General features: G+C 39.3%; 3 protein-coding genes across 3 annotated transcripts; 1 reads left to right on the forward strand and 2 right to left on the reverse strand.

Moving 5' to 3' along the window:
* Positions 1 to 18,403: 18,403 nt before the first annotated feature.
* PTCD2 (pentatricopeptide repeat domain 2) lies at positions 18,404 to 43,329 on the reverse strand. The gene is made up of 10 exons (XM_081945206.1): positions 43,109 to 43,329; positions 39,834 to 39,926; positions 36,551 to 36,680; positions 35,350 to 35,467; positions 34,436 to 34,514; positions 32,437 to 32,528; positions 30,671 to 30,784; positions 25,334 to 25,408; positions 22,448 to 22,558; positions 18,404 to 20,743 (listed from the first exon to the last, which is right to left on the reverse strand). Exons 1-10 carry the CDS (start codon positions 43,221 to 43,223, stop codon positions 20,519 to 20,521), a joined length of 1,152 nt encoding a protein of 383 aa, XP_081801332.1. The 5' UTR covers positions 43,224 to 43,329; the 3' UTR covers positions 18,404 to 20,518.
* Positions 43,330 to 43,435: 106 nt separating this feature from the next.
* Positions 43,436 to 96,825, forward strand: MRPS27 (mitochondrial ribosomal protein S27). The gene is made up of 11 exons (XM_081945205.1): positions 43,436 to 43,644; positions 47,767 to 47,844; positions 52,162 to 52,232; positions 53,483 to 53,541; positions 81,142 to 81,256; positions 85,218 to 85,296; positions 86,492 to 86,607; positions 87,758 to 87,860; positions 90,634 to 90,776; positions 92,020 to 92,166; positions 96,478 to 96,825. The coding sequence occupies exons 1-11, from the start codon at positions 43,575 to 43,577 to the stop codon at positions 96,715 to 96,717; spliced, it is 1,221 nt and encodes a 406-aa protein (XP_081801331.1). The 5' UTR covers positions 43,436 to 43,574; the 3' UTR covers positions 96,718 to 96,825.
* Positions 96,826 to 100,560: 3,735 nt separating this feature from the next.
* MAP1B (microtubule associated protein 1B) lies at positions 100,561 to 168,582 on the reverse strand. The gene is made up of 7 exons (XM_081941845.1): positions 168,262 to 168,582; positions 157,486 to 157,587; positions 127,606 to 127,688; positions 123,405 to 123,545; positions 115,627 to 121,789; positions 110,428 to 110,666; positions 100,561 to 106,892 (listed from the first exon to the last, which is right to left on the reverse strand). The coding sequence occupies exons 1-7, from the start codon at positions 168,437 to 168,439 to the stop codon at positions 106,737 to 106,739; spliced, it is 7,062 nt and encodes a 2,353-aa protein (XP_081797971.1). The 5' UTR covers positions 168,440 to 168,582; the 3' UTR covers positions 100,561 to 106,736.
* Between the last annotated feature and the right edge of the window lie 119,776 nt (positions 168,583 to 288,358).

Raw genomic sequence — 288,358 nt, forward strand, 5'->3', positions numbered from 1 at the left:
GAATTTCCTGGGGAAAACGCTGGAATGCTTAGATAAAAAAGAGGAAATGACTGAAACAAATTGTGGCCTCTCCAGTAATGGTGAGCCTGTGATTATTGTCTCTTGGTACAAAGTTCCAAAATGGTTACAAATAAAGGTATTCAGTGTGACCGGTGTGCATAGGTCAATATATGCATAACTATACTATTGAAACAATTGTGATTTATGCTATTACGCTATTCATCTCAATGGCACACTGACATGCTGGCCCGCAATTCAAACTGTAATCCTGATATTCTCAGGTCTCCTGAAACTTCACAACTTAACTTTTGCTGGCCTAAAATATGGTAGAGTGCACGCGGGGGGGGGGGGGGGGGGAGGAGTGCCAGAAACATCTCCTGATAAATACAGCAAAGAGGAGCTGTTCTCACTCCATGTACAAAGTACACTAACCATGCTCACAACAGCCTCATTTCTGCAACATGCACAAGCCAGCCAGCCACCAAATCAAATATTCCCATAACATAGACGCATAATATCTGAGCCATTGGTTTGGGACTCACTGAAATCTCATCTACTTTTTCAGGGACTGACTTTATCCCTTGCATTAGATGTTATGGTCAGGATATCATTGGTCATTTCCCATCATCCAGACAGGCAAGAGGAGGAGGAGCTTGGCTACTGCAGATAATACCTGTTGGGTTGGGAAGTCCTGCCTAATCTTGGCAGCAGATTTTTTTTTGTTTTAGAGGTTTTTGTTTGTTTGTATGTTTGCTTGTTTGCTTTAGTGGAAAGGCATGCTCTGTGACAGAGCAATGCTCTTTCTCTCTTTTTAAAAATATGCTGGTATAAAAATTGGGTTGATGCACAGGGTTCAAACATTCTCAAAAATGATTAACTGAACAGGGTTAATTTATTTTGTGCATGATTGAGAATATTTTGGGCTAATTCAAAAATCTCACATTCAAAATTATTATGACTGGTACATGGGGATCTAGTTCAATAGCTGGACAGAAGCATACTCTACTTTCTTTGGATCTTTTCTTCTCCTTCTTCCCCTTCCCATGCCATACTTGCTTGCCATCTTTCTCACCTGTCACGCAGGTGCTAGTGATGGGACGCCTCTTCCTTCTCCTCTTCCTGGGAGGGTTCCACCCTTGTAGTCTATTCTCTCTTGCCAAGCTTGCTCCTGCTCAGTATGCTTGTCACTGCCTTGAAGGTGGATCTGCCATGAAGGATGAGAATGAATTGGCCTTTCTACAGAGCAGGACAATTGCCCAGTGCAGCCATCCAGGACTATTAAATGCCAGGAGACACATTAGGCTGGACTCATATTGTGGCCCAGTCTGTGTATCTAACATTATTAGGATGTGTCCTACAGTCCAGAAAGTTATTTTAAGGCCACAATAAATATCTTGAAAAGTATCCATGCTTGTTTGGGGGTCCTCAACTAAATGTGGTAAGATACTTGACTGGTTTAACTTATTTCTTTTTGGTGTTTCTACAACCATTGTTTCTTCCCTCCACTTCCAAATGACCAAGTTGAACATATTAGGAAAATAGGACCAATGCAAAATAATTTTAAAAGTGTAGAGAAACAATAACAGTGCTCGTCTAATCTCCACACAGTCTGGGGAGTCTGCTCATACTTACTAAGCACATCTGTAAACAAACCAGATTAATATTTTAACATTTGTTCAGTTCCCAAATCTACACCTTCATCCTACATTTATAACTTTCCTTTCCTCATTTATTTCTACTCTACACATCTAATTCTTAATACACTTCTCTAAAATGCCCCAACATTTCCTCACTTCAGTTTCATCCTCAATCATTTCACCAGTTTTATTTTTAAACCTTTTACTCTCCTGGACGCCTTGTTTGATTTTCTTTGTTTACTTCTAAAACAATTTCTCTTTTTATCAAAACTGCTCTGCCGATTCCCCTCTCCCCCCCCGATTTAATTTTCATTGTTCCTTATCCTCTTTGACTATATTACTTGAAAATGTCTTTTTCTCATGACTGGAAACCACATGGACTTTTTTTCTAAAAGAGGAAAATAACATGATATATGGTTTTGATGATTAAATAAGGTAGATTATACAATGTCATGATGTAACCTTAGAGAAAGAGATAAATATATAATAGTGCTTATAACTATTGTAAAGATGAGAAGCCATCTCTTTCTATTTTCCTTTATTTTCTTATATTATTATTATTATTATTATTATTATTATTATTATTATTATTATTATTTGCACTTTTAGTTCTCTGGTTTTTTTATCCTACATTAATTTGTATTAATTTAACCCTTTGATTTTAAAACTTTTAATAAAATTATATACAAGAAAATGAAATTTTCTCTCTACAAATGTGATATGCCATCTTTTTTTCATCCCCAATCTTGCAGCATTTTCTTAAATGCATGTTCTTTTATTCACAATCTCTTTCACTTCAACATTTCACCAAACATTGTTTTTCATACTTCCCATTGGCACAACACAATTTCCCCCCAATAAGTTTTAGGTAGCTTTCGCATCCTTTTTTTTCTTACATCCACTTTCTGTTCATTCTCTTGGGAAATCAATCTACTTAACACTTTTTCAGACAGGACTCACATTTTCTGTTCCTGAAGTCAAAACACTTTCACTCCTGTTGGTTTCACTTTTTAAGTTTTCTTCCATGTCCATTTCCCTTCAAAGTCCATTCATGATACTGTTCCAAAATCAAAACTTCAAATTTCCCTCATATTCTCTACTAAGGAATTTAAAGCAATTGTGTTTTCAGATGTAGTATATCCATTTCTTTATTGTGTTTACATATGTATAGAAGTAGTCTTAAATTATATACTTAAAACAAATGTGACTTTTTCTCAGCATTCATCACTGCCATTTTCCTTAGACTCCAATTGCCCAATCACTTTTTCTGTAATTTGTTTATCTCATTCCAACCCATCCATTGAAGTCACAGTAGAAAAACTTGACTATTTGTTCAAAATGATCCACAATTATCCATCATATTCACATCTGGTTCTTTAATTATAATCATTCAATGTCAACTAAAAAGCTTTTACACATAATATTTGAATTATCTGTTATATCTATTTAATACAGCATAATGGCACAAAGTCATGATGCATAATAGATAGGAAATAGTGACAATCAATAACTATATGGAGAATGGTGATGGTGTTATAAAAACAACCAAAATTATGGATCAGAGAATTTTGTTCTTAGAAAGTCTGGATTTTCTTAAATCTCCATCTTGCAAAGTCCAAAAGTATTTATATTGTAATTAAATCAAAGCTAAAACTTTTCCTTTTAGAACTAATGGATAAATACTAGTTTTAAAAAAAGCATGGAAATTGTTTATATAGCATTAATCCAGCAAGATTATTATATGCCCCTTTACTGGGAAACAAAATTAGTTATTTCCTAATTAAAGAATGGCACACAATTAACCATATATTGAAAGAGAACGAAGAGGTTGGTGTTAGCTACATACATTTGTACTGCAATTTATTTTAAATAGCAATATGCTGGTCTTGGTAAACATGATTAACCTTCAATTTATATGTCCAGATAGGCCAGTTTAGCTATAATTATTTCTGCCTACTGCTTTGCTGTCTAGATACATTTCATGCAGTGTTTTTCCCCCCAAAATATACTACTGGTTTCACCTATTTCACTGAATGAAGTTCCTGAAAATGTACTAGCTAAATGTCATGTTACTCACTGTATCTTATTAAAAGATCCGACCTTTGTGGTATAAAATATAGAAATATCCATTTGTGGAACACAAATGGATGTGTCCCTGTTTGATTCAGGTTATATTGCTGATTGTGGGTTTGTGAAAGTCTTTCTGATCTGTTTTATTTAAATTCAAAGAGCTGGTTTATTTTTGCTTAGTAGTAGTATATCATAATTTTGGCAGCAAACAGTTTTAAAACCCTGGTTTTTCATGCTGTGTAAATCCAACCACTCTGTTCAGTGATCTTGCCATGTAAAAGGAAATCATCACTATATTTCAATATTTCTATGATAGGGCAAGAGAAGATGGCTCTCTAAATTAAGTAATAGTTTTCTAACTATGAGGTATTGAATAATTACCTAGGCTCACACAGTATCTTAAGCCACGGTTTAGACTTAGAAACTATACAGTAATGATTGGATTCCTATGACACATTTAAGTATTTTTAAATAGTGGCTTTTAATTTGTATAAAGCAAATTTCCTTCATCATTTTGAATAAGCAGTTAGTTTTATTTTGACTCAAGACCTATTTAAGCTTAGTTTTTAAATCCTAGTACTTAAAGTTCCACTTTCATCTGGAGATATTTGAAATACACAGAATATTGGAGCTGAGTGCATTTGCTGTCAATTGTTAAATCTAAAGATGATTGCAATGGCCTACTATGAATTATCTGAATTGGAGGGCCCAGGGCCATTTCTCCCCAGGCTAGTCTACAACAGAAGCATTTAAGGCATTTTTTCATACCAGTCATGAGTTAACATTTACAAATACTCTGTTTCAGAAAACATTAACGATGATAAAAGCATTAGTAAGTTAGGACACAGGACTTAAAATTAGGTATTGATGTACCTATTCATTTGAGGTTGCCCACCTTTAAAAAAAGGTTTCTAAATTGAAAAAGTAACAATTTGTCATGAACATGTCAACTGCTAATTCCTTATTGGTCAGATATAAATGCTAAAAGTGAGCCAGTTTTTGGAAGAAAAATTGAAACTCTCTCTGTTTATGAAAATCATTAAGTATATCTTGGTTAAACTCTTTTGAGAAAAGGTGATAAGTTTCTAGAAGGATATTTATGTACTGTGAGAGATTTTAAAAATTGGCTTAATGAAATTTGTCACTTTTTAGCCCTTCTTTTGAAGGAGAGAAAATTGAATAGTGTGACTTGATATGGTTCAAATATGTAATGATTTGAATTTAAAATTAATACTATCAAATTGCAGAATAGCAATATAATAGTAATACAATTTGTATATTAGAATAATTTGGTTACTTTCCTTTTCTTGTCTTTTTTCATCTGCTTTGTTTGGAATAATAATTTGTTTGTTTGCTTGAGGCTTTTATATTTTTAAAAATTACTTTACATTTTGTTTTAAACATAATATGTTATCTAATAATTATGAGAGGAAGTGTGGGATAACAGTTAAGGTACTAGGAATGGGAAGGACAGGCTCTAGTTCTTCCTTAGGCATGGAAGCTGGTTGGATGACTTTGGAGTTTGGAGTTTGGATCAGTCCTACATTGGGAAGTCAAAAAAAATCTGTCTCCCGAGTCCCAACCTATATTGAACCAGTGTAATAGATTATGACCTCATAATTTTCAGTGAAGAAGTCTTCATCTTACAGTGTATTCATTCTGATTGATTATAATATGAATGTGTGTATGTGCACACACATTCATTATACATTAGTATTAATATGTAACACATTTTATGAAAATTAATTGTAATTGTTTAAAATTAAATTAAAACAAAAATACCAGTTAGGCTTAGATTTTTATGTCTAAGCTTGTCCCTATTTGTCTAAGCAATAATAGCACCAAATCAATCTTGGATGATCTGCAGGTAACAGCTGGTTAATATTTGGATGGAACCCATCATAGGTTATAAACTAGACTAGGAAATCAACCCCTCCTACTCCCAATTTTGGAGAATATTAAACTACGTCTGTATTGTTATCAAGAAATAGGGTTACAAAATATTCTTCTGCCTTTTTTTGACATTAAAAGAATAAATCTTATTTCAATCTTCAGAAAAACCCATAAGACTTCAAAGCCACAATCTATCTTCATTGCTAATCCTGGTTCCTTTCTAAAAGGTAGTAAAAGTACAACAGAACAGGTTTTGTGGTCTAAATTTCCCCTGAAACTGCTTAACCGCAGGGAGGATTTTATACAGGCATCACTCTTTTCTATTCCAGTTCTCTCTTTTTTTGGACACTTTGAAATGAGAACTATGAAAGTTTGACACATAAATGCATTCTTCCCAAAGAATGGGCTGCTTTATTTCTCTTCCTCCCCATAATGCAATTATTTTTAGAATGGCAAAACAAATTTTCTGTTAAAATTTATATATTTACGCTCTACCCCATTAATCAATCATTTCCAACTGTCCAAATGTGTTGGACGACAGCTGTTAGCAAGGACGGGTAGTCCTTGACTTATGACCGAGGTGTCAAACTCAAGACCTGGGGGCTGGATCTGGCCTGTGGAGTCCTTAGATCTGGCCCATGGAGCCATCATGGAAACAGTGACAGACCAGCCAGTGTTACTTCTCCAAGCAAAAATGGGCTCCCAAGCTCCATTTTTGGCTGCCACGGCCTCCTGCAATCCTCTGCCAGCTTGAGAGCTCCCCTTTCACTGGCAGAGGGTTGCAGGAAGCCGTGGCAACCTGGAAACGGGAGCCCATTATCACTGGCAGAGCGCTCGGGCCACTACAGGTGCCCCTGACAGGAGTGACATCAAGCTGGCCACACCCACCCTGGGCACGCTCACCCTGGCCTCCTGAGGTCAAATACAACCCTGATGCAGCCTTCAATGAAATCGAGTTTGACACCCGTGACCTACGACCACAGTTGAACCTAACATTTCTGTTGCTGAGAAACTTTTTAGTGAGTTTTGCCCCATTTTATGACCTTTCTTGCCACAATTAAGTGAATCACTGCAGGTCATCCTTTGTATGAAAAACGGTCATAAATCACTTTTTTCAGTGCCTTAGTAACTTTGGTGATTAAACTGTTGTTAAGTCGAGGACTACCTGCATTTGATCCATTATCTCTTGCAATTTTGGGAAGACTGACATGCAATGGCAGAATAATCTAGGAATCTACTTCAGATTGTTGATCTACTTTAGTATCGTCTCCAGCAGTGACGTGCAGTGAGAGTTATGGCTGGTGAGGCTGGTGACGTCATCAGGAAGGCGGGGAATGGGACCACGTGTGCAGGAGGCTGAGGCAGCCCCCACCTTCCTGAGTGAACATTAAGGGGACCGCGGAGTGCACTGATCCGCGTAGCCTTGCTTCCTCCACCGGCGCCAGTCCCTTCCCCCCCCACTCCTTCAACGTCTTCCACCAACCCAAAGCCCAATCCCCAGAGGCCTCCCTCGGGCCTTCTGCATCCCCCTAACTCCTCCTGCACGGCTTCTTCAGCGTTGTCACCTCAACGAAGCCCTGCCTTGGCAGCCAGCAAAAAACCCGTTGGCTCCCGGGAATGGCCCCACATCAACGAGAGACTCACCTACAGGGCGGGCCTTTCCCGAGCCACCGACTCCGAGAAAAAAATCGGGGTGAGGGAGGGAGACGCACAAAATGGGGGCAGGAGCTTCCCAGGGGTGTGGGAGAGGAGGAAGAAGAAGAAGAGCCTGTCTAAGGCTTGCAGCCGCCGGCACCCACAAACGCGGGCCCGTGGCGGTGGGTTCCTTTGCGTTTGCTTCCTAACAACCTGAGAGGCAGCGCGCCGGCTGTGTGGTTGTCAAGCAGCTTCACCAATCGCTGCCCAGGAAAAGCAGCTCCGTGGGGCCCGGCGGCAAGGCTTGAGCGGGGTGACAGAGCAGCCGCCTCAATGGGAAAGCAATGAAAGGGGCTGCGCTTTCACTCCGCTCAAGCCTTGCCGCCTGCATGGGAAGCCGTCCTCGCTGGCCCTTTCGTTGCTTTCCCATTCAGGCAGCTGCGCTTTCACCCCGCTGAAGCCTTGCTGCAGCAAGGCTTCAGCGGGGTGAAAACGCAGCCCCTTTCGCTGCTTTCCCATTCAGCAGCAAGGCTTCAGCGGGGTGAAAACGCAGCCCCTTTCGCTGCTTTCCCATTCAGCAGCAAGGCTTCAGCGGGGTGAAAACGCAGCCCCTTTCGCTGCTTTCCCATTGAGGCAGCAAGGCTTCAGCGGGGTGAAAGCGCAGCCCCTTTCGCTGCTTTCCCATTCAGCAGCAAGGCTTCAGCGGGGTGAAAATGACCGTTGTCTTACCTGAACGGTCGTTCTCATGGCGCTGCGGAGAGTACAAGGATTGGGTTAACACAGCCTGTTTGCCCATGGACTGAGTAGATTTTTTCCCCTCTGGCCACGCCTCCTTTGCCTCTTCTGGCTCAGTTTTAAAAACGAGGTCTTGTCCGACGAAGACGTTCTCAGCTCACACCTGTGCAAAGATACAATCTCGGTGCTAAACAATCACCCTGGGTGGGTCTTGTACTCTCCGCAGCGCCATGAGAACGACCGTTCAGGTAAGACAACGGTCATTCTCCATAGCGCTGCTTGGAGAGTACAAGGATTGGGACATGCCCAAGCTATTGTGTCCCAGGGCGGGAAGAAGTGACCTTGTCCGGAGCCTCAATAACCTTCTGTAAAACTCTACGGCCAAAGGAGGCTTCGGCAGAGGCAAAGGAATCGATCTTGTAGTTTCTAATGAAAGCCGTGGGAGACGCCCACGTGGCTGCTCTGCAAATGTCCAGAATAGATGCTTGAGTCGCCCAGGCCGCGGTCGTGGCTGCACTTCTGGTGGAATGTGCCGTTACACGAGGTGGAACCGGCTTGCCCTGAAGGTCATATGTCATCTTAATGCAAGCTCGCAGCCACCGACCTATGGTTGAAGACGACACCTTGCGACCCAGGGAACCTGGTTGAAAAGACACAAAGAAGGCCTCGGAGTGCCTGATATCCTTAGTTCGTTTCAGGTAAATACTGACTGCCCTTCGCACGTCTAATTTGTGCCACCTGCGCTCCTTGGCGTGTTGAGGGCTGGGACAGAAGTTCGGGAGGATGACCTCCTGAGACCTGTGAAAATGAGAATTCACCTTCGGCATGAAGGCGGGGTCTAACCGTAGGATGACCCTGTCTGGGTGGATGATGCACAGCTCTTCCTTGGCCGAGAAGGCCGCAATCTCAGATACCCTTCTGGCTGAAGTAATGGCTATGAGGAAGGCAGTCTTAAGAGTCAGATGTCGAAGAGATACCTTCCTCAAAGGTTCGAAGGGAGCCGCTGTCAATGCCTGCAGGACAAAGGGTAGGTTCCAGGTCGGGTACCTGTGCACCACCTGGGGTCGGATGTTGTAGGCCCCCTTCAAGAAGCTCTTGACCTGAGGATGGAGACTCAGGGATTGAGGTTGGTGTCTGGCTAAGATGGTGGATAATGCGGCAACCTGGCGCCTGAGAGTGGCTGGTGCCAGTCCTTTGTCCAAGCCCTCTTGTAGGAAGTCCAATAACTGAGGGATGGACGCTTCCACACTGTCAATGTCCCGTTTGCTGCACCAGGAAGAAAAGGCAGCCCAAGTCGCGTCATAAATGCGAGTAGTGGCCGGACGTCTGGAAGCTTGGATGGTTTTAATGACGTTGTCTGAGAGGCTCTGGTCCTTCAGGAGCTGCCTCTCAAGTGCCAGACGGCTAACTGCAACCATTGGGGCTCTGGATGGTTGATGGCCCCTTGACGCAAGGATACCTGGTCTGGAGGAATTCTCCACGGTTGCTCCACAGACAGATCGACCAGGTCCGCGAACCAGGATCTCCTGGGCCAATGTGGAGCCACCAGAATGAGCTCCGCCCCCTCCTTCAGCAGCTTGTAGATCACCTGCGGGATCAGAGGGAGGGGCGGAAACGCGTATAGAAGCCCTGGAGGCCAGTTGGACCTCAGGGCATCCGTCCCCTCCGCTTGTGCTGACTTGTAGCGGGAGAAGAACCGCTGGAGCTGTGTGTTTGCCGCCGAGGCAAACAGGTCGACCTGTGGGAGACCAAACCTCCTTACCACCTGTGCGAACAGGTCCGGATGAAGTTGCCACTCCGAGTTGTCGATGGTCTGACGGCTCAACCAATCCGCACTCACATTGCTGGTTCCGGAAATGTGATCCGCCCTCAGCGACGCTAAGTGGATCTCTGCCCATCGTCCTATGGCCTCCGCCTCTGACATGAGTCTTTTGGAGCGGGTCCCTCCTTGTCGGTTCACGTGAGCCTTTGTGGCCACATTGTCGGTCAGCAGCAGAACGTGGTGCCCCCTCAGCTGTTCTGCAAATCTCCTCAGCGCAAGCCGGGCTGCCCTGAGTTCTAGCCAATTGATGCTCCGGGCTGCCTCCGCGCTGGACCACCTGCCTTGCGCCAGCTGGCCTTGGCAATGCGCCCCCCAACCGTAGAGACTGGCGTCGGTCGTTACCACGATCCTGTCGGGTTCTCTGAATAGGCAACCCTTCTCCACTGCTCGAGACTGCCACCAACTCAGAGACCGAGTCACTCTTGGTGGGATGCGAACTTGCTTGGTGGAGTTGCTGATCTTTGCTCTTTGCATTGGAAGTAAGAACCATTGCAGTTCCCTTGCATGAAGACGTGCCCAGGGAACTATGTTGAGACAAGAAATCATGATCCCTAACAGTTGGGATAGCTGCACTACCTGCCAGGACCTGTTCCTGCGACACAACCGGATTCTGTTCCTGATGTTGCGGATTCTTTCCGGAGACAGGGACACCTGGCAAGACACCGAGTCTATTATGGCGCCCAGATGTTGTATGCGTGTGGCAGGAGTCAGGTTGCTCTTTTCCATGTTTACGGAAAACCCGTGGTCCTGTAAGGTGTGAACTGTGACGTTTACATCTCTCACCGCTTGCTGCTGAGTTCTTGAATGGATGATGATGTCGTCCAGATAGCACTCCAGGCGGACTGGAAGCTTGCGCAGGTGGGCCGCCACAGCTGCAAGAAGCTTTGTGAACGTTCTGGGTGCAGAAGAAAGTCCGAACGGAAGCGCCCTGTATTGGAAGTGCTTTCCGTTGTAACACAAGCGCAGGAACTTCCTGTGTGCAGGATGGATGGGCACATGTAGGTACGCCTCCTTGAGATCGATGGAGGTGAGCAGATCCCCTTGTCGCATGCAGCTTAGGATCGACTGGAGAGACTGCATTTTGAAGCGCTTGTAGGCCAGATGCCTGTTCAGGCGCTTCAGATCTAAAATGGCCCTCCACCCCCCTGAATTCTTGGGGACCAGGAAGAGAATGGAATAGAACCCCCTCCCTTCCTGTTCTGGAGGAACTGCCTCTATTGCGTTGATCTGCAGAAGATGATCTATCTCTGCCTGCATGAGAGCCCTCTTTACCGGGTTCTTGGATAGTGGGCAGCGAACAAAGGTCCGCGGAGGAGAGGATAGAAACTCCAGGGTTAGACCCCTCCTGATGGTATTTAATACCCACTTGTCCGAGGTTGTTTCCTCCCAACGGTCTGCATAGAATTGCAGGCGGCCCCCGATGGGAGGAGACCCCAGACGGTCACTTCCCACGTCTAAACTGACGGTTGTGGGCTCCCCCACGAAAGGGCTTCCGAAAGGACCCCTGATTGGATTGTCTGCCCCTGGAAGAAAAGTTGTTTCGTTCCTGGGACCTGTCAGAGGACTGGTTAAACTGTCTTTGGGAGGAATAAGAAGAGGAAGAGGCCTGGCCACCTTCCTGTGCCCGAAAGGCCTGTTTCCTGAACGAGCCCTGACCTTTCCTGTCATGCTTCCTGAAGGTGGAAGGAAGAACCTTCCTCTTATCCTTTGTCTCAATTAGGAATTTCTCTAGGGAATCCCCAAAGAGGTTCTCTCCCTTGAAAGGAGCTGAAGCCAGCTTCCACTTAGCCTTCATGTCCGCCTGCCAGTGCCGAAGCCAAAGCAGGCGGCGAGAAGTGATGTTGGACGCTAGTGCCCTGGAGGCGAATTTCGCTGCGTGCAGGGACGCATCAGAGGCGTATTCCACAGCCGTAATGATCTTGTTAAGATCATGTCGCCAACGAGATGCTTCAGATGGGGGCTGAGATCTGAGTTGGCGCAGCCATAATAAGGATGCCCTCGTAAAGAACGAGGCCGAAGTGGAGGTCTTGATCGCCCAGGCAGCCGCCTGGTGCGTTTTGAGACAAGCCTTTTCTGCCCTCTTATCCTCTGCCTTTAACCCTTCTAATAACTCGGCCGGGAGATTAGAATTAGAGGTCAGAGAGACCACAGGGGCATCCACTTCTGGAGGCTTCAAAACATCCTCCAGTCTAGGTTCTAAAGGGTACAGAGATTTGTCTGCGCCACTGGGATTGGCCAGGGTACCAGGCTGAGCCCATTGGCGCTGAATAACCTCCATGAACATGTCAGGGACTGGTATCAGTTCTGGGTCAGGGGTTGTTTCGCTGAACAACCCTGCCATGAGGTCCTGGGAAGTAGAGGGGACTTCCTTGTCCTTAGGTTAGGCACCAAGCTCAGTAGAGGCTCTGGCCTTGTGTAAGATGGACTTGAATAGGGCTGGCTTAAAGAGACCAGTGAAAGAGGGCTTGTCTGGAGGCATGTCCTCATCCTCCGAGAGGGCAAAGTCCTCAGCAGCCTCCTCCTCCCACGTAGACACCTCTGTGGTGATAGAAGTGCCCGGGGAATCGAGTACTCTGGTCCTCTTTTCCCCCAGGGGTCGAGTAGGCCTAGAGGCCTTGCCACCCCTGCCTTCCTGTAGCCTCATGGCTTCTACCACACCCTGGGAAATAGCCTGCGTGATGAGATCCCTCATCTCTGCTGACATAGCTGGGCCCTTGTCCTCTACAGGTCTGGCTTGGGCATAGGCCTGTCCCCTGGCACCCCTAGGAGGATCTCTCTGATCCTCTGCATGAAAACAATATTGAAAGGAGGGGAGATCCTCCCTGACTGAAGAGCTAGGAGAACCTGGGTAACCCAGAGAGGCTGCAGGGGATCCTGACATGGAATCCCTATCACAGAAGGATGGGGATCTATCCCCCATCTCCTCCCCCTGCTCTATCTCCCTCTGGATGGGTGGGGAAGGAACTGGCCCAGCCTCACTTGGTAAGGGTGCAGAGGGAACCTGGGGCCTAACAGACTTATCCTTCAGGGAGTCCTGCCCCTTGTCCCCTTGAATTTTGGGGGCCTTACTCCCAGCTGCAGAGTGGGAAGCTTTCCCCCCAGCGCCCTTGTTTCCCTTTCTCCCCTGGCCTGAGGGATCTGGCCTACTGCGCTTGCAGATGGCCCTGCCAGCTCCTCCCTTCGCTCCAAACCTTCATCAGCCATCCTTGGTTGATCTTGAGTCGAAGAGGTCGCTGCTGAGGGAAGGGCAGTGGACGCTGGCCCGACGGCTCCAGAAGCGTCTGCAGACTCAGATGGGAGGCTGGATCAGGCACCAGGACACTCCTTGCCGCTTCCCCTTGGGTGGCTGGGGAACTTCAGGCTTGCTGGAGACCCAGACAAGCCCTCGCAATCCTCTGCGGCTGTCTGTAGAGGCGGAGAGGCTCTGCTGCTTGCTGCTGCTTTCCGGAGGCAAAAAGGACTCAAAAAAATGGCCGCCGGTTCTTCTGCGCGCCAAAAGCCTCACTTAAGGGCCAGGCGCTTCTCATTGGCTGCAGCCGAAAAGCGCGCCAAAGCAGCGCTTTTCAAAATGGCCGCCGCTCTCCCGATCGGCAAAAGACGCCGTTTGGAGAAGCAAGGGCTTTTTTAAAAGCCTCTCCTCCAAAGCGACCAGGGAAGCACGGGGATTGCCGTCCTTCCCTGCGCTTGCCAGCAGACGCCGGACAAGCGGCCTCGCTTGTTCCCCCAGCTGCGACTAAGCAGCTGTGGAACCGATCGCTGCCTCAGCCTTAGTTAGGTAAATCCTCTTGATAAAAAATAGAAAAAAGGGAAAATAAAAAATCAAAATAATAAAACCTGGGGAAAAATCCTAATAACAGCTAAATATCACATAAAATTACTATTGGAGAACCCAGCCTATTTGCTCAATGCTGAGTGTTCCCCAAACTCGTCCTATCGGGCGGACTGAGTTTTTAAAACTGAGCCAGAAGAGGCAAAGGAGGCGTGGCCAGAGGGGAAAAAATCTACTCAGTCCATGGGCAAACAGGCTGTGTTAACCCAATCCTTGTACTCTCCAAGCAGCGCTATGGAGAACGCAGCCCCTTTCGCTGCTTTCCCATTCAGCAGCAAGGCTTCAGCTGGGTGAAAACGCAGCCCCTTTCGCTGCTTTCCCATTCAGCAGCAAGGCTTCAGCTGGGTGAAAACGCAGCCCCTTTCGCTGCTTTCCCATTGAGGCAGCAAGGGGCTGCGTTTTCACCCCGCTGAAGCCTTGCTGCTGAATGGGAAAGCAGCGAAAGGGGCTGCATTTTCACCCCGCTGAAGCCTTGCTGCCTCAATGGGAAAGCAGCGAAAGGGGCTGCGTTTTCACCCAGCTGAAGCCTTGCTGCCTCAATGGGAAAGCAGCGAAAGGGGCTGCGTTTTCACCCCGCTGAAGCCTTGCTGCCTCAATGGGAAAGCAGCGAAAGGGGCTGCGTTTTCACCCCGCTGAAGCCTTGCTGCCTCAATGGGAAAGCAGCGAAAGGGGCTGCGTTTTCACCCAGCTGAAGCCTTGCTGCTGAATGGGAAAGCAGCGAAAGGGGCTGCGTTTTCACCCCGCTGAAGCCTTGCTGCCTCAATGGGAAAGCAGCGAAAGGGGCTGCGCTTTCACCCCACTGAAGCCTTGCTGCTGAATGGGAAAGCAGCAAAAGGGGCAGTGAGGACGGCTTCCCATGCAGGCAGCAAGGCTTCAGCGTGGTGAAAACGCAGCCCCTTTCGTTGCTTTCCCATTGAGGCAGCAAGGCTTCAGCGGGGTGAAAGCCCCTTTCGCTGCTTTCCCATTGAGGCAGCAAGGCTTCAGCGGGGTGAAAGCGCAGCCGCCTCAATGGGAAAGCAACGAAAGGGGCAGCGAGGTCGTTCTCCAGTCGCTTTCGTGGCTTCGTCATCCGGGAGCGCCAACAACATTTCTGCCTCAGCAGCTCCCGGGCACGGCTGATGGATGTATATAATATTATAATATAATATTACATACTATTATTTCATGAAGAGAGGTGAGGCTCTGCCTCCCCTGCCTCCCCTGACCGCACGTCCCTGGTCTCCAGTGATTGACAGCAACTTGCCAGTCTTGAACAGAGAAGGTATTTCTTAACCTTAAGTGGGTATGCTTGGATAAGTCAGGGATGTATTTGCAGATTTTTAGGAGTTTTTCATTTGTACATGAATAAAAAATGTTCTTGGGTCAAGCTTGGCTCCTGATGACAACATCCATGCAGCTTTTTTAAACAATGCTAATAAATAGGTATTTTAGCTCCTCAATACTCGGCTAGTATTATGAAGAAATATAGAAGCCCTTGGGTTGTTACAGTAGGCTTATCTGCTCGTAAGCATCTCCTTAAATGACAGATGCAACTGAAGAGTGAATGTCATTCCAAAATGGTGAGAGATAAATTCAAAAGGAGACAAAAGGCCAACTCACTGAGATATCACCTTTTGCTGCTTTGTATATAAGCAACTGAATAATATTCCTATAATTGTATAATTATTATGTCTTTTGGTTCAAACCCAATTATCAGTTTTTAAAATAAGGTCTTTCTTTTAAGGTGTTCTGTTTTGGGAGGGGGAACTTTCAACCCCTTTCAATATTTATTTATGAATTTTATCTGACTTGTCAGCTTTATTTTAAACCCTACTATCAACTGCTGATGTCAAACTTCCCTTACTTGGAATGAACTCCTAAAAACAATAAATGGGGAGAAAAGGGAACTTTGTGAGTGAAAACCACAAGTTCAAGGTGATAAAATATGAAAATAGGGACACAAAATTACCACATGAATATAAAGGCTATGTTCAGTTCAGTGGTGGGATTCAAAACGTTTTACTACCGGTTCTGTGGGTGTGGCTTGGTGAATGTCGCACGGCTTGGTGGGCATGGCTTGGTAGGCGTGACAGGGGAAGGATACTGTAAAATCTCTATTTCCTCCCAATCAGCTGGGACTCGGGAGGTAGAGAATAGATGAGGGCGAGGCCAGTCCGAGGTGGTATTTATGAATTACTCAAAATTTCTGCTACCAATTCTCCAGAACTGATCAGAACCTGTTGAATACCACCTCTGGTTCAGTTAGAAATCATATTTAAAAAGATAGAGATAGCCCTTTTATTAGGCCCAATGGAGCTACATTGCTTTTCACCAGGTCTATCTACTAGGGCCGTATATAAAGTGTGTCTTAATGGGCAAAATAAAATACAACAAAGGGAACCTCTGTGCATTCAAGTCTGCACGTACAGGACAGATACTTCATTTAATTTAGATGAAAATAGAGGAAGAAAGGAAAGCCCTTTTTGTTCTTGATGTTACTCAATTCTTAGGAATTGGGGAATCTTTGCTGAGCATGTTCCAATGCTTCTTACCACATTACAAGGTAGTTCAAGACAGTTGTATAGCTGATTCATGTCCCAAGAAACAATAGGCGTGCTCTTTTGGAGGTAATTACTGCCAAAGCAGACCTATTTCGGTTATTACTTTAAAAAGACTATTAATTGACACTGTTAAGCGGCAAGCAGAAAACTAGTTATTTTGCAGCCATGCATGTTGTTTCTCAACATTCAGTATTTAGGATGACTTTAAAGCTCTATAGTATGTTTTGTAAACTATTGAGATCGGCATTTCAAGATTATGGAAACAGATAGAAAATGCAATGGGATAATACAACACACTAAATAACAGCTTGCTTAATCATGGTTTACAGTATACATTACACTTATCTTGCTTTGCACAATGTGTTAAGCTATACATAGGGCCTGAAGCAACCCAATTTGTACCCTCAAGGTCCCTGCAGATCTTGGGCTTGCTTTCCCATCCTTCTGGGTCCCATATTCTCTCCTACCCATCACCAATCACTTTTCTCTGGAGCTCATACTGGGGAACAACAGGCCACTCTGCCCCTTAGCATCCCTGCAGGTCATGTGACATGGCCCTGGATGAGGGTGCCATTGTTGGAGAAGCCACATTGCAGAATCATGGCTTATAGCCTGTAGGGATGTTGAGGAGTGGAGCAGCCTAGTGTTCTTCCTCAACATGGTCTCCGGAGCTCTACAAAGTTAGGTGGCAACTCACACCCTCCTCCCCACCCCTCAGTTTCTCATTTACCTTCTAAAGATCTTCAGAGTTCGCATTAGAGGAGAGAAGGCTGCTTCACCTATGTGAATTGTGGCTACTTCAAAAATGGGGCCCACTATCTGGATTGAGCCATGCAGCCTAAGGAAACTGAGGAGTGGAGTGGCCTGCTCTCAGTGCGAACTCTGGAGCTTTACAGTACAGAAGGCACTGTAAGTCAGGGGTGTCCAAACTTGGGAACTTTAAGACTTGTGGACTTCAACTCCTAGAATTCCGCAGCCAGCATGGCTGGCTGGGGAATTCTGGGAGTTGAAGTCCACAAGTCTTAAAGTTCCCAAGTTTGGACACCCCTGCTGTAAGTGAATGGTCAGTGATGGAGGGTGATGAGGAGGGTGTGTAACTGTGGGTTGGGAAGCAGGCCCAAAGGCTGCAGAGAGTTGGGAGGGAAGGGGGGAAGCAGGCCCAAGACATGTAGGGACCCAGCAAAATGGGATGGGGGAGATAGGCATGGGAGACACTGCTGTAGCTTCTCTGCGGTCGGTCAAAAGGGTGAACCAACCCCTATTTTGTGCAGGTGATAATTGTCCATAATTTCAAAACTGGGTTGTAAGTAGCTTTTGGGGAGTCGTGTAAAACTGCAGTTAAAATAAACTACCATATTTTTTGGAGTATAAGACGCACCAAGGTTTTGAAGAGGCAAATTTAAAAAAAAGCTTTTGCACTCTGCAAACCCTCCCACAATGGCCTGTTTTTCATGAAAACGGCCCTGTTTTTTTTTTCAAAAAAGGGCATGAATAGCCCTTAGGCGGCTTGTAGAGTGTTCGGGGGGGGGGGGGGAAACGAGCAAAAAACGAGCCCGTTTTTTTTGTCAAAAAAGGGCATTAGGAAGCTTATAGAGTGCTCCTGGGGACTGGGGGGGGGGAATTGAGCAAAGAATGCCCCCTTTTTTCTTCATTTCTGGTCTCCCCAGCCCCCAGCAGCTCTCTAAAAGCCTCCTACAAGCTACATACGACCATTTTGGTGAGGGGGGCGGGGTTTCAGGAGGCAATAAAATGCTGTATTCAGTGTATAAGATGCACCCAGATTTTCACTCCTTTTTGAGGGAAAAAGGTGCATCTTATACTCGGAAAAATACGGCAAGCCTGGCTGATAAGGAATGTCTTAATTCTCTCTTAAAAGTGGAAAATTGGGACTAAATCTAGATCTTGAGGGAATGCATTATTCCTCAGTTTGCAGATAATGTGGCAAGTCCAAAAGACCTATCAGATAGCGCACCAAAATTATTCTTTGCCTGAAAATGTGGTCTCACACGTGAAATTCAGAATCGTTCCACACCTAGAAACACACTCAGTGTATTTCTAATTTTATATTTAACTAATTTTTATAACACGTTTATAACATGTAATACATTTTTTATATTGCCTCCAATATAATTTGCATTCCCCATTCAAATCAGATGAATTGTTTTACAAAGAATGAATACTGCACCCTCTACTGTCTGTTTCAGTATTTTGACAAGACATTGAAAAAAAATCAAAAATTCAGTTCCTACATTATCTCTTTTTTTAAAGTCAGTTTTAAAACATTATTTGAAGATAGTACATAGAAATATGTTTTGTTACTATATACAAATCTACCTAGAGGAAATTAATAAAATCTTGTTGATTTGTGTCTGATACAGACATTACACATATAATTCAGACTGACCCCAACTAGTCTTAGTTCAACAGTGCTTATTTCCACCTGAGACTGCTTAGGATCTCAGCTTCCTGGATATTTCCATGTTTGGTATCATATTTATATTTACCAATCTGTCAGTATAACTTCTGCAGCTCTTGCTCCATTGAGTGTTAAGGATCCCTTTTCCTAGAAGATGACTCCTTATTAAGATATTATGAAATACGTTTCCTAAGTAATATTGAGGCAGTTCTGAATTTTGGTAAACACACTCAGATGAAACTAACGATGTATACGTGCTAAAAAAAATATAAGGAACTCTCAATCCGAGTTAGCAAGACAAATTGAAATCAGGTAGGACGATTGAAGGACTTGTTATAAATTGGTAGGCTCAGGGAAAAGTGGAGGGAGGGAAGAACAGAGAGGACAGGCATTTTGTAAGGACTTCCCAAATCTTTTACAGGTTTGCTTGAAAGCATACAAAGCCCATGCCAAAATAACTAACTATGGCTATCTGAATGAGTCCAATGGTCTCATGGAGTCCAATGGTCTCATGGAGTCCAATGGTCTCATGGAGTCCAATGAACCATAAATTAACAATATAAACTATGAATTATAGCATAATGCCATATCATGAGCCAGTTTGCTATACAGGTAGTACTTGACTTGTAACTGTTCATTTAATGATAACCTGAAGCTAAAAGTGCTAAAAGTGACCTAAGACCAGGGGTAAAATGCTACCAGTCCAAACCGGTTTGCCTGAACTGGTAGCAAAAATTGCAGGCGCGCTTGGTAGGAGGTTCCGCCCACCCACCTGGATGTCCACGTCCATTTGTTACGCTCTGCACATGCATGGAAGTCCTGCGCATGTGCAGAGGTGTGTGGTCGCTTACATTGCTATTGAACCGGTAGCAAAGGTAAGTTGATTTCACCCCTGCCTAAGACCCACCCTCAAAGTTGTGACTGCCACCCCACCCCATGGTTACGTGATCACAATTTTTTTGTGTGACCTTCCCAGCTGGCTTCTGACAAAGTTAATTGGTGAAACCAGATTGGCTTAACGCCCACATTTTCCCCTGTGGTAAAATGCTTTTAAAATTGGATTAGGTCATGCAATGACTTGCTTTACAACCATATCAATTTATGATAAATTCTGGTCCCAATTGCGATTGTAAGTTGAGGACTACCCGTAGTGGTAAAGGTGCTACTTTAGAAACCAGTAGACTGAATTGTAGGCCTCTCATAGCTAAATGATTGTGGGCCACTCACCTCATAAAGTGGCTATTGAGGGGGAAATTACAGGTTAGGGGGTATGAGACCAAATGATCAATATAGGATAAAAACATAATAGTGATTCACAAACTAATTATATTTTAGCAAACTACTTTGGTGAACTCAATCCAAATGTGCCTTATTTGACTTTGATTTAATAGTTGTGTAAATCTAGCCCCTGTGATTATACTTTGGCATATTGAATAAATCTAGTTAATTTGGTTACTAACACAGTCATGCTTAAGTGACCATGGATGTTAATAGCCCCCAAAAGCCCAGTGAACTTTGAGGCTAAGTGCGGACCTGAAGCTGCGTCTCTCTAGCCCAAGACTATATAACACTATTTAACAGAGGTTCTTCCCTTCAGTGAATTGCTCGAAAGAACAGAAGAAGGGAAAGTCCTTTCTGTCTTCTCCATATCACTTCCTCGCCAATAGAAACCATTGAACATGGCAATATGGAATTAAGAAAAGCCTTGATGAACCTTGGCAAACTCTTAATTTTCCCTGCAGTTTGTTTTAACTGTTTTTGCAGAATGCCTACTATGAAGTTATGTCAGGTCTGTACATTATTTACTTGGCAATGTACCAGCAAAACCATTCATATAATTTATGGATATCAATATTCCTCCAAAAAATCCCATACTAAATGAAAATCTTGTAAGAGAGGCAGGTGTATTTTAGGAAAGAATTCCTGGTGGAGAAAGTGCATTCAATCCGTTAGCAGAAACGACTGAAGAGGTTGTAAAGTTCGTTGACTCCGTTTTGTTTCTTTCAACAGCTGCATTTTGTACCCTTTGGGGTGTGGGACCCCACACAGCAGGTCATCCAGAGTCAGTTCATTTATCTGTCCTGAGACTTTTAACTTGGTGACAATTTCTTCAAACTGAATAACGAAGTCTGGATTGTGTTCTAGTTTTTCTCTGGCAGAGATTATCTGGAATATTACAACAAACAAACCACGATCAATATTGAACTGTTCTTTTCTATGCCAAATCATGATAAACTTTGATCAAATGTACAGAAACAAGACCCTAATCCAGTGATGGTGAAACTTTTTTGCCTCATGTGCCAAAAGCACACACATGCGCACTATCGCGCGCATACATGTCCACCCCCATAATTTTATGCCCCGCCCCCGTGCCGTGCCCCTGTGTGCATGAACCTCCCACTGCCCCATGCATGGTTTTCTTGGAGACTGTGGAGGGCGAAAATGCCCCCCACCCCCCAGATTCCCTCCGGAGACCAGAAATGGCCCGTTTTCTGACTTCCGGTGGGCCCCGTAGGTCCGTTATTCGCCCTCCCCAGGCTTCAGAGGCTTTCTAGGAACCTGGGGAGGGCATAAAATGGCCCAACACGCAAACTCAAAGTTCAGGAATGGATTCTGGGTTACCCTTTGGGCCATTTTTCTCCCTCTGGAAAGCGAAAAACGGTGGAAAATCAGCTAGCTAGTGCACACTGGAGCTGACAGGGCAACGCCTCACATGCCCTCAGAAATGGCTCCACGTGCCACCTGTGGTACGTGTGCCATAGGTTTGCCATCACGGCCCTAATCCAATTCCTCTTGCTGATTTGTTATGAAGGTGCACTACACCTGTGAAACTCTATGCATCAATGCATATCTTGTGCAGCTGAAAGCCACAAGCTGGAGAAGTTTTAAACTTGTGGATTGTTAGACATATCCTAAAATATATGTTAAAGGTAAAGGTTCCCCTTGCACATATGTGCTAGTTGTTCCCGACTCTAAGGGAACGGTGCTCATTTCCGTTTTAAAGCTGAAGAACCAGCACTGTCTGAAGACGTTTCCGTGCTCATGTGGCCGGCATGACTAAACATTGAAGGGGCATGGAACACTGTTATCTTCCCACCAAAGGTGGTCCCTATTTTTCTATTTGAATTTTTACATGCTTATGAACTGCTAGGTTGGCAAAAGCTGCGACAAGTAACGGGAGCTCACTCCGTTACGCGGTGCTAGGGCTTCCAACTGCAAACCTTTCTGATCGACAAGCTCAGCGTCTAAGACACTGAGCTACCGTCTCCCTGCAAAATATTTGTTAATAGGGGCTAATTACGGTAGATAAGAAAAACATTCCTAAGGGTAACCATGATCAGCAAGCTCTATCAATATGTTAAGAGGCTGTTTAAACAAATGGTTATTTCAAGGTAATTATTGCCATTTTTTTCAGATTGATTTGTTTATAAATAAATGATTCTCACTATTTACAGTGTAATTTTCTTTGGACTGCAAAATCAGGAACAGGGGTGTGTTCTACTGAATTAGTAATACTTGTAGCTGATATAAAGCAAATAAAGTGTACAGTAGTACAAATCATCTAGCAAATTTCAGCAAGATGTGGGAGAAACAACTGAGATATCCACAACAGCACAGGTACATTTATTCCTGGAATAAAATGCTTTCCAATTTATTCCTTTGAGCTGCATTTAGGGTGCCATTTCCCTGCTACATAAACAGCTCAAAAGAGAAATTAGTAATATATTTCATAGTGCTTTCAGTATGCAGCAAAAAAGGCTACCAAAGTTTTGGGTGTGCAAAATAACCCCCCTTGCCTGAAAGGAAAAAAAAGAGAGCTATACTTCTAGCTATAAAAAAGTGTGCTTCTATCAAATAATTTTCACTTACCACATCCTTACAAAAATTAGGTTTTCTCACAAAGTATGTATCAATTTTTGAAGCTTTTTCCAGTGTTTCCACAAGATTCTTTAGATTTCCAAAGGCAGCCAAAAGAAGAATCTTCAATACAAACACAGCAAAAGGATAATGCTTTAACAAGTTCTGGATTGTTTCAGAAGAAAAATCTTCCAAACAGGCAGGTCAAAAGTCTTCGTATCAGTAGCCATGATGATGATCAATCAACTACACCGTTCGTAAAATATGGAGAATGTGGTACCCTTATGGATTCTACAGCTATTGCTGATCATCGACTGTGGCAAATTCCAGGTATACATTTTTTAATATAAAACTTGCATTATAAAAGTGACAGTAAAGGTTAGGATACAGAACCTTTCTGTTTCTTTTAATTATTCTATTCACAATAATAGACAGAACTAGGACTGCGAGGCAATCAAACCAGTCAGTCCTATAGGAGATCAACCCTGACTGCTCTTTAGAAGGCCAGATCCTGAAGATGAAACTCAAATACTTTGGCCACCTAATAAGAAAGAAGGACTCATTGGAGAAGAGCCTAATCCTGCGAACAATTGAGGGCAAAAGAAGAAGGGGACGACAGAGAATGAGGTGGCTGGATGGAGTCACCGAAGCAGTAGATGTGAGCTTAAATGGACTCCAGAGGATGGTAGAGGACAGGAAGGCCTTGAGGAACATTGTCCATGGGGTTGCGATGAGTCGGACACGACTTCACTAACAAGAACAACAAAAAGGGAAAGAACATGCTGGAATTGAAACTTCAGAGCAACCTTCTTATATATACAATAGTAGAGTTGGAAGGGACCTTGGAGGTCTTCTAGTCCAACCCCCTGCCTAGGCAGGAAACCCTATACCGTTTCAGACAAATAGCTATCCAACATCTTCTTAAAGACTTCCAGTGTTGGGGCATTCACAACTTCTGGAGGCAAGCTGTTCCACTGATTAATTGTTCTCACTGTCAGGAAATTTCTCCTCAGTTCTAAGTTGCTTCTCTCCTTGATTAGTTTCCACCCATTGCTTCTTGTTCTACCCTCAGGTGCCTTGGAGAATAGTTTGATTCCCTCTTCTTTGTGGCAACCCCTGAGATATTGGAACACTGCTATCATGTCTCCCCTAGTCCTTCTTTCTCTTAAGCTAGACATACCTAGTTCCTGCAACCGTTCTTCATATGTTTTAGCCTCCAGTCCCCTAATCATCTTTGTTGCTCTTCTCTGCACTCTTTCTAGAGTCTCCACATCTTTTTTACATATTCTTCATATTGATAATCTCCTCCTCAGGAGATTCAGCCAAAATTGTGGTGAATGTTATGCTAAAAAGGGCTGCTTAGGAACATTCTTGCTATTACTATGGAAATCATCATTGCCCTTTAAGTCCAAGACATTACAACAAACTAATAAAATTGGTATGAATGTGAAGGAGGAATGGGGAGGAATATGTGAAGAAGAAATTGTTTTGTTCCTAAATAAGCATTAGATTTCGGATTGTCCTGTATCTGCTGTCCCTTCCTCCATCTGCCCCTCTTCCTACCACTCCCAGATTTTTGTATCTTCAATTTTAAGCAAATATATTTTGACACAATGGCTATGGCATCAAAACCACTAGAAACGGGGAGATTGAGTTCTAGCCCCATCTTGGGCCAGTCACTTTCTCTCAGCCCTACGTAGGAGGCAATGGCAAACTATTTCTGAGTAACCTTGCCAAGAAAGCAGTATAGACTTGTCCACCAGGCTGTCTCCGAGAATCAGACATGCTTAAATAGATAAAAATGGAATACTAACTGCTCCTGTTTTCAATAGCATATCCTCTGAGAGATTATCTCTGCTTGCCCACTTTTCACTGTTTTTTCAACATCTTGTGTGTTATTTACTCCTACATTTGCTGCCATGGAATTTTTTTTATTAATAAAAGATTTTAAGAAGATTCCTTAGAACAGGGGTGTCCAAACTTTTTGCAAGGAGGGCCAGATTTGGTGATGTGAAAATGTGTGAGGCCGATCATTCAGCCTGACATTCTTTGAACCCTTAACATTAAATGCGAATTAACTACCGTATTTTTCAGAGTATAAGACGCACCAAGATTTTGAAGAGGCAAATTAAAAAAAAAGTTTTTGCACTCTCCCCAAAACGGCCCATTTTTCGTGAAAACGGGCCTTTTTTTTAAAGAGCATGAATAGCCCTTAAGAGGCTTCTAGAGTGCTCCTGGGGGCTGGGGGGGGGGGCAAAGTTGAGCAAAAAACGGGCCATTTTTTGCTCATTTATGCCCTCCACAGTCCTCAGGATCACTCTGAAAACCTCCTAAAGGCTATGCACAGCCATTTTGGTGAAGGGGGCAGAGTTTTGGGAGGCAAAAAATGCTGTATTTAGTGTATAAGGTGCACCCAGATTTTTAGCCTCTTTTTTGAGGGGAAAAAGATGCATCTTTATACTTCGAAAAATACGGTATTTTATGAAAGACTAAACAAATAACTCCAGTGGGGAGAAGAGGCTGCGGGCCGCTTGCAATTTGAAAAAGGGCCGCATTTGGCCCCCGGGCCGCACTTTGGACATGCCTGCCTTAGAACCTTATTACTGATGTGACTTATAGAAATGTCAGCACATTTGAATAATTTAACCCTTGATTATTTAAATACAGAGTTGATTTAACAGTCAGTGAAGAACTGATTGTTTTTTTCCAGCGTTGCCATAAAGCAAATTGAAACACTTGAAGAATTAAGGACATAAAGAAAACAGTATAAGGCAGACATATTTTAATTAGTGTTTGAATATAGCAGGCTAAATTACCATATGGTGTTTAAGACAAGGAATATCCCCTGTCTTTAAAAATACCATCAGAACTTAGAACACAAAAATTAATTGCATTTACCTTTAGATTATCATATACTATACTTTCAGTGGGCTGCAACTGTGAAAAATAGTACTGGGCCTTCAAAACGTCATTCTGTAGAAGGAAACAAAAAGAATAATTACTAATGCTTTAAAATATTGTCTAACATTTTATTTAAATCCTAACAATCAGCTCTCACAACATCTCATTAATAAATAGACTTTTTGTATACATATTGTTCTAAATCAGAAGTAATAGTATTTATTCAGTCAATGACCAGCAAATTTAAAAGAATAACAAAACAAAGCAAATTAATACAGCATATAAGACAAATCGCATGATATAATATTCACAACTCTATTACTGTATTACTACATTAACTGTCTAAGTAATGATAAATTTAAAAATGTAATACCGTGTTTCCCCGAAAATACGCCAGGGGCTTATTTTCTTTTGCCCCACGAAATATGCCCTTGGGTTTATTATCAGGGAGGGCTTATTGTTTTGGGGCTGCCGGGCGGCTGCTCCCTTGTGAACTGGCTCCTGAAGTGCCGGGCACAGCCTCAGGGGCAAAGCAGCCATGAGGTAACCATGCTCACGAGCTGCCGCCCGGCAAATCCCCTCTCCAGCCGGGAAGAGCGCCATTCACTGACCTAGGAGGTAATCCCTAAGGTGCCAAGCCATGTGGCGCTCTGCCCGCTCCCCAGCTCCTGCGGCTTTGCACATTCGGGATACCCCCTAGGTCACTGCATGGAGCTCTGCCCGGCTGGAGAAGGGGGTTGCGCGAGCGCCTGTTCCACTCGCAGCTTCACCAAGCCCTTGCCAGGCTCTCCCAGGCCACCGCTGCTGGCTGCTGCTGCTGCCCACCGCCGCCGCCGCCGCCGCCCCGCTCCGCTCCGCGCAACTTCAAAACTCGGGCCGAGTCTTTCAGCATCAGCCGCTCCAGGAGTGCTCTCTATGGTGGGCTGGCTGCCGGACAGGGAGTTTTCCAGCAGCCGGCCCACCATAGAGAGCACTCCTAGAGCGGCCGATGCTGAAAGACTCGGCCCGAGTTTTGAAGTTGCGCGGAGCGGAGCGGAGCGGGGCGGCGGCGGGCAGCAGCAGCCAGCAGCGGTGGCCTGGGAGAGCCTGGCAAGGGCTTGGTGAAGCTGCGAGCGGAACAGGCGCTCGCGCAACCCCCTTCTCCAGCCGGGCAGAGCTCCATGCACTGACCTAGGGGGTATCCCGAATGTGCCAAGCCGCAGGAGCTGGGGAGCGGGCAGAGCGCCACATGGCTTGGCACTTTGGGGATTACCCCCTAGGTCAGTGAATGGCGCTCTTCCTGGCTGGAGAGGGGATTTGCCGGGCGGCTGCTCGTGGGCATGATTACCTCATGGCTGCTTCGCCCCTGAGGCTGTGCCCGGCTCTTCGGGAGCCAGTTCACAAGGGAGCAGCCGCCCGGCAACTCTCCCCTTCGGCCAGGCAGAACGCCACTCCCCAACCTAGCGGTATCCCGAAGGCAGCAAGCAACGTTTGCGCTCCCCCCCCTGCGACTTGGCGCTTTCGGAATAATGCTAGGTCAGTGAGCGGTGCTCTGCCTGGCCAGAGGGGGGGTTTATTTTCGGGGGTGGGCTTATATTTTTGCCCACGCGAAAAATGTGGCATGGGTTTAGTTTCGGGACAGGTTGTATTTTCGGGGAAACACGGTATAAATATCCCGAAGCAACTCATTAAAAATAACTACCTAAAAGTAGCATTAGGGATAAATGTGAAAACTTCTTAAACCAATTATTTCTTTAATTGCTGTCATGTTTTCATTGCAGCAACATAAAATTTCACTAGTGGAAATAGTGGGTTTCAAATCCTGGAGAACATAATTCTGACGAAATTTGTATACTCTAGCTAGGACCATTTCTATAAGGGGGTGTCATATAAAGAGATCTTATTTTCCTTTAAAATTTACAATATAATAATATGTGTAAGATGGTTTCAACTTCTTTATCACCATGGATTAATGTGCTCCAGTATGGGTATTTTGTTTTATCTGTCTTGGAATAGTGCTGATGGAAGAATGTTGACTTTAAAAAATAGTAATCTCAATTTAGAGAAATGAAGTTTTGTAGGTACAAGCTGACTCCCATGCACCCTTATTTATTCATATGCTATCATGTTGGGACAACCTGTTGATTTCCTGATGAGCATTCAAAATGCCTTTCAAATAGAAATCCCCACCGCTGGCAATTTAAATGTATTAACTCTCCAGCCAGTGAGCAATATCTTGAATCTCCTGATGGTGAACTCCCATTTGCTGTCACAATTAGTCATATTGACTAAAATTGCTAGGAATTGAAATTCAACAATGTCCAGGGATTGACTTTCACATTCATCACTGTTATATGCTCTTCAACTCACTCTAAGGCAGCGGTTCTCAAATAGTGGGGCGCGCCCCCCTGGGGGGGCGTGAGGCTCCGTAAAGGGGGGCGCGAAGGCTCCCTTTCCATCTGGGTGCAACGGCGGCGAAGGCGTGGGCGAGGCATAATATATGCCGCCTGGAAGTGGCAGCACTTCGGACTGTGGATTTTCATTGGAGCCGCGGGCTGGAGCTGTGCAAGAAGCCTGCTCGGGCGGGGGTGGGAGGGAGGGAAGCATGGGACCGCCCGTCTTCGCCACCGCGTAGCTCGCCTCCCCGCTAGCAGCTCCACCGCCAGCATTCCATCTGGAAGCTCCACCGCAACAGCCGCTGTTGGGGAAGGGACAAAGGGGCGGCGGTCGCCCGATCTTGCCACCGCCACCCCTTCGCCCCTGGTAACGGCGACTGTTGTGCTGCTGCTTCCAGCTGGGATGCTGGAGGAGCTGCTGGCAGGGAGGGAGGGAAGAAGGGCAGAAGGGAGGTGGAAGGAAGGAAAGAAAAGCAGACACGCCGGAGGGAAAGAGGAAAGAAGGCAAGCAGGCAGGAAGGAGGCAGAAGGAAGGAGGGAAGAATGGAACTGGAAGGGACGCAGGGAAGGAGGGAGGGAGAAAGGAAGGATAGGAGGATAGGGAAAGAAGGCAGGCAGGCAGAAGGGAGGGAGGTGCAAGCAAGGAAGAAAGCATAGATAAGCAGGAGGGAAAGAAGGCAGGCAGGCAGGAGGAAAGAGGAAGGAGGGAACTGGAAGGGAGGCAGGGAAGGAGGGAGGGAGAAAGGAAGGATAGGAGGATAGGGAAAGAGGAAAGAAGGCAGGCAGGCAGAAGGGAGGGAGGTGCAAGGAAGGAAGGAAGCATAGATAAGCAGGAGGGAAAGAAGGCAGGCAGGCAGGAGGAAAGAGGAAGGAGGGAACTGGAAGGGAGGCAGGGAAGGAGGGAGGGAGAAAGGAAGGATAGGAGGATAGGGAAAGAGGAAAGAAGGCAGGCAGGCAGAAGGGAGGGAGGTGCAAGGAAGGAAGGAAGCATAGATAAGCAGGAGGGAAAGAAGGCAGGCAGGCAGGAGGAAAGAGGAAGGAGGGAACTGGAAGGGAGGCAGGGAAGGAGGGAGGGAGAAAGGAAGGATAGGAGGATAGGGAAAGAGGAAAGAAGGCAGGCAGGCAGAAGGGAGGGAGGTGCAAGGAAGGAAGGAAGCATAGATAAGCAGGAGGGAAAGAAGGCAGGCAGGCAGGAGGAAAGAGGAAGGAGGGAACTGGAAGGGAGGCAGGGAAGGAGGGAGGGAGAAAGGAAGGATAGGAGGATAGGGAAAGAGGAAAGAAGGCAGGCAGGCAGAAGGGAGGGAGGTGCAAGGAAGGAAGGAAGCATAGATAAGCAGGAGGGAAAGAAGGCAGGCAGGCAGGAGGAAAGAGGAAGGAGGGAACTGGAAGGGAGGCAGGGAAGGAGGGAGGGAGAAAGGAAGGATAGGAGGATAGGGAAAGAGGAAAGAAGGCAGGCAGGCAGAAGGGAGGGCGGTGCAAGGAAGGAAGAAAGCATAGATAAGCAGGAGGGAAAGAAGGCAGGCAGGCAGGGGGAAAGAGGAAGGAGGGAACTGGAAGGGAGGCAGGAAGGAAGGGAAGGAGGAAGGGAGGGTGGAAGGAAGGATAGACAAGTAAGAGGGAAAGAGGAAAGAAAGCATGTGACTACGGTGGGAGACGAGGAAAGACCGGTGTGCTATGTTATGCAGAGGTGTACTTATAACAATTTTATAGACAAATGATACTATTTACAGTCTCGCGGGGGGGGGGGGTGAAATGTTTTCTTCTTCCTAGGGGGGGCATGACAGAAAATAATTGAGAAGCACTGCTCTAAGGCCACCTCAAAACTGGCAATATTTGGGCCCTCTGGCTTTTGGGGATTTTCCATCTTTATTCTGGGATGGGAAAGCATTTCCCCATTCAAGATTGACATACTCTGAGGGATATCTTAAACTTAAAGAGTAGAGGGAGGTTGTGGCCATAGGGCCTCTCAACAGAAAACATTTGGTTCTACCAGTTCCTGGATTAGGACCTGGAGGCAATCACTGATGTCTTAATCACCTCACAACTACATTACTGCAATGCACTCTACAAAGGTCTGCCATTGAAGTCCATGTAGAAGCTACAGCTGGTTCAGAATGGGCCACAACATGTCCATGTAACTCCCAAACTTCACAAACGATACTAGCCACTAGTTGGCTTCTGAATGCTATTCAAGGTGCTGGTTACTGTCTAAAAAGCCCTTCATGGCATAAATGCCTAGTTAAAGAGACAGCCTATCTCTTTAGAGAATGAGGAGAATAAGTGCGCTTTGAGTCCCTTCAATAAACTATGTTATCTACTGGGACGTAGGAAGTATAATTTCTAGTGAGTGCCTTTCTGGGGCAGCATCCCTGTTGTAACCCATATGCCCTCCCTCTGATGATGTTCAGAAGGTTGTTGAAAACCTGTCTGCCCTCCAGGCCTGGGAGGTAGGATGAGATTAAGCACCTATTGGATGTTTTATCTGTTGCAGAGAGTTTGCCCGCTGGATTCTTACAATTTGTTTGCTTAGTTTTTTTAACTGTTAGTCCCTTTTTAAGCATAAGCCACAGTACTGAAGTTACTGTACATACCAGTGGTGAGTTCCGGATCCCGTTCCAACCGATATGGTTGGAACGGGCCCGGGCATCCACATGGATGCACACAGTGTGCGTGTCTTAGCGTCTCCGTGAGCCTCCATGACGCTCCAGCTGCTCAGGGGAGTGTCGCGCAGGTGCTGTATGTGTCGTGCGCAGCCGCGGAAGACTTAAAAGACTGGTAAGGAGCTCGGGAAGGCAGGTGGGCCCTCTGGAGCACCGTACCGGAATGGTATCCGGTGCTCTGGGCTGGCTCCAGTACACCCATACCGGAGCGTACCGCCTGCCACCCACCACTGGTACACACACATCCAATGATACAGAACATCAAACTGTACTGAGAGTAGAAATAAATAATCCTGTACCTGTTTCAGACCAAGTGCTACTATAAAATATTGTGTCCTTCTTGAAAGCTCATGTCCATGGAGATGTTTATCTTCAAGTAACGTATTCACAAATGTCCAAGCTTCTGGACTGTTCTGCAGGGTGCAAGATTTTTAATATATGTACAATTACAACGCAGAGATGTTAGACCTTTACTGAATTTTAAATGCTCGGGCTGTGAAAACTGCACAAAATTCTTTTACAATTTTGTGCCAAAAAAACCATTCACTGATTATAAAAGCAAAACAAAACTGAAAATAGACCATTTATAAACTCCTGTGGAAAGTGGAGCTCAATGGATACCCCAGTCTGTTTAATTAATTTGTGAACACATCAGGTAAGCTAATATTACTGTACTTCTCTAATGGAAGACCATTTATTTCTGGAAATCAATAGGTAGCAAACTTCAGCAAGCCGGTGTGTCAGACACAAGTAAAGGAAGAAGTATATCTTCTCCCGACATAGACATATTATTTCCAAGCTATCAAACTGTCTATTGTTTCTTGAAGGAGGAAGAGATCCGGATGGAGAAAGATAAATACTGCATGTACTTTTCCTCATAGAAAGCAAGTTTAATTTATTATTAAGATACTATGGACAGTTATTATTTCTATATTGGTCAAAAAACCTACCAAATGACTGTGATTCATACCTGTTTTGGTATATCCTTTACAAAGACCACTGCAGTATTTTATATTACTGAAAAGATCTGCTTTTGTGTCTCATAGTTTTATGTAACTATTGATGGCTATGATGCTCTTTACACACTGTGTAGCTGTGCTAGGGTATTCACAGCTCATGTGGCAATTTCAAGAAGTGATCCTTCTTCCAAGACAAATGGAAGAAAGATCACGCTGTCAACGGCTACTTATCTTGATGGCTGTGCATTACCTCTCGAATTCCAGGTAGCTAATACATCACATAACAATGCCACCGTAGATCATAAAGATTATCCTCCTTGAGTCATCTTTGAGTGAATCTCACTGACTATATGTGACATTAAACAATGGTTTGCTAAGTCGTAACCTGAGGCAACAAGGCTATTATGATCTTATGTCAAAATAGCAAATGCGATAACAATATTAAACGCATTTACCTTAAGTTTTAATTTTAAAAAATCGTATTTATTTTTATTTATTTGTCAAATTTAGATATTTGATATTCTTGATTCATCTACGACAAGGGTGTTAAGCTTTATTTCATTGTGGGCCACATCAGGGTTATGTTTCACCTCACAGGGGGCAGAGTGGGCATGGCCAGCTCGATGTCACACGTGTTGGGGGCGCTCGTGGTGGCCTGAGCGCTCTGCTTACAAGCTCCGTTTTTGACTGTGATGGCCTTCTGCAACCCTCTGCCAGTGAAAACAGAGATTGGGATGGCTGCACACGGCCCTCCCAAGTCTGTTTTCGCTAGCAGAGGCACTTTGCTGTTTCCAGGGCGGCCCCGCGGGCCAGATCTAAGCACCCCACAGGTCGGATCTGACCACTGGGCCTTGAGTTTGACACCCCTGATCTAAGACTATATGCAAAATATGCAACTTTCCACTTCAGTAGCTATGAAACACCATCTGTTTAACTCCAGGGAAATCACCAAGACAGAGAGAAAAAGAATGCAACCATTCAATGATATTCTTTTTACCATGGGTTTAGTCACAAGAAAAAGACAGACTAAAAAACCCCTAAATTAAAGAGGAAACATAGATACAAAATCATATTAAACACAATTTAAACAATATATATATTATTACCAGTTTGTAGCATATTGCAAATGCAAGCAAGTAGGTGTCTTGGCTGAATCTGATATTTTCCCTGTCCATTTTTAATAGCACGTTCATAGCATCTGTGGAATATAATTTTAAGCTTTCTTCAGTATTCATAGTTAATCGCATATTCCAACTGTTAATTAATAATATTTGTAACTGAAATAAATTATTTATTTTAAAAAAAATCACTTGGGGGAATCAATTACATACCACTAGATTCTTTCAGGGTTCCTTGGTGTTATTCGAGCATGGTTGCTTTGTTTAATTACCAAAACTAGGTAATATCACACTATCAGATGATGTTACCTATTTTCAGTAACGAAACATCTGCAATAAAACAACCAAGCTCAGAGAGCATCGAGGACTCCTCATTTCAACCATGAACTACCAATATTCTCCTGTATCAGTACTAGATTCTTTATTTTAACTCAGGTATTCCCAACTCTTTGGGCAAATAGGTTCTTTTGGGACATATGAATGCCTGTCATAGACACTCCCTCAAAAATTCTGCCATAGTAAGAAGCTGATTTATACAATGCTTGCCATGGTGGGTGAGGCAGTTAAAAAATAACAATTTAGCAGGGGACAAACTTGGGAAGTTTTTCCTGTAGTTATTTTTTCCCCATCGCTCAATAAAGGTAAAGGTTCCACTCGCACATCCGTGTTAATTGTTCCCGACTCTTGGGGGCGGTGCTCATCTCCGTTTCAAAGTCGAAGAGCCAGTACTGTCCAAAGTTATCTCCATGGTCATGTGGCGAGCATGACTAAATGCGGAAGGCGCACGGAATACTGTTACCTTCCCACCAAAGATGGTCCCTATTTTTCTACTTGCATTTTTACATCCTTTTGAACTGCTAGGTTGGCAGAAGCTGGGACAAGTAACGGGAGCTTACTCGGTAGTGAGGCGTTAGGGATTCGAACCGCCAAACTGATTACCTTTCTGACTGACAAGCTCAGCATCTTAGCCACTGAGCCACCGCCTCCCACTTTCAATAGGCCCATCTTTCAATAGGCAAGAATATTTCCAGAGGAATCATTGGAGTATATCTGCTTACCACTTTTACTTTCCAAGAATGCCTATGGGATTCAAATGCATTCTTGCAAGACAAGATGATACCACAGGTTACTGCAATGCAATTAAATAATGTATTCAAAATTACATTGGGTCGAGTAGGGACCTGGTAGGTGCCAAGGAGTATGGCTATGAAGAATGCAACCTCTATTTTCCATGTTGGGGATGCAATTAGAAAATTTATACTTAAATTCTAAGATTGCAATAGTTCAGTGGAAACCATACATACATCATAATAGTAAAACAATATGCTATGTGATAGCAACAAACCCGATGCATCATTCTGCACCTGAATCATGCTAAATATATTTCCAGAGAATCAGTGTCATTACAAAATCCTCAATAATTAAAAGGTGTAATAAAAAATTAAAAACTTTAAAAGTGATAGACATCTTGCAAAACCTCATGGCAACTTATCTTGAGATTTGGAATTGTTTTAAAAAAAGAATTTTGATTCAATTTTGGAGGTCCGTGAATACCTAGAAGTAAGTGCTGTGGTAATTTCAGTTTTAAATGTCATAAAGCTGAAGTACTATGCAGAGTTTCTTGGAATTAAGTCTTATTGTTAACTCTTCCTTTCTATTAGACATTTACATTCAATGTCATGTGCCATGGGAAAATTAATGTTGTGGTCTGACATAATTCAATCTTGTCCAGGCTTAAAAGTTTCCATGCTGCCTCCCCACAAAGAGTTAAAAAAAATTAAACTCCCAAAATGTACCAAGTATCATTACATTCACTGAATGAAAACAAACATCTAATGAACACAGACTTAAGAAAGCTACAAATATTTTAAGTGATGTGTTATAGCTCTGTAATATCCAAAAGTAATAATGCAAAATATATTAGATCAAATTATTCAGTGGCAATTATATTATATTATTATGTGATTAATATTATCTTTCCCTTTACCTTCATAATGGCCCTTTTCAAATAACATGTCCATTAATATATTGAATGACGTGTAATCTCCAAAGAAACCATTTAGAGTCTGAAAAGAACCAGAAAATATAACTGTATTGGCTATTTTCATCTAAATAATTGTTTCCACGGAAATAACTTTGTTCATAATACTTGAGAAACACTTGGATAAAAATTCAGGGCTTTAAATCTCAAGATCATTCTCTCAAGCTGCAAATGAGAGATTTCATCATTATCAAAATACATTTATCACCATAGTGCTTCTGAAAATAAATTATCCAATGGTGATTTGGTTTAAAGGTGATTTATTAGAAGACTTAGAAAAGTTCTTGGAAATGCAGATCATGGAATGTGTTCCTTTGGATTTTAATCATAGAGCTGTGCTCAAACCTTGGAGTAATCCCCAGTGAAACAAGATTTATTTCCAAGCCTGTAACTGGCAAGAACAAGGATGAATAAGTAACTAGGATTTCAGAAAGGTATCTTTAATGCTAATCTGAGATAAGTACAAAATCTTGAAAACTCTTAAGAATTTCTCAGCTTAGTTATAGTGAATTGATTAATGTTCTTGAAATGCTTGTTCTTGTATCTATCAGCTGGTGGATGAATTCCCAGTTATGAGATGAACATTCATCCATCTTCTTCCCTGCTTTTCCACTATCCTTCACTCCAAGTATAGCACAGGAAAATCTCCAAACTTTTGTCAGATTCATTTGTATAACTTGAGGCTCAAGATTCCAGATGTTCCAGGAATTTAAATGGAGCCCAAACTAAACCGATGGGCCTTAGAAACCTCCACTGATTTTAAGACGGTGGCATAGGAAAAATAAATTGCCCTATGGGTTGAATGTCATGATTAGAATTATAGAAAATAAAAATAATTCAAAGATAGTCCTGAATTTCACCTGGTCTTTGATGAGTTCCAGTGCAACTGCTTCAAGGTCTAGTTCATAACATAACCTCATAAATATGGGTCCAAATCTGAACTCCCCAAAGGTTCTGTTTCTGTTCTCTTCGTGATACCTGAGTAAAAGAGAGTTTTTGTTATGATGATGACTTCAGCCTAAAGATCAGACAGACAGGATAGAGCAGCGGTCACCAACTGGTGGCCCATGGGAAAATTTTGGTGGTCCACAGAAAAATCTTTGCATTTTTTATGTTGCACTAAATCAGGGTGTCCTCAAACTACGGCCCCTGGGACGGATATGGCCCGCTGAAGCAATTATTCCTGCTCGTTGAAGGGATGGGGTTCTTCAGGCACTTAGCTTGGCTGCCTGTTTAGTAGCTCCAACCCTTCCCTCCCTGGGAATCCAGGTGCTTGAGAGTGTGCTGCGCGAAACTTTGGCTAGGCTCCTTGAAAGACAGCGTTTGAAGAGGGGGGGGGGGAAATCTAGCGCATGGGCTGGCTACAAGACAAACATTCATTCTTGGCTGTATTTGAGATTCCTAGCTGCAATGGACAGCAAACCTAGGATTGACCCCAGGCGCTTCTCTCCACTAACAGGCAGCCAAGCTAAGTGCCTGAAGGACCCCATTCTGTCACTAATTCATATTAGTGGTCCATGGGATTTAAAATTATGAATTTAGTGGTCCGAAAGATTAGTGACCCCTGGGTTGGAATATATTCATACCTCAATATGAATCTTCCACAAGATAGGATCCAAGATGTTGGGAAATTTTATAGTTACTTGCTTAGAGTTTCTAGAAAACCAACATCATTCAATACCATTCAACAAAAAATAGTGACAACAAGAGAAGAGTTTATATAATAGTCTCCCAAAAGTAGCTCTTTTCTATCAAATGAATTTTGTATGCTATTAAATCTTCTATATGTTTTTTTCCCTTTTACTATGTTGTGGTTTGCATTATTTACAATACAATACAATACAATACAATACAATACAATACAATACAATACAAGGATGAAATGTGAACAACCAATCCCTTGTTTTACTAATGTACAATACTGTTCTGAAAAAGACAAAAATAAATCAAATGTAAAATAATTAAGAATAGTCTCATTATAAAATTTCCTGATTGTAATATGATCAGAAATAGAACCAAAGATAATACAAATGAATATATACATTACTGAATGACTCTTACCTGTATATGGTTCTTTTGACTAATTCTATTTCATTTTTGGTTTGACATAGATATAATACATTTATTAATTCGGGTTTGAGGATGAGGGCATTATTGGCTAACTTTTTTTCAACAGTTTTGAAAAACGCATCTGAAATTGAAAACAAAAGGTAAATTGTTGATATTGGATTCAATTGTATTTATAATCAGCTACTAAGGTTACACATAATATTGCAGAATTGACAGAATAAAATGAAGCTGACTGTTGCTTTGGTTTATATCTAGGATGATGTAACTTCCCAGTTTATCTGGAACAGTCAGTCCCCTTTTTCAGAAAGTATCCTATACATCAGACACATTCTCCAAGCCAGGAAAATATTTTCCAGACTTTGGCCCAATGCAGCAGCAACAAAACACTACAGCCAGAAGCTCAAGTTTGCCAGAATAACAGCATGCTCATCTGAGTCACAGACCAGGAAACTGCATCTCTTCTCTGATCATGATGAGGGCTATCAAATATGGTCTACCAAAAAGCCTCTAGATCAGTGTTTCTCAACCTTGACGACTTTAAGTCCTGTGGACTTCAACTCCCAGAATCCCCCAGCCAGCACCTGGCTGGAGAATTCTGGGAGTTGAAGTCCACAGGACTTAAAGTCACCAAGGTTGAGAAACACTGATCTAGATGGCAACAAGGACTTGAGTTTCTACTTCTGCCAGTTAGTTTATCTGGATTTTTGCAACTTCTGAAGCACCTGGGGACAGAAATGAATTCAGGTAGTATTCATTTAACAACAGGGACAGGCAACCCCATCACTAAATGATAAAGTTGTTAAGCAAGACATTGAGTGACCATGATTTGCAATTTTACTGCTGGCTTCTTTTGCTTGTCGGAAGCCAGCAGTGAAGGTCACAAATAACAATCATGTAACTGTGGGAGGCTGTGACGGTCGTAAATGCATGCTGGTTGTGAAGCACTTACATCTTGGACATATGACAATGGGAGTGTTGTGACAATCATAAGTACAAGGATCAGTTGTAAAATTATCTTTTCAACCCTACTGTGACTTCTAACTACTACAAATGTACTGTACTGTACTGAATCTGCTGAGCATCAGGACCTGGCCAGTTTCCTAAAGCTAATGCCCTGTATAGAATAACACCTGGCTACACACATCTAAAAAGTCCCATTAAGGACAATACCTGTTACAAGGTAACTTGTCAACTTGTAAAGCGTTTCCATGACTATTATCAAGTTGACATTGAAGGGAGGCAGAATTCTATGTATACCTTCGGCCAGAGTCGGATCTCATATTTCTACAGCAGGCGTGTGAGGCGCAAAAGTTCATAGCCTGCTGCAGTACCTCGTTGGTGGATGTGATTTATGACACAGACTGAGGGGAGGGGAGACACAGGGGTAAAGTTCAGATGCCGTTAAATGGAAATCAGATTTGGCTCCGCAGCAGAAGAAAATGCCAAAATTTTGCTCCTAGTAAATGACTGGATTTCTTTTGAACTTTGTCTCGAGGCTCGTAATTTACTTAGGGCATCTTTTAGAAACTTCACAGTGCCTCCTGGTTATCAATTAACAAACTTTTGTTTGAGTATTTAGTCTGGTTGTGATTTCAAAAGAACCCATGATATTTCTTCTGTGATTTGATTGCAGTTGGGACTTATCCATTTCATAGTACAAGATCTCATTCATAAAAGAGTTATCATGCTTCAAAAATAATTTTAAAAAGTGCTTTGAACCTAGGGTAAATATAATGCTTTTCTGCTATCCATTAAAACATTTGTTTGTTTTTTCAGGTTTCCTTATAAACCCAAAAAGAGAAATGCTTTAAGAGTCCCTTTAATGACTCCATTCCAGTGACGTGCAGTCAGGGGAGGCAGAGCCTCACCGCTGTCATCATGAAAATAAAAAAAAATTACTCTGGGAAGCTGTGAAAGTGGCTGGGAGAGGCGCGCGGCTTGGTTTAGCCTCCCTGGACATCTCAGCAGCAGCCCCAAGTGTACCGATCTCGCCATTTTTTGCATCGGGCGAGCCCGGGATCCTTGCAAGGGGAATGGGACCACGTGTGCAGGCGGCTCCTCAATGCCAGCCGCAGATCAGCGCAGCCGCGGTCCCCTTCATGTTGGCTTAGGAAGGAGGGGAATGGGACCACGTGTGCAGGGGAAGGGGATTGCGGCTGTGCTAATCTGAAGCTGTGCGCTGCTGAGGAGCCGCCTGCACACATGGTCCCATTCCCCTTGCAAGGATCCCGGGCTCGCCCGATGCAAAAAATGCCTAGGTAACATCATCAGTGCTAAAAGGGAATGGGCAGGGAGAAGGAGGAGAAAGGAGAAGTTTCTCTTCTCAGAAATGTCTTCTTAGTGGAGCTGCGGCAGCCTGTCGGTCCCTTTCTGACATTTCTGAGAAGAGAAACTTCTCCGTTTGGGCTGCGCCCGTGCGATCGGAGCAACCATGTGGTTTGATGACGTCACCAGCCTCACCAGTCATAAACCTCACCGCAGGTCACTGCTCCATTCACCGAAATAGCTACACTGTGTTTTCAAGCTTTTACGGAAGACAAAGCTGCTTTAATAGTTAACAGCATATTTTATGAATCACTTTTGAATAGTGCGTATCTCTGACATATACCTAATAAAAACTCCCAAAGTATATTAATGTTTGGACACAGAGATCGGTAGTATATAAATTTAGTAATAAATAAAGACATTTATTCTTATCAAGAAAATACAGGTAGTCCTCGACTTACAACCATAATTGAGCCAAAAATTTCTGTTGCCAAGGAAGACATTTGTTAAGTGAGTTTTGTCCCATTTTTTTACTTTTCTTGCCACCGCTGTTAAAGTGAGTCATTGCAGTTAGTTAGCAACATGATTGTTAAGTGAACCTGGCTTCCCCATTGACTTTGCTTGCCCGAAGGTCGTAAAAGGGGATCATATGACCCAGGGACACTACAACAGTTATAAATACGAGTCAGTTGCAAAGCATCTGAAATTTAATCGCATGAGTATGAGGATGCTGCACCGTTTGTAAGTGTGAAAAAGGGTCATATGCCACTTTTTTTCAGTGCCATTGTATCTTCTAATGCTCACTAAATGAACTGTTGTAGGTGGAGGATTACCTGTACAGCATTGCACTGCATATAAATATTATTTGGGGAGGGGGGCTAGAAGCTTAAAGAGACAGGAGTACCTTAGCTATCATACTGTATGGATAAGCAAAATCATAGCTTGTACATCGCAGATTAAAATTATGCTCCTTAATTTTAATTTGCAAATGATTATTTGATGCAACTACCTTTTTGTCCATATATTTTATATTCGTTTTCCAACTTCTTTTCTTGAAATTTACGTAACTGCAGAACATCCTCTGTTAACAAGTAACGTTTTGCTGAAATTGGAACAAGAAAATACAGTAGTGTTTTATTTATCCTAAAAATAATTAGTTTTAACCTTAATTAAATAACTATTATTTCCAACTAGAAAAATAATACAAGATCTCAGAAATGTTTTCCTTTATGCAATATTAATCTAACATATCATGATTTTAAGCATTCTATTGTAATACTTAAATAGGTTTCCACTATGATCACTTCTACCATAACAGTAAAATTCAATCAGCTTTTGCAAAATAAATGTGAATAAGTTCAATTCCTCAAACAAATGTCAAGTCTCAATCATATAAACTCATCATTCTGATTTCTGATGCTCCCTGCCCGCTTCCCAACAAGGATCTCAATGGGGAAGCCGGCAGGAAGTCAGAAGTCACTCCTGCTCGCCCTGCTTTTTATCCACCCAGGGTCATTCTGTTTCTCTATTTAGGTAAGGAAATATCTCTAAAAGGCTGACCCAACAACTCACAGGTTGTCTAATAGCTGCTGAAAATGATTAGCACACTTTTCTACCATTTTAAGGGTAGAAATGGGACAATCACTTCAATAAGCTTAGTATAGTTTTAAAAACAGAGACAAAATAAAGGTTAAAAAAAAGATAAAAATAAAAAAAATATTGTCTTCTCTATGTGTGACCTGGTCTTATCCACTTTTCAGTATTGGTCTGCTAAATATAATCTTCACGAAAAAAAAGTTAAGTGTGACTCCTGGACATTAAACACTGTCCACCCCATCGTAATAATGGATCCAATTTATGTCTTCACAATATGATCTACTAAATCCGTGTACACATTCCTACGTTTATTCCTATTTACCCATTCCCATTCATACAGTACATACTTGCCTAGTACTGTTAAACTTGTTTCTTGTATTGTTTGACTTTTTGACAACACATTATATAAACACAAAACATATTCTCTTTGTACTTGTGGATTTGCCTTCCCTAATTTGTCCCTCTCTGGATGTTGTTGGGAAAAATTATCAGAGAACATTATCAAATAAGTTCTCGTCTCAAATAATTAGCAAATAATTAATATCCTCCTTCTCCTAAACTATATTTCCAGAATACACTGTGTGCCAAAGTGGGAGTAGCATGAATGCTACCTTGAGCTACTGAACAAAAAGCGAGATAAAAATCAACCAAATAAACACACTATTGGTATTAATCCAGAATTAGGTCCTGACATTTGGAGTTCTTATGCAACAATCTATAACAGAACTGATTTATTTCTAGTTCAGTTGCAGAACAAATAAATTCACAGAAAGGGCAAACTTTTCATTGGCAGTAACAAACTCTTGTATTTCCAGTAGTGGAAATGTTTGCCTCTTCTGACCTCAGGGGTTTCAGTTGATGCAGCATCAACTTCAGAAATCCTAAAGGGGAAAGGTGGCTTGACCACTTGGTTAATCCCTTGCTCATGACCACCTGAATGCACATTTGGTTGATTCTGCTGATTCTGTTTTTGATTCTATTTCAAAACAGAAGCCAGGATTGATCAGAATTATTCTCATTCTAGAGTTTTACAACTGTTCCCATGAGTATAGTAGAATCTGGGGTGCAATGGAACCTGGAATGAAATTGACACGGATCCTTTTTTGCAGAAGACCTGGTTATCTCTTGAAGGATTTTGCTGTTAATAGCTGGCATAGACAGATATCAGGCAAGAAGTGTCCAGTAACATGCTCCCAGATTCAAGATGTGTCCATTTGTTCAAAAGGATGATCTAGCCCAGGGGTCCCCAACCCCCATTCTGCAGCCCAGTACTGTTGGGAAGTGGGCCACACAAGCAGTGGGAGAGTGTGCAAAGCTTTATTTGCGCATACGTGGGATTAGGCTGCTGTGCACAACCATCCCCTCTCCCTTGCCACCACTGCCGGTTGTTGGGGACTGCTGATCTAGCCCAATCTAGACTTTTCTTGCTGATTTACCTGATCATTGCAATTACTTAGGTTTATTTTTCAAATGAGTTCTTGTAAACTGGATAAATGAAAGTGGCATCAGCATCAACTAAATATCAACAGAAACTCTTTTAATATTTGAAACATGCACACTTTTATTGTAACTGTCACCTACATTATAATTATCACCTGCTTAAAAACAAAAACAAAAAAACCCATGTAGAATTAATCACTATGTGCATATTTCATTTGTATTCAAAGCCTATAGTACATAAAACATCGCCTTTCGTTTGAATAAGGTTGTATAATTGAGATCTGCATATGTGGAGCTAACTGGGTAAGTTGTAGTGGTTCTGTTTTTTACTCTATTTCATTATGTATGGTCTTATTGTTTTGCATGTTGTATATTGATATGGTTCCTAGTTAATCAATACTTATTATTACTGTCACCTGGAATTTTAGGTTTCAAAATTAGGATCTTTAAAATATTGGCATTTTAACAAGGAAATCTAGGTCTCTTTTTTACTTTAGGAAAACATGTTTCTTTCTAATTAGCCAAGCCATTTCTTTTGGTATGTGAGCACTAAACAACAGAGAGCACATTCTGAAAGTCCTTGAATACACATGCAAGTTTTAAGAAAGTTACAAACCCAACTGGGAAAGAGTAATGCACACCCTTTAAATTTGCCACTTGTGAAATGTTGCCTAGAACAAGGTTTTACATGTAATTTATATCTTTTATTGTTTGATCACTTGATTTCTGATGTATCATATATATCCAATGTATGTATAATTTATTTCTGGACCCTAAAAAGACTTCACTGCCCCTACCCCTTTAATAAATGCTTTTTGCTTGCTTGAATTTCTTGGTGATTCCTATTTTCAGGTGGGCAAAGAACTCCTTTGCAAAAGCAAAACTGTCTCTCCCAAAGCCTTAAGCAGCTCTACGTGAAACTCGGGGTGCCTGACTTTAGAAGCCACAATTTGGAGGCTCGGACCCCTCGGGGCTCGGATTGACTTGCTTCAATCACAAAACACGCCTGCACAGGGCAACTTCGTCCACGCACCTTCCAAGGAGGCAATATTATTTATAAGATTTTTATGGCCATCCGCCTTAAAATACAACTTTGGGCGGCTCACAATAGTGGTTGTTGTTATTTATGGATTATACGTTAGAAATCTCAGAGCTGTAAAGCAACCTTTCCATGTATTCGATCGCTTTTTAATCTAGGATCTAGGATTTCCCACCCCCTTTCTTTTCTTGACACCAGTTCCGATGTACCTCCTTGAAAGCAGTTCCAACAGCCAACTCGGTCCGCAACCAGCCGGCCGGCCGCGGGATATTCGGCTGTCTTTCGCAGGAGTCGACCCGAGGTTCTAACTACCAGCGCAGCCATCTTACCGCCGGGACATACGAAGAACCGCTACAGGCAAGGAGGCACTAACGGACCGTCTAAGAAGTGTGCCCTTCTTTCCCTTAGTACTCTATGGTCACATAGGCTTTCGCTTAGAAGCAGGCGTGGGAAAACTGTGGCCCTTTTATGACATATGGACTTCAACTCCCAGAATTCCTGAAATCAGCTATGCTGGCTCAGGAATTCTGGGAGTTGTAGTCCATATGTCATAAAAGGGCCATAGTTTTCCCCGCTTAGAGCCTTTTAAGCCCTTGGTCTGGACCGCAGCAGCAAAGGCGTTTCTTCCCTTTTGCTGCTCCTCCCATCTGGATCATAGATGTGATACGCGCCAAAATGGCAGCGTTCGTGTTTCAGCGTGGGTTACTGCAGAGCCGGACTACGGTGAAACATTGGGCGGCGGCAGGTGGGTCTCTTCTGATGGGATAGAAGATGGGAATCTATCAGTTTCTTAGTTCCGGAGGGTTTTTTCATTGAGGGGTTTACGGACTTTTTTGAATCAGCGATTTGATAGCCAGTGACGATTTTTATAGACCATTTATTTAGGCTGATTCCTGGTTCAGGAATTTTATTCCTACTAAGAATCTTTGCATAGAATGAATCTGCACGTCAGAATGGGCTCTTCTCTTTAATATCCACGTGGAATTGCTGAGGATAAAATCACGGCCAGCTTAGCCTTTTGATTTTCTTATGTGTTGTTGCCTAGCCTTCTTATTTCAATAGAAAATATGCCACTCTCCATCAAAGTCAAATGTCTGCCATATTACACAACAATGCTAGATCAGTATCAGTAAGAAGAAAGGCCCCTGTCATGCCAATTCATCATTTGTTTTAATCACAGTTTGTTGAATATGCTTTTGTGGTCTGGTCCCAACATTGCTTTAAGACAATGCTAGATTCCTATATTAAGTTAAACTAGTGTGGCTTTTGAAGTGGCTTTAAAGTGCGAAAGAAATATATTTTCTTTTAGGATATATATCAAACAATGTGTTTCAGGAAATGATCTTTATTGTTGATTGCTAAAATGTAAAACAAGACTGCCGGAAAGTTAAATGAGGGGTAAGGTTGACTTTGGTGTCTTAAAACTTTTGGGACAAAAAGCAGTTGATACTATTCCTTCACTGATTTGAATTGTCATGGGTGTAGTGAAACTTCTGAAAAATGTTTCTTGAGCCAATTACATAAAATCCTTTATTTTTTAATTTAAGTGACTTCCTTTAAGCCTATCAATATAGAGTACACTATATTGACCTATTTCATGTACACTGAAGAAACATAGCATAGTTCTTCAGAAATGTTCAAAAACTAGTTTTACTTTTTTCATAGAGAGAATATGATCTGGGGAAATTTTCACCAATTTGGGTATAGAACATTGATTGCAAGCAGCTCTGTGGGCTGAATAGTTTTTAGCCCTTTTACAATAAAAGAGTTAGGAGCATACAGAGCATTAATCTATTTCCCTCATTATCCTCTACACAACAGGTAGAAACCTTTGGGGCAGGTGGCCACATTTGAAAGATTGAGAGTGTGGTATAAATTGTCACACAGAACAGCTGTTGTGAATAATTTGGCCAATGCAGGGGGGGAAAGCCCACCATAACAACCCAATAATCTATCTAATCCCTCTTTATCGTTGTAATCCATCATTTTAGTAATTCATCTTTTTTGTTTTCCAACAATTGTATGTACGCCATTTATGGGGCCCAAAGGTTTTCTGGGAAATAATGATGTTGTTACAAGGGAGTGTCTTGCTTTACAGTCTGTTAGCTTTTGTCAATATTGTTAATACCTGAACAAAAGTCAGATGGGTAGGAGCTAGGTATACGCATAGTCCTTGGCTTGTGACCACAATTAAGCCCAATATTTCTGTTGGTGAGACATTTGTTAAGTGAGTTTTGCCCTGTTCTACGATCTTCCTGATCCCAGTTGCTAAGTGAATCACTGCAGTTGTTAAATTAGTTACACAGTTGTTAAATGAATCTGACTTCCCCATTGACTTGGCTTGTCAGAAGGTCATAAAAAGTGATCACATGATGCCAGGACATTGCAGCTGACAAAAATAGGAGTGGCCAAGCACCTGAATTTTGATCTCGTGCAGCAGTAGTAAGTGTGAATAATGGTCATAAGTAACTTTTTACAGTGCCATTGTAACTTCGGACTGTCACTAAACAAATGTTGTACCTGTGTACATCAAAAGGGGTAGTGGCCATTTCTGGTTGCAGGTTTTAGACAGGGCTCCTTTATGTAACAATGTCAGTGATACAATTCTGTCCTGTTTAAAAATAAATCCTATATTATTCTACGGAACAAGGACACAGTTTCTTCACATCGTATAGAAAAGATAGCCTGGACATTGACAAAGATTTTTGTTTTTCGTTTTTCTTAGAAGATTTCTTAATTGTAATATTTCTCAATATTGTATATGGATATTTTCCCAGCAGTGATATTATCTTATGCACTAATTTTACTTGATTTGGAACCTTTTTATCTGGATCACCTGTTCTATCCTTCCTCCCACATTTTTGAGATTTGAGTTCATTAAGTTTTAAATGTATGGGATATGACCCAGATGAGTATTTATTCTATATGAACCTTACTGTTACAGCCAGCTAGATGGTATGTTAACTTTTTTCCCTTCAAGTTTGTGCTGGCAAAAGGTAACCCCCTCATATACATGTGAACTACATTATAAGAGGTGGAGTCTCATACGTGTGAGCTGCTTAAAGTTTCCTTGTAAGTACAGGTAGTCCTCAACTTATAACCATTTGTTTTGTGACCATTCACAGTTACAACAACACTGAAAAAGTGACATGATGATTTTTCACACCACTATTGCAGCATTCCCATGGTAACACCATCAAACTTACATATGACATATAACTTGACACATATATTGCACTGTCTTGGGGTCATGTGATTACCATTTGTAATCTTTCCAGCCAGATTCACTCTACAACTACATGATTATCAACTGCAGCTATTCCCTTAACTGTGGCAAAAAAGATTGTAAAATAGGTCACAACTCACTTAACCTTGCTTAGCAATGGAAATTTCGGGCATAATTGTGGTCATAAGTCGAGGACCACCTGTAACCATTCACAGCAAGCTGAATTGACCCTGAGTGGCAACAAAGAGAGAAACCAATCAGGTATTTTTGTGGCCCAATAAATCTGTTTATATTCACTGACCGTACTGTTAGAGATAGTATGATTAGCATGCCAACCTAGAAGAAAGGAATTCCAATATGCTGTAATTTTTTACTGTGTCTGCCCCTTTGCAATGTAATAGGCTGAGGCATAAGTTATGGCCCTACTTTTGTTTAAGGCTGCCCAACAAGCTAGCAGTGCTTTGTTGGGAGCCCAGTGTAAACTGTACCGTTTGCATGCATAATAAAATTCCATTGTATCTTCAAGATGGTTTGGTTGGTTAGTTGAATTAAATTTTGGCCGCAAGATTTGATCCCCGTTTTATGGAATTTCTTTCTCCGCTCATATTGGCACTGCACTCTTAACTCCTCCTGGGCTGTGTTCATACTGTTTTCCAAACAGTTGGAACATAGATTAAACTATAGCAACATTGTTTTTGGAAACTTTTCATGGACTTCACTTGGTGAAGGTTAAAATAAGATTTAGATATGTGTACATAATAAAGAGAGCATTGGGATGGAGAAGGAACTGTTACTCAGGTTTTCAGCATATTAAGTCTTGCCTGCTCAAAACCATTGAGTATGTTATTTCGGAACTTCCCATCACTGCTTTCTGAATCCTCACCTAGTGCTTCTCACAACTAGATTTTCACTTTAGGGGTTAGGATCACAGAATTTTTTTAAACATTTATTCTAAAGAAATATTGGGAACATTATTGGAAAGTTAGTTTCTATATAAGGTGTTATTGGGTCAATTTTTTTGCTTTTATTAGAACTCTAGAAATAAACTGCATGCATTTGTTTATATCTTTTTATACTTTATTCCTATTGATGTTTGTTCTTATAATTCATATTTTCTATGTTTTTATTCTGTACAATTTGAATTAAAAATGGGAATTGTATGTCATTCAGAGTTGACTTAAAATGCAGTAATTTGTAAGTCTTATAAATAAAAAAGCTTTTGTACCAATATCAGATGCAGGGAATTGCTATTTTGATTAATATCTTTTGAACAGATTAGCCTTTCAACTTTAATTAACCTTTTTATGGAAAATGCTATATAGTTATCATTGGGCTACCTGAATAAATCATAATATTTATTGGGTAAGATCTATTGAATTTTATAGAAATATAATTTATGGTGAAGTTGTGAGATATTTTAAAGCTATAGAGTTGACAGAGATTCTATCAGGGTTCCAATTTTTATAGAATCTGAATCCCAAAGGATGATAGAAATTAAATGATTTATAAAATAATAATTGCTACCATACAAATTATTACCTGGTACATTTAATGTAATTAATATATTGCATAAAAATAGATGACTAATGATTTTTCAATGTGAAAATCTTCTAAAGGACTTTCTTTGATCTCTTTTATTAGGTAAAAGATGTATTCTTTCAGCAGCATACGTGGACAGTACAATATGGGAACAAAAAAAAAAGGAAGAGCACAGCCTAGGTATGGAAATGAATGTGTATTGTTTTTTTAAAACTTGAGCTTACATGAGCTAACATAATGGTGAACTATGATCTAGATTTAAATTTATTACTTCACTTTTGTTAATGCGGGGCTAAATACTTGAGAAAGCAATGACGACAATACAGTATGCAACAAATTTTAATAATATTCATTTCAGTCAGCAATGTTTTAGTTGTAATAAAATCCAAAGGGACGTGAATGGCAGAGTTGTACGTATGGGACACAGGAATTTATGGCAGCTGCTTTCTCTTCTAGATAATATATGTCGAATATTCTATATGTTATCAGGTCTTTTTGCATCTCTTTTTATCTATGGTCCGTATCCTTAGCTGTCTCTTTCATGGTAGAGGAAACATGCAACTTCCTGATACTGGGAAATAGGTTAATTGTTTTTCACATTGCCAAGAGGACATTTATAGACAGCAGTATTGTCTCTTCTAGCCAGCAGCAGTTTCCCATCATCTCAACAGCTCCAATCTGGAGATGCTGCTGCTTCTGTTTACAGTTCAGTAGTGTACCAGACTGTAGCTGTGTCATTAGAGGCTAACAAATTCATTGTAGCAGAACTTTCGTAAAGTTCTTATGTATACCAAAATATAACATTGAAAGCAAAATAGGCTGAAATGTTAGGGGAAAAGCAGCCAAGTTAGGACATTCGATTGATTGAGGGTAGATAAATTAGCTTGCTAGGTATCCATTTGCAAATCACAATTGTGCAGTGTATCTTACTTGAACACAAGATGGCACTGTGTCTTGGTGAGTGGTAGCATTTCTCAGTCAAGAGAATCACAATTTGTCCAACAATGGCCAATCAGGCTAATTTTATAATGCAGGGACTAGTTCTCTGCAAGATAAAAAAATCAGATGTGAAAATCAAATAAGAAAACTAAGTTATCAAAAAAAAAAAAAAACTAGTATGAAGGAGAAAAATCCAGCGATGAGGATGCTTTCTGGTAATATAGAAGGCAGTCTACAATATGGCCTTAAGATCCTAAAATTCTAGCTGGGTTATGCAGGAAATCAGAAACTAAAGCCTGTAGACCTGGATGCTAGATTTAGATTGTTAGATTAAAGTCTAGGACTCCTAAAGTGCTGTTCTTAGAAAATTTACCTGTTCTACTTCAGGTCAGCTAGGCAACAAAACTGACAGAGCTCAGTATTTGGATTTTTTCCCCCGAACACCTCCACTCTGCTAAACAAATAATTCCCTCAACACTGTCAAACTATATACTAAGTGTGCACTACTATTAATCTTCTCATCGTTCCTATCCCATCTCCTCCCACTTACGACTGTATGACTGTAACTTTGTTGCTTGTATCCTTACAATTTATATTGATTGTTTCCTAATATGATTCAATTGCTTATTTGTACCCATGACTATTATTAAGTGTTGTACCTTATGATTCTTGACAAATGTATCTTTTCTTTTACGTACACTGAGAGCAAATGCACCAAAGACAAATTCCTTGTGTGTCTAATCACACTTGGCCAATAAAGAATTCTATCCTATCCTATCCTATCCTATCCTGCCCAGTTTAGGGCTGGGCAGGATAGGATAGGATAGGATAGGATAGGCACAGAGAAACCTCTGGGGCAGACTAAAGGATGGTTTCTTACACAAGATGAAATAATAAAATAATTAATTATAAACATAATGATAAACATGTGAGACTAGGTTTTTAACTAATCATTAGGAGAAAGACTGCAAGTCTAGGAGAAAGAATGTAGCGTCATCTTTGGTAGGTTATAGCTGTCTCAAAAAAAAAAAATACTATAAGAGTTTACCTAAATGCCAGGTTTTTATAATGCATTTGCCCAGGGTAGGCTATTCCGATGAGCTATGGAGGAGTGTTCTTATCCAGAGACAAAAGTTGTAAATTTGTGATTGTCTTTTCAAAAATTCTATCCTTTTACATTCAAATTGATCAGCGCTGATCAGTTTGTAATCCAGTCAATCTCAACATGATACTTACATACTTATTGCATTTCTCTAATGGAAGTGTCCGAAGAGGCAACATTATAAGCAAAGGGTCACATTTGGAAATGGAAGGTGAGAATAAGCAGATTCCCGAAAGCCATATTCTGTAATAAGCTTATATCCTTCCAGTGTGGCTGCTCTACTAGATTTTTCCTTCTTCATACTTCTGAACTGAGATGGGTTTGCCATATTGCAGCAGGGCTGTTTCTTCAATGTGTATATTGAAGACTTTTATGATGTAGAGATAGTTTGTTGAGAGGGGGAGGGGGAGGAGAATGGTGTTTGGACTTTTCATTGATTAAAAAAGTAGGATGTGCTAAAAAAAAAGGCATAGTAAAGGAGAACCAAAATGATTTATGAAAACAAATCATATCTGGATTTTTAACTCACAAAAAGACACTTGGAATCACTTTATACAATTATAGATGATGCTGAGAAACCAAACAGTTATTTTTCCCCCTCCTTGCTATTTTCATTATGAATTCAGAACAAAGAAAAAGGTTATCGTGGCACATAGTTAAAATACATTTAGGTTATAATGATGACTTCCAACATGAAGGATAAGCCTGTCAGTGGCCATTAACAAACAATGGATCTTGCTGGCTCAAAAATCAGATGCAGCACATTGTGGATACTGGTTCTGGGGAAACAGCTGAATGAAGAAACTACGTTGTCTTTTAAGTCTAAGATCCTGGACTTTGTAATTCTTGCTGGTTCAGACCAAGGACTGCCTTTATATTCTTAATCTGGTGGGGCAGGAAAGCTGCTACATCTTCCAAGGTTTTTATTTAGAAGATTCAGCAAAATACATTGAGAAGTAATGCATATTAATGCTAATGCATTCAAATTACTTTTGTGAATATTCTTCGTTTAAAGGAATTTTCTGCTCTAAAGTGTCTTAAATGCTGTAACACTTATGCAGACTTTATCCTACACTTTCATTGAATATTGACATCCTTACAGAAACTACTTGCAAACTGTTTTTATGCTGATGCAGTACCATTTTAAAAATGCGCTAACAGCACTGATGTATTTTGAAGAGTATGCCAGCAGCTATTACATAGTAAGCCTTTATTGACTGGTGCTGCCTGGAGCTAGCTTTGAACCAGCAATTTTTGGGAAGTGAAAAGCTTTATCTCCTGTTACTAATCCCTTGAGCCACTAATTTGTAAGAGCAGGAATCTTCTATGACAGCTTTAAGGTAAATTTAATCAATAGGCAATTTTAGATTTCATTATTTTAGGAGGTAATAGGTAACTATTGAATGGATGCCATTCAGAACTGGTTACGATTTTCTTTAGTTTATTCACGAGATTTCCATACAACATTCCAACATTTAAGAAAGATAAAATAGGCCATGCCGAGTTTTATACATCATGAAGAGGTTAAACTATTAAATCGTATTAAGCAGTTTTCCAGAACTGACTTTAAAACTTTTTCTTTTTTAGCTAGGTTTCTTCAAAACAATACAAACTGAAGTGCTGTTTTCTGTATTCATTGATTGATAAATTTGATCCTTGTGCATAGCTGATTATCTGATCCTTCATCTCTTGAATTATTATGTTAATGGGAACTGATCTGCCTTCAGTTGCCTTTGAATACTACAACACAGTTTCTGGAGGTTTAACTGTATCAGAATACAGATATAATGTCACATATGACAATAGTTGTTTCCAGGGTTTTGTTTTAATCAAATATTTGAAATTAGCAGCTGCTGCATTGGCAAGCGGGAGACCATGAGTTCAAATTCTGTCTAAGCCATGAAAGTTGGCTGGGTGATTCTGGGCAGTCACTCTCTCTCAGCCTAAACCCATCTCAGAGACATAATTTTACATCGTGACTGCTTTGCTTAATGACCAAGCAAACTGGTGTGGCCCACTGCCATTTGTTTTGTTTTTAAATACACACAATAAATTCACTACTGCTAAACGTTGGCACTGCCAGGAAGGATATACTGTGGCCATTGCCCCAACAGATATGCTGCCAGATACCTCCAGGCCTCACCTACATCACCAACTCCAGTGCTGCTGCTGCTGCACTGCTAGCTGTTAAACAGCTAATTGAGGCACCAAATATTGCTTTATGGCCCATGTGAATTTTTAATTCAATAATGTGACAACCTCCCCCCTCCATGAATTGTGCAGGTGTATTTATTCTCAGGCCTAGATGACACTTCATTGCGTTGTAAAGATGTAGCATGAAAGGCGGTTTATTTAGCCCAGCTTTTGGAATGACTATACTTTGTTTTCATTTCTTTGTTTCTTCATCCAGTAACTTTAATGAGTAAAAACTAAAGATGCTTTCCCCCCCTCTGCAGCTGATTTAGCCAATTTGATGGACAGAACCTATGAAAAAAAACTACCGGTCAGCTCTTTAACATTATTTCGGGTAAGAACATGACATCCAATTCAACAAAAATAACCCAGATAAAATAAATAACTTGGTATTTTAAACTAATGTAGTATTTTAGTTGGATTGCTACATGCATATAATAGCTTTCAACATATATACTATGAGCGTTATTTAAGACTTTGGGAGAAGTAGTTAGTTAATTTGACTTGTGACTTATTGTATATTTTGCAGGCATGGCTTTCCTTGGATAGATAGATATATCTGTCCAAACCAAAGCTATCCAGACAAGTGGGGCCAAGACAATCTCAATCTTACGTGGGAAAAGACCTGAATACAACAAGACCAGCACACCTATACCTGTGAAAATCTAAGAAAACAAATATGTGTGTGTGTGTGTGTGTTGTATTTGTGCTGATAAATAAATAAAGGGAGACTAGTATAGATCTATTTCAAGCTATTTAGCTCTCATCTGCTAGCCATACCCTTACTGGGATTCGAACCTGGGCTGTATTACATATTAGGCAGATGTATTGGCCACTAAGCCACAGGCTTTCCTCCTTATCATATATGTATGTATGTATGCATGCATGCATGCATGCATGCATGTATGTATGTATGTATGTATGAATCAAAGCAATCCCCAATTTCTGGAGGCTCCTGAATTTGTTCCTAGTAATACTGTTGTATTAGTATTATGTTAGTATATATAGTAATAATTAGGCTAATATTAATAATTATCATTATATATACTTAAAAGGGACACATTCCTTATTTCAAGACTATTTCCTCATAAAAAGGAAGATTAAACACAAAAAATAACGTGTTTCCCCGATAATAAGACAGTGTCTTATTTTCTTTTGACCCCTGAAATAAGCGCTTGGCCTTATTTTCGGGGAGGTCTTATTAGTTTTGAGGTGCAGGAGGCGGCGAGCATGGTCACCTCATGGCTGCTGCTGGGTTGCAATATTTTCGGGGAAGGGCTTATTTTCAGGGAAGGGCTTATTTCAGCAAATGCGCTCAAAAGCCTGATTGGGCTTATTATCGGGGGAGGTCTTATTTTCAGGGAAACAAGGTAATATTTAGTCTAGTTTTTAGTCTTCTTTTGGGTAAAAGTAAGAATTGCAAATCAAGAGAAAGTGCTATAGTGATAATTTTATCTGTATGCCACTTTAAAATGATTTTTTTTCTACATTGCAATTATATCTGATCATGCTATGTTCAGCCATATCTGAGTGACTGTCGATGATGTATCTGGAAGGTCATCTCTAAACTATTTTTTCCCTTAGTTTATAGATAACATTTCTTCACGTGAGCATGTGGATCAAACTGAATATTATCTATACAAGTAAGCCACCGTTTTAGTTTTATAACAAAATCATATATTTTCACTGCACACTTTGTTCTCAGCTCTTGGCTTCAATTAGTTAAATCATACATTGCTTGAGATTCTGATCATCATTCTGGATATCGTTGATGTCTAGAGATCCACAATGCACTCATCAATTGTCTGTTAGTAAGTATGATTTTGATCTTGAGACAATCTTCTCATTGTGGTGATTTCAGAACGAGAGAATGGCAGTGGTGTTCTTTAAAGCACAGGTCCCAAACCTTTACAGCTTTGTGGAGTGGAGGTAGGTTTCAGCAGGTTCTGACCAGTTCTGGAGAACCGGTAGCAGAAATTTTAAGTAGTTCTGAGAACCGGTAAATACCACCTCTGACTGGCCCTGCCCCCATCTATTCTCTGCCTTCCGAGTCCCAGCTGATCTGGAGGAAATGGGGATTTTGCAGTATCCTTCCCCTGCCACGCCCACCAAGCCACACCTACAGAACCGATAGTAAAAAAAATTGAATCCCACCACTGGCTTTCACGCACATTCTGCTTGTGCAAATCAATCAATCAAACTTTTATTTATAAACCGCACCCTTTCCTAAGCAGGACTCGGGGCGGTGTACAGTCCTTATTAAAAACCATATACATATCAAAATAGAATACATATACATAAAACATAGACATAGATGGAGGAGGTAAAAAATATACTGTACCATATTTAATTAAAATGCAAATAAGATTAAAATTCCCTTAAAAATTCCACAATAAGATGTTTGCCAGGAGGTGAAAGATGGAGCTATTAATCGGCTAAGCCAGCTAATTGGAACAGGTGGGTCTTAAGCTTCTGTCGGAAGGAGCGGAGGTCGTTAATAGTTCTAATATTGGGGGGGAGGTCATTCCAGAGGGTTGGGCCCATCACAGAGAAGGCTCTACTCCTAGGCGCCACCCGTTGGCACTGCTTGGCGGATGGCACCTGGAGGAGTCCCTCCCTGTGAGAGCGAATAGGTCGTAGAGATGTGTGAGGTGAGATGCGATCCCGCAGGTAACTAGGTCCCATGCCATGGAGCGCTTTAAAGATAGTAACCAACACCTTGAAACGCACCCGAAAAACCACAGGCAGCCAGTGCAGCTCGCGCAGGAGTGGTGTTATATGGGAGTATCTTGTTCCTCCCATGATAGCCCGCGCGGCCGCATTCTGAACTAGCTGTAGTCTTTGGGTGCATCTCAAGGGGAGCCCCATGTAGAGAGCATTGCAGTAGTCCAGGCGGGACGTCACCAGCGCATGAGTGACTGTGCGTAGGGCGTCCCGATCCAATAGGGGGCGCAATTGGCGCACCAGGCGAACCTGGTGGAACGCCCCCCTTGCCACGGCTGTCACATGGTCATCCATCGACAGCCGGGCATCAAGGAGGACGCCCAAATTGCGCCCCCGTTCCACGGGGGGCAGTTGTTCGCCCCCTATGGCCAGCGATGGCATCCACTGGTTGAACCGGGGTGCCGGTAGCCACAGCCACTCAGTCTTGGAGGGATTGAGTTTAAGTCTGTTGTCCCCCATCCAGACCCGGACGGCTTCCAAACACCGGGACATCATTTCGACGGCCTCGTTGGGGTGGTTTGGGGTGGAAATGTACAGCTGCGTGTCATCAGCGTACAGATGGTATCCAACCCCAAAACCACGGATGATCTCACCCAGCGGCTTCATGTATGTGTTGAACAGGAGGGGCGAGAGGACCGACCCCTGTGGCACCCCACAGGTGAGTGGCCTCAGGGTCGACCTCTGCTCCCCTGACAACACACACTGCGTCCGGTCGGAGAGGTAGGAGCGGAACCACCGCAGAACGGTGCCCCCTACGCCCACCTCTTCCAGCCGGCGCAATAGGATACCATGGTCGATGATATCGAAAGCCGCTGATAGATCTAATAGGACCAGGATAGAGGAGCAACCCCTATCTCTGGCCCTCCAGAGATCATCTACCAACGCGACCAAGGCCGTCTCCGTGCTGTGACCGGGTCGAAAGCCGGACTGGCTCGGGTCTAGATAGTCTGCTTCCTGCAGGTGACGTGGGAACTGTTGTGCCACCACACTCTCTACAACCTTCGCTAAAAAGGGAAGGTTGGAGACGGGATGATAATTAGCTAGCTCCTCCGGATCCAGGGAAGGCCTCTTGAGCAGGGGCCTCACCACCGCCTCTTTCAAGGCGGCTGGCAAGGACCCCTCCCCAAGTGAAGCGTTCACCAGACCCAGGAGCCAGCCTCGTGTAACCTCCCAGGATGCCAGTACAAGCCAGGAGGGACACGGGTCCAGTAAACATGAGGTGGCTCGCAGTCGCCCACGTAACCTGTTCAAATCCTCGGGGGCAACAGAGTCAAACCCCTCCCAGCGTGGAGTCTCAAGACTTGCTTCCGACGTCTCCCCTGGTCCACTGAAGGGGGCCCATCCCCTCCGGATCTGATCGATTTTGTCCTGCAGATATTCCCCAAACTCCTCTGCTCTACCCTGCAAAGGGGCTTCCCGCGGCCTCTGTGATAAGAGGGAGCGGGTCACCCGAAACAGGGCGGCAGGGCGGTTATCCGCGGACGCAATAAGAGCGGCACAATGTCTACGTTTGGCCACTCTCAGTGCCACAAGGTAGGTGCATAAATAGGCTCTTACCTGTGTTCGGTCAGATTCGGAGCGTGAGGACCTCCACCTGCTTTCCAGGCGTCTCTTGTGGCGTTTCATCACCCTCAGCTCCTCGGTAAACCAAGGAGCCAGGGTGGTTTGTTGCCGCAGGAGAGGCCGCAAAGGCGCTACCCGGTCCAAGGCCCCAGCAGCCGCTCTATTCCAAGCGGCCACTAGGTCCTCCGCCCGGGAGCGGGTCAGGACTACAGGAAGTGGCCCAAGCTCCGTCTGGAACCTATCCGGTTCCATCAGTCGCCTGGGGCGGAACCATCTGGGCCAATCAGGTTCCGCCTCCCCGCGGTGGGGGGTAGCGCCGGGGAAGTCAAGCCGGAGAGATGAGTGGTCAGACCATGACAGGGGTGTAATAACTAGATCCCCTATTCCCAGATCACTCGTCCACTGTCCACATACAAAAACAAGGTCCAGTGTGTGCCCACCTTCGTGTGTGGGGCCCTGAATTAATTGGGTCAGGTCCATGGCTGTCATGGAAGCCATGAACTCCCGAGCCACCTCGGATGCTTCGCCCGTCGACGGCAGGTTGAAATCCCCCATAACCACAAGTTTGGGGGTATCAACTGCCGTCTCCGCGATCAGCTCGAGGAGCTCGGGCAGGGCCGCTGATGCATAGCGAGGAGCCAAGTATACAATCAGCAAGCCCAGCTGCCTCCCTGGGCCCCATTTCACACCAAGGGACTCACACCCGGAGATCTGTGGCACAGTGAACTCCCTCGGTTCCAGACTCTCCCGTATAATTACCGCCACCCCACCACCCTTACCCAGGGCCTGCGGCTGATGAAATGCACGGTAACCTGGCGGGCACATCTCCACGAGGGGCAAACCACCCTCGTGGCCCAACCAGGTCTCCGTTATCCCTGCAAGGTCCGGCTCCCCCTCTGAGATCAACTCATTAATGAGGGGGGCCTTGTTAACAACGGACCTTGCATTGCAGAGCATCAGCCTCAGGCCCTGGCTCTGTAGGTCCTGGCCACCTAGGCTGCGGGGGTTGGTACAAGCGACCGGGCGTGTCCAGCAGCCACGGTCTCCCAACCGACTACGAGATTTTGTTCGGTCCTCGCACCCACCCCTCCCCACGACCGTTGGAATAAAACAACCCTCTGTAGGAATGTCATTTTCCCTCCCCCTCCCTGCTCCGCTCACTCCCTCCTTGACCTCACCTGTTCGCCTGGCTAAAGTCCTCCTCCTGGCCTGATCCCTCCTACCCACCCTGGAACCCCCTAAAATGGATAAAAAACGTCTAGTTAAAAACCCCCTAAGTCTTCGCTTCCTCCACCTCTCGGGGTTAACAAACCCGTCATTAAATAAATAAGGGGATGATGAGAAGACAGTAACTAGATGGAGAGTAGGTGGTAGGAAGATGGTAGAAAGATGGAGGCCGGGAGGCAATCTGTGGTGTAGGTCGGCAGACGGTTTAGATGGATATTTGATGGATTTTGATGCAGCTTTGCACGCTTGCCTGCCTTTTCCACAGCCCGATTGCCAACAGTCCCAGTATCAGGCTACAGACTGGTGGTTGGGGTCCTCTGCTCTAAAGCAACACTGAGCCTAGATGGCATTTAAACAAGCATGACTGTAGAGGAAGCCAATTATTCATGCCCCAGAGTAATGCTGGATCTCAAGGCTTATCATATTGCTAGAGATTCCTCTCACAACTCTCTGAAAAATGCAAAAAAAAAAAAAGTTTGAGCTGCCCACCAAAGTCTGCTGAGATATATTAATGGTTGTATGTAACAGTCTATTTGGCATGTCATATTCCTTCAAGTGTTTGTTCCAACTTTGGGGCTGATTTATTGCTAAGTATATCTGTGGCATAGTTATCAAATGCGGAATAATTGATATTTCACTTTGATATGACAAAATTGAGCATAAATGTGACAAATTTTAAGAGAGCCAAGGTGACATTTTAAATGTGTTTAAAGTATTGGACTAATGAAATAAGCCCATTATCATTCAGAATTAACAATTAAGAGTTTCCATCTCATCAGAGAAAGCCTGTCTTTTTTGGAACAGATCAGGCTAAATCTGACATTTTTTAAGAGATCCCAACTTCAGGTATTGTGCTAGTTCATGTGCAGAATTATAGTCCAGAAAAGGTTTTCAGATTACATTTAATTCAGTGTCAGCCTTGTTTAACAATACAATTTATTTTTAAAAATTGACTGATGTCTATCCCATATCTAAGTCTGCAGTACTTCTAACGAAAGAATTATATGCAATTTTCAATATGAAGCATGAGAATCCAGCGTCTCCTAACATATGCAAAGCCACCCTGTATGCTTGACAGAAATAGAAAGGTTTGTAATGCTTAAGTGGGGACATGGTGGCTCAGGGGCTAAGATGCTGAGCTTGTCGATCAGAAAGGTCGGCAGTTCGGCGGTTTGAATCCCTAGCGCCGCATAACGGAGTGAGCTCCATTACTTGTCCCAGCTTCTGCCAACCTAGCAGTTCAAAAGCATGTAAAAATTCAAGTAGAAAAATAGGGACCACCTTTGGTGGGAAGGTAACAGCGTTCCATGCCCCTTCGGCATTTAGTCATGCCACTCACATGACCATGGAGACATCTTCGGACAGCGCTGGCTCATCTTTCAAACGGAGATGAGCACTGCGCCCTAGAGTTGGGAACAACTAGAACATATATGCGAGGAGAACCTTTACCTTTACCTTAATGCTTAAGTATTGGCAAAAGGAAGTGTTGATATTTGTTTAATTATAAATGAAATCATCTTCAAGAATTTTTGAGCTTTATGACATTGCCACCAAGTGTCCAAAAAGGATCCAAAATGGTAATTGTATTTCCGCAATTTTTTAATACGAACACAAGTAGTCATCAACTTATTTCCATTCTTCAGCTCTTGTTCAAGGTTATTGTGGTGCTGAAAAAGGAACTTACTATCTGTCCTCAAAGTTTTGGCCATTGCAGTGTTCCCATAGTCAAGTGATCACAATCTGGGCATTTGGGTACCCAGCAGCTCAAGATTGGGATTATTGCAGCAAACTGCATCATATAATCACCATTTGCAACTTGTTGGTTTCCCACAAGCAAAGTAAAGACGAAATAAATAGGTCTGACAGCTGCAATTTCCAGTTTGTTCTCCTCTTGTTTCATATAGCATATAAACCGATTCTTTAGTTGGGAAGTTTCTGGCTTCTTCCTTTCCTCTAAGTAAAGTTGTCCAACATGAGGAACCAGCTCTATTGTGTGCCTGGAAAGAGAGCTGAATCACAGCCAGCAGCATAAAAGGGTGGGCAGTCTGCTTATTCAGCCTGAGATCGGTAGCGTATTTTTGGGAGTATAAAATGCTCTGAAGTATAAGACGCACCTAGCTTTTGGGGACGAAAACAAGGAGGAAAAAATCTGCCTCTGCCTCCCAGCAATTTGCCTCCTTGCAGCAAACAGGAAACAGCAAACAGTACAGAAGATATACATTGCTTGTGGTGTTACATTTCAGACTATACTTGTACAGATGTGTTAAAATTGATGTGGCTTTCTGGAAGTATATGTTATTCTCTGCTATTTAAAAGAAAATACAATAGCACTGGTTTTCTTCAGATCAATCGTTTATTTTAAAAAGCTTCTTCATTTTGTTAAGTTGTCTAGAACAATAATAAAGCAATCTTTAAAAAATAAGTATAATAATTTGAACATTCTACAGGTATTTATAGTTATTGACTTACCTCCTTGCAGCAAGCAGCCTGTTTCAGTTTAACCTGATTGGAAGAAAAAAAAATCTGCCTCTGCCTCCCAGCAATTTGCCTCCTCCCAGCAAACAGCAAGTTTCACTTTCAGTTTCAGCTGTTTCAGGCTGCAAGGATTGCCATAGCCTATTGCCGCCTCTGCAAGCCCCATTTTCTCGTTTGCTGCAAAGAGGTAAATTGCTGGGAGGCAGATGCCAAAGGGTGGGGGCCGGTGGATGGGTAGGGCTATATTTGGTGACTAAGACGCACCCAAATGTTCACCCTCTTTTAGGGGGAAATAGGTGCATCTTATACTCTGAAAAATACGGTAATTCTGGCAGACACTTCCTCCATAGGCTTCTCTTTGTCATCCTCTGGTGCCTGACACTTCCCTTCACCTTCTTTCCAATCCCTTCACTGACCTTTTCTTCAGAACAGCCTTTATGCACAGCAAGCACTGAGTCTGCAAGCACTTAAAATTAGAAACTGAGGCTTACTCCTGAGTAGGCTAGTACTTCCCTTGACCACAAATGCTATATTTCTGTATCAACCCCCTTTCTGCTTTTTGCTTTTCTTCTTTTGCTTGCTTGTTCATTTTTTTAAAAAAATAATTAATTAAAAAAAAACAATAAACCTTGTGATATATTTCCATACTCTTTTTTTCTTTCTTGAGTTCCTGATTTTCCATTCCCAAATAACATGGCTCATGGTTTCTATAAAAACAAGAGTTTCAACTCTTAGAAAAGATTATGAGGTGCAACAGTGACCGGGTAATCAGCTATTCAACATAAGTCCTCAGAGACCACTGCCATTTGCATATCTTCTCAGCATCAGAAACTTTTAATTATTGCTTCGTTATTAGCTAGCTTGCCTATGTAGGAACAGCTGGTAATTGGAGTTGAGAAATTATAGAAAGGTCAGCAGTAGCTGAAAATTACAGATGGCAGCCAGCGTGGTATGGTAAACAGTTCTGGCAATCTGCCTGCAACATGTATTGGGAGATGGCTGTGATTTTAATATATGCAGACACTGTGCATATCTGTGCATATGCTTTTAAAAAAAAAATCAATCTTTTTTTTCCCCCCTTTGTGAAGGCCTGCAATGTCATGAGGAAATTTAGGATTTGGTCATTACTGCATGTAAATTGACAGGAGGTATAGGATGGTTCTGATGGCCCCCAAATCATATCAGATTAACGAATGCTGGCTGAGATAGTCCCCACAACTGAAAGTTGCCAGCGTTGAGAAGCACCAGATAAATGAAGTGGTGGTAGCAAGACATGGTCTTGTGTGGAAGAGTTTGCAAGGCAATCCCCAAAGGATATCTGATTATCCATTACATGCAATGTTTTGTTCCTGTGCCTGCTTAGAAGAGTAAGTAATTGATACAATGCGTTAGTTTTATGAAACTCAGTTTTTCAGTTCTACATACAATACAATACAATACAATACAATACAATACAATACAATACAATACAATACAATAGTAGAGTTGGAAGGGACCTTGGAGGTCTTCTAGTCCAACTCCCTGCCTAGGCAGGAAACCCTATACCGTTCCAGACAAATGGCTATCCAACATCTTCTTAAAGACTTCCAGTGTTGGGGCATTCACAACTTCTGGAGGCAAGCTGTTCCACTGATTAATTGTTCTAACTGTCAGGAAATTTCTCCTCAGTTCTAAGTTGCTTCTCTCCTTGATTAGTTTCCACCCATTGCTTCTTGTTCTACCCTCAGGTGCCTTGGAGAATAGTTTGACTCCCTCTTCTTTGTGGCAACCCCTGACTGTGGCAACATCTATGACTGTTCAGTAAAAATGATTGTGAAGTGTAAGAAATATGGTTTTTAAAAAAAGCTCTCTGTATTGGTGATGCTCATAAGTCGGAATGGGGTTGTGGGCTGATGTACTGTATGAGGATTGTGACTTTGATTTTTCATAGGGGATGATGGAATTGAACTGTGTGGCCTGCTGTTCCTCAACAAAAAGTTGTCAGCTGAAATATGGATGTTCTTTTGAATCCTAAGCTGCTAGGATTCTTTCCTTACTCCCCTTCCCTCCCCCATCTGAAAAATGGGAATAGTAATGGAGACTACCTCATAGTCAGATTCTGTTGGGCGTTCTGAGGGACAGAGTAACATTTGAAAGACCAAGGATTGTATTCTGGGACGGGGCCATGCAAAGCCATCTGGTTACTCTGTCATATCACCTGAAAACACGGTACTCATGGATATTGGGGGGGGAGGGGTTAAAGTGGGAATGGGAACAGGTGGCTTCTAAGAAACAATCCCCATCCTTATCCTTTAGAGCCCCCAACTATTATCTTACCAAATTGATCTAAAGGTTCTAGAAGGGCATGTACTGGTTTTGTTAGTCTATGCGATACTCCCTTCCTGAGCCAAAATTAATCTTGGCTCTTTTAATTTCAAAATATTTATTTGGTCCTCAGTGAAGGAAAACAAAATGCTTGCTACTGTTGCTGCCTGGCCCATGACTCATGTTCAGGAATTAACTCCATTCAATCAAGCTCCTTTCTAATCTATTGTGTTCTAAAACTGGTGTTTTTGTCCATCCAGATAACTTCTCTCCCTATAGCATAATGGAAACAATGCAACTTTTTTACTTTCTCCTTGTGCTCATAAATGTATTATTTTACCCTCTATTTCAGTCACTATTCTGTTCTTATAGGCCGTCTGCTTTTATCTATCTATCTATCTATCTATCTATCTATCTATCTATCTATCTATCATCTATCTATCATCTATCTATCTATCTATCTATCATCTATCTCTATCTATCTATCTATCTATCTATCTATCTATCATCTATCTATCTATCTATCTATCTATCATCTATCTATATCTATCTCCACCCCGCTTGACATCAAATATCATCAATTAATTTAGACTATCTGCCTTTTACCCATACCACAGACTGCCTCCTGGCCTCCATCTACTTACCACCTACTTACCATCTACCTACCATTTATTTATTATCCGACTTACCATCTGATATGGAACCTGGCTTGTTGACTCAGTTAACAACGATAGCACCCTGGCCCTGTTATAGCTCTCTCCAACATATATTCGAGGTCAGACTTGCTCCTACTGCGGGAGTCCCCCCTCTCGCAGGTATGGCCCTTTGCCCTCTCAAGGGCCCACCTTAATGACGGGTTCGTTAACCCAGAGAGGTGGAGGAAGCGAAGACTCAGGGGGTTTTTAACCAAATGTTTTTTATCCATTTTAGGGGGTTCTAGGGTGGGTGGGAGGGATAATCAGGCCAGGAGGGGGACTTTTGCCAGACGAACAGGTGAGGTCAAGGGGGGAGTGAGCGGAGTGGGTGGGGGAAGGGAGAATGATATTCCAATAGAGGGTTGTTTTATTCCAACGGTCGTGGGGAGGGGTGGGTGTGAGGACGGAAGAAAATCTCGTAGTCGGTTGGGAGACCGTGGCTGTTGGTCACGCCCGGTCGTTTGTACCAACCCCCGCAGTCTAGGTGGCCAGGACCTACAGAGCCAGGGCCTGAGGCTGATGCTCTGCAATGCAAGGTCCGCTATCAACAAGGCCCCCCTCATCAATGAGTTGATCTCGGAGGGGGAGCTGGACCTTGCAGGGATAACGGAGACCTGGTTGGGCCACGAGGGTGGTTTACCCCTTGTGGAGATGTGCCCACCAGGCTACCGAGCATTTCATCAGCCGCGGGCCCTGGGTAAGGGTGGTGGGGTGGCGGTAATTATACGGGAGAGTCTGGAACCGAGAGAGTTCACTGTGCCACAGATATCCGGGTGTGAGTCCCTCGGTGTGAAATGGGGCCCAGGGAGGCAGTTGGGCTTGCTGATTGTATACTTGGCTCCTCGCTATGCATCAGCGGCCCTGCCGAGCTCCTCGAGCTGATCGCGGAGACGGCGGTTGATACCCCCAAACTTGTGGTTATGGGGGATTTCAACCTGCCGTCGACGGGTGAAGCATTTGAGGTGGCTCGGGAGTTCATGGCTTCCATGACAGCCATGTACCTGACCCAACTAATTCAGGGCCCCACACACGAGGGTGGTCACACACTGGACCTTGTTTTTGTCTCTGGACAGTGGACGAGTGATCTGGGAATAGGGGATCTGGTTATTACACCCCTGTCATGGTCAGATCACTCATCTCTCCGGCTCGACTTCCCTGGCGCTACCCCCCACCGCGGGGAGGCGGAACCTGACCGTCCCAGATGGTTCCGCCCCAGGCGACTGATGGAACCAGATAGGTTCCAGACGGAGCTTGGGCCACTTCCTGTAGCCCTGACCCGCTCCCGGACGGAGGACCTAGTAGCCGTATGGAATAGGGCGGCTGCTGGGGCCTTGGACCGGGTAGCGCCTTTGCGGCCTCTCCTAGCGGCAACGAACCACCCTGGCTCCTTGGTTTACCAAGGAGCTGAGGGTGATGAAACGCCACAAGAGACACCTAGAAAGCAGGTGGAGGTCCTCACGCTCCGAATCTGACCGAACACAGGTAAGAGCCTATTTACGGACCTACCTTGTGGCACTGAGAGCGGCCAAACGCAGACACTGTGCCGCTCTTATTGCGTCCGCAGATAACCGCCCTGCCACCCTGTTTCGGGTGACCCGCTCCCTCCTATCACAGAGGCCGCAGGAAGCCCCTTTGCAGGGTAGAGCAGAGGAGTTTGGGGAATATCTGCAGGACAAAATCGCTCAGATCCGGAGTGGATGGGCCCCCTTCAGTGGACCAGGGGAGACGTCAGAGGCAAGTCTTGAGGCACCACGCTGGGAGGAGTTTGATTCTGTTGCCCCCGAGGATTTGGACAGGTTACGTGGGCGACTGCGAGCCACTACATGTTTATTGGACCCGTGTCCCTCCTGGCTTGTACTGGCATCCTGGGAGGTTACACGAGACTGGCTCCTGGGTCTTGTGAACGCTTCCTTGGAGGAGGGGTCCTTACTGGCTGCCTTGAAAGAGGCGGTGGTGAGGCCCCTACTCAAGAAGCCTTCCCTGGACCCGGTGGAGCTAGCTAATTATCGTCCCGTCTCCAACCTTCCCTTTTTATCGAAGGTTGTAGAGAGTGTGGTGGCACAACAGTTCCCACGTCGCCTGGAAGAAACCGACTATCTAGACCCGCGCCAGTCCGGCTTCCGACCCGGTCACAGCACGGAGACGGCCTTGGTCGCGTTGGTGGATGATCTCTGGAGGGCCAGAGATAGGGGCTGTTCCTCTATCCTGGTCCTATTAGACCTATCAGCGGCCTTCGATACCATCGACCATGGTATCTTATTGCGCCGGCTGGAGGGGTTGGGAGTAGGAGGCACCGTTCTGCGGTGGTTCTGCTCCTACCTCTCCGACCGGACGCAATGTGTGTTGGCAGGGGAGCAGAGGTCGACCCTGAGGCCGCTCACTTGTGGGGTGCCTCAGGGGTCGGTCCTCTCGCCCCTCCTGTTCACATACGTGAAGCTGCTGGGCGAGATCATCCGTGGTTTTGGGGTTGGATACCATCTGTACGCTGATGACACACAGCTGTACATTTCCACCCCAAACCACCCCAACGAGGCCGTCGAAATGATGTCCCGGTGTTTGGAAGCCGTTCGGGTCTGGATGGGGGACAATAGACTCAGACTCAACCCTTCCAAGACTGAGTGGCTGTGGCTACCGGCGCCCCGGTTCAACCAGTGGACCCCATCGCTGGCCATAGGGGGCGAACAACTGCCCCCCGTGGAGCGGGCGCGCAATTTGGGCGCCTTCCTTGATGCCCGGCTGTCGATGGATGACCATGTGGCAGCCGTGGCGAGGGGGGCGTTCCACCAGGTTCGCCTCGTGCGCCAATTGCGCCCCCTATTGGACCGGAACGCCTTACGCACAGTCACTCATGCGCTGGTGACGTCTCGTCTGGACTACTGCAACGCTCTCTACATGGGGCTCCCCTTGAGATGCACCCGAAGACTACAGCTAGTCCAGAATGCGGCTGCGTGGGCTATCATGGGGAGGACCAGATACTCCCATATAACACCACTCCTGCGCGAGCTGCACTGGCTGCCTGTGGTTTTTCGGGTGCGTTTCAAGGTGTTGGTTACCATCTTCAAAGCGCTTCATGGCACGGGACCTAGTTTCCTGCGGGATCGCATCTCACCTCATACATCCCTGCGACCAATTCGCTCCCACAGGGAGGGACTCCTCCGGGTGCCGTCCACTAAGCAGTGTCAACGGGCGGCGCCCAGGAGTAGAGCCTTCTCTGTGATGGGCCCAACCCTCTGGAATGACCTCCCCCCCCCCCCCCCGATATCAGAACTACTACCCACCTCCGCTCCTTCCGACAGAAACTTAAGACCCACCTGTTCCAATTAGCTGGCCTAGCTGATTTATAGTCCCACTTTCAACCTCCTGGCAAACATCTTATTTTGGGGTATTTTTAAGGGTAATTTTAACTTTTATTCGTATTTTAATCCATTACTGTACAGTGTATATCCTACCTCCTCCGTCTTTCTATGTATCTCTATATTTTTGTATCCACATTGTTTTAATATGACTGTACACCACCCCGAGTCCTGTCAAGGAAAGGGTGCGGTCTATAAATTAAATTATTATTATTATTATTATTATTATTATTATTATTATTATTATTATTATCTATATATCTATATCTATCTATATATCTATCATCTCTATCTATCTATCATATCTCTCTCTCTCTCTCTCTCTCTCTCTCTCTCTCTCTCTCTCTCTCTCTCTCTCTATCTATCTATCTATCTATCTATATATATATATATATATATATATATATAGTGAAAGTGGACCACTCTGTGGTGTTTCATCTTAAGCCACAGGAAAAAATATGTTGGTGGCTCTAATAACCAAAGAAGGCAGATGGAGCTAATTGTACAACAATTTATAGTTAGAGTCACTGCACCTCTTGGGTACAATCTAAGCAAAAAAACATGGCTTAGTACAGTAAGGCTTTTAAAATTAATTACATATTCATGAAATGTGGGCAATGTGACTATAGCATTGAGTTGCAGCACAGCTGGATGGTAGCCATCTTGGGTGCATCATTAATCAGAGAGGCTGATTTAGATAACATATTCATGCTGTGTTTCCAAGAGAGAGGGGTTCTTTTTCCCCCTCCTTTGTGCCCCCCTGTGTGGGAAATGAAACATCACAAGCCTGGGTCCATGTGTTCTTAATCTGTGTTTGAAATGTAAAAGAGTATGCCATGAATTGTCAACAATATGTGTTTTTAATACAAGGCTGTCATTTAGTTTTCTTGACTTTTCATCCCCTCCATTATATTTCTGACATTTTACATTTGGTGCTATGCTGGGGGCAGGCATACATTAGAGAATATGGTTGTCATAGTGAGGAATTAGGAGATCAAATAGTTAGCTGTGACAAGTGTGGCGACAGCTGCCTCACCTCACATTAATGAAGGAGGGAAGATGGGAGAAATTGCACTAATGTGGTTTAAACCTTGGGTGTATTTTGGATTAATGGCAATGGCTATTTCTCCTATTTTATTTCAGTGCCAAAGAGTTTTTTTTTTTTTTTTATGAAAAACTTAAAATTTTCTGGGTGATGTGCAAAGGTTTTTATTTATTTATTTCAAAACAATGGCTGATGCCAGCCAAATTCAACTGTGTAAATCAGGGGTGTCCAAACTTGGGAACTTTAAGACTTGTGGACTTCAACTCCCAGAATTCCCCAGCCAGCCATGCTGGCTGGGGAATTCTGGGAATTGAAGTCCACAAGTCTTAAAGTTCCCAGGTTTGGACACTCCTGGTGTAAATAATAGAAGGGATAATAGAAACCAACCCCCCAGCACATTGAAACATTTCATAAGGGTTTCTATATGTTTCTATACACATTCTATATTCATAATGTGTTCTAATCTTTAATGGTGGAATACAAACAAGTATTTGTACTCAGGTGCACTGAGGGAGCTCAACCAATCTCATTGGACATATATGGTTCACTGACAATAAAGAAGAATTATTATTATTTGATTAAAAATGTAGTTGTTACACATGTAGAAATAGAGCATTTGAACTCAGTATCTTTTGAAGGATGTGGTGTTAAATATCAAAGTGGGTTAAGAAAATGTGAATTTAATTTAAAAAAAAAACCACTGTGATTTAGAATGGATGGAAATCATTCCATATGTATATGTACCTTATATTAATAACATGTTTCAAGATTTCTCATTCACTTACTCTTGCACTTTTACATAAACTTTTATCCAGTTTTCAAAGGCCTTCTTTAAATGTTTCTGACATATGCTGGTTGATGCCACATAACATGTTTGCAATGTGAATCTTTGATTCTGTAGGTTCGTGTAAGCATTACATTTGTTTACTGGTAGTTGGGTTATGAGCAGAAGTGCTCATTCATACGTATTTAAGGGTAGCAGCACAAAACGTTTATCATAGCTAAGAACTGGTTTAAAAAACTATGGCTCAATATACTGGCTGGTAAACAGTGGTGGATTGCAGGTGGTATGCCGCGGTATGGGAATACCGGAGCCTGCCCAGAGCACCGGGTGCCATTCCAGTATAGTGCTCCAGAGGGCCCACCCGCCCGCCCGAGCTCCTTACCTGTCCTTTAAGCCTTTGGTGCTTCCGCGCATGTCCATGTGCGACGCTCTGCTGAGAAGCTGGAGCGTAGCGGAGACTTGAGGCATCACAAGCAGGTATGACGCATGTGCACGCCGCACGTATCCATGTAGGCGACGCCGGGCCCGTTCCAACCGTACCAGTTAGAACGGGATCCGGAACCCACCACTGCTGGTAAACCATAACCCAGCACTCCCCAACCTTTGTGGCCTGGTGGGGCAACTGTGGGGGGAGAGAGGGGAACTGGGCTGCGCGAGCAAGGGACCGGCACACGCACACAAGCCTTGCATGAGTGGTGGCTGGCATGCACATGCGTGGAGACCTTGTGCGAATGGCAGGCCGGCGTGCATGCGTGTGAGTGCCCACCGGCCTACCGCTTGCAGAAATTGAGGTGTGCACATGCGCGCTTTGGCCAGCCACTCATGCGGCCCAATTCTAAAAAAAGCTACAGCCTGATAGTGGGCCGTGGGCCGTGGGTTGGGTACCCCTGCCTTAACCCATCTTGATAGCTTTTACAGCTTATAGATATTAACTAAAACATTTTTGAGCTTCACCAGCAATACTGATTTCTGTCATGGCTTATGTAATTGTTAATATTGTGTTATTAATGTTACAATATCATACACTATATATTCTAAAGTATGAATTTAAATATTCTGAATAATTTGATTATAATAAGACAGCAACAAGTTGCATACTCTGGCTTATGGAATTTTTCCAACCCCTTTACTAGCATTTGGCCGTAGGAGGCATCTATAATTTCTTCCATATTTTGCCTGTATCTGTGTGTGCTTCTTGTTTCCACTTGGGTTCCATTTGTATGTTTGTGTATTTGTGCCCTGGAAAGCATGGGGCTGGTGCGCATGCTCTCCTCTGGGCCATGGGGACCAAGAGGAAGCTGGGGGGGGGGGCTTCGAATGGAGCAGCTGGCAACGTTCCAAGACCCCACCCAACTAGTTCTCCCATCAGGATATGTGGAGGATTCTTTTCTGTAATGTTTGTCTCTACCTGCCCAAGAGAGACCCAGCTCATTTTCTACCTCACTCTACGTTGTTTTCTCCCACCATACTGTACTGTTCGGTTCAGTTTTCTGAGATTATCCTGCTGATGGACAGGCAGGCATTATCCCCAATAATCTCATTTTACAAAAATTATTTCCAAATTTCTACTGAGTTGAAAAGAGAAGAGAGAAAGAAAAGCTTGATATAATAAGAAGAAAATTGTCTTGCTGGAATGTTACTTTAAAGTTACTTTTATTGTGGTCATGCTGGGAGTATGTCTTACAAGGTTGCTATAGCAACAGCTCACCATTCTCTAGTGCTTTCCTTGGTCTATTATAGTGCACATTCTAATACTAGGTTATTACAGGTTTTTTTTTTCCAAATCCAGTCATTTTCAATTAAATGGCATCAATAGTGAAAATCTTTATTGACTTTTTTTATTACCATTAATAGATTTGTTTAAACCTAAATACTTCTCACTTTACTTTTGTAAAGCATTTCATGTGCAAGAAATTTCCCACGGTTTTCATTTTTTCTTTGTGTTTTATGTTTTGATAATGTTTTTTTTAAAAAAATGGAATTGAAAGAAATATAATGAAAATAGCGTTGTTTGTATACAGGCTGGGGAAAATGCTTTTTCTAGTTTTTCATTTTAAAATGAGCTAGTTTTCATATCTTTTTCCCAGAGAGCAATTATTATTGAACTTTTATGATATATCGATTGAAAAAATGTCAACGACTATCATGATGAGGCAGGGGAAGGAGAAGGAGATGCTTTTTATCTGCCATTAAAAAAAAGAAAAGAAAAGAACACAATGTTTTGAGATTCCTTGTTTCCTCTTTCCTGCCTCAGATTTCATAGCTGATGGCTGTAGGGAAACAACACTTTCTATTTCTCTCTGTTTGAAGCATCCCATTTAACATGCCTTTAAAAAAAAGAGATGTTATACGTGGGGCCTATTTCCCTAAGTGTAACTGGATTGTTTTAAAATAAACCTACAATATGTTTCCTTTTTATATTTTGTAGGGTTTAGAGTTACCCAGGTTAGTAAGTGTAGGGTGTCCTTTATTGTAAGAGCTCATGGGTTGCAGAGACAAAGGTTTGAAAAGAAGTACAGGCACGTACATGCACGCCATACAAATGGGATGCAGGGTTGACATAGGCTAAGTGACAAAAGGAAAGCTTCCTTTAGTTATGCATGATTAAAAAGGAACCATCAAGGAGCAACCAGCTTTGGGAGGCAGTTTTCTTTGATGGAGATGCATGATCAGTAAGTGCCTCTAGGCTTTTCCTACCGCTTAGAGCTTGCAGTGGCAGACAAAGGAGATTTCTCGGTGACATCCTTCCAAATTCTCTAAGTTAAGCCTGCCTAGATTCTATTTGATCATTAAGCTTTGTACCTAAAAATATGCATGGAAGAAATAATTTTAGCATTTTGAAGCTGAACCTTTAATGTGCCGCTTTGAATTGCCTTTGAATTGATCCAAGACACCGGCTTATTTTTAGTTGTTTGGAAGATATGTTTGTTTTCTTGTTTCTTCTCAAATCATTTTAGACTCTGAAGCAAACAAAAATGCTTTTTTAAATATGTACTAGGACTGTGGAAAAGTACAGAAAGCCATGCATTTTGTACATTAGCAAAGTGCCCCTCCTCACGGCATGGAGACAGCTGTAAGGATCTGGATCCATGGAAGGATCAGCACAGCTGCTTCAACCATTGTCTAGACTGTGTGTATGTGCACAGACAACACTGCTATCGAGAATGCTAGCAAAGCAGTTGTGCATTTATAAACATGTGGAGGCTGGAAAAGTCTTCCCAAAAGTCACATATGGCTTTCTGACATAGCCACTTGAGTGCTTCAAACAGGAGCATTTTGTTTGCAATAGCTGCTTTGAAAAATCACGTCTCCAAATGCTGCACATGTGCAAAGATTCATAATGAGCATAAATTGGAGTGGTTCCAATACTGATTTATATTTCATCTTGAATACATCTTGCTCATATACTTTCTAGATTGGACCAGACCATAACATGAACGCAGCACATATGCTGTATGTTCTCAATCTGTAATGTGTCATTGGATTTTTTTAAAAAAAAATAGTCTCTCCCTCTTCTTTAATTTCAGTTAATTCATGCAGCATTTGAGAATGGAAAGAAAATATTAAAATCAGAAGTAATACACATGTATTCCTGTATGTAATGTTGAAATTGATGGTACATAAACAATTGTATTTGAGCGTATCAGTACAAAAAATTACCACATGGTGGCACTGAACAAAACTTTTGAGATGCATATAAAAGAAACATAATGTTGGTGTAATACTGAAAAGAAATCATTTCCCCGTAACTAAATCTTATAATCATTAGCTGAATTTACTTTTGAAAATAACACTTTTAAGTGAGGTAAATGACTACATTGACCCGTGATTTCATAAAATATTTCAGTTTAAGAATTAGTAACCAAACATTAAAAAAAACACCAAGTTGCTTTAGAACCTTATTTCAGGTTTCCCTCATTTATTTATTGCTTAAATTTAAAATAAGTGTATTAGTTTTCACTTTCCATTAAGATTGCACCTCTTAGCTCATTAGTTGATTTGGATAATTATTTTCTTTGGATCACTCAACTGGTAGTATATCGACATCTTTTTCCTAATTTAAATAATAGGAAATGACTATCATTTTTCTCCTCTTTGATATCCTCTGTGTTGGATTCCCTAACCTAGACATTCTCCAATCTAATTTTTAAAAACTCTTCACTCATTAACCCTCTTGCTAAGAATTGTGGGAAATTAAGTCTAAAGAATGTTTACGGATTGAAGAAAACTTCTCTATGTTAGCACCATAAGTAATTAAATTTTAAAAAGGATAAGATCTTTTTTATCTCCCCTTGCTTCCACTTTACACAACTTTGTTCCACATTGCTGGTTACCTCTTTTTATTCTGTCTCTGTTCTTCATTGGTGCTTTAGAGAGCCTTTCTTGTCTTCCTTCGCTTCAGTTGTTGTCCCTTACACTTTCTTCTCCTTCTAGTTACATTGTGAATAGCCCTCTGGGTATGGATCATTGTTTTTTTTCCCAGTCAAGAGTTAAATAGCTTATGGCATTCTTTCTGGGAATATTTCCATTGAAAGTCATGCTTGGAGAAGCTGAAATTGAAACTGGTTCTCCCTGAAAGTTCCTTAGGTAGTTCCTTCAAAAGCCCAAAGAAGTTGCAGTTTTGCTTTTTATAGTCATTCCTACCAATGAAAAATAGTAATTGCAGGAATTCTGGGAATGCTATCTATTTTATCAGTTGGAGAATGCTTCAAGGATCCTCTGGCATGCATATGTTTTTATGCACCCGATTCTGTGGCAGCTAGTGGAGAGAACTGACATAATTGTTCTTCATGAAGCACAAGGTTAGAACACTGGACTGCAGATTGGCAGGCTTGTTATTCGAGACCCATTGCTACTGCAGGGCAGGGTAAGCTCCCATCACACGCTCCAGCTTCTGCCGACCCAGCAGTTCAAAAGTAAGCAACTGTGAATAGATTAATGGGTACCACTTCAGTGGGCAACTCCATGGGGACCCGAAAAGAGCCCCACTGGATACCCCTGGACAACAGTGACATCATTGGCAAATCTTTTCACTACAGATGCATTTCAGTGCTTCCGACACTTCATGTTTTCATATTCCAATCTTCCTTTCTCAGCATCTAAAGAGTTAGCTGTAGTAGCAAGTGATTACTGTATGCCTATTTTAGTCATTTATCCAGTCTCATTCAAAGAGCCAGAGTGAGCTAGTGATTAAGATATTAGGCTAGAAACCAGGGGACTGTGAGTTATAATCCCATTTTAGGCCTGAAGGCCAGCAAAGTGAGTTTAGGCCAGTCACTCTCAGTCCTACTCACCTCACATGATCATTGTGGTGAGGAAAATAGGAGGAAGGGTTTTTACATATGTTCACCACCTTCAATTATAAAAATAAAAAGTGGGATATAAATGAATAAATGTTCCTTCCATTTTGATAACAGTGAATGTGTTAGAATATCTTCCCCTAATAATGCTCAGGAATTATTAAACAGGAAATGGGCGGCAGTACCTTGGATAGTTCTACGCAGATAATGGGTGTCTGAAATTCAGTTACAGGTAGTCCTCTAGTTGCAACCATAATTGGGATCAGAATTTATGTTGTTAAGCAAGGCAGTTGTTAAGTAAGTGGTGCCCAATTTTGTGATCCTTTTTTGCCATGTTGTTAACTGCAAATCATTGCAGTTATTAAGTGAATAATGTTGTTCAGTGGCTTCTCCCATTGACCTTGCTTGCCAGAAGTCAACAGGGAAGGTCAGTCACAAGACATCAGGATACTGCAACTGCCGTAAATACATGTTAGTTACCTAGTGCCCAAATTTTGAAGGGGATGCTCTGATAGTTGTGAGCAGAAGGACCAGTCATAAGTCACTTTTTTGAGTGTGGTTGTAACTTTAAACAATCATTGAACGAATGATTGTAAGTTAAGGACTACTTGTACTGTATACTTTTTTGCTGGCTTGAGATACACTATCTTTCCAAGGTTCTCTTCTCTTCCAAGAGTAGGGAGCTTTCTAAATATAGTTATCTGAAGGTTTTAGATCTCATTGTATAGGGGTCTGAAAAGCTGCATTATAATGTGCATGATGAGTGTCATTTAATTGTACTCCCCTGCTGAATAAGGAATTTTAAAAAATAACAATTAGTTTGACGGTTCTGAGATGTAATGTATCAGTTTGCTGGTTGTTAGTATTAAAATATGCTTGATCTGATCTTCTAACAATAGATTATTAGAAATTAGAGGGGTACAAATAGCAGAAAGCCACAGAGAAAGCTCCTGATTGTCCCATTCAGCATATAAAATGTGGTAGAGGCTGCCTTTTCATTTGATCTATGTTTTACCCTTTGCCTTGATTCATAAACGTAAGATACATTCTATATTCCTAGTTATTGTAGATTGAATGTTTCTTTCTCCTGACTTGGGGCCCTGAACACAACCTAATTATACCCTATTCAACAAGCAGAGAGACACTTTAATTATATGCTGTTTTGGAAGGGAACGGAGAGAAGCTTACTACTTTGTCAGCTGATTCTGCGTTTGTGTGCATGCAAATGTGTATGCAAAATATCTGACATAGCAGTTACTGAACATTGTTTACATAAAATCAAGATAAAATAGAAAACTTTTCAGAAATGGGAATGACCTTGGGAGACCGAGTGAGGAATGGAAAGCTAAGTGGGTGCATAGCATATGGCTGCATAATGAGCAGAACAAGAGGCTAAGATAGGGCCTTCCTTAAGTTATCAGGCTGTGAAGATGATGGTGGGAGAATTGTACATTCAGACTTCCAAGATTCTGTTAATACATCTTTACAATAAAGTAGAATTAGCTTATCTGTCGGTGTTTCCTATCTGGTCTACCTGGTAAGGCTGAAAGAAACTCACTCTGAATTGAATATTGGTTCTGTAGGGAAGACTGCACATCCTGAGAGACATATTAGTAGTAATCTGGGCGCAGTAATGTACAACAGACCTCTCCAGCTTGATCCTATCCCAATGTGTTATACCACTTCATCATTGAACTTTGCCAATCTGGTACCATCGAGGATCGTGGATCATGCCATCAAAATGTGTTGGCAAAATAGCAGTTTTTAGAATAAATATTTTTTTTTCACCAACGCTTGAAACAATTTTGACAAATCTTTTCAAGAATCCCCCAGATCACTGCTTTAATGCCCACCCTCCAAATCCAGAAATAGAAAGGAGCATCTATACCAACTGGGGAAAGTTGGATCTGTATTTCAACAGATCTGTGGAGCGCCAGTTGAGGGAAAGCATCTTTATGATAAATAAACAGACTTCTCTTTTCAGCTTTGCTTATGTGGAATACTCTCGATCCAGACAGCTAGTGGGAAGATTGGCATTACAAATCACTATTCATCACATACAAACTCTCAGCTATTTACCAGAATTCCTCTTCTTACGTCTTAGTTAAAATTTTAACTGATTTTATATCTAACTAGGTAGTGATACAAATTTGTTTAAAAAAAAAAACTCTTGCCAAATGCTTTAAAATGACTGAAATTGTGTTATGAAACATACTTTGTAAAAAAAAAAAATCGTACCAGAGAAATGCACAGAATAAATATTATATGTTGCATAAATATTTCAAACAGTTAAACATATTTAATATTAAATAATATTAAATAATGAAAAACAATGAAGTATAATTATTTAAATGTTACATTCAAAGGCATTCAACTTTTTGCTTTGAAATTATTCACATTACACTACTTGAAAACCTCTTAAGAGGTGGTGCTGCAGTAAAGGGCACACCTCTTACATTATTTACAGGCCAGAATTGATGTGTTGAAAGGAATCATACAGCAGCAAAAGTCTTGAAACAGTTGACTCTTAAACAAAGGCTTGAACCAGTTGTCTCTAAATATTCTCTTTTTCAGTGCCGAACTGGGTTTTTTAAAATGGGAAATTATGAATAGTCCAACAATTTAACCTTAAATAAATCACTATAGTGAATGGTTTGTTTTATGTGTATACATATATACAAGGTATAGATTTGTAATCATTGCATATGACCTTTACATACATGCAGTTGTATACATGCCAATAATTTAATTAGCTATTTCTTTTCTTGTACCTGATCCTGCAGCAACTGAGATTATGATGTGTAAATTTACCATCCCCTGCATAACAACTTTGTGTTCTCCAGTGACTTTTGGGATCATAATATTCTTTCTGCTTCATAACTCTATTCAGTTATTCATATTTTAATCATACTGTGTAACTAGCAACTCAGTACCAATTAGATAACTGATTCATCAAATCATAATTCAGTTTGATGGTATATAACTGATGCTTCCTTCAAGCAATTTTTAAGCAGTCCTCTAATGAAACCAAATATAGAATCTTTTTTTGTTCTCAATACCATATCAGAGTTCAAGTGGAAGTGTGTCAAGCAATTAGATCGACAAAAATGGAACTTTATAACTTGATTTTGAGTGAGCCTTTTTATTATAAAATTAATTTGAAAAGAAGGAAGGAACAGTCATTCTCTTTAGAAATTGTGCACACGGAAACAATTCCGTTGTCAGTGCTTTCATGTCATAGCTTCCTTTCTTGGGAACAGAAGGAAACAACTTGGCTGTGTATCCAACCACTCTATTCACTGAACAACATACCTCTTCTCCCCCCTGGTAATATATATAGCCTTCAGCCATAAGGGACAATTCTGAGAAATTCACTTGACAGTAGTAAAAAGGGATGGTGGCTATAATAATCTGATAAATGTTCTGGAAAGCATGCTCATTCAGATGGAAGAATCTTTCTTGCTGTTAAATAGGGCTGCAGTTTGGCTTCAGGCTGCTTTAGCATCTGTGGATTCGTTCTGTTCATTCATCCTGATCTTCTGCAAAAAAAAGGGGGGGATATGGGCTAAGGCTCTCTGTCATTTAGATGCAAGGATGCCTAGGCCTTGTCATTCATAGGTTATATTGATCTTAGAACAATGGCAGAACATGTTCTGGTTTATAGGATTATTCTGACTTTTACTAGAATCTGTGGAACCCTCATAGCTGGACATACTTAGAATTAAAGAAATTTGAAGTCACAAATTAGCTCTGAGTAACAAAGATGAAAGAATATTAGACCTTCTGGCTAATGCCACACTATCGGTAATGGTTTTTTGCCCCCCATTGTGGCAATATAATTTAAAGTAAAAGAAGTGAAATTTCTATAGCTGCTTTAAAGCAACCAAAATTCAGAAATCCTGGTTGAGTTAGCTACTTGGAGATTGATCAGTAAATTCTAATTTATTTTTACCCAGTTCTGATTAAAAGGCTTCGGTCATTGGGTCAGACAATTATAAGATATGGTTTGGAATTTTGTTTCCTGCCATTACAAGTTGTTTTTTGTTATTAAATTGGATGTTTCCTATTTTTAAACTGTTATCTGCCCTGAAAACCTTACGATACAGGCAGAGAATGACTAGGAATACACTCTACAAACTCACCATGTCACGTTGCTGTCACATGACATTTTGCAACATTTTTTCCATTTGTGGAGCTGGAATGGGTGTAGCTTGCGCGTAATGCATCCTGCCCACGGACTCCCAGTTTGACACCCTTGTTCTAAATATTTTACCATATTTTTCTAGTTTTAAGATTATGGAAATGATAAAAGCATGTCCTTTAGAAATGTAATAAGAGCATGAGAGTTCATGAAGAAGAATTAGAACATTTAAGATAATTGTACTTTTTTGTCTTCCTTTTCATAATCCAAGTTTGCAAACCACTGGCATTCATTGTAAAATAGCTCTCTAGCCTTAAACTGTTGTGGTATTTCATCAGTTCAGACAGTGGTATTTTTCTTTTGGTTCACTTTTGGCAATAAATTAAAACTTTTCCCCTGTTGAAAAGCTGCCATTACTACTGTTTATCTTAAAAAGTATCAGCTCTCTTTGGCTGGAAGGATAGCAGGATGATACAGGTAGTAAGGGCAAGTAGTCCTTACAACAATTCATTTAGTGACTGTTCAAAGTTACAATGACACTGAAAAAGTGATTTATGGCCATTTTTCACAACTACAGCATTGCAGCATCCCCATAGTCATGTGATCAAAGTTTAAATGCTTGGCAACTGGTTCATATTTCATGTTCTCCTTTTTTGCCACCTCCTGACAAGCAAAATCAGTGAGGGACGCCAGATTCACTTAACAACCAGGTTACTAACTTATTAACTGCAGTGATTCACTTGTGGCAAGAAAGCTCATAAAATAGGGCAAAACTCACTTAACACATGTCTCACTTAACAACAGAAATATTGGGCTCAACTGTGGTCATAACCCGAGGAGACTCTGTATTTTTGCAGCCAGATTCTTTTCAATATAACCATACACATAAGTTGTAGATGTTACCACGAAGACTGTAGAATTGTAAAACACTGTGGAGGATGAAGATAGGGTTCAGTGATCAGGTTCAAATCAAATCAAATCAAATTTTATTTGATTAGCCGCAACCCTCTCCCGAAGGACTCGGGGCGGCGTACAGTCAAAAAGATAAAATACACATAGGACACACATACATACGAAAAAACAAGGACAATTACATTTGTGCATGGAGGAGAGTAGACCTGCAAGGTTGCCTGTGTTTCTTCTTTAGCATAGGTAGGTTGCTGCAGATGCTGACCTTGGGGCATGCCTGCCCGCGAGAATTGGAAGGAGTGAGGAAATAACAACAAAGCCAAGGCTAACTGTCGGATTTAATGTACAAACACACACACAAAACAAACAAGGACACAAAAGACAGGGGAGTCTAGAGCCAAGCTAAGAGCAGCTCAAAGCATATACAGAGTGAGCTGCAAAGACTGCTTGCATGTTATAATTCCTAACTGGGTGCTCTGCTCTTCTTCCCAAGATATAATCAGTCATGGACAATATAAAATAAAGAGAGAGTTGTATTCTATGTTGTTTGATTTTGCGGGAGGAAGTGGTTGAGCAAGATGCTTCCAATTGACTTGTTTTCTTAGCATATCCACTTCATTCCTTTGCTGCTGTTGCCATGGCTTATTAGTTTGCCTTCCACTAGGATCACATCCCACAAGTCCTTAGAAGCAGAAGACGACATCTGGAGCACTTAGAATTCGTTTCCTTGCTCTTCTCATCATTAATTTTTTTCAGTGGAAGCAGCAACCACAAGAAGGAGAAAGTAGCAAACCAGAGCCTAGGCAAAGAGGAGACCGGCAGTGGATCCTTCCTTGAACAGGAAACCCTTCTAGCAACTGCCCCCAAATGTCATCTCTGCAGCTAATGAAATCAATTGATGAAACAGTAGCTCGGTTTTTGTGGTGCATTTTCAACAGCTAATGCAATAAGATTTGATGAGGTAGCCCAGGGGTGTCCAACTCAAGGACCAGGGCCCGGATCTGGCCCACAGGGTACTTAGTTCTGGCCCGCAGTGCTTCTGCCAGCGAAAATGGGCTCTTGGGCTCTATTTTCGGCTGCAACCCTCTGCCAGTGAGCTCAGGAGATCTGCATGCTCTGTTTTCACTGGCAAAAGGTTGTAGGAAGCTGTGGTAGTCAAAAACAGCTTGAGAGCCCGTTTCCGCTGGCAGAGCGCTCAAGCCACACAGGCACCCCCGATAGGAGTGATGTTGTGCTGGCCTTGTCCCCCTCCTGAGCCACTCCCTGAGGTCAAACATAACCTAATGCGTCCCTCAATGAAATCGAGTTTGACACTCCTGAGGTAGCCTATTTATTTTTCTTCCATTTTGGGTTGTTTTGCCCAACTTTAGTTTTCTCAGGTTAAAATTGAAATCCTTAGCAATCTAGCTTCTTACCCATCTCTTTGTGCAGTTGAAAAAGCTGTTTTTAGAGCTGCTTTTTTGCACTTCCAGAACAGCTTACTGAAGAGCATTTCTCTACTCTCAAAGAGGGTCCCTAGGGGACCTCTGGTCCAGCAGAAGCTCCTCTAATGATCATACATCACAGAGAACTAATTATTCCAGGGCGGATCCTTCTGCAACCATAACAACATCATCTATCACATTAGGATGTTTGCAGAACATCCTCTCTCTCTGTCTCTTGCATTTTGATAGCTGTCAAGTTCCATGTAGTTGAACAATTTAAGAACATAAATTTCAGAAACACATTCTTTCCGCCAGCCAGTGGTAAAAGCATCATCTTGAAAATTGTAAAGAAATCGCCTCCAGGCTGACTTATGCAAGCTAATTAAACATTTGAAATATTTGCTCTCCATGTCTGGGCTCTGCTGCCTCCTCTGACACAGCTGAACTCTTTTCACCTGCTTGTCACAATGGGGATTAAAAGCAATTCCCAGCTATTCAATACTATCCAGTGAGGATTAAGCAATTATGAAGGCTACTGGTACAAAGTAAAATTGAATGGAATAATTCAGATGGCGGTTGTTTGTTATTTAATTGATCTGAAAAAAATAATTGCAGAGGGTTATTGTTTTAATATGAATAATAGTTGGTTTTGGTGGTGGGTCCCTGAGGAAGAAAGCTGCTTTGAATCTAGCTTGCTTTTACATGTTTTTTTTTTCCCCTGCAGTTTTTTTTTTCTGGTGGCTAATTGTGACTTTCTATTGCATTGTATCTGATTATTATGTTCATTTACATTTTAGAATTTAAACAGCACTTCATCTGAAATATAAAGTGAGAATGTGACAAAAGATGTTTTGAACTGCATGTCTTTCAAATGCTGTAATTTTCTTGATGGGCAGAATTGATTGTGATTGCTAGTTGACAGCTGGCGCAATTGGATTGTGAAGTATAAAATGGCCCCAAGTAATTAAAACTTTAAAATTAGGAATTTGCAAAATCTTATTTAAATATTTCAAATCCAGTTGATTTACATTTTGAATAAAGTAGCTGTTTCAATGCTTAACTGAGAATTATACGCCTTTAAAAATTAGAAGCATTGGCGGTATTGAGCTGAACCAGTTATGGGTAATAGGGATCACAAATGGACTTAATTATCTCATAATAAATTGGTACTCTTTAAGTATCAATACATCTTCCTTTTCATACTACTTATTTATAATTAATGTACTATACCTTGCAATAAATATACCTTGCAATTCAGCATTAACCTCCATAATTCTAGATGTTTCTGTCATCACTTAGGTTTCGTCACAGCCCTAATTGCTTTTATTTAAGAGACTGGATCATCCACAGCTGGATTAGGAAGTGCCTTAAGTTTGGTGCACAGGATAAAGCTTTGTACACTCTACAAAACAAGGTTTTTAAATTTTATTATATTTCATTTTGCATGTAAAAAAAGGAAACCAACGAAAGAGAAAAACAAATGTCTTTACAAAATCATACTTTGCTCATGTACTCATCAAAACTAATGTTACATAGGAAATTCTTGACATGTTTTACTATTAATTTTTATACCAGTCTTCTTAGCGTGCATAAAAAAATGGAAAAGGAAAAAAAAGGAAATGTTTGTAATCATTATGTGCAATCCAAATTTGCAGTCCTCATATTGGGATTCCTGGTGAGAAAAATTCTGGTCCAAACAGAGCAAAATGTAAGTTGATCAGACCATTATATAATAGATGAGAGAATGGATATTCTTGTATCATAAACTTTTTACAACCATGAGTGCATATGACTTCGATTTCCATTTGATTCTTTCCAAACCATTAATACTTAGTTCAAAAGATCCAGAATATCTACAAAAGAGAATAATTATTTTAGAACAGTATTAATATAGGAAATAACCTAAATAGTTGAATAGAAGGGAACCCCTGGCACAGGGCCACATTAGGTGAGTCTTATATCATGTCAAAACGTATTGATTATCACATCTGCAATAATGATCTGCACCCATCTAGTTCTTTATATATATGCAAATGTCCAATTGACACAAAATAATGATTTTTTATTTAAATATAACTGTAGAATTAGAAAACTGTGACACACAGATACCCAAATAGTCTTCCATTCACATTTGAACACTGAACACTATAATTCCTTACTCAATTTCTCTTTATGCTTTTAAATTTCTCAGTATATTCTAACAAGGATTTATAAATAGCTACTGTAGGCTTTATTTGCAATGACATATTAATCTTTTAACATAAAAAAGTTTAAAAAGGGGACGCATTCTGTAGCACTTAAGCTATATATCTGGATGCCAGGAACTATTGTTACTGATAAAATTGCTAATACTTGGATTGCAACTACCGTGTTTCCCCGAAAATAAGAGAGGGTCTTATTTTCTTTTTACACACAAAATATGGCTTGGGCCTTATTATGAGGGGAGGGTTTATTGTTTGGAGGTTGCCAGGCGGCTGCTCTCTTGGGAGTGGACTCCCAAAGAGGCGGGCACAGCCTCATGGGTGAATGACTGTTGTGCTGTCGCAGCAGCGCAACACAACAGCCATGAAGCGACCATGCTCACGAGCAGCCACCCGGCAAACCCCCTTTTCATCCGGGCACAGAGCCATTCACGGACCTAGGGGTATCACCAAGCCGCATGAGCGCCTGTTCGCCACCGCCCGGCTCTTGCGGCTTGGCGCCTTCGAAATGCCTCTAGGTCAGTGAATGGGGCTCTGCATGGCTGGAGAGGGGAGTTGCGCGAGCAGCTGTTTCGCTCCTGCTCACGCGGCTCCCAGTCTCGCGATGCCCTGGCCCAGCTCTCCTTGCAGAGCCAGGGCACCTCCTCTGCTGCCGCCCGCCACCACCATCATGCCAGCATGGCTTTTTCGGCAGCTTCCAAACTGAGTCTTCTGGCTCTGCCGGCAACCAGCCCACAACCATAGAGCGTACGCCCAGAGCGCCCACTGCCGAAAGACTCATTTGGAAGCTGCCGAAAAAGCCATGCTGACATGGCAGCAGTGGAGGTGCTCTGGCTCTGCGGGGGGAGCTGGGCCAGGGCATTGGGAGGCGTGCAAGCAGGAGCGGAACAGATGCTCGCATAACCCCCCTCTCCAGCTGTGCAGAGCGCCATTCACTGGCATTTCGAAGGCGGCAAGCTGTGAGGGCCGGGCAGTGGTGAACAGGTGCTCACGTGGCTTGGCGATACCCCTGGGTCAGTGAATGGCGCTGTGCCCGGCTGGAAAGGGGGTTTGCCGGGTGGCTGCTGTGCCCGGCTGTTTGGGAGCCTGCTCACAAGAGAGCAGCCACCCGGCAACCCCCCTCTTCAGCTGGGCACAGCGCTGCTCTCCAACCTAGCGGTATCCTGAAGGCGCCAAGCAATGCAATCACCTTTGCCACCACCACCCCGGTTCCCACGGCTTGGCACCTTCAGGATATCACTAGCTTGGTGAGCAGCGCTCTGCCTGGTCGGAGGTGGGGGGTTGTCCAGGGGGCTTATTTTCAGGGGGGGCTTATATTTTTGCCCACCAGAAAAATGTGGCATGGCCTTATTATCAGGACATGTCGTATTTTCAGGGAAACACAGTATTCAAATAATGAGCATGTCTGATTTCATCTTATTAATGAATGTATCAATAGCAATAGCACTTAGACTTATATACTGCTTTACAGTGCCCTGTCTAAGCAGTTTACAGAGTCAGCATATGGCCCCCAACAATTTGGGTCCTCATTTTACCCTACACAGAAGGATGGAAGGCTGAGTCAACCTTGAGCCTGGTGAGATTTGAACTACCATATTGCAGGCAGTCAGCAGAAGTAGCTTGCAGTACTGCACTCTAACCACTGCACCACGGAGGCTCTAATATATTAATACATTCCACACTGCATCTGAGTTCCTCAATAAAAGGATTACCTTGCTATTTTAAAATGTAAAGTAAGAGTTATTTTTACTTGGTTTTTTTTTATAAAGGGCATTAATTATTTATGCTGAAATTCAGAATAGATACAGCACTTCATTTTATGTCCTCTTCCTTTTTTACATATTACGTATATGATTTGGCCCAAGTAAAGAAATACTTTCTTAATTTCAAGAAGGGTAATTTAACCCCTGCTTAGGTCTCTCCCACTGAAATCCATCAGTGAATACCATTAACACTTTTGCCTAGACTGCAATTAACTTGTGTGTTAAGGGATTTGATAAATAGCTTGATTTATTTAATCAGACTGCACACACTACAGCAGGGGTGTAAAACTCACGGCGCTGTCATGTGATGTATCGGGACTCCCCCCCCTTTCGCTAAACATAGCATGGGCGTGGCCAGTATGTGACACATCCGGTCCACTGGCTGGAAGTTTGACAGCCCTGCACTACAGTAAGCATTTAAAGGAATGATTTCTATTTAACTGACAACTGTTTTGAACAAAAGCAGAAATATCTGTCTGAGCCATTTTCCTGTGCTCCAAGGGCCACATTCCTTGAAGTACTTACTGTCTTATGCTTTTGTCTGGCACTCAAGTTAGATTTTTGAGGTCTCCTGCTTCAGCGGTACAAAGATACTTCAATGTCAATGTGCAGTTAAAGGAAATGGTTCTTATTGCTAAACATTTTGAAGGCTTGGATGAAAGGACACAGAAACATGTTCTTCTTTCCTGGTGTGCCAAAGCTTAGCAGGAAACAAACGGCTGAAATTTCAGACTACCATCTCTCCTTGGCTTGGAAGGCAAAGGCCATTTATATAGGGTGTGTTGGAGAATATAATACGTGTCCCTGTGAGAGCTCATGCCTGTGATTAATGAAAAATAAGAGTACTAATTTCCCTGTAAAAGTTCACAAGTAGAAAGTGGCTGGGTACATTCACGTAGCCAGATGGTCATGTGCCCTAATCTCTGATGATAAAAAGAAAACATAACATGAGGTCTGCTGGATGTATAGTTCAGCCTCTCTTCTTGATTAAAAGATTAGCTTAATGGGAGGGAGGTGGAAAGCTGTCATGGATTTCCTGAAGCATAAGTCAATTAATGCTGCCTCAGCTGAAGTAGCATTTTTCAAACTTGGTAACTTTAAAGACGTGGGGGCTTCAACCCCAGAATGCTGGGAGCTGAAATGTACCAAATTTAATGTTACCAAGTTTATAAAACACTGATCCTATGCTAGCTAGCGGGTACAACAACTGTTTTTTTCCAGCACAAGCTGCTCTGCAAATTCTTTCTTATGTTCCCATGTCCAGCTATGAAAGCAAAAACAGAAGCGGAATGCATACTGATAGACAGCTCTTTCGATTTGCTCAGCCATGTCATGCATTCAGGCCACTATTCAGAATTACTAGAAGTACGGCATTAACACAACTTTGTTCTCTTTTCATTTTTTTTTCCAGGTCCAGTTTGGAATAATCCCAGATAGTTTTACCTTCAATTTATTATTGGATTCTTTTATAAAAGATGAGAATTACAAAAGTAAGGAACAAATATTTATTAAGCATTAGGTATTATGTATATTTCAAGTGTTTCACCCTTAATGTGTATTGTGCATTTCTATCTTCCTGGACGTGGGCATTTTTGAGCCTATTTCTTTATAACTAATTTGCCATGATTTTAGGAATAGATTTTTTTTTAAAAAAAGGAAAGGGATAATAGAAGTAAAGCAGGTGGCAAGATTGTATGCAATGACTGAATTCTTCTCATAAAAAAGATATACAGGTGGTCCTCAAAATATAAACATTTGTTTAGTAACTGTTCAAAGTTACAGCTCTGAAAACGTGCAACTGATTTTTGCACCAGCATCCCTGCAATTACGTGATTAAAATTTGGGCAACAAAGTTAGGGATATTAAATTAAACCAGAATAAAAGTGCAAGTGGTGCAAGTTCATTTCATATGTTGTAAGTGTCTCCCCATCATTTTACACTAATGAATTTTAATTATTTTAATTATTATTATTTGAATAATAATGAAATTGACTTTTTAAATATTACTGAAAGAATTAGATCAAATTGTAAAAGTCAGCAGATATTTCAATAGAATATTCTACCATTCTGCAGTTTTAGGAATTCAACTTCCCTTTGCCAAACCAGCTTTCTTTTTTTCAGGTTGTGGGAAGGCCATAATATCATGAATAGGGAACAGAATTGAATTTTCATCCCAATACTAGCAACAGTATAAGAATGAGTAAATGGGACTTCTCTTGGAGGGATTGCATGATCAGTTTATAATGAATTTTGGATGTGATCACCTGGATTCTAGTAAAAGACAAATCAAGATATATGCCCAGGAATAAAGCTGAACAGCAGGAAAATTAAAAACTTCAAAATCAGCTGACAATAATAGTTTAGGTAAAGAAAACCAAAATATTTCTCTTTCCTTAATTTATAAATCTGATAAATGGTATTAGTATAGGTATTTAATTTGGATATTAAAAGTATTAATGTGTGAATTCAGTCAAGTATATACTGTATATATCAGTCCTGAAATGATATTAATTTTACATTCTCTTTCTTTCCCTGTAAAGTCATTGGGATTTTTAATTATTTGTTTATGTCATGTTAATCTGAAATAAACAGTTTGATATGTTCATTTCTATAAATACATTGGTGGGATAATTATTGTAATATATTTTAAGCAACCATTTTAATGCTTGTTTTTATTGTTTTTAGGTGCTATGGCTGCAGTGACTGAGATAATGATACAGGAAGATTTTACTAAGGTGTCCACCCAACTTCTCTCTCTTTATACCATGTACAAATATTTGGCAACCAAATCAGAACTTACGGTAAGCTACTTGCATAATGAAATGTTTGTGGTTATGACTAAAGAATAATATGGTTCAAAAGCCGCATGTCCATACTTTGAAAATATGATTTAAAGCCAAGTTGAAGAGACTTAACATTTTTAGGTGTAATTTAAGTTGCCAAGCTATTCCAACTGGTATATGGCCCTTGATTGACCCCTTGGCTACTCTTCCTTCTCCCCAAACATCTCCTTGTTTTCATAGTCTTGTTTAAAAAAAACTGAACTAAAAAAATAGTCTTGTGTAAAAAAAAAACTGGAAAAATATATGGCTATACTGTTAGATACTAGCTTCAGTTATAGTGGTTTCCACCAAGGTCCTCTGTTCCGGTGGGAATAGAGGCTTAATCTCATTGGTCGAAGGGTCTGACAGCTCCCTATAAAAGGGCTGCTGTCAAACTGAATCTTTGCTGGATTGTTCTTACTTGTTGTACTTTAATAAAGAGCTGTTGTTGCCTTTAGCCTGAGTGTGCCTTTCCATTACCCGATCTAACATATACTTTTTTCCTAAACTCAGTGAAGCTCAGTTTGTATCTGATATTTTTAAGAAGTCTTATATTGACATCCACAAGTGAAGGAAGTTTCTGTTTTGTGCCTGTCGCTGTTTTCGCATTGCTGTCCGCTTTCTCTGTGGGACGGAGGACATGTATAGCGAGAAAGGGAGGGAAGAAAGGAAAGGGAAGGAAAAGAAAGGCTTCCAAGTTGAAGTTAGTTCCTCATTACATTATGGACATGCCATATGTTGTCATAGCAACAGTTTAGAACTGCTTTGACGTGAGTTCATCCATGTTTTCTTTTTTGAACTTCAGAGCAGGGGTGTCTAACTCTAGCAACTTTAAAATTGTGGCGTTCCCCAAATTGGCTGTGGAATGCTGGGAGTTGAAGTTCATAGGAGTCTGTTTCAGAGTCTAGTTTACAGCCCTGATATTCCCTGAAGGCTACCTACCCAAATATTAAGGAGGCCCAAGCCTGCTTAGAGTTCAGCAAGTCCTCAAATGAGACCTAAACAAGAGCACTGCCACTTGCTGAAGCACATTACAGATAAGAGAGATACTTTGTTTAATAGAGAATTGGGAGGGCTGTATAACACTGTTCGGCTTTCACATTTTACAAGCAATATTTCCTATTTTCAGTGGGAAGAAGAGAAAAATCTCGGAGCATCTCTGTTGTTAGTGGGCCTCAAGCAGACTAACACTGTAGGATTTAGTTCTCAGCTATATGGTCTTGCCCTGCTTGGTAAGTTTTAACAAATATTTAATAAAAACAACATTTCTGAATTGCTTTATTGGTTCGTTTGGAGTAAATGGAATTTCTTCAATTAAATACTAATATGCCTTGATGCAATACAAAATTAAAACTAAATCAAGTTAAGCATATTGGCATTCAGTCCACATAATGCAAAATTCACCTGGCTGGCCAATGTCCCACTGACATTTTGAAAAGCCTAAAAGGTAGGATCTGTCTTTCTGTCATCCTCTCAACCACCTTCCCACAAAAACGTTCATCTGAAAAAGGGGATAAATGGTAACAAGTAAGCATTATTCTTTAGTTATATACGAGGAAGTCTGTTGCTATTTTCTAACTAGAGCCCCAAGATTAAAGATTTTCTATGTAGCATTATAGATTCCTTTGCTGAACCCTCAAGTTCACTTACTAAGAACATTACTAGGTATTGCTTTAAAGCTGAATAAGGCCTGGACCCACCTTGAACTGGGGCCAGACTGCTCAGATTTAATTTAATTTAATTTTATTAAATTTATAGACCGCCCCCTCTCCCCAAAGGGACTCGGGACGGTGTACAGACCACAAATAAAACAATATACAAAACTTAAATATTTTTAAATACCCATAAAACAGATTAAGTGATAGGCTGTACAGTATAGTTAAAAATTAAAACAACCTAAAAAATCTACCCCTAAAAATTTAAAATACGGCTAGAGGGACACAAAAACTACAGTTAGGCCAGGCCAGCTAAGTTGAACAGGTGGGTCTTAAGTTTCTTACGGAAGGAGCGGAGATCGGTCGTTATTCTAATATCGGGGGGGAGGTCATTCCAGAGGGTCGGGCCCATCACAGAGAAGGCCCTACTCCTGGGCGTCGCCCGCTGGCACTGCCTAGTGGACGGCACCCGGAGGAGTCCCTCCCTGTGAGAGCGAATCGGCCGCAGGGATGTATGGGGCAGGATGCGAAAGAATATATTCTTTCAGAGAAAGATATATTCTTTCAGAGAAAGATATATTCTTTCAGAGAAAGATATATTTGAAATGTCTTCCTTGTAGCCCAGTTTCCTTAAAAATTCTACTTGTACGTGTGGGAAGTTATTTCTCTAAAATCAATTATTATTTAGTTTGTATTAGAAACCATAAATTAACATATAAAGAAGAGGGAATGTTCCCTCTAGGGTAGTCTCTAATCCCTTCAATTCATTCTGGCATTTATCTTTTGATTGAAATTCAGCATACAATGTCTGAATTCCCTCTATTTCAGTGTCTTTTATATTTTACAGTGGCTTTATTGTGTCCCTTAAAATTCCCTATGAATAGCTGTTAATTGGCATACTACCTTTAAGGTGAGAGAGAGAGGCTTTATTGAAAAGTGTTAGATGGATACCCTTTTGCATGCATTGGTCTCTCAGCTGTGATGAGAGCGAAGATGACACATCAGGATTAGATCCTGATCCTGATTTTACCTTATGGTGCAGTTTAAAAAGTGGCAGTAGAGATCAAAATCGTAAACCAATTAGCATCACATTTTTATCCCACTTCAGCTATCCTTTTAAAAATCCGCCTTTGATTAGCATTATTCAAATCTTTAAAATACATCCCTGAACAGTTCGAAAAGGAATTGGCTTTAGCAAATCGCTTTACTTCTGTAGACAAAAGATTCACCTGAACGTTCTGAAGGTCAGAAGCTATTTTCTGTTGTGTCATATGCATTTTGCAATTATGCCAGATCTAATGGAATATATTTGTATACAGAATAAAAGGTGATCATTTATTTATGAAATGTATATGCTGCCCATTTCACTGTCAAGCAACATTCACTGGCATGCAGGGACTCCTTTCTTAGTTATATTGGTAATTAGAGGTGGAGACCCTATGAGAGCTATATGCAATGAAATTTCACTTTAATGGATGCCGATTAGTGTACATTCAAAGTGACAATAGTCTAAGTCTATGCCTGATTTATAATATTACTGTATATTTTAATTTTTCCAATGTTTGTAATTGTTTTTACTTTTTATTTTAAATCTGTTTACCACCCAAAGTCACCAGTTGAGATGGGAACTGTATCAATCAGTCAAATAAATAAATAAGAATATAGAACTTAATCTCAACCAGGCCAAGAAATGCTTATTGAAACCAGACAGTCTTTTCCGAGAAGAACGATGCAGATGTTGTTTCAACATTGTTTAAAGGCCCTTTTGGTGAATTGTAGAGAACGATAAAAGCAAAGAGAGACACTCAAAAGCATTCTGAATGGATTTCTTAACCATCACTCTGGGAATTTTGTACAGCAGGGGTCCCCAACCCCTGAGCTGCAGATTGGTACCAGTACATAGCCCATTGGGAACCGGGGTGTGCAAATGGCGTGTGAGCGCACAAAGCTTCATTTGTGCATGCCCGGGATCTAGGTTGCTTGCAAAAGCATACCCTCCCACTCCTCCCCACCACTGCTGCCACCATCACTGCCACCGCCGGCGGTCTGAAAGGTTGGGGATGGCTAATATACAGTACCTGCTTTCTGCTTTGAATCTAACTGCAATAATAGAGGAGGATATTTTGTTGTTGTTATTATGACCTACATAGAAGAAGGTGTTAAACTATTCCTTTCCATATGCTGCAATTTCAGTTAAATTTTCTGCCAACCCACTAGGACTCCATATTCATTTTTAAAGAAACTGCTGACATACTTTCTAGTATCATATTCATCACCACATCTCTTTGATCCCACGCTCTAGCTGTGTTTTCTGGTTTAAGCAACAGAGTAAACAGCTATTAAATCACAGGTAAAGTGGAGCTACAGAAAGGATTGCGAGCTGTTTACCACCTAATGCCGCTCATGTGGACCCCGGGCTATCTGAACAGAGCCTTGAAAGTAATGGAGGATGTGGCCTTGCTTCCTGAAGATGTGAAGCTTTGCCAGGAAGCAGTAAGTGAAAACGCCTTTCACCAAATGTGGCCTGATCTATTTGGGGACTCAGCAGCCGGGTCGCTACTATTCTCGGCACTGTTTTATATAGGTTGAATATGCATTGAAGTATTTCTTCAATGAATACTAACGTATCAACTGGGACTAAGAGTGTCATACAACCTTGGGCGGGGTGGTGGTGGGTGAAAGTGCTCCCTCTGCTTTTTCAGCTTTTCAATTGTTCTTTTAAACTCTGTTTTAATTGTGTTTATTCATTATTTTAAACTATGGCTTTTATATGATTTTATTTATTTATTATTTGCAAATCGTCAGAATCATCTCAGAATGATGGGTGGTACAGAAGATTGATTGATAAATAAACAAATAAATTTATCCTTTAGAAAAAGAAAAAAAAAGTCCAGAAAACCCAGACAAATTCTTTCTTCATCCTTACCTCATTGCTGCTTCTGCTTCTGACAGTTATTGATAATGCAATTGATCTTTCCTATTCCTTGAGTCTAGTAACTCTTCCCGCAGTGCTGAGGGGTATCAACTTTTGGAAAACACATTCAAAAACTCATAATGCAGAGCCGTTCAAATTCCCATCCAGACAGGCTTTTCGTTTACCTGTTATCAAAGAAAAGGCACAGGTACACGATTCTGTTGAAAATCATAGGCAACATGATATCGAAGCCTTTTGTTTCCAAAACAGGAATTCAGATAGAAATTATATAACATAAACCATTGTAATCTTTTCTTGCAATTGTTACAAAGATTCGAACCAATTATCAGCAAAGAGCATCTGTGACTTATTTGGAGTCAATAATAAAATCAATAATAATTTCAGAATGGCCTGGTCTGCTTCATCAAATAGCAGTCTTCAACCATCACACAAACATGGAAAAAAGCTAACATTCATAAAATTTCCATTCTTTTAAAACTATTTTGGCTGTTAAATAGTTTGTTATATATCGCCGTTTTATATTTTCAGTTTATGTGCTTTCCATAATGTTAAGCCCTGTTCTGCAGTTAAAACCACTTGTTTTGGAAAACACCAAAACCAAAAATTTAGGTATTACATCCTATTTTCAATCCATTCTGTTGTTCAGATTTAATTCCTAACTTTCATTTGGCTTTTAATTTTAATGTTATGTTCTCAAAATGTTAAGGAAGAGGCACAAACCGTGAAAAGAAATCCACACACGTAACACTTTTTAATGTTATTTTAAGCCATCCACGGAATTTTTGCTCTTTTGCTGCAAAGGTTGATGTTCTGGCAGACATTTTGCACCCAGCACCTGAGCCTGAGGTTTCTCCAGAAGACCCCAAGGATTCAGAAGACGCACCAAAGCAGATACCGCCAGAAGAAAACGAGGCGCTTCGTCTGCCTGAATACCTAAAGCGTTTTAAGGTATGCAGTTTCCTTCCACTTCTGGGTTTTTTTCCCCTCCTGAAGAAATGAGACTTCATGGCTACCCCACTAGTAATGGCACCAGGTTCTTTGGTATTGGTGCTGAGCCACATTCTTACTGTTTCAGACAGGAAACTCATGTTCAATTCATTTTCCTATTACCTGGTTGCTGAGAATCTGTTCTTGCTTTTCATAGACCTGCCTTAATAAGTGAAACTCCTAATAATTAAAATGCAATGTCACTCCTAACCTCATGCCCTTTGCATCATATTTATTCTTTTTAGATCCTCATCATCTCAGAATGCTTTAGATTTATTAGCTTCCTTCCTTTTACTAGTTATTGAATGACGTCCTTATGTAAGTGATTATATAGAGCTGATATAGCTTAATGCAGGGGTGTCCAAACTTGGGAACTTTAAGACTTGTGGACTTCAACTCCCAGAATTCCCCAGCCAGCCATGCTGGCTGGGGAATTCTGGGAGTTGAAGTCCACAAGTCTTAAAAGTTCCCAAGTTTGGACACCCCTGACTTAATGGTTAGAATGTTGGACTACACCTGTTAGATAAAGACCAAAGTTGAAGGTCTGTTTGCTAAAGGACTTAAACATGTTATCTAAATCTAATTTCTTCATACAGTAGATTCTGTATGGTTTCTCCTATGTATACTGTCATCTCCTAAGAAAGGCTACATATACTGTATTCTATACTGTATATCTTTTAAGGCAGAGGTGTCCAACTCAATTTGATTTAGGGCTGCCTCACGGTTGTGTTTGACCTTGGGGTGCCGGGGCGGCGTGCCTGGAGGGGGCCTGGCCAGCTCAGCATCACTTATCGAGGCTCCGTTTTCAGCCATGACAGCCTCATACTGCCTTCTGCCACTTAAAATGGAGCCCAGGCAAGCCACGCACAACCTCCCTGAGCTCTGTTTTTTGCGGACAGAGGGCTGCAGGAGGTTGTTGCAGCCAAAAATGGAGCCTGGGAGAGCCACGCACAGTCCTCCCAATCTCCATTTTCGCTGGGAGAGGCATCACGGGCTGGTTCTTCATTGTTTCTAGGGCAGCCCTGTGGGCCAGATATAAGCACCCCACAGGCCGGATCTGGCCCATGTGCCTTGAGTTTGACACCCCTTTATTAAGGGCTCAATTGAGGTCTAAATAATCAGAAATCACCAGGATTGAGAAAGGATTATAAAATACTGAATGTTTTATCAGTGACCTAAAATATCTGCTTCCGCGCGCGCAAAGTCCAGCTGACTGGCTCACGTGTGTGTACAGGAACACAGAAGAGGAGCCAGCAAGGCCGTGCGTCCCATGCAGGATGGCCTTGCATGCCGCTTCCAGCATGTGTGCCATAGATTCACCACCATGGCATTAGGGCATTAAATTAAACCAAAAGAGTAAGGGTGGCAGAAGTCCCAAGTCCTAATATGCATCCAAAGATTAGGACAAAGAAAGCAGAACATAAAGGAGAAGAGGAGACTAGGATGAGTTTTACACAATACCAAGTGTCAGTAGATCAGAATGCTGCTATTTCTGCACTAATACATGGCGATTGTGAAAGAAATGGGGAGAACTAGAGATCCCAATTCAGGAAAACAAAGACAAATAGGAAGTGATGGGCATGACTGAAACATTGGGATGATAGCCATGATTGGCACATAGCCATGGCAGTCTGTAGTTTATTCAAAAGGAATAGGCCCAAGAGGAAAGATGGAGGGATGCTACACGGTACATGAAAGAAAAACGTACTTGAACAGAAATTCAGCAGAGCATGTTGATAGGATCTGGGAATAATGATGAGAGAGAGAGAGATAATGATGCCACTTTGGGAGTTTTGTATAGGCCACCAGGGCAATAAATGATGCCTTTCTGCATCTGGTAACCACTCTTCAAAGATGTATGCAGTAACGATGATGGTTAGTTTTCCGTTATTTTGATAATCTGATGGGAATCTAAGTTTGCCAAGAGTTAGAGGTTATTCTTGCCCTCCCTTACTGAGAGCTCCCTTGGTGGAAAAAACAACTGGGACATTCTACAAATGGTATATTACAAGTGCAGACTCAAACAGTCCCCACAAGAAAGAAAAACAGGAATGATCTAAAGAGGCCAACATGAATACATGCAGAGTTCTCTAAAACATTAAAGGAAAAAAGGGGATGGAAGGAGAGGGATGTACCTGAAGAAGATTGCAAGATGGTCTCCTAAAATTGTAGGAACTCTGTTAGAATAGCCAAATTTCAGAATGAGCTAAAGCAGGGGTGTCCAAACGTGGGAACTTTAAGACTTGTGGACTTCAACTCCCAGAATTCCCCAGCCAGCATGGCTGGCTGGGGAATTCTGGGAGTTGAAGTCCACAAGTCTTAAAGTTCCCAAGTTTGGACACCCCTGAGCTAAAGCTTGCAGGAGATATAAAAATAACGAGTGTTCTTGGGTATGCAGAACTACTGGACTCCTGTTTTTGTGACCGTCTTCCATTAGAAGGGGAATGGAGCCTTAAGTGGTCAGCATTATGCCACGAGAAATATGGGGAAACTGCAGTATAAGATAGGCAAAAGAGAAATAAACTAAATTAAACCAGGGCCAGATAGATTACGGAAGATACTAAGCAAAGGCCATTTCAAAGTCATTTTACTAATATTTGAGAACTCTAGGAGTAAAATTTCAGAAGCTGAGAGGAGATCAAATGTCATCCTCATCTTCCAAAAGAGAAACTATAAAACTACCAGCCTCCAGTCCGTCTGAATCAATGAGAGTTAGTACCAGTTATATTTTGGTGATTCAACTATTCTCTTCAACTCCTGGCAGAATTAAAAGTTCATACATTAAGTGAATGATAGAAAATGATTAATAATACATTTCGATAAAGAATTAAGAGTCCTTTATTTAGTAGGTTGCAGTCTAAGAAATTTAGAAGACTGGTTTACTGTGCGTCTTATTTGACCATATTAATTTAGTTAGTTATTAGTTTAATTTATTGATTATCGCATACCAAGTGAAATTATTAATAAAATTCTATCAAAACAATTTAAAATGAAATTGGCATAAAATACAATGATTTAATATATAGATAAGTAACATCAGATAAAATTATATTTCAGTATCACCCCTAAAAATCTATCAACATTATTAAATATCATTCTTATTAAAAGCCGATGCCGGCTAATCCTTAGGTTAATGAATTATATTAATTCCCTTACTGTAAGTTTCTTTATTGGGGGAAAAATACACATGAAATTTTAAAATTGCTGGCGTTGAAATTTTCTGATATAGTTTTCTTCTCGTTCTCTGGGGTGTTTCTCTTTTAAGGCAATTAAGTTGCCTTCTGAACATCAAGCTGTCCTATAAAAATATCCCTAATTACAAATGACCCTGTATCTTAAAGCACTTAAGTGGATTTTTTTTTTTAATGATTCATCAGGGCAGTGTGTTGCAAGAAATACTGCACCATCTATTTGATGATGGAATGTCCTGTCTGGCCAAGATCCCTCCTTTCAGCCCACTCTTCTATACCCCAGAGGCAGGATGAAAGCAATTTCAACAGCTGCTTACACAGAGCTGAGCATAACTTCAAAAACACCTTTAGAAAAAAAGGCCATATATAGGAATCTACAGCACAATAGCATAGAGAAGCCGGGATCTCTTCATTATAGAATTAATACTTTAATTATTCCCATCTGTTAGCTGTAAGGTTGGCTGAAGTAACTTGGCATAAGTCTTTGCCTCAGCAGGGGGCCTTAAGGGTGGGACCAGAGAATCTAAAACATTGGCATGGCCTGGAAGCCATTTGTCAATTTTAGGGCAATGAGCTTTTTTTTAAGCTTTATTAATGCTTTTAGAAGCTCAGCCTACTCCAGTACTTAGCCAAACTAAAAACTAATAAATTTGGTCTCTGCTTTGTATTACTAAATAATATATTTTGGTTTTTTTTTTAAAAAAAAAGCTATATGTCATTGTATATGTTTATTTATGTATTGAATTTATAGGGCTGTCCAATTCAAACAATGTGAATCTGGGAGGGTAGATTACAGCAAAAAAAAAACCAAAGATTAAACAAACACAAACAACAACAATACACATAATGCTAAAAAGCCTATCCAATATCTGAAATATAAACCAATTGGTTCCTTTTTTCCTTTTGGGAAAGGCTGAATGCTCATTTATTGTGGCCAGGGCGATTTCCCAAGAATAAATATGAATCAGCTGTAGTAGGCCTACTTACAAAATGTGAAATTCCATTTCCAAAGGAAGGAAAGATTATATGGCCCAGATTCACTGTTTCTTTTTCTTTCTCCCTCTTATGCCTACCATGACAGGAGCTGCATTCTAAACTCCACTCCCTTGGCAAGGTGGAATCTAGGAAGCTGCTAACCCTGACAACTCAACTTGTTGAAGAGAAACTACCAGCATCTGAAGAGGAAGACATTACAAAATACAAAGAGAAACTTGAGGAGTGGGAGAAAGAACAAACGATGCTGATTAAAAGGGAGCAAGAAACGAAAGAAAAAGCTAAGGAAATGATGGAAATTAGGAAAAAAGCAAATGCAGCCACATGATGCTTTTGCTAACAGATGTCCATTATGCCTCAGATTGTCTTGGCAATAAACAGAGTCTTGTACCTTATACAAACCTGGCCTGTCCACACATTAAATCTTTACACAATCCTTCTCCTTCTCCAAAATCTATTATTACTATTGTTCCTCTGAAAGTATACATTACCTCTGCTGTGTCTGAGAACAAAGGTTTGTCATTTTATTAAATAGTTCCTTTCTAAAATGTTGAGGTGAGCAGTGGTGGGTTGCAAATCCGGGGGGATCCTCATGGATATGCGCAACGCATGCATGCGTTCAAGTGCCTCCACGATGCTCCAGCTGCTCCGCGGAGTGTCACGCAGGCGCTGTATGTGCCATGGCCTGCGCAGAAGCCTTTAAACTGCGGTAAGGAGCTTGGGCGGGCGGGCCCTCCGGAGCACCGTACCAGAACAGTATACGGTGCTCCGGGCTGGCACTGGTACGCCCGTACCGGAGCGTACTGTCTGCAACCCACCACTGGAGGTGAGATAGTACATTCAGAAGAACCATTGTCATTGTCAGCTTGTGCTATGCTTTTTTTTATGATAGTTACTGACAAGAATTGCTGGTAGTTTTGAAATCAGAGAAAACAATACATGTAATTTGAATGCGTACATATATTCATGCATATTCTGTTATTTCTAGATCAAAGCAGAGTTTCCCAACTTTCCAACTTGGGAGTTAAAGAGTTGTTCAGAGAATCAGAAATAATCTATTCTGCCATGATCTATGAATATTAATCTGGATCAGCTCTTCTCAAACCTTGAAATACCATATTTTTCGGAGTATAAGACACACCTTTTTACCCCAAAAAAGAGGGTGAAAATCTGGGTGCATCTTATACATTGAATGCAGCATTTTTGGCCTCCCGAAATCCTAACCCTCTTTGCAAAAATGGCCGTGCATAACCTTTAGGAGGCTTCCAGACTGCTCCTGGGAGGGCAAAAATGAGCGAAAAATTGACTGTTTTTTGCTCATTTTTGCCCATCCCTCAGCAGCACTCTGGAAGCCTCCTAAAGGCTATGCATGCCCCCTTTTTGACCAAAAACAGGCCCGTTTTCACAAAAAATGGGCCATTTTTGGGAGGTCTGCAGTGTGCAAAAACTTTTTTATTTGCCTCTTCAAAATCTTGGTGCATCTTATACTCCGAAAAATACGGTAGGTCAGATTGCAACTCCTATTACTAACGAATATGAGAGAAAGAGGCTGACCTGGACTCTACCTAGGAAGGCACTATACCACCTTTTCAATAAAACATAGTAAAATCTCAATAAAAGAAAAATGCTCATTTTATATGTCAATCTTCTTGCCAAAGTTGATGTTTTAAACATCAAACTAAAAACGCCATCAGGAGCTAATACGCCTGAAGGAATGCAATACATTTAGTTCATTTGAGTCCAAAATTTCGGTTGCTAAGTGAGACTTGCTCCATTTTACGACTTTTCTTGCCTCTGTTGTTAAGAGAACCTCTGCAGGTGTTAAGTTAGTAACATGGTTGTTAAGTGAATCTAGCTTCCTCATTGATTTTGCTTGTCGGGAGGTCGCAAAAGGAGAGCACATGACCATAGGACATTGCAGCCATCATAAATAGGAGTCAGTTGTCATGGGATGCTAAAATGGTCATGTGAAACATGATCGTAAGTCACTTTTTTCAGTGCTGTTGTAACTTTGAACAGTCTCTAGATGAACTGTCGTAAATCAACGTAAGCCAAGTCAGTGAAGAAGCCAGCAGTAAGTCAGAGGTGACCACGTGAGGTCTTTGCTTAGCATCCCGCATGGTCCTTTCCTAATGACAGCAATAAAACCATCATAATTTATTTGCTTATTACATCTTTACAGTCCCCATTTCACTTACATACAGCAACTCTGAGTGGTTTACGATATGATAAAAAAATAAAAAAAGTACTACATGACAATTAAAATTAGAAGAATTAAATAAAAAAGTTAAAAACCAAGACAGCCTGGAGGTGGGAATCTTCTCTATCAAGTCAGATGTCTCCCCTTTCGGTGACCCAGGCCAAGTGGCAAAACCAAGTTTTCAGGATGTGTGTGTGTGTGTGTGTGTGTGCGCACGCGTATGTGTAGACCTGGCCTCCAACAGACTTCCTGAGGGTGGGGCCCACAACAGAAAAGGAATTGCCATTGCTATGCACTCATCTGATGTTGCCCTTTATGTCCTTGATACGTAGCAATGGCAATTCCAGTTCCAATTGTCATTGTTAACAAAACTATCTGCATAGTACATTGTTCCATTATGTGCCAGGCAATCTTTGAGAAACATTCTAGAGCAAGAAGGCCACTAGGAAAGAACCTGTTACTTTCTAAGGACGATATTGCATTAGATGTTAAAGAGCAGCTAGGGTAGGATCATTTGGGAGGAGTTGTCGCATCAGATATTGAGGTCTAACATACTGATTTATGGACTGAACCATAGCAACTACTAATGGGAATTGCCCTCCATCCTTCTAGTTTTGTCGGAATTCCAACTTTATCATTTATTACCGTTATGGTTTCAACCTTTTCTGTTTTACACAGCCCTACCACCCAATTTGCCTTTGATGTCTTTTATTCAGAAAATGCCACAAATAGCTGCTTCAGCCTCTCCAAACTTGCTTTCCTCATTCCAGATTTTCTAGAAATTTCTCATCAAATTATTTGTTTGGTTTTTCCTTTTCCCCTCTATTTCCTGTCTTAGTCAAATGATTAGGTAAACAAGCTAAAAAGTAGCCTTTAATCTAGTGAGAGAGAACCAGTTTAGGGTAATAGTTAAGGCAGCAGGTTAGAAACCAGGAGAGTGAGTTCTAGTTCCACCTTCGGCACGAAACCAGCTGAGTATTCCTCCATAAGTCAGCCCTAGAAAGGTGGCGTTGTCAAGAAACCACATCTGAAAATCTTGCCAAGAAAGCCACAGGATCTAATCTAGGCCGTCACCAAGAATCACTGACTGGAAGGTGTGTATGTACCAAAAATGTGTCTGCATTTTTGGAAATGATGTCCTCCATAATTTGACATTTGTCTTGCTTATAACTGAGGGAGAATTTGTGCCGCATCATGTGTCAAGCAAATGACTAAAAGAAAATGTTACCGGCAAGATTTATGACCTGTGATCTTATGATCAGTGATCACTTCGTTTGGTCTTCTGGAGGATTTCCAGCAATGGTTATGAACTACATAAATGCTACCAGTAATTGTCATAAAACCCCAAATTCTGTCAGCAGAGTTCTAATTGCATTTCACATTAGCTAGTGTTGACTCTCAACTGTTAAAGACTAGAGCATATATTTTTCATGTCAGGTTAATAAGCAGAACTGTCAAGATTAGCTATTGTTGCCCTGCCGGCCTTAACACCACTTCTTCCAGAATATAATTCCTGTATCAATTTTACATGTATAAATGGTTTCATGTTTATGCAGTATTTTATGATCTAAAATCTGTATCGGAAACAAATGTATTGTTTGGCAGTTCAAATCTCACCAGGCTCAAGGTTGACTTAGCCTTCTATCCTTCCGAGGTCGATAAAATGAGGACCCAGATTGTTGGGGGCAATATGTCGACTGCAAACTGCTTAGAGTGAGCTGTAAAGCACTGTGAAGTGGTATTTAAGTCTTAAGTGCTATTGCTGTTGGTTGTTATGTTATGTGCAGTTATGTCCAATGAGTTAACGCCCAAATAAATGTGTATAGGATTGCGATTTGAATTTATCAATTCTTGGTTATCAATTTTTTTTAAAACAACGTAAGCATCTTATATACGTGGAATTGCATGGTTGTGGGTTTTTTTAGATGGAAATGCATCTTTAATATTCAAATGAAAGAAACCACACATGAACTATTTTAATTTTTTATTGTGGAATTGAGCTTATTTCCTTTACATCAAATATCCTCAATGGTAGAGGGGATATTGCACACAAATATCATAAAAGCACTACATATTACTTTCACTGGAAACTAATTTTCTACTTTAGATATGACTTGATAGGATAGAGGTGATGAAGGATTATAAGACATAAAACCATACACAGCTGCAGACTGACACAAACAAGACCATTCAGAACAAGAGAGAGGAGTGAGGTGCTTCTCAGCCACGACAAGACTTTCTCTCCATGGTTTGGAAGAATCAAATGGCTGCAGGCCATCATGTGAAAGCATCCTGGACTTTTAGAACTGTGCTTTTTCGGGTGTGATTACAGCCCAGTCTTGTACGAATAGAACAGTCGCTCTGGGCAACTAGAGCTCCTAAACTAATTTAGTGCAGAGAAACAATTCCCCTCCAAATGTTCAAGGTTTTGATGCTGCTTTCTTATTTTGTTATTTTTATAAGATCACAACAAATATTTTTGTTTTTTTTTAAAAAAATGAAGCAAACATCCTTAACAAGGCAAGCAATGCAGTTTCCAAATGTATATAAATAATTAGACCAATTTTTGTGGTTTCTTCTACTATCAAGGAGCACTTACAATTTTTTGGTAAGTTTAAATATAACATTTCCCCATTACTAATATTTCTAGACTACAAAAATTTTCTATTAACTGTGAGCTAGAACATATGTATGGAGAAAAGGGCTATGGCCATTGCTTCACTAGTGTCTTCAGCATGTTTTCATAGCATCATCCACTTATCACTGAAGTGATGTAAAATCTGTCCTTATTGTTAATCATGGTACATCAATGTTGGGATGATTCTAGAAGGTGCTTGCTAGTGGAGAAATGACCCATGATGTAGGAAATGCAGAATTAACTCCTTGAAGCTAAGCTGGGAGTTCTTGGAATGTTTTCCTTAACTAACAGCTTCTTAGTTCTCTGTTTCAAGGTTCCTAAACCGCTTAATCTATTGAAGACAGCTAAATATATTTGTATACACATTTGGATTCGTTCACTACTGTATGTGAAGTTAAACACAAATCATGAAGAAAGATTAATGAAAAACGTAGTTGTTGCAGAAATTAGACCCACCATAGGAAAATGTAAAGGCATGCAAAAGATTTGTTTTAAGTTTGAATGTGACCTCAACTAAACTGCTGTCACTGAATTTTATTCAGTGGGAAAGTACTATCATAACAGCACAATGAGGGGAATGTTACCAATGGTAATTTTTTCTGGAATGCATATAGCACTCTACTTTTGTTTCATTAATTAATATTGAATTGTTAATTTAATTAATATTGAACCATGCTTCTAGTAATCTGTGCTGAGTAACAGAGCACAATATCGGTATTCATGGTACTTCAGATTGACTGTCACTATGCTATGTAGGGCTGTGACTAACACAACTATTAGTTCCATTTAATTTAGTCTAGAGGAGCTTCCTAAAACAACAGTAACAGAAATCCAGAATTGAGTGCCATTCAAATTCAGTCCTGATTGCCATTCAAAACCCTATGCCTGCTTGTTCAAAAACAATTGTTTATGAACTGTATAGCCTAACACTATAGCTTTATTCAGAAACTTAAAAAGAAAATATAGTGTTGGATCTAAAAGGCACATCAACTCCTATGCAGGGCAAATGCCAATGTCATGCCCACTACATGTCCCTGTACTTTCAGAAGTATTCCTGAAATTTCCCTCAACTCTCAGGAGCAAGTTGTCAGAAAACAGAACATTAAAAAGAGTTCTAATGCTAGAATCCATGATGCAAAATGAGATCTTTTGAGAAGTGATGCAAAATGAGACCTTTGAGCAAAGCTATACAAACTGGTACTTCCACCCCCCAAAAACAAGAGCTATTAGACTTAAATTCTCAAACTTTGCAATTAGCATGCTGGCTGACAAGACTGGAAATTGTAATCCACTGATTTGGACAGCAATAAAACAGGTAGGGCTGTCATAAGAGAATATATATTCCCATAAAAATCAAGATTTGCCGAATTATTAGGTACTTCCACCATTTGGAAGCATAAAGTAAAAGGGGAAGTTTACACACAGAAAAATCCCAATCTAACTACATTTCTGATTCTATCCTAAAATAATTACAAGAGGATCAATAATGTGCTTGAAGTGTGAAGGAGTGTCAAGGCCAAATTTGAACTCTATTAAGGTGGTGATCCTATATATGTTTATTGGGAATAAGTCCTACTGCACACAACAGAGTTGATTTCTGATACGGCATACATAATTATATGGCATGCTGATTTCAGACAATTGCTTCAACTATTGATGTACTCATCTGCTATGTTTTCAAGTTTTGGAGACCGTAAATTAATTTCTCCTTCGCACATTTAAATATATATTTAATATTGTTTATTGAGTACGAAAGAAAATAATCATCATGGAAGTTCAGTTCAAAACAGACTGACAACTTCCATAATCTAGACCGTTTTTTGTCTTATTGTTCACATTTTCTTTTCTTTTTTCTTTGGCAAGAAGAAAATCAAACCAATTCCTGCTGGATAAATCCTTTAAATTTGCTTAAAAACAAACAGGGGAAAGGGGGGGAGGTTCATAAAATTAATTAATCTTGAAGCAATAATAAATGGAATATTCCATTGTTAGTTGGTGGAGCTGATTGCAATCGCTTGGTACCCATTCAGACTAAATCATCTAAGTCAATCTTTCCATATTGAAGAACTTTCCAGATGAATTTCTCCAGCATTCCCCAGCCAGCATGGCCATTGCTAAGAAGCCCAGATGTTTTCAAGATGGCCAACTTGGATAAGTAAAAGACAATCATTATGCTAACAATGTGGTAGAGTAACAGCTTTGCCCAGTAAACGCTTACATTTTAACTTTCTGTCAGTACTATCGGCCTGGGTCATCCAATGTGGACGAACATATGGTTAGGACTGTATCACATTAGTGGATGATAATAGAATTGTATTAGAAATAGCAACTGTTGGGCTAAGAAAGGGGATGAGGTATGGGAGAATAACATTCAGGAATATATCAAATAACATGTAGTTATTTCTGTTTAATGGGTACCAGGACAATGTTTTCCCACTGCTGCATTTCCCTAAAGCAGCATTCACAATTATGAATTCAGCTATCCTGCTTCTTTCAAAAATACATTTTTCCCAAGCTTTTCATTCCACAATCATACCAGTTTTTTTAAAGACTTGGAATCCAACCCATCTACGCTGTTCCAAGAAAAATAAAGAGCTACAAGAAGAGAAGTGTTTCTTGGATAAAGGTAAAATAATAAATAAAATAGCATTGCTAGAATTGTCAAACAAAAACAAAATATTAGCATTTTTAAATCCACAAAACATAAACAATATTTCACAGCATTAATTGGGCTACCCAGCCCAAATTAAGAATCTAAAGTAATATTAAAAATATATAAAAATGAGCAAAATAAAACAAAAATAAACAATGCAACAATTAAAATAAATTATATAACATATAATAAACAAAATGCTGTAGTTGTCCCCTACTTGATGAAATCAAGAGCATTCTGAAAACATGGCTGGCATAAAACAATACAAATTCCTATTATAGAAAGAATGAGATTGTGAAAATTCTGTACAGAGTTGCAAAGTAAAATACTAAGGATAATGGAGGTATTATTACAGGTGGTGATAACATGTACTCTGGTCATGAGAATACTCTACCAGCATGAGAAATATTATTATCAGACCTCTGTTATCACACATTTTCTTATTTTCTGACTTTTCATTTTCATCTGTCTTCTAGTGGAATTGTAGGCTTCTCGGAAGAGGTGGTCTTGAACATTAAAAAAATAAGCAAGTAAGTGCACTAGGCTAGGCACATGTAATTTGTTTGGATAAATGGAATGGTGGCATGTTTGGGAAGATGAGAGAAGAACCAGAGAACCCTGCAACCCTAGCAGATGCTGTAAGTGGCAAGGAGAAAGTAGTGTGGTTGCATACCTGTGTGGTATGCTAGCACCACCACTCAATTTCTATTGTTATAAAGCCAAGTGGAACAACGTGTGACCAAACAACAAAATTGATTCCTGTAATCTGTAGACATCATGCATACCTGAATAAGCTTTGCATACTTTGTTTTTCTGTGTGCTAATTTGAAAAGATGCAGAATATTAATTAAATATTAAATCCCATCTGATCCCAGCTGCTCTCCTTCCTGTAATTCTAGGAATTAGAAGTTTTGAATGACCTGGGAGCTGAGGTTCTCATCAGTTAAAATCTGTGGTCAGGACTACATTTTGCACGTTTTTATGATTTCACAGAATCACATTATATACAGTATACCCTGTTCTGCTTTTACTTTGGGGAAGGATCCTTCAATTAATTTTACTTAAGACAGTGTAGGATAAAGGAATACCTAGGAAAATTAAGTCAAGATCTCTGCTGCCCAACTAACACTGGAGGGTTTGTCAGGTGTCTCAAAGGACTGCTTGTAATGTCACAAAGCATGGTTTGATGCAACACCCACCCACCCCGTCGTAAGCTGTGTTCATTGGTACTGTGAAATAGTGCCATCACAAATGACTCCTTGGATTGCATAAAGCCATGGAATAGCCCCCAATCCAAAGCGAACTAACCTTTCAGTCCTTAGTTCTTTAATCACTAACACATAACGATATTGCTAGTGCGCTCTCCGCAAGATAATCCTTGGCAGTCAGCTACGTTCAATAAATATGGTACTGTTTTATCATACTTCATTCTCACCAGAACTCAAAATAACACTATGTGTTGTCTTACAAAACTACTAAAAAATTAGCCTTCACCTGGTTTTTTTTCCCTGCATTTTCCTGTAAACAAAACGTTTTAAAAATTCATCTATTAAAAGTTCGTGCACAGCTAAAAAAATTCTGTACATTTGTCCCCATATTCACTCTTAAATTAACAGTCAAACTAATGTAAGACGAAAGAAAGCTTCAAAGACTGTACAGATGTGCAGACAACCTTTTTGTAGCATCTCATATATTTTTGTGATTTTGAATTTCTGGTACTGAACACCTTTTCTTTCATGCCTCCAGGAAGCAGGAAAAAAGAGAGGGGAAAAATAATAATAATAACTTCAAACAAGGTTTGCTGTTCAGGTGCACCAATGAAGTGTTCAACTTAATACATAATTCATAGCACCAAGCTGTTTGACCAATCAGAGAGGTTTCCAATAGCACGCATGCACACGCATAGTTCTGTACCGGTGTAACTATAATCCTACACAGATGTTTTATAAACTTGCTATCTTGCATTAAAAAATAAGTGCATCAAGTATCTTTGTACATTCAAGTCACTTTCTAAGGCAAATTGTCTACCATAGGTACTCCCAACTGCTTTGGTATTTTGCTTCAGTAAACTTGTCAGTGACCTGGGTGTTTTCGCATGCAAGTTTGTCAAATTTGAAAGAACTCTGAATTTTCGCTGGGAGCATGCCTTAAGACCAATATGTCAGCATAGTAAACTGAAAGGGGGTTCAAACTACATGCGTGTTTTGTCTAAGAGAATTGTGTTACGTGACAATGAAACACTGAATGGGAAGTTGCCAATAGTAAGTGTTTCCAATGCAATGTTCCTTCAAAACCACATTCTGTTTCACTGAATGTTCTAGCTAAGATGTCACTAAATTAAATATGCCTACTCTGGGGGAAAAAAACAAACACCAAATATTTCTTTCTCTAGGATGCTAGACTGCAGGAGGTAAGTCACTGACTGCTTTGTAACTAATGCAGAATTAATTATTTTATTCTCCTCTATGCCATCCAACTCATCTTCCCCCTCCCCTCCTCTCTCTCTCCACCTTTTCTCTCTGTTTCTTCCAAGGGCAAAGGCCCCCAACCTGGCAGAAGTCAGCAGTGTTTGCTAGTGCATGGTTTCCTACTGTTCAATGAAGATGAACCTGAATCTGCAGGTTTTGCAGTAATCTGAACCCTATGGTGGGAATACCGTTATTTCCCGTAGCAATTAGCAAAGACTGGAAAAAAAAAAACAGTGACTTGCATCACTCTGATACAGTATAGCATTTGGCAGGTATATATAGTTCAGCAGCTGAATTAGATGGATTATATTTTTAGAAAAAGTATTTTCAAATTCAAGAATTTCTGGAGACAAAGTTTAAAGTTGAAATGCATTGCTTTTTTTTTTTTTTACAGTTCAATCTTGCATGCAGGGAAAGATTCATCTTGCATAACAACGGTGCTACTGCTTGCCAAAACCATGATGTTAAGATCCTGTTGTTTCTCGTGGGTCTCTTGGTACCATTCCCTCATCACCTCTGAGTCATGCGTTGGGATTAATGTCACCTGTCATACAGAGAGTACATTAGAGAGGAAATTACAAAAGGAAGAATAATCAAAAACCTCACTGCTAGTATTGACATTCCATGGATGTGCACAACCCTGGAATGGAAAATTATTTGCTGTGGGATGATTAAGCAATTTCTGGAAGTGAATCCCTTCCTTACAACATCATATCAGCAAGGAACAGAGCATTCTGAAATTCTCTACAACATGATATTCTCAAACTGGGAGCTTCGTAAAGCCCTGTGACTGCACTGCCAACCAACTAGTACTGTGATGGCGAACCTATGGCACACGTGCCACAGGTGGCACATAGAGCCCTTTCTGCAGGCATGCAAGCCATTGACCCGGCTCCACTATGCATGCGTGAGCACCTCCTGCCAAACAGCTGGTTTTCGGGTCTCTGCCATGCATGCGCTTGGGCAGGATGCATGCGGAGAATGCACATGCATGTGTGGGGTGCATGTGCGGGGGCATCGCACATACATGGGTGCAGGGTGCATGTGGAGTGGATGTGAGCACAGGGGGAGTGTGGTGGGTCGCAGGCACATGTCTGGGGGCAGAGGGAGCACAGGAGGGGGGGTTTCTCATGCATTGCCTTATGGGTGCGCATGCAAGCACACACTTTTGGCACACAACAACAAAAAGGTTAGCCATCACTGAACTAGTATGTCTTAAATACCTGTGTATAATCTTACCAAATTTGGCATCTTTTAGATGTGTTGGCATTACAATCATAATATTCTCAGACCAACACATTTAGAGAATGGCCAATTGGGAAAGCATCATCAGAAGAAGAAATAATTGGATGCAGGGAAGACAATTAGTTGTTACTAGACAACCTGTGACCATTGGATGATCCTTTCAGAGATATTTCCTAACCACTCTCTTCAATGGTTTATACAGAGTTCATAATGTATTGCCTTCACTGAAAAAGTTGGGATACATTCTGAGGCGGATCTGCTTTGAAAATAGTCCACGTTGAACTATACAGCACAGTCAAACATTGGCACAGAACGTGATATAACGTTTTGTATTATGTCATAAATTGCTTTATGGTAATGTTTATGTGATAAAATATTTTATAAAATCTGCTAAATTTCAATTCTATAGGAGTTATGGCTCCCAGATTTTGGACACATTCTATAAGTTAGTCCAGGGGTCAGCACCTTAAACACTGAAAGAGCCACAAAGGTCCTAACTGGAAGCCCCCCATTCAATTCTGAAGCTGACCGGAAGCCTGGTTCCCCTATCCTAGCGTGGTGTCCTTTTTCCTCTACCTGTCTTAGCCAAAAGCCCTATCAATTGTGGAGCTGACCGGCAACAAGGAGCCGCATCAGAAGGATGAAAGAGCCACGTGTGACTCCAGAGCTGCAGGTTGGTGAACCCTGAGTTAGTCCATTTGAGGTGTCTTGGCTCAGAAATGTTTTCCTCTATGATGCATTATTTAGTCCAGTAAAAGATTATGGGAAAGAGTATTTTAATAGTATATGGATGGATTTTGAAAAGCAGATCAATATCTTAGGCACCACCAGCCTTATTATATCCAGAGAAATACTGCTGAGAATATATTGCATCTATTATTTATGTACTTTCTACACTTTTATATCGCAATGTTCCACAAACACAACAATCCTTAGATAGGTTTTTCATTTTAGTACTTTTCAAAATTTCAAAATTCTGTTACGTAATTGTTGCTAAAATTTTATTAACCATTATTTTATAAACGTGAAAGCCTCTTTTTTATAATTGGATCCTTCCCTGGCACAGTATTTGGGGCACAGAAATTTTTGGGGGGAAGTATGCAACTTAGTAGATTTTTAATATATATGTAGTATTTATATTGCATGTTGATTCATGTTAGCTAACCAGAGTCACACTGGTAAAATGAGTGGCCATGTAAGTAAAGATAAATAAATGTAAAAAGTGCAAGAAGTATTTTTTTAAAGAGAAAAGTTGTTTGCATATGATCTTAGAAGTTAGCTTTATATCACTAAGCAGTAGAAATAAATGAATTATGCACACATGGAGACAAAATTTGATAAAATGTAAGTCCATTTCTTCCATGTGAGAAAAGCAGCATAAACATTATTCCTTCACTTCATGATGCTCTTCAGATGTGTTGGATTAGATCTGTTATTTCCAAACAAGTTTATATTTCAACAGAGCTAGAGAATGTACACGATGGAAAAGATCAACACAACCTTCTTCTTTTTTTGCTGAATTCTCAAAAGAAGGCTTTTCTGTTTAGGCTATTTATTTTTAGTAAGACTATTTCTATGCCTGAAAGAAGTTGTTGTATTAGCAGAGTTATCCAAAAATAGTAATGAGAAGGGAATGTAAGGCAAGACATACAACAACCCTGTTGCACTAACATACATACAACTACAGTCCCAATTGAACATACGCTTTTTCTAGCCTTACAATCCTCTTTAAATTCCTGGATTAAACTTCACATTATAGTGGTTTGATGTTGATTTACGTTTCATTGAGATCTCTTCTATTCTATATAGTTTTATTTTTTACAGATCGATCTTTATTTCTTTTTAAAATATTTAGTTAACTAAGAAATCATACTGGCGCTTTCCTTTCTAAAGTCCTGCCAGCAACAAACTGGCTAAGTGGGAGTAGAAAGTAGTGTTCACTATCTTGTTTTCTTGATTCTGTTCCTCAGTTGAAAAGAAGTCTTTTCATTTCCTCCAATGGGAGTGGAATCCATCTAGATCCATTTTCAAACATTGGGACTTATGGTGAAAAGTTAGCAGTGCTGAGGATCATTTGGCTCTTCATTGATCCCATTCTGCTCTAAGCACCCAAACTTTCAAATTCTTCTCAATATCAGAGCTTAGGGATGTGGGAACACTGAGCACAAAAGTAACCAGTATGTATGCATACATGCCTTTTTGTATATAGGTATGAATGCATCCATTTTATTTTATTTATATTCCGATTTTTGGGAATACGGGAACACAAAGCAGCATGCGTAGTGCTCCTTTCGCCTAGTTTCTCCCTACAACAACTATGAAAGAAATTGGCTCTTCATTGATCCCATTCTGCTCTAAGCACCCAAACTTTCAAATTCTTCTCAATATCAGAGCTTAGGGATGTGGGAACACTGAGCACAAAAGTAACCAGGGAAGAGGAGAGAGCCAATATTTTATTTATTTTCTTTATGTTTCAATTTTATTTGCTACCCATTTTGCAGTTCCGTTTGGAATCCAATTTTGGGGAGTGGGGAAAAATGAATATTCATTTTGCCCCAAGAAATGCTGTCTCTATGATAATGGTATGGCCCAAAGAATGCATGATTAATCAATTACAATTATGCAATCAACTCTCCTGAGTAAAAAGACAACTGTTGAAGATCTAGATCAGTGTTTCTCAAACTTGATGACTTTAAGTCCTTTTCTTGTATTGTGATTTTAAACAAAAGAAAGTTCTTCCCCTTTAGGTTTTGTTACTGAATTCAGGTAACTAAAAGATGATTCTTAGCATTTTAATGGGCTTTCCTTTACTTCACTGATTCCGGAAAACGTACCTGCATATTGCTTCCCCACTGGGCTTTGCCTTCCAACAGGGAATCCAAGACAGCCCTGCTTGGTTCTTCAGCAGCAGGATCATTCCCACTCACAACATAATAGGATGATCTCACCCTCTTGAAAAATTCTATATCAACATTCTTGCTATTGCTGTGGTTGGGAATATAGACCAGGTCCAAATACACAGGAGGTCCTGGAGGCACAGCTATAGATTTTGTTGGTTTCGCATTTCCAGGTCCTAAAAAAAGTAATGAGTAAATAAGAGTCTTGTCTCAGTTTGTGGTAATAAACGTTGTCTACTAATGATAAACTCAAGTTGAACAGACTGACACATCAAGCTTCAGCTGTGATGGTCATATGTTTTAAATGGTTTTGAATTATCTTGTGGAATTTAAGCAGTTGATGAAATCAGATATTTGTACCATAAAATGTATTTGGTGAACAGAAGAAGATATGCACAAAAAGAATAAGCTATTAACCATAAGTGTGTATGTATGCATACATGCCTTTTTGTATATAGGTATGAATGCATCCATTTTATTTTATTTATATTCCGATTTTTGGGAATACGGGAACACAAAGCAGCATGCGCAGTGCTCCTTTCGCCTAGTTTCTCCCTACAACAACTATGAAAGAAATTGGGCTGAGGAAAGAATGACTGATCCAAAGTCATCCAGTGTGCTTTCTTACCCAAGAAGGACCAGATTGTCACGATGTTAAAAAGTTTGCTAGGCCTGAACTGCCTAAACTGACACTCAAGAGTTAAACTAAGAAAGCTTTATTGCGCAGGTCATAAAACAAAAAAAGGTTCTTATCTGAAAGTGATTTATTGCGCACGCGTTACACATTCCAAATTCCTCTCTTTCTTTGTTCGGCAGCCAATTTTGGCAAACGTAGCTTTCATTATCAAAATGTAACCAATTAGTTATTTTCTGTATCATTTATTTTTTTTATTTTATTATTAAAGTTTGTTTATTAATTAGAATATTTTCTTAAAGACTATTTCTTTTCTAAATATCTCAAAAGATATGCGGAAGGGAATCAGCCACGGTCCATCGATCTCCAACAGGGTGTTTTTTCCCCTGACACAGACTACATCCATACACACAAACATAGTCTCCTTGCTCATAGTCCAACACCTGACGTACTACACCACATAGGTTCTGAATATCCCATATTACAAGGAAGGTGAAATATAAGAGATTCGGGAGCACAAGCATTAAGAGAGTGAAGCTTGACTTCTAGTTTCTTTGGAAAAATCATATGGAAATAATCTGCTCCTGTCTATGGCTGAGATACTTTTAAAACACTCCCATTCTAGCCAGAGGTGGGTTGCAAATCCCAGTGCTACTGGTTTGCTCATGCTCGACGCTTCTACATATGCGCAGAAGCGTCCAGGTGGATGAGCGGAACCTCCTGCCACCCCACTACCGATTCGCCCGATCCAGGCAGAACTGGGAGCAGCCCACCTCTGATTCTAGCCTATAGTCTAATATTTCTTGGGAATCGCTTACACAATTATTATCTACATCTGCCCTTTTTTTCAGATCAAAGTTGTCTAACTGCTGTCACCTTGCTGGGCAGGCACAAGTTGTTAGTGCATGCTAATCAAAAATGAAAAGAAAGAATTCAATGTCTTTGAAGGCCAACATCAGATAAAGAAATGGCAGCTATAGAATGATTTCATGTTGTTGTGAATAATAATAATAATAATAATAATAATAATAATAATAATAATAATGAGAGCTGAAAATTGGAAAAGCAAAGCTATGCATGGCCAATACTTGAAAAGTATTGAGGGCAAAGCTGACCAAAAACTAACTTGGAACTGGTTAAGATCAGGAGTACTGAAGAAAGAAACAGAAGGCTTTATTTTGGCAGCTCAAGAACAAGCCTTAGCCACAAACTGCATGAAGGCAAAAATTCAACATATTACCACCAACAGCAAATGTCGACTCTGTAATGAGAAAGATGAGACAGTCGACCACTTGATCAGTGGGTGCAGCAAAATTTCACAAACTGACTACCTACAACGCCATGACCGCATTGCTTAAGATCATTCACTGGAAATTGTGCCAAAAGTCTGGATTTGAGTACAGCAAAAACCACTGGGAACATCAGGTTGAGAAGATTTTAGAGAATGAGAAAGTCAAGATCTTGTGGGACTTCAGAATTCAGACTGACAGGCACTTGGCCTGTAACACACCTGACATAACAATAGTTGAAAAGAAAAAAAAGTATGGTTCATTGACATTGCAATACCCGGTGAAGCACAAATTGAAGATAAACAGCAAGAAAAAAAATCACAAAGTACCGAGACTTGCAAATTGAAGTTGAGCAACTGTGGAAAAAGAAATTGTGTGTTGTCCCGATTGTAATTGGAGCCCTTGGAGCAATAACTAAAGGGCTAGCTTGCTATTTGGAAATTTTAAATTTACCTGACTTGAACATTCTGATTCTACAAAAAAAACATCCTACTTGGAACATCTTATATCCTCCGACGTTACCTTAACAGTTCCTAGGTCCTTGGTTAGGACTCGAGCTGTTGAGCTACCAACCAGCCCCAAAGGCTGTAAATCTCACCAAAGATTAACATCATCATCATCATCATACAACATTCCAAAAGAACTAGAGCATTGACAAAAATCATCATTAGTCAATTGCAAAAGGCAGCCTTACGTAGACCTGCTTACTATCCTGTGATGATACCTATGATGATACAAACTTTAAACAGCAACATCTGCCTATCCCTTTTGGAAGAACTTGATTGATAGATAAAAATGTCAAATCCAGTCTAAATATTTGGCTGATTGTGTGACAAAGCATAATGAAGAAGATTCATTACCAGAAATAAAATATTCAGGGAAGCGAACTGAAATAAATTCAGTTCTGAAAAATTGTGAAAATGAGAGATTCCTCCCAAAATAGTAGAACAGTAAAAGAAACTCAGTAACAATAATTGGAAATATAAAGGAATAATTGATATAAACTACATGAATGATAATTTTCAACCAGAACAGGCTAGTACTGAAACAACCTATGAATTCACCCCTAAAAAAGAAAAATTAAAAGAGATTATGGCAAATGGGGTTTGGTATATTACTACCTAATTGGATCATCACATGTTTGGAAACAAATGATGTCAATAAAAACATTAGAAAATTTAAAGAAAAAATAATACAGCGGAAGACAGAATTGGAAAGGGTGGTTGGAAATGAACAATATGGTTTATCAACATTAGGGGAGACATCTTCCATTATTACCCTTATTTGTCATTGCCATGATCCCTCTTTCAATTATTTTGAAGAAAACAAATCCTGGTTATTAAAAAGCAAAAAAAAAGCACTAATTAAATCTTACATATATTTTACATGAACGATCTGAAGCTTTATAGAAAATCAGAAATCTAGATCCAGTCATTGACAAACACTAAGAATTTTAAAGCACATAATATGGCAATAAAATTTTGCTTATAAAAGTGTGATGTAGTAGCAATAAAATGGGGTAAAATCACAAATAGTACAGTAATGGAATTAAAATGCTGAATGGCCAAACCATCAAGAACCATCAGGTTGAAGCCTACAAGTATCTGGAAAATTTACACTTGGATAACATCAAGCATGGGCATGTTAAAAATGAGACTAGTAAGAGATGCATCCAAGGAATGGACAAATTGCTAAATAGAAAATTGAACAGTCAAAACCATATCAAAGCCATCAATACCTAGGCAATTTCTGCGATACGATATGCTGGAATTATTTAACTGAACAAAAGCTAAGAGACATAGCCATTATTTGAATTATTTTTCAGTTTGGACTGAAAAATAAGAAAAGAAATGACCATTCACTTATCACATAACTGATTATAAACAATAGCATAATGCAAAATGATTCACTGGAACATCTGTAGAAGTTATTATGTACCAGTAATGAAAAAATGGTGGAAACATAAGAGTTTAAAAAGTAGTAAAAAATGAGTAGGTTAAAATTTTGTTGGCATTCCAAATAAAACTGATGAAGTCTTGGCTCACTAGTCTTGACCCTAACAATTGAGGCTAAAAGAATACTGATGATAATTATAAACTAAAACCTAGCATAACAGCTGACAATTAGGTTCCAATTCCATAACTTGGATTTGTCTGTGAAGGAAATATGGGTTTTAAAATCCAAAATATCTTGAAATGAATAGTTAGAGAAGGATAGGCACCTCAAGTTGAATAGCTATCTATCCATTCAGCATATTTTTTTAGTTTTGCTATACTAGGCAAAGTTCAAAAGGATTTCCGTACAATTTTCCTGTAACAACCGATTGTGTTTATTTATATTCCATCTAATCCCAATTTGAAGAATGATTTTTCGAAGAAGGAATAATATCAATCATTATGACAAACTTTGATAGCTTTTTTTTAAAATCCTAAGATTTGTGAGGTGTGTAAAATGATCTGTATATTTAAGTTCTAAAATTCATTCTGACTTTCTAGTCCTTTTTTTAACACAAAAGAACTCTGCATTCTATAATTATCTTGATTTGACTAGGGAACCTTCTTGATAGACATTTGTCTATCTTTCTTTCAAACTATAATGCTTCTCATGAAAGGGGTCTAAGTTTGTTTTTGCTTCTTTTTACAACCCCCCCCCCACTTTTGAAAAGATTTCATGAAAAATCACAGCAGTAATATTTTTCTACATTCCAACTGCCATCTTTAAATTGAACTAGCTGGAATGTGTACTCCTTGATTCTTAAAAATGCTAGTATATTGTCCACATGATAAAATGTTTATTGTGGGAATTTTGTTTTGTTTTGTCTTGCATAGCTACACACTATTCTGAAATATTGTTTAGAAACACTGGTAGACAAATATAAATGTTTCATTAAAAAAAAACCAATGTTTTTCCTAACAAGTTGAATCATGCCAAAATCATTAAAGTTAACAAATCTGAAATAAACTAACTTAACACTATTTCAATGGTCCTCATGTAAAATAATGGCTTTTAAAACAGGTAGATTTAAATACAGCTACAGAAAAACATATCTACACTCTCTTTAGTAATTTAGTTACAGTAATCCAGTTGTTTCAGAATTCTTGGCCACCAGTTGTCAATGAAGGCTGAGAATTTTGAGTGCTGCAACCAGGTACATCTCAAAGACAATAGGTTGAAGGAAGCTGATATATGAGATAGCTTTACAATGTATCTCACCTGAAGTTGTGGTTTTTGCTGACTTTGATGTTGTAGAATTGGCCGCATTCTTAGTTTCCTTGTCTTTCTCTTCATTATGAGATGATTTTATCTCTGGAGTAGAGATATTTTTGGCAGCTTTATCCACAGATTCCTTCTTCTTTGGAGAAGCTGTTCTGGAAACTTTATCTAATGATTCCTTCAAGCCAGCAGGTTTTGGAGAAGCTACTTGCTTAGGTTTGCTATCACTCTTCTTGGCAGGAGAGGAAGATTTGGTCTTAATCCCCTGCTTTTTTGTTTTTGTTTTTTCTTTCAGATCTTTTTTCAAAGGCTTCCCTAGATTCTGGTCAATAGGTAATGTCTCTGGATCTACCATGGAGACATCTGGGTGCCTAGGTGAAGGGCTGCGATCTTGAACAGGGACTGGGGGAGGGTCAATGTGTTCATATGTAACCGTTTTATCTGTCGGTATCGTTTCAGATTCATCTTCTGAATCAATGTTAGCATCTGCTGTAATGGAAGGACACTCTTCTGTTTCAGGGGGTACATCCGAGTCGGTCTGTGATGGAGCAGATTCACTTACAGAAGTTGGGGGTGTTTCACCACACAGTCGAGTTTGCTGCTTTCCTCCAGAGGGTGGTGGAGCACCTCCGGACTGAATTAACAGCTTTTCTTGGTCTTGAGATTGTTCCTCATTTGCAAACCATTCTAAGGGGTTAGGATTTATAAAAGAAGGTGACAGTTCTGTTTTAGGATGCTTGTACTCACAGGATGAGACAAGGCATAAATCAACATCTTGACGGATTTCAGATTTTTCTGAAACAAAGTATTTGTCATTCTCATAGCTATAACTTGAAATGTCAGGTGATTTGGTAGCTTTCTCTGCATACTCAAAAGGATAATGGACAGACTCTGATGGTTTGGTGGATTTTTCATAAGAATAATCAAGGACTTCTGGTGACTTGGTGGTTTTTTCTATTTTTTCGTAGGAATAACTATCTGCCTCTATTGAACTGGTGATTTCCTTTGTTGCAGCATAGTTGTAATCAAAGGTTTCAGGAGATTCAGTGACTTCCTCTGTTTTTTCACAGGAATAACTAACAGTCTCAGGTGACCTAGTGGTTCTTCCAGTTTCCTTATAAGAGTAAATAATCGGTTCTGGTGATATGGATGTTTCTTCAGTATCCTCCTGATCCTTAGATGCTAGAAGTTCTTGGCCATGTTTTGTCTCAGGATCTTGAACTATTGATGTATGATAGCCAAACAATTTGTCTGGGGATACGTGCAGTGATAATAGTGATGACTGAGAAGCAGCCATTGTTTCTTTCATTATGGGTGGTGAATCTGAAAAACTAGGTGAATACAAAGGAGAAGATTCCCGTGGTGTCAATGAAGATAAATCAGACTTTGGTGAGAGTTTCTCTCCCAAGCTTTGCATTTTTTCTGATGGAAATGTAGAATGTAATGGCATATCACTAGGCTGTGTAACAGCTGATAGGATTTCTTCTTGCAGGGGAGAACTCGCCTGTGAAGGTGTATGGACAGAGGAAGTGGAAGGTGAAGGTGAAGCCTCTATTTGAGAAACTGAAATAATTTCTGAAATATCCTTCTCGTTGCTAAAACATACTTGTTCCACTGGTGATATTTTATTTGGAAATCCATGTTCCTGCATGTCTGAAGGGCTAAAATCAACTTCTGTGGGACCATTTTCAGATATATGGTGCATACCAGCACCTACTATGGGTTGATCAGGCGACTGTCTGCTAAAATCCATGGCCAAAGACTGTTCAGGTGAATCTTGTCCAAATTCTACTGACATAGTCAATTGTTCGGGAGATCTATGATCTAGTATTGGTGTTCTTGACTTTGCTGTTTTAGGAGAAAAGTCTGGTGGAGAAATGGACATTGGTCTTGGACACTCTTCTTTAGAGGGAGACATTTCTGTTTCTTGAAATGTAGTTGGTGTTTGTACAACAGACACAGAAAGAGAATCATCAACTTCAGTAGAGTGAGGAGATCCAACCTCAGCATGTAACGAAGGAGATACATCATCAGTGGTTGGTTCTGGAAATGAACTAGTAGCAACAGATGCTGTAGAAACAGACACAACTCCTTCAATATGGGAATAAGTATCTTCTGCTACAACTTCATCAACAGGAGTTGCAGATTTATCAGAGACAGTACTTTCAGATATTGACATTTTAGTGTCCTCTTTGAAATAGCCTAAATGACTAATATCCACCTGAGTAGGAGAAACCTCTGCCAGCTTCCTCTCATCTAAAACTAATGCAGAATGAATTTCTGAAGTTTCTAAATCATCCTTTTTCTTTTCTAGGAGAATGTCTGATTTTAGAGGTGTCAGCTCCAAATCTTTTTCATCCTGCTGCTCTTCGAAAATGTTTGTCGAAGTAATTTCAGAAACTGCGCTCTTCTGCAACACAGAATCATCTGTTTCCCCTTCCTTTTCAAAGGCAATTTCAGTTTCTTTGAGAGATTTTATATCAGCACTTAAAAATGTGTCATAAGAAGATTCTGTACCAATAAGTGGTGGACTTCGTAAAGGTGAAAGCACTTTCTCAAAAGGCGATTCAGAATCAGGCACTGGTTCATCCATTGGGCTTATTCTGTGTTTTGCAACATTATCTTTGGCTTCACTAACTTCAACACTGATGGGTACTTCAGTTGTCTTTACAGGAATCTCAGTTGGAAGTTGGCTTGACTTTTCATCAGTGGGAGACTGGTAATAAGGAGTGTGACCAGCACTTCCAGCAGCTGATTGTGAAGGGGATACCACTTCTAATGTTTTATCATCAGGGCTGGGGCATTGTTCTTCCTGGGTTTCGTGATGCTTTTCTGGCAGTGCTGTTAGAGATATAGGCTCAGTTGCTGCTTTAATCTCATTGGGAGTTAGGGAAAAGTTCACACTACGCTCGCTAAGAGGTGTTTTAGCAACCGGTGATAGTGGGGTTGGACTTTCATCTATAGTTGGGCTAAACTTCTCATCCCAAGTTTCTGAAATGTCTAATTTATTAACAGTTTTGAATTCATTTTCCCGATGATGATACAGATCCTGGAAGGAAGTTTTGTTAAATTTATCTTCCTCTAATGAAGAAGGTGGTGAAATGGTAGAAGCTGAAACATTATAGTCTTTGCCTTCAGTAGCATCTGTTTTTGATCCTTCGGATGCTCCATTAAAAGCATCAGGAAGAGGAGCAACTTTAGGTCTAGCAAAATCTTGAGAATAGAGGGCTGACTCATACTTAGTAATGTTAACATATTCTTGGGAAGGAGATTCACTTTCTTCATTGTTTGTTTCATCACTCATTGCATCTCGTGGAGTTGACATTCCATCCATTGGAGTTGGTTCACTGGATATTTCAATAGTGGACTGGGTATAACCTGAAGTAGCAGTGAATTCCTCAGGCTGGTCTTCTCTGTTTTCTTCATCTGAAACAGTTGCTTCACTTTCTGACCCACCAGGTAGAGTTTCATCATGGATTGAAGATGCCGGTTCCTTTGCCGGAGATGGAGATTCTGACAATTTAGTTGGAGTAGTTATAGGCAAAGCATATTTATCATCCATTTCAGCAGCTTTGTCTACTACAGCCATGACATAATCCCCTTCAGCTTGTATTTTTTCAGTTTCCTCTTCATCTTTGACCTCCTCAGTTTTGTCTTCTTCAATGTCTTCTTCAGTGTCTTCTGTTTCTGCCTTTTCAACTGTTGTTTCTTCTAAATTTTCCTCATAGTGGTCTTCATACTCCATTCTAAATTCTGCTATTTTGTCATACATTAACGCCTTCATTTTTTCATTCTCGGGCGCTTCTATCATTTCTTTTTCAATCTCCTCTGTTTCAATGATATCCTTTACTCCTTGCTTTTTGAAACTGGTTGGCACTTCTTCATTGTCCCCTTGTATTTCTGCCGCCTCGGTCTCAGCCTTTTCTTCATAGTCACCTGCCTCAGAGGATTCTTCAAAACCTGCTCCTTCCTCTTCGAACTTTTCACTGTCATCAACCTTCTCCTTTCCCACAGACTCCAGCTCTTCAGGAGTTTGTTCACATTCTCCCTCAGGTTCTGCAGCGGTGATATCTTCATCAGGAGAATGAGTTGGACCTGCTATTTTTTCTTTTTGAACTCTATAATCTTCCTTTTGCTCTATGTCAGTTGGCTGGCTTTCATTTTTAATTTTATCTTCCTTTGTTTCCTTCACCACTTCAACTTCTTCTGCTTTCAGTTCTTCAAAATCTTTTGTTAAGTCTTCTGGTGAGGACATAAGTGACCTCTCAACTTCAAGTTCTTTCCCACCGGCTGCTAGGCTTCCAGCTGCTACTGTTGCAGCCCCAGCTCCCAAAACAGTCACTGCTGCAGCTGATTTTTCTGCCACTTTGATCTCTTTCTTCACTGGCTTGCTTTTAACTTTTTCTTTGGGTTTTCCAGCAAGTCCACTTTCTTTTTTAATGGGTTCTTCCTTCTTCTGTGGTTTTGACTTTGCCGTAATCTTCTTTGATTCAGGCAAAGCAGCAGAGGTCTTCTTTACCTCCTTAGGAAGCTTCTTGATTTCTCTCTTTTCTTCCTTTTTCACTTCCTTTTTCTCTTCTTTTTTGGATTCTTTTGCAGCAGCTTCTTTCTTTGGCTCTTTTTTAGATTCTTTCTTTATTTCTTTCTTCAAATCGTCCTTTTTAGGCTTTTCTTCTTTCCTGGCCTGGGATTTTTCATCCTTCTTAGGGACTTCTTTCTTTGACTTTTCTTTCTCCTCTTGTTTTTCTTCAGATTTTACTTTTACTTCCTTTTTCACATGCTTCTCCTTTATTACTTTCGGTTTCACATCGGTGGCTTGTTTTTCAATAGTTTCAGATTTCACCATTTGTTGCTCCTTTGCCGTTAGGTCTTTTTCAGTGACAGAGAGCCTACTTTCACTTTTTGCTGGTTTTTCTTTTTTTACGACGGGTTTTTCTACTTTTGGAGCCTTTTCTGGTGGGCTAGATTTCCCTGTGTCAGAGGCCTCCTCTCTTGATTCTTTTCTGAGTGTCTTTGTAGACAGCGTTTTAGTGATTGGCTTGAGACTTTCTTTACTGTCTGTTCTCTGCTTCGGTTTTGTCTGCTTTACTGCTGGACTTGTCAGTCCACTTAAATCTTTTTGTGTCACTATGGGTTGCTTAAGGAAGTCCAAATGTTTGAGCTTCTCTAGGCCATCTAATATGCTATATTGTGTACTGTTCCCCGGGAAAAGAACTCGGATGATTTTTTCAGCAGGGTTTGCAGGATGCCATACAATCAATGATGAGATCGAAGTCAGGTAGGAAACTGGGATGTCTATTTCTTGACCATTTGGTAATACCAGTTCAGTTTTATCTTTGTTCGTACCCGTCCACTGCTGCATGAAATATTGCATTTCTTTGCTGTTTTTGACTGGGTTAAGCACATACATTTCCAGTTTCCCTACACCCATTTTTTGAAAAAGGATAATGGGCTCAGCGTTGTTTCCTATATTTCTAAAGAGAGGCTCTGGTTTCATGGAGAGCTTGTTTAAGTATTGCAACGTAAAACAAGCCTCTTCGACGCTTCTTTTTAATTGCAAATTAGGATCAGGGTTTCCTAGGCTTTCAGGAACATTAAGAAATACAACTCCCAAATCAGGTGAAATTAGATTTTTCATCCAGTCGCTATTGGTAGTAGAGCCTTGAGACTGCTCCTCTTCCAATTCTGCCATTTTCCGTTGCAACATGCTGTTAATTCCTGGCAAATTATCATCTCCAATGTGAGTGAGCAAAATTGAATCTACTCTGTCCAAATGTCTGATGAGTTTCCAGAAACAAGATTTTCTCTCTGATCCTCCGTTGATAAGCATGTTGAACCCATTCACAGCAAACAGTGCGGAATCTCCTCTTCCACCAGGGAAAATGTAACAACAAGGCTTAGAAAGTTTCAGAAAGCCTCCCGAGGTTGGCGGCTCCAAAATATCAAATGGGGATGGTACTTCCACTGACTCTGACAAGTATTCTGTGAATTCAGAAAGCCCTTCCATTTCAGGCAAAATCGAGGAAGAATTCAGCTTAATGTTGATGAAATCTTGAAGGTTGTGTCTGTCAAGGTTTGAATTCTTCCAGTCCCCTTCCTCAGGACAGAAAAGTGTTAAACTGGCTTTGTTGGCAGGATGAGTAGTGCTCAATAATTCTCCAATCTGGAATTGAAAAAAACCCAAGCAGAAATAAGATATGATTGTATACACTTAATTCATATTTATGTCTCAAAATTAAATCAGCAGAAAGTGGATGTGCTTCCTGAGTTAGAATTTTGCTTCTGGCCCCCATAATTGATTTCAATGTTCTAGTACAAATCAAAGTAATTATGCTAGTCTAAAGTCTTCTTTTCTCTAATATACACTTGTTATCTGCAAGGAAAAAAAATAGCAATTATATACAGGCTCAGTGCCAATGCATTTCCATATTAAGAAAAGTTGCTTTTATTTCAAAAGTATTTAAATTCTGGTTTTAGCCATGGAAATATCTCAGCTGTGTTTGCTGACTTCCTAGAAAGATTGAGCCAATTTAATGTTATTGTTTTAGGCTTAGATAGTAACACTACCTACATTTAAAGAGCAAAGTAAGCATGAAGAAGGCAGATATACTGGAACAGGGGTGTCAAACTCCCGTGGGATGCCTACACCTGGCCCATGGGGCCAACCTGGAAACAGTGAAAGACCGCAGTGCCTCTGCCAGGGAAAGCAGAGCCCGGGAGGGCTGTGTGCTAGCACAGGAGGCCGTCACAGCTGAAAACAGAACTCGGGAGCCCGTTTTCGCTTACAGAATGCTTGGGCCACCACAGGCACCCCGACACGTACGAAGATGTGTGAGTGTCTGGGGAGATACAGTGTGTGAGACTTGGGGATAGCATGCAAGGGTGCATGAGTGGCCAGGGAGAGTATACAAGTGGCCAAGGAGGTTCAGCGTGAGTGTAGTTGGGCTTAGTGAGGGTGCAGGTGACAGGGAGGCACAGTGCAAGCATGGTGGGGATCGAGTTGGCTGCTGCCAAGTGAAGGAACAATTGCAAGTAGTAAGGCAGGAAGGGCTAAGATCAATGAGGTTGGGGAAGGATGTTCAAGTGGCCAGGTGAGGATGTGTGAATCACTGGAGAGGCACCACACAAGCACAGTGAGACTTGGGGAGAGTGTGCAAAGTGGTGCAGGTGGCCAGTGAGGAACGGCGCAAGCAAAGGAGGACTGAAGGTGATTCTGCAGGCAGGGGAATTTTACTTAAGCAACTTGAGACCGTCCCTGCTGGCTTTCTGATCGATTTCACTTGTATGCAGCTACGGGAAAATTGCAAATCACAATCATGTGATTGTGGGGTACTATAACCATCATAAGTGCAAGCTGGTTGCCAAGTGCCCTGATCATGATCATATGATCACAGGGACGCTGGAATAGCCAGAAGAACCAGTTTAAGATCCAGTTGTAACCACTGCTAGTTCAGCACTATCATGTTTTAAAAATTTCTCATTAACTGAGAATTAGCTGTATACTCTGGAGTTATCTATTTGCTTTATTGCATATCATCCAGAAACCCCTCAGGTTGGTGATGGATATAAAAACTGTAAGCAAATAAATTAAAAAATGACTCTTTTATTCCTTGTCTTGCAGTCTACACAATATTTTAAAAATGTATGATGGACATCCATTTCTGATTTTTTTTACTCCTCTTCAAAACATTAAACGACTAAATCTGCTGTACAATCACAAGTACAAACAAAACTTCAGCCTCAATGAATTACAGAGCAGCAACAATTAAGGAACAAACCTCTTGGTCTGTGAAGATCTCAATGAAATTCTGAAATGAGAAAGATCCTGACTGAAGAATGAGTTCGCCTGTGTTTTCAAAGTTCTGCCCAGTTAGTACCAGAAGTTTATGTCGTGCAGCATCTGTTATCATTAAACGCACCTGCAGTAGAAGATACAAATAATCACTTTGAAACATATTTTATACTTCATGCTTTCTTTAGGGGGAAAATTAATATGAATAATCTCAAGGAAATTATAGATTACCCTTACACCATATTTATCAAAAAAAAAAAGGAGTAATGATTGTGTTTCAGTGAGGGAGGAAGATTGTTTTGTAAAAATACAAAGAAGCCTCAAATATATTAGAAAATATTCAAATACTTTGGCCACCTAATGAGAAGGAAGGATTCACTGGAGAAGAGCCTAATGCTGGGAAAGATTGAGGGCAAAAGAAAAAGGGGATGACAAAGAATGAGGTGGCAGGATGGAGTCACCGAAGCAGTCGGCGTGAGCTTAAATGGACTCCAGAGGATGGTAGAGGACAAGAAGGTCTGGAGGAACATTGTCCATGGGGTCGCAATGGGTCGGACATGACTTCGCAACTAACAACAACAATATTAGAAAATGAAAGGGGAATCCTATTTAAAATCAAAACAATAATGTTAATCCAATCAAGTTAAAAGAACAGAATAGCAAGTCCAGTGAAAATTAAGAAGTTTGGGAAGTTTGGAAAAATAAGCATCTATGGTGTTATTCACAATAATCCTAAACAGTGGATTTGGTCTGTGCAATGTTGGGACTACCAGATTGCAAAGATCTGGATGACCATTAGAGGAAATCAAAAATAATTTTTGTACTTCTTTGCTATCATCTAGTAAGTCATCCAGGCTTTTTGATGTTAATGCCAAGGAAAGCAACCACATACGTAATTGATTAGCATATGTGACCCCAGAATTTGCCTTGCCCTGAAGTGGAATAACAGTATATTCTAGGTGAGCATTCAAGGGAAGAGACTTAAACAGATATGTTTTCATAACAACAACGCCAGATGATTCCAAGATATGCATCAATAATTTGGTCTGAAACTAAATTTGGTATATTAAATCTGAAATATTAAATAAAAGCTTTAAAAAGATTGTTAAAAAGACACACACGATTTATATGATTTATTTTCATAGGATATATGCTGTATTCCATAGTAAACATGCATGGAAAAGAGAATCCAAAGCTTAAGTCTCCCTTCTATGGGAACACTGGTTTTGTCTCCACAATCATCATCAGCATCTTATCCCTCTCAGTAACCTCACCCTTCCTTTCCCTGACACAATTATCTAGCTACCCCTTCGTCTGGTTTATGTGGTAGTGCTAACCATGGCAATGAGCTAACATTCATCCTCTTTTATCTGACTGCAGTTTGCTGCTAAAGAGAAAACCGCCCATCCACTGTGGGTATAAAACAAAAGCATTCTGTGGAGAACATCTGTGGAGGATAGGGGAATTGTGACCACTGTGCCTTATTACCTAGCAGGAAAGGGAAAGCCACAGGAGGTGGGCCAAAGTGGGTGATTCTAGCAATGGGAAAATTACTTCCACATAGGAAGGAAATGCTGCAAAGTGGACTTCCTGCTGTTCTCTCTGGACTAAGAGCCAGGCTATTAATTTCCTTAGCTTTCCAAATTCTAAGAAAGTCTCACAAGACCACAGGGCTTTGAATGATACCAACCTGAGATCAAAATAGCCCCCACCTGTGTGAGGGGATTTAATTTTCATCAACAAGAGATAATTATTAGCAGAGAAAAAGTACCTCATCCTCCTACCTGTAGTTGCAGGAGAAATCGAATTAATGATCTTTTTAATGCTACTGTATGTTACCAAATGCAGGAAATCATGTGTCAGAAATATATAATTACAGGTAGTCCTCACTTAACAACTGTCTTGTTTAGAGATCATTCAAAGTTACAATGGTACCCTTTGAAGTATCCCCACAGTTATGTGATCACAATTTGCATGCTTCACAGCCAGCTTCCAATAAACAACTTCTCAAAGGAGAAGCCAGAAGTAAAATCAACAAGTTGTGATCATTTAATGCCTCACTTAATGACTGTGGGTGATTTGCTTAATGACCGCAGTGGAAGTGGAGTTATAAGCCCATCACAGTCACATGCCATCTTGCTTAACTACTGTGCTACTTAGTGATGAGTTGCCAGTCCCACTTATGGTTGTTAAGTGAGGTCTATCTTTATAGCTAGCGATGAGAGTAATTTCTTCAGATCAATAATAACACAGTTTTCATCTTGTCTTTGATTGTCAATAAATTAGAATAGGCCATAAAAAAACAAGTATCCCCACAGTTTTGATTCAATGTATGGATGTTCATAGCTATCTGCAGTGATAAAAAAAATATCAATAATGTGCTTCATGACATTATGATGCAAATCCAATCCTTTCATACTTGCGTCCTAATGCCCAGCACAAATATATGTCATGGAATTGAAAGAATAGAATATTTGTAGCTCAAGGTTGAGCTATGTCAATTCTGATTATGTTACCTAGTTTGGCAATGAAACGTCTGCAAGAAAACAATCAAGCTCAGAGAGTATAAAACACCACACATGCCATGGAGTTTGCATTGGGACAACATGTGCTTTCTCATTTGCTCCTCCCTTCAGACACATATGATTCAATGAATTACCTTTTATAATGAGTTCTGGGATAATCACTAAAAGCTTAAGAAACAGAAAAAAGCAAATTCAATGTTGATTTAAAACTAGTTATGCTGGGAAATAAAAATGTACCTTTACTTTTAATGGGCTATGTCTCTTTCCTGTTTATCATTATTATTAAACAATGAGATTAGTGTTTGACTATCTTATGAATGTCACTTAAATTTCATCCCTTTTAAGTGCACTAGATTCATTAAAAACAGACTTCTCTTCTTTTGTTGGTACTAAGACTCTAGAAAGGCTGCCAGCATATTTTACAAAGTGAACAGCTTTTCCAGGAAAAACAGACAGACAAAAATATTTCACTAATATATGGCTTCTGCATTATACTCCTATATTCTATGTATTTAAGAGGATGGCATGCAGAAATTGGCAAAAGTAAGAAATTGACAGAATTCTTGCCAAATATCACTGAGAGAACGTTGTCAACTTATAATGAGGAATATCTATTATATTACTGTAAAAAAAGGAAAAGACTTTTTTTTAGAAATAAAAAACTTCCTCAGATAAGATCAAAATTAACTTTAGCAAAACAACAAACAAAAGCAGCCCATTCATTAAGATAAAGGGAGTCTGCAAGTAAAGAGATCAGGATTTTGGATGATAAGGAAATTAAATATATGTTAAAGAAAGACAATGATTCAAGAGTTCTCAAATTAAAGATAACAATTGGCAATATTTTATAAAGATATAGAACATTCTCCAGAAAATCATCTCCATGAAAAACGGGAAGAAAATAACCAATCAAATGGTAATTTTAAAAATATCCAAAAGGACTCAGAAAATTATACATGCAAGTTGATATTGGTGGGAAAATATCAACAGGATATTAAATATTTGGAAAACTTGTAGAAAACCATAAGAAAAAAAATGTCACAATCAGAAATTAATTTAAAATAAGCAGTAAAACATGTAGAAGAGCTTTAATCAAATTGATGAATGTGCACTACTCTTCAAGATGGTTTAGATGAATGGGTGGGAACAATAGGAAAAGTGACCTGTCTCTCTGAGTATTTATAGATTTGTCACAAGCATTTGATTGACTGCTGAGAGAAACAGGATACTCCCATCAGTCTGCCATGCATGTTATTTTATATTCACATCATTTGCTTTTTCCTCATAAATTATAGAAGAAGATATAAATGTTACCAAGGAAACAGAAGGGTATATGAAATATCATTTATTTATTGATTCATATATTTAGGGTTTATTTTAATTTAGGAGTGGATGAAAAAATGAGAGGTAAACATGAAACCGAAAATATAACACAATTAGACCACAATATTAATATACACTATTATTGTACTTGAATATAATTCACACTAAACTCAGTAGAACTTACTTAACAGTAGACATGCATTCTATTTCATTTTGAGTGATATAGATAAAATAGATAAATAAAAATATCAGTATCTCTAGTCTAATTGCTAAGCCCATAGTATGTAATTTTGCTTAAAGTATATCAGCATAGGTATGTTTTTTTTTAAACTACTTTACCTCAGTGCTGACTGCTTCATCTGAAGGATTAATCAGCACAACAGTTTCTAAAACTTCACTTCTGTGGTGAAGGATTTTCTGACCTGTGAGAATATGGAAGATAAGAAAAATGAATTTTAAATCTTGCATTTATGGTTTCCCTATACATATTTATTCTTCTAAGCAAATTGCTTTTTTACAGAACATTTAAAATAAAATCTACATGTTAGTATTATGAAATAATTGTGATCCCACAACATAGTTTAAAACCAAATCTTTTGATTCATTTTTTTTTCATATTACCGGAAATGTGTTTATTTTTCAATGCAACTGCCAGCCATAGCTTTTTCTAACTTTCCTTTTCTTGGCATCATTCTGATGGGTGCTTCTTTGTTTGAGGGAGTAAAATTAATTGGCAATTTAGACGGATTATGAAGGCAAAGCCACTGTTTAAGCACCCAACTGGCAATTAGACCAACATCTTAGGAAAGAAGTGTGGCACATTTTATTAAAAAAGCATGCAGAGAGAAAACTGTTTAATTGACAAGTTTTTTAAAAATTATATTTTTTTCAGTTCAACATAATTCAGGATAATAATTTGTACTAGTAAAGTTATAAAATTGAGCTTTTGGTATTAGTAATGATCAACAATATGTCATCTATGCTTATTCAAATGCCAACTTGTCCTATAAAGATCTTTTCTCAAAGTCGTCTCTATATTGTTTGTACAAAATCACTAGCAACACAATATTTAATTGATTAGTTACATCAATTAAAGTTAAGCTACATCAATTAAAGTTAATCAAGTTAAATTGGCTTGTGATATACATACATACATACATACATACATACATACATACATACATACATACATACATACATACCAGAGGTGGTATTTAGCAGGTTCTGACCAGTTCTGGAGAACCGGTAGCGGAAATTCTCAGTAGTTCGGAGAACTGGTAAATACCACCTCTGACTGGCCCTGCCCCCATCTATTCTCTGCCTCCCAAGTCCCAGCTGATCAGGAGGGAATGGGGATTTTGCAGTAACCTTCACCTGGAGTGACGTGGGAATGGAGATTTTACAGTATCCTTCCCCTGCCACACCCACCAAGCCATGCCCACAGAACCGGTAGCAAATTTTTTTGAATCCCACTACTGATACATACATACATACATACATACATACATACATACATACATACATACATACATACATATATACATGCATACATACATACCAGTGGTTGCAGGCAATACACCCGGTACGGGCATACTGGTGCCTGCCCAGAGCACCAGGTACCATTCCAGTATGGTGCTCCTGAGGGTCCACCCACCCGCCCGAGCTCCTTACCTGTATTTGAGCTCTTTGGCGCTTCTGCTTCCATGCACAGAGCGCACGGTGCCTGCGCAACGCTCCGCCAAGCAGCTGGAGCGTCGTGGAGGCATTGCAAGAGGTAAGGACACATGTGCATAGCATGCACATGTTCCTGTAGTGGACGCAGGGCCCCGTTGCAAACATACCAGTTGCAACGGGATCCGGAACCCACCATTGATACATACATACATACGTGTGTATCTATCTTTTAGTCTTTACAGTAGATATAATAAACTAATAGGACAGCAATAAATATAGAAATCTTTCTCTACAGTTAGGTCATATTAGGTCTATTTAGAAAATAAAAGTATATGCTAACTAGCCTGAATGAGAATATTTAGAGTTAGGGTTTCAATACACCTAGAGGACATGGTTATTGAAGGCTATGCTATCTCTAATTATTCTTATTCAGTTCTGAGATAGTGAATAGATTAAGAGGGCTGATCTAGTTCTATATTGATAGCACATGGATTCCCCCCCCCCGTTTTGCAGCATCTGTCTCTGACATCTGTCGCCCCATTGATTAAATAAAGTCCTTTTGAGCTACAAAATCTGGGCTGCAAAAATCCAGTTGATCTGAAGATGGAAGCAAATTTTTTTTGTGTATTTCTTTGTTGGCATACAGATTTTTGCAGCCTGAATCTGGGATCTCTAGTTGAAAATATTTCCTTCTGGCACAATATTCTACAGATGCACTGCACCCTTGTTAAGAATTTCTTTTGCTCAGAATGTTCATAGAGCAAGTCAGATGGCCAAGTAATCCTTTACAGTGAAATTGATTTTATCTTCTCTGTGCTCTAAATATCATTTCCTTTGTATACAAGACCATTTATTTTAGATAAAGTTTACTTCTGAAATAATAAATAGAGGCATGGGTAAATAAAGACACCATTACTTTGACACTATTTCCACAGTAGCAACTTCGATTAACATTGTTATTAAATCACCATATCTTTCATCACAGATCTATGTAATGTTCAATAAATTAGTCAAAACATATCACCATTATAGCATGTAACGATAATTTGCTTCTCTATTTTAACCAAAACGTTGAACATGAAGGATCTATGAAATGTCTGCTAGAGTTTCCATGAAGAAAGGGAAAGAGTGATATTATTTTTAAAAAAGATTCCATTTGATAATTTATGGGAGAGGCAGACATTCAACATTTGAGAAAAACTTAATAAAGCCTTGCTTTTCAAAATAACTATGCCTGTGGAATTATAATCCAATGCATGTTTATGTGAGAATAAAAAGTACTATATTTGGGAGGGAATTAGTTCTGAAATGCATAGGACTCCACTTAAGTTTCCCTTTTATGGTATGAATAATAAATTTACTGCAGATATTGCAGTACAAGGCACTTAACTTATGTCACATGAGCAATTCTTTCTTTTCTTTTTTTCAATTTTTCAATTTTATTAACAAACATATAAAATACACACACACAAAACTTAGACGTACAACACATTTACACAATGCAATGCAAACAGGAACTTCTTGTTCTTTCTAATAGCAATTATCAATCGATACCGCTCACCTTTATATTATTTCCCCTTCTATTGTATTTCATTTGGATTTCACCATTCTTAACTCTCTTATTTTACTCATAACTATTATTTTTGAGTTTTGTTATATTCCTTCATTGACTCTTGTTTCTTTCCTCCATCCACCTATACCATTTATCCCATATCTGAATTTTGTTTCTTCTTTTCCCTGAATTTCTTTAGTTAGTTTGTCCATTTCAGCACAATCTATAACCTTTCTTATTATTTCATCTTCGCTTGGAGTTAATTTGTTTTTCCATTTCTGGGCAAAGGCAATCCTTGCCACTGTAATTATATGTAGTATTAAATACTGCATTTCTTTTTTATATTTTGCAGACATTATTCCTAATAAAAAAAAAATTCAGGTTTCCATTCTATTTAAACACCTGTTATTGCCTCCAGCCAATTTCTGATCTTTTTCCAAAAAATTTTAGCCTTCCCACAAATCCACCATAAATGATAATATGTTCCGTGTATTGATTCGCATTTCCAACATTTTGGGGCGGTATTTGTTGAGATTTTAGCTAACCTTGTTGGTGCCAGGTGCCATCTATAAAACATTTTGTACTGGTTTTCCTTGTATGCAACTGATAATGTCATTTTAAAGTTTGTTCCCCAAAAATTTTCCCATTTGTCTAATTTAATATTATAGCCAAAGTTCTGCGCCCATTTTATCATTTATTCTTTCACAATTTCCTCTTCCATTTTATACTTCAGGGGAAATTTATATATTCTCCCCATCATCTTTCTATCTGAGCTTTGAATAATTTTATCCAATTTGTGTGGTTCTGTTTCAATGTCATATAATTTAGTATCTTTATTGTATTTAGTTTTGATTTGCAGGGAAGTTAGCCAGTCAACTTTCATGTTCTGTTCTGCCAATTCTTCAATTGTTTTTAAATTTCCCTGTCTATCAATTAAGTCTCTACATCTTAGCATTTTGTTCAAATCTATAAAATTTGGATGGGTCGTCCTTTCTGTCGGTGATAGCCAATTCGGAATTTTCACATAGTGGATTTTTTTTTATTTTGAGCCATTTTTGCAATAACACTCTTCTAATTAAATGATTTTGGAAGTATTTGTGCGTTTTATTTTATTATCCCATAGGAATGTATGCCAGCCTGCTTGCAAATCATGGCCTTCTAAGGTCAAAATTCTTTTATTCTTTAGCTCTATCCAATCCTTCACCCATGTTATTGTTACTGCTGATGCGTATAGATCCCAATTTGGTAATGCTAAACCTCCCCTCTCCTTGCTGTCTTGCATTGACTAGTTTAATCCTCGCTTTTCGTCCCTGCCAAATGAACCTACCGGTTATTTTGTTTAGTTCTTATGAACCTTCAGTTGAAAAACAAAGACAAAAATGAGCAGGCTGGTAGCTTTTCTGTGTCTCTTTGCAAATTAGCTTAGAGATAATTATGGAGTCCAACTTCTTTCTGTCAAATGGAAAATTTATGTGCAAAATAGAGTCTATAAAGAGCCCTCATTTGAAAATAAGGAACAATTTTGTTTTTAAAGATTTATTTGAATCTCAGATTTTTTAAAAAAAAGTGAAACAGAACAAATTTAACATAAATGTTTAGTATGGTAATTAGGAAATGAATTCCTTGTTTTAATATTTTCATCCAAACAGGAAGTTTGCTTTGAGTAGGTTGTTAACAGCAAGCTACTCAAAGCCATTCACAAAGGCAGGAACCAAAAATATGTGTTTCAATCACTGAATTGACCATTCCCCAGGGAGGAGAACATTCTGTTCATGGCCTCTGGACCATATGTTTGTGATTTTAAAACTTTACCCAAAGGGACAGTGTCAATTCATTAAAAAGCAGCATAATTAGGATAACATTTACAGAATATTCTTATCAGCCGTCATTTACTGAAATTTATTTTTACTCACAATAAAATTGTTTAATCTGGTATCATATTTATCATTTTTAATCCAATGGAATGAAGGAAATAAGATATTTAAAAGTTTCTGCCTATCAATCAACAGAATAACTCTGAAAAACAAACAATATGCATTCAAATATCTCCCAAAAGAAAGGAGGAAGGGAGGAAGTAAAATTCGTATGGTACATCTCCACTGAAGACACAGTTGGCCGGTGCTTGGAAAAGTGCCAACTCTTCCACTCTAAGCCCTTTCAATTCCTTTCACACGTTTCCCAAAGCAGAGCTGCTATTAAGGATTTGGGGGGGGGGGGTTCAGAAGGCATATTATGCATGCTTTCCATATCTTATTAGTTTTAATTGGTGAGTTATTTATCACTTTTTTAAAAAAATACTTTATATTTAAGTTTTTAGCAATAGTAAAGGACAAAAACAAAAATTCAAATTAAAGAAAACAATGGAAAGCAAGAAAAATGCAGAAAGAAAAAGGAAAAGGCTTTTGAGAAGGTAATGGTGCACCCCCTCCACAAGGGGCCATTGCTTGACCCAGATAATCCGGATCATTTTCATCTAATTTCCAATCTTCCCTTTGTAGAGAAAGCTATAAAAGAAGTGATTCTGCTGCAGGTCAGAGGACTCTGGAAAAAGTGGATTATCTGGATCCCTTTCAGCTGGGATTCAGTCATGTATATAGGACTAAGATGGCACTGATCACACTCTTGGATGTCATCTGCTGGGAGCAGGAAGAGAATAGTATCTCGAGCCTTGCCTTTGACTTTTGTCAGCCGCCTTCAATACCATCAATTATGGTATCTTCCTGGCCTGCTCCAAGGGTTAGGGTGGCGTTGTGTTCTGCTGTGTTGGTTCTTCTTTATCTGGGGTTGGTTCAAGTTGCAGAGGAAAGGTCCAGCCCACAACCACAACTTTGTGGGATGCCACAGGGCCCCTTTCTTTCTCCTCCCCCTCCTATTTAACTATTTATAGAAAGCTGCTGGGTGAAGTCATCCAATTATTTGGAGTGAGGGGAATCTGTCTCCTGACTACATAGATGATTATTGGTTTTCTCAGCTACTGTGTACTTTTTGTACATGTATATTAGTTTTTTTGTTTTTTTAATCAACTCTGTTGATTTAGGAAGTTATATAAATTAAATTAATTAGCAATGGGATATTAAAAACAATTCAGATTAGAAAATTACAAAATGAACATTTTCCAGCAATATATTTAAAGATTCTCTGACAAAAGTAACATCAGTTTCTAATATGTGTTTCTAGCGATTTGCATTTTGTACTTGGCTTCTCCTACAGCTTTTATTTATCAAAGTAAAGCCCTTAAAGCCATTTTGCGATGTAATTTTGAGCATACTGATTTTTTTCAGAAATAGAAGTTTCTGAGTTCAATAAGATCTGAACTGAATAAATATATTTAGAAGAATTGCAGGCTATGAGCTTTTTCCAAATTCCAAAAATTGAACTGAGAAAATATTTATGATTAATTAAAAAAACACACAATATCCCTTCAAGTATTTTACTAGATACCGGTATTTAATTGCAAAGCAAAAAAAAAAAAAAGATTAATACATACAAAATGTAAACATTGGTTTTGGTGGGGGAAGGGGTGGTATTTCAGTTATGGCACTTTTCAAGAGTTTGATTCTTATTTGCTAATGATGAAAAATATTTTGAATTATCTACTGTATTTTTCTGAGTATAAGACACTCCAAAGTATAAGCCGCAACTAGTTTTGGGGGAGGAAAGCAAGGCAAAAAAATCTGCCTCTGCCTCCCAGCAATTTGCCCCTTGCAGCAAACAGCAAGTTTCACTTTCAATTTCAGTTCCCCATTTTCTCCATTTGCTGCAAGGAGGTAAATTGCTGGGAGGCAGAGACCAAAGGGTGGTGGGCGATGGGTGGGCGGGGCTCATTTGGTGTATAAAACACACCCAAATTTTCGCCCTCTTTTAGAGGGGGAAAAGCTGCATCTGATACTCCAAAAATATGGTAGTTGGAACATCTTTAGGGAACAAATAACTATTACACCTAAAGAGCAGCTATGTATTCAGTAAAGATTTGTAAATCTAAATTAACCAATTATTTATCTGAAATCTTAAAATAAGTTTGGCTTGATACTTGCTGGTAAATTTTAATAATGGATTGTTTGTTCTACCTTAGCTTTTAAGAAGAGGCATCAACTGTCTCATGAAAATACAATCTACTTGGAATTGTTCTATTTACTGCCACAATACTTTGTCGGGTCTTTTGAAAACTCAAATAATTTTGTAGGGAAGTCTCTGAAGTAAACTGTTGCCTTAAATCAAGTTGTGTGCAACTAATGGTGTTGACTACCAAAATAATTGTATCTGCTCTTATCACTATATATTGATTTGTTGTATCATTTGCCAACTTTGTGTGACATTTAATTTGCTGTCAAACTACTGCCATTAATCAACCACAGACAAACAGCTGACCTTTTGCCCTTATTATTTACTAGGGGAATAAATGTTTCTTCAAAACTGTTCTATATATTATACCTTGTCACACTGCTTCTATTTATGTTTTAATAAAGCTGGAATTCCAAGGTAACTGCTAGAGCCATTATCTAAATGGTCACAATTGCATACATATATAAATCAAAATCCTACGTTGCTTTTCTTCTATGGTTTGAATGTACACTTAAAGGCCTTAAATTGTTGCTTAATGTACCCTGGTCTATATCCATAGTAAAGATTTGTTTTAATTTTAATTTGATTTAAACATATTTAATTAAATATCATTAGCTTTAATTTAGTTTAATAATTCTACAGTTACAGACCATTCCACAGAATAACAATCTGATATTTTCCTTAATGGACTAATACTAGCTTTCTAATTTACCAAGTTATAATTCATAAGTGCCTAAGATGGATTTATCTTCCTTAATACTGATGCACAAATAACACCAAGCAATTGATGCTCATAACATTCACATTATTCCTGCATCAAAACCACACCTGAAACAATAAACCTACCTCAAGGGAAATTAGCTTTTCTTTGTGGAAAAAAAGAGAGAGATGATGGGGCTTAAGAAAAGAGACCAGTAAACTGTCTTAGCTACATTGTTGGCAAGAATGCGTATCTTAACTTCCAATAAATATATATAAAATTCTAAGCAGAGGGCAGCAAAAAAAAGAAAGAAAGAAACAATGCTTCAATGGAAAGATATCATTATACATGCTTTTGTAGTACATGCCAAGCCGAAACTAAGCAAGATGTCATTTTCTTTTCCAGATTCTCACAGTGCTGTAATTCTCAATGACAGTGTGCTAACACAAAGGTGGAAGATTAGTAGGGAAAGAGATTATTGCCAGCAGTGATATTAAGTGGTAATGATGTATGCCTTTAGTAGCATGTTCATTAAATAGTTTGACCCATAGCACTGGGTCAGGACTTCCCACTATCCTCATAGAAAGAGCTGTGAGAACATTGAGAACAAGGTGGCTGTGGGGCTAAATGCAGCTGGATTTTTAATCCTCTTTGGTACTGTATTCTTAACTTCTGCAAATCTTCTGCTACTGTCCCTTGTGTGCATCCTGGATAGTGCATGAAATGAAATGAACAGCCTGAGTCTTAGGCAGCCAAAAAACAGCTCTATACTAGTCTCCTGGGTAATGTACCAACATCATATGCTGAATAAATAAATCTACTGCTACCTCAGGTAGTGGTAACAAGAAGGAGGGTCTCCAACAATCTGCCAAAGTTATGAGTTCGGGCCAGGATGTTCATTGCTGATCAACAAAAGTTTGTCTATGGAGGTAATCCTCAACTCACAACCGTTTTTTAGTGACCAAAATTTAAATGGAGCTGAAAAAAGTGATTTACAAACATCCTCCCACTTAAGACTGTCATAGCATCCCTATGGTTATGTGATGGTGATTCAGGCACTTGGCAAACAGCATGGATTTACAATGGTTGAACATCCTGGGGTCATGTGGTTGCCATTTGCAATCTTCTCAGCTGTTCCCAACAAGCAAAGTCAATGAAATAAGTCAGATTTGTTTAATGAACATAGCAAAAACAAATCATATATTCAGTCACAGTCACATGATGAATCACTTAATGGTGGAAGATCTGATTCCAACTCTACTTGTAAGTTGAGAACTACCTGCATTCATGTTCAATTTTGCTTAATTCCTGTATTATGTTTTCCTTTTCTCCACACATTTCACCATTCTGTTTCTATTTGTTTTCTTCTTCTATCTTCTTAAAGAGGAAACCATCCAATGCCTTAGTACTATTTTGTGGATTGCGTCTTATATAGTTTTGTCTCTTAGTGACAAATTAAGGTAAATGGAAATACACTATTCCTTCATAACATCCGTAGCAAGTCAGCATAATCAACATTTCTTTTTCAGATGATCTACTATAGTTTATCTACAAAGCTATTTTTAAAATGTTGATTAAGCTACTCTTCACAGATAAATGGAGAGAGGGGGAGGGAGGGAGGGGGAGAGATAGAAGCTTGATTTGGGCTCCATTAAATTATGTGACAGTCAGTTTAGAACAGTGGTTGTGGCATCAGGCTAGAAATCAGGAAACTGTGAATTCAATCCTACCTTGGCCATGAAGCCAGCTGGGTGACCTTGGACCAGTCACTTTCTCTCAGCCTTATGAAGGAGAGAAAGGCAAACCACTTCTGAAAAAAACTTTGCCAAGAAAAGGAGTACTATGTGTGCCTTAAGAACTTTTGAGTAAAGGCAGAATGTAATTTATCTTCATCAACTATTCAGATAAAAGTGGCTTAACTGGTATTTCTCTGAAAAATGAAAAGTAACCTAAATTATATTTTCTAATGCAAAATTTTGTTCTTCACATCCTGTTTTTACAGTAAGTTTCCTACTTGGCTATCTCATATTAAAACACTAGCTTTATGGAATATAAATAATATATCATAAGATGCAAAAGATTCTTTGCATTTTAATATCTTTGGAAAGGTTTCCTCCAACAGTTTTATAGACTCTAATACAGTAATTTCCTGAGATGTTTAGGGGACACTAAGGAGTAATCATTGTGATACTTGTTTTCAACCAAAATGTCTCAAGAAGCAATTCAACATATTAAAATAAGGTTATAAATTAATCCTGACTCCTTTGTCTATTTTAGTTGCTCCTACTAGTAGCTAAATATTGTGATACTATGAGACATCTTTTAAACATTATTTTCACGCCATTCTGGTTAAATTACATTTTTCAGTGCCATATTTTGCATATTCTTAAGAAAGCTAAACATATTTTTCAAAACACTTAAATCATTTAGGAAATCCTAATTCTTTCAATTCTCCATCTGAATTTATTTAAAGACAACTAATACTTCCTGGCATCAATGATCTCGCATAATGTTAATATGTTTAAACTTATTTTATTAACTGATATGTACTGCTTGAAACAACCCTAAGTTATCTCCTACCATGCTTTATATTTTAGAATATGAAGTCTGCATATTAAACTTGTTTGAAAAAGATTGTCCTTGAAAAAGATGCAATAGGGTAACAGCTACATTTTAATTAATGAGTATATGGTGATTGTCCCTGAAGATGGTTTAAGAAATTGTCAGAAACAGCTCACAAACAAATACCAAGAATTCAAAGGAAGTCTCAGCCTTAGTCACCGTCCTGAATAATAGGAAATACTGTTGGAAAAATGCAGTGGTTTTCTAGCTTGGAACAGCAAGAATATAATGGGAATAGTATCAAAAGTACATACCATTTGGTTCAGTCATAATAGAATCTCTGTTTTAAAAGATTTTTGAAGCAATACCAGCCAATAACAGAACCAATTCAGTAAAATAAACGGCCACTGTTATCCAAGGCAACATCACAAAACTAAAGAAAGAATTATCTATTCTCCAGACAAACATTTTCAACGAAGCGTGTTCCATATATTTTGGGGATACAACTATTTACAGTCAGTATAGCTAATTTTAGTCCCAACAGATGGAGAACTGCTCTAAATTAGTATTTTTCAAACACATCAATTGTAAGATTGTGGACTTCAACTCCCAGAATTCTCCAACTTAATGAATCAGTATTCTATACGCTATACCAAGTAAGCAGAGGATTTTAGATTCAGAAAGCTTTCTTTAGAACAGCGTTTCTCAACCTCCTCTATTTTAAATTGATTTTAGAGCATGCTGGCTGAAGAATTTATTAATTTATATCATTGAATTAACTATAGAGCTAATAATTAATTCCTTCCATTCTAACTAAATTAGAACAGACTTCTGTGGTGGGATTACATTGGGGGGGCATTCTTTTAAAATGGTTTCATTCCAGTGGTGGGATGCAACCAGTTTAACAACCAGTTCGGTGAGTGCACACTTTGTGCACATGTAGGTAGCATTCAAAAAACAACCTTTTCAAGCTTCAAAACTTACCTTCTATGTCAGCGTCTGTGAGTAAAACAGCTGACGCACAAAAACAGGGAGATATAGGAGAGGAAACCACATGGGTGGGTGGGAGGGACCAAATGCTCACTAGAAATACTGATTCACCCAAACCAGTCCAAACCAGCTGAATCCCATCCCTTTTGCATTCTCTCCAGAAGAATGTGCTGTAAGATTATTTGATATCTTGAATGTTGATCTACTGTGCCCCACAGGATTCCTACCTTGCCTCCCATGAAACACTAAGATAAGTTATATACAATTTTTGAAATGGGTATTATCAGAATGTCCATGACACTCGGCTCTCATGTTCCTTTATAACCAATTCTAAGGAAGTAAAGCTGTCTTTATTTAAGAATGGCCTCTGTGAAATTAAATACAAATAAGGCAAGGATGATAAATAGGAAAGTGGATTCGGGAAAGTGGATTCCACCTGAAATTCAGCCTGTTTGGAATGAGCTGTACTCCCTTTATCAAAATTGTGATGATCACAATGAGATGCACCTTGTTCAGAAGGGTTTTACCATTAAGATTATTTTAGCATTTCATTGCTAATTTTAACTTGTATTTTTTTAAAAAATTTACATCTTGACTTTTGTTTATAAACTTTGTTAGCTGTCACAAAGAAAGAAGGCTGAATATATATCAAATAAATAGTTTGATAATGAAATGAAAAGTTTAATCCCCAACAAAGATGATGCTGTAAAATATAACCAGTCTTCTTTGCCTGATAACATTTTGAAGTATGCCTATTAAATTGGAAAAGGGGAGGAAGAAGATAAGAAAAATTGAACAATAAGTCACATCTAATGCCTTCATTACTACTTCTGTTACTGTCTCTCTTCCATTTCAATTCCAATTAGAGCAATTATAAAAAAATAAAGAGCATTGTCAACTACTCATCCATCACTTAGAAAGACTAAGGATGTGTAGATGATGACATTTATAGGTGCAGACCCCAATGGTTTTTTTGCCAGAACTACTGTAATATTTTATGGGTGAGGCTTTCTTTTTCTTCTGACTATTGAACTTGACCCACAACTTTATAACACACATTGTTCTGGACCTCACTTATTTTTCTTATGTTTTTCTTCTACACTTAGCCTCTTCAAACTCTTGGTACTGTTATTTAAAGATCCAGTGGTCAGCCATTCCCAACAATCTGATCCAGGGGTGTGCTGCTGGGAGTTTGCAGGGGTTTGGGAGAACTTCTAGCTAAGATTCTGTGCGGTTCGGAGAACCCCCAAATCCAATTCCTGGCTGGCCCTGCCCACCTTGCCCCAAACCTCTCAGGAGTCCCCACGCAGCCCATTTTGGATGCAGGTAAGTGTTTGGGGAGCGCAAAAAACGGGCCTATCGGAAGTTCAGGAAGGCCAGAAACGGCCTCCAGAGGGCCTCTGGAGCCTGGAAAGGCCATTTTCGCCCTCCTGGCGGCTCAAAGAAAACCTCTGGAGTCCAAGGAGACCGGAGTCCAGGGAGGGCAAAAACATGCCCTCACCATGGTGAAGGGCGACTAGACCCTGGCCACCATGGCCACGCCCACCGAGCAACCTGGCAGAGAACCCCTTGCTAAAAATTTTGAAGCCCACCCCTGATCCTGCTGTTGTCTTGATATGATTCTGTTTATACAACATTATAACAACAAGAGGCTTTTTTCCTATTTCCTTTTCAACTTTGCTTTATCTCATTTGCATGGTTTTAGGATCTGGGGTTTTTTATTACAAAATTTCCCAGTCCCATACATTTCTGCATGTATTTAATAAAGATTTGAAAACATATTTACTCATTAAAGCAAACTGATTAGTATAAATAGTTATGAGCAGAAATATATGAGGTCAGAAAAGCATATTTAAGATACAATCCAATTTATGTTCTCTAGATCTATAACTACAATGTATTCATTCAGTATATTATTTAAAATGTTCTATACACTGGTGAAAGGTTAAGAAGACAGAAGATACAAATATACAACTTCTGAAATTATGTCATCATCTGAATAATGTTTTTGTTTGATAGTTTAAAGGTTTGGGTTATATTTTATAGTTGCTGGATTTTATTGCTAATATGAGCTGCCCAGACATGTTTAAGATGGATGGACATACACATTTTTAAATCAATCCATCCACCCATCAATCAATTTGAGTAATGTTCTTTCTTACATGAATCTGAATAGAACAAATCACATATTGAAAAGAGGGGGAAATAGATAAAATGGCAACGTTCTTTTTAATAATAAAAGATTATACTGAAATTCCATTATCTCAGAAGTTCTAAATATAGCATAAATAATTGCTGGGCAGCTAGTTGGGCAATCAAATTATAATTATTAATTCATTTTAATATAGAAAAAAATCTCTTAAAATAGAATATTGTGTTCCTTTGAAATTTAGTGCCTGGGAATTATTAATATTTACAGGCTGAAGAGTTTTGCTAAGGTTTTTAGTAAATATGGATTTAATCTTTTTTAACTTTTGGGATGTGTTTTTTTTAATGTTGTACGCCGCCCTGAGTCCTTTTGGAGAAGGGCGGCATATAAATCCAAATAAACCAAACCAAACCAAACCAAATATATTCAAATGTACAATAGGAATATAATTCTAGTGTTTGCAAAATTAGTCCCTGAACAGAATGTGTCTTCAAAGGTCACACATTTTACATTATAACACCTGCAGTTGGGTTTTAACAAAGCTCTTCAGCACTATCCTTCCTTCTTTTTTTGTAATACATAAACATCTCTGCCTTCAATTTGCTATAATGTATACCAACTATACTAATCCAGACATTCTTTCTACCAACAAAAGGAAAGACACATAATGGAAACACTTCCAGAGGTAAAGGCCCGAAATGATGTTTCCCCATTGGCCCACCAACTCTTCATTGTTTCAGAGTGTCCAAAAAAGCAGTTATTTCCCAACAAGAGGAACAAGAAAGGGGAGACAGGAGAATTCACCATAAATTTCAATTCAATTATTCAGAATTAATAAAATCTACAGTATGCATTAAATTATTTCCAATCATTTTTATCCACGTATGATTTGTGGGAATGCACCATTTCTTGGGAATCAGTAGAAGATAAACACATTTAAAGTTTAAAACTGATGGTAATTTGTGTCTTTGTTTCTTATGCTTAAGGCATAAAAACAACAGCAGTGCAGTTGATAAAAGTTAGTCTGGGTCAAGCTATATGTTACTGTACAACTCAATACTATTTAGAGCAGGGGTGTCAAACTCAAGGCCCTGGGGCCAGATCCGGTCTGCGGAGTGCTTAGATCTGCCCCATGGGGCCATTCTGAAAACAGCAAAGGACCGGCCCACAGTGTCTCTGCCAGTGAAAATGGAACTAGGGAGGGTGGCCTTCCTGAGCTCCATTTTCACTGGCAGAGGGTTGCAGGAGGAAGTCGCAGCCGAAATGGAACTTGGGAGACTGTTTTCGCTGGCAGAACACTCAGGCCATCATAGGCATCCCGACACGAGTGACACCAAGCTGGCCACACCACCCCGGCCCCCCAAGGTCAAACACAACCTTTTTTTTTATTGAAAAAGTTTTATACAGACAAATTTTCCCCCTCCCCTCCCCCCAACCCCCCCCCCGCAGAAATTCTCATTCAAATATTATACCAAATACTTTACCCCCTCCCCTCCCCCCGTCTTAAAGTAAATTACTCGTTCACATATTGTACCCCCTCTCCTCCCAACAATCACAATATAAGTTTCTCTTAAAGTAACAATAGCACATTAATCCCATCTTCTAAGCTAATTTAACATATATAACTCATAATATAAATTCCTCTTAAAATAACAATATTTCATTGATCCCATCTTCTAGTTTATTTATACATATATATTGCCCCGCCCTCCACCCTAACCCTCCCCCACCTCCCACTCAAATTCACCCCCCTGACTTCTGCTATACACCACTCTAACAATTCCAAGCATCCCATATATTATTTACTCTGATCATCTATCAGTCTAAACATTCTTACCTAAAGGCTACATAGTACTTCCTAGTCTGGTATTTATTCCGTATGTAATCAATCCATTTTACCCATTCCTGTGTATAATTCTCCTGCTTCTGACCTTTTAAGAAAGCTGAGATTTTTGCCATTTCGGCGAACCCCGCCACCTTCTGAGTCCATTGACCAATTGTCGGTAAAAAATCTTTCTTCCAATGTTGCGCAATCAACAACCTAGCTGCTGTGACCATATACAAAACCAATTTTGTTTCCCCTTTAGTAAAATCCTTAGTTATACCCAATAAAAACATTTGCGGAGTAAATTGTATTCTTTTCTTCAATACATTTTGCATAACCCACCATATTTTTATCCAAAAAGCTTTAACCTTGTTGCAGGTCCACCATACATGAAAAAAGGTAGCATCAACCTTGATGCAGGCCTCAATGAAATTGAGTTTGACACCTCTGATTTAGAGGATCAAATGGTCATTTGGAACTCCATCTACCACATTAAGGTTGGTGGCTCTTACTTCAAAAGAAATGTCCATACAATTGCAGCCTGAATTATTTTTATAAATATTCCATTACCATGATTGGATATAGATTTATTACAGAAGCATTGCCAGTCTTTCAGCCCAAAGAGCATGGCAGAAAAAAAATCACAGCTGCTTTTAGGGGGCTGGGGAAGGCTTTTCATCTTCCTAGGAAATGTCAAGTTTGATTACATTATAGCATGGCTAAAGTGCTATTTTAGAGACGTAGCCTTCCATATGCCGATTTATATATGTGCGGTGTAATTAGTTTCATAAATTTCATCCCATCAGAATGACAAGGTGTCAGTGTTGGAGAGACTTTCAATGACTTAAGGAAAAGAAAGCTTTTAAAATCATCATCGGTCAGAAATAGGAGATGAATGATAACAGAATGCTAATTTTGCTGATAAATGTTTAAGTTCTTTAAAAGAATATAAAACTGTATTTCAGGTCATGTTGCCATTAGCTAATAGGTTAGGCTAATTGAGTGTTCCAATTTTAAGAATTCTTAAGAATACATTGTTAGGGAAGGCTACAATAGCTCCCGAGAAGGCTTTTTGTTTTAACATTTATATTCTGCTTTACACAATGAACTGTCAATAACTTATAATAAAACAATAAAATTCATACTAAAATAGTATAAAACATACAATATACAATAAAATATATTTTAAAAATTAAGGAAGATGCAAAGGAAAGCAAAGAAAAAATATTTTGTCCACATTCCTAACAGGAAGTTCTCGACAAAAAAGTAAATTTTTAGCATGCTATATCAACTGCCTCCAGATTAAAAGGAGGGTAGCATTCCTCAGCCAGATGTTACCCACAAAAGAAGCTGGCAATACACACTCCTAGCCATGGAGATCTCTAGTCACAATTGTGACTATAAGAAAACCTCCAAAACCACAATCCCATTTAGGCCAGAGTTACTCCCCAGTTTCCAAACTAGGAAGCCAGAGGTAGGTTGCTCCCAGTTCAGCCTAGATCAGCCAAACCAATAGTGGTGGCGGCGGGAGGCTCCGCCCACCCACCCGGTCGCTTCTTGCAAGCACAGAGGTGTCGTGCGCGCGTGCACAAGCGCGTGTATAAGCACAAGCAAACTGGTAGCGCTGGGATTTGAAACCCACTTCTGCAGGAAGCTACTCTGTAACACAGGGGTCCACAACCCCCGGTCCATAATCCAGCACTGGGCCACAACATGCCAGAAACTGGGCACACAAAAAAGCAAAGCCCCATTTATGGGATGCAGGCAGCACATGAAACCACACCTTCCCCAGTCAGTGGAAAAATCTCTCTTCACGGAGCCAGTCCCTGGTACCCAAAAGATTCTCTGTCTTGTCAGGATTCCAATACAATTTACTGATTTTCCTTCAACCTTGCATTCCATACAACGGGTGAATAAAATATTCTCATTAAATCTGGAGCCCTTCAATTGTTGTAATACTAATAATGTAAATCATGTTGGAACCACTTTGGCAGAGTTAAAGGTGAGACTTGCAAAGGAAAAGGTACATATGTTCAAATTGGCAGTGGCAACACAAATTATTTTGTAGAGGTAGACATTGTCCTGTCAAAACAACCTGGTATCCTTCCCTGATTATGAAATGCAGCATAGTCAACTATATTACATTGTAGGATATTGGATTAAGCTGAAGGTGACAAAAATAAAACTAACAAAACCACGTGACTATGTTCAATATAAACGTCAAAAGTTTTTAGTAATGAGAAGCATTTCTGAACATTCCCCAAAGTTAAAAGAAATATGAAAATCAAGTAATCTGGGGTTATCCCGAGGACATATCAGACCCCTCAGTAAAATAATTATACTCCACCGATCATGCATATCATATACTCGTAAATTAAACTTCCTTCTATATAAGTGCTATAACATAAATATTGTGGGGAATCTAAAGATCCATACTTTATATGAAATACTTTATCCTGATTTAGAGCCCTTCGTGCATTGTGTTGGGTTCAAAGAATTATAGATATTTACTAAAAGGGAAAGAGCCGAGGTGGTGAAGGTTACTGCAGGCTACTTCAGCTGACTCCTAGCTGCAGTTTGGCAGTTCAAATCTCAGTGACTCAACATTGACTCATCCTTCATCCTTCCAGGGTCAGTAAAATGAGGACCCAGATTGTTGGGGGCCATATGCTAACTCTGTAAACCGCTTAGACAGGGCTGTAAAAGCACTATGAAGTGGTATATAAGTCTAAGTGCTATTTCTATTGCTGTCCATGCAGAAGTCTAGAATTTTAGGGTGAAGGAAAAAGCAGTTGAACAGTGGTGCAAGGGGAAAGTTAAAAGAAAGTGGACAATCTAACATATCAAAGTTAATATTTGATTGACCAAGTACATTTAATTGCTAAGGATAAGAGACTTATTGAGGAACAAAAATTTCTTTCTAGAAAGTGCTACATTTTATTAAGAAGGCTTTGCAATAAATACTGATTTAGTGTCTTATATTGATTCTGATAAATACGGTATTCTACATCGCTTAATCACATAGTGCTATTTATCTTGGGCTTCTAAAGATGAGCCAGAATCTGATATTTTTCAAATCACATGTCATTTGAAAGATCTGCAAGGGGATTTTGTCTAAAAATAAATCTATGCCTCTACATCATAATCCATTTTACAGTTTATATTTAAATCAACCTCTAAAATTTTAAAACTGAAAATGTCTAATTAACCTGCAACCTGCAAGATACATAGTAAGGCTCGTGGGAGATGACTATAGTCAGATGTTGCTGGTCCATCCCAAGAGCTGAATGCGACTTTGGCATTAAACTGAAGTTTTAGAGTTTGGTCAGAATCTCTGCTGTTTTGTTGATGCATAAATTTAACTGTTATGATATAGACACCTTGTTGCTTTTCATCTTAGGATCCCAAAAGCAACAAAAGCCACATATTTCCAGAGAAGCATGGCTGTGCTTAATAGCGTCCAATTCTTTTTTAAATTGAAATCTGAATAGGCAGCAGCTCGCATTACACTGTGAGTTTTGCTTTGCACAAACATTTCAGAAGCTTAGAAAGAAGTTATGAATTGCAAAGCTGCTCAGCTTGACTGCCAAGATGATGAAAGCCAAAAAAAGGTGGGGGGGGAGATGGAGGGGGGAGAAAAGGGTAACTGCAATGTCATGCTTTTTTGTTTCTGGACACAGAAGCTTTGTTGTAACATTGTTATTGTTGCAGAACACACTGCATGCATTTTGGCTAAACAGATAATAACAGTTATAAAAAGAAATCCAGAACTGAAACAAAGGTCCAGAATTATCCATATATGGAATTAGTACATTGCCGTTCTGCAAAACACAGGCTCAGCTCTGATCTCAGACTATTATGAATGCAACGAAAAGTCCTCTGACTAGCAGGGAGCAAATGGGAGCCGACATCACCAATTCTGAAATGTCAGCAAAGGCAGCCCAGCTGCTTCTGAGCACAATTCAAGACAGCAGTTGTTGCTAATAGTATTTAATGTCTTTAACAATTTGTAATATTTGTAACATTCTTAACACACCATACACTTATTTAAAGATATAATTATTATATCTACATGAGGATTTTGTTCATTTAGTACAGTTTATGACCAGAAAAATACTAGGGAAAAAAGTAGTAGTAATAAAAGAGGCAAGAAAAGTTCTAGATTTTCAAACCTCAACAAATAGAGATTAAATCAATTATAGGCACTATATTTATTTATTTTTCATTCCCAAGGGAGAATTTTTCAAAATTGGGACGGGGGAGGGCTACTCTCCTTCCAAATCCATGATCCCATTTCAATCCAGTGCACCTGAACAGAAACCTGGAACAGAAAGTATTTGGGAACAACTTTAAGATTTGAAGAGTCTTCTGGTGCCTCACCAAAGGAGTATAACTTAAAAAAATACATATCTAGACAGAAGCTAGCATGATTTTCAAACCAGATAAGAGTAAGCATAATTTGGCAAGTAATAATACAGTTCACACGCCAATAATATTTGTAAATGCAATTCTTTACTTGGTCTCACAGTAAAGTAAATGACTGTCATTCATTCATGTCTAGGCTAGATGCGGAGTACCACATGCCTCGAAAATGTGAGATTAAAACCTGTATCCCATACATAACTTAAGAGGTTCAACTCTTACCAACAAGGGTCTAGGCATATATATGTCAATATACATTAGAGTATTTTTGTGGATGATGATAATTATCACTGTTTTATGTTAGACCAGGCATGCAAGGCTGCTAATGTTCTGCCCAGTGCCTTGGTGCTGTCGAAGCCTGAATGAGCAACTTCAACTGGTCCAGAACATAGCAATGCAAACAGTGGTGAACCTGCCTTGACATGGCCACATGAAACATCTGCTTTGCAAACTATACTGGTTCCCGGAATGCTTCTGTATATCATTCAAGGTGCTGGTTATCACTTATAAAACTTTATAACACATGGCATGAGCCCAGTTATTTCAGAGATCTCCTGTCTCCCATAGTTTTTGCCCAGCTGGAAAGAGCCAATAAAATGGATATCTTCTGGATGCTCTCAATCAAAATGTGTTGTATTTTAGGGTGCAAGAGACCAGGAAGTATAGTTTCTCTATTGTGGTGACTGCCCTTTGAAATGAGACCATGTAACTCTCATGCTCTAGGCATTTGCAAAGTCCTAGCTGTTTTCTCAGGGTAGGGTGGATGGAATCTTTCTCTTAGATATGTACGTTCACATATGTTCTGATGTACGGTACTTGCCTCAATTTGCCTTTTTAAAAAAATATTCCTTTTTGTATTTCTGTTTATGCTGGTGTACGTTTGTTGCTATATATTTTAGTTGCTCAGAATCAGCCAGGAGTTGAGCCCCTCTAAAGCTGAAACAAACAAACAAATAAAAACACTTCCTCCTCAATCACAAAACTTATCACAATTTACAATCAACTTCTTATCCACAGAAGTAAACAGCCACCACAGAAGTGTAAGGTTTACAATAATTTACTTTCATCCAGACACAGAAGACATTCATTTTGATGGGAGATGATGCATGCAAGCCATCATATGACTGGTACCTGCACTTGTTATTTAGAGGTTTGTAAATATTCTTAAGTCCTGTATATTTTAGGATGAGTTCATCTAAGCACCCTCTATTATTCTCCGAATTACTTCAAACTAACATAATCTGAATGACTTGATTATCATAACTACCACCCTTTGCTAAATTCTTATGTCACACAGTGACCTTAATTCTTAAGTCAGGATAATAACTGCCCTCCTAGCAGTCCAAGTCTAACATTAACTTATTTTACCAAAGATGAGTTCACATTATTTTTAAGAACCAAAATAAAGACAATATTAAATTCGTTGCATAGAGAATACAATACCTGGGTAAGGCATCTTACATCTGCATTAATGTAAACTTAAGTTGTACAGGAACATTACCTGCTATGTGAATGTGCGTGTGTATACAGATTGATAGATGGATGGATGCATATATGCCTCCATGGTGTATGCAAAGGGGTGGTATTCATTTACCTTCTATCGGTTCACAAATGTGAGCGTGCCACATCAGTGCATACTCTCAGCCTTCTGCGCATGTGCTTTGGCTAAAAAAAGTGCCTAAATGGCATGCCCTAAAGCCAGGGAAGATGGGGGGAGGCACCCGCAATTTCCCCTAGAGGTCCGGGCGAACTGGTCTGAAACAGCAGACCACCGGTATAACTCTTCCTTCATTAGTGAATATTTGTAAACATTTTTTCTAATACCATATATTGATTAAAAAGCAAAAGCAACTCACGCATGCCAAAGGAAACGAGGATAGAATGATAATATTAATCCTACAGAGGGGCTGCATTTGAAGCAACAAAAACTCCATCTCAAAGATATAAGGCTGCAGAAAATACAGAAAAGGAAACTGAATTTTCAGCAGACCAAAGCTTTCTCTTCGATAATGGTCTGATTTGAGTTTTTAATCAAACATAAACCGATTACTCTGTATTTGAAATTAAAATTGAATACACTGACAAATGGTGAGTGGGGGGGGAAGTGAACAAGTGCTATATTTCTCCTACCATTAACAGCAGAACTCAGGGTAATTCATTCCTTAATAATCCTGGAACAGAAGAACTGCCTGTTGATTGCAATTTTGTCTACAGACTTGAATACCATTATTAGGGATAAAGTCAGCTTCTTCAGTCTAGAAACCCACAGATCCATTGAACCATAATTCCTAGTACAAGAAATCCTGATACATTCAGGACTACACCAAGTTAAAGATGATCAAGATGAAGTAGGATGATCGAATAAAAATAATATGCCTGTGAAATGCCAACAGAAGGACTTCTAAATTCAAGCCCTACGTATGGGCTTTCTGAGAGAATCCCAATGAGCACGCTGGGAGTGAACCGTAAATCAACAGTGTTCTTCTCATATAATAAAATCACAGCAGCAGAAAGGCCCAACCAGTTCACAGTAATTATGCATTTAACTGCTACAGTGCATTCATATTCTGAGTGACAAAATGTTATGAGAAAGGAAATTAAAAACTGAAAAACAATTTGTTTTCAATGTACAAGCATCCCAAGAGTATGTCAGTGCACTTCTATTTGGTAGGATGTGGTCAAAATCTATTTTCTAATTGATAAGATGCGAGCAATAATAGGTTTGCTTGCAAAGTAGTCTCTGGATTAGAGATCATAACAGAGTAGCATGAGCCAACAATGACAGACTGATGACTCTTTGGTGAGCGTCTGCTTAGGAAATGGTCTGGTTGTTTCCAATACCCTGATTTAAACATATGTCTAACACACTTACACATGGCAAAGGAATTAATATAAATCTAAATCCATGATTTTTTAGAATAGTCTGCAATGGATCATGGTTAAAGACAGATACAAAGAAAAGGAAGTGGAAAAAATAAAATAATGCTCTTCCTGTTCTTCTATCTAAAAGCAGCAAGAGTAAAGCAAAAACTACAGAATATTAGATTAGTTTGTTAAGCATGCCCGGAAAAAATATTTGATGGAATTCTAATTGAAAGAAAACAAAGATGACAATGATTAAACATTTGGAAAAATGCTTTGAAACTTTATGCTGGGCAGCAGTTGTGCAGATTAGATTTTTGTTTTTCAACAGTTAAACTGACAAATGCATGTGCATGAGAAAGTTACTGCACAATTGTTATTTTAAAGAAAGTATATGAATAAAGTGAATAGCTGGAGTTATCACAAAATCATGGAAACTGGAACAGAGGGCATGCAGTCCAATTCCCTGTTTGACATGCAGGTTCTAATGTATTTGGGATGACGGCTCTCTAGCTTTGTTTGAAGATTCCCATAAAATTTAGTGGGTCAAAAATTAATGCGTGTTTAACAAATGTAACGTAAGATGCAAAGTAATTGATCAGAACAAAAGAAATACATTGAGGTGGTTTGATAATAAAGTAAGAAATATAGATTGAAATAGAAAACAAATGTAGGGGGGCTCATTGTTGAAGAAGAACTATGAGAAAATCATAGTTGGATGAGGTTGAGGGGATCCTTGAAAAGGATAGGGTACCATATGTCTGCTTAGGTATGGAGAGGTATAAGAATGGTAATTGGGTAAATAGTTTTAGCTACCATATTTTTCGGACTATAAGATGCACCGATGTATAAGACGCACCAAGATTTCCAAGAGGTAAGTAAGAAAAAAAGTTTTTCTTCTCCCCAGCCCACAGCAGCACTCTGTAGGCTTCAGCAGGGCTCGGGAAGGCAAAAACACCCGTTTTTGTGAAAAACAGGCAGAAAACAGGCCATTTTTCACAGAAATTGGGGTATTTTTGTCTTCCCCCAGCCCTACTGAAGCCTGCAGAGTATTTCTGGGGGCTTGGAGAAGGCAAAAATGCCTCCATTTTTGTGGAAAACAGCCCACTTTTCACCCATTTTTCACAAGAATGGGATGCAGGGGTGGGGCTTCAGGAGGCCAAAAATGGCTGTATTCAGTGTATAAGATGCACCATTTCCATGCTCTTTTAGGGGGGGAAGGTGCGTCTTATATTCTGAAAAATATGGTACTTAAACCCCACTTCTTCCTTTTATCTATTTCTTTGGGTTACTATTTTTACTCCTTTTCATGTGCTTATATAACCTTACTTATTTCAAAAGGCAATAGAATGCTAGTATGTATGTATAAGTACAGAAACCAAAGTGAAGATATATTTTTTTCTCCTTTCAGTTCACTTTACAAAGGAATTTATCACTGCCAATTAAATTGCAAGGTAGAAATGTGGTTCATTTTCATTCTTTACTTTGCTTTGTTTTAGCTGTCAATTAAGAAATAAAACTTGTGAGGAAAGACACAATAGTGTGAGATATGCCAGATGTAGGCAATGAACTCAAAGCTCAGGAAGTCAAGGCATATAGTCTATCAAACGAAGTAGGATAATAAGCAATACACTAAGTCCCATCCAGTAGCTACTGAGCAGTAGCACCTGCAGATTGCTTCCTGTCAAAGATAGCCAAATTGAGACTAATTATCTTAAGGCGGTACAGCTTTTGAACAATTCAGCAAAACGAATTCATTAACAGAAAGGCCCATGGTGCACACGTCCTGGAGAGAGGAAAATAACATGCTTTTTATTTTATCTCTTGAGATTAAAGAATTTTTAGTCCTATTGAAAAATATGTTGGCAATACTAGAAAACAGCTTGTGACTTTTGCCGGAGACAGAAGAAGCAATCCATTTGCAAAATAGAAGCTAGTCCTTGGAAAGAACAAGCAGCAGTTTGTTACTATTTTAAATTTGAGCTCATATATGGAAGTAAACAACTTTTACAATGGGATACGCTATTTCCTTGGTTGGTGTGTGATTTTTCAGGCTTTATTCAGATTCTACTCATTCAGACGAGAGCTAAATTTGGTGACTGAAGCATTAGTTGCCTATGCTTTGAACTGTAGAGCAGGGGTCTCCAACTTTGGCAACTTTAAGCCTGGAGGACTTCCAATTCCCAGAATTCCCCAGCCAAGCAAAGCTTTAGAAATATTTTGTCTCTTTTCTATGGCTTATAATTGGTGGGAAATCTACATATTTCCATTAATTTCAGTAAACGGTATACCCCTCTGAATCATTATGAGATGAAGGAAATCGGATTCTCCTGTTTAACATAAAATGACAGCACCAGCAGGGTGTTCCTCTGCTTTATAATCCCCAACTTGACATGCAATGACATTATCCCGCAGAAGGCAAAGGCAAATTATAATTCTTGATGTAATTACAGGTTTAATGGGAGGGGGAATTGTTATGGGCAAAGTAACCCTTCCCAGCAGGTCTTTCTATGAATACAAATAGAACCACCAAAATCTACACTGCGATTTAGCCCCAAAGAGACAATTCATAATGATGCATTATATATGAATACCAAAGCTTACATTTTGACATTGTCTTGTTATCGATGACTGCTTTGATTCTCAAAGGGGGAGAAAAATCCCTTGCCAAACTTCTAAGATACTTAGTAAGATACTTCAGACACATCTGTAATTCAGTATTTAATCAACTTCAGACAATACAATAACACTAAGGATGTAGCATTGCAACAGGAAGTTTAGCAGAATGTGCCTTTTCCTTTCCTGCTCCTCATGTTTATCTTCCTCGCCCTATGGCTGCACCACAAGCACCAAAAACTAAGCATACGGATCCTGATTAAAGAATGCTCTTTAACTACTGTAAATAGTTAAACTTTCAAATATAATTAGATTAAAAATATTTGCAATTCATGAATCATTTATTGATTAGAATTTTTTTACATCAGTTAAACATAAAAGTAGCTTCACGCTTGATGGATATTTGGTAACCAAAGTATAGGATTTTGCAGGTAATTAAGCTTGGAAAAGCAAACTGAGAAGGAACAGCATTCCATAATGAAAATGAGGGATATTTATAATAGTGCACAGCTAATAATTTGTTTAAAATATTTTTATATCATAATTTTCAGTAAGCAAATATTTCTGTTTGAGAATTTAAAGTTAAGGGTCAGAATTAAGAACTAAGAACCTCCTCGTCCCACCCTCCCGATTCAGAAGATAACAGTTGACATTAAAAGCAATTTTACTGGTTGGATTAACTGTGTTTGGATTGTTCTTCTTAAAGAAGTAAACACAATCACAAGGCTTTTAAGATAGCTACATTGTAAGCCTCATTGTTACTGGGCATCAAGGGAGTGATGCTATGGCACAGTTGCTAATAGCAACTCCTCCATGGGGAAACGAAGCATTGATCCATTTGCATGAGTCAGCCAAATTAAACTAACCTCCTGCCTCTTTGTCTCCATTTTCTTTTCTTGCTAAGAATAATGAATATAACAACTAACTCTGAAACTTCAGCCACATCAACAGGACAGACATCAAGAGTCCTTGTAAGATTCTGTGATTAATAGAAGGCTTCCAAAAGTTTAATCTGTACCTAAAATATTACAGAATTGCATTTCTTTTCCAAACTTCCAAAGCTTATAAAACTGCTGTGCCATTTTAGTATTGTGCTTTTCTGTGCTGATTAGGTGTGACACCTGTCATTTGATTGGAGACTTCTCCCTCCCTCCTATCTGTATTTGTGGGTATTTATATACTTCCACAATCTACGTTGTAACAAGAAAAATACTTTCACTTCAAAATATTGTTTTGTGACATTTGTATACTTTTTTGGTAATTAAATTCCTATAAAGTTAGTACGAAGTATAAGTACTTAGAAGAAAGATTAATAATTTGTTAGTTTGAAGAGGTGCTACCAGACTTCTGATTTGTTTATTTATTTATTTATTTATTTATTATTTGAACTAATTAGTCGCCCCCTCTCCCCACAGGGACTCGGGGCGACGTACACAAGCAACAGTCAGCACAATGTCATACTGAGGAAGTAAAAAATAAATAAATAATTACAATACTCAAAAAGGTTAAAACCCCAATAACATTAATAGTTTAAAAACTAAAATTAACAATTAAAAAATGACCTAGGGGTGGAAAAGTTGTCGAGTTATGCCAGGCCGGCTAGCCGAAACAGGTGGGTCTTCAGTTTACTGCGGAAAGAGCAGAGATCGGTTGTTGTTCTAATGTCTGGGGGGAGGTCGTTCCAAAGGGTAGGGCCCGCCACAGAGAAGGACCATAGACTTTATAGTATGACTCTCCTACTATAAAGTTTATAGTGAACACAGAAAATATTTAAAAACAAGATATATGAAATATTGTAAAGCTTTAAACAAACATAATGATCTACCAATCCCAGGTTGGACTGACTACTGACTACTAGAGTTGCCAGAGTCGCAGCGCCCCAAGAAGCCCCTTTGCATTACGCCGCTAGGTCAGGCTGGGGTTGGGCTTCACACTACAATTGGCTCTGTGCTGCGATGCATCTTACAAACTACTTGCAGTAGTTGTAAGAGCTGCAGTGCACCAAGAAAACCCTTTGCGCTGCACTGTTGAGATAGGTTGGGGCTGGCCTTAATGCTGCAATGCAGCTCAGGGGCTCCTTGCATTCTGAGTTGTAGACTGCCAAGAAGCTCCCTTCCCCACGCTGCTGAAATGGGCTGGGCTTTGCACTGTGGCCCAGGGATTTCTTGCAATTTAGCACTACTTGATGGCCCACAAGACAGGGTACAGGATGGCCAAAAATGGCAGAGATATGCAGGAGGGAACTGGAGGAATCTTTCACCTCACTGAGGCTTGGGGCTGGGAGCAACCAAGCTGGGAATGGTTTGGATTGCGGTGGTCCTCCTCTAACCACTGGATGGACTTTGGTTAATGACAGCAAAGGGAAGCCATACGTGTTTTAAATACTGCTTCCTATAACTTCTTGTTTAAATAGCACAGTTTAAATAGTTTTAATATCTAATCTTGGAATAATCTAGACCAGGGGTATCAAACTCGATTTCATTGAGGGCCACATCAGGGTTGTGTTTGACCTCAGTGGGCCAGGATGGGTGTGGCCAGCTCAATGTCACTCCTGTCGGGTGCGATTGTGGCGGCCCAAGTGCTCTGCCAGTGAAAACAGTCTCCCAAGCTCCATTTTTGGCTACCACGGCCTCCTGCAACCCTCTGCCAGTGAAAACGGAGCTCGGGAGCCCATTTTTGCTGGCAGAAGCACTGCGGGTCGGTCCTTCACTGTTTTCAGGGCTGCCCCACGGGCTAGATCTAAGTACCCCACAGGCCAGATCAGGCCCCCGGTTTTTGAGTTTGACACCCCTGATCTAGACTAATTTCAGGTCATCCAGCTAATGTCTAAATACACCCCCCTATATATCTTACTATTGTGCACTTAATTTTACTTTATATATTTGAACAGAAGTAGAGACTTGCATTATACGATTTGAAGAGTAGATTTAGTAAAGAATTATTTAATATACAATATAACTGAAAACCTGTATCTTGTGCAAAGATTTGGAATCTTAGATATATTCCAAGAAAGTCGCATCTCAGGAAGTTTCTCTGATTTCTTTTCTATCAGGAAAAGTTTAATATAACCAATGTGAGATCTAGAACAGATGTATCCTATTTACATCTGTTTAACCCAAATCACATTAAGAGGAGGCCAAATATTTTGGATCAAGACTATGTTCCTAATACTCTTACCCTAAAATTAACTGTGGCACTGTATATATTCTTTCTTGAGAGGCAAAGAACTATGCAAAATTTCCCTAATCTAATCCTCTAGAGATGTACTGTAAGAACCAGCATCACCAGACAACAGAAAAGAAACTGGTGTATTATCCCACCACTGAACTGGGTTGATCCTATACCTGAATAAAGATCTAGGAATGTAAAGCTGGGTCTATACATGAAGCACAAAAAGATGGTAGAGTGAACTGAATCACTGCAAACTTCAATCCTTCTTTCCCACAAATTTTAATAAATGGGAAGAGAAGGTTGTTCCCAAGATTTATTTTTATCCTCAATGAAAATGGGAACATTCTTATCAATGAAGGGGATTCAGGGTCAAAATGGAAACGTAAAGCCTCTGCCTTATTTTTTGAACACACAGACATAAAACCATGGAAATTATATTGTAAATTTATATATTCCCATTAATTAGCAAAGTCTCTCCTTAAATTCATGAAAAAGAGATAATCCTAATTTCACACACTTTATATTACCTCCTCTTCATTGCCGTCTTCACCAATCTCAATTTTAAGGGAGACTTCCAGCTATTTAAACTTTGCCCACTCAGTTCTAAAATAGGAAGACCCATTTGACTCATTCTGCTGTGATTAAGCTAAGAAAACTTTATTTGAGTAAAATCCTATCCTCCCTAATCCTTCCTAAAAGAAAGTGTGATTCCTATACATTTTTAAAGGATTTTATAACAGATAATCTGCACATTAAACTTTGGACATGTTGCATATGTGCGAGGAGGTGGAAGCATTTTATAGAACTTCAGCATCTAATCTAGGTAAATATGTAACACTCTATATAGCAAACATACAAACTTTGCTTAAAACTTTGCTTGGGGATAGGAAAATGGCATAATCATCATAATCTTTGTTCTCACCAATACCTACATTTTTTTAAAACCAAGATTCAACAGAGTTTGTAATTTAAAAGGAATTACAACTTATTCTGATCCCACAGAAATATTTAAGAAAACATTAATCTGCAACGAAATTGTGCCCTATTGCTTCAGCTTTTATTAATGCAGAGAACTGCATTGTCAAAATGTCTATGGAGATTCTCAGTCATCCAGGTCGGAGTCATCCAGGTTTGAAAAAAGCACCTTTGGGTGTACATTGTCAAAAGGTAGTAACTCACATCAGATTATTCTTTTATTGGAAAACGGTAATGTATAATTGAGTTATCCTAAGAACAGAATCCTTTTTGCTCAGAACAATATACCACATGATTAGTGATATGCTTATAGCCCAACTAAATAAATTCCTGTGAATTGATTTTCACTGATCTCATCAACATTTACTTTCCAGTAACTAAGTCTGGAATTATAGCCACTGGCTGTGACATCAAGCTTACATATTGGCTTTGTCTGCTGTTCTCTATAAGGCTTTCTTTAAAAGAGAGACAACCAATTTTACACTGTGAGTGACCTTAGATATAGTAATCCAAAAGAAAACCTCAATTGACTTGCTCTCTGGAATGTGAATATAGGATTACAACCGTATTGTCTTAATGTAGACCAAGACCTATTGTGCAACAGGTGTTTTAAATTAATCTCCACCAAATACAGGCAATAACAGAAAAATAAGCCTTACCTCTCACATCAGGAGAGAATCGAGCTGAATGGCGAGACACAAAAAGTTTAAGTTCTTGATCCAAGTTGCATTCAATGAGGTTTGTGTCCCATGATCGGATACCTAGACGTTAAAACAAAATAAACACGTAGTCAGGGATAAGTACAAAAATATTAATTACTATTGTTAGCTTTCTTATTTCCTTTTACCTCCAGGAGCTCAAGGTGGAAATCTTAGCACTCCATCTTCCAATTTCACCTAAAGGTAGGTTAGGCTGATAGAATGGCCCAAAGTTAGTTGGCTTTTCCCCACAAGCACTGGGATGGAATAAGGCTGGAGTCCCAGTAAAGCTTTATGTTGATTCATTCTCTATTCCACTATTTCTTTCATATTAATGTAGCTCTTGTCCTGCAGCGAGTTGACCATAGCAAGTTGGACCTCAGCAAGTTGGTCATGGTGAATTGTCATAGAACCCACCCACCCCTCTCTCTCTCTCTCTCTCTCTCTCTCTCTCTCTCTCTCTCTCTCTCTCTCTCTCTCTCTGTGTGTGTGTGTGTGTGTGTGTGTGCGTGCATGCTTTGATGGCGGCACCTGGGGTTTTTGTGATGGTTTTTATGCTTTGTACTGTTTTTGTTCTGGTTTGTAAGCAACCTAGCATTATAGTGCATAAGATGGGCAACAATATGAGTCTTTTAAATAAGTAAATACAGTAAACCAATTCAATGTCTTAAATATGGTTTTGAATCTGAGTCCCCCAATCCTAGTCCAACATTTTACTCACTCTCAGTTATCAGATTATACATATGGGTACATGGATACATTTAGATTTTTTTTAAAAAAATACACCTGTCAATCCTCTACTCTAAACACATCATGTTTTTAAAATCAGTTTTTTTATTCCACTTACCAGGCTTAGTCCTTTATCTCCCAGAGTCTCTAATATATCTTTAGTTCTTTAGTTTCTGACTTTATTTAGAACTCTATTCCCAGCAAGGCTAGCCTTTTTAATTTGTTTTATTAGGAAGCACGTTTATAGGATGGTACTGTGGCATTTACAAAAAGATGATGTAGCTAACCAATTTGCAACATGCTATAAAAACACTGAACTAATTGTTTTATGCTACTTGTAAAAACACTTCCTCTAAATCATTACACTTTAAATATTTATGAATTCATGTATGTATTTGTAAACCAGAATTCCTTCTCCCTACAGAAGCACTCAACCACATTACAAAAAGTAACAAAATTAAAATAATCTGTCATTACAATCACAGAATGTCTATCACTACAACAACTACAAGCAGCATAAAGAAATAAAAATCAAGCAAATCTCTCCAGAAATAAAAATGAGTGAAAGACCAGCTGAGTGAAGACAAGACTTGGCTTATCTAAATTTTGAAGGAGGAGCAGTGGTGGTAAGATAAATATGGGAATCCATTTGAGCTTAGGACAAACACTTTGCTAGTAGTGACCAGGACTGTATCCCAGAAAAGGCCCTCATTAGTGTGCTGCTCAGATTTATGTACCCAGCTTATACATACAGTGTACACAAATACTTTTTGTGCAGATGTGTTTACTTGGAATTTCAAAAACATGTTGTGATCCTGCCCAATTACCAAACAGCTACCCCGGGAGACATAGCCTGTTGCAACACTGATCAAAATGCTACCTTCTCCACAAAATGTTCATACTCTGGTTAACTTTGCCCTTTTTGTGCTAAGTAGGCACAGTTCCAAATGAAATGCTCATCTTTTTTTTGTTTTATAACACATAAAGACAAGAAATACATAGGGTTCTGGCAGCTAGTCTTCCATACATCAGTACTGCTATCACTCAGGGCTTCCCACCAATAACTATATTCATCTCTGTTGATGGAGATAGGTAATGTAGTATTGCCTAAGAATTGACTGACACTAATCACTTTCATCTCTCACCATTGTCTTAAGCCAGGGGTGTCCAAACTTGGGAACTTTAAGACTTGTGGACTTCAAGCCAGCTGGGGAATTCTGGGAGTTGAAGTCCACAAGTCTTAAAGTTCCCAAGTTTGGACACCCCTGGCTTAAGCCAACTGTGTGCAGAGTTCCATTTGCTTTCACCAACAGAAAAAGCCAGCTCTATAAAACTCTTTTGTCTGATCTGAACCAACTGTCCCATCAGGGAATGCTGCTTTTTTCTCATTTAACCTCACATTTGTCTTGAATCACCTCATTTTTCTCGCTCACATCTGTACAATGAGTGTCAGCTTTATGGCAGCCTTTGACAAACCATCCACATGATCTATCTAGCCATAATGCCTAGTTTGGGAATGTTTTCATTCCTGGATTCCACCAACCCACATTCTCTCCCCAGGAGCTCAGAACAATATACATAGATTTTTCTTCTCCATTGTTTCCTCCACAACTACCTTTTGAGGTAGGCTGAATTAATAGTATGGTAGGATACAGATATTACTTTGCTTTCTGCATATGGTTAAGATACAGAGTACCCAAGGCCAGCCATGTTATTTAGGCATATAAGTTAGAAAAGACCACATGTTCTTTCCCCATATCTGCAAGTAACCCAGGGGTGGGTTCCTGCCAGTTCTAATCTCTTCTATAGAAGAGGTTCCAGAAATCTACAATGCCATTTAGAACCGGTTCCAGCTCCCTCCCCCTGCCCGTGCGCACATCATCAAGATGAAGAGCGAGAGCAGGAATTCTGGGAGTTGAAGTCCACAAGTCTTAAAGCTTTCAAGTTTCAACACCCCTGGGGGTTTTTTCTAAAGGGTTAGGGGTGCAAGGGTCTTGTAACTTGACAGCTTTAATGCCAGAGTTCCTGAGCCAACATGACTGGAGGAGGAATTCTGGGAGTTGAAGTCCACATCTTAAAGCTGTCAAGTTTGAACACCCATGGGTTTTTTTTCTAAAGGGTTAGGGGCGCAAGGGTCTTGTAACTTGACAGCTTTAAGACTTGCGTGCTTCAAATGCCAGAGTTTCTGAGCTAACATTTTGGTTGCTAAACAAGAGCGTTGTTAAGTGAGTTTCACCACATTTTACAAGTTGGCCACCCCACCCAGTCACATGGCTCACAAGCCACTCCCACCCAGTCACATGGCTGGCAAGCCACTCCCACAAAGCAGGCCACACCTACAGAAGAGGTTCTAAAAAAATTTGAAACCCACCACTGCAGTAACCATAATATAACCAATTAAATATCCATTTACATGACCCACTAAACTTTGTAGCCTGTTTCATTCAGCCAAAGGTACAGTTATTCTGCTCACACCCTTTAGCCTGTGTCAACTACAGCTGTATCCAGCACACATTTCCAAGCAGATCTTCTGTATGCTAATACATCTAGCAATACTTCAGGTTCCTAGCTTCCCATCAGCAAGGCCTGACACAAGAGAAACTAAATATGGGAGGCCAGCCAAGATGATATATTGATGCTTCCTTTTAAAGTCTTGCAAAGTTTGAGTTTACATTTTTACATAAATATCAGTATACTTAATTCAAAGTGTTACACTGAAACATTTACAGCAGGTATTATAAATTAAAAGACTATTGTTTTTTATATGACACAGATTCTAGGTATTAAATGTATGCAATCGTCTTAGCTAATTTTTAAAATAATGTTTGTTTGTTTTTAAAAGGAAGATTGCAAACAGAATAAATGCAAATGTTTGGAAGCAAATCCTAATTGTTGCATCAATTTTAAAGAAGGTCACCTACTTCCTCCCTCCCCACCTGTTTTATTGGTTCGGTCAATAAGACAATGTGAATTCTTCTACAAACCTGTATGCATGTAACATTTATAGCTCTTTACACTGTACCTTAACAGCAGGTGTCAGCTAATTAAAAGGGAAGTGGAAACCACAACAGTGCAGTAATACCAGAAGGATAGGGTTATACAATATTTTTCTGGTGGGATTATATTTGGCCAATGGGACCACCCTCCCAATGCAGATTAGATAGGACAAAAAGTATGTTTGACCTCATTGGATTCAAATTGATTAAATAACTTACATTACAATGTATAAGATTGCTCTCCATTTTTTTTTCACTTATGTTACATTTGCAATCAACTTTGATGTTAACTTTGGAAAGGCTCTGAGGGCCAAAGGTGAGGATTTTGGGAGACTCAGGAGACCCCTGCAAGAGGAGTTTCAACGAGCTCAGAAAATAACCACTGCTTTTCAGGATCTGTAATGGGCAAAAAATTAACCTTGACATACAGGTAGAAGACCCATAACAAAGACAATGGTTAGATAAACCATTTATTTTCCTGAAAAAAAAAGGGGAGGAAGGGAAGAGGAAGTGCATTCAGACTTGTAAGGTTCTGTTACTATAACCTTACAACGAAAGTAGTATTAGTTGAAGTGATTTTAGTTCAGAGTCTGGTCTACCTTGAAGGACTGACAGCATCCTTAGCAAAGCATACTCCTTATTTCAGGGTTGAGATAAATATAAACAAATTTGTTATACAATTAGAAACAAATGGGCCTAGAAAATTAGGCAAAGCTGTTAGAAATTCTGGGTAAAGAGATTTTTAAATTTAAAAAGTTTAATTTCCTCTCAGTAATTCAATGTTTGAAACACTAATTACTTTCAGCTGCAGTGGAATAGAAGTGTTTGCGTATTGGTAATAATAGTAATAATTTTACAGCATGTTTCTTCGGCCTTTTAAATAGGTTTTTTTTATAATATGGTTTCTTATTACAAAAGAATGTATTAACAGGGTAAGAGTTGGAAGGGACCTTGGAGGTCTTCTAGTCCACCCTCTGCTTAAGCCAGAAACCTTATACCATTTAGACAAATGGTTGTCCAGACTCTTCTTAAAAGCCTCCAGTGTTGGGAGCATCCACAACTTCTGGAGGCAAGCATTAAATACATGAGATCCACCTTATATGTATGTATGTATGTATGTATGTATGTATGTATGTATGTATGTATGAATGTATGTATGTATGTATGTATTTGTGTTACAACTGATAAGGAGGCGAGCCTGCTTAGCCCTCAACTGCTTAGCCCTCAATCAGCCCTCAACTGATAAGGAGGCGAGCCTGTGGCTTAGTGGCTAAGACTCCTGCCTAAGATATAATACAGCCCAGGTTCAAATCCCAATAAGGGTATGGCTAGCTGATGAGAGCTAATTAGCTCGAAATAGATCTATACTAGTCTCCCTTTATTTATTTATCAGTACAAATACAACATATATATATATATATATATATATATATATATATATATATATATATATATATATATATATATATATATATATACACACACACACACACACATACACACACACACACACACACATATACATATAAATATACATACACATACACATACATACATATAATTACTTAATCAGGGTGTAGAGTTCATCATCTGAATTAAATGTTAAGTGAAGTTTGGAAAAACTGTGACAAACAGATTTATTGACAGATTTATTGTCAGGCTCTATTTCAACAATGATCCTGTAAGACAATTTCCAAATAAAGTGAGCAATGTAATGAGTGGATATAAATAAACCCAAGTATAAGCTTGTCTACTGGTAGAACAATGTTTAGTCTGTCCTGTTATATCTGCTTCAATCACTGGGGATCATCACCCGAAGAAGCAATTTGGAGGCTGGAAAAGTTCAGAGGTGAGAACAGAAAGTCCTGTCACATGAGCAAAAGACGAGTTCTATGACACTGGATTGAGCTACAACTGTTTAAGGTGAGATTACTGTATGAATTACAGAGCATTCAAATTCCCAACCTAGCAAAGTCATAAGGATGTGCTATAATTAACACATCAACAGTCTTCAGTACTTCAGTAGCATATCTGCTGAGTTGTTGACTTGTTTTTGTTGTATTTCAACAAAAATGAAAATATTTTATAAATAAATGTATAATAAAATAATTAAATCATATTCATGCTTCCTCCAAATTATTTCATTCGAATTGCTTCCAGAATTATTTATAATACAATAATACAATAGTAGAGTTGGAAGGGACCTTGGAGGCCTTCTAGTCCAACCCCCTGCCTAGGCAGGAAACCCTATACCGTTTCAGACAGATGGCTATCCAACATCTTCTTAAAGACTTCCAGTGTTGGGGCATTCACAACTTCTGGAGGCAAGCTGTTCCACTGATTAATTGTTCTCACTGTCAGGAAATTTCTCCTCAGTTCTAAGTTGCTTCTCTCCTTGATTAGTTTCCACCCATTGCTTCTTGTTCTACCCTCGGATGCCTTGGAGAAGTTTGACTCCCTCTTCTTTGTGGCAACCCCTGAGATATTGGAACACTGCTATCATGTCTCCCCTAGTCCTTCTTTCTCTTAAGCTAGACATACCCAGTTCCTGCATGTATTTAAAATACATCAGGCTAGGATACCTTTCAAAAAAAATTATTTTAAGTCAGTCAAATTAAATTATATTTTAATCTACTGAGTATACAATTTTGGAAGTGTGCTTTTTTGAAAATTTCCAAAAGGGAATCCATATTATTATATTAAATCAATCAGAGTTTGCTTTTATCCTGCTTTTAATTGAACTCTTGAAATTTAATAATGGCCAAAAAAAAGTCCAAAGAAGAGTGATTCCTATTTCAGTTTTCTCCACTTCAACTATGACATCATTAGTAAATCTCTGCCAAATTTCCACAAAAGGTCTGACTTGACAGAAAGCAACTTCTGCCTTGATTAGGAATGTAGGACGTCACTCTATATAATGTCAGAATTTATGGTCTCTTGTGACATGCAATACTTTTTATTGGAAGATCTTCTCATCCACTAATGGACAACGAATGGCTTTTTTACTGGAGTTGATAGTTCTTATCTAAATAGCAAAGGTTAATCTCACACCTACAGCATGAATCTCTAGGTCGCATGAGTTTTTCTGGAAAATTGACCAAGAATTTCTTATACCTGATCCATGTATCATATCTTTAAACCTTTTTTCTCTTGTTTGACTTCAAATCCTCTAGTATAAAGCCAGGCTGATCTAAATTGTACAGGGAGTTTGAAAATGATTTGGAGGACGTCTGATTAATAGTTTTTCTTTATGGCATATAGAAAATTATTCTGACCTACTACAGTTATTATTTTAGAATATTCAGGTTTGCTCTCTGTTTTGTATCTTATCTTTATTTCTTAATACATTTTGTATCATTTCCAGGTATACAAAGAGTATGTAAGTGTTCATATTTTATGGGATCTAGTTAACAAAAATGTTTCAGAATGAGAAACATATGGCTAATGTATTCAGGATCATTCACACAAATATGACAGAACTCAAATGTTTTCAGTCTGTATGTTATATGTACATTCATTCTGGTAAATTAAGATACAAAAGTGTATATTGGTATTTGTTACACAAATAACTAAAAAAACAGAGAAAATGCAAAAATGATCGAGAACTGAAGGGATGTATTCATGAAACAACAAATTCTTACTGTTCCTGTTTTACAATACAATACAATACAATACAATACAATAGTAGAGTTGGAAGGGACCTTGGAGGTCTTCTAGTCCAACCCCCTGCCTAGGCAGGAAACCCTATATCGTTTCAGACAGATGGCTATCCAACATCTTCTTAAAGACTTCCAGTGTTGGGGCATTCAACTTCTGGAGGCAAGCTGTTCCACTGATTAATTGTTCTAACTGTCAGGAAATTTCTCCTCAGTTCTAAGTTGCTTCTCTCCTTGATTAGTTTCCACCCATTGCTTCTTGTTCTACCCTCAGGTGCCTTGCAGAATAGTTTGACTCCCTCTTCTTTATGGCAACCCCTGAGATATTGGAAGAGTGAAATGAAAGATTTAGCTGGACATTTCTGAAAGATTGCTTTGTATTAAATCTTATAATCCTTAGCTACCACGTTTGAGGGCAGCAAGTTAGGAAGATGTTACTAAACATTTGGTAATCAAATTCAGTTATTTTTAGAATACTGGCTCTGCAAGAATTTTTTTAAAAAAAACAGATATACATCATAAGTTCTAAAAAAGCAAGCCTTGTTTAAAATTAAATATGGAAGCCTATTAAAGACCCACTGTTAAATCAGTCTACACAATAGAGCTCTGTGAGTCAGCATTTCTGACACAATTATCACACAGAATTCTACACTAAAAAGTAGAAAGATTGGTCTTATATGTTAACATGAGTGATTAATAAAAATATACTGAAAGGAATGTTTATTTCCTTCTAAAAAAAATAAAATTAGGTCTGTCAATCGTTTCTGTCAGTTCAAGTCTTTATCAGTAATTTGGGCAGATTCACAATTGTTAGATTTTCCATAGGTTTTAAAGTACTGGGGAGATGGGGGGAATGACTATATGGAAATAAATATTGTAGTTTATTTTATATAGTTATTAAATAGCTCTCACCTCTAAATCTCATTTGGTAATATTAAACAAAAACATTATTCAAGATAATCTTTTACTACGTCATCCATAGATGATGGCCTCTCAGATTTCTCTGCAGTGATTCATATTAATTGAGCATCTTCCAGGGTGGTGTCCAAGGGCCAAAACTAAGAGTGCAGAATCATGAAACCAAGAAGGCCTTGCTGTAAAAGCCTTGTCCAACTAGACATTCTATCAAGCTGCTGTATATTTTAACAAAGAAATATCTAGACTTTTCTAATCAAGGTTTAAACGTGGGTAAATCCCCTGAATGTTTATGTGTCATCATTTTTGTGTTTTCAGAATCCAGTATCAAGACTACCACAATTGAACCATGCAGTAAAAAAAAAATCAATATATGAATTTTGTTTCTTTCTTTTGAAGCAAAAACTGTCATCAAATGCCTTAATATTATTAAATTATTAATCAAAATGCAGCAACTTAATCTAAATTTTTTAGGTGTAGCTAGAAAGAACATGACCAAAGATCATTTCCAGCAACTTTTGGTACGATTACAGGAATCAATGTATAGTGCAAATTCACTAGAATACAAAATCAAGAACAAATCCCAAAGTAATTATGAACCACACCTACATGTAGCCAAGGGTTTCTGACAATGGATGAAATCCCTTCTAAGGAAAGAATAATCAAAGAGAGAATTTGCCTAAAGTTTACGAATATAACCAGCTTTGATACTCAAAATACGTATCATTTTATTCAACTTGTACTGCAAAATTGCTTTCCTCAATTTACAGTACTGCGACTTTTGAAAGAAGCTGTAATAATCTGTAGCCAAGCAATAGTAAGATATAACAAATAAAGTGTTCCTTATTCTATGATGATAATTTCTGTCTGTTATTTGTCTTGAAAAAAATATCTCTCCAAAATCCGCACTATGCTCAGAAAGCTTGAGGGGAAAAAAATTCCATATCACTTATGGCTGAAAGTTAGAAACAAAAGAACCTCCTGTATTTCTGTTCAGAAGTGGCGTATTTTGCAGCCCCAGCTCTCTTTAAAGCCCTTTCTCCTCAATTTTCAGGGAGCAAAAGCAGACAGTGCACAAATGGATCCTAAATATAATTCTCTTTTCCTCCTTGACTGTAAAAACGCCCTTTGTCAGTTATGGGCTGCCATAGGGACCGCACTGCGGACTGCACCACGCCCACCACGCCGCCGGTATCTCTGGGCAGACTCTCTAGCAGCAGCATAGAGAGGTGGGAGGAAAAAAAGAAAAAGGAGACACTGTTGCTGGCAAGCAAAGACTGGAACGACCTCTGCTCTGAGCCGGAGTGGGGGGTGCGATGTGTGTGAATGATGACAATAGGGAGGGGAGGAATGACTCACAGAAGAGAAAAGTAAAACTCAAGATCAACTGCACCTTCCTTGTGCCCCTTGGTGCAGCAAAAATGCCAAAGTCAACTGCAGAGCTGTCTGCGGAAAGGCAAAATACTCCCAACACCCAACATATTTGCTGTTTCAGAAGTAGAGGCATCCTTATTACATCTCCAGGAAATGTACTTTATGTAGTAAAAATCATACAATATTCCCCTGGACATATTACCCCTCCCAGATCTCATTTCCCTCTGCTTCCTGTCCTACATCTCTGGAAATATGGATGAATTGAAATATCCCCAGAGAACAAGGTCTTCCTAAGAACGAGGAGGGGATCAACGTTTAACCTTGTTGTTGTTTGAAGTCAGTATGGTTATTATTTTAAAAAGCAAAGCCATCAATTACAAGGGTGCCATTTCTTTCCCTCTCACCAGGAGAGAACTGCTGCCTCCACACCCTTCCGTGCCTCCCTGCAGCTTTCTTTCTTTCTTTCTTCTGCGCAGAAGGCATGCTAAGAAGTGTGAATCTCTCTTAAAAAATGGGACCGGGGTTGGATGGGGGTTTAAATATTCACACGGCTGGCCCCCAGTAGCACTGCAGTCCTAAAGAGAGAATCCTCACCCCTCCTAGCACAAGCATCCACATAAGAGAAAAGGGGGGAGGGGGGGAAGAGAGAGAAGGGAGTGGTTGCATCAGATTTTCCTTTTTGGGATCTCCGCTGGGCTGAACTAGATCAGCCCAACGAGTCCCCGAGAATTGTACCATAAACAGGCAAGGAAGAGAAGTTGCGATGGGGACGGAGGGGGAGGCTGGTACCAAGGTCGTAGGCAGAATCACAGCTCGGGCAAATGCAGCGAACGCTCCTCTCTCTCTCTCTCCACCACAAGAGACGGTGGCAGCAAGGACTTTTGTGCAACCTGTAGGGCGCCTCCGATCTCTTCCCTTCCTTTCCCCTCGGCCAAGCCAGCGCTCGGGGGAGTTGGGGGGGGGGTAGAGAAGGGAAGGGGGGAAAAACCGAAGTCCCCCTTCCCGAAAATCCTGCCGGAGAGAAGGGAGAGAGGAGAAAGCGGGCGGGAGGGACGCCTCCGCCTTACCTCGCTCTATATTGCTTATGGCTCTTCTCAGATGCTCCTCGGTGACCAGCTCGCCCACCACGACCAGCAGATAAAATTTGCTGTCGAGAAAACGGTGCGACAGGCTCGGCGAAGGGGGGACCGCGCTGGGAAGGCTACAAGACGGCTCCGACTCGGGTTCCAGCACCACCGTCGCCATCCTGGCAAGCCCGTCGCCTCCTCCTCCTCCTCTCCTCCTCCCTCCTTCGCAGCGCCTTTCCCTAAGCCCCTCTCTCGAGGCGACGGCGGAGAAAAGAGGGGAGGTGACGAAAGGGTTTAATTCCAAAGGCGCCTCCCTCTGCAGGGAAGGGGGGGGTGAAAAAAGAAGAAGAAGCGCGCCGAGAGGCACCGCCGCGCTCCAGGCAGCTGGGAGAGTGAGGGAGGGCGGGGAGGCGGCGGGTTTTTATACCGAGACAGTGCGGGGCTGGGACCTGGCGAGAAGGCGGAGGGAGGCGGCGGCGGCGGCGGCTGAGGAGGAACAGGCGGGGAGGAGGGGGGAGACCCGGCGCAGCCACGCGCTGCTGCCGCCGCCGCTTTGCCAACAGCCCCCACAGGCAGCAGCTGATGTCATTTGCAGCAAATCATTCCCATCGTTGCCTCCGGAAGGAGGAAGGATGAGGTGATGCCCAGAAAAGCCCCGCCAGGAATGAGGATGGGGCCTGCTTCGACTCCCCGAGCCCCCATCCGAATCCCCCCCCCCACACACCCTTGATTCTTCATCCTCAACATCACAATCCAGAAAGGAAGGATTCGTCTGTCCGGCCGAGAAGGTGCAGCCACACGGAGGACGCACAGGCCCACAGGCGGCCAAGAAAAGTCCAAGCAAAAAAAGTCATATTTGACCGTGGCTATTGCCAAAGGCAAGGCAAAGGCGTTGTTTTCACATTTACAAGCCACGAAAGATCAACCAATGGGTTGGCCATTGCTTTTCAAAATTATTATATAGGAGATCGGATAAATTAGGCAAGTGTGTTTATTTAGAATGAGGTGGCTGGATGGAGTCACCGAAGCAGTCGGCGGCGTGAGCTTAAATGGACTCCAGAGGATGGTAGAGGACAGGAAGGCCTGGAGGAATGTTGTCCATGGGATCGTGATGGGTCGGACAGGACTTGGCAACCAACAACAATATTATTTATTTATTTAATCACATTTGCATAGCTGCCTATCGTTCTTAGTGACTTTGGGCAGTGTACATAATAATAATAATAAAGAATGTGCAGAAACCATTAAAATAATAACAAAAAAGCAGTGACAGAAAATAACTGTATTAACAGAACTGTATTAACTTTAATATGACTATCTAGGACAATGTTTCTCAACCGTGTCAACTTGAAGATATGTGGACTTCAACTCCCAAAATTCCCCAGCCAGCATTCACTGGCTGGGGAATTCTGGGAGTTGAAGTCCAGACATCTTCAAGTTGACACGGTTGAGAAACACTGCTCTAGCAGATTCCATTCTAGCACAGTGCCCCCAAACTAATTGACAAAGCCACTTTTTAAGGGCAGTTGTAGGCTGTAGGATGGAAATAAGATGGGTAGAAAAATTTCCACAGCAAACAACAAAAGCAACAAACAGATTTTATACTGTAGCCGGTACCTGCCCGGTCAGTCATAAAACTGAGTCCAGCAAAGAAGAAACAGCGAAGCCGCTAAAATCAAATAGCTTATGAATAACACTCGTGAAAAATATCCCTTCCTGCTATTGGATTCATGCAACTTTTTAATGTAAATGCTTGCCAGGGAATACTTTTTGCAATCTGCTTGCAAAGTTCCAATGAGCAAGCACAGCAACATGTTTTTTTTCATTTTAGTAATCTGAAAGTTCAATAGCACACCAAACAAAAAAAAGTCACATTTACACAATTGACACAAGAATGACATTACATTATATCCATTTAAGAATACATGAATGGTAACTGATAACAGAATAAAAGAACATGGCAGGAGTTTATAGTATTGTTTAGGTAAGATACTTTTAACATATTACATATTTATAACTTAAACATCTTTATTATGGCACATTCCCAAGCACGATAAGATTGTTCCCAACTTTACTTTCAGTATCAAATGAAATGCTGCATCCCAAACATTTTAAAACACTAACTTTGAAAATTCTTTGTTCATAGATTGCTTATTGCTTATTGCCTCTTTTGATTATGCCTCTTTCTGAAATTTGTTTTAGAATCTTGCATACATTTTACTCTGGTATTTCCTACAGGTAAAATAACAAGTTAAAAAAGCATAAAAGATGTCTCATGATGAACAACATAGATTTACTGTGTGCCAGTGTGTTTCTTAAACTTTTTTTCTCTCAGGACAAATTCTCAATTTTAAAAATTATGGAGGAGCCCCAAAGAGCTTTTGTTTGCATGGATTATATTTATCAATATTTAAAACTGATGCATTTGTTGCAACGACCACTTCTTACAATTGTTTGATGGGATTTTATTATTGTATAATTTTTCAATATAGGCTGGTAAATAATTCATTACAAAAACAATGATTTTGAGGATCCCTGAAAGGATCCTAGGACTATATTTTAAGAAACGTTGCTCTGTGATATGTGCTGTGTTATTCTCCAGCTAGTACCAGATGCCACTGAATAACATTTCTTTAGAATTTGTATTTGATTGGCCACAGAAGTAAGTTACTCTCTAGCAGGGGTAAAATTCAGCAGGTTCTGACAGGTTCTGGAGAACCAATAGCAGTAAATTTTGAGTAGTTTGGAAAACCAGCAAATACCATCTCTGGCTGGCCCCAGAGTGGGGAGGGAATGGAGATTTTGCAATATCCTCCCCCCAGGAGTGGGGTGGGAATGGAGATTCTGCAGTATCCTTCCCCTGCCACGCCCACCAAGACCTGCCCACAGAACTAGTAGTAAAAAAAAAATGAATTTCACCACTGCTCCCTAGTAAGTTCAGATGTGGGGAGGATATTGCTCAGTATGAAGAAGCCATTTTGATGGTAACACAGCTTTGATAAAGATGCGTTCATCAAACCATCTTTGTTATATGTTTGACATCAGATGAAGATATGGAAAGTCTCTTAGTAATGTGTGTGGTTTCTGTTTGGTTGTTTTTAGCTAAGACCACTCAATTTCAAATGCTATGTTCTTGTTTTGCCACACATATTGTTTGTCTGCTTTTTCAGTTTTAGTCTATATTTATTGAGGGGCTGCCTTTATATAAAGGATATAAATATGTCTTTATTAATTTTCAGGACCAATGTGGTTTACAGAACTTATACAATGAAAAGGCAGTATCAATACTGTTATATAAAGTAAATTTCCAAACTCATATTGTTTTCTCCAAAATAACAAGAAAATGATAGAAATTCCCATTTCTATCAATCTGACTACTGCTTAAGATAGGAAGAAAAGTATGACCAAGATAATTTGCTTCCTAGATACTTATGCCAAACATTTTCTAACAGCTTATTTAATCTGAAATATTATTGGGAAGTAATAGCAAATCCTAAAATTCAGGTAATAGATTTTATGTTAATGAAGTAAACTGAATAAAAATGCTATGTTTGCAAGCAAACAAAGGTCAAAGTATCTTTCAAATCTAGCTCAACTCCTGATTACTTTTAGGAACAAATCTATTAGGTTTTTCTGATTATACACCATACTTCTTGGTCCCATGTATAACACTGATCCATAAAGGTGGACTTCCATCCATATTAATAACCAGGCCTACAGTCAAGATGTGTTTATTTAAAAAAAACAAAATCCATTATTTTATTTTTTTGACAAGCATTTTTCCTGATGCATATTTTAAGGAAAGGTTTCCTAAAGTAATCTCTTTGAAAACACATAATTGCTGCTATGGGTATATGATTTTCATTAGTATATTCTCTTTCATTTTCTGTAGGGTGGATTGGGGTTTTTTTATTTGTTTTTTGTTTTGTTTGTAGATTTGGGATCAGGTAGGACTTTTGATTCTATCATTTATTGCTAAGTCAAGTGAAAATATGATGTTTAAAATAATTTCTGATACTTTTTTTATAATATACATCTGTGCTCAGGAAGAATAGTTCCCAGCATTTTCTGTGACATCCCGTAACATTTTTATTTTATTTTAGTGAGCTATTGTAATCAACATGGTCTAATAAACTCAACCTTCAGAAAACAAAAAGCACACGACAATACTGAGAAAATGCAAGTGATGGGTATTTTATTGTATGATAAGATAAATAAAATGTTTTTTTTATTCTACCAGAAATGTTTTTGTTAAAATTTGTGTTTCAAAATGCATGTCTTCTACCAAAGGTTTTCTTGTTTCAATACTTGACATATTGTTTCTTTATGTGTTGCCACATGCACTGTTTTGCTCATGAGCATTTCCTTAGTGCCCCATAATAACAAAAGTAGTGAATTAATTATAATTATTTGGTAAGAATACTGACAGTATGCTTTCAAAATTCCAAATGTGTAAGGGTCACTGGAGGGCCTTCCATGAAACCAGCCAAATAAGAGTACACGCAGTGTGTTCTCGGGATGGAAGCGCGTAAATCTAAACTTACACGTCCCTTTTATTGGTTACAAAAGTGGGTGGTTACAGAAGGCAAACAAAGGAATAGCAACAGGGAAAATTATGATTTCATACATAGCAACACTCTACACGTGATTATAAAAAGTAGTTACACAGCCAGAGATAGAGATGAATGCCTCCTCTTCATTACGGCCAGGAAAATAATGTCAAAATGTTATCTGCAATGGACTCCCTTCTGCTGAAGGACAGTCAGAGAAAAATGTGTTTCTTTGAAGTCTATGTGTAAGTCTTTTGTATATGAAAACTGAAGTATGTCTCCACAAGGCACCAGGCTGATTAATAATTGCAACATCTCCTCTGTTTTTATTTTTTTTTAAAAAATACGTTGTGTTCCTCGTCCGATGGCATGTAAATTATGGCGTCCAGAATTTTTTCCTCTTCGCTGCTGAGCACAAATTCCAGTTGTTGCAGCAGCTGGGGTTGTTCTGTAAGAAATTCCTAGCCATGGCAATTAAGGACAAGATACATTGAATAAAACAACAAGAACAAATAAGTGTTTTTGGTCTAGCTAAAAAATAACAGGCTACTCGAGACCATAGTTGTAATGTATATGTCTATACGTAACCATTCCGTTATTCCCACATCTGGTTCTGCAAATTAGGTGAGCTTGTAGGTGTCCAAGATAACCAATTACTGAGATCATGGTAGCTTTCTATACATGTCAAAACCAGGGGCTTTCGATGCCTCCAGAGTGCAGGTCTGAGGTAGCAGGCTGAGACCCTTCGGTTCCAACCTACCACTCTCACCAAACACCTCTTTGGCATCCAGTTCCCCCTCTAAGTCGCTAATTAGAGGGAACATAGCCTATGCAACAACCCTGACCAATGATAAAAGAAATAGTAATAGAAGAATTACTCCAGCGACAGGTGGTATCTGAAATAGCATTCACAAAGGGGAAGGGTGAGCCAATGGCCTCATAAAATGGTGGTTGGGAAGAAAGGTACATCCAACACTCCGGATCAGCATTAGGAAAGGCATGACTGTTATTAAGAGCAAAATAGGAGGAAGAAATAAGAGACAATAAAGCTTATTACTTAAAAATATACAGTTAACTACTTTAGCACATGTTACATTTTCAGGAACTGCTACTATCAGTGTATACAAAGCAATTGCATCAGGGGGAGGATCATAAGCAATTAATCCTCAATGAAAGATAGTCTTATAATTCGAACCAATGAAATGTTGAATTACTGCAGGCAAAATTCAAACAGGATCCAAGCATGTAGAAAGTAAATGTTTCATGTACAATTCAGATCAGTGTGTATAATGTTAGTTGCACCCATAGATTTTTATTGCAGTCACTGTTCAAATGAGTTTTTTGGTGAGATGACAAAACAAGTAAACATAAACAAATGATGACTAATGATGACTAAGGACTTGGCAAAAATGGCAGCACATAAGTTGTCGTGTCGTTGTTTCAGCACTGCTTTGGTGGTTTTTGGTTTTTCATATCACTGGACAGCTGTTTTGGCAAGATCGTATTGGCCACTGTGCTGTCTGTAAAGTCATCTTGGTCATCTCTGGAACTGGATTTGGGAACTGGTACGACAATATTCTTGTCTAGACAAACATCACATACTAGAATCCATAAAAATCTGTAAAAACAAGCACAGCATATCCTCGTCCCCCTTGCGGGGGAGGCAAACAAACTTTTTAAATCTATTATGTTACCTATGCCAAATTAGCCAAATTGGGGTACACCAAATTGTTAGGTACCCAAAATCCCTCCTTTTTTATTTGTTTGAAAAAACAGTCCTGAAAGGACCAATTAACACGTTCCACAATGGCTTAACCTGTGGAATTATAAGGAAAAAAAACCAAAATTTAAAACAATGTTCCAATTAGTACAAAATTACAAAAAGCCAATGAAAAATAGGCCAGGCCATTATCAGTCTTTAAAAAGAAAAGTTTGCCCAAGGCAGTAAAGGCTGAAAAAAATGAGAAAATGTGGCCAAAAATTAAAAAATAGATAATACAATAATAATACAATAGTAGAGTTGGAAGGGACCTTGGAGGTCTTCTAGTCCAACCCGCTGCCTAAATAAATAAGGTTACTTCTAAGGAGCCAAAAAAAAAAGAAAACATAAATATCCATTTGCCATAATAATTAAAGGCCAAATCATAAAAATTAACTTCTTTGTCCCTAGAGGGGGATGCCCCAGAACACTGGGGGCAAGATGAAACAATTTGTTTGGCCTGGTTGAGTGGCATATGGCAAAATTGTGCCAGTCCCCAGGCAGTTTGATAAAAAAATAATCAAAAATAAATCTGAAGAAAAAAAAACATAGTTTTTTTTAAAAAAATACCTAGAAAATTAAAAATAAATTGACACACATAATGAAAGTCAGAAATATAGTTAAAAAGCTTGTTAAGAAAAGATGTGAAAAGTTAAAATAGCAACAGACAATTTTTAGTGTTGCAAGAACAACAGTATTGCAAGGTAGGAAACTTTTATGAGAGTCCTTATAAGCAATTTCATCCTCTATCCAAAAAAAAACAGTCTTATGAAAGCAAAAAATCAAAAACAATAGGCAAGTAAGAAAGTCATACAGACCACATAGTTAGTTAAAACACACTGAAAAAATAAGTTTTTCTAAAAATAAAAAAAATAAAAAATCAGATTTTGAAATAGGAAAAATAATATTAATTAAATCAGTCCAATTTCTACAACAAACCCAAAATTACTAAGTCCACAACTGCCCAAAAAAATAATAATGGCAAAACATTTTAAAACGGAGCCTTTTTATCTTAAAAAAAAAAACATCAAAAGAATTAGCTGACAAGTTACGCAATCCACAAATGGAATGCTCAAAATCTCATTAATCTTTTCAACTGTGGCAAGGGCACGAAAAAGAGAAAAAAATAAATCAAATAAAAAACTTTAGGTAAACTGGCAGACGCAGACGGACGAACCCAAACGAAGGTTCCCCAATAGCTGCCATAAATTAATTAGCAAAATAACTCCGTGTTCATTTAAACAAAGAAATTTGGAGCAAAAAAGATTGTAACATTTCATGCAGTTATGCTTTACTGGAACAATCTACAATTCATACAATACAATGCAATAACAGAGTTGGAAGGGACCCTAAAGGTCCTCCAGTCCAACCCCCCTGCCTAGGCAGGAAACCCTATACCATTTCAGACAAAGAACCATCCAACATCCTCTCAAAGACCTTCAATGTTGGGGCATTCACAACCCCTGGAAACAAGCCGTTCCACTGACCAACTGCTCTAACTGTTAGGAAATCTCTCCCCAGCTCTAAGCCATCTCTCTCCTTGACCAGCCTGACTCTCCGTGGCAATCCCTGAGACATTGAAACAATGCCATCATGTCTCCCCTACTCCTTCTCTCTCTCAAGCTAAACATACCCAGTTCCTGCAACAATTCCTCACATGCTATAGTCTCCAGTCTCTCACCTTCGTTACCCTTCTCTACACTCCTTCCAATAAAAAATCATGTTTTATTTTTAAAAGCCAATTAGGTTATAATTATATCTACCATATCAAAATCATTCTCAAACCAATAATTGCTCTCCAGCATTCAAACATAACATTTCCTTTTGCTAATTTCACCAAACTTCATTTGAGCCTCAAAATTATCTCTGTGTTGTTTTCCTACAATATATTAAACCGATACAGGCTCTTTCAAAAAAGGGAGGAGGTGGGGGGGGGAGGGAACATTTCAAAAGAAAAAAATGTGGGGAGGGGGAAAACAACAAGCAGAAGCCGACACAGAGTGTTTCTAAAGAGGGAAAAGTGTGTGTGTGTGTGGGGGGGGGAAACAACAAACATCCCGGAGAGGGGGAGGTGGGGGGAGAGGAAACAGAAACCAGCAGAAACTTTTTTAAAAGAAAAGAAGGGGGGGGGATAAGAGGCAGACACACAGAATCAAACTTTTCTTGCGAAGCAGGACAAAGAAGGATAGGAAAAAAGCAATCCTTTAAACTAATTACTTCATGATCTTGTGGAATCAATTTAGGTGGAGAGGCAGAAAACATATGTTTATTCCCCTCCTCTTTTGCTAATTGTTCCTCTAACCATGGAGGAGCTAAAAAATTAACATCTCCATGAGGAGTTGAAAGGCCAATTGAAGATAATTTTTGAGAAAGAATTTTTACTTAATAAATAACACTTTTGCAGGGGCTCTTTGTGTCTTGTGGAAATAAATTCTCCAATCTTCCACTTAGACATTTTTATAGAGCCTTTTCCAGATAAGCCGGACATTATAAAAAAGCCAAATCAAATTTACTTGGTTTTTGTCTTTTTAAAATAATAATTTAAACCTTGATTAGCTCACCAAGTTCCTTCAGATATAATCTGATACATGGTTAGCTTTTCTTCCCATACTCACGAGGGGATCTCATCTTCTTAATCTGCTGCATGGTTGCTTCAGACGGGATGGTGTGTACACAGCCTTCCAGGCAGTGAGCAAAGGAAGTTCAAGGGACGTATGACCTAAGTCATCACGTCGGGGTCACCAGTTGTAAGGATCACTGGAGGGCCTTCCATGAAACCAGCCAAATAAGAGTACGCGCAGTGTGTTCTCGGGATGGAAGCGCGTAAATCTAAACTTACACGTCCCTTTTATTGGTTACAAAAGTGGGTGGTTACAGAAGGCAAACAAAGGAATAGCAACAGGGAAAATTATGATTTCATACATAGCAACACTCTACACGTGATTATAAAAAGTAGTTACACAGCCAGAGATAGAGATGAATGCCTCCTCTTCATTACGGCCAGGAAAATAATGTCAAAATGTTATCTGCAATGGACTCCCTTCTGCTGAAGGACAGTCAGAGAAAAATGTGTTTCTTTGAAGTCTATGTGTAAGTCTTTTGTATATGAAAACCGAAGTATGTCTCCACAAGGCACCAGGCTGATTAATAATTGCAACACAAATGTCCTCATTGGTCCAACATTCCAAATCTTTCCAAATCTGCACTCATTGAACTATGGAGGAAGTAGTATTTTAATACAGGAAGTTGATATATTTTCAAAGAAAAAGTAAAGAAATTGAGCATCTATAATCATATATATGCCCAGTTAGCCAGTTCCTGGCTATACAATATTTTGAGAAAAGATATGCTGCTGTTTTATTCATTCTGTTTTTCTCTGATTATGGTCCTTATTTCCAATATGTGGGGCCACCGAGATCTTGCTGCAGCAGTAATACCGATATAGTATCAATATCTTGTGCTGAAATAATTCTCTGGGGGTTCCTGAACAAATTGTAAACATGCTTCCCAAAAAGCAGAAAGGAAGATGAACTACTACGAATATAATGAGAATATACCCCCTTCACACACACACAAATCCTGGATCCTAAAGTTTATCAGTGGCAGCTGATTTGGTCCAGTGGTTAAGACTCCAGGCTAGAAACTAGGTGACAATGAATTCTAGTCCCATTTTAGGCATGAAAGCTAGTTGGGTGACTTTGGACCAGTCATTCTGCCTCAGCCAAACTCACCTCACAGGGTGGGTTGTGGTGAGAAAAATAGGAGGAAGAAGTATTAGATATGTTTGCTACCTTATTTATAAAAATAAAGGTACAATTTAAAAAAATCACCTGCTATAGAAGAAAATGGGAAGCCACCAGCAGCCTAGATTAGAGATGCTATTTTGAAAGATATTTAAATTATACCTCTGCTTAGTAGGCACTCAAACCTGTATTTAAACCAAATAAAGCAACAGTAATTTAAATTATCCTGGCCCCAGGATTTTAGAAGTCAATATCACCCTCTTGACTTTAGCTTGGAAGTTAATCATTCTCTATAAAAAGCTATCTGCACCAATCGTATTACATAAGCAGCATACCCTAGATGTACATGTACATATTTTAAATATTTTGCTGCTACATTCAAAAGGTTTTAAAGTTAGATTCTAATTAGATAGTATTGTCTTAACAGAGTGATATGTGGATCCTTGGTTTCCAGCAAAAATATTGACGTAATTTTGTTGATTTTAAATGTAAACATCTACAGAGTAGAATCTTTTTCTCTAAACCCAGAAAATTGAAATGCAACAACAACAACAAAATCAAAGCACTGAATGGAATCTTTAAAAAGTTTAAATACCCATATTACTTGCTGGAATGGTATTTAAGGGCCTCAAGTACATGATCAGCAATGCCATATCATAGGTGGAGAGCAGGTGAGGAAATGTGCCTCCATGACTTTGCAGTGCATATTCTACCACTTTGAATACTTGTGTATGATACTGCAATACAGTGCAAAAGAACAGAGCTTGTGTTGTGATGTCATGATGCAGGTCTTGTCATTCAGACATCAACACAATGAGGAACAGACACTGACGTACCACATTACAAGTCATAATTTTATAGCACTACCATAATGGCATCAAAGGCAGATAAATTCATTTGGGCTTAGAATGTGAATCTGCTGCAAAAATGTTTTTCAAAGGTTGTACAAGTTACCAAATGAAATGAAAATATATGCTACTAATAATAGTAAATTATATGTTTTGTCAACTCATTAAAAAAATAAAGGATTAGGCTGATCTCACAAAGCTAAATTCTGCTTTATTTGTACTTGAGGAAAGGCTGTCAGTAAATACCAGGGCTATTTCTGAGTTCTTGTTAAATAACTACATTTACATGCTCTTAAAATTACCAAAAATCAAGGTAAAGAAGACTTGTTTTGCTATTAACCAAATATATTATAGGAGAAGGAGTGGAAAAACCTGGAGGCGGTTAAAAGATGAAACAGCCTAGAATCCCTATGTAGCCACAAATGGACTAAGTCCTTTATTTAATTCCAAGCGGATTCTAACTCTTGTTTCAGAAGATTCCTGTGAATAAGCTGTTAGCAAAAAAAGAAATCTATTTAATTGGACCTTCATGTATGGACCTGATCTTTTATGCCTGACAGTTATTTCATTGTTAACATAAATCAGATTTACATTTATTGATAATTAATACATTTCACTTTTTATAACTACAATTATTTCTTAATTAACTTAATTAACATCTTTATAATTTAGAATTATGAAAGGGCATACCAGACTATAGGGAAAATTGTTTATGCATTTTCCTCTTTGTTACTGGTTTGATTTGAGCCAACTATTTTAATCCTCCTGCCTCTTAATAGTAACTGAATGATGTAATATTAATATAATATTTATTATATTAAATTGATATTTATTGGGGTTTTATATTATTAAATGAAACTGTTACACACATTTATTTGAACTTTTGAAATGTTTTAAATCAGAAAAAGGTGGCCTTACAGATATTGCTGAACTATAACTTCCATCAATCTTTAGAGAGTTGTAGCCTGAAGCATCCGAAAGACCGTACATTACTCATTCCCATTCTAAATTAATAAAACTATTAATTTCATAAATTGTCAAGATTATATTGTTCTAGTATTGCAATATTAATGTATTATCTTTATTGTGTTATTGAATTTAATCTCCAATTTTTAACATATTTTAAGCAAAATATATCTCAAAATGACAATTATTTTATTCCAAGTATAATGAAATATTGAGATAGATCTATAACTGAAAGAAGCATAAATTTGGGTAAAAGTTCATGCTTATATAGCCAATCACAGGATTTTAGCATCTTAAACTAAATCTCTTTAAATTAGCAATAGCTGTTATGGCAAAAGAAAATGGGCTTTCTTGTGGGGGTTTTTTTGGACAAAATTTCAGTAATGCTTGAAAGCTTTATAATAAGATACAATCATATATTTAGCTCCAATGATATTGTTATCCAAGCAGCCGAGTGATAATAATAGAAGAAATTGTTATCACAAAGACTATTTTGAGATCAGAACTTTCAAACTTGAAAATAGATTACTAGGAAATTTGAATGACTAATGTTCCCAACATTGCTGAACAAATGTTAGTGGAATGCAATATTCAAGAAAATATATTTTAATAATCACAGAAATACTTACCAATTTACCAATTCTCTCTTCTGTTTGGTGATTTCCATTATTGTTGTTGTTGTTGTTCATCATCATCATCATCATCATCATCATCATCATCATCATCATTATCATTACATATTTCTATAAGAATTATCAATTTTGTTGTAAAGACCATCCTAATTATTTACAAATATTAGGGTAGAGAGATAAATTATATTTTGCTGTTGTTAGCTGCAAAGTTGTGACTGACCCATCGCAACCCCATGGACAATGTTCCTCCAGGTCTTCCTGTCCTCTATCATCCCCCAGAATCCATTTAATCTCACGCCTACTGCTTCCGTGACTCCATTCAGCCACCTCATTCTCTGTCGTCCTCTTCTTCTTTTGCTCTCAATCATTCCCAGCAGTAGGCTCTTCTCCAGTGAGTCCTTCCTTCTCATTAGGTGGCCAAAGTATTTGAGTTTCATCTTCAGGATCTGACCTTCCAAAGAGCAGTCAGGGTTGATCTCTAGGACTATCCGGTTTGATCGCCTTGCAGTCCAAGAGACTCCAGCACCATAGTTCAAAGGTCTCAATTCTTTGGCGCTCAGCCTTTCTTATGGTCAACTTTCATAGCCATACTTTGCAACTGGGAGAACCATAGTCTTAACTATACACACTTTTGTTGGCAGGGTGATGTCTCTGCTTTTTAGTATGGTGTCTAGGTTTGCCATAGCTTTCCACCCCAGGAACAAGCATCTTTTAATTTCTTGGCTGCAGTCCCCATCTGCAGTGATCTTGGAGCCCAAGAAAATACAATCTTTCACTACCTCCATTTCTCCCCCATTCATTTGCCAGGAATTGAGAGGGCCGGATGCCATGATCTTACTTTTCTTAATGTTGAGTTTCACGCCAACTTTTGCACTCTCCTCCTTCACCTGCATCAAGAGGCTCTTTAATTCCTCTTCACTTTCTGCCATTAGAGTGCTATCATCTGCATATCTGAGGTGGATGATATTTCTTCTAGCAATCTTAATTCCAATTTGTCATTCATCTAGCCTCGCCTTTCTCATGATGTGTCTCTGCAAGCCCCTTTGCCACAACAAGGCAGTAATCCATGAAGGGAGTAAATTATATTCCTTTATAACAATGTGTTGCAGTTGACAGGCATAATGCAAATAATCAAATAAGCAAGCCTCTTGTCATCATTTGTAACTAATCACATCAAGCAAAATAAGTGTCCTTTGAAACTAGCCCTCCATCAGTTTTAAATGAGTTTCTACCATGAGAATGTATTGCAAAACCAGGCATTGCAAACAATTGTAACTGAACACAAATACCACAAAAGAAACTAGCACACATTTTAAATGCCACTTGTAAAAATGCATTCTGAAAGTATCTACTGGCATCCTGTTGTTTTGTCCCCACAAAGTATGTAATGGGGAAGTTAAAATTTAAAGTATTTATAAACCTTGGCAACATGAAGAGTATTACATTGAAATTTGAGGATACTACAGAGAAAACACACCTCTGCAAATGATGTACAGTATAAGCAAAGGATTGGAAAAAAGGAAAGGGATTGTGAAAGCAAATTGAACATACTGGAGTACAATCTTTAACCAAGGGAAATACAAGGAGATCCAAAGATACTAGTAAAAATCTGATTTTATAAGTGATTATCCCCAAGATTATATTGTGGAGTACTTATTTGGGTATACAAACTTTGCATTTGTACATGTACTTATATATTTGTGTGTGTGTGTGTGTGTGTGTATTGTTGTTGGAGTTGCATTTATGAAGAAGGAGCAGTTAACATTTTCATATTGAAAGCAAATGCATACTGTCTAAAAGCAAGTGCAAAATGTATGTTATTCAACAGCCATTGTGTAAAATGTTTATGTATTTAATTTGAAAGATTCTGTTAGCCTTACAATAAATAGAATTAGTTCATCTGGTCACATTTCCTACCTGGAATGCTGATATCAATCTTTCAAGTATGGGAATATAAATCTTATGCCATTTCAGCCTGATAAGATGGAGAGGTTCCTTTTTTTCTTTTTAACCTATAATGTAGCTGCAGGCTATGCCCTCTCTTCCCTTTCCATTCCTTTGACAACATTTCTTCCTCCCATCTCCCAAGGTGGTCCCGAAGGTGATTTTTTTTCAAGAGGCAACTGGACAAGAGCTGAAGAAGCTTCTTGATGAGAAGTGAAACATCTTCAAAGAAAAACAAGAAAGTGCAGTTGCTTTTTGAAAAAGCACCTTTTGGACAGTTATGACTTGGATAACTGAGAACCTCCATATGATGTTGGATAACAATTTGTCTGAAGTGGTGTAGGATTTTCTGTCTAAGCAGGGGTTGGACTGAAGACCTCCAAGGTCCCTTCCAACTCTGTTATTCTATTCTATTCTATTCTATTAATACATCTCCCAAGTCATTTCCACACATCATAATAACCATGGAGTCCAATTATATTTTCCTTCTTACTATTTCCAACTTTGGCATTCCAGTGTCTTACAAACAGCACATCTCACTTGTATATTCTATCAATTGAGATTGAACTTGACCATAAAACTCATCACACTTTTCTTTCTTTCTCTTTCTTCCTTCCTTTCTTCCTTCCTTCCTCCCTTCCTTTTCGCCTCCTTCTTTCTTCCTTTCTTTCTCCTTCCCTTCCTTTTTCCTTCTTCCGTTGTTCCTCTCTTTCTTTCTTTCTTTCTTTCTTTCTTCCTTCCTTCCTTCCTTCCTTCTTCCCCCTTCCTTCTTCCTTCCTTCTTCCTTTCTTTCTTTCTTTCTTTCTTTCTTTCTTTCTTTCTTTCTTTCTTTCTCCATTATTTGGAACAAAAACATTCTATCAAAGAGTTATCTGTGAAATCTAATTGGTGCCATTTGGTCATTGATTATATTATATCCAAGAAGTGTTTTTGTTAAATCTTTCCTGGCCATGACAGGCCATCCTTCTTTATGTTTAAAGTCATGAATAGCAAATAGTAGGAACGTCTGTCTGAAAGTGTCCAGTTTCAATCCATCTCAATTCACGGGTGCCTAAGATGGCGTAAATTGACTATATACATTAACAATTTTCACCAATTTTGAGCTTTGCCATGTTAGTGCTTCTTACGTTCCAAATTTCTACTGTAATTCTATCTTGACAGCTTCAGATTGTCTTTTCCTACATGACAACATCAGTGACTAGATGTCCCAGAGGCTTTATAGTTGCATTATAAACACATTACTGCTCTGAAAGATCCTCAGCCCCTCCCCAGTAGCAGGTTGAGTGCCATATGAGCTGGGGGAGACCATCATCCAGAACTATATTCTCTACCTCATCTATGTGGGGTGTTTTTTTTTCCAAAATAGAGAAGTAGTTTATCGCTGCTTTCTCTATGCAACATGAAATGATGCCTTTGGTGTTGCTACTAAAGTTATCATCTGCTTCCAGCTGCTGCCCAATATAGATGTCTGCTTGCTTTAGTTGGATGCCTTGCTAAGATTATATACTTTTGGTATACACTTTTGGTGTTCTTCATTCATCTCTCCCCAGAAACTCCTCCCCCCTCTTCCACGATAAAGCATCATGCCAGGATATGAGAAGGTATATTTCAATCAGAACATTTGGAATGATTGCATTAAAAGAGGGCTAACCATAAGGCACCCCTCAACCCTCAGAAAAGTAAAGCTCTTTCTGAAGTCCCATTTTCTAAATTGCGGTAGGCAACTTTTTTGCCAGTGAATGAATGGAAAGATGATGCTGAATGGGTAAAGCAGTATCACTGGGACGCTTATAAGACTTTTTTTTCCTCCTTGTGGCTTTTTTTTTCTTTGTTGATGAAGCTACATTATGCTTTTTCTTCTTGGGTTTTTTTTTGTCTGTTTTTTGTTTTTGTTTTTCAGGGATCATACTTCCGTTTTTATGGAGCTACATATTGCTTTGAAGTCACCAGCTGCCTACTTATGTTTTCAAATCAACCTGGGCAGGAGTGAGTTTCTACCGGCGTACTGCCAGTTCGGTGTTCGACAACCCAGTCGCAATTTCCACTACTGGTTCGCCCAAACTGGTGCGAACCGGTAGCAACCCACCTCTAAGCCTGGGAGATGGGATGGGAAAGATACAGCACTGCCATGATATTACAAAAATGGACTTCCAATATTAGGAAATCAATCTTTTCTAAATCTATTTTTGTGAAGTTTCAAATAATTTTTTAAGAGTTTATGACATTCCTAGAATCTTTGTCCCTTTACTACAAAGTGGGTCTTCCATTTCTAAACAGGATATTTTTGTGCCAATATGTAAAACATGGAATGTGAAAAATGGTATAATGTCATGTAGGAATGTAGTGGTATGAGGAAATGACCTTGGGAGAAGGAGGGAAGAGCCACAGCCAGAGTAACAGTTGGATAAAAGGCAGCTTAGTCCACACTAGGAATGTGGGCATGGCAAATGTTTCAGAAAGTACCCTCCCTAGTTTCTTCAGCTGTAAAGGCAGATGAGAAATGTATTTTCAGACTTGCAAGATTCTGTTAATGTAACCTTACAATAAAATAGAATTTGTTCATCTGGTTCTGCATATGAATTATATCAGTCTCTATGACTGAGACTACAATGATGAGGGTAGTTGTGTTGTAAATTGGAATAATCTTTGAGATTTAGGATCTGAAATATTTTTAATCTAGATTCTCAGACCTATTCTTCCTATGTGGTATAAATAACTGTTCATTATGCCCCTGGCTTTGCTTTAAGACTTTCCTTTTGAAATATTATCTGCTCCTATGGAAATACTACTAGTAGACTATGCCAAATCCATACAAAGTGTTTTCCACTTCTTTATCTGAAAAACTAATTGCATAACTGAGTATTGAAATCTTGTTTCTTTTTTACTAACCAATAAGCAAATTCTATTCACATCTACTTGTCTCGTTTAGTATTTTAACTTCAATTTTTCAGATTTGCCTGCATTGGTTGAAAATAAATATTTCCTATTGAAAACAAGTAAAAGCTACTCCTTTTTAACCAGCCTTTACTAATGAAGAGCCTTCCAAAATATTGATTTTCTTATTTTATATCTTTTAACTAATATGACCTAAATATGTTATACTATTTAGCTGTGTTTTGTTTTCTTCTTGCAAATGTTTTGTTACCAAACTAAGTGCCATCAACAGTGCTTTGACAAAAAGGACGGGGAAGTGTTGGCTTCAGTAGTACATACATATGCACATACATACATACATTAACAGGCAAGCTGTTTTTAAGAACAGGGCAATGTATTTATAAAGGTGGAATGAAATTTGGTCTCAAGTTTCAAGCACAGCTTTTACTCCTCACTGCTTCCTTTTTGTATACATAACCAGGGTTATTCTCTTAGATTTTGCTATCATAACAAACTTCAGCTCTTGCCTTAAACATTCAATGTTTTTCTTCCCATAAATTAGCCAATCCAGTAGTCAAGGTTAACCAACCAGTCCCTAATTATAGTAGTGAATGGAATTCTTTATGTGAGAGCAAGATCTCAGCTGAATTGTACCACAAAGAGTTATGTAAATATACTGCTCCAGAGGCACCAGAACATCTGATCCAAGTGGCCAAATATGTTGCTCTGAGTCTGCCTCTGAAAATCACTGAAATCAAAACCATCTAGGAAGGTTTTCAGGTTCAGGTATGCTGGGATCGAAACTGAATTCCAACCTTTTGAGTATTATTTTGAAATACTTAGAAATGATTGAATTGTGAAAAAACAACCATGGATATTGGGTGTGATTATTTGTCTGTCTCTTAACATGAAATTACAGGTTTTGCAAGCCTTCACTGCCTCTTCAGCTCTTTGTCCAGCCTCTCAATGGCATCTCTAATGCATTTGTCAAAAACTACAATTAAGAGTGCTAACTAAATTAAGTTCTGTGGGACAGAAGTTGGATTACTAGGCAAACACTGCTGCAGCTTGGTTCAAGATCATAGTGCTTCTATTCTGTCAGGTTTCTTGCGAAGAGATGAGAGAATGTTACTAAATTTACTTTACTTTACTTTACTTTATTTTGTATTTCTAGACCGCCCCCTCTCCCAAAAGGGACTCGGGGCGGTGTACAGTCAGGCTAAAACACAAATGGAATGCATAAAAATGAATACATAAATACACAAATACTTAAATGGAGGAGGCTATATAAAACTGTACCTTCAAGTAAAGCATTAAAAACAGTATTTAAAAAACGACCCCTAAATTCAGAACGACCCCTAAATTCAGAACAACTCTTCTCATCTTCATGGCAAAGAAACTGAATGTGTCCAGTTACTGCCTGATCTGTAACTGACAAAAACTCTACAGTATTTGTGTTTGCAATGGACTTAAAATCCTATATTAGCATTGGGAAACTTGAAGCAGGTCCAAATGCTTCAGATGTTAAGGTCTGTTCTGAGTAATAACAGATAGGGTGAGTCTCAAGACCACACTCCAAGATGGGCCAATAACTCCTTAGAAAGTGGTAGACCAGAAGGGCAAAAGCCAACATCAAAACAAAACAAATTCATCTTATTTTTGTAAAATATGTTATACTTAAGTTGTGGTATACATAGAAATTGCTATAGAGGCACATATTTATTTTTGTGTTTTTCTGAAGTTTGGGGAAATGGAAACTCTATTATACACATCCACAGGCATATGTGCCATGATTTGACATACTAGGACTGAAAATGATAGCTTATTATATGTTTATATTAAATGATTAACTGTAATGTCTGTAATGAACAAAACCTCTACTTATTAACTGAAATATCCAGTGTGGTTCCATCCACAGCTCTCATTTAGATATTTTTAATTTATTTTTTAATCACAATTTTCAATAAAATGTCATCTACAGTTTCTTACGTTATCTATGTTGCTATTGTATGCTATAGTTTAAAAACCATTAATATTTATTTCTTTTTCATGGAGCATATCATCTTCATGAGAAATGTGATTCCTAATATTTATCAAAATTTCAATAATTTGTCAATGCCAAATGGTCAGATCAATTGAAATACTTAATTATACCTGTGCTATGTAAGTTCAGTTTGTATAGTTCAATCATTTTCTGTTGTGTATTAGCTTAGCTGAATTTTCCAGTATCTCTTTGGATCTATAAGGAAGTATTTGCCTTATTCTATACTTGAAATAAAACTATTATGCTTTTTCTTTATGATACATACTCCTTTAATACATAGTTAAACCAGATACTAAATTTGCTTTTTGTGTTATTTTTGTATTGATATTTTATCTATGTACTGTAAGCCACCTAGACTCACTGAGAGTGAGTTGGATGGTCATATGAATTTTCTTAAATAAATAAAATAATTTCCCCTTGTTATGTAAGTTGCTAACAATGACAATAACTGACAATGCTGCTGTCCTACAAAGTGACCTTGACTATGTGTTTGAATGGTCGCCTAATTGGCAACTCCAAATTTCAACTAATAAATGCTCTGTCCTACACATTGGTAATAAAAATCAGAACACCAAATACATGTTGGGCGGAAACTATCTCGTAGATGACCCTCACTCTGTCAAGGACCTTGGAGTACTCATCTAAAATGATCCAATCCCCAAAGCTCACTGTTAACAGCATTGCCAAAAAGGCATTAAGAATTGTTAACCTGATTTTGCGAAGCTTCTTCTCCGGTAACATTATATTGCTAACTAGGGCATACAAAATCTGATTCTTGAATACAGCCCATCCGCCTGGATCCCACACTGTATATCGGACATTAACATGTTTGAGTGGGTTCAGAGGTACTTCACGAGAAGAGTACTCCACTCACAATAGAATTCCCTATGCCACCAGACTTGAAATTTTGGGCTTGGGCAATCTGGAACTGCACTGCCTACGGTTTGATCTAAGCATAGTACACAAAATTGGCTGTTACAATGTCTTGCCTGTCAACAACCTCTTCAGCTTCAACCAAAATAATACACGGTCAAACCATCAATACAAACTGAAAGTAAACTGCTTCAAACTCAACTGAAAAAAATATGACTTCAGCAACAGAGTAGTCAATGCCTGGAATGCTCTACCCGACTCCATTGTTACAGCCTCAAACCCTCACAGCTTCAATTTCAAACTCTACCATGGACCTCACCCCATTCTTAAGAGGTCCATAAGGGGGACATGCATAAGCGCGCCAGCGTGCCTACCGTCCCTGTCTTAATGGCCCATGTATCTGTATTTACTTCCTTTGTTCATGTTTATGTTCATACATATACTTGTTATCTTGTACATGTTTGATAACAAACAAATAAATAATCAATCATACTCATTTAATAGATGACTTTTTAAAAAGTCAAAGTTAAAATGCCAATGCATGTTGTTTGTCTGAGATTAATTTTTGCAAAAAAACTAGAAGAATTATTTCATTCTATTAATGGAGATCAACCTCATTTTCTTAAGTATTTTGCAGTTTCCTTTTTCTAGCCACTTTGGTATTTCATCTGCTTAATTATAGAAAGGGTACTGATTTAGAAAGCAATGATCAAAAGTAGGGTTATAGATTAGTGATGGACTGAGACAAGTTGATGGCCATAAGCAGAGTCAAAGGCAATTAACCTCATTTGTCCAGAAATCCCCAAGCATTACTGTATCCTATTCTGATCTACATATTGCTTTTATAAGGGCGGGGAGGGATTTGGAGACTATGCACAAGCTACAACTAAATAGTTTATGAAGGGGGAGAGGAGCAGAACATGACAGTCAGAGAAAGTATGTCGCTTATTTTGACCAAAATGGATTTCATTCACAGCATTATTAAAACAATCCATCAAGGTTAAAACACCTGATTGACTAACAGATCTGTTTTAAAACCTCCATTTCACTCTGTACAGCAGTGTTTTCCAGTGTGTTTATTTATGCATTGCTTTTATATGCACTATTTATTTATTTTAAAAATGTAAATGACCACCAAACTCACATAGTGATTGTAGGCAGTTCACAACTGTCTTTTTAGTTATTTCAGTCACTGGAATATTAATTCTAAATATAAAAAACATAACTATTTTTAGTTAACATTATTGTATTGTATTTTCAGTTAACATTAAATATATTTGTCTAATTATTCCCATTCCTTCCTCCATATTTAAATAAATTAGCTGTTCTTGTTATCCAAATATGAATACCCGTATTAATTATATGGTGATTTCACTTGGGCCTGGAAGATTCAGAGACAAATTTGTTCACTATATTACATGTAGACACTGCATTAAATATATACTTTTCTCATTAATTTATTCCCTGTTGTAAGCAATAGAAATAACTAATTTAATTTTTTTTCTATGACTAAGAGGACTTATTCCATTTATGACATCTTCCTGATTTTACTAAAAAGACCATAAAACTATAATCTTGGGAATCCTAAATACGTGTTTGTGTGTTTGTGTGTACATTAGCGAAATTAGCAAACTTCTACCTGCTGATAGCTCTAACCTCTACATAAACATTATGTTGTTGCTACATAGGGATCAATGGGCAGAAGACAAATTCTGACAACAGGAATAAAAATTTGTGGTCAAAATAGTAACAATTTTTGATAATCAGACGATTCAACTCAATTTTAAAGCGAAATTTTAAAAAGGCTTAGAAGTGCTCATTAATGAAAGTGAAAATAGGAAATGAAAATTATTTGAATGTTGTTGGAAGAATCAAGTAAATACTAAAGACATGCTAGCTTGATGGCATAAGCTTCACTTAATGGTGCTCAACTCACTTTTAATACATAATATCGTCATCATAATCACCAGCACCTTCATATTTCTTACTTCAATCAAATACCCTAATATTCCACAGTACCAACAGAATTTAAGATTTTTGCAAAGCAGATCCCAATTCCTTTATATCAGGCTCAAGATTGACTCAGCCTTCCATCCTTCCGAGGTCAATAAAATGAGGACCCAGATTGGGTAAAGATGCTGATTCTGTAACTGCTTAGAGTGGGCTATAAAAGCACCGTGAAGCAGTATATAAGTCTAAATGCTATTGCTATATATGTAGTATCCATATTGCTGTTGTATTGTTTTTGTTAAAATGGGCTGTAACTTATTTTAGATAATGTCAGACTCAGTCTCCGTTCAAGGTATGTATGTGATTGCAAAAAGAAATATTCTTTTGTTATTGTTACACATTTCCCACTTAATAAGAAATTTCAGGGATTCACTACTTACCCATGCTTAGTGTCTTTATAAAGAGATACCTCAAATATATGGTGTTTTTTTTTCTGTCCATTGATATTAATCTATCAGCAGGTCACCGTAATGGTTTATAACACTGTCTCTTCCTGTTTTCCATCAGGTACCTAGGGAAGCATACTATGCCAAATACAGCTTTTTGCCTCCTTTTGAGACCCAGTTCCAATGCAAACAGTCTTCCTGGGATGGGCCATGTGCAGATCTCACTCTCCATTTAGGGGTTTATTTTAATTAAAATAAAACACCAACTGAAATTTAAAAAAAAAACAGGGCTCCATGAATTTTTTATTATTATTATTATTTTATTATTTAATTAAACTTATTAGTCGCCCCCTCTCCCCACAGGGACTCGGGGCGACGTACACAAGCAACAGTCAACACAGTGTCATACAGAGGAGGTAAAAAATAAATAAATAATTACAATACTGAAAAAGGTTAAAACCTCAATAACATTAATAGTTTAAAAACTAAAATTAACAATTAAAAATGACCTAGGGGTGGATAAGTTGTCGAGTTATGCCAGGCCGGCTAGCCGAAACAGGTGGGTCTTCAGTTTACTGCGGAAGGAGCGGAGATCGGTTGTTCTAATGTCTGGGGGGAGGTCGTTCCAAAGGGTAGGGCCCGCCACAGAGTAGGACCTACTCCTGGGCACTGCCCTCTGACAATCTCTAGAGCACGGCACCCGGAGGAGACCCTCTCTGTGTGAGCGAATGGGCCGCAGGGATGTATGGGGCAGGACACGATCCCGCAGGTAACTAGGCCCTATGCCATGGAGCGCTTTGAAGATGGTAACTAACACCTTGAAGCGCACCCGGTAGGCCACAGGAAGCCAGTGCAGCTTGCGCAGGAGCGGTGTTATATGGGAGAATAACATTATACATAGGAATAAAAAAGGAAGTTAAGTTATAAAAAGATGCAAGAGGTTGCCTAGAGGGGAAACTTTGGTTTGAAAGAAAAGAGTAGGTTGTAAAAAGGTTGGAATGTAAAATAAATGTTTAAGGGAGAAAAATCAGAAGTTGTAATAAGTACACCATAAGTATCTAAGCTAGAAACAATTCTTCTCTTGTTGCATCAAACTTTTCATACTTTAATGATATATCTAACAAAAGCAGAGAGTCTAGACCTGAACACAAAGAGGTTGCCACAAAGAAGAGGGAGTCAAACTATTTTCCAAGGCACCTGAGGGTAGAACAAGAAGCAATGGGTGGAAACTAATCAAAGAGAGAAGCAACTTAGAACTGAGGAGAAATTTCCTGACAGTTAGAACAATTAATCAGTGGAACAGCTTGCCTCCAGAAGTTGTGAATGCCCCAACACTGGAAGTCTTTAAGAAGATGTTGGATAGCTATTTGTCTGAAACGGTATAGGGTTTCCTGCCTAGGCAGGGGGTTGGACTAGAAGACCTCCAAGGTCCCTTCCAACTCTTCTATTGTATTGTATTGAACAAATCATACATTAAATCTCCATATTACGCTCAAAAAGCACCGTGATGAAAAGTCCATGATCAAATGATCCATGTTTAAAAAACAGATGTATCAACCACTCACCTTCTGCTTTCCTTTTCATATATCCACCTAACAGATTTCAAGGAAGAGTGAAAACAATGTAGTCACTTTCTCTTTATCAGTATTTCTATATGCCAGAGCACTCATAATACTTTGGTGAAGTATAGATTCAAACTGGGCAATCAAAAAAATCCTCCCTATTATGGCTTAGCCGCAAAAGCTTTCAAAATCAACTCAGTTCATTCTGGGACTCAGGATACAGCAGAATCTTAATGCACATCCTTAGCATGATCAGCATTTTATTTTCCATTTGAATGTGCAAAGACATAAGAAGACATCCAGTAATCTAAAGCCATGGGAGTCAACTCTTAATTACTCTGCTCTAAAGGGCAATATATGAATGGAAGTTGCTAAAACAAAGACTTTCTATTGTGGTTTGTAGACTTATTTAAAGACTATCTAGAATCAATGTAATAATATTTGAATATAAAGAGCTTTATCAGCTAGTAGTTGTCCAGATTTTTTGCAACCCATATCTGATAGCTCCAGTTTTCGCTACAAAAGCTGATCAGTGGCTTTGTAATATAAGCAAAGGAAATGTAGTTCCTGCTGCTGCCGTTAAAGAAAAGAAATACTAAGCTATATATTTCAGTGTTAACGTAGAATTTAAGAGCCTTGCTTGATAGTTAGATAGTTTTTGTTTTTTCTATCTTCCCAATTCAGAACATTAGGTCTTTCAGATCAGTATGACTTTCATCAAGAAAACTACCCTGTGTCCCTGAAAATAAGACCTCCCTGGATAATAAGCCCAATTGGGCTTTTGAACGCATGCACTAAAATAAGCCCTCCCCCGGAAATAACCCCCCCCTTGATAAATATTGCAACACAGCAGCAGCCCTAAGGTGACCACCCTCTCCGCCTCCTGCACCTCAAAAATAATAAGACCTCCCCGAAAATAAGACCAAGCGCTTATTTCGGACGTCAAAAGAAAATAAGACCCTGCCTTATTTTCAGGGAAACATGGTAATGGAATGTGGACTCAATGATCCCAAACTCTGGGCAATGTGAAGAATGCCTAAGCAAGCTTTGGAAAGTTGGTTAAACAGGATAGTTTTTATCAAATCCCTTTCTTCTTCTTAGGTTCAATAATAACCCTATGACATTGTCAGCATTTTTATACCATTAGTGCAGTAACAACAAATATAGCTCCAAGGCAAAATAATTTAAGTGCCAGACTTATGCAGATAGAAGAAATCAATAGCCTTCAGATATAATGTGGAAGGTTAAGGAAATATTGAATAAGATGATTGTTACATTAAACAAAGTGTAAAAAGCTACAACTTATATAAGAGAGAAATTTATTCAGCTTGTTTTGTAAAAGCTACATGCTGGATTGTATTATTGTATTATATTCACCACTATATCTATTAATATCTGTATATTTAATAATTAGAAAAAGTTATGAATAAATTCTCAAGGAGGAATGGTTCGGTATAGCACAATATACAGTATCACTTTCAATAACTGTCAAGTTATATGAAATTAGCAGCAGATATGTTTTTCTGCTATTTTAATAGGACATTTCAGATAGCATGTTAAACTAAACTATGAGCAAGAAAATGAAACCCTTCATAGATCATTGATACAAGAGGAATACAAGAAACAGCTTATATTAAGTCATTTAAATAATTATCTATGCTGAGCAACAATATCACTTATGGTAGATTTGTTAGGCAAAAATATTGTGAGACATTCTGGGGAGGCAGAAATAGAAATCTAAGGAAAATGAAGCACATTTAACAAACAAGACACAGAAGTGGAATTTATTGGGCTTTTATAAATGACAACTCAGATCAGGTGGCTGGAAGTCTTCAGAGAAACATTTTTTGATTATCCGAAGAGACTCCAGGTAAATGAGCTCACCATAAGTGAAGCTGGGAAAGTTCTATTCCACGACTATCATTAAAGGTATCTTGTTAAAATCTTTGTCATTCTTGCTTTTTGGATCTTGCCAAGCTAAGTAGGGCTGAGTCATAGTCCAGTCTGAATAGTTTAAGATACATAAAGTTCTACAGTAATAAGATATTATTGAGCCAAAGCAAAGTTCATAGATTCTAGACAGCCATGGTTTGGAATTAACCCAGAAAATGCAAGATTGGGCAATTATGATTTGTCCAGCACTTTGCTTTTTTCAGATAATTTTGTTCATCCTGGAATCTCCTATACCATGCACTTAAAATGTAAGCATAATTGCCATAGATCATAACTGCAAAAATGGGTCCTCCAGGAACAGTACCTTTTCCCCAACTAGACACATGTCTTTTTCAAACCACCTCACACTCATTCACTTCTTATGTCCTTTGGGTTTCTACATGGACAGACTGAGCAGTCAAGTCTATATAAAAAGTACTAGAATCTTAAGTTCAGAGTCAGGAGCTGTGAGGTTCATAAGGTCTGCCTTCTTAGAATGAAGACCTATTTGAGAAGGCTCTGATAGTATTGCCTATTTTATTGGTACAGTTCTTTATTGATATGATTTTCAAACAAGAGTTTTTCCAGCTGGGGAATGAACATAAACCTCTTTGAAGTATGCGTTTTGTCACTGAGCCAATATATTTTGCATGATAGACATGCATTATACAACATTTGTTGTAGTAATATTTCCTATTTTTAGAAAAATACACAGCACTTCCACTTACAGCACATAAAGCACTTCCACTTACACAAACTGAACATTTGAATTTGGGAGATTATCCTAGTTCCCATAACCTTAGCTACTCTCTAAAACAACAGAGGGCCAAAGAGGGAGTTAGATAGGATGAACTGGCACAAAGAGATTTTGGATCACAAAATGGTTACTTTTAGCTGGAACATAGCCATTATTGGATCTTGTGTATGTGTCTATACTTTTGCAAGTTGTGATATAGCAAATTTTTTGTTCTGACTCTAATCGGATAATTATTTGCCTCTTTTATCACAGGAGGCATCCAATGACAGCTAGATGCGTAATCCTAATTAATATCTAATCTTCCTTTGTTCATGTCTAAACTAAGCAACTCTGGGGGAAGTAAAAGAGAATACAAAACTTTAAAATTTGCCCAAGGAAAGCAACCCTTTTGTGAATTAAATTCTGGAGACTCCCTCTTGCCGTTTGGGCTCACCTGGCAGATTTAGGAAGAATTGCTTGGTGTTGTGACAGTTCAGAGACAATTATTTAATAAACTTTCTTTGAAGTTTATTGTGCCCTGGCATCTACCCTTGGTGTTCTCATTCTTTGGCATCTGTCCTGCAAATCCTAAATTAAGTTTGACATGCAAATTAACAGCTAAATTGATAAAGCAAGTTTCAATAAAAAGAAGAGTGGTATGAGTAAAACCCATTGGATCAGCAGTCATACAGAACCTCAAGTAGGCACTTCACCTGTGAAATACAGCATTAGGTGTTTTCTACTTTGATAAACTGCAAAATATTCCATTAAAAATATTTACTGGTGAATTTATATGATGGATGACTAAACCCAACGTGCCCACAAGGAACTAGATGTTTCACTAATTGTATAAAGACACTAGCAGCATCTGAAAGGTTAAATGTCATCAAATTCTTTCCCAAAAGAGAAAATCCACTCTAGAATTAACAATGATAAATTACGTTGGTTATTGATTTTAAAAATTGCCAAGAGGCAGGAATAATTAGCTCAAATACAATTATTCCATGACTACTGACAGCTCAGTTATTGGATATATTTGAAATTATTAATTCTGCGTATAATGACAAAGAGAAATATACCAAATACATAGGATTATTAGCTCATGTTTAGCCAAGAACACAGTATAAAGGAATATTGTATGTTTTCCAGCAGGTTTGAATAACTATGTTTGACTCTTTTAATCAAGTGGTGTTTTTTTAAAAAGAGCCTTAATTTTTCTACACTTCAAGCTTTTTAAACAACATGCTTGGAGATAGGATTTTTTTTACTGTTCATATTATTACATTTGTTATCCTTTTCAAGCTTTATGTCAAGGAAAAAGTGAACTGATGGAAAACAATCCTCAAGTGCATAGTTTTCAATGAATTAATAGGGCTTAATTTTGTGCAATTTTGTGTATTTTTTTTTAACATGAATCATTTTTCTCTGTGATATATTTGCAGACAGATTCAATGCATATATACCGTTGGCTGTATTTTGCAACACTTTTAAACATGTCAGTTTAAAACATTAGTGGCAATATTTATATAGCATCCAATGTTTATGTATTGCTTATACACAATTGCTTATTTGTTTCTTTATTTTCCATCTTTGCTTTTGTTTTTACTTTGTGCAGTTCCTTTATTACTTTTTTATACCAGTAATGACTCATTCAGTTTTGACTCATGCAATCCTCCCATTGGATGGGCAAAAATATACAAAAATCGGGTATCACATCTGTAGTGATACAATTGTCAGTAATACCATCACTCTACCTTCTCAGAAAGACATTATAAACAGAATATGGTATCAGTTTGGAAAAGTTTTATTATCCACAAACTTTTCAAAGATATTAGCTACAAAAAAAAATCGCCTAACTTTCTATATAGTCAAAAGATCTTGGAAGTGAATATACAACAGGAAGTAAATAGTTCCAGACTGAATGTCCCCATTTTATTATTGCTCTGCTTTCAGAAAATGAATAACTGCATTTCACTTTAAACTGCAGTTGCAATTAAAGAAGAAATGAGATGCTCACTTTATGGTAGCAAAAACAGGCTGTGGATAAACAAGGACCACCGCAGTGTGGGGGGGTCGCAGTGGCTCATGTGGTAAGATGCTGATCCTGCACTCCGCTGAGGTCAGCAGCTCGATGGCTCAATTCCCATGAGTGAATAAACCACTTAGGGACAGGAAAGGAGCCTTCCCCAATTACCTACTGGCATTCAGGCATCCCATGGGTAAGATAACACCACCCAAAAAAAATTATTTCACAGAGGCAGGCAGCCACTTCGGTGATCCTTGGCTAACACATGCCATACACTTAAAAAACCAAAAACCAATGGTGCTCCTGGCTTTTTCAGTAAAGAGGAGCACTCTGGACAAATGCAAAAACTCAGATGCAGCAGGTACCCTGGGAAAGACAAGCTTTAAAAAAAAGAAAAACAGTTAATTTTAAAAAATGTTCAGAATGAAACTGAATTTGCATTAAAAGATTTTAATGGTCTGTTTCTAATGCGCTTATGTGGTTGCTGTCATTATTTGCACTCTTTAAAAATATGTCATGAAGAAGATACCAGTAACTGTATGGGCATGAGTTAGAAATACCACATATTTATTTAAATTACATGGGAATGATTTAATGGAAAAGATTAAGTGGTTTTAAAAAATTAACAGAAATCCCATACTGGATGAGCAGAGAAAGCAGCTAAATTCAGGACCCCGGTCAGCTCAACATAGAGAAGCCAAGAGAAGCTGGCTGCATGTAAAGATAAATCCAATCAGCATATTAAGCAGCCGCCTGAATCTTTAATTTTAGGCCTTTAATTCTCTTGCAGATGTTAAGAGCCCATAATCATCTATAGATTTATTCTAAGGGCAATTATTGTAAATTAAAGAGCCATGCCTTGTTCTTCAGGCAAGTATCTAGCAGGCACAGAGTTTTCTACTTCTTGCCATGGTTGAGACTATATATTTGAAGGGAAATGGTCATCTTGTATCACAGACAGATTCGAAGAGTTATCCAGGAAGCCAGAAACAGAGTTTGTGCGAGTCCCTCATATGGAAATGTTTGTTAAATCAAATATTTCTGGAGTTTTCTCCAGGTATAATTCCTTCCCTAATCTTTCTCATTATATCTATTTTCAGGGACTAAGTCTAAGTCTATGACATCTTCATCATTTCATTCATTTCAGTTTCAGAAAGCTGCCCAGGTTTCCTTCAGATTAATAAGCTTTCCATCCCACTTTCCTCATTCAGTATAAAAGCTTAAGATAAAGATGAAAAATGCTAATAAATGCACCAGATATTTCTGTCCATTGTGACTTTAAGCATTGGTTGATCATATGCTGTCTTGCATACTGTATGCTGCAATATACAGAAGTGCTTTTTTCACAGTAGCTTTTTTTGTTCAATATCTGCATGGACAGAACATACTCAGCTGCAAACGATTAAGTCAGCACACCTAGAGACAAGGGACAAAAAGAATTCCTCAAGGCGTGTTTCCCAGATCATGTGAAAGGAAGAGAACCAGCTCTCTAGCTCTACTTTCAGTATTCAGAATACTGAATTTCTTGTTGAGAATCTATTCTCCTAGTAGGGTCCACCACTGTATTGATATCCAATGTGGTGTAGTGATTAAAGTTATGGACAAAGGCTGAGGAAACCCTGGTTCAAGTCCAATTTCAGTTATGAAAGCTTTGATTTGGTTGTTGTAAGAAAAAAAATGAGGTGGGAATGTAATCTTGATGCCTTTAGATCTTGGAGGAATATATAGGATAATAAGAATAGGAATACCAGAGGAAATTCTAATTTAAATTTCTTATAGCATCATTAATTGGTGCTAAATTTGGGCATTGTGAAAAATTAAAAAGTGACTCAGACTCAGGTGTCTGGCATTTAATGTAATGCTGATGCCATTACCTACTATGTAGTTCCATTCTAGGAAAGCTTTCCGGCATGTACAATACCAGCACAGAAGAGAACCTAATGGGGATAGCTAAAGTCTCTGTTGGATTCAGTCCTGGATGGGAAAATAATGCTTGCCTATAATCTTTCTAAACAGCTGTCGAATACAAGAAACACATTCTTCAAAACCCTTTTTTAAAACCTATTTTAAAAAAATACTTTATCATTCACCTTTAACAAGAATTGCTCGAATGAGTTTTTTTTTTTTAAAGTGGATATATGCTAAAACATTAAAAATTGTCCTGGGGAAAAATATTTATCTCTTTGGAATGACTCATTTGTCATAGATTTGTTCCAGGTTAGTCTGCTGTCGCTGATTGATTTTCTTTACACTAGAAATGTAAGCCTTCTTTGCTGCGAAAGAATCAGTCAGCAGATATAAAAGATAAAAGCAACAATAAGTAGTAAAGGACACATCAGGGAGGCCTCTGTTCACTGGTTAATGGTGGTTAGGAAGTTAAAAAAATATTCTAAAGCAAAGTTGGTGCTGTGGATATTGACATTTTGGCTTCCTTTTTCTTCTACCTTTGTTGTTTTAAGTGCTGCACTTATTCACTTGAGAGTGACTTCAGAAAGGCACTTGATTCAATATTAAATATAAACATGTTGTTCCTATTAACCTGCAATATGTTTATTCATGTAAAAATGTTATCTGCCTGCGAACAATATTCCCGCAGCCATGGGTTTAATAATTTCTATAGTATCACCGAATCTGAAGATTATGGAAAATTAATCTACTTCTCTTACAGGAAGCACAGGAAGATTAGTTTTTGTCTCTCGGTTCCTTGAAGAACAATAAGTTAGATGCTGCTCCACAGTTATGGGCATATAACAGTAATGAGTTCAAGCTGAAAACCTGAATAATTGATAAATGCAGCAATACATTTAAACCAAGAGCTCTTGGTAGAGTTTAAATATATTATATTTGGCAAAAATAATTCTTATCTTTGATAGGATATTTGTCCATGTTTTCTTAAAATAATTTTCATTGGGTAAAATGGGGTTTACTCCCAGACTAAGTTGGAACCGCTGCCTTGTTGCTTAATCTTATTCATAATCAAGTGTGTCTCTGAGTTTCAAATTTTAATATTGACCTCCTGTGTTTTACATGTCACTTCAGTACTGAAGTACAGTTCTCCATTTATGACCACAATTGAAACCATAGTTTATCTTGCCAAGCAAGGCAGTGGTTAAAGGGGTCATGCCCAATTTTTTGACTTTGCCCCCCACAATTGTTAAGCAAATTACTGAAGGCAGTGGTTAAGTGAATCATGCAATCATTAGGTGTAACTGCTTTTCCCTATAGACTTTGTCACAAATTGGCTGGGAAGGTCCCAAATGGTGATCACATAACCCTGGGATGCTGAAACTGTCATAAATACATGCGGTTACCAAGCACCTGAATTCCAATCCTGTGACTACAGGGATTTGCAATGATCGTAGGTGCAAAGACCTGTCATAAGTCACCTTTTTCAGTGCCATTAAAAAACATCATTAAACTAATGGCTGTACTGTAAGTCAAGGACTATCTGTAAAAACATTGTTTAGATCAAGTGTGTCAAACTTGATTTCATTGAGGGCTGCATCAGGATTGTGTTTGACCTCGGGGGTGGGGGCATGGGCAGGAGGGGCATGGCCAGCTTGACATCACTCATGTCAAAGCACCTGTGGTGGCCCGAATGCTCTTCCAGCAAAAACAGTTCCATTTTAGGCCGCAACTGCCACCTGCAACCCTCTGCAGTGAAAACAAAGCTCACGGCCCTCCCAAGCTCCGTTTTCACTGGCAGAGGCACTGTGGGACGGTCTTTCACTGTTTTCAGGGCAGCCCTGTGGACCAGATCTAAGTACCCCACAGCCAGATCCAGCCTCCAGGCCTTGAGTTTGACATCCCTGGTTTAGATTATATACACCCAAATGTATAAACTCTATTCCAGGTAAAAAGCTGAAGTTATACTGGAATGATTTTCTCCCAAGAGAGTTAGTGTAAGTCTGAAAACAGTCTGAAACTTTTTTCTGATTGCATGTTCATTCATTTTCTTTATAAGGAGTCATAATGAACTCCATGCATTCATTCATTATATAGCAATTTACCAAGAAGAGGAGGGGGAGTAAGCAAGGGAGATATGAGTTCTCTATTGCTTGACATTGGCCAAAGGCATTAGGCTTTCTTAAGCTTGCAGCTTCAGTTTTCTTTGGATTACTTTGTTTCCTATTCTTCAACCCCAGAAAGCACAAGCGGAAAAAACCCCACAATTTCTGAATTGCAAGTTTATACACCGCTACATCTTCCTTAATCTGCAAATTATATTTAAATAATTGTTACAATATACAATAATGCTAGTGAAGCCCTGTAATATAAAAAGCCAATTAGAATTCTATTGCCAATGTATCACTTTCATTTGTATTACTGGATTTATTTCTTTATTTGGCAGTCAAGATGGCTTGTAACTATAAAGGAATATTTAAAAAAACATTAAGACAATTGAAATCTAAATAAGTTAACATAAAATAAATTCATAGTTGAAATCCTGCAGGAGATATATATATATATATATACATACGTGTGTGTGTGTGTGTGTGTGTGTGTGTGTGTGTGTTGTATTTGTGCTGATAAATAAATAAAGGGAGACTAGTATAGATCTATTTCAAGCTATTTAGCTCTCATCAGCTAGCCATACCCTTACTGGGATTTGAACCAGGGCTGTATTACATATTAGGCAGTTGTATTAGCCACTAAGCCACAGGCTCTCCTCCTTATCAGCTGAGCCAGGGAAATAGGTATGTATTTGTGTTACAACCCCTGGTATGCCCAAATATGGGAGGGAGTTCACTACTCTCTCTTTCTGTCCTTCGGCTCATTACAGAAGACCATACAGGCAGAAAACCATATTTTTATTTTTAATGTTGCCTTTTTATATTTGTGTTGTATTTGTGCTGATAAATAAATGAAGGGAGACTAGTATAGATCTATTTCAAGCTATTTAGCTCTCATCAGCTAGCCATACCCTTACTGGGATTTGAACCAGGGCTGTATTACATATTACATACCAAGATGCCAAGTTGTAGCTCCCCTAACATCATCTTTAAGCTTAATTCTACAGGAAGAACCATAAACATTACAAACCAGTACCCCAAAGGCCAGTCTCATCCAAATGATATCATGGCCAGCGATCCTGAAAGCTGCCAGACTCCAATGACATCTCTAATACATATATCCCATATTGCCATGCAACAAATGGAAAAAAAACCAGTAAAGAAGCAGATTCATCACACTTCACTTCATATTCTTCATAAGGACAAGCCATAAGCAGAATGATATCTAAAACTCTATGATATCTAACTCTATGATATCTAACTCTATGATATCTTAAAAATACCACCAGCTAGTAAACCATCTGTGTGAACAAAATATCTGGGTAAAATCCCAGACAGCTAGATGATAGCATAACTCTAAATGGAATTTTCTCCATTTAGCATAACTCTACCTGGATCTATTTAGGAACTTAGTTTTGCAAAGACCTGGAGCAGATGTTGTTTGCATAGTTTCTTCCTCCCAATGGGAGCTGACCAAAAATATCTTAAAAGCCTGGTTTTATAAACATTGTTTTAAATGCAGTTATAGTTTCATATTGTAAGATAACTTTATGACTACACTACCATTTTAAATCTGACTTTTTTTTTTGAACAAAGTTTTATTGGTTTTTTTAGAAATTTACAAGGAAAAAGGTAGTGGAAAAAGTATACAAATTTTGGCAGTTGCGATGTGCGGTAGGTGCCCCCTCCCTCCATATTCATAATATACATCTAAACAAAATTCATTAATACATAGTAGTATATAGTCAGCATATTAATTCAATTAGTAATTTCGATCAGTTTATGTCAAAAAGATTTTCTTGTTTATTTTTGTGATCTGAGCTTTCTTGGTATTGCCCCATCTCCCCCCGCCGACAGAGCTCCGGCCCCTCCCGTGTCCTGTGTATCTGTTGTAAGATCATCTGGTTTTTCTAGGTGTACTTTGTTTTTTTCCATGAAGGCCTGCGCCTCTATGGGTGTATTAATTCTAACTCTTGTCTCCTCCCAGAATATTAGCATATCTTCAGGCATCAGCCATCTGAACCACACACCCTTCTGGTATAATTTATTCGCTAATTGCGAATAGCTTTTTCTTTTTTCCCTCACTTTCTTGGGGATCTGCTTCAGAATGATTATTTCCCTATCTTGGTATGTCAAGGCTTGCCCCCTTTGTGCACTCAGAATTTCATCTCTTGTACTTTTTCTGAGAAATTTAATGTGTACCTCCCTGGGTACGTTATGTGTTCTAGCATAGGCTGAGTTCACTCTATAAACCAGGTCTATCTCCCACCCCATCTGTTGTTTCTCTTTCTGGATGTATTCAGCCACAGCTTTGATGCAACCTAAAAGTACAGAGACGGAGTTTCAACAAATGTTCCAGCAACTTTTACAGGGACAAGAGGAAATAAAGAAACATTTTAAATCTGACTTATCAAGCAGCGCATACTACAATTGGTCCAGTGTGACAAAGGAATGAAGAATTGCCTTTTTTTAATGAACTCGTATATTCCATTTAACAAATAGTAACTTTTCATAGTTTGTAGGCAACCAATTTACTATGTCCTTTCATTGTAACGAAGATGTCATCTGCTGAACACAAGCAAAAAACCAACAAACAGGCTACTGGAAAAGTTGTAAACTACCACTACTTTGAAAGATAAAATAATTGATAGTTTGTTCATTTATTAAACTGCTCAATAACCAAAGTGAGTTGGTTGGTTTACAATAAAACACATTAAGGATAGCATTTGAATAAAAACATCTGCAGTCAAATCAAAGAATATGCAAAATAAAATTAGTCTGCTAGCATACAGAATAGGTAGCAGCAAGACAGCCAATTAAACCTCCAAACAGTACAAATTAAAAGCACTTAAAAGACATTTTAAAAACCTGAGAAAATAGTAAGGTCTTCACCAGGCACCAAAATGATACTAATCAAGACTCTCTGGGAAGAAATTCTGTAAACTGGGTGCCATCACAGACAACGCTCTCCCCCTTCTACAGGCCCCCTCACTTCCTTTGGAGAGGAGTCTAAAGGAAGGCCTCATTAGAATATTTTAAAGTCTCGATAGGTACATAAAAGAGAAGGTGCTCTTCCAGATAAGCTGGCCCTCAGCCATGTAGGTCTTTAAAGGTCAAAAACAGCACATGGAATGGATCTGGAAACAGACTGGCAACCGTATAGATGGCAGATACGGTTATATCAGCCAGTCCTCGTGAGCAGTCTAGCTGTTCTATTTTGAGCTAACTGAAGTTTCTTGACTGCTTTCAAAGGCATTCATACATACATTATAATGTGTGTGGCATCCCCACATACATTATAATGACCCAACCAGGAAATTACCAGAGCATGAATAACTGTTGCAAGGCTGTCTCTGTCCAGATAAGGTTGCAGCTGGTAAATCTGCCAAAGCTGATGAAAAGCACTCCATGCCACCAAGGTCACCTAGGCTGTGATGACAGTGATGGATTGCAAGTACCCCCAAACTGCAAACCTGCCTCTAGGACAGGCAGGGACTATTCAGCTGGACAGATGTATCACCCACAAACACTATCATGCATTACTATGTATGACGGCCATTTGTTAACTAATGACTTACCTCAAGCTATGTAATCCAGTTAGAAATAAATCCATCTCAGCTCAATGAGGCTTAGTCTAATCTAAGTGTATGTACCCGATTTCCTCAACCTGGTGCCTCTAGGTATGTTGCACGTACATACAATGGGCAAAGCTCCTAAAGTAGTTGAAGGATTAATGATTACATATTTTGTATATAACTTTTCAAAAAGTTATCTGAGTGGTTTACAACATTGATTATATTTTATTTCATTAATACTTTCAATGCATTTTGCTAATAAACCTGTAGCAACCATAGACTTTCTCTATGAAGCCTCAGCCATAACTGTATTAAAAATAATATATTAATGTCACATATCAAAATTATCAGCAGGATACAGTCTTGTATAGTATCAGAGGATTCTACAATAAAAATTTGCTATAAAGTCTTTTTACAAAATATTAAATATTTTGTACAATAAAATGCAGAAGTTTAAAATTCACAAACAGTTGCATGCCAAATGCTTATTACAGGTACATACTAACAAGTATGCAAACCTACTGAAGGATTTTGGGGGGTTTTGGCCATAAATTTATTTTTATGTGGCTTTATTGCACTCAAAATAATGTCAGTATTGTATAATCAGATAAGACAATAAATATTGCATAAAGTAAACATTGATAGGAGTTTATAAAAATGTGATCCATTGATTTAAATCCCCCCTTTTTTGGTAAAATTATATTTCCTAAACACCAATATAGTGTGTGTTTGTGTGTATTAGACATTTAATAGGTATTTCAAACCTGTAAATTCTACCAGGAACACCAATGTTTTCAACTGCTAGTACAGCAAATGTTCCTAGTATTTGCAACAGTAAATCCTTAACACCCTTGAACATCCCTCTCTTCTGACTATTTATAAAGGCCTCTGAGACAGGTAGTCGCATAAGGAGGCACAATGTTACACAGGAAAATGCAAATCTGTCTGTGACAGACCCCAGCTAACCTCTGACTAGCTTGCCACGTTTAAAATCTTCTCTGACTGCTCTATTTTCTCCTTCCCTCTAGTTACACTGCCTCCAACATCCATCTGCAAATGTGAAAGGCTTTTCTGACAGAGAAGTTGCTGCTTTCTGTGCTCCTTCTCACCTTCCTAAGTAAACCTGACAATAATTATTCCCAATGAAGGTGGTTTTTCTGCCTATGCTGTATGTACTGTTAACAATTTCCCAGAAAAATTATCCGTCAAAATGAAGTCATTATATTTAAACTTAGCCAGTTGCTCTTTATGCCTGTTCTTGATTATTTCTAGGATTCTGTGGCTAATTTGCTGAAGTAAATAGGATCTATCCATGAGATCTTCTTTTTTAAATTATTATTATTTATTAGTATAGTTTTTTATTAAATTATAATATGACATACAAAGAGAATACAAAGTAAATATTAAAGAAATTAGATAAGGAAGAAAGGAAGTGGATAGTGGGGGAAAGAAAGGGAAAAAGAAAAAAAAGGCATTGATTTCCAACTCCTTTGGTACAGTAAAATAAGACATTAACATCTACCCTCAACTTTTTACTTATTCATAATAATACAAACTAGCCATTCCTATAACAACAGGAGATGTTCTTGATTTGGTATATTTAATAATTTTAACTTATTGGAGCTAGAGTAATGTAGCCTAACCATGGTTCACAGATACAGCTCGACCAACTCTTTTTTGTACAAGATTTTATTTACTTCTAAAATTGTGTGTATATCGTTCCTTCTCTCCAGTTTTCATTATCCTTTTTTTTTTTTTAGCAAAGGATGAAGTGGATATTTATACCGCTTTACAAAATGGAGTGCTCTCATCCACTTAGTCTGTCCAGAAACATTAACCACGCTTGCGTAGCTGTGCCAGAACACAAATAGTTGGAAGCTGGATTGCAGTCAACCATCTCTTAGGTGGACACTAGGCAGTTGTTCTTCATTGCTTCTGATTAGTCCGGCCAGTTGTCGAAAGATATGGAGAAATCTATTTTCATAAACTTCACCGTGTGATTTAAAGCCTAGTTTCAGTGCTTCAACCTGCATCTAAATCCCAGATTAAAAAATCTATGCAATCATCCTGTTTTCATCTTCTTGCATTCCCTGCCTCCCCCCAATTAATCTGCACGGCAGCCCCGAAGGGAGGGACAGAACATGCTCCATCTGCTAACTTTGGTCACAGCAGGCAGATAGAAACAGGAAAGAAGGAAAGTTGTAAGGAGAACAGATTCCAAGAATTAGTAATGGATCCCTGCAGGGATTTGAATCCTGACAGGTGCTGATGAAGAGAGTCTCTGTCAACAGTCTATTCCTGGTTGTTGTTTTTTTAAAGTCACAATTCCACCCATAATTAATAAGAATGTAAGCATAATGACTGCAAATTTTCCTGGAATATTTACACATTGAAATAAGAGGGGAGACTTTTAATACTTTCCCAAGTATTATATTCCACTAAAACTGCTCTCGGTATTTTTTTCCCCCCTCTGGGGAGAAAGATACATGAGTATAACATTCATAGCTGAGTCCTGTACATGGCTTTTAGCAAGTTCACCAATCATTCCTTTCTTAAGTGTTCCTTTGTTCAATGCAGTTGTTTCAGTGCACTTCATTTTTATAAGTCTTGCAATACAATTTCCTTTTTCGGCTTTGTTATATTTCAACATTTTCAGAATTAAAAGTGTGCTTTTGCTTTTCCATTTACTTCAATAGCTTTTAAAAATTAGCCAGAAAAATAGGTTATTCTGTAGAGACATAGATGGCTTCCAACACTTTGTGCCCAGAGCTCTTGCAACAATAATCAAAGTTTGATCTCATAGCATGCTTACCCATGATTACATTAATCATGTATATACTCAATTACAGCAAATTCTTAATTTGCATCATACACTGAACCACAAGGAAACTGCAAAGGTTGTTGCTGACACATTTTCAGTTCCATGTGCCATGTAAATATAATCAAGAGATCTATAACTATTCATTCATGCTTAGATATATACATACCACACTATTTTCTTTTGGGAAAAGAAATGTTATGCAAAGCACAGAAAAGGAGTGGAAAAAGTAAGCAAAGAAAATAAAAGATTGTGATAAGAAAAAAATATGGTAAATATTATTCCTGAGTACCACCATTTCCTATACTTCATACATTTCCATCTTTGCAAACCAGGTTTGTTTTATCACATTCATCCCTTGTCCTTTGCTTGCATAAATTGCATCTTTTTCTTTTGTGGGATTCCATCAGTTCCATCCTACTGCAATTTTCTCAATCTTCCTTTTTTTTTCTTGACTTTTACTTCACATACTTGTTTTGCAATTTAATCCTCATTCATTATCTTTATGTATGGCCTTACTTCTTCAGTGTTTCTCTCATATTGGACTTTCATTCTGAATTGCACTCATTTTAAAAATAATAATATATTTTAGAAAATACTTATTTATCTTTTAAACACCAGGCACAAAATAATAGGTCAATTTCTATAAACATTTCTGTACTGCCCAACTAAAAGTGAATGTAAGGAATATAAAAATATATGTGGTTCTGTGTATATAATTCAAAACACACTCTGGACATATTTTCAAAAATAGTCTGAACCTTTGAATAATCCTACTGAATCCAGGTTGAAATGCTGTTCAGTATATTTTTCTTTTACATAAAAATAGAAAGAAATATAATTTTGGTGTAAAAGCCTACCAATTGACTTTCAGATACAGTGAAAGATAGGGTTTAACTTCATCCTTCCTTCTTTTTTATACAATATGCTACTATGTTCTGCTTTTGTTTTATTATTTACCATCCAGTGGAAAGGGAGAAAAAACCTCGACATTTTCCCTGCAAAGCACATGAATGGTTTCCTATTCTGTTTGTGACAGAACTCATCTTCTTTTTAGGATTGTTTAGTATGTGCAGATTTGTCTGCTGAGCCTTGATGTTGCATTAGTAGAAATTTCTCTTTCGATTCTGCACCTTGGGAATGGGTGCAGATTAGCTATCCTGCTTTTTTGTTAATTCACAATTCTTTTAAAAGGCAAATGACAGGAGTGAAGAAAGTCACAGTTATTGCCTCAGCATAGAGTTTTGCCCTTGCTTTGAGTCTTCAGATCTGAAGGAGAACATGATTTGGCCTCACATATCAGGCAAGCAAACTAGGGCCTTCACCTCTTCCAGGAGAAGAATCATAACAAAAGAGAGATCAATTGTTGGCCAAAGTGTTCCTACAATGTAGCTTTTTTTATTCCCTACTCATTCATTTCCTCTTTTATACCATGTTTATTAGACTGTAAAATGGGAATTATCATTTTTTCCTGTGAAGAGATTTGCATCCAGTTGTTTGAATATATGTATACATATAAAGAGAGAGCAGTAGGAAAGAAACAAAGAGAGACAGAGACAGACAGGGACACAGAGAGAGAGAGAGATATTAAATTTTAGTGTATCCAGTTTATTGCTGTTCCAAAACATATTTCTTGATATTTCCATTTTGCAGGAACCATTTTGACTTTTTATTTAGTGCAACATTTCTATAAGAAAAGTTTGCAAACAGAGTGACATGTGCAGTGTTCTATCACTAGCTAACCCTAACAACGTTGTATTGTACCCCACCAGGGCCTAGTTTTTTTCCATGTCTTTACTGGCACCAACAATTAGGGCAGTGATGGCGAACCTATGGCACGCGTTCCACAGGTGGCACGCGGAGCCATTTGTCAGGGCACACGAGGCGCTGCCCTGTCAGATGGCCAGCACACATGCTCATGCTGGCCAGCTGAGTTCACCCTTTTTTAAAGCCATTTTTTGCCCTCCCCAGGCTCCAGAGGCTTTATAGGAGCCTGGGGAGGGGGAAAACAGCCTCCCCCGCCCCCCCGGAAGCCCTCCCGAGGCGTCAGGGAAGCCTCTGGACGGTCCCTGAAGCCTTCAGAGCGCTCAAAACGATCCTCCGAGCAAACCGGAAGTGACTTCTGGTTTGGTTGGAGGGTCGTTTTGAACGCTCCGAGCCAAAAAACGTTATTTCCAGTTTGCTCGGAGAGTCATTTTGAGCGCTTCGAAGGCGTCAGGGACTGTCCGGAGGCTTCGCCGACGCCTCCGACGGGCGTCCGGGGGGGCGGGGGAGGCTGTTTTCGCCCTCCCCAGGTTTCTATAAAGCCTCTGGAGCCTGGGGAGGGCAAAAAAAGCATGTAAAAATGGGAGGGGGAGCGCCAGTAGTGCGCGCATGCGTACTGGGGGTCGCGCATTGCATTATGGGTGTGGCATGCCCACACACGAACCCCCCTGCGCTCCCCCCACTTATGGCACGCAAGCCAAAAAAGGTTCGCCATCGCTGAATTAGGGAAAATTCTAGATGCACTGAACACACCTGCTATAGATTATGATCAACTTTGCCTGGGTAAATGCAACCCCCATTGAGGAAGAGAAATGGAATATCATTGGAATCAAAAATATTCTGAATGCCAACTTGCTGGAATAAAGTCTAGTCCTGTTTGTCCCTATCCAGTCCGTACTAGCTTCCATGTACCAGAAAAGAATATTAACCATGTATGTTGTGTATGGACTGATAATGATACCTAATGCCCTGCTTCTGGGTTCATGTAGCTATTACATAAAAGGAGAAAGAGCATTGAGCTTGCGGCACGCTTACAGTGGATGACCCTGAAGTTCAACTACTCCCCAAACTACCACTGACTGGAACAGCCTCCTAAGGCAGCCTCCTACCATAAAATAGTGTCTCCCAGTTCCCAAGATCAATACTATTGAAAGCAGCTAAGAGATCAAGAAGGACCAGGATGATCATCCACATAATAATCAATGTGGTCTAAATTCTGATCTGATCCCACACCAAAAAGATCCAGATAATTTGTTTCCTCCAGCAATCTCTATAACTGCATGCGCGCCGCACACACACACATACACACACACACCTTTATCAATAATCCACCTCAAGAATGGAAGTTTGAGTAACAGTTTTCCAGAATTCCTGATTTGAGCAACTGTTTCCTGAAGAGAGTGTATGCTACGGATGAAATAAGCTCGGACAAATATTGCTGCTCTTATCACCATGGAACAGGCTTCAACCAGTGCTCTGTCTGATGGTTGGTCAAAATCACTTCTTGTCTTCTTCCACCATTACTATAGACAGCTATTTTTTGCAGTTACTCAATAAATCATGGAACTTTCCTGAGATAAGTCTCATCCAACTTCCAAGAACCAATGAATTGCCTCCAAAAAAAAACCACGGGCAAGCTAGAGGGAAAATAGCAAGCTAGCTTGTTTTGTTTCATTTCTTCTTTCAGTCCTTTTCTTACTTCCTGTAAGGAATTTTGCATGTAGCATTTCATTACTCAGCAGCAACTGCATCCGTCTTGGCTTTCATCCTTTTCCAACTACTGCTAACTCTAATACAAACGGCAAGCACTGCAATGCTTAACACCCACTTGGCAGCAAACTCTAAGGCACTATATGAGTTCAAGAAATGAGAAGGAAAAAACTTTCGTCTGGCTAATTGCTGTCTGGAAATCAAAGCGAGTGAGGCAATATGTCCTCTATAATAGGAGCCAATGTCAAAACCAAATTTAAAGCTGTTGATTGATTGAAATTATTTCTATACATTTTTGCTGAGTAGTAAATATTCAGAGAGTTCTCTACTAAATTATACCAGAATAAAGCAAAGGAACAGTAGAGTAAAAACAAGAGTAAAAAAAGAAAAGAAAAGAAGACATTCTTTCCGATGGAGTTTTCTGCTAAGTGGCTAATAGAAGTTGACACAATATCTGAAACACATCAAGATGCTGATAATTCGCTTCTTATTGTAATGCCAAAGTTTGGAAGAGATCCTATTAATGACCACAATATGGGCTACACTTAAATTGGGTAGAAGACATGCTTGTGAGTGGGAGCTCATGTGGGTTTCCTTCAAATATATCAGTTACCTTATAATCAATCTTACAGGCTTTCATTGTCCTTTTGTGTAAGTTTTGCAAAACTGCTTGAGAATGCATAATCCATACCAGATGTTTCTAACCCAGTGTCTGCAGCATTGCAAAAAAAAATATAGCAATTAAAAATGAATACAACTTTTCTATATCTAAAGAAATAACACATTTGTTACTAAAATTGCAAACGTTGTTATTAGCTTTTCATTTAAAAAACTTTACATTATCAAACTTGTATTTTGTTATCAATTGACAGGGAAGGAAACTAGGTCTGTTAAACCAAGTAAAACATTCAGTCCATTTATTATTATTGTTATATATTAAAGGAAATACACACTGGACATGCATTGTTTTGCTTATGATTTTGTATCATGAACACAAAATAACAGTCCTTTAGGCATTGTATTGTATTACGTTATAATGAGATACTTAATGTATTGAGGACTTTATTTTACTTATGTCCCTTTAAACTTCTACAGTTCCTGGAGATTTGGGGCTGTCCACCGAATTATAGAGATAGAATTGCCCACCAATTTTGAGTGGAAAACTGTAAGAAATAGATATACTAAGCTATGGACATGCTTAACAACCTTATTAATGCTGAAAATAAGCCCCCATACTACCTCCTACCAAACAACTGAAAATTCAATTCTGTGTTGTTACGGAGATCATCGTATCATTACTTTGCCTCTGCAACCACCAAAATAAAGTGTTTTTCAACAGTGCTAACCTTTTCTAAATATTCAATATAAATAAAATCACTTTAGCTAACTCATTTTCAAAGCCAAATGAAAAGCTGAATATATTTCAATCTGAGTCTGCATCTGGGGCTAAAACAGATTTATATTTATCAAAAAAGAAAGACCGTACTCTGTCCCTTAATTTTGTGCTCCGCATCACATATTTATCTGAAAGATTACAGCGATTTAAAAGAAACATCATACAGTTCTCAGGTTCAGACTAGAATTGCATTCACTCTAAAAGTCACACCTCTGCAGTATACCTGGCGTTGTCAACAAGAACAATGGAAATCAGTATTTTGGGATTCAAAACCAAAGGGAATACAGAGGAGAAAAAGAGTTCTTGCAATGGAGAGGAAAAGTCACTGTCTATGTGTCAAGACTATTTTATCCAGATTACTTTTGATGCTGACCATACTATCAGGTCTCTGCTAGTAGGATCAGTCCTCCTGTAAGGTCAGAGTTACTGAGTTAACCAAAGAGATTGAATTATCCTGCCATGAGTTATCTTTTGTTTCTGTTTCTGTTACTTTTCTTTCTTTCTTTCTTTCTTTCTTTCTTTCTTTCTTTCTTTCTTTCTTTCTTTCTTTTTGCAGGATTTACCTCAGGTTAATCACTTCTAACCCAGAATAGTTCAGTCAATCGGTGTTAATGATATACTAAGGATTATACTTAAACAATTTCCGCTACCTATTTCCACCACCTATTACACTGCTTTATTTACACCACCTATTATACTGCTTTATTTGCACTACCTATTACACTGCTTAGAGCAGGGGTGTCAAACTCTTTGTCATCATGGCATTGTCACATGACATATCATGACTTTTCCCCCCTTCGCTAAACTGGGCATGGGCATGGCCAGTGCGTGGTGCATCTGGCCCCCAGGCTGAGAATTTGATAGCCTTGGCTTAGAGTAAAAGTTGTAATTAGGAAGCAACCCAAACACAGTTATCTCTTGGTGCTACAATCAAGTGACCAAACCATGGTGAGTGTACAAACCTAGATGTATGTTTTACTAGGTCAGTGGTGGGCAACCTTTTTTTTCAACTGAGCCAAATCTCGCCAAAACCACGATTGAAATTTATGTTGAGAGCCACATTTTTAAAACCGAAAATACATAGGATGGTACACTGTTTACAGAGTTTCAATAAACTCTGGCATTTGAAGCACGCAAGTCTTAAAGCTGTCAAGTTACAAGATCCTTGCATCCCTAACCCTTTAGGAAAAAAACCCCAAGGGGTCTTCAAACCTGACAGCTTGAAGACTTGTGGACTTCAACTCCCAGAATTCCTTCTCCAGTCATGTTGGCTCAGGAACTCTGGCATTGAAGCATGCAAGTCTTAAAGCTGTCAAGTTGCAAGACCCTTGCACCCCTAACCCTTTAGAAAAAAACCCAGGGTCTTCACACCTGACAGCTTGAAGACTTGTGGACTTCAACTCCCAGAATTCTGAGAGTTGAAGTCCACCAAGGGCATCAATCATATTAGCCCAGGCAGGGATCTGCAAAATTGGCTCTTAAGACTGGTGGACTTCAACTCCCAGAATTCTGAGAATTGAAGTCCACCAGTCTTAAAACAGCCAACTTTGCAGACCTCTGTGTTAGCCCAAAGCCTGGCACTGGGCGGGCCTTGCTCCCCCATTGGTGGAGCCCCAGGAAGCGAGGAGGGAGAAAAAGAGACGGAGGCCAAGGAGCTTCTCCCCCCCACCGCAAAAATCTTATCAGGGAGCCGGCGGGCAGTAGCAAATTAGCTGATCACGCGGCGTGATCGGCTAATTTGCTACTGCCCGCCCGGCTCCCTGGTTAGATTTTTGCTGGGAGGAGGCGGGGGGGAAGCTCCTTAGCCTCCGTTTCTTTTTCTCCCTCCTCGCTTCAGGATCCTCCCTAATCATTGTGGGTCGAAAAGAAAAAAGGGAAAGGGGCGCTTGAAAAGAAAAAAGGGAAAGGAGGCAGAAAAAGAAACGGAGGCCAAGGAGCTTCTCCCCCCCCCCCACAAAAATCTTATCAGGGAGCCGGCGGGCAGTAGCAAATTAGCTGATCACGCGGCGTGATCGGCTAATTTGCTACTGCCCGCCCAGCTCCCGGTTAGATTTTTGCTGGGAGGAGGCGGGGGGGAAGCTCCTTAGCCTCCGTTTCTTTTTCTGCCTCCTTTCCCTTTTTTCTTTTCAAGCGCCCCTTTCCCTTTTTTCTTTTCGACCCACAATGATTAGGGAGGATCCTGAAGCGAGGAGGGAGAAAAAGAAACGGAGGCTAAGGAGCTTTCCCCCCCGCCTCCTCCCAGCAAAAATCTAACCGGGGAGCCGGGCGGGCAGTAGCAAATTAGCCGATCACGCCGCGTGATCAGCTAATTTGCTACTGCCCGCCGGCTCCCATATAAGATTTTTGCGGGGGGGGAGAAGCTCCTTGGCCTCCGTCTCTTTTTCTCCCTCCTCGCTTCAGGATCCTCCCTAATCATTGTGGGTCGAAAAGAGAAAAGGGAAAGGGGCGCTTGTTTTGAAGTGCCCGAGAGGAGGGAGGGGAGCGGGCGCCCGGCACACAGAAGAGCCACATTAAAGTGTGTAAAGAGCCGCATGTGGCTCGCGAGCCGCGGCTTGCCGACCACTGTACTAGGTTAACAACTGAAAAGAGTCAGATCAACTTCAATCACTTGTTCAGTTTCCTTCTGTTGGAACCTAGCATTAAAAATTAATGGTGTATTTCAGTGTTTTCCAGTTTTGGATTAAAATGAATTATCTTTCCAGCTAATCGCGAACAGCCTCCAACCATTTGGACCCATATAATTGTTGAGGGCTCACCTGCAATAAGGTTTCAATTGTTCCTGGAAAGATCTCATTTTGATGCTGCAATACATGTTGCAAAATGTTTTGATAATAACAGCTGGTTCCATGTATTTCTTCCTCCTCCTCCCCTTCACTTCATCACAGGCGATGAAGACAATATAATACCACCTCCCTTAGAATTGCAGAATCTTTCATTGCAGAGTGAATATTACGCAATTGTTATGATGACATTTGTCATTTTCATGGAATGTTCTTGTGCTTCTTGGAAGATGGCCCACGGGCCTATGCAGATTTGTCACAAAGATTGGGGAAGGAGTTTCTTTGTAACTCCTTCATGAAGCAAAGCAACCTCCTCTAAGATTGAAGTGACATGGTCTCTCACTGTAGTCAGCCAAGCCTCCACTAGTTTGCAAAATCTGGAGGAAATGTTAATGGATAACCTTTTCAACTTGACAAGGTGAATCAGCAAGAAGTGCCTGTCAGGGCAAATTATAGCGGCCTCACACAGGCTAAAAAACGAAACTTCCAGCTAGCTGAAGCTGGAATGAGTCTAAGTGTGCATCCAGAGAAGTTGGTGGACCACTTTGTGTTGACAAGAGATTCATAATTATTTGAACTTCTTTCTCCACTTCTCTTCTCCAATTATATTTTGTTTCCTTCGCAGTATCCTTTATTCACAAAGTTGTGCTCATTTCTTGACCAGAAATGAACCAAAATAATTTCAGATGCATTTTTAAATAGATTGGGAAGAATTGGGAGGCAGAATGTGCGATTTTAAATATGCCAAGCTCAGAAAAGGCAAATATTTACACTGAAGCACCTTGTTGAATGAGATGCACATTATAATATTTACTTTCAATATTTTATTACAGTGATGTTAAATAATATATTATAATATGTTATAATATATGCAACATTTCCAAATATACGGTTGTTTGAAAAAAAATAGTTAATTTTTGAATAGAAATGACAGAGTAAGTCAGATTTCCTTAATTGTTTTCTGTTCAGATTGCAATTGAATCCATTTTGATAGGTTGTTTCATGTCACTTTCACTTTTATAGCTTTGAGCCCTGTTAAATCTTTTACTTTCACTTTTAAATTGTGTCGCTAAGGACTTGCATTGTGTACTTGAAGTTCTTCTAATAATGCATGTACCTTAGCTTGGAAAATGGTCACTCCCCCGGGGATACAGCAGGGCAGACCCACAGCCTAATTGAATTCTTTTCTTTTTTAAAAAAAAAACTTTACTAACCTTAGATTCATGCTCTTGAATAGTATTGTATTCATTTATTTATTAGATTTTTAAATAGAATAAAGGCAAGAACAAAAAGAAAAAAATAGAAAAAAAATAAAATATACAGTTATGACTTCCATCCTTCTTTCTACTAAGTCAGGGGTGTCCAAACTTGGGAACTTTAAGACTTGTGGACTTCAATTCCCAGAATTCCCCAGCCAGCCATGCTGGCTGGGGAATTCTGGGAGTTGAAGTCCACAAGTCTTAAAGTTCCCAAGTTTGGACACCCCTGTACTAAGTAGTTGCACCTGCCTTTTTTTCTACTTATTTTGGAATTCCTGTCCCTTCCCTTTTACTCCTTTGTATTCTCCAAATCCATAAATCATCATTTCAGTCTTTTCTTCGTTTAACAAACCGTCCATATAAATATTTATTGTTTCCCCCAATTCCTCCTGATCAAACTGATCAGCTTTGGTCCATAAGCTCATATTCCAATATTTTACTATAACATGGAATATTTTGTATGGAGAAAGAATGTGTGTTTTTCTTCTTCAGGATTTTTCATCTCCTCTTTCTCCAGTTTAACATTAAATATGAGTTCTAGAAAAAAAGAATTTATTCTAAATAGCAAGTGTGAGTTCCAAAGCGTACAGTCCTTTGATAATCTATCAAAAAATTGTTTATTACAGAAAATGCAGTCTTTTATATTTTGAACCCATTGTACCTGAGATATTCTGTCTAAAGTTGCAATTCCTTTTTTTAAAACACACAGTAAAAAGTTAGATATCTGTGAAGAATTTTGTCTCAATACAGATACACACACTTTAAAACAATATGCATTTCTAAACAAATTTATATAAAAATAAACAAAACAGCAGTTTGGAATGAATATGCTTTTGTTTTGTGATGACAATTTCCCTGTAAGATACAGAAGAATGAGAATTTGAATGCATATTGTCCTGAGACAAATGATTGAAGCCTGGGTATTATTTGTCTTTTGACACATTATAGTGTGTCTGTGTTTATCTAAGTTAGGCAATAACTGGTTCCATTGATAATGATCATAATAGGCAGATCCTGCAAAGCAAGTAAAGCTGTTTCAAATGAGCCTCCCACTGAATTTTCTCATTCATTAAAAAAGAAGGGCCTTCTGAGCTTAGAGATACCAGATGTGTTGATTTCAGGCTTTTCTTCCCCTGTCTGATTATCAAAGTCTTTAAAAGTCACAAACTTTGTGACTTTCCAAGTCTGTCATATCCCATCAATAAATATTATCAGCAAATTCTGGGGACTTACATCAGATCAAAATGTCTGGAAGAGAAATCATCCTTCTTGAAGGGCTTAAAGCAGGAGAACTAGGAAAGTTATTCAGACACTATCTCATCAGGGCTGCAGCTGATTGTCTACTCTACACCAGAGGTGGTATTCAGCCAGTTCTCTTCAGTTTGGGCGAAAGAGTAGCGGTAGCTGGGGGAGGCTCCGCCCACCCGCCCCGACATAATGCACGAGCACTGTGGTACACATCCGCAGATGAGGCACATGTGAGCAAAGCGAGAGAGCGCACATGCAGTCATATTTGCAAACTGGTAGGGAAAGTAAGTGAATCCCACTGCTGCTCTACACCATTCAAAAATCTTTCGTCAGGCTAGAACTAATGCTGTGTCTGCTTCCCTTGATGCTACCTCCTTTTTCAGTGAAGTGTGTACAAGGAAGTGCACATGCCAGCCAGCCAGAGTATGTTTGCTTAGAAGTTCTCATTCTGATTCTTGCTCCTAGTGCAGGGGTGTCAAACTCATGGCCCACTGGCCAGATGCATCATGCGCTGGCCATGCCCACCGCTGGTTTAGTGAAGGGAAAAAAATCACTATATGTCACGTGATTACGTGAGTTTGATACCCCTGTCCCAGATAGACTTAGGTGATCTTATAATCCAAATGCAATAGAATTATAAAAGGGGAGGGGCTTTGTGGAGTTGTGACCACCATCTTGATCTTTTTGACACTATGGATGCCCCTGAAAGATTTTGACCTCACACTATGGATGTTCCTGAAAGATGCACTAACAGTATGGTGATCAGCGAGTTTTAATACCCCTTCCCTCACACATTTGCCTCTCGACATAGTGGTGAAATGCTACCAGTTCGGACTGGTTCACCCAAATCAGTCGCAAAGATGCTAGCTGTTTGCCTGAACACGGAGTAATAAAAATGCTGTGCCACGTGATTATATTAGCTAGAAAGCAGGAGTTCCTGCTTTCTAGCTAATCTAAATCATGTGGCACAGCAGATTCCCCCCCCCCGTTCGCTTACCTCACTGTTCACTTACTCATTTGCCAGGCGAGCTCGTTAGTAGGCTCCGCCCACCCGCCCAGACATCATTTTGACGCTCTGTGCATGCACGGAAGGTCACATTGCTACCAAACTGGTAGCAAAGGTAAGTGGATTTCACCCCTGTCTCAACATGTATGAAAAAGTGGAGATGTGTTTACAAATATTAGCTATTAGATTTGTGTTAAATGATAGCTTGCACCTTGAACAGACTGTGCACGCTGTATATTCCTGAGGTGTGCCCACACACCATTATGGCATGCACATTTCCTCTGAGCCTACAGTGATTCATATTTGCAGATGAAAAATTTATGGTTTTTAAAATGCACGCTGTTAACGAATAAAGGAGATTCATTTTTTATGTCTCTCAATAAGGGATCTGCATTCGTCAACGTTTATTGTAACTTGTACATTCTGCCTTGAAAAAGATACATTTAACAGCTTGTATGCTAGAAACATTCGTTGAGCTCTTTTCTTTGAAGGTAAAAAATGAATTCTTGGCAATATTCTGCTATACATTTAATGGGGATGTTGTCCATTATAAACCATTAGAAAGAGGCCACTGGCTGAATTATTGCAGTGAACAAGCCAGGAAATTTGACTCACGACAGCTGCCGGAAAAATGCTTAGGCAGCATCATTACTCTTAAGGACTACATATATACTGCACTACAAAGTCATCATGTGGGCTCTATTAACAAGATAATCAATTATTTTCTTTCATACCTAATACATTAACAAAATAAATTATTCCCTCTAATCCTGAAATACTTTTAAGTCTTTCAAATGAACATTTCTTGCCTCTAATGCAAATTTTACAAACACATCAAGAGTGCTATTTGAGAAAAATGTTGTACATTCCGTATTCAGTTTATTAACTTTGCTTTATGAATGAGTATCATCTCAATGTCATCACTTCCTTCCCATCCACAGTATTGTCTAGGATGCTACAGATCCTCCTCATGACATGTTTTCCTTGTTATGGAAGGAGGAGGCTTCGCAGTATTGGAATCAGAACATCTAGATTCAGTCCCAGTTTTGTTCCATATAGTATCAACTATTTTTCTTGTTGTTTTTATTGATTGTGAGCCACCTAGAGCAGTGGTGGGTTCCGGATTCCATTACAGCTGGTACGCTGCAACAGAGCCAGGCGCACCCACTGCCCGCGATGCTCCAGCTGCTCGGCGGAGCATCATGCCGGCACCGTATGCTCCATGCGCGTGCACAAATGGCCCAGTTGGGTCAAATACAGGTAAGGAGAGCGGGCGGGTGGGTGAGCCCTCTGGAGCACCATACCGGAACGGTGCCTGGTGCTCCCAGCAGGCACTGGTACGTCTGTACTGGGATGTACCAGCCATAAGCAACCACTGACCTAGAGTGTTCTCTAAGTCAGATGGGCAGCATATAACTTTAATCAATAAATCATTTAATATAACCAGCTGATTTTTTTATGATGTTATAAGAGTTATAAAGGTTACAGCAAATAAAAAAGCAATGGTTATTGAAAGTGTGATCAGTATCTTAGAGTGATATGTCCGGACTTTCTCGCTTTAAACCAGTTTAGATTCTTGTAATGCAAAAATTTACAGTGCAGCAGCCTTATTTTAAAAATAACCTATGTTCGATTAGAAAAACACAACAAAAAGAGGAGAATCTACTAAGCTTTGTAAATAGAGCCAGAAAAATAGACATCTTGGACATTTTTATAAGGGAAGGCAGAGGCAGAGGCAAGTGTATGTATGTAATGAGGAGAGAATTAGTAATGATTTTGGCAAGAAGATGCAATGTTTTGACTCATAGTTTATACCTCTTTTCTCCATCCTAGCTGGATATTATTGTGCCACTAGTATAAAGAGGGCACTGCAGCTCAGGAGAGACAAGGAAGGGCTAAAAAAAAACCTTCCTAATTTAAATAAATTTGCATTTCAAGTCAATACCAGATAAATTACATCCTAGATTGCTGACAAAGTAATGGATGTGATCGCAGAACTGCAGTCATGGAGAACTCTCAAAGAATGACAATATCCCAGAATACTGGAGGAGAACAAATCTGTTTTCAAAAAAAAAAGAGGAAAGAACTTAGTATTGGAAAATGACAGACTTGCCAATTTGATATCTATTCTGAGCAAAATGCTTGAGAAAATTATTAAACATATTTGTAAGGACTTTGATAGAATACAATAATCAATGAGAACCAGAACATGTATCAAAAGAATTATATCAGACTAAACCTATCTCCTTTTTTATTACTAATTTAATAGATTGGGGAAGTGCTGTGGATATAATGTCTCTTGTCAAAGCATTTGTCAAAGTATTTCATGATAGTGTAATTAATAAAATGGTAAAATATGAGCTAGCTAGAACAGGTGGATTCATAATTGGATGCATTACATCCATAAATGACTCTATGTAGGAATGGAGAGTAGTATTAAGTAGAGTGCCTCAATGTATTATTCTAGGCTACATGCTGATCAGTGAAATGCTCTTTCAAGACAGTGACTGATGTTTCGGAATTTACAACATATGTCTTTGAAGAGATGATCCACAGATCAAAGAAACCAAGATGGTGGCTACAATCCTATGCACAAAGCTTTTAATGCTTTGCAAATGCAATGCATATTTGGAAAAGAGCAAGTCTTTGACCATGTGACTGCGGCAACCATCTTGGCTTTTTTTGCCTCCATCCTCTAATGGTCCATGCTCCAAATAAAGAGCAAATTGGGATAGGATCTTATCACAGCAGTATGTTGGCAAGATTAGGAAAAGGAGTCTACATTCAGAACTGCTGGTATAGCCATGATAGGAATATGGAAGGCAAAGAGAAGATTTAAGGGTTTTTAGAAGTAGTACCTTTACTACTACCTCTGTTCACCTGACTTTCCTTCAAGCTGTCTCTAAGATTTTACAGCAAAACAAGGGACAAATGTTTCCATGCAGAAAAACACAAAAAACACAAAAACACTTTCGCTTCAACCGCAATAATACACGGGCAAACAATAGATACAAACTCAAGGTAAACCGCTCCAAATTCGATTGCAGAAAATACGACTTCAACAATAGAGTGGTCAACACCTAGAATGCTCTACCTGACTCTGTTGTTACATCATCAAACCCCCTTAACTTCAACTTTAAACTGTCTACTGTGGACCTCACCCCACTCCTAAGAGACCCGTAAGGGGCGTGCATAAGCGCACCAGCATGCCTACCGTCCCTGTCCTACTGTCTCCATTTATTCATACCCATTTCCTGTGTTCATGTCCATGTTTATACTTATACCTGTTATCTCATACATGTTTGACAAAATAAATAAATAAAACAAACAAACAAATAATGAGTTAGAGGATGCATTACTATACTTGGACACCAAGGCCAGACCGTTCCAGCAGTGATCTCACCTTTTTTCTTTGCTAAAGTTCAAGTGATATTCCCGCATTTGTTTTCCAGAAAACATTTATTCAAGAACAAACACAGATATACTATAGCTTTATTAGCAACTCAGCTTACATTTTGAACTAATATATTGTCTTATGATAGCTAAGACTTTTCTATGTTCCTTGGTACAATATGGCATGCCTTCCTTGAGCCATGTCTTCCTTGAATCGAAAAGCCAAACCACAATGCATTCTTTATATGAGCCATTGCTTTAGCAGTCTTACGTGTTACTTGCAACACTTTAATGGCGCTTTAATGAAAGACAATACTTGAATGAGAATGCAGTACTAACCTGGTGCCTTAACTAACTACAACTCCTATTCTGCTTACATGGTATGTCTGAGTGCCATTACTGTACACCCTCGTACATAGGTGAAAAGAAGGAAAGGGAGCTTGGTGCAGACATTTTCTAGTCTCTAATGTTTATTCTCCATTGTGCTGCTACTGAAATTAGCCTTCCTTTTAAATATGTAACAAAAGCTCTTTTATGCTTTCAATTCAAGAGCAGCAAATCTGTCTGTGTAATGGGGGGAAGGGGCAAGGGAATCCCACCACCCTGCCAGTTGCTTTAGCGTTTTTGTAAGTGCTTGCTGAGCTTTCCAATGAAAGGGAACAGTCACTATAGAAACTGACACATCACATGGCATTCAGTCTGCCTCTTAGATGTGAATTACCTTTCTAATGAGACTTTCTTCCTGCTAGTTTTCCCTTTTCTATCCCCCAAGCCTTTCCTGCTAAAAAATCCATCTTTAGCCATCTACCCGACTTTACACGTTATTTATCAAGCTTGTTCAAACAGAACCCAAAGCTTATCTAGCCAGACAGAAAAATACCATCGCTGCCTTATAAAATTTCCCTTTGGAGTTGTGAAATGATACGTATCTAATCACATTCATTTATCATCCCCCAAATACTACTAATCTACTAATAATTAATAATGTTATTAATTAATTAATTATTTAAGTAGTAAATATTGAAAGGTAGAGGTACAGCTTACAAAGAGGCTTTTATTTCTGCTAAAGATGATGGACATGCCAAGGAAGTTGCTTTATGCGTTATATTTATAATACATAAAAATAAAAATCTTGGGAATGGAGTCCAAATGATGAAGATTATTATTATTATTATTTAAATAGATAACATAGCTTTCATTTATTTATTTTATTTTACCACGTTTCTGACAACAGACTTAGAATAGTTCCACCTGAAGAAGATATCAATAAAGTCTGCACTTTATCTCTTTACAACGTCTCTAATCTTTTTACACCCTAAAATGATTTTCAAACAGATCTGCCTCTGGCAGTTTGATTTTCCTGATCATCTCTTTTGTCTCAATGAATATGTTGTTCACATTCATGCTCTGTCCTCCCACAGCAGCATTCCTCATGATTTTATGCTGCATTTGTAAGCTAGAAAGGAATGTCGGGACATACTAATGAGTGGAATTTTCCCAGAGGGAAAGAAAATGCTGAATGCTACAAGGATAATGGTGAAAAACAATTCAGTCTTTCCCCTGCCCTGTTTTACCCCTTACTTAAACGTGAAACATGCAGCTATGTTCTGAAGCCACAGCTATGGGCTGCAATTTGGATAATGCAAGTTCTGCCAACATTTTGTTTTATGCCTCATAGATTTCCGCAACATAATATTAATGGATAGAAAATAGCTAGCAGATAGTTTTAAATAACCACGTCACCGAAGACCAAGCATCTAATTACCACAGGATTCCAGCCTCATCTGTGTAGGAGATATTATCATGGTGGAAAGTTTATTGGTGTAACTAATTTATGTAAAGCAATAACTCACCTCTGGTATATTGATCTGTCAGAACAGTTTATTTATTTAGCACATATTTCTGTAATGTGAAAGTGATTTGGAAAGATGACATTTAGGTTTGTTCTGAGACAGAGAAACCTAAAGTAATTTCAAAGGGCAGTATTTCAGTTCCTTCTGTAAAACTGAATTAAATGTCTAGAATTAATTATACAGGAAAAAGTTAAGGCGACAGATAAGCAAAAGCAACATACGTTTATCAGATCTTCAACCAGTAAAAGAGCTGTCAACCAGCTAAAAAAACTACCAAAAGCATCACACTTTGCTTTTGACTTAATATGTTGGAATTTGTAAAGCAATGTTTAAGGCTTACTACTGTATGGTTGAATCTAGTAAGAGATTGTAAATTCTAATCTTTAGGCATGAAATCTAGGTGGGGCAATCACTCTCTCTCAGCTCAACACATCTCACAGGACTATTGTAAGTAAAGTAGGAGGGGAAAGGAGTACTGTATATATATATATATGCCACCTTGAGTTCTTTTTAAAAATAATAAAAGTGGGATGTGCATAAATCAATCAATAAAGTACTAAATAAAAATAAACCATGATTTAGTGCAGGGCTGTCAAACTCTTGGCCTGCAGGCCGGATGCATCACATGCTGACCATGCCCACACCTGGTTTAGCGAAGGGTAAAAAACTTGTTCTACGTCATGTGACGATGCCATAATGACATGGGTTTGACACCCCTGATTTAGTGTAATGTGTTAACCTAGCCTACATCAGCATTTCAACCTGGTGCCCTCCTGAAGATTTAGGTTACAGATCCACAATACCCAACCAGCACCTTTTTTGATGAAGGAGAACATGGAAAGAAAATTTGACTAATGTAGCAGTTTTAGATAATATCTGATATGCTTTATCCCAAGGGTGTCAAATTCAAGGCCTGAAGGCTGTATCCGGCTTGTACGGTGCTGAGATGTGGCCTGCAGGGCTGCCCTAGAAACAGAAAAGGACCAGCCCATGGTGCCTCTGCCAACAAAAACAGAGCTCGGGGGCCTCCCAGGCTTTGTTTTCAGCCACGACTGTTTCCCTGAGCTCCATTTTCACTGGCAGAGAGACAGGAGGCTGTCGTGGCCAAAAATGGAACTTGGAAGCCCATTTTTGCTGACAGAGTGCTCGGGCCACCACAGACGCCTCTGACACGAGTGCCATGAAGCTGGCCACGCCCACCTCAGTTTCCAAAGTCAAATACAACCCTGAATGAAATTGAGTTTGAGACCCCTGCTTTATCCCACCTATGTTTCTCTCATTTAAGATAATTCCTTACTGTTGCACATCTTTCTTCTAGAAAGATGTAACCATATAAATATATATATATTTATATTCTAATAAATATTCTAGTCAAATTAGCTTTACAAAATTGTCCAAAGAACCTAATTATAATCTAGAAAAGCTGTTTAAGTCATGGACTAAGTAAACATGCTTTTAAATTTTTAGGTAAATTTATTATAAATATTAATCCAGAATGCTAACTGGAATACCTGAAGTGATATTTAAAATGGATTTTTATTCCAGCCAGTATAAATTTAGAGGGGGTTCATTAAAAAAGCTAACAAATAGTTTCATCATCACTTATGAAAACTCCAACAGAGGGCCTATAAAAATAGCCCGAGGTTTCATATACCAATGAAATGAACTTTTTAAGTTATTTGTCTTTGTGTCAGCAATCATGCCAAATGCAGACTTGAACTGCAGAAATACAAAGTTCAAATAAGAGTTGTCCTAAAGCTGTATTAAAAGCATTACCGGTGTCGATTATTTGAATTCAGCCGAAGAACTTATTAAAGGACATGCTTCTAAATATAAGTAGAGTGTTGAAAAAAATATTGAATAATGAATTTGCAGAACATCTCATTAAAAAAACATGTTCACAATGTAGTTGTCTTGGATACAGAATATGGGCTTTGCCCATCTATATAACAAACATTCTTTGTATCTGAAGCAAAAGCTATATGTATTTTTAAAATGCATAAAGTTTAAAAAAGGTTTCATTACTATTTAAGTGTCTGTGGAGATTCTCAGTCATCCAGGTCATAGTTCTCTCAAAGGTGTTTTTTTCAAAAGGCAACTGGGCTGTTTCTTTTTCCCTTGAGGAAAGAAAAGAAAATGTTTTGCTTCTCATTCAAGAAGCTTCATTAGTTGTGGCAGCCGAAGGAAAGATAACGGTAGGTACTGTCAGTCTAGTTGCCTTTTGAAACAGCATCCTTTGAGATTGCTATCTAAGCTACATTTTAAAGAGAAGGATGCACAAGAAAGCGAGAGGGAGTTATAGCTTAAATAAAAAGATTCATAATCTAGTAATAAACCAGATGAGAAATGATCTCAAGAATAGCATGTAAGATCCCTCCTATTATCTATCTCCTGCCATTTGCCCCAGTGGATCAATATAGGTACAAAGAGCTCATGCAACATCCAACACCACTTCTCATCCTTTTAGGCACAAATTCATATCTCCCAACTTCTTTCAAAGAAACTAGAAACAATTGGTTAGCACATCAGATGCCCAGTGATAAATCCTTGTTAATTCTATTCATTAATGAGGTGGCAATTTTTGGATATCCAAACCTCTCCCCCCCGTTTCCCAAATCCTCTGGCTCCTTTCCTCTTGCCCATAAATGAATTCCTTCTTGCAGGTATCCTAAGCTCCGCTTCTGAAACTGAAGCAGCTTGTGGTTGTGGCCTCAGATCCTGATTTTTGTTTATTTATTTTTTATCAGTAGCAGGCCTTGCTATCTTATCAAAGTAAGCCACACTCTGTTTTCTAATCCTTTGAGTGGACAGATTTTTATCTTTCTTTAGCTCTTGCTTGCATGACCTGTACAACAGTCCTATTAATCTCTATATCTTTGATTCTTTCATCTCCCTCTCTTTGTCATTTTGCCATTCAAAAATAATCCAGTTCTCTTTCTATTATTTGTCAGTTTCTCTTTTGTCTTATATTGTGTGAATGAGGCTTCTTCATTATATGGACTGATCTGAGATAGCATTTTTGCAGTTTACCTACAGCATATAATACATATATCGTATGGCGTATATAGACATACACATTTTTGAGACACATTTTTCTTTAAAGAAAAAAATGTTGCGCAAGTAGCACAGGAAACATTATCTAAAGAGGTTAACTTTCCAAATAGGTAGGGGATTATAAAAAGATCAAATACATAGACAGCTGGCAGTAGTAAAAGTTTTCTATGTGGCAATAAATGAATGAAATAAATGAAAAGAGAGAAGGGTTGTTCCCAGGACACAATATGCTTGGTGGTCCAGATGTGATCCCTGTGCCTCTTCCTTCCTCCTCTTATCCCACCTGTGTATGTTGGTGGCACAGTATCCATAGCTTGGCCTGCTATAAGCAGCATCAATCACATAGTGTCTCATTTCCCCTTAAGGTGGCTTTTGGGGGAAAGGGTTAGGTACTTAAGAATCAGTATTTAATATCAGGAATAACCCTCTTGGGAATTGCATCTTCCGAACTGGCTAAACAGCCTGCCTTGTGGTAGTAGGGGAGGAGGGGAATGACTAGAGTAGTTAGCTGGTTGCCCATGTGATCATAGGTTGCAATTACAATCTCTAGCTCTGTTTTCTGTTTGATTTCTGTCATCTTCTTTGCTGGTCACCCAATTATATATTATATACAATGATATACTAATATAATATTAATAATGATAACATCATACATCATAATATAGTACATTATAATACAAAAATATGATATGATACAGTATGATATATGATATTAGGAGTAGAGTAGAGTAGAGTAGAGTAGAGTAGAGTAGAGTAGAGTAGAGTAGAGAGGCTGCTCACATAGTGAGCCAGATGTTTAGACTGGATTTAGTATTTTTGTGAGTCATGTGAAAGAAACAATATGAAATAGGAGTGAACTTGTGCAAAAGTTCCACTATCCATTATCACGGAGGTATCCATTTTTTGTTTCTTCATTTTGTTTTTTTGTTTTTTTGTTTTTTGACACACAAGCATGACCTTCTGAGGGTGGTAATGTTATAGTGAAACAAAAAAAAATCTAGGTGAGTATCCAATGAGACAAAAGAAGAGTAAGCTAGGAAGCTTGAGAGCTGCTGCACTTTGCAGAAAGTGAATTTTGGTTGCTTTTCATGCCAGTAAAAAAAAAGTGATATAGGAGAGGATACTGTATATCAGTTGCTATGTAAATCTGTCTCATATTAAATCTGTAAGGAAAGCACCACAGCCTGGTCTCCTGATTGATGCAAAGGTGGAGGAAGCAGAACATACTTTTTGCTGACTCAAGTATGAGAGAAATGTACATTAGTGTAAACATATGATTATATCCTTGGAGGACTGCAGGCAGTTTTGAAGCCATGGATTAGCGATGGTTTCTTGTGACTTAGGAGAGATGTGGCTAAAATGCAGACAAGGAAATGTACAAATAAAAGAACAGAAGAGAACTTGATGTTGGTAAGACAAGAGACCTGGCAAAATGAAATTGACGGAAATACTCATTCCTGATTGATACTCAGTTACAGATGCTTCCACAATGTATATGTAGGTCGTCTGCTTTGCATCAAATGTATTTAATGAAAATGAGGGATGAGGGGGAAATCCTAATAGCTTCTTCTGTCTTTTCTTCAGCTGAATTCCAGTTTTCTTATCCATAGGGAAATACATTTTCTATAATCCCAGTAGTAAGATGTAATAAACCAAGTAAACAAATGAATACTTCCACCTTTTATGAAATTCAGAATCTTTGCAACTATCTTTACTTTAATTGGTCTAATGGTAGTTCTGGCACAACTTTATGCAGAGTAAAGTACAAAGGATATAGAAAAAGTATCTCGATGGCAATATATAATGGAGTCAGCTGTCATGATAATGTAACATTAATAAAACTCAACAACTAATAACTGTGGCTTGGATCCAGGGATGTTTTGAAGAGGAAGAAAGCATTTCCATTTGTGCAACATAATCCCACTGAATTTGCCCACTTTCCATATTCTGGTGCATTGCCTGTCCTCTGATGTCAGTATAGCTATTCTAGGGAACTTTGAAGGGAAGCCCAATGTTTGAAATTGAAGGGGAAGAGTCAATAAAAGTCCCTTTACATTGTTACTTCCATAGTTTGAATATATTTTGCACTATAGTTGAGTATTATGATTCAGTAATAAGTTCACACAATATCCTGCAAAACTAGATCAGTTTTAACTGATCAGTTTATATATGTCAAATGGCAGGTTGGACAATGGAATCTTGTACAGTATCAAATATCAAGATGTCAGGATAGTAGAAACCAAGTGTTATGAAAGTGTACATATGAAAAGGAAGGAAGATTTTGTATTTTTAAAAGGCTAACACCATGATGGCGAACCTATGGAATGTGTGCCACAGGTGGCACGCAGAGCCCTCTCCCCAGGCACGCGAGCCATTGCCCAAGATCAGCTCCACTGCCCATGTGCGAGCGCCTCCTGCCAGCCATTTGGTTTTCGGCTCTCTGCCACGCATGCATGGGGGGTGGGGTACATGCAAGAGACACGCATGCATGTGCAGGGTGCACGTGCAGGGTCACACATGTATGCGCAGGGGTGGGGTCATGGGGTAATACGTGCAGGGGTGGAGGTCACACATGCATGCGCAGGGATGAGATGCATGGGGGGTCACGCATGCATGTGCAGGGTGTAGGAGTGTGGGGGAGCACACATGCATGGGAGCTGCATGGGGCAGGTCCTGTGTGCATGCACAGGGCCTGCGGGTGAGTGTTGTGTGTGCATTGATTTATGGCTTTTGGCATGCACTAGGCTAACATATTACTGGACGGAGTACATTTATTTTCTCTTACCCTGGAGGGCAGGATTAGAAACCATATTGAACTTCCCTTGAATAGGGAAGTAGATACAGATACTAGGAGGCATTTCCTAACAATAAAAACTGTTAGTGGAATAGTTTGCTTCATTAAATGAACATTCTTCACGAAGTCTTTATAGGCTGGATAGCCTTCTGTCCAAACAGTTTTAGCAACTTCTGCACAAAACAGGGGCTTGAATTCAACCCTATAAAATTGAAAGCAGGGTGGTTGTGTTTCTACTCCCTCCCTATGCTCTGCTTATTACAAATTCCGAGAAGGAAGTACAGTATATTCTCTTTTTCTTCAAGGAAAATTCAGAGCCATGATATTTCCCATTCAAAGTTTTGAAGCAGATACTTGACCTCAATAAGTCAAGTATGGTATCTGCCACAATAATGAGAAAAAAGCCTGCTAAATTTGAACAGAAACAAACTTGAGAACATGCACAAATAAAATCTGTTTTATAGGAGGTGACCAAAGCATGGTCAGCTAATGCAAATGGAAGGACTCTGAAGTCAGTTGTCAGTTGGAAATCCTGGCACCCTGAAGATTTTGTGGGCTGACATTTTAGGTTGGCTGTTGCCTTAATCCTCCTCCTGACCTCCAGTTGTCCTGTCAGATCTTTTAAAGGGAATGCTGCCTCCAAGGCTGCAGAGTTCCTTCTTAGTAACCCAGACAAAGGAAAGGGGTGAAATTCTGTTAGTGTTCCCCTGTCTCTTCTATGGGAGAGAAGCCATACACAAAGTGCTTGGTTTGTTTGTTAATTTATTTGATTTTTCATGGAATAGGGCAAAGAGGGTTTCTGTTTTGTTTTTTGTTTTGGCAATTCAAGCAATGATTTTCATTCTCTGTTCTCAGCATTTCTGACTCAGCAGAGGAAGATTGCAAGTCACGTTGTTTTTGAAATAAGGGCAGAAGAAATAATGGTGAGAGGAAAATTCCCTCTTCTTCAAGGCAATTCCCTTTTTTTTTCAAGAATAGGCAGCAGAGTTAAATTTTAAAGTCTTAAAAGCTAAGATTCAGACAACGTCATTTTCTACCCATAGAAATCACAGTAACCAAGGGAGTAAACATTGCAAGTACAATGTTTTAGATCAAACTGTGAAATTTTAACCCATTGATATAAATAAAAGGACCTAATACACTGTACTCAAAGACTTTAAAACCAAGCAAATATTGGTAGACTGTTTTTTTTTCTCACTAAAAGATGATTTGGAACACTAAATGGAGTGACATAAATGTTAACAGAAAAGGTTACAGGAAACAGGATTATGAGATAAACATGAAGAGAACAGCCATCAATCTGAGACAGAGAGTTAGTTAGGGATTGCAACATGCTTAAGTCGAATTCTGCTTGTCTGTTCCTGATCCAAGCACTCTTATCAACTGTTCAGGAACCTCTACAAAAACTGATAACATGCATGAAGCATGTTTACTCTTTATCAGCACTTGTATATGTCAGGGGAAATTTTACCCTGAGCTAATGAGGTGTAGACCGTCGGCTTTCCTAAAAAGTATATCTTCAGAAAAAGCGAAAGTAAGACCCGATAACATGTTCTAATGAAAACAAAATTTAATATGAAAATAAGAAATAAATAAATCTATCTAATTGTTACATTTTGGCAAGAGCAATTGTCGTCCACCTTCTTGGCAGACGAACGGAAGATCAAAAAGTAAAAGAAGTCTCTGGAATGTGTGATGTATTAAGAAACGTGTTAAGAAGCATGCACAGTAAATCATTGTCAGATAAGGCCTATGACCTGCGCAGTAACTATTCAGTTCAGCTAGCAAACAATTAACGCAGTGACAGTATATTTACAATGGTGTAAAAAATCCATACATGTTTATATATTCTTCTATTAAATAATAATTTTAATGTGCTTCTCCATTGTCCACTAGACAATGTCATGGGGCGGCGCCTAGGAGCAGAGCCTTCTCTGTGGCGGGCCCAGCCCTGTGGAATGACCTCCCCCCGGATATTAGGACCACTACAGACCTCCGCTCCTTCCGTGTTAAGCTCAAGACCCACCTTTTTCAAATATCTGGCCTGGCCCAACCATAACTTCGTTACGCTCCTGAGGGGTTTTTAATTCAGCAATTTTATTTAGGGGATTTTAAACTGTGTTTTAACTGTGTTTTTAGCTGTGTTTATTGTCTTTCACTTGCAGGTCTACTCTCCTCCATGCACAAATGTAATTGTCCTTGTTTTTTCGTATGTATGTGTGTCCTATGTGTATTTTATCTTTTTGACTGTACGCCGCCCCGAGTCCTTCGGGAGAGGGTTGCGGCTAATCAAATAAAATTTGATTTGATTTGATTTGATTCTCTCCCCATGGAAGTCTATAAAGTCTTTGAAGAAATAGCAGAGATTAATTTATAAAAATTACTTGTACAGCAGTATGTACAGCATTCCTTTAATAAAAATAGTGTGTAATTCTAAATATATTTCTAGTATATTAATTGTGAGGCGCTCTGATATGTAAATGAAAAGAATTATAAAATCATTTTTACAGAGCAATAATATCAATGGAGCAGAAATCTCTAAAAACCTTATCTAGTTCCCCTTTACAACATTAGGGAGTTGACATTCTGACTTTTCTTGTCTTATTTGTTCCTATTTCTCTCATATCCACTGGAGCCAAAGGGGAATTACAAATGTATGTTAGCAATATTTGGGATCCCTTAATTGATCTATGGACATCATCTTGTCCATCCTATTTTGGTTTCCACTGTATTTAATAAATCAAGTTTTCAGAATAGTTATATTGGAGCTAAGAGCAGCATCACAACTCTAATATTTAAGGCTGTCACTCTTTTTCCTCAAAAAGAAGTAACTGATTAAATCAATGGCCCTGGAATGTACTCTAAGTCAGGGGTCACCAACCTTTCAGACCTTAGGAACCACTAAATTCATAATTTTAAATCCCACAGACCACTAATATGAATCCAGCACACGACTAGCTGAAGTGCCTGGACTCCCAGTGACAGGACAGGGTCCTTCAGGTTTAGCTTGGCCGCCTGTTTCTGCAACCTTAAACACTCAAAGAACCATTTGGACCCATTTCCCACAGAAAACAAAACACCAGGATCTCTCATCTTTCACTCATCTCTTTCTCATCTCTCTCTTTTCTCTCTCTCTCTCTCCCTCATCTCTCTCTTTCTTTCTCTCATTCTCTCATCTAACAGGCCAGCCAGTATCTTGGGGTGGAGAGGAAGTTGCGTGTCTCCCAGTCGTGCAGCACCAACAAGGGCTGGAAGAAACACCCATGAGATCCAGCAAGAGATGAAGCTTCACTCCCACTCTGGAATGTGGAGTGAATCTCCATCCCCTGCTCTTCCCTTCTCAGGCGAGGCGAGAAATGAGTGGCAGGGGAGAGCAAGGGCCGGGCCAGTCAGTGGTGGGTTCAGCTGACAGGAAGCCACAGCAGGGGGACAAAAGAGCCACGGATTGCTGACACCCATTGCTTCAGCCCACCTGTGACCCCCCTTTGCTGCAACACCACCATTATCTTGTTCCAGCCAATGACAGCTGCACTACTCCTTACAGGTTGTACCTCTGCATAGTTGTAAGTTGCACGTACCTCCCTCTATGGCGGAGACTTCCAGCCCCACCACAAGCTGCCTGACCGGTACCATATTTCAGAGCTCTGGCCCATTGGTCATCCCGGAGCACCTTCTCCACCCGGGTGTGCCGCAGACCACCAAAATATTCTCGTGGACCACCAATTGGTAACCTCTTCTCTAAGTAACATCAGAATTGTAACCTTAGTTTGTGGGTCTCTAGCAAAGTTTACAAAATATGAATTACTTGAATCATCACCAAAAATCTGCTGTATTTGCTTGATGGTAACATCCAAAGACAATAAATAATGTACGAATGTACTTTGGAAGCCCTTGTCTTACTATTTGTTTTTCTGTGAGGAAGTCTACTTTAGGCAGGAAATTACAAATAAGTAAGCTTGTGATATAGCTCACTTTACATCCGTTCAATACATGACTGAAGATAAAATAATCTTGCTCATGAACTCTCTCTTTGTAGCAACTAGAAAACCTCTTCATCCCCTTGCTAATCCAATATTGTTTAAATGAGAAATCACTGATCAGGTAATAAAATGTAAAATATTGTAAAGCCTCTATTTTCCTTTGTTATCACCTATTGTATGGGGAAAAAAACTACAGTTCTTTTCTATTTCTCTTCCATGAAGAGATTTCAAAGACCATTTCAATTACTGTATACAGCTCCTATTTTTTAAACAACTCCTGTTTTATATGTTGTCCAATTTTTAAAAAGCAGTAAGTCCATAATATAACAATATCATCAGCTTTTTTATATACATGACTCATTGTTGTATAGTATTCATTTCTCAAAAGCAGCATCTATGTCAGAGAAAAGTTATTACACACACACACACACACACACACACCACCTTTTTTTCCACAGCAGGGCAGAATGATGACCTGTGGTGAAATTTAATTAATATACTAGCAAAAATAATTCAGGAATTCAAACTAGTTGTTTAGCTGATATTGGTTGTTATGTACAAGGAAATTCCCTGCTGCCAAACTGCAAAATCTTCCCTGACATGTCATGGGACTAAAATATAATTTATTGCAGAGTAAGGGGAAAAAAAAGTAGAAAAAGATAAGAAACTCTATAAAAATGGACTTGTCCCTGAAAAATGTTGGATTTCTCCTCACAATTCATTTCTCAAACATAATTTATCCTTCAATTAACTAATATAATGACCCACAATATTCCATATATCCAATATGTATGGAACTGTCATACTTAACTTACATCTAAGAGGCTTGTATGACAAGCCATAGATGATGAATTCCTTCTAACAGGTCTTTAGCATGATTATTTAGGTTTTGATCTTCTAATTCTCTGTTGTTGTTGTTGTTTTCCTCTATACTATCTAAATATTATTTGTGGAATCTAGGGAAGTGAAGCATTCAATAAGATCTTTCATTTATTTCTCTTGAGTTTTTCCATTACTTTTTATAACTTTGCCAGAGAATAAATCTATTAATGAGGGAAAGTCAGAATATTTTCAAACTATATTTTAATTGTTATTAACCAATAACAATTGTTTAATTGTCTGGTGAAAATAACTGAGCAAAAATCTGAAAACTGCCTCACCAAATGATTTTTTTTTTACTTAAAATCATCTGCTCTGTACAGTAATACTGTAATACTGAGCTCCTGTAATTAAAACCTGTGAATTAGGTGAAGCCACAAGCTTGATGAGTTTTGTTCTATATTTATAAAAACATAAGCCAAGTGTGAGTTAAGGATTTCTACAATGTGGCATAAAGCCATCTGTTCTATTAACGTTAGGTATAAGATATGAAAAGAGTATTGGGAATAATCCAACATAAAGAATGTATTTTTGATCTTAGGCCACATCTGCACTGCAGGCGAATTTCTCTTTGATCGCATAGGGTGGCTTAAACTATATACATTTTTCACAGTAGAGTGGTTTCTTCTTCCTTTTTAGAACAGGTCCCTTAGAAACTGAGTGTTCACGAAAGAGCCATGCATCACTCAGAAAAAAAAGTTATACAAGGAAAACAAATTTAGAAATACTTCTACTCAATTTCCACGTTAAACTTATTTTAATGTAGGGATGGATACCAGGATGAAGGATCTACATGTATGATCAGTCTGGGATACAAAAGCTCATGGTCAATGAAAATTCTATTCTTCCTAGTGGTTCTTTATTTTTAAATGGATAAAGAAACATTTTATGTAGAGCATGTAGCTATTCTATTCTTTTCAGGCTCAAGCAAAGACTATTCATGGGAACTTAAGTATGTCTATATTCAGAACAATTCATTTGCACACTCAATATGCAAATGCCTTTTAGTATTTTGGAGAAAAGGACTACAGCAGTAGCAAAACACCATTCATCCATAATATTGATAGGTTCTTATTGCAGCTGTCAGCCAATCAAACTTTGTGGATCTAATTGTGGGTTGCTGAGAGTTGGAGTGGATGTGAAAATCATTCACTGTTATTTTTGATTTGGGTGGTTTGCATTTATTTATTTATTTATTTATTTATTTTTATTTATTTATTTATTGTGGCTCATTGTTGAGTGATATAGAACCGTGATAATGAACTATGGCACATGTGGCGGAGCTATTTCTGAGGGCAGACAAGGCATTGCCCTGTCATCTCCAGCATGCATGCCTGTGCTGGCCAGCTGATTTTCAGCCTTGATTTTCGGTTGTTTTTCGCTCTCTGGAGGCTTCCCCGAAAAACCACTCAACGTGCAAACCGGAAGTTCGGGAACTGACTTCACAGGTTTGTGGCCTATGATATTTACAATCTAAAATACATAAGGATTTTTCTTAATATGTTTAATCAAATCCTATGCAAGGAATAGGTCATTTTATTCCTACCTTCATTAATGTTTAGACTTCCTGTATTCCTATATGCCTTCCTATATCTACTCTGTTGCATACTTCCAGAATGTAATAGAAAAATCTCCTTCAAATGAGGATATGTATATTAGAAGACGTTATGAATATTGGTCAAGTTACAAGGAATATGGAATTACTCATATAGAAAAATTATAAAGAAAAATCACACAAGATTTCAGATTTTAACAGAAATAAAATGATCTGCAATAATCATCTATGATAAACAGAAATATTTTTAAAGTGTTTTTTTTACAGAAAAGGTTTACAAGATCCTGCAACTATTATAGATATGAAATCAAATGAAGCAGGGCATGTTTAAGATATACTGTAGAAAATGAACATACTAATGCTAAAAATAAAAGATTAAGGAGATACAAAATACTATGCTACACGGGATAGATTCTACCAATGGTTATAAACACAAGGTAGAAGTTGGAATGTGAAAGAATCTGGTTAGGTGGACATGGAAAGGGATACTATGTATATATTAGAGTCTAGGTATTAGAATGATAGATAAGTTGATCTACTAGAATATGATAGTCAGAAATTACTGTAAAACACTAGCACTGTTTAAAATAGTATATGTTATTTTGTTTTTACCTTTCTTTTATGGCAAGTGGAATGCCAGGACAATTACACTGTATCCAATATATTTATATGTAAACAATAAAAATATATTTTTAAAAAAGAATATACTGTAGGAAATTGCAATTTTTTTAGGAATTGTAGGATTCATTGGTTGGGAAGGGTTACAAAGAATGTCATTGATTGGCAATACATCTAAGACAACAACCATCTCTGTTACTCTCTCACCTATTGCACAATGCTAGTCATTTATCAAGTAGTCATCGAGGAAAAATAGAAACAATTATTCAGGGTGCTGAGTTATATGATATGGGATATAGCAGCTTTGTGTTTCTAACAATAAGAGTAATGGGGAATCATGTTTTTTCTGAATCTCCTAAGGGCTTAAATTAAGGTAAGTTATCAAAAAGCATGTTTTTAAAAAAAATTAAAGAAACTAGTAGGTTATTTTAACACAATGCAAAGTAGATGCCACAATTCAGAGCTTGTGGAATTTGCTGGCCAGCCATAGATAAAAGATATTAGTTATTACCTAAGATTATAAAATTCCAGAGAACTACAGGAGGTTTCTAGTTCTTATGTTCACTGCTCAGAATCGCCATGACAGTTGTATAAATAACTATAAGAAATAAAAAATATGAATTTCTGAAGCTCTGATATGGTGGCCCTAATGCAATCAGAATATATGAAAGGGACAAATGTTCTAACTTTTCCCAAAAACAAAAGAAAGTCCATTTCTTTTTCATATTGCCATTGTAATTCAATTGATAAAGTATTAAAACTTGCATTTAGATTTTTCCTATTATTAGATAAGTGTTATACCACATTAATCAGCTATTGTTTTTCCATTACTAACATAGAACTAACAAAGGTTTACTAAACAGTTCAGTTAATGTGGAACATTTCAAATTGATGATTTTTATGTACTATCAAGTCAGTTTTTAGCAACTACATACATAGATCCAGGCGGATCTGTTCCCAATCTTCAGATCTTTCAATTGTATTCTCATTACCACTGTAATTGAGACCATTGACATTTAGACATCTTCTCTACTTATCTTTCCTTCCATCTTCCATCATTCCAAACACTCTCTCAATATGACTAGGTCATTACATAATATGCCCACAATATGATAATTTGAGCTAGTTATTCATTCTTAACTAAAAGATCTGAATTGATTTCAAATTACTGTTAAGCTATAAATCCTGTTTACATACCACAACTGGTCTGTTCAGAGAAACAAATTATGCCAAAACCAAGCAAATTGTGCTATGTTTTCATGTAGTATATTAATCTACCAATGAAAAAGATTTGGATTTTCCCAACTACTAAGATATATATTTTGATCTTAGAATCTTTTCATTAACATACCTTGGTTAGAATCCAAAATGAGGTGTGTTGGCACTTTTCCTCAAGCAATTCGGTGTAGTTTTATTCCATGCCTGGGATACAGAGGTTGTTTAGACCAGTGATTTATAGCATCAACTATCCATTGCTGTGGCAATAAATCACTGATGCTGGCAGGTTTGATATTGCTAGGGTGATGGGTAGATGAATTGTTAGGTTGGAGGACCTTGTAATAGGGAGTAATACTTGTCAGATCTAACAAGGGTGGGACATGGGATGATGATGATGAAAGTATCTTAAGTAATCTAGAACTATTCATCTTGTATTCCTCAGCAATTGGCTCAAAGGCACTAACTCTGGTTTGAGGCCAGATACAATTCTCATAGTTTTTCAGATCTTTTGCTCCTGTTGAGATTGAAAGCTGCAAAATACTCTTTGATTACCCGCAGCGCAGATGCTATAGAATGGAGATCATCCAGTGGTGGAATCCTCCTGGTTTAACAACCAATTTGGCTGACACGTGCTGCATGCACATGCAGTTTTACCAAAACTTACCTTCCACGTTAATTCTTGGGGAGTAACCCAGCTGAGGCGCGGCAATCCACTCTGCCGTGATAATCAGCTGAGAGGATATAGGTAAGTTAAGTGCAAGGATGGGCACGCGGGCCAACCTGATCATCAGAGCGAACCGCTTCGCTCTCAGCTGATCGTCAGAGATACCGGTTCTCCCGAACCAGTCCGAACCAGCTGAATCCCATCCCTGAGATCACCCTAACCATTTTGTTGGTTGGGATCACATATTCTGCTAAAGTACTATTTGTTGAATAAGCCATCACGTTTCAGTTTACATACTGTATAGTATTACATTATAAACTATAATTTATACCACTTTTTTTTTAAACAAAGTTTTATTGGTTTTTTTTTAAATTTACAAGGAAAAGGGTAGTGGAAAGGTGTACAAATTTTGGCAGTTGCAAAGTGTGGTAGACGCCCCCTCCCTCCAAACTCATAGTATACATCTGAGTATAAATCATTAATACATAGTCATATATAATCAGCATTTTAGTTCTATTAGTACTTTCAATCAATTTAGTACATAGTAATATATGATCCACATGTTAATTCCATTACTACTTTCGGTCAATTTATATCAATGAGATTTTCTTATTCATTTTTGTGATCTGAGCTTTCTTGGTATTGCCCCTTCTCCCCCCGCTGGCAGAGCTCCGGCCCCTCCCGTGTCCTGCATATCCGTTGTAGGATCTTCTGCTTTTTCTAGGTATATTTTGTTTTTTTTCCATAAAGGCCTATGCCTCTATGGGTGTGTTAATTCTAATTCTTGTCTCCCCCCCAGAATATCAACATACCTTCAGGCATCAACCATCTAAACCACACCCCCTTCTGGTATAATTTATTCGCTAATTGCGAATAATTTTTCCTTTTTTCCCTAATTTTCTTGGGGATCTGCTTCAAGATAGTTATTTCCCCATCATGGTATGTCAGGGCTTGCCCCCTTTGTACACCCAGTATTTCGTCTCTTGTGCTTTTTCTAAGAAATTTAATATGTACCTCCCTGGGTACATTGTGTGTTCTGGCATAGGCTGAATTCACTCTATACACCAGATCTATCTCCCATTCCATCTGTTGTTTTTCTTTGTGTATATATTCAGTCAAGATGTTTATCATGATGTCCCTTATATTTTCATCATCTGCTTCCATCACATTTTGAAATCTAAGATAAAAGGACATTCTCTCAAATTCTGTTTTCATTTGTTGGGTATCAAGTTCTTTGTTTCCCTTCTGCACCGCCTCTACCCCCCCCTCATCTCCGCCACCCCACCCTCCACAAGGTCCAGTCTCTGTGAGTTCTTATAAAACTATAATTTATACCACTTAATGGCTGTGTTTACATGCAATACAAATGCCAAGCAAACCTCATTGAGTCTCAGCAAACAACTTGGGAAGACCAATATTTATATGGTTTAGCCATATGGTAAATGAATTTCATGTCATTAATTCATATGGACAGCAGTAATGTTCAGGGAAATGTTAAAGCATGAGTCCTATTTCCTTGTATAAGGTGATATCAGTGCTACAAGGGACTGTTTACAGGAAATGGATCAATAACCACCAAGCAAGTGCTTAATTCTTTGAAGAACAAGTGGGACTCATCCGGTAGAAATAGGTCTTTAAAAATAAATAGAGCAACATCCGGTCCATATGAACCTCTGCAGAGAGATGGGGTTGGCAACAGAAAAGTGATAGTTCTATGATTCCACTGGATGACTCTCCTTAATTGATGGGACATAGATCTTGCACACCTTATAGGATCTAATAGAAAGCCAAAGATAATTGGAGGTTGGCAATCTATAAATAAAATGTAATCCTATACAATTCTTCAACCCAACAAGTAAAACATCTTGAGCTGCCCTTGATCAGCATTCTTCTGTTCTATGTATGTATGTATTTCATTCTAAATATGAAATCCTTTTTTTTCATCCCACATTCATGTACTTTGTGAATATGTGCATCTATAAATGCAAGCCAAATCTTATTTCACAACCACTTAAATATGGGTGAGTTTGGAACATGACCTATGAATATAATCCCTTCTTTCTATCACACATTCACGGACTATGTGACAGGAAAGAGAAAAATAGAATTTGATATTTCAGAAGGGAATTGACCTCAACAGTAACATTAAACTAGCTATTCTCCGGTTAAGGCTTTACTTTAATTTCCCAGAAGATCTTATTTAGTGGCTTGTGGTATTTTGCTCCAGTATTGTGGAAAACGGGGAGGAGACTATCATCATTATCTTGATAAAAAATAACTTCTAATAATAAATCCAGTTTTAGAGAAAAATAGGCAGATCTGTTTCACATTATCTGAGCATTTTCCACATTAATTTTATTCATGCTACTTTATAGAGAATTTATTGTAACTATTATATATTGTTGAATTGTCATAAATTCAAGTTGAAATGGCTTTTGATTAATATACATATTTAAAAGCACTATATATGTTACTCCCTTTTTTCAGGGTTTCCTAGATTTTAAAAGTGGTCATTCTTATGGAAGGCAGAAACAATTGCAAGTGATTTGGGGATCAATCATCCATGCTATGGTTTAACTGAAATATGAATGGGACTCTGATAAATTACTTAACTAGAATTCACATCAAGAATTTTGATGACCAAAAAAAATAATTTTACTTTCCTGTTCCAGACCACCAGCAAGATTCTAAATTATATATTTTGTTAAGTTTGTAGTTTGCTTTGTGTGATGCAAATCTGGGCATAACTTATATTTGTCTAATAGTTGCAAACAAAAGGTTAACTCAAGATCCAAACTTTACTAGTCCCTTTCTTGCCCACCTGACCAAAAACAAAAATAAAATAAAATATTGATTACTAAATTAACCCGAATAGGGTAGTTTACAATGCAATGTACTGTGCAAATCCAGAACATAGATTGTCCTTTATCATCTCTACTATTCAACCTAGCTATAAAAATACTAGCAATAGCACTTAATCAGATTAGCAGGATAATAATGGGAGCTAAGGTGTATCTTTTAAATCTATGACACTGTCTTAACACTCTCAAATGCTTGTTATTCACCTAGCTATATTAAGAAGGAGTTAGAGAAATTTGCAAAGATTTCATGACTATAAATTAATCTGCATAAATCACATTTGACCATTTCTCAAAAATCCCAAAACTCAAAAGGAAATTTCCACAGTTTTAGGAATTCCAATAGTATATCAATCTTTAAAATATTTAGGAATCACTACTAACTGCCCAAATAGGCTGCATTTCAATAACACAAGCCACAAAAACACTAAGATTAAAACTATCTAAGCTTAGCATGTTGTCTCCGGATGACACCAGCCTTCAACTGTTTCAGTTTAAGTGTGCTGAGCAAATGTAGGCAGAATGTGGTAAGGGTTAACTTATTTTAAAAGTTGTGCCTGCTATTTTCACAGCTCGGAGGTGTTGTATCTCCCTGCTGATATGAGATCTATTATTATGGCATGTCATTCCATCAATTTTATAATAATGTGCACTTCACATGACCTACTTTTGGTATGTCTTGCCAAACCATATCCAGATGTATTTTGCAGAGTAATATTTCACTGTCAGCTAAAGGACAGTAAAATATTTCTTTCTGTCCTAATTTATCAATAAGTTCCCATTCCTTTAAAAGGAATACACCAACAATATTTCTACACAAATAAAATATTCTTAGTAAATTAATATTCATTACATTCAGCATATTTAGATGTCTCTAAAACTTTACAATTGTTCTTTATTGAGTACTATTTCACGCTGAAATGAACATATGTGGAATTCTGACATGAGATGTGTTGTGGAATAGAACAAAAGTATAATATCTCTAGTCTAGATGATAAGGCGTAGCTCTCCAGGGCATTGCTCTTGGAAAACACAGTGGAAGAGTTACAATTTAATAGCCCTGTGTAAATCAGGTCTACCTTGATTCACATTGGAGACCTGAGATCAGGAGAGGTTATGATTTCAATTTTGCAGTTGAAAATGCAAACTAATTCAATTGAAAATCTTCAGGATTTATATGACAAAGATTTATCCACAGGATATAATAGGAAACATCAAAACTGAAGCATCCTTCAAAGCTCTAACTTTTAATAAAGAGCTTGCTGAAAATATTTTAAACAGCAGAAAGTTATTTACGTTTAAGAAGTTAAGAATATTTTTTGTTATGAGACATTTATGTTAGAACTAGACAAAAGAATTCTAGATCTTTGTAAATATATGAAAAATGTGAGTTATTCTATCTTTGCATTTTGTTGTCCGTTATATAAAAATGCTGGGCATTTATCAGTTGATTTTCAACATTTATTTGTGAATAGTCAGTTATATTATCCTTCAGGATCAGTTTTATTGTGTCTAGAGCATATGATTGCTAACAATTACATTGGTGGCTAAACTGTTCATAGCAGAAGTAGACATCTTTCTTGGGCATTGAGGCACCCTCTATTGGGTGATGTTAAATGTGCTGACAAAATGGCTGTCTTTTAAAAATGTGGCCAGATATAAAAATACAGTTTACCAGAAAACAAGTGTCTAAGTCCTTTTACTATCCCATTTTGTCTGTGCTTTTTTCTGGGATGATTAGTGTATTTTCAATGCATTGGGATAGTCATCCATTATTTTTATTCATTTATTTATTTTTCACCTTTATTATTTTATAAATAACTCAAGTTGGAGAACATACCTAATACTCCTTCCAGCTCCTATTTTTCCCACAACAACAAGATGGGGTGGACTGAGGGAGAGTGACTGGCTTTCAAGTCAAGTCAATAACGCTCCATCTGCCAGTTTCTAGTCTGGTGTCTTAACTACTAGACCAAAATGGCTAAGATTACCTATAAATTTTAAGAAGTCCAGGAATACTTTCATTAGAAATTATGTTAATGGACAGCATTTGAATTTACAATATGACAGTTGGGATAATTTTCAAAGTGGTAAAATAAAAATAGACTTATAATTGCTTATTCATTTCAGACTTATCTTTCAAGCAAAATAAATTTGGCATAAGAATATAGTCAATTTATTGTAAGAGCTTTTTTTTACTACTCTGTGACTGGAATCCTAAACCAATATCTGTGGGATTATGCTCCAGAAACTTATTTCTGAGTTAGTACATAAATATTGCACCCTAATATGGGATATATGTTTCACAATATGGTGAATTATCATCTGAATTATAACTGTTAGATCGGGTAATGGATAGGCACACGCAGGCTTAACGGTAACAACAGCTCTTTATTAAATGCAACAAGTGAGAACAATCCAGCTAAGGTTGAGTCTGACAGCAGCCCTTTTATAGGGAGCTGTCAGACCCTTCGACCAATGAGATTAAACCACTGTTCCCGCCGGAACAGAGGACCTTGGTGGAAACCACTGTAGTTAAATCTAGTATGTGATAGATAATGATAGATAATCTGTATTATATCCATGATCAAAAAAAGAGAATGATCACTTTAATATGGGAGATGACATAATATATATATCAGTGTTTTTCAACCTTGGCAACTTGAAGATGTCTGGACTTCAACTCCCAGAATTCCCCAGCCAGCGAATGCTGGCTGGGGAATTCTGGGAGTTGAAGTCCGGACATCTTCAAGTTGCCAAGGTTGAAAAACACTGATATATATAATGGTATTGCTCAATGATAAAAATGACTCTGTAAAAAAAGAAAAGAAAACCAAAGAATACAATACAATACAATACAATAGTAGAGTTGGAAGGGACCTTGGAGGTCTTCTAGTCCAACCCCCTGCCTAGGCAGGAAACCCTATACCGTTTCAGACAAATAGCTATCCAACATCTTCTTAAAGACTTCCAGTGTTGGGGCATTCACAACTTCTGGAGGCAAGCTGTTCCACTGATTAATTGTTCTCACTGTCAGGAAATTTCTCCTCAGTTCTAAGTTGCTTCTCTCCTTGATTAGTTTCCACCCATTGCTTCTTGTTCTACCCTCAGGTGCTTTGGAGAATAGTTTGACTCCCTCTTCTTTGTGGCAACCTCTGAGATATTGGAACAATGCTATCATGTCTCCCCTAGTCCTTCTTTCTCTTAAGCTAAACATACCCAGTTCCTGCAACCGTTCTTCATATGTTTTAGTCTCCAGTCCCCTAATCATCTTTGTTGCTCTTCTCTGCACTCTTTCTAGAGTCTCCACATCTTTTTTACTTTTTTAAGAACAAAAGTACAATGTTTGTTCCTAAAAGCTAAATCATGTGGGAGTTAGGAATCATAAAAATTATTTGTAGAAGGATAGTATTTCCTATGTGGAGTTAATTATAAGATATATTTTTTAAATTTTATTTAGATGCATGATCACTGAACAGTACTTCTAAATAAATGAGCATATAGTCTTGTTCCTGACTTGTTATGAACTTACTTTAGGTATGCCTTTGTTATGCTGATTCTGATAAGGCTTTATTCTTGATTTAGAACTGCAGTCTAAATCCAGTCCATAATATTCAAGTAACCTAAAAACATAATATATAATAGTAAAAATGGCGGAGTTCCGGTTCCGGCGGCGGCGGCGACGGGCAGCTCTTTGCCCGCTCCGGCTCCCCGGTGGGCTTCCCCACTCCTTGGGGGGCACAGGACACCCCGCAGAGGGGTCCTGCCGGAGGGGCGGCATCGCGGAGGTCTCCTGCAGCGGCGGCAGCCGGCGGGGGCTCTCTCGCGCGCCCAAGGCACCGGGGAGCAAGCTCGGAGGGCGCATCGCGTTTCCACGCCTCGCGCCTCGCTACAAGCCGACTGGAGAATGCTACAATTGAAGGAAGCAGCTGCGGTGCGGTGAGGTTGCCTCTCTCTTCATCCCTTACTTTGCATGAAGATTTGATTCAGCTTTTAAAACTTTAAAACAACTTTCGGAGCATTTTGGAGGTGCGGCTGGAGGGAGGGGGGTTTTCCCCCCCCCCCTTGGACAAGCGGCAAGAAACAATTTTGCTCTCAGCCCCCGGGGAAGGAGGAGGGGGGAGAGCCAACGAATGAAGCCTCACTTAGGCTGAGATGATTTTCTTTTCAATTTAATTTTACATATTACAATGATTTGAGGATTTTTGGAACTTTTTAAAACTTTGTTACGCCTCTGTGCCCAAAACTGGCAGGGCAAGATGGCACACTTCCGTTGTCTTTATGAACTCTGAAACCTGACTCCACCTTTAAAATTCAGGCTTCCGGTCTTTGTCTCCGTGTCTCCCAGAGGAACCTCTTGTGGATTGGTATTTTTTTAACCTTCTAGGGGAAATTTTCTATCTATTGCCAGACTTATTGGAGAGATTCTCTTCTGCCTGGTTATTCTGCTCCCGGATTCACCTGGCTACCCTTCTTTTCCAACTGCTTACTTCATATTTGGACTGAACTTTTAACGTTATAAAGGATGGCATCTAAAAGACCCCCTCCTGGAAAACCTGGCTTTGCCACTTCTGCTCCAACATCCGCAACATCCAGTCCAGCCACACAGTCAAAGATAACAGAACTGATGCAACATAAGACTACAGAGATGGACTTTCAACAAATGCTTCAACAAATTCTACAGGGCCAGGAGGAAATCAAGAAACAGTTAAGGGAAATGAAAGATGAAATTAAAGAAAATCAAGCCCAAATATATAAGAACTCACAAAGACTGAATCTTGTGGAAGGGGGGGTGGAGGAGGTGAGGGGGGTGGTGGAAGCTGTGCAGAAAGGGAACAAAGATCTTGACATCCAACAGATGAAATTAGAATTTGAGAGAATGTCCTATTATCTTAGATTTCAAAATGTTATAGAAGAAGATGGGGAAAATATAAGGGACATCATGACAAACATTCTGGCTGACTATACACACAAAGAAAAACAACAGATGGGGTGGGATATAGATCTGGTTTATAGAGTGAACTCAGCTTATGCTAGAACACACAATTTACCCAGGGAGGTTCACATTAAATTCCTTAGAAAAACCACAAGAGATGAAATTCTGGGTGTACAAAGGGGGCAAGCATTGACATATCATGATATGGAGATAACCATTCTGAAGCAGATCCCTAAGAAGATTAGAGAAAAAAGAAAAAATTATTCGCAATTAGCGAATAAATTATACCAGAAAGGGGTGTGGTTTAGATGGTTGATGCCTGAAGGTATGCTGATATTCTGGGAGGAGACAAGAATCAGAATTAATTCACCCATAGAGGCGCAGGCCTTTATGGAAAAAAATAAAACACTCCTAGAGAAACCACCAGACACTACAACGGACACGCAGGACACGGGAGGGGCCAGAGCTCTGCCAGTGGAGGGAGATGGGGCAATAGCAAGAAGACTCAGATCACAGAAATAAATATGAAAATCATATTATTATAAATTGACCGAAAGTGAAAATGGAATTATATTTGGATTTTATATTGTAATGTTTAATTTGATTGAATTTAATAATAGAACTAATATGCTGATTATAATCAATTATATACTAATGCATTATATATAAATGTACGCTATGGGTATGGAGGGAGGGGGGCCTCACACACTTTGCAACTGCCAAAATTTGTATACCTGTCCATTTACCCTTTTCCCTATAAATTTTGAAAAACCAATAAAATTTTATTACAAAAATAGTAAAAATGGCAACTTATTTAACATGCTTTTTTTCAATACTGCTGAATATGCATCTCCAATGTCTTCCTCAACTTATTTGACATGCTTTTTTCAATACTGCTGAATACGCATCTCCAATTTCTTCCACAAATGTTTCCATACATTTAAAAATAGGGTATAATAATAACAGGGCACAATAATTAAAAAAAATAGTGACATTTCTGGTCCTCCCTTTCTGCATGTGAATCTGTTCACTTTCCCCAGTAACCCGGTATTTTGTGGCTCAGTTGTCAGTGCTATGAGCTGAAGAGGCATGATTCAACAATTTTCTCTTTGCTTCTCAGGCACACAGCCCAGGAAAGTGGAGGTATTTTTGGCTAAGAGCACTTTGCTCCACTTCCAAAAAAAAAGCCTCAGACATTATATATTGCAGCTATGAGTAATCAGCAATCTACATATCAGTGGAAAGAGAGGGGGAGGGAGGGAGGAAGAGAGAGAGAGAGAGAGATTGCTATGTGGCCTGCTGGCATTTCTACCCCATCAGCATTAAGACCAGAAGCTTCTCACAATATATGGATGTTTCTATCTTATGTTTATACCAATCAGAAAGAGAAGGGGGGGGGGACAACACAGAAAGGCCCCAGAGACAGTCCAATGCACAGTGACATGATGAAAGATGCAAGCTGTAACAGAATACACTGCAAAAGTAGCTGGCACTGTGTACAGGAATATTTGCACAATATATGAGTCAGACTCTCCCGAGTCCAGATGGGAGATTCTACAGAAAGTCATGGAGAATAGCAGGACTAAACTCCTATAGGATTTCCAGATCTAGACAAGCCAGACAACTTGCCAATCAACCAGACATTGTGATAGTAGACAAGGATCAGAAGATCAGCAGTGGTGATACATTAGATTGGCCCCCACTCTTTCAGCTTTCCACAAGAACATTAAGACTTAGTTAAATCAACAATCATGGGGAAGGAATAGTGGTATGCAACCTTGAGGGTGGTTGGTGGCTTGAGGGTGCTCCCTCCATTCTTTTAAATTTTTATTTTGCTGTAAAGATTTTATTGTCTTTTTACTTGTAAACCACATAGAGTCACTCAGATAATGAGATGGTCAATGTATTAATTCTATAGCAATAGCACTTAGACTTATATACCACTTCACAGTGCTTTACAGCCCTCTCTAAGTGGTTTAACGAGTCAGCCTAGCGCCCCCAACAATCTGGGTCCTCATTTTACTGACCTCAGGATAGAAGGCTGAGTCAACCTTGAGCCTGGTGAGATTTGAACTGCCAAATTGCAGGCAGCCAGCAGGCAGCAGAAGTTGCCTGCAATACTGCATTCTAACCACTGCGCCACCAATTCAAACCTTTATTGTCAGAGTACAACGTGTGTACAATGAGATTGTCTGAGCCTCCCTTCAAGCTCCCCACCACAGCTCTTATGTATCAATTTAATCAATATAAATGAATACATAAATCAATTCTAAGAGTCAATTCAAATTTTCAAAATGCTCATCCTTGCATAGACCACACAATGTCATCCACATATAAAAGGGAAGTAGGAACAAACTCATGAGACTTCTATTTGCCATTTTATTTTATGAAGTTGTAGATTGTAGATTGGAACTGTGGGTGATATACATCAATAAAAAATAAAAAGTAACAAAATAAAAAATTAATATAAAATGAAACAATATAACACATAACACCTAGCCACAGAAATACATATTTCCCATTGCATATAGCAAGCCTTAAATCATTCAACAGAAGGGACTCATCTAACAACTTGGTCCAACAACTCCAAAGCTTTGTCTTCTCCCCTGCATGAAAGGCCACTTCACACAAAGTAGTAACAGCTTTTAAGGAAAAATAATCAAAATGGGAAAGGAAAGTTCAGCAAGAATTGATTATGCTGAATCAGCACCAAATTCTGATTGATATTTGAAGGATGAACCTAAACATGCAGAAATGAAGAGGAGAGGAAAAAATACAATCGTGGAAGGGGCCACGTCTATCTGGCATTCTGAATGAAAACACTTTGCATTGAAACATGTTGTTCTAGAGGCTCACACTTATAGCAATCCAGAGTTCCTACCAGTTCGGATTGTTCGGCCGAACCAGTAGTGGTTTGGTGGCCTGGGTCGCTGGAACCGGCAGCAATCCAGGCCTGGCATGCCCCTGAACTGGTTCTCATACAGCAGCAGCATCTTGATTTTCGGTTCTGCGCATGTGCAGAACAATTTTCATTGCACAAATTTAATTTTTCCCCCTGTTTTTAACATTTTGCGAATGCAAATGCGCACATGCACGGAGTCAAGTGAGCCAAGTGCGCGCACCCATGCAAAATTTTTGTATGCCTCAAACTAGCAGTAATGCTGGCAGCAACCCACCCCTGTGGCAATCTGATACATACTCAGAAGGAGGTTCAATGAAGTGGAATTGTTTGTGTCAAGATGATAATGTAATCATCTTCTCATTGGACTTCATTGGAGGAGAAGGGGCCCTTTGGGAGACAAACTACACATTTGGATAGAAGTGATGGTTCTACACAAGTGTGAAGACTTGATGGTTGCAAAATGAGTGAGGCAACATCAAAGATGGAGGCTGGGAAGATTTTTCAGCATTTTAAAGGCTTTTTAGCAAAATATGCCCTACTTTAGGCTTTGTACACATTGGTTCCCTCCTCAAAATTACAAGAAACTGTGCTGCCTGTTGCTAAACGTCTGCTGCTTTGATACAGATAGCAGAAGGTTTTAGTTGGAGGTTAGTGTGCTACTTGTAGCCATGTCTTAATACTGGTAAATGATTCTTAGCAAAATGAGAAGAGTAGTTTTCATTCACCTTTAAATGTCACTCATTTAAATATTTTAATTAATATTCAGGCAGAGAAACTTAAAAGTGCTTGGAATCATGTGGAGTCTTATGTAAATTCTGAGGATTTACAGTGATCTAGTCATCCCTTTTCTAGCCATATCTAAGCCCCATTCACTAAGAGCTGCCATTTTAAAAGAACACATGGAAAATGCACATTCAAATACTGCAGAAAATGGATTAGGAGAAAATATGAAACCTGAAAGTTAAATAAGATATGAATGCATAAAACTATGGCTGAGTAACTTGTAACTTGTTAAAGTTCTGACTTTGCTACTACAGAAAATTCAATGTCGATGCATTGCAAAGTATTTAGTTACAACAGGCTGCAAAGAAAATTACTGAGCCAACAAGAGATTATTAAGGAGAAACTAAGTGTTTTTCCAACTGTAAAAAATAAAATTAAAATAAGGCAAAATATGACTCAACAATTCCCTGCAGATATAGTAGAATTCACAGATGACAAAAATGATGTTTTTATGTGAGAAATGTTAGAAAGGGGTTTTATTAGGTTTGAAGATCTTAAAGTTCTTTGATTCCACTGGACAGCAAAGATGAATAACCTAGTGAGCTGTATAATTAAGTAAAGTTTCAACTGCATCTTCCTGAACATATTTTAATACTCTAATCATTTCATTGCACTGCTTTTCTAGGATCCATAGATAACTACAACATTTAACCTAGCTTAAAGTTCTTCTCTAAACTTCTTAGTTTAGAGAAGCAGAGTTTTGTTGGAGAGTATGAAGTTTAGCCAAGCATTAATGTGTGAAAAAGTAGGGAAAATAAAGGAAGATGAGCTTGAGAGTGAAGGAGTCATGCCTTGAACTACAAACTTTTAGTTCCTCGAATGGTTTGTTCCATTTTATAAACTATCTCTTCAGTACAGTTCTGAAATCCATGTTTCACTTGAAACAGTATGATCTCTTCCAACTTGAAAACACTAGATATCACAACAATTTTGATATACACTTAATGAAAAAACTTGAACAGCTATAAACATGTATCCATCATTATCTTAAACCTTCAAACAACCACAGAGTATGTAATTTTCAAAGGAACATCTTTAGAGTGTATAATTGTGAACTAGAAAACAAGAATCTGCTGTCCATGGTTCTGTTAGCAACTAGCCAATGAAGCTAAGAGAAGATAGGTTAATATAAGGACTGGAGGACTTGAATAGAAAATAAGAAAAGTTATCATGCTTATAAAGGTGCAAGGACAAATTTTTAAAAGTTTAATTCTATTTTTTTCTACAGGAAGCAAAAAAATGCCAAATGTATCACTCCCCACTTTGGAGAGTTTGTACTGGCAAAAATCCTCATATACAATATGGTAGTAAAATTTTGCAGAACACAAGAGACTTGATGGGAACAGAATGTTGACTATTTATCTTCTACCATCTGTAAATGATTTAGTCTGACACAGATTCTCATGATATCTGCAAGTTGCTGAACATATAAAATAGAAGGCAAGATCACCGTGCCTTCAATCAGGAATTTGAGCACATTTTATTTATATGGTCATGTTTCTCTTAATTTTCAGGTATGCACAGAGCATCCACTTCAGTGCTATTAAAATCAAGTCACAGACACTCCTGATCACTCCAGTTTTATCAATAGTAACACTAAAATTATGCATGCATCTAACATAAAGCAGGGTAGGTTGCCTTTTTGTGTCTTGGTTTTCTTCTTTGAGGATTGTGTGAAACATCACATGACGGCAATGTGATGCAGCGAGTTTGACACCCGTTACTAGGTGATATTTAAGAAGAGATTTTTTGTGGTGTGTATCAACTCTTCTCTGTCATTAACCTTTCCTTTGAAACATCTCCTAAATCTCCTACTGGAATGTCTAAAAATTCTGGCTAAATGTTATCACATTTCAGTTGTGTGTGTGTCATGTAAATCCCTATTCAGTAACACTGAAAAATCCTGCTGTCCATTCTAACTTTACATAGCCTACATGACTCAAATCTGAAATATTTGATTTCATATTATGTACACATAAGCTAAATGATAATATTCAGCACTGGTCTTTTTTATTGAAAAGATAAAAAGATCAAGCCACCACTTTTACACACACACACACACACACACACACACACACACACACATATTTTTAAATAGCCATTTGATTTTTAAACAACATAAATACCGGCCAGAGAAAATAATATTAATATGTCTTTCCCTATGTTTATATAAAATAAGTTCGGAAGTAAAGAGGGTTTACAATTGGTTTGTAAACCAGAATTTTAAATGAATATAGCAGTCTTTCCATAAACTGCTGTTGAAATTTGTCTCATGACTGCAATGCCTCAAAGGAATACATTTTTTCAAGAAGGAAGTTAATAATATAGTAATTTCCTGGATAAGACATCCCTTGACACATTCACTTAGAATGAAATGAACAAGAAGCCATCTATAGATTAAGGCAGCATTATATCATAGGGGGTATTTGGATGAGAAAATCATGAGATAGTAGTTTAATTAGCAGCAAGGTTCTAATAGATATTTTCCCAGTAGCTTAAACTGGTCTTTGTTCTGATTTGATTATGTAAAAAAAATGAGGTTCAAGGGTGAAAAAAATCCTTCAATAACTTAACAAATAATTGGATTTAAGTAGATTTTTCTTCTTGAAAGAAATGATAGAATAATTGGATAGAATTAAATTGTTATAAAATAAAGATATAATTAAGAGTTGTAAGCTTCTTATCAAAGGCCATTCAAATAACAAAAGGAAACATGATCACTTTGTAATGGAGAAAACTAATCAGCCTTTCAGTTCTCTTGAGAATATGGTGGTTTTGGGCTTGGTCCTTGCCCACAGACCTTGCTTCTGTTATTAAAGATATCTTGGTTATGTTAATTATGTTGTCCTTTGTGTGTTAATAATTTATAGCAAATACGTTAAGACATTGTTTACATTAATTTATAATTTAAAATGTGTAGGCATCCCCAGTTTACCAAATTTAAAATACCTTTAAAAGCAGCCAATTCTGAGTTCTTTGAGGAAATAATTCAATAAAAGTGTTAATTTTTTTCACTACATGAGAAGCAGAGATTCATGCTAAGAATTAGTTATTTGAATTGAAACAATGGATTTATACAAATAATGTGAGAGTTCTTTCTTCAACTGGGTAAAAAGGTTGCAGAGTTGGATGAATGTGCTAAATTTGAGGAAGATGCTAAAGCTTTTTTTTATTTTTTATTTTGGTGAAGTGGGGAATTCTGTTCCTGTTATAATTAATATTCAATGTCCGTTAGGTTTTTGTTGTTCACAGCACTTTGCAGAAATAAAATATGCATAAAAAGGTACATCTATGATAGTGAACAGATGAAACCCATGCAGTTTTCTTGGCAGTGTTTCAACGGTGGGTTCACACTTCTCCTGATATTTTCCATTTCCAAAGCTAGCCAATAGTCCCCAAATGGTCATGTTGTTTTCCCCCAGTAGAGAATAAACATGCAAGTAAATCAATATGTTGGTATAATCACAATTTTTTCCACCATTAGCTTCAACTTGGATCTATCAACTGAATAATCTTTTGACAGCAGTTTGAATATATAATTATAAATCGATTAAGTAGGAAATCAGCTGCTGCTTGCACTCTGTAGATTGCTTTCAGTTCCATGCAATATTCATTTTTTCCCTGCATCAATGTTAATATTAATTGTATGAGATTCCTGTTCAGATTATTCTATATGTTTATATGATAATTTTTTTAAAGTAGCGGATATTAAAAAGATCCTTTTGCTCTTGGATAATGATAAGCTTCTGTTTCAGAAAGAGTTGGCACTTAAATGTGGATTGATCCTATTCCAAATGGATCAGAACTATTAAGTATCTGAAGCAAAAAAAAAATGAAAAAAACCTCTATATCTTTCTGCATTTTAAAATATATTAACCTTTTTTTTTTAGAGTTCCTAATCTCAAATTTTCATCTTAAGGTCTCAAAAGGGTCTGCATCTTAACTACTATTTTAGATATTTTGCACATGCCTTAAAGCAGAGTTTTTCAAATGTGGCAATTTTAAGATGTGTGGACTTCAAATTCCAGAATTCTCCAGCCATCATGTAGACTGGGGAAGTCTAGGAGTTGCTCATACATCTTAAAGTTGCCAAGTTTGAAAAACACTGCTCTATAGCAATATTTGCTTCCTTGTTTATTACCAAATGCCATGTGCTAAGCACAGTCTATTTTCTCCAACAAAAAAACACATGGAAAATTGGTATGGCTAAGATGAGCCAAATTGTACAGTAAAGCAAGTATTGGTGTACAGTAAAGCTAATTAAGTCATATAGTAATATGATTTGCTTGAATGAATCTAATCAGTTTAAAGCTTTTGTTTCTTGGCTGCAATTGCGATCTTGTGTAAACAGTATGCGTGCTGTATTTGCAGTTTCTGGGTTTTAACTGTTGCTGAACCTCTAGCTATCCCAATTTTTCTTGACAGGACTCAGGAAAACAAGCCAAGAATAAACCAAAGAATTATTTTGTTCGGTCATATCACTGACTCTGATTTGAGTATGTTCGTTAACTAACTACCATGTTTTAATTACATGGGTTAAAGTTGCAGCAAAGGGCAAATGAAGTTCAAGGCCCTGCTGGGCTCTCTGACATCTTTCTGAATGATAACTTGGTAGAAAAAGCAAAGAAAAACCCCAAGTGCTCAATATGGGGAGATGAGCCTCTAGGATACTTTCTTGTTTGGGGGTGAAAGAACACCCTTACTGGCAAATGAATTAATCTGAATGGGTCAGCAACAAAGAATGTAGAATAGATCAGGACTTCACCATATTTTTCCATCCATAGACAACCACGAATCACAGTTAAGATTCATGGTCATCAACCTGGAAAGATATTACATTTGAACAGATGAAAATAACAGTGTGATAAAGCTATTGTAGAATGCCAGAATAATTAAGGGGTCAAAAAATCCAAATGCTTATTTCTATTTAGCTATGTAACTGTAGCAGAGGTGGTATTCAACCAGTTCTGACAGGTTATGAAGAACCGGTAGTGGACATTTTGAATAGTTTGGAGAACTGCCTCCCAGCCTCCCAGCTGATCTTCTTTTGTTGCCCTGAACAAGAGAACAAAGCTGGAATCAGGTTAGTGGGGTGGGGAGGGAATGGGGATTTTGCCATGCCCACCAAGCACAGCCACAGAACTGGTAGTAAATTTTTTTGAATCCCACCACTGAACTGGAGGCATATTCTTTTGCTAAAAAGATACAGGATGGTATTTCTTCTTAGGCAGGGAGTAACGTAACATTTTTTCTAAGATACATATCTGTTAATATGATTTATAAACAAACTACGGTGGTTTGTAAAAAAAGAGAGAGGGGGGGAGGGAGGGAGGGGAGACTTTATGATTTAGCCCAATGCACAAAGCAGCCAACAGTTAACCCAACAGCACCCAGGACATGAGACAATTGATTTCAGTCTTTTCCTAGGCTCCATTATTATCTCTGCCCTCCAATATCTTTATTCCAAATTAAACATAACTGGGTCCCTTGCCTTCCTTTCTCTAAGGAAATTTAGCCATCATAAAGAGGTTCATTATATTATGCTGACCTTCAGAAATGTTCTGTCTGCCATTAACACAAGAAATCAGATCACATCCCTCAGAAATAAGCAGGGAAAGGAGATAATGCCACAAGATGCATAACAAATGAAATAAAGGCCTAAGCATTTCGGCCTTAATGAGCTCCGTCCTTTGGGAAAGAGGTAAAAATACAAAATTGCTTACGGAGCGCACTAAAAGAGTGACTTGACAACTTCGGTTATGGCAGCGCAATAATAATGCCAGCACTCCCGAGAGAAAGCTCAGCAAGCAGCTTTGTATTTTTATCTTGTGACTCTGAGGAAAGTCTTTATTGTGTTGCTGAAACAGGTAAAGCTCATCACTCCACTGTATTCATTTTTCTAGATGCTTTCAAAATCTTTGGGCAGTACCTGGTATTGGCAGTGAACGTAGTCTGTAGGGCATTTCTGCAGATTACAGAGCAATTTCTTATGAACTTTTTTTTTCCAAATCAAGCAGACTTCTTTTTATCACACAAGATTGCTTCCAAAGGGCCTGCAGTGACACTCACTGCCAGAGCAATTTCAGCCACAGTCACTCATGCTATCTCTAAAATAAACATTATAATATATTTTCCCCCTCAAGGTGTTCTCCTGTCACAGCTTATTCAGAAACAAACTTGGCAGTTCATTTATTGATACCAGACTAGACAGTGACGTGGTATCAGCCATTTTTTTAAGAAGGTCTTTTTACAAGATTAGCACTTCCTAATCAAAAGGATTTCTGCCAACCTAGCAGTTCGAAAGCACGTAAAAATGCAAGTAGAAAAATAGGAACCACCTTTAGTGAGAAGGTAAACAGCGTTCCGTGCACCTTTGGCCACATGACCATGGAGATGACTTCAGACAGCACTGGCTCTTCGACTTTGAAACGGAGATGAGCACCAGCCCCTAGATTAGCACATAGTTTCCTAGTACATAGGGAACCTTTACGTTTACCTTTACCTTTAATCAAATGGAAGGGGGGGAATCAAAATATACAAGCCAGATCATATCTAGAAGTTCTTTCTTCAGACTTCTTGACTTATCCTTCATCACACAGCCAATACTCATTTGACTTGTTCCCACTGATGTCTAATATATGCTCCAAATTGCATATATCTCTTCAAAAACAAGGCCTTTTGTATTAAATGAAATATCAAAATTGCAGCTTTAAGACAGCCTTGGACAAAAGACTCCACCAGGAACAAGATACTCCTCTTGTAAAGCAGTTGGCTAATCAAATTTATGATTTAGTAGACCGTCATTTAAGAAAATTGGACCAGGAATTAGCTAAATTTAAAATGGAACTTGAAGCTGATAATGCTGGTATTACCGAAATACTGGAAAGACGTTCTTTGGAACTGGATACACCCTCACAACCATAGAATAATCACCACGCACATTCTCACACTCCAGTAGAAAAAAGGAAACTATCCCTCCTCTCATCATGCAGCATGTATCTGAAAAGAAGTTTAAATCTGAAGCTCTTCTGTCAACTCTCACTTCAGATGCCTCTAAAGAAAATGCACAAGGGTGTTGAAACAGTAATTCATCATCCTCATCCAACAATGCACATAATGCAAATTCTTGTCAGCCATTGGCATCATATAACCTTGGCTCATTATCTTCAGGAAAGGAAGCCCACTAAACAGAGTGTGGAACAAATAGGTTCTACAAAAGGGAACATGGTTTTTACTACACTAATGTTAATAATGTCATGGTTAAAGTACCAGAAGAAAGGTTTGGATCACCTTCCACAAAGCATCTTCCTGGATGACTTGAGGCATCCCTGTGAGTGAACATAAATATAGATTCACCTAACTATCTTAGCTATGATTTCATTAATCACGGATTTAATCGTTAGGTACAATTGGCTGGGCTTAAACCTGTGCTCTTTGTGCCTATTGTTCCATATACAAATGTAGCCTTCTTGTCATTTATGTCCATCATTCTCCTTGCCAGTCACCCTGAACACAAGCACACACCCATGTGCATGCTAGACTATGGTTCCTATGTGAACCTGAAACACAAACACACTGAAACTGTACCTATCTTGCTAACTTGGGTTCTGTTAGTTAGACTATGAAAACTTGCCTCCAACCTTGTTTGCCACAAACACTAACTGAGAAGTTTAAATGGAGACATCAAAAGAAATCTACATGACTGGATGATACAGATGGAAATTGCAGTAGCAAACATGCTGACACAATTAGCAGAGCAAAAGATTTGACATTATATCACCCAGAATGTCCCTTATGTCACCTGAGAAATTTAATAGGCACTCTGGTCTGTTTATTACCTTCTTGGCACAATCATAATATCCAGAGCTGAAGAAATTTCTTGGGTGAAAAGCGAAATGTCTTAAAAAAAAAAAAAGCACACCAGAAAGTCCAGTTGCCTCTTGAAAAAGCACCTTTGAGGTTCTTAGCACAATGCAATTTATATATAAACTTGGGATCAAACTGTCTCCCCTTAAATGCTATTAAGATGACAAGATGTTAAGATAACAAACTACAAACCCTGACACCTCCTACTACCAAATTGACAATCCTATATCTTTTGGCTTAAAAGCTCCCCATTATAAAGCTGAGCTTTGTGGGGAAATTCCAATGGGTTTTTGAAGACCCCACCAAAGCCAAAATGGTGAACAGATGAATATCCTAACTATGCCAGAGGGGAGGAGGACATCAATGAGAGAGGATGTCTCCAAGTTTTGATTACTTGCCCAGGGCCTGGCTACAATGATTCAGTATCACTAACCAGTTTCAGAAAGGAATGCCACATAATGTCCCAGATAAGTTGGGCAGAGTGGAACATCTCACCACACACTACATGGTGGCAGATTCAACTGGATATTCATATAGATGGGCATTTGGTGATTGGAATTGCAATGGATTCATGTGTCGGGGCAGAAGACCTAATCGGACTCTCTGACACACTCTGGAACCTCTTAGAAGATTTTCCATTCTTACTGGGACAATCTTTCTGTAACTCTTTTTTTTTTTAGAAAACAATATTGTTTTAACAAAGATTGCATTTCAGGTTCCTCCATAACCACATATGTCCTTGCCATTGCATTTCCATCACTCAGTAGCTTTACCTCATTAGTTAGCTTCTAAAAAGCCCCTAACAAATTCACTGTCTTGCCCTTGGGGTAAAACTTTGGAGAAAATAGTTCCAGAAAATGCAGATTTCTGTTGGATTCGCTATTAATTGAAGAGGCGTGAAGCAGCTGAGGTAAGAAGAACAGCTATTTATTTGGTAGAACAACAACAACAAACTATGTACAAAGATTCAGCACCTCGCCCTGCTTGACAGCTAATTATACTAGAGCTATCAAGCAGGGCGACCAATAGGAATGTCAGCCAGCCGCGCCTTAGCCAATCAGGCGCGGCTAAGCTGTTGCCAGCTGTCAGTCGTAAGTCGAGGACTTGCGGCCAGTGGTAAGTCAAGGACTTTAGGACCCATCGCAAGTCGAGGACTTAGCAATTTCTAGATGGAATGGGAAGGAATCTACAAATGAACAAGAAGGGTTGATTAGCAAACATTTAAAAATTCCAGTCCTGCTGAATCAGAGAGGACACAGCAGTATTCATTCTAGATAGCTATGAACATACAAACATCCTGTGCTTTACAAGTCTTTAATAAATGATAATAAATCAATTATTAAAGAAATCACCCAGACAGAACTAAAAATAAGTGGTTATTATTATTGCTTCCTGGCAATATCAACTTTAATATAACCTTAATATGATATCATCTTGCTACCAATATACAATATTATGAACCTATTCTTTATTTTATAGGTGGTTCAGTGGCTAAGATGCTGAGCTTGTCAATCAGAAAGGTCGGCAGTTCAGCGGTTTGAATCCCTAGCACCGCGTAACAGAGTGAGCTCCTGTTACTTGTCCCAGCTTCTGCCAACCTAGCAGTTCAAAAGCATGTAAAAAATGCAAGTAGAAAAATAGGGACCACCTTTGGTGGGAAGGTAACAGCGTTCTGTGTGTCTTCGGTGTTTAGTCATGCCGGCCACATGATCACAGAGATGTCTTTGGACAGCGCTGGCTCTTTGGCTTTGAAACGGAGATGAGCACCGCCCCCTAGATTCGGGAATGACTAGCACATATGTGCGAGGGGAACTTTTGCCTTTATTCTTTATTTTATATATTCATCAAACTTTGCCTAAGTATTACATCTATTTCATGCTTTTCTTGGTTCAGATCCTGTATTACTTTTCAGTTCCAGTTTCTCAGGGCTGCCCAGCAGGTATGCACAAAAAATGTCAAGATAACAGTCATAACAGTGTGATCAAAATTTCACCTACTTTTATGTGTGATATTTTTAACCACCACCTACATACCCCACTACACTTTCTACTTCACTGTTAAATGGATCTCTGCCCCATTCCCTCACATACTTTCACAGTTATAAAGTTCATCAGTTATAAAGGCTTGAAGAAACAGCCGAGAAAGCTATAGGTTGTTAGAGAACAAGTGTAACTGGGTCAGTGAAATGCAAAAATAACTCAAGTAAGGTTATCTGTGTCCCACTGATAGGACCACTTTTGCCACTTCCCACTGCCTGGGGGCCTCCAGGGAGGGCATCAAAACATGCAAGGCAGATTTTAAAAATGATCAGAGTTTCAATTGCTTCAGTTGCAACCCCCATCTTAGCTTTTTTTAACACTCACCCCCTGCAAATGTTCCTGTCGCTGATCTTCTCTTTCCCAAGACTGCAGAAAAATATATCTACAACCAAATACCTGTTACTGTTCATGGAAAAAAAGCATTTTATGCATATGAGAAAAAGAAAACCAACCTGAGAAGGAGACAGGGAGAGTAACCCAAGACAGCTGTGACTCAGCAGCTTGCCAAAGGAATAATAGTGGAAAACAACTGAAAAATGTCTTCAAGCAACTCCTAAATATCCCTCCATGTAAAAAATGCAAATATTGAAGTTACTGTAACATCAACTACAACGCCTAGAGTCGCCATCCGATGACATCTTCAGAGTCATGTGCCTTTCCTTTTCTTTTCTGGTTGGAAAAGCTGACAGATGAAAATGAATTTTCAAGCAAAAAGTGCAACCTCTCTTAATGGTCTGATATGCAGATATCTTATACATCCAGACAGATAATTTTACTCTTAGCTCAGGGGCGTTATTTCTCATCCAACTCTTCTGCACTGAAAATGTGTGACTGAAGCATCTTAACACTTGTAGTTCAATTATATTTATGGGATTGAGCATAATGCAAAGAGGATTAATTTTCAAAGGCCTGGAAGACAAAAGTATAACCCTGTTCCTGAGACCTTTCAGCCTTAGTTTTTTTTGTGGAAACCCCTCTATCTGCACAGAATGTGAACTACACAGCGGTCATAATAGATACATCACTAGAATGCCCTCAGTGAAGCCATGGATCTCTGTTATTGCAAACAATATATTGAGAGAGCAACTAAAATGAAATAGAGTCAAGGATGGGATATAGAACAAGAAAAGAGCAACTAACTATACGCCAACAGTCTTCTTCACTTGGGAAGTTAAGTGCTGTTGTAAGTGCTGCCAGATAACTACACCGAGAAGCTGAAATAATTACATTTTATTGTGAGGCTTCATTAACAGAATCTTGCAAGTCTGAAGACACAGACTCCCTGCCTCTCTTTTTAATCACTTGATCCATTAGGGATGTCTTTCCTATGTTTCTTTCTCTGACCCCTAAGGAACTGTGAGCTCTGGGCTTCTTGTCTGACTCCTTCTCTCTTTCCTTAATGCCATTTACATATTCCATTATATCTGTCTAATACGTGGTTCTTGCATCTAGCAAAGAGCAAACAACCTGAAACCAGATCAATTTGTTACAACACAGGTTTGTAAATGCTATTATTTCCCCAAAGCATGTGGCTCTCAAGCCTTTCCATCGCAGAGACCAAGGAGAAAGGTGCAAAGTTTTAATATTGTTTTGCTACAAATATGGTTTGCATTCTACATAACTGTTAGTGGATTTTGTCTAAGCTGTGTCTTTGAATCACTGCTTGGAATTAACCAAAAAAAAGCTAAGTCTAGACAAAGAAATTAAGTATCTTGGCAATGCAGGCAGGACCTGTAAGTTCCATACTCATTTTTCTATGCCTCCTTGTAATCTTGGATCTTCTAAATCTGTAATCTGTTTTTATTTGAGATCTTTGAATCAATTATTTCAAGAACCATGTGAGTATTTACTATAGTTACTAGGTTTTATCTTTCAAAAAAGAAAATGAGCTTTGCCACAAGGCTTTCTTTCAAGTATCATCTAATAATAGAGCTGATTTTATCTTTCAGGGGTGGACTCGGGGCTCAAAGCAAACGGTAGCCATTACCACAATAGAAGCCCTCCATCTTTCTTACATACACCACACATTTAAAAAGGGAGTCGGGATTTAATCGTGCAGCAACAACTACTGTCTGGGCTTTTTTCTACCCCCTACTCCCAGTCTCCCTTAGTTGTCTTACTTTATAATCAATTGTTCATTGATCTGTCAGCTCTCTGGAAACTTACAAGGAATGGTAAATATTTATTTTTAATGATGAAGTAATGCCAAGAAAGAAACCCAAAGTGGTGGGGGGGAGGGGGGGAATCCCTGGTGAGGATTTTAATTTTGAAAGATTAAGTCTGTAGCCAAATTCATATATCATGTGATTTTGTTTATTTTCGGCTTGGCATCTTGTGTAAATCTACCGTATTTTGGGGAGTATAAGACACACCTTTTTCCCTCCAAAAAGAGGGTGAAAATCTGTGTGCGTCTTATACACTGAATACAGCATTTTTGGCCCACTGAAACCCTGCCCCCTTTGCTAAAATGGACGTGCAGAGGGTTTGGGAGGCTTACAAAGTGCTCCTGAAGGCTGGGGAAGGCAAAAAAGAGCAAAAAATGGGCCGTTTTTGCTTGTTTTTGCCCATCCACCCACAGACCCCAGGAGCACTTTTCAGGCTTCCTAAAGGCTATGCATGCCCTTTTTTCGTTAAAAAAAAAAACAAGGCGTACAGAGGATTTGAGAGGCCTGCAAAGTGCAAAAACTTTTTTCTTAATTTAACTCTTCAAAATCATGGTGCGTTTTATACTCTGGTGCGTCTTATACTCCGAAAAATATGGTAATTGCTGTGGTTCCCAAATTACCTTTATGTCTCAAAATTATATAAAATTAGGTTACTATAATTGGTTGAAAACACCATAAAGTACAATAGATTTTCTTGTTCCCCACCCACTATTTTATTAAGTCTTATTAAGTCTTCACAATTTGTATAATAATATGATATGTTCATCCCTGAAAAAGCCACTACACAGCCAGACAGCATAAATTTTATAGTACCACCTCCTTTGGGGAAGTGTATTAATGTGGCCAATTCATTTTTCATCATAGGTTATTATAGAAGAGAAAGCAGGAAATACCTGAAGTGAAAAATCCTCAAAATATTCTCTTCAGAATAGATTTAGAACAATACATTTGGTTAGCTAGCGGGAGAACAACAGTTAGGACAGGCTATCAGTGTCCAAGCAAAACATATTGATTTATGAGTTCTGAGTCGAGGGCCCTCTAGTTGTTGTCCAATGATAACAGAGTTAAGTTTATAGTAGAATCTTGATTTAAATCAGTACTATAAAATAAGCATATTATATGCTTATCTAAGCTAAGACTATTATCTATAAAACGTTGAGATGGTATTAAACCTTCACCCCTTCTGCTTCGTTCCTGAAATTTATTAATACCTTTCTTCCTCCAGATGGGATTTAATAAGGAATAAAGCATCCAAGAGGCCACAGTTACTGTCAGCTATTTACTATATAAGTAACTGGCTACAATCATTGCATACAACTATTTATTTTAAGAGTTCTTATGAGACATAATTATATTGAAATTAAAAACTGTTATAATTTTTCCAAAACTAGCTTCTTGTTTCAGTTACATCTTTTTTCTAACCAATGAAAAAAATACCATCAAAATACTTCCTTTCATCCCTTTATAGAGTAACTAACACAAACTCTGTTCAGTGTTAGCATATCCAGCTTCTTTTATAAATGCACAAACTCTTTTGGCTGGGTCTATTTTGTACCAGGGTTTAGGCAGCAAAAGGAATGACTCAGCTGCAGTCACTCCAAATCTCAATGCAGAGTCCAAGATGACTCAACAAAACTGCCTTACAGACAAGGCCTCATCAAGGCTGCATTTTCATGTGACGATATTTATGCTATCATCAAAACAAATCAGAGTTTAAGGTCACTGGAGGTTCATTTATCCTATTCTGTTTATCAGTCCTGAAAGATATCAAAACAAATGCCTGCATTCCATCCTGAAGCAAAGCAGTTTTTCCTATTTGTCTACCTGGGAGTAAATCCATCTCCCTGAATAGAAATTCTTAACGCAGTAGTGTCCTATTTGTTTCAGGCTTTGCACTGGAGCCTGCGAGAGACAGGCTGTTTTAATGCACAACATACCAGAGCCGTACATGCACTTGTACAATGTCCAAAGGGTTTCCTGCAGAGGTAGGAACCGGTTCGGACCGGTTTGGATGAATTAGTAGTGGTTTGCTGGCCTGGGTTGCCAGAACCGGCAGCGACCCAGGCCTGCCACACCTCTAAGTCGGTTCCCCAGTCGGGGCGGCATGTTTTTGTTTTTTTTAATGTTCTGCACATGCACGGATCTATTTATGGGCAACTCTGCATGAGTACAGAGCACTAGTAATGCACTAGTGGGCAACTCTGCATGAGCACTAGTAATGGAGCACGGAGACAGTAATGCCAGCAGCATTCCACCTCTGGTTTTCTCTGAATAGTTTTTGGTAACCACAGCCCTAGAAAACTAGTCTTGACTTGTGAAGAATTGTCGCCTACACACACTGAGGATGATCTCAAGTCTGTATTCGAATTCTTGAACTCTTTTGGATCTGTCTTTGGTACAAGGAAAAGGAGGCAATATTTCATGTCTCCTTTGTCAGATTGGCTTAGTCCTACCTTATATGCATTCAGTGTCTTCTGTTTCTTAACTCTCACAGATTCTCACAGATTTTCTATCCATCTTCTTCAGAGAACTTTTGCTGCATATTATTAATCCGAAACATTTCTTTCTTATTTATGTTCAACGCTGCATTTCTGGCAAATGCAGCTGGGGGTAGAGGGAGGGATTGGAGTGTGCTTGTTGGGGTATATGAATTTTGATTTGTCACCAGCACATACCTATTACAATATTGGAAAAGCACTTTTTTTTTCTTTTAGAAATCTGCATGATCCTCTTTTACATTTTAAGATTCAGAGCCAAATTTGAAGTAGGTCAGATTCTCTTGCAATGTCTCACACTTTGCCATAGCCATGATCGACCCACTTTGCTGTACTTCCAACACTGAAGCACAAGGCTTTGTTTATCACCTCTAAAGTATATGAATCATACCTGCACAGTGTTATTTGCCTATTCTTCCCTCAATACCCTTGTGCTTAAGATACCACAAAATAGTTATGGCAAAGTTATTCCTTTGGAAATATTCATTCTGTTCAAAAGGCTCGCCCGATATCTTATGCACACTCTATTTATGAGAATGGGTAGCAGTTTTCCCTTGGTAGAATTTGATAATCTAATATGGATTGCACCCAAGTGTTATAAATCTATGTACATAAATAAGCTACATAAATAACATTAATTAAATAGTCAGAATGAATAGCTTCTATTTCAATACATGATCATAGTAGCCAACAGGATTCTGCTTTGGAGCCTCTCCCTAATCTAAAGCATTGGAAGTAGGAAGTGGTGTCCAGGCTATCCATCCAGGGAGGGGTTTTATCTGGACAATGAGCATTTTTCTTGGCTTTGGGCCATGATGTGTAATGACTCCTGGCTGACAGTCAAGCTGAATTCCAGCTCCCATTCATTTACTGCCTGTGAGTCAGTCATGACAATGTGATAAGCAGCCATTACTTATTTTGTCTCTTAGAATTCTTTCACTCTTTGGAAAATGTCTTTTCCTGAAAAATGGAGAGTTAGCTGCCTTTGATCCTCCCTTTATGCCCTTTCTCCCTAATATCTTTCTGACCAACCTATGGCTATACAGCAGTGATCAGTCATGAGTAATGAATGTCTTTCCAACACTGTTCCTAAAGCGCTGGCAGAGCATTTTCTCCTGCGATTTGTTTTTAGCCCTTTCTCATTTCAATGCAATGGATTTTCTTGAGAAATTCTTTCAAAGGAGAATTAGAAGAAATGGAGAGGATATTCCTTAGTTACCAGGCAGTCAGAGGGTAGCCTTTCTATTCTACCTTATGTTTTGATTATATAGTCTTTGAATAAAAAATAACCAAATGAGAAAGCAAAATGCCACCTCTAACATTTCTATTTCCAAGACATATACTGTATTTTTCGGAGTATAAGATGCACCTTTTTCCCTCAAAGAAGTGGGTGAAAATCTGGATGCGTCTTATACACTTAATACAGCATTTTTGGCCTCCCTAAACCCCGCCCCCTTTGCAAAAATGGCCGTGCATAGCCTTTAGGAGGCTTACAGAGTGCTCTTGGGGGTTAGGGAGGGCAAAAATGAGCGAAAAATTGTCCATTTTTTGCTTATTTTCGTCCCCCCCCCAGCACCCAGGAGCACTCTATAAGCCTCCTAAAGACTATGCATGCCCTTGTTTGACAAAAAACAGGCCCATTTTGGTGAAAAATGGGCTGGTTTTGGGAGGTCTGGAGTGCAAAAACTTTTTTTTTTAATTTGCCTCTTCAAAATCTTGGTGCGTCTCATACTCCGGTGCGTCTTATACTCCGGTGCATCTTATACTCCGAAAAATAAAGTAATTGGCCCATGGACAGTTTTAGAAAATAAAAGCAGTGAGTGGTCCCATCTCAATACTTTATTTCTCAGCAATTCCACTGTTGGACAGGGGAGTAGAGAGAAGAGATGATTGGACAGTAATTTTTCACACACACACACACACACATACACATACAGAGAGTGTTCAACTCCAAATGAAAGTAATGTTTATTGTTAGAATCTGTTGCTGGGTTAGCAGTTGAATTGCCCCATGCTGACATAAATCTGTGGCAGTTCAGGATTTCAGGGCCACCATGACAACCAACCCAAGTAATCAAGCACCCAACACATTCCATGGATTGCATATTAGATTTGGTTTTTACCATTGGTCCTTTACAATAGTTACAGTAGTTAAATCACTCTCTGAGTGCTTTTTAATTTCAACTGAGAGAGGTAGGAGCTGTTAGATTAGTTCAGGCAACTAATAGACCCTAGGTAGTTCAAGAAGGAGTTTGGGGTTTTCCCTGAGGATCTACTAAACTGTCCAGTCAAAACTTTAGTTGTAACCTGGAGTAAGCATGTGATGAGGGATGAGATTATACCTTTGTGGCTTCTCATTGTGTGTCAATCCTGGTACATGAGATCGTGACGGCCTCCTTGATAGTGGTGGTGGATTTACTTACCTAGAAAGAGGCAGTGATGGGATCAGTCCTCAAGAAGTCATAGATGGTCACAATAGTCATGGACAATTTTTATCCAGTCTCTAATTTTTCCTTTCAAGGAAAGGTTATTGGGTTGAGGTTCAAGAGGATCCTGAATGAATTGGATTATCTGGATCCTTTTTATTTGGGTTTTACACTAAAATGAGACAGATTGATGGGGTTTGCCATTGACTTCTGGTAAGGACAGGTTATCCTCACATATCCTGGTTATGCTCAGTCTCTCAACAGCTTTTGATAATATTTGTCATGATAGTCTTGTGTACTGCCTACAAAGACTGAGAATAGGAACCATTGTCCTGTGATGGCTCCCTTCCTTTCTGTATGAGAGATTCCAGTTGGCATTGGTAACAGGATAGAGATCAAGTCATAGCCCCTATGGGGTGCCTCAGGCATCTCGTCCCTTTTATTTAATATCTACATGAGGCTGTTAAGGCCATCTATCAGTTTGAGTTCAAGTTGTAACTCTTGGCCCTGAATTATCCATGAAATGTAAAAGTCCTGTCCCAGTATCAAGAGGCTAGGAGGATCTGAAGAGAGCGGAGCAGATTCAAGTTTGACCCTAGCAAGACTGAGTCAACTGTGTCTATATTGGGAATCCTAAAGAATAGGTTCTACTTCCCCCATTTAGACCAACGCAGAGGAGGGAGGGGATTTCTGCTCATTTAGCTCTTGTTGAAATAGCAGGTGGTAGTTTGGCCAGGAAGGCCTTTGCACAAATATATTGTGTATGTTAGTTATATCTGTGCCTGGATTACAAGGCCTTCAAACAGTCATTCATGCCAGGCTATCTTGCTTAGGAGTTATGTCAGGGGTGGGCTGCTATACATTCGGCCGGATTTGGGAGAACTCATAGCGAACATTATGGCTGGTTTGGAGAACCTCCAAATCCCCCCCTGGGTGGCCTCTCCCACCCCTCCCCACCCCTCCCCGGAGTCTCCATGTGGCCCATTTTGGATGTGAGTAAGTTCAAGGCCTGGATGGAGGCTCAGGGAGGGGGGGGAAATGGGCCTCCCAGAAGTTCCAGAAGGGTGGAAACGGGCCTATTTCCAGCAACCATAGGGCTTCCGGAGCCAGGGGTAAGCAGTTTTCGCTCTCCCAGAGGCTCAAGTAAAGCCTCCGGAAGGCAAAAACGCCCCCCCCCCCCCGTGGTGCAGGAGACCAATTAGGCCACGCCCACCATGGCCATGCCCATCCAGGAACTGGTCAGAGAACCAATTGCTGAAATTTTTGAAGCCCACCCCTGGGCTATATAATATACTGCATATGGAGCTACCCTTGAAAACCAGTCAGAAGTTATCGGTTTTCTGTGCCAGTACTGCTTGCAACCAACGAAACAGCAAGCTGGATGCCTGTCACAGTTCAGGCAAAACTTTGAGAAGAAGAGAGTCCTTTTTACTTACAGCAGGGGTGTCCAAACTTGGCAACTTTAAGACTTGTGGACTTCAACTCCCAGAATTCCCCAGCCAGCTCTGCTGGCTGGGGAATTCTGGAAGTTGAAGTCCACAAGTCTTAAAGTTGCCAAGTTTGGACACCCCTGACTTACAGTATATAGAAAGACAGCAACTGCAGTGTAGTCAAAGGCTTGGCACTGGTTGAGACCAGCAATCCAATAAACAAGCAATAAACCCAAGAGAAAAGACAACCAACAGGGTGAGGTGGAACCACGAATTCCAAGCCTGGCATAGCAAGATAAACATGACAGAACTGAAACTTGAACATTTTATTTGGGTGTTTTCTGTTTGGCAGAGAGCTGAATAAATAAGCTGAGCCTCCACCCAAATGCAAAGCTGAGGTTCCTTAGAGTCTACTGTCCTGCTGGCCTGTTTTTGACCTGCATAGCTCAGCCCTCTCCTGCTGCATTTTTAAAGCCTTCCTCTGCTTAGAATTGGGTGGCTGAACTTCAGAGTCTGAGAGGTTGTCATTTAAGATTTGTTTAAATTCTAGGTGCCCTGTGTAATTGTGCCACTTGGATGTGGAGGTCTCTTTTATTAAACTAAAATATCTTTGACGAGTTACATAAATCTCTTTTTCCTATGATTCTCTTAACCTTTTCTTACAAACATTTGGAATTTGGCAGAAAACAAATGCTCCATACAGATTAAAACCTGCCTTGGGCTCTTTGCCTGCATTCCGCAGCTCTACTTGTGACTGAAAGGATGCTTGGAAACAGTTAATTGGAGTTTGTACATACACCATCAATTTCAGAGTGTCACTCCAATGAAAAGAGGTAAAGAGTTCTGAAGTAGGTTCCCTTTCGCAGCCATTTGTACTCACCAAACTATCAGGTAGTTTATTGGTGACTCAAATTTACTCACAGCTCATTAAATTTTAGGGTAGTGGAACTGGACGCAGTTCTCTTTTGTAAAGGTATTATCAAAGAACTAAGAAAAGTATTGTTTTGTTCCTTGAATGACAGAGTGCACCAAAAACGCCTTCACTTCTTGGCTGCTTCCATTTAGAAAATAGTTCCAACAATTCTGTTGTCACCAGGAGATGCCACACTAGTCTTCCCAATGTTTATACAGTATGTCTTGGTGGTGTTTGCAGAAGGGAGCAAAAAGAACAGGATGACTTTGGTTGTGCAATTATCAGCCACTCTATTGTTGTTGTTGTTATTATGTGGTTAATCTTTGGTGAGATTCACAGCTTTGGGGCTGGTTGGTAGCTCAACAGCTCGAGTCCTAACCAAGGACCTAGGAACTGTTAAGGTAACGTCGGAGGATATAAGTTGTTCCAAGTAGGGTGGTTTTTTGTAGAGTCAGAATGTTCAAGTCAGGTAAATTTAAAATTTCCAATAGCGTGGTAGCCCTTTAGGTATTAATCCAAGGGCTCCAATTACAATTGGGACAACACATGATTTCTTTTTCCACAGTTGCTCAACTTCAATTTGCAAGTCAAGGTACTTTGTGATTTTTTCTTGCTGCTTATCTTCACTTTACTTTTACTTTTATTTAGACTTTTATACCGCCCCCTCTCCCCAAAGGGACTCAGGGCGGTGTACAGTCAGATAATAATAATAATAATAATAATAATAATAATAATAATAATAATAATAATAATAATAATTTGAATTTATTAGCCGCTCCCTTTCCAGACAGGACTTGGGGCGGCGTACAATGGAGCATATAGAACATAAAACATGTGTACAAACACATAAACATACATATATACAAAGACACACATGCACGGAGGAGGTAACAAATTACAACATTTAGACAGTTAAAAATCACCATTAAAATACCCCAATTGTAAGAAACCCAATGTACAATTAAAATTTAAAATTTAAAAAGACAGTCAGGAGGAGTAAGAAAAATTACGGTTGAGCCAGGCCAGATAATTGAAAGAGGTGGGTCTTCAGCTGTACACGGAAGGAGCGGAGATCGGAAGTAATCCTGATGTCACGGGGGAGGTCATTCCACAGGGCTGGGCCCATCACAGAGAAGGCTCTCCTCCTGGGTGTCGCCCCCTGACACTGTTTGGCGGACGGCACCCGGAGAAGTCCCTCTCTGTGTGAGCGAATTGGTCGTAGGGATGTGTGGGGCAGGATGCGATCCTGCATGTAACTAGGTCCTGTGCCATGAAGCGCTTTAAAGATCATAATCAAAACCTTGAAACGCACTCGGTAGACCACAGGAAGCCAGTGCAGCTCGTGCAGGAGAGGTGTTACAGGGGAGTATCTAGTCCTCCCCATAATCACCCGCGCGGCCGCGTTCTGGACCAACTGTAGTCTCCGAGTGCATCTCAAGGGAAGCCCCATGTAGAGAGCATTGCAGTAGTCCAGGCGAGACGTCACTAGCGCATGGGTGACTGTGCGTAGGGCATCCCGGTCCAATAAGGGGCGCAATTGGCGCATCAGGCGAACCTGATGGAACGCCCCCCTTGCCACGGCTGTTACATGGTCATCCATGGACAGCCGGGCATCTAGGAGGACGCCCAAATTGCGCACCTGTTCCATGGGGGCTAGTTGCACGCCCCCGATGGCCAGAGATGGAAGCCACTGGTTGAACCGGGAGGCCGGAAGCCACAGCCACTCCATCTTGGAAGGGTTGAGTTTTAGTCGGTTGCCATCCATCCAGACCCGTACGGCCTCCAAACACCGGGACATCATTTCGACGGCCTCATTGGGGTGGTTCGGGGTGGAAATGTATAGCTGAGTATCATCAGCATACAGATGATATCCCACCCCAAAACCACGGATGATCTCGCCCAGCGGTTTCATGTATGTGTTGAACAGGAGAGGCGAGAGCACCAATCCCTGTGGCACTCCACATGTGAGTGGCCTCCGGGTCGATCTCTGCTCCCCTGCCAACACACGTTGCGTCCGGTCAGAGAGGTAGGAGCCAAACCACCGTAAAACGGTGCCCCTGACTCCCAGCCCCTCTAGCCGGTGCAACAGGATACCATGGTCGATGGTATCGAACGCCGCCAAGAGATCTAATAGGACCAGGATAGAGGAACAACCCCTATCTCTGGCCCTCCAGAGATCATCAACCAATGCGACCAAGTCCGTCTCCGTGCTGTGCCCGGGTCGGAAGCCGGACTGGCGCGGGTCTAGGTAATCATTTTCCTCCAGGTGACGTGGGAACTGCTGTGCCACCACACTCTCTACAACCTTCGCTAAAAAAGGAAGGTTGGAGACTGGATGATAATTGACTAGGTCCGTTGGGTCCAGGGAAGGCTTCTTGAGCAGGGGCCTCACCACCGCCTCTTTCAAGGCGGCCGGTAGAAACCCCTCACCTAACGAGGCGTTCACTAGGCCCAGGAGCCAGTCGCGCGTAACCTCCCAGGATGCCAGTACAAGCCAGGAGGGACACGGATCCAATAAACATGTGGTGGGTCGCAGACGTCCACGCAACCTGTCCAAATCCTCGATGGCAACCGAGTCAAACTCCTCCCAAAGCGGTCCCTCAAGACTCGCCACGGGCGTCTCTACTGGACCACTGAAAGGGGCCCATCCCATCCGGATTTGAGCGACTTTGTCCTGTAGATATTTCCCAAACTCTGCCCTGTAAAGGGGCTTCCCGCGGTCTCTCAAACAAGAGGGAGCGAGTCACCCGAAACAGGGCGGCAGGGCAGTTATCTGCGCAATGTTGACATTTGGCCGCTCTTAATGCCACAAGGTACGTCCTCAAATAGGCTCGTGCCTGTGCTCGGTCAAATTCGGAACGGGAGGATCTCCAACGACTCTCTAGGCGTCTCTTGTGGCGTTTCATCACCCTTAGCTCCTCGGTAAACCAAGGGGCCAGGGTGGTTCGTCGCCGCAGGAGAGGCCGCAAAGGCGCCACCCGGTCTAGGGCCCCGGTAGTCGCACTATTCCATGCGTCTACCAGGTCCTCCACTCGGGGGCGGGTCAGGTCCACAGGAGGTGGCCCAAGCTCCGTCTGGAACCTATCTGGTTCCATCAGGCGCTTGGGGCGGAACCATCTAATACCTTCCGGTTCCGCCTCCTCGCGGCGGGGGGTAGCACCAGGGAAGTCAAGCCGGAGAAGTGAGTGATCCGACCACGACAGGGGAATAATGGCTGGATCCCCTATTCCCAGATCACTCATCCACTGGCCAGAGACAAAGACAAGGTCCAGCGTGTGGCCTCCCTCGTGAGTATAAAACACATCAATAGATAGAAAACACATCAATAGATAGAAAATACAAACATAAATACAAACATAAAGAGGAGACAATGAAAAACTGTACAAAAAGCAAAGCAGTTAAAAACAATATTTAAATAACCCTAAAAATACCCAATTAAAATATCTGCCAGGAGGTAGAATAAACTATGAATGGGCCAGGCCGGCTAAACGGAACAGGTGAGTCTTCAGTTTTTGTCGGAAGGAGCGGAAGTCAGTGGTGGTTCTGATATCGGGGGGGAGGTCATTCCAGAGGGTTGGGCCCATCACAGAGAAGGCTCTACTCCTAGGCGCCGCCCGTTGGCATTGCTTAGTGGACGGCACCTGGAGGAGTCCTTCCCTGTGAGAGCGAATCAGTCGCAGGGAAGTGTGTGGTAGGATGCGATCCCGCAAGTACCTAGGTCCTGAGCCATGGAGTGCTTTAAAGATGGTAATTAACACCTTGAAACGCACCCGAAAGACCACAGGCAGCCAGTGCAGCTCACGCAGGAGCGGTGTTACGTGGGAGTACCTAGTACTCCCCATAATAGCCCACGCGGCTGCGTTCTGTACTAGCTGCAGTCTTCGAGCGCGTCCCAAGGGAAGCCTCATGTAGAGGGTATTGCAGTAGTCCAGTCGAGACGTCACCAGTGCATGAGTGACCGTGCGTAGGGCATCCCGGTCCAGTAGGGGGCGCAATTGGCGCACCAGGCGAACCTGGTGGAACGCCCCCCTTGCCACGGCTGCCACATGGTCATCCATTGACAGCCGGGCATCTAGGAGGACGCCCAAATTGCGCGCCCATTCCACAGGGGGCAATTGCTCGCCCCCTATGGTCAGTGTTGGAATCAACTGACTGAACCGGGGTGCCGGTAGCCACAGCCACTCGGTCTTGGAGGGGTTGAGCTTGAGTCTGTTGTCCCCCATCCAGACCCCGACAGCTTCCAAACACCAGGTCATCACCTCGACAGCCTCGTTGGGGTGGTCTGGGGTGGAAATGTACAGCTGCGTATCATCAGCGTACAGATGATACTCCACCCCAAAACCACGGATGATCTCCCCCAGCGGCTTCACATATGCGTTGAACAGAAGGGGCGAGAGGACCGACCCCTGAGGCACCCCACAAGTGAGTGGCCTTAGGGTCGACCTCTGCCCCACTGCCAACACACATTGCGTCCGGTCGGAGAGGTGGGAGCCAAACCACCACAGAACGGTGCCTCCAACTCCCATCCCCCCCAGCCGGCGCAATAGGATACCATGGTCGATGGTATCAAAAGCCGCCGAGAGATCTAATAGGACCAGGTTAGAGGAACAACCCCTATCTCTGGCCCTCCAGAGATCATCGACCAACGCGACCAAGGCCGTCTCCGTGCTATGTCCGGGCCGGAAGCCGGACTGGCGTGGGTCTAGATATTCGGATTCCTCAAGGTGTCGTGGAAACTGCTGTGCCACCACATTCTCTACAACCTTCGCTAAAAAGGGAAGGTTGGAGACTGGACGATAATTAGCTAGCTCCGATGGGTCAAGGGAAGGCTTCTTGAGTAAGGGCCTCACCACCGCCTCTTTCAAGGCGGCAGGTAAGGACCACTCGCTCAAAGAGGCGTTCACCAAGCCCAGTAGCCAGCCTCGTGTCACTTCCCAGGATGCCAGTACCAACCAGGAGGAACACGGGTCCATTAAACATGTGGTCGGTCGCAGCCGTCCACGCAACCTATCCAAATCCTCGGGGGCAACAGAATCAAACTCCTCCCAGAATGGTCTCACAAGACTCACTGTTGGCGGCTCCTCTGGTCCACTGAAGGGGGCCCAAACTCTTCTGCTCTGCCCTGTAAAGGGGCTTCCCGCGTCCTCTGTGATAAGAGAGAGCGGGTCACCCGAAACAGGGCGGCAGGGCGATTATCGGCAGACGCAATAAGAGTGGCACAATGTCTGTGTTTGGCCACTCTTAATGCCACAAGGTAAGTCCGTGAATAGGCTCTTACCTGTGTTCGGTCAGATTCGGAGCGTGAGGACCTCCACCTGCCCTCTAGGCGTCTCCTATGGCGCTTCATCACCCTCAGGTCCTCGGTAAACCAAGGAGCCCGGGTGGGTCGTCGTCGCAGGAGAGGCCGCAAAGGCGCAACTCGGTCCAGGGCCCCAGCGGCCGCCCTATTCCAGGCGGCCACTAGGTTCTCGGAGCGAGAGCGGGTCAGGGCTACAGGGAATGGCCCAAGCTCCATCTGGAACCTATCCGGTTCCATCAGGCGCCTGGGGCGGTACCAACTTGGACAGTTTGGTTCCGCCTCCTCGCGGTGGGGGGTAGCACCAGGGAAGTCCAGCCGGAGACATGAGTGATCTGACCATGACAGGGGAGTGATGGTTACATCCCCTCTTCCCAGATCACTCGTCCACTGTTCAGATACGAAGACAAGGTCCAGAGTGTGGCCACCTTCGTGTGTGGGGCCCTGAATTAATTGGGTCAGGTCCATGGCTGTCATGGAAGCCATGAACTCCCGAGCTACCTCGGATGCTTCCCCCGTCGACGGCAGTTGAAATCCCCCATAACCACAAGCTTGGGGGTCTCAACTGCCGTCTCTGAGATCAGCTCGAGGAGCTCGGGCAGGGCTGCTGACGCATAGCGAGGAGCCAAGTATACAATCAGCAAGCCCCACTACCTCCCTGGGCCCCATTTCACACCAAGGGACTCACATCCTGGTATCTGAGGTACAGTGAACTCCCTCGGCTCTAGACATTCCCGTATAACTACCGCCACCCCACCACCCTTACCCAGGGCCCGAGGCTGATGGAATGCACGGAATCTCGGTGGGCACATTTCCACGAGGGGTAAACCACCCTCGTGGCCCAACCAGGTCTCCGTTATCCCTGCAAGGTCCAGCTCCCCCTCTGAGATCAACTCATTAATGAGGGGGGCCTTGTTGGTCACGGACCTTGCATTGCAGAGCATCAGCATCAGCCTCAGGCCCTGGCTCTGTAGTTCCTGACCACCTAGATTGCGGGGGTTGGTACAAATGACCGGGTGTAACCAACCACGGTCTCCCAACCGACGTTGTGGTCTTCTCCTGTCCTCGCATCCCCTCCTCCCTGCGACCGATGTAATAAGACAACCCTCTATTGGAATGTTCTTTCAATTTGCGCATCACCAGGTATTGCAGTGTCAATGAAGCAAACTTTTTTCTTTTCAACTGTTGTTGTGTCAGGTGTGTTGTAGGTCAAGTGTCTGTCAGTCTGAATTCTGAAATCCCACAAGATCTTGACTTTTTCATTCTCTAGAACCTTCTCAACCTTTGTTCCTCTTGAATTTTTGCAGCATCCTTTCTGTTCTACAGGAAGCAAGCCATTTCTTTCCAGGTATCCGTAAATTTGGTTTGCAATGATACCAGTAAGGAGCTTGTATGTTGTTGGCAAACAGGTGATTGGCCTATAGTTTCCAGGGTCCTTTCCCTTTTCTTTATCTTTTTAGATCAAAAATGTCCTTCCAGTTGACATCCATTCATCATTTTCAGGTGTTTTTAAGATCTGGTTCACTTGGGCTGCCAATCTTGCATGCATACTTGTAAGTACCTTTAACCAGAAGCCATGTAGCTCATCTGGTCCAGGTGCACTCCAATTCTTCACTTTTCTTGACTGCCTTTGCACCATTTATTATTATTATTATTATTATTATTATTATTATTATTATTATTATTATTATTATTATTATTATTATTATTATTATCATTATTATTATTATTATTATTATTATTATTATCATTATTATTATCATTATTATTATTATCATTATTATTTACTTAATTCATTGAACATGAAACTCAGCCAACTGCACATTCAAAAATACATTACAAATACCAGTGACTGGTGCTAATGGTTGATACGGTTTGCTGCCAGCATCCTAGGTATCAACCAAGTACCTTCTTAAAATATAAGATGTTCCGAGTAGCGCAGTTTTTTGTAATTCCACTGGTGTTATTGCAGGAAGCTGCTATTTGTTGATGTATCTTGTAAAATTCTTGCCATAGTGCCAAGTGCCCCGAAGACAATGGGTATCACTGTTACATGCTTCATCCATAGTCATGTAGTTTCGATGGCCAGGTCGTGATATTTCATTATTTTTTCTAGTTCTTTTTCTTCGACTCTGGCATATCCAGGAACAGCAATATCAATAAACTGTACACTTTGACCCTCTACAACCGTGATATCTGGCGTGTTGTGCTCCAAACGACGATCCGTTTGTATTCGAAAGTCCCACAAGATCTTCACCTTCTCATTTTCGATAACTTTTTTCACTTTATGTTCCCATAACTTTCTGGATACAGGTAAATCATATTTTTACATAATGACCAGTGGATTAATTTAGCAACTTGGTTATGTCTAGCTTTGTAATCAGTTTGTGTAATTTTGCTGCATTCACATATTAAATGTGAAATAGTTTCGACTTTGTTATTGCAAAGTCGGCAGTTTGGGTTGTCAGTGGGTTTTTGTATCTTCGCTTTCATGGCATTAGTTTGTAGTGCTTGTTCTTGAGTAGCCAGTATTAAACCTTCCATTTCTTTCTCTTTTTTTTCATGGTATCAATATAAAAACTTTTATTTCAAAATGTACAAATAATCCAAAACAATAGAGGCACACATCAAATGTATATAAACGTCTAGAAGTGCAGATTGGGCCTTTAGACTAGTCTATCTTGCTCAGCACTGCCTGCCTGCCTCAATTAGCAGCCAGAAAGTGTCTAGAGTTGTAAAAACAAACATTTTCTCAGCACTACACAGAGGCCAGAGACGGAATGCAGAACCGTTGGGAGTGCAAGACCCCATATTCTGATCCACAAAGGCAACGTCTGGCTTGCACAGTTAGCATGGTGACAAGTGAAATGTGCCATACTGGAAGGCTTTTGTATTTCCATAAATGAAAAGCACCTGCGGCTGAAAGAATCCACCCTGAGAAAATTAACTTTTCTTGGCTTCCGTGAGAAGAGAGAACCTGAGATTATATATTTGTGTTACAACCCCTGGTATGCCTGAATATGGGAGGAAGGTCACACTCCCTCTTTCTGTCCTTCGGCTTCATCACAGAAGACCATGCAGGCAGAAAACCATATTTTTATTTTTAATGTTGCCTTTTTATATTTGTGTTGTATTTGTACTGATAAATAAATAAAGGGAGACTAGTATAGATCTATTTCGAGCTAATTAGCTCTCATCAGCTAGCCATACCCTTACTGGGATTTGAAGGGTATGGCTAGCTGATGAGAGCTAATTAGCTCGAAATAGATCTATACTAGTCTCCCTTTATTTATTTATCAGTACAAATACAACATATATATATAATATAGTAATTGACTTTGATCAGGGGTAAGATTGAAAATTTTTAGCAACCAGTTCTCTGCCTGGATGCTGGGTGGGTGTGGCCTAGTCGGCTTCCTGCACCATGGGGGGGGCGCTTTCTGCCCTTCCCATGCTCCAGAGATTTTTCCTTGAGCCTCTGGGAGGGTGAAAACGGCATCTTCTGGCCTCTGGAGACTAGAAACGACTGTTTCTGGACTTCCGGACCGTTTTCTGCCCTCCCAGAGTCTCCGTGCAGGCCTGCACTTACCTAGCATCCAAAACTGGCCACGTGGAGACTCCTGGGAGGGGCAGGCGGGGCCAGCCAGTCCTTGTAACAACCGGTTTGTCAAACCAGATTAAAATTAACATCCGATTCGCCCGAACTGGTCCAAACTGGCTGAATGCCGCCCCTGACTTTGATTCTGTCTGGAACATAGTGGCTCATGCTTTCTGATAGTCTTCGGTTGATTTTCCTAAACATTGACTGGCCTGCTCTATTATTCATTCACAGCAGTTCTATAATCTACACCTTTGCCGTCCATTTCTTTGTTTGATACCAGAGTCTTTGCTCCTCAGATAGCATCCGAGGAAATAAAGTGCTTTCTACCCTCATTTAGAATTCAAAGATAAGCTTGAATGGCAGTAAGACCATGAAGTAACTCATTCGTATTTTATTTCCTCTTGCATTCTGCCACTGATCCATTTCTTTCTTGATAGTTCCCATCTTAAGCCATGTCCATGTCAAATTGTCATCACATTTTCCTTCAATGTTTTTCAAGTGCTGTCCATGCAAAGTTTTGGTTTTCCATCTATTTAATCTGTCATCCAGCTCTTTTTCTTTATATTCTGCCTTTGTTTCTGTTGTTTTTATGCTGTTCTCTGTTTTCCCAGCCTGCAGCAATTTTTTCTGTACTTTGGTTCACATAATCAATCAAACTTCATTTTTCTTCTTCTACAGTTTGATGGATTTGCAATAGCCCTCTGTCCCCTATTTTTCTTGGCAGGTACAACCTGTCGATGTCACTTCGTGGATGTAAAGCGTGGTACATATTCAAAAGTTTGTGTGTTTTCCGGTCCAGGTTTTCCAGTTCAGCCAGAGTCCAGTTGATGATTCCAGCTGAGAAGCGTATCACTGGAACTGCCCATATATTAATGGCTTTAATTATGTTTCCAGCATTCAGCTTTGATTTTTATATTTTGTGGACCCTCCTGATGTATTCCTTTTGTGTTGACTCTCTGACTTTTCCATTCAAGATGTTATCTTCTTCCAATATGCCTAGATACTTGTAACCATCATCCTTTGCTAAGGTTTTCACTATATTTCCATTTCCCAGTTCTATACCTTCAGTTTTTTCCATTTTTCCTCACCACATGGATAATATAGCACATTTTTCAAGCCCAAATTTTATTTTGATGTCACTGCTGAACAGTTGAACTGTGTTGAGTATTGATTTAAGTTCAGTGGGGTTTTTTGCATACATTTTTAAGTCATCCATGTACAGTAGATGGTTTATCTTGCCATGTTGGCTTCAGATTTGGTATTCCAGTTTTGTGTTTCGTAGGATTATCATCAGTGGAATTAATGCAATGTTGTACAGTAGTGGTGAAAGTGAATCCCCTTGGAAGATTCCTCATCTGATGTTGACTTCACCAATGTTCTCCCCATTTGTTGTTAGAACTGTTTTCCATTTTTGCATATTTGCTTTCAAAAATGTACAGATATTTTTGCTGATTGCAAAGTTTTCCAGACAGATGTTAATCCAGCTGTGGGGTAATGAGTCAAATGCCTTCTTGTAATCAATCCACACCATATTTAAATTTGTTTTTCTTCATTTTGCATTTTTTAGTACCATTTTGTCTATGAGCAGCTAATATTTTGTTCCTCTTGATTTTTTATTATTTCCTTTTTGTTCTACTGGATACAAACTATTTTCCATCAGATGATTGAATACTGAATTTGCCAGTATCCTTGTAAAAAGTTTGAACATTGTTAGCAGACAAGTAATTGGATGATAGTTGCTTGGTTCTGTGCCTTTTTCTGGAACTTTCATTATCAAGTATGTCCGGCCAGCTGTTAACCATTCTTCGCTTGTTGCATTGTGAAGCATTTGATCAAATTGAGTGGCCATGCGATGATGGAAGCTTGTCAGGTGTTTTAGCCTGTATCCATGCAGTTCATCCAGGCCAGGTGCAGTCTAGTTCTTGACCTTCTTTGTTTATTTTGCCACCATGTCAGTTTTTATTACAATATTTCCCATCTTGTTTTGTGTTGTTTGTTGTTGAATATCTTTGATCCAGGAGGCAGTTTTGTTGTGTTCCACTGGGTTTTCCCACAGTTCTTTCCAAAAGTTCAACGTTTTTTCTTTACATGGGTGAATATTAGTTTGGATTCAATTTTCATCAAGGGACCGGTAGAAGATGTGTTGGTTTCTTCTGAACTGGACATTTTCACGATATTGTTTTATTCATCCTTCGTATCTGTCAATTTTCCTTGCTGTTGCTATTGCACATTGTTTTAGTTCTTCCATAATTTCTGTTATTGTTTTTTCCTCCAGGTTGTATTTTTTGTGTAAACTATTTTTCAGCTTTTTGTTCTTTAGTTTTCTTTCTTTTAAGAAGTTCAGATTTCTGATATCCCCTCGTAGTTTTTAAATTTTATTTTCAAGTCAAATTTTCCACATTAGTGTTCCAGTGGGTTTCTTTTTTGGCATTTTATAACCTAGTTTGCAGTTATAACGGTGGCTGTGCTATATATTAATTGGTTGGTTTCATATAGTGTGCTGGATGGGATGGAAGTTAAAATGTTGTTCATGGCAGTTAACAGATCTTTCACTCGTTTGCTATGCCCTTCGTGAATGATAGGTAGCCTTTTTCTTTCTACATTTTCTTTGATGTGGTTTTCAATTTTTTCTTTCAGCATTTTTGCTAGATCCCTTAGCTCTACACTTTCAAGTTGTTGCACAGGAGGGTCTTCATCCTGCATGTTCGTTTCTTCCATTGGCTGGTCAATTTGTTCAGGTGTTGGACCAATTTCTTCAGCTTGTTCATCATCACTTGTTGTTTTCTTTTTAGCCAATATTTCTAGATGTTGCATTTCCACTTCTGTGAAAACTTTATTATGGATGATGAAGCACCTTTGGTCCATTAATCTTTGTTCAGTTATGTCATTTTCCGGGTGTTGTTCCTTCCACAGTTGCATCATTCTTTTTTGAAATCCCCTGGCTGTTGGTTCTGTCTGATAGTAATATTTGAGGATTTGTCGATTTTCTTCGGTTGTCCAAGTTCTGCGCTTTGGTTCCAGTCGCTTTGCAGTTGCACGCCATGGTTCCCTGGCAGTAACAACTGAGCCCTGTAGCCCCTTTTTCAACAGATGTCCAGGAGCCATAGCATCTGACGTGGTCCTTGTTGACCTGGGCAATGACCAATCCAAAGTGGAATTTTGTTGGTTTCTCCTCATCATTAGTGATGGGTTGGTTCTCAGTGCTAAGCCACTACTGATTCAAGGATGATAATATCATAACTGTAGGAACTGCACCAGGTAGCTGTCCAGGCCCAGCCAAGGCAGGAAAGAGACCTGCCTTCTTGTTTGATGGCAGGGAGGAAAGATCCGGAATGGAGGGATGGGAGAAGAAGCCTACCTTCCTGCTTGGTGGTAGGAAGGAAGGATCAGGAATGGGAAGGAAGGAAAGAGGCCTACCTTCCTGTTGGTTGTAGGAAGGAGGATCAGGAATGGGGGTAAGAGGCCTACCGTCCTGTGGTAGGAAGGAGGATCAGGAATGGGGGGGAAGGAAAGAGGCCTACCTTCCTGTTGGTGAATATTCCAAATTTAGTTCTCAATACAGGTAGTTCTAGAGATGGTCTAATATGCCAATTTCACTTGCTAAAAAAGGGAGTGAGTGTTCTTTTTTTAAAAAAAATATTCTGTTTCTAATTTCTTATTAAATTTATGATCTGCTCTTTTGCCTATAGAGGTACACAGGGCAGTTCAAAATAAAGTGTAGTAGAAAATAATAAAATGTCTATTAATAAAGTAATAAATAAACAGTTGTGTTTTAAAAATGCAAATTAATTAATTAAATTGCCTGCCTATTTATGATATATAAGAATTGTAGGAAGTTATCACCTAGCCTTCTCCCAGAAAAATGAAATATCCTAGGAAATATTGATAAGGCAGAATATTATATTTTCCTGGATGTGAAAAAAGGGAGAAACACATTTTAAAAACACAAAGTAAATTCCTGCAGCTTCCGGCCCATCCCCACTTTATCAATGGGCCATTAAGAAGGCCAAGCTAGTCCACTTTACATAATAAAGAGTTCTCCTCTTCAGCTCCAGGGGGATGGGTGTAGAGTTCTGGCAGTGACAATGAAGGCATGATAATATAAGCCTTTATTCAACTGACCACATGGCATCTGAACTCAATCAAACCTGGATTCAAACTCAGCCTAGAGGGTTGCCCTTGCACAGGCCCATGGGAGTCTGGCAACCAATCAGAATACATTTCTTATACAGGAACAGGAAACAGATAGGTGGGGCCGAACAGATTATAAAAAGCCCTGCAAGCCCTTCTTCACTCTTCTTCTCTTCCCTTCTCTTCTTCTCTACCAACATTGAAGCATGTGATCACCTTTTCTGTTCAGGTCTCAAGCCATGCGGTCCTGTCCACCATTAAACCATCTTTCCAAGCAGCCTCCATGTCTCCAGTGTCTTTTTCCCCACTTGGAGCCGAACCCAGAAGGACATTTCTTCCAACAGAATTTTGGTCAATACTAAACAATGAGCTAAAATATAATTTGTCTGTGGTGCTTGAGAACATGGATAGAACTAAGCTACTCTTTTCTGTCTACAAAGAAGACACATGTTTGGTGAGGAGCAGGATTTTTTAAAATTAAGCATTCAATAAAAGTTTCACTTCTGCTGTTTCAGTTTTACAAAACCTGAAGTTTACTTTCCCATTTATGAATGAAATGCGTCTCTGATCTAATTTCTCAAGTGATTTAAGACTTAGTTTTGAGATTGTGTAATTTCCACTCTCCTTTAATGGCAGGTTCTCTTGTTTTCATATCTATATGAATTCTATACTGTATGTCGCTGTAAAACGCTGGATTTCAGTATCTCAAATTGTGTTCTAAAGTTTTCACATATTTAAAAAAATGAAAGATTTTTAAAAATACGTTTGACACCCCCCCAAAAAAAATTAGTTGGTTTATTACAAAATGAGATGAATAGCTCCTCTATCTCAGTATATACCTCTATAGTGGTGGTCAAGTTACTTCGTTCTATATTTTTAACAATCATTTTCATGAATGTGATTTTAAAAAAAGAATGTTTTATCATTTTTTTCCCAAAGAAGAAATGCTACATGAAAACTCTAATAGATAAAGTATTGGAATCTTGCACCTTAGTAACTATGAACTAAGAGAAAAACATGTAAATATCCTGTCTTCTTTTATCCTATCATCTCTTCGGTGATCTGCAGTCTCTTTGACTAACTACGCATTAGTTAAATCTCTTGAGGAGAGATAATGAGAGAACTCTTATGGGGCCTGTTCACAGCAGGAAGCTTGGACAGTCGGAGAGCTGCAGCCGTGTGCTAGAGTGATATAACAAGAAAATGGGAGGAGAGACTCAACAACACCAGAACAATGATGTTGAAATATATTCAAAACACTCTGAAAATGAGGTTGAAAAACAGAAGCCTCTTTTGGTGATGAAAAAAAATTAGGAAAATGGAAGTCATGGTTTAACACACTTTTCTACATTAATCGGCAATGGATTTGGTTGATTTTCTGCCAAGCTGAAGAATTTTTCCATACGTCCAGCAGTTTCTGTTCTACAATGATAAGGTGACCAACCGTCCTCCTTTAGGGAGGACAGTCCTTCTTTTGTAAGTTCTGTCCTCCCTCGAAAAGTGTCCTCCTACATGTCCTCCTTTTTGATATTTGAAGGCTAATCTGTTGCGCGTTATGTGACGTATTTTATTAAACAGTTTTTAATAGTGTTTTTTTTTACTTCATCACAAGTATATTGAACAGATAATGAATCTTGTGTTGAATTTTTATCCAAAGAAATTCTAGACATTAAAATAGATGACAATAGTCTCTTTGAAGAAATTAGAAGACTGAATGTATATTTAAATTCTGAAAAATTAATACAATGGGAAAATCAACATGTTGAAATTGATAAAAGATGGGTGGATATTTTCAGCCATTTAAAAAATGAACATATTCCATGTGAACATTTATTTATACTTGTTCAATTTACGTTGTGCTGCCCTGGAACTAATGCAGCAGTTGAAAGAGTTTTTTTCAATTGCCAATGATTTTTCGACAAGTGAGAAATCGAGATTGAATGTTGATACTCTAGCTGCAGCACTTGCCGTTAAATTCAATATGAAGGATATTTCTTGTTCAGATATTTCCAATATATTGTTAGAAGATGATACATTGACAAAAAATATTAATTCAATGGAAAAGTACTCATTTAAATAATAATTAACAGGCATGTAAGCATAATTACAATATAAAATGTTGCAAATGTTTTATTATGCATATATCATATTTTAGTGTATTATTGTTGCAATGAATAAAATATTTCTTTTATTTACGATATATTTTTTCCAATTTATTTGTCCTCCTTTTCATTGTAAAAAAGTTGGTCACCTTAACAATGAGCCTGTTTTGAATATAAATGAATATCTGTAAACCTTGCTTCTTTCTAGCATTGCCAAAACACATACTGATTTTGATAGAGAATCAAGTATACTCTATCCATGTGCAAAAATAACACCTATTTTACCTTGCTTTTCTAAAAATGCATAGAGTAAGTATTTACATGGTGATTGGACAAAGACACCGTGCGGCTCTGAAATACAATTAACTAGTTTACAGTTGGAATGACGTTAAGGATAAAAACAAAGTTCTTGTTCCTTGCAGTAAAGAAAAGGAATGAAAGAGAAAAACGAGCCTGCTGGTTTACACACACAGATGACGCACACAACACATGGACACTTCACAATAGGGAGGACTTTGCAACAATTGCCTAGCTGAATGCATGTGCAAAAGCTCTCTAGCTGAGTATCTTAACTTTTTTTTTTGCCTAGCAGAAAATTATACTAGGCAAAAAAAATGGTAAGATACTCAGCTAGAGAGCTTTTGCACATGCATTCAGCTAGGCAATTGTTGCAAAGTCCTCCCTATTGTGAAGTGACCATGTGTTGTGTGCGTCATCTGTGTGTGTGAAAAACCAGCAGGCTCGTTTTTCTCTTTCATTCCTTTTCTTTACTGCAAGGAACAAGAACTCTGTTTTTATCCTTAACGTTAGGATGGCTATCTAAGCACTACAGTACTTCACACGGAAGCAAGAGGCACTGCACACAACCCATTTGCCTAATCACTTCTGGTGGATGGAGAATGGGTGGAGGCGCAGGTGGTAAATGTGCTAGTGGAAGGCACACCTATTACTAAGGCAACCAAGAACTATTAGTGGTCCTAATGGGATCTGCATTTCCTTAAGCCTTAAATTACAGCTGTGGGGTATGAAGCGGAACAAGCATAAACATATTTTCTTCTTACTCCAGATGGCAGTATTGTAAAGAAATAAGAGTTGATTGTTGATATATCTCCCTTCAGTCCAGAAATGGCTGGATATGCTTGTTATTTCCCAATGTTGTTTTGCTGCCATTGGATTTTATTTAAATACATAACACAAATCTTTGTAATAGTTATAATTTTGGGTTCCTGGCTTATTGATCTTTAGCAATAGCACTTAGTCTTATATACCGCTTCTCAAGGCTTTACAACCCTCTCTAAGCAGTTTACAGAATTGTCATTATTGATCTTTAGCAGTCTCATTATTACCCATATTTTAAAAAAACAGAAAAAATTGAAGAAAGTTTGTTTAATACTTCAGGGGAGTTTCATTGTTGCATTGTCCTCACTTGCTCTTTAATATGGCAGTGAGAAGACCTATGGATTGGCAATGGCGACCCATTTCATCCATGAGTGAAATAACCTCAAGTAACTGTAAGCAAGGCTGTACCATGCTTCAGACTTTATTGGAAAGACATTATTTGGAAAACCCAGGAGCAGGAATGCAGTAGAGATTCATTTGACTATGGTTCAAAGTTATGATGGTGCTGAAAAAAGTGTCATATGACTCATCCTTGAAGTTAGAACCCTTGTGATACTTCCACAGAAACATAACCAGGGGTGGGATTGAAAAATGTTAGCAACTGGTTAGTACCTACATGTTTTGGCACCTCATTAAAACTGCCACTTTCGTTTTCAGGTTCAGCAGATGTTTCCAGGGGTGGGCTTCAAAATTTTTAGCAACAGATTCTCTGCCTGTGGAGTGCGGCCATGATGGGCGTGGCTAGTCGACCTCCTGCACCACGATGGGGGAGTTTTCACCTTCCCCAGGCTCCGGACGCTTTCCTTGACCCTCTGGGAGGGTGAAAACTCCCTCCCCTGGGCTCCGGAGGCCTTCAGGGAGGCCTGTTTTTCGCCCTCCCCGAGTCTCCATGCAGGCACGGCACTTACCTCGCATCCAAAATGGACCGCGTGGAGACTCCTGGAAGAGAGGAGGGGCAGGGCATGGTGGGTGGATCCACCCAGGGGTGGGATTTGGAGGTTCTCCAAACTGACCATAATGTTAGCTGCGGGTTCTCCCGAACCCAGGCGAATCCGTAACAGCCTACCCCTGGAAGTTTTCCCTATAAGTAGGATAGTGTGGGGAGCTTGAAAAAGACATGGTTGCCTTAATGAGTCACAGAAAGGTATTTTGTTCTCTTTGACAAAGTGAATCTGAACATTGGTATGTTTAAAGTAATATTTTCCCATTAAGCTATTTCATTTCATTGCAGTTTTAAGATATGTAAAATTTGTTATACTTTGTTACATGGAGACAAGTTCAGTGAAGCTGTTATAAGTGAGATTTTAGGTGTAAATATAACCCCTCCCTTTTCTGGTTCTTTTTTTTTTTCTTTTTTTTTTTTTTTTTGCTACTAACCAGTCTCCACTACAGCCATCTCTATCCCGACATTTATCTTATCAAGTAACACTTCATTTCTTGGCTTAGGTTTAAATCAGAATCAAAACAACAGCAAACTAATATCAGAGCATGTTAACCTCCCAGAACAGTCTATAGCTCATTCATCCTCAAAGTGATTAAAATTCTGAAAAAAGTGTGATTAAAAGCAGGATTTTAATAGTAGCATCCGGTGAGAAATGGTTGAATTTACATACATAAAAAGGCTTCAGGCAATCAGAAGGTCTCAACAAAATGATGGGTTTTTAACACATTGCTATCGTAGTTGATAAGGTACTTTAATTTGAGGAAACCCATGTCTGCATAATTATCTTCCTTTTCTTTCCCTCTGCCTCAACCAGTTTAAATCCTGCATATTTAGCCACCCTATGCCTCTGATAAGGTTAGCTGTATCACACAAAGGTTTATGTCATTTAATACAATTTGATAGTCATAAAAAGTACTACAAAAATCTTTCCTTTTTCAACTGAAGCCAAAAAGAGATAAGACACATGCAATAAATCATTGCATTTCCTGAGTTATTCATAGGTATTTTGAATGATCCTGAAATATTCCTAGGTTTCTGGGTCAAAAATATAAACTTGATTCCTGAAGATAATAACTAATGCATTTATTTGTTTTAAATGATTCTGTTATTCATATTTATAGAGACCTTCGTCCAACTGTGTGAGGTTTATGACTGCTTTAGTATAGTAGATGAATACTGCCCCTCAGTGGTTAATATCAGTATTACATGATATGAAGCCATTCGTGAACAGAATTATCTTTTAATCAGGTCTTCTTCGTGTTGTTGCCTTCCAGAACTGTTGAATGAAACTCCTACAATACCCAAGATATATGATGACTATGAATGGGGGAGGAGATATGCAACATATCTACAGAGAAAACTTTTTTTTAAAAAAAAGTGTTTTCCTTGAAAAGGCCTTTATAGCCATAGAGTTTGAGGATTAGCTTGAGGAAACTGTACAAGAACTATTACTGGGCAAAAGAGATGAAACATTTTTAAGTTCTGGAAAACAAGATAATAGTCATCTCAGGCAGGCAATTTCCCAATTTGTGGGAGTATAAAATGGAGAGGACACAATCAGATTTGCAAGATTCTGTTAATATAGCCAATCTCAATAAAGATAGCTCTAGCTTTCCTATGCAGCTCATTTT

This window comes from Natrix helvetica, assembly GCF_964273705.1.
Source record: "Natrix helvetica genome assembly, chromosome: 2".
In the NCBI taxonomy this organism is placed as follows: Eukaryota; Metazoa; Chordata; class Lepidosauria; order Squamata; family Natricidae; genus Natrix; species Natrix helvetica.

What these genes read in the sequence shown, in the direction of transcription:
- MAP1B (XM_081941845.1), bottom strand. Translation starts at nt 168,439, where the DNA reads ATGGCGACGGTGGTGCTGGAACCCGAGTCGGAGCCGTCTTGTAGCCTT. An exon ending in AGCAAAAACCACAACTTCAG is followed by an intron (nt 110,667 to 115,626) that starts GTGAGATACATT and finishes TACTTTTTTTAG; the next exon opens with GACCTGGAAATGCGAAACCA. An exon ending in AGTGGGGAAGCAATATGCAG is followed by an intron (nt 106,893 to 110,427) that starts GTACGTTTTCCG and finishes TCTGTATGACAG; the next exon opens with GTGACATTAATCCCAACGCA.
- PTCD2 (XM_081945206.1), bottom strand. Translation starts at nt 43,223, where the DNA reads ATGGCTGCGCTGGTAGTTAGAACCTCGGGTCGACTCCTGCGAAAGACA. An exon ending in GTCAAAAGAACCATATACAG is followed by an intron (nt 35,468 to 36,550) that starts GTAAGAGTCATT and finishes TCTTTTACTCAG; the next exon opens with GTATCACGAAGAGAACAGAA. An exon ending in TGGAACTCATCAAAGACCAG is followed by an intron (nt 34,515 to 35,349) that starts GTGAAATTCAGG and finishes GGTTCTTTTCAG; the next exon opens with ACTCTAAATGGTTTCTTTGG.
- MRPS27 (XM_081945205.1), top strand. Translation starts at nt 43,575, where the DNA reads ATGGCAGCGTTCGTGTTTCAGCGTGGGTTACTGCAGAGCCGGACTACG. An exon ending in GCTCTTTAACATTATTTCGG is followed by an intron (nt 52,233 to 53,482) that starts GTAAGAACATGA and finishes TTTTTCCCTTAG; the next exon opens with TTTATAGATAACATTTCTTC. An exon ending in AAAAGATGAGAATTACAAAA is followed by an intron (nt 85,297 to 86,491) that starts GTAAGGAACAAA and finishes TATTGTTTTTAG; the next exon opens with GTGCTATGGCTGCAGTGACT.